Source organism: Schistocerca nitens, chromosome 7, assembly GCF_023898315.1.
Source record: "Schistocerca nitens isolate TAMUIC-IGC-003100 chromosome 7, iqSchNite1.1, whole genome shotgun sequence".
NCBI lineage: Eukaryota > Metazoa > Arthropoda > Insecta > Orthoptera > Acrididae > Schistocerca > Schistocerca nitens.
The window spans coordinates 357844444-358087295 of record NC_064620.1 but is presented as its reverse complement, the minus strand read 5'-3'; the positions used below and the strand labels follow the sequence as shown (position 1 = coordinate 358087295).

Here is a 242852-nt window from a genome sequence, read left to right as displayed (position 1 = left end):
TATACTCTCTATACATACTCCTTCCACCTTTCCCTTCTTTCCTAATGTCTGGTTTACCATCTGAGTTCTTGATATTCATCAGATGCTTCTCGTTTCACCAAATGCCTCCTCAATTTTTCTGTCGGTGGTACCTATCTTTCTCCTAGTGAATTCTGAATCCTTACATTTGTCCTCTGGCCTTTCCTTCTTAGCCATTTTTCACTTCCTGTCACACTCATTTTGCCTGTTTCATTTGCTCACTTTTTATATTCGCTCCTTTCATCAATAAATTCAATATCTCTCGTGTTATCCAAACTAGGCCTTGTCCTTTTACCTGTTTGATCCTCTGCTGCCTTCCACGTTTCATCTCTCAAAGCTAACCATTCGTCTTGTGGTGTATTCCTTTCCCCTGTTCTAGTCAACAATTGCCTAAAGTTCCCTCTGAAACTCTCAACAATCTCTGGTTCTTTCACCTTATCCAGGTCCCATCACCTTAATATCCTACCTTTTTGTAATTTCTTCAGTGTTAATCTACAGTTCATAAACAATGAATTGTAGGCAGAATACACATCTGCCGCTGTAAATGTATTGCAGTTTAAAATCTGGTTGTGAAATCCCTGTCTTACATTATATAATCAGTCTGAAACCTCCCAGTGTCTTCAGGTCTTTCCCACATATGCAGCCTCCTTTTATGATTCTTAAACAAAGTGTTATTGATAATCAAACTATTTTCTGTACAAAATTTTGCTAGACAGCTTCCTCTCCATTCTTTTCCCCACCTAAAATTTTCATTCTTTTCCTTTTCGTACTGTTGAATTCCAGTCCCCCGTCACAATTAAATTTTCATCCCCTTAACCATCTGAATAGTTTCTTCTATCTCATCATACATTTCTTCAATCTCATCATCATCATCATCATCATCATCATCTGCGTAGCTAGTTGGCATATAAACTTGGTCTACTATGGAAGGTGTGTGCTTCTTTCTATTTTCTAAGCTGTTCATAGTAGCATACCCGCATTCCTATTTTCCATATTCATTATTAAACACACTCCTGTGTTAGCCCTATTTAACTTTGTTTATAACACTGTATTCACCTGACCAGAAGTCCTGTTCCTCCTGCCACAGAACTTCACTAATTGCCACTATATTTAGCTCCTATCCATTTACCTTTTTAAGTTTTCTAACCTACGTGTGCAATTAAGGGATCCAACATTCCACACTCCGATCCGTAGATCACAAGTTTTATTTCTCCTGTTGTCTACATCCTATTGAGTAGTCCACACCCAGAGGTCCGAATGGGGGACTATTTTACCTCCAGAATATTTTTCCCAAGAGGATGCCATCCTTATTTATCCATTCAGTAGAGATGTGTGCCCTCAGGAAAAATTATGGCTGTAGTTTCCCCTAGCTTCCGCTGTTTGCAGTACCAGTGCGGCAAGGCCTTTTTGGTTGATGCTCGAAGGCCACATCAGTCAATCATCCAGACTGTTGCCATTCCAGCTACTGAAAAGGCTGCTAACTCTTCTTCAGGAACCACATGTTTGTCTGACCTCTCAACAGATACTCTCTATTGTGATCGCACGTATGGTATGACAATCTGTATCACTGAGACATACAGGCCACTACTCCGATGACAAGATGAAACTGTAACCACAACAGAGCCTAAATAAATTGCACACTTTGCTGTTTAATGTTTAAAGGTGTGTTAAATCGCTGGCACTGTAGGTAAATCAAAAGAAAAAGCTGGGTGCTGTATTTACTGAGCAAAAGTAGGTACAGAAATAAAATTTTCATTAATGTTGTGACAGTTCTGAAGTGATTCTAAACGGATTTTATTTCCACATTTGCTACTGTAGCTCAGACTTGGGTCCACCCATTGTCAGCGGAAAAAAGCAGTATGTGGTTGTTAGTAACCATGTATCAGAAAAGATGAAGTAGATTTCACTTGGTGGAAAGATAATAACCAATGTTTTCTAGGATGCAAAGGTGTTTGCTTTAATTCCTTGCCTTGCAGAGTGCAATAGATAAATAATTGGCAGGTATTCTTGACCAACTCATTGAATGACAAATGGTTTTTGTGTGTGTGTGTGTGTGGGGGGGGGTGTATTGATGATTGTTTTCTTCAAGGCAGTGCGCTTGCCCACTTGAAAATGGGAAACTAAAATCTGAAGTGCAAACTGTGAGAACAGGGTCCCTGTTTATTAGATTTAACATGCTGACTTCCATCTCTTGTCATAAACAGAAAAATTGTTTCTAAAAAAGTGTTTTGAGCCATATGAAGCAGTTGTAAACATTTATTTTGCAGTATTCTGTGAATTGCATTTCAAGAGTCAAATATTCCCAAAACATGCTCATGGATCCGAAAGGGAACTGTACACTTTTTCCTTAAAAACTATTCAGAATTATTTCCTTATTGACAACTAAAATAGGTCTGAAACAAGTCAGTGCCATAAATGAACCATACATTGTATACAATGAATTGGGACACCATTATTGCTGAAAGCTGTTTGCATTTAAAAACTTGAGTGATCCTGGAAATATAGTGTAGTTGTCTACATGCTGCTGTTTTCTCAGTGTCATTGTTTAAGAAGTTAAGTTCATTAATAGCTGTAGCAGTGTTGGCATACCTGTACCTAGGAGATACTGTGTGTTACACTGCAGCAACCCAGTCAAACAGTATTAACTTGTAGTTTTGATAAAATTATTAATATATTTATGTGACTAGTTTTGTGCCACATCAGTGTTTGTTGAATCCATTTCTTGAATACAGACAGACAGTCCAGTTACTATGACTTGACTTAATTAAGTAGTGGGTTTTGTGCTAAGCTAGTCTAAGTTTCTGTAGCAACAAACATTTTCATCTATTTTATGATCTTCATTAATCAACTCGTATAACTACTCTTACCCTTTGTGAATAATATTTATTTTGTAAATAACTGTCACTGTGCAGAATAAACTGGTGGGTGAAACTTAACAAATAAACTAACTTTCGCATCCTAGGTAAGATACATAAGTTGGACGAAAATATGAAAACACCAAAAACATACGAGGATAATCGCAAAAGTAAGGTCTCCTATTTTTATAAGTACATAGACCTGTTTATTTCTACAATGGTTTACATCAGTTTACAGCTTGAACATTTAGCTATTTTTCAATATAATCAACATTTCTATCGACGCATTTTTGTAGACGCTGTGGCAGTTTTTGTACGCCCATGTCATACCAGCTTGCTGCCATGCTGTTCAGAAAGTTATGAATCTCTTCTTTCACCTTGTCGTTGAAGCTGAATTGCTGGGACCACAATTAACGCTGAGAGGTACTGTGAGACTCTGAAAAATCTCAAACGGGCAATTCAGATCCGGAGAAGAGGAATGTTGAGAAAGGGCGTACACATTCTCCATGTCAATGCTCGCCCACACACCGCTCGGCAAGCTGTTGCTCTCCTGCAATAGTTTCAGTGGAACATAATCACCCTCCCACCCACCCTATAGCTCTGACTTTGCACGCAGTGACTATCACCTGTTCCCTAGGTTAAAAGAACATTTGGCCGGAAAGCGATTCAGCTCAGACAACGAGGTGAAAGAAGAGGTTCATAACTTTTTGTGAACAGCATGGTGGTGAGCTGGTATGACATGGGCATACAAAAACTGCCACAGTGTCTACAAAAATGCGTCGACAGAAATGGTGATTATGTCGAAAAGTAGCTAAATCTTCAAGCTGTAAACTGATGTAAACCATTGTAGAAATAAACAGGTCTATAGAATGAGATTTTCACTCTGCAGCGGAGTGTGCGCTGATATAAAACTTCCTGGCAGATAAAAACTGTGTGCCCGACCGAGACTTGAACTCGGGACCTTTGCCTTTCGCGGGCAAGTGCTCTACCAACTGAGCTACCGAAGCACGACTCACGCCCGGTACTCACAGCTTTACTTCTGCCAGTATCTCGTCTCCTACCTTCCAAACTTTACAGAAGCTCTCCTGCGAAACTTGCAGAACTAGCACTCCTGAAAGAAAGGATGCTGTGGAGACATGGCTTTTATATCAGCGCACACTCCGCTGCAGAGTGAAAATCTCATTCTGGAAACATCCCCCAGGCTGTGGCTAAGCCATGTCTCCACAGTATCCTTTCTTTCAGGAGTGCTAGTTCTGCAAGTTTGCAGGAGAGCTTCTGTAAAGTTTGGAAGGTAGGAGACGAGATACTGGCAGAAGTAAAGCTGTGAGTACCAGGCATGAGTCGTGCTTCGGTAGCTCAGTTGATAGAGCACTTGCCCGCGAAAGGCAAAGGTCCCGAGTTCGAGTCTCGGTCGGGCACACGGTTTTAATCTGCCAGGAAGTTTTAAACAGGTCTATGTTCTTACCAAAAAAAAAGGAGACCTTACTTTTGGGATTACCCTTGTAACACATTACCATGCCTTAATATGTTGTAAGAAAATTGTTGACATTCGAAACAGCTTCCAGTCGCCTCGGAATGGATAAATACAGGTCCTGCATGGTTTCCAAGGGAATCTTAAACCATTCTTCCTACCAAATAGTGGCAAGTTCAGGCAACAACGATGGATGTGGCTAGCGATCACGCACACTTATCTCCAAAGTAGACCACAAAGGTTGAATAATAGTAGTGAATCTAGTCAATGTGGTGGCCAGGGGAGATAGAATAATAATTTGTCCTTGTGCTCGCAAAACTAGGCCTGGACAGTGTGAGCTGTGAGGCCAGGGGCCCTGTTGTCTTAGAACACAGCATCACCATTGGGGATTAAACATTGTACTGTGGGATGGAGCTGAGTTGCAAAGTTGGTCACATAATTATTGGCAGTAATGCGACCTTGTGCAGTATCCATGGCGTCTATGGAATACTGTGTCTTGGCTGCCCAAATGTTCACTGAAATTCCACCATGTTTCACTTTCAGGAGATAAACTTGGCCAGAAGTTGGAGACTGTGCAACAAGATTAAAATTACTTTATTCCATTGCTCACTCCATCGTCATGGTTTTTTGGATTCAGCACCACATTTTCCTGTTATAGGCATTTACGTCACTTATGCATGGTTCTGGAACCAGCTCAAGCTGCAATTCCCAGCTTATTGAACTTTCTTAGTGTTGTTTTCGTTCTGGCAGGTTTTGCGAGTGTGACCTTCAGTCCTGCAGTGATGTTCGTGGCTCTTGCCCTTGTTTTCCATCACAATCCTATTTAATGACCATCTGACACAAGCACTCAACATGCTCTTGGCACTTGGGTCAACATTTTGAGTTACAAGGAGAGGTACAGTGCGATCTACTTTTTGAAAATATCTATACAGTGATGCAGGTTAAGATCCCAGGTATCATACACTGCAGCCATTCAACCTGCTGGGCCCTTGTTCGTGAGTAATTGATGGGAAAAAAAGTCGTAATTGTGTGTGACACTTTCAATCTCCTGTGACACTTAATAGCGTTAGAAAAGTTACATCATATGATCATACTCCTCAGGCCACCTAATGATGTGTGCTGCAGGATATCTTCGGTACCACTATATGATCCCTCCAACCCTGTTCCACTCGCGAATAGTGCATGGGAAGAATGATTGTCCGTAAGCCTCTGTATTGGCTCTAATTTCTTGAATTTTCTTCTTGTGGTCAATATGCGTGGTAGGAAGTAATATGTTGTTAGACTCCTGAAAAATGCTGTTCCAAAATTTCAATAGTAAATCTCTCCGTGATACACAATGCCTCATTTGTAACGTCTGCCAGTGGAGTTTGTTTAGCATGTCCATAACGCCTTCTCGCCAGTTAAACGATCCTGTGATGAAAAGCACCGCTCTTCGTTGGATCTTCTCTATCAGTCCTACCAGCTAGGGATTCCAGATAGATGAACAATACTAAAAAATCGGGTGAACAAGCGTGTTATAAGACACTTCTTTCATGGATGAGTTACATTTCCTCAAGATTCTTCTGATAAATCTGAGTCTGGTGTCTGCTTTTCCCACTATCTGTTTTATGTGGTCATTCCACTTGAGATCGCTCTGGATAGTTAAGCCTAGATATTTTACGACAGATGCTGTCTTCAGCTGTTTGTCATCAATAGAGTAGTGGATTTCTTTTCCTATGTATGCTCAATATGTTACATAATTCTAAGACAGATTGACGTCAACGGTATAGGTCTATAATTGTGTGGATCTGTCTTACGGCCTTTCTTAAAAACAGGCATGACCAGCGCTTTTTTCCAGTTGTTAGGTGCCTTTCGTTGCTCAAGCGATCTACAATAAATTAATGCTAGAAGGGGAACAAGTTCTTTTGCATAATCTTTATAGAATCTTATAGGTATCTCATCTGGTCCTGACGCCTTTCCACTACTAAGCGGCTATAGCTGCTTTTCAATTCCGCAGTTGGTTATTTCAATATCTGTGATTTCAACGTTCGTACAACAACTGAAAGGAGGATCAGTGTTACGATCGTCCACAGTGAAACAACTTCGGAAGACCGAATTCAGTATTTGGGCCTTCTCTCTGTTATCTTCCGTTTTGGTGCCAGTGTGGTCACTGAGAGAATGAATGGATGATTTTGACCCACTTACTGATTTTACATATGACCAAAATCTCTTTGGGTTTTTACTCAGGTCTGTTGACAACGTCTTACCTTCAAAATCATTGAATGCTTCTCTCATTGCTCCCCTTACACTCATTTTCACTTCACTCAGCTTTTGTTTGTAGCTAGGTTTTTACTTCTCTTGAATCTGAGGTGAAGTTCCCTTTGTTTACATAGCCCTTCTCCAACATGGCTATTAAGCCATGGTGGATCTTTCCCATCCCATAAAACCTTACTCAGAACATACTTGTCTGGGGCATATTGAACAATGCCTTTGATTTTTTTCCATTTGTTCTCCACATCTTTGTCCTCATCATCGAATATGCCGACTGCTGAGATATTCTGAAATTTGTATCCTGTCACCATTGCAGAGCAAATATACCTTCCTACCTTTCTTTTGGTTACCAGAAGTGCAATTTTTTTGCACTACCGTGCATAACCTAAATACCTAATGTGCTATGGATAAAATAACGCAGGTTTGTAAGTAAAACAAAATTCAAGCAAAATTAGAAATAGATAGAATTACCACAATAATGTGGACAAAGAAAACTGTGATAAAACAAAAGGAATTAAATCGAAATTAATTCATAAATTTAGTTAAAAACACATGCAAATGGAGAAAGAGTGATAGGAAGAAAGATGAGAGCAAATGAAGTTGATATTATGATTAAAATTATGTGACAAAGAAATGTGATTAAAAATTGCATTACAATTAATTAATTGAATAAAAATGATGACAGTTTGATAAAGATTTAAAAATAGAAAAACATTGTGCCTTTGACAAGACTCGAGCTCACAACTTCCTGCGTTGAAGCTGCTGTTCTACACATTAAACCACGCAAACAGATCACATAATGTAACTTTGTTAACGCTATTGAGTATCATACAAAATTCCAAGTCCCCCCCCCCCCCCCCGAATTACTTGCAAATTGGGGTCCACCAGGGTAAATGGCTGCAGTGTGTGATATCTGGGATTTTAACCTACATCACAATATAGTGCGTTTCAAAAAGTTGATATCATTGTTGGGACCTCTCCTTGTTAGTGGATGATATTTTTATGCTTTTCATGTATGCAGTATATGTCTTAGATATGATTCTTGAACAGGTTCAGTATGTTGTCAAAGACAACAGTGCAATGTGCAGGCTAGTCTAGGATCTACATTTACATTCAAGCATGCATTTCTCATGATGTTTTCCTATTTTTTGTCCAACCTCTGTAGCACAATGAACTTAGACTATACATAGAAAAAACTGCTGTAGTATAGTACAGAAGGTAACTGAAAGAAATATGCAATGAGACAAGCATAAATGAAACTTTTATTCGAAGACAACAGTTACACCAAAGTCACCAATATTTATGATGTGCCCTGGACATTACAAAAGGTGGGACATGGTTCTTAATAGGGTGTGTGATGACCACATATGACAATGTGTACTCCGCAATGTTCTCCCATGCTGGCTAGAAGGATGAGAATGCTTGCTTTGCAAGGTGTCCCCATGCTACCCACAAAACAGGTAAGAAGTTCTTGTGGTAGGACATTCCATTCATTCATCCAGCACAGTTGACAACTGCTGTATGAGTGGATGTGCTGCAAATGTCTCCCCAGTGCATCCTAAACTTACTTGATGCTACTATTTAAGTCCGGGGGGAAATGGGCAGGCCAAATTAGGCCAGTCCATTCGCCGAATATCCTCTCATTCCAAGAGCTCCTTCATTTGCGCAGTTTGATACAGTTGCAGTCAGAGCCAACTGCACTCCTGAAAAGACACTCTTAAGGAAGTAGTACAGCGTCACAATAACATTGAACAGTGAGCGTACAGTGTTGAAAGATTTGAGGTCAGTATACCCATGCAACGATGTTTGACATGATTGTGGTCGTATCTTCCTATGGAGGTTTATTCAGGTCAGTAATACGTGCATAACAGCTCCAGTGGGACCATGCACAACGAAACACTGTTGTGTTTAAACCAACCTGTGGGTTATTGTCTTACCTTTATCTTTCAACATAGAATTGAAGTCAGTGAGACACCATACATAACATGTGGATTATGAATGTAGCTGTAAAATACAGCAAAGGCACCTGTATTGTGTTACTCCTCTGCATGGTAGAACCAAGGAAATGAAGTTTGCAGCAGTGCAAACACACAAATATAAGTTATGCTTGTGTTCATCTTTTATATTTCTCTGTCCTTAAAAAATCAGTAAAGGTGGTGCATAAACGTACATACAATCACAAAATATAAGAAACATTTAACAAAAACACATAAAATACTTTAATTCTCAAAAATTAAGGTACAATTTGGCAGTTACATGTACTATTGGTCTGCTGATGTCTTTTTTTGCATATTATGTTTGCAAGTGAGATACTTCTTGCATAAGTTGTGTGTATTTTTGATTTAATCATCCAGAAAGTTTTATTAATATTTGTGTACACTTACGTGGTGTGAATGGTTCAGGTCAAGCATGAAGTTGGAGGATGACGTGTAAATATGCATGAATTAATGTTTCTGTTGATGTAAAATTAAGACATCAGCACTGTGAAAAGAAAGGAATTTAGACATGCAAACAGAAGTTTTGCATGTTTTTCTTCTTGGTGTGATTTTAAAACACTCAGAATCTGATACTGAATCCTCTGAAATCTTGTCTTGCCAGGAACTCCCAGTTTTTGAATTCACAGCGGTCAATCTTTGCTCCAGGACTACCAGTCTTAGATAACCATTGAACCCTGAAATGAGAGAAAGTATAGATTTTTAATGTTTAGAATTGTCAGGAATTTGACACATAAGAAGCAAATTTTAGTACTCCATTTGTATACCACAAACATAATATTTGAAGAAGCATCTGAATCATGTAAAGATTTTTTTGTTTGCATGGACTAATGAAAGAAATCTTGAAAACCACTAAATGGTACTATATTATATACTAATTTTATTTTTGTTAGTCTGAGATGACTATCATCTGGCAGATGTGCATACCGAAAAAAAGTCATGAAACATCTTAATCAAAGTTTTAAGTAGAAGTGATACAAAAGAGTTTTTGTAAAAATTTGGAGCAGCTGTGGTTGATTTAAAAATTTTCTTAACTAATTTTACGTTTATGTAAGACTTTCTTATGAGAGCTGTTTGTATCGCTCTTCTCTCATTTGATGATAGATTACCAATTGATTCCTAACATATGTTGTACATACAAATGTATTTACAAAGTAGAAAACTACACACAGTGAAGTTAGAAGGCTTCGGGCTCTCCATTGATCTCACACATCGGTGTTTGTCGTGGGATATCAGGAGGCTGGGTGATACTCGGTATGGGTAACCCTTGGACAGGAGTAGAGCGCCAAGTTGCAGATTAGATTCTCATTTTGTGGTGTAGTTGGATATCAAACAGTTAAGTTTGGGAATTGTTTGAACTTTAGCTGCCACTTTTTCAGGATGGTAGTGGTAGGTTAAAAATCTAAGGTTACACCCAGGTATTTGGAAATATGAGTGTATCAGAAAGAGTGGCTCCTGAGCCTGACCTTCATATTGCTGACATGTAATGTTTGAGGATAAGTCAAAAAGTATCTGCAAAACTTATTTCTAATTTATTACAACAACAGTCAAAAATGTACAATATCATTTTTCATCATAGTCACCTAGCTTTTAAATGTACTTGGTTCATCATTAGCAAGCTTTCCATACCCTCTGAAGAAAAGTTTTTCGGTTTAGCAAGCCTTCTATGCACGATTTACTTCAGCACAGGTGAATTGTCGGCCTCATGCACTATGTTTAAGTGCAACAAAGAAATGGAATTATGGTGGGTGGTGAGAATGTTTGCAGGATGCTCCAACACCTCGAAATCCATATGCTGAAAAACTTGAAAAGTGTTGGCAGTGCCATGTGAATGCTCTATGGCACGGAGGGGGAATCATAATGCCGTTTGACAGTACCATGGTGTTTGTTTTGAACTGTTGCATTCAATTTGTTGCAAAATATATCACTGTTATGTTGACAATTTACTGTTGAGCCCTCTTCCAGGTAATATTCCGGACTGGCCCTTGGCATCCCAAAATACTGTGAGCATCAGTTTTCCTGTATGGGAGCGACTCTGATTTTCATTGTCTGGCATTTGCTTTCTCATTCAAAGTGATGAAACTATGTTTATTCTCCAATGATTTGTTTTAAAAACATTTCACCTTCATTAGTATGACAGTCCCTTGGTTTTGGACCCATCTTGCGCAGACTTTATAAAAATTGAGTCTGTTGTGGAAGGTTCACATGCACAACTAAAACTAATGTGCATTTGGTTTGCCACTTTGACAGTCACTTATCTATTATTCAAAATCATGCCACAAGATTTTCTTAATATGTGTAAATAGTTAGTGTGAATGGACGTTCTGCTATTTTATTGCCCCGCACACTTGCTCGGCCACTTTTGAATTATTCAGTCTGTAGGTAAACAATTTTCCACAGTAAACATTGTCCCTATATTGTGTTTAGACTTCTGCTTATTTATGCTCCTCAGGCACTTTCAGACAAAAAATAGAATGCTATTCTTGGTGCAAACGGAGGGTAGTGCTTCCGTGCTTACTTCGTAAGGATACAAAGTGAATTGATGTGACGGTACTGAAATCTGCCATGAGTGTAGAAGATGGTGGTATTTAATGACTGGCGAGCACATCAAACTTTGTTACAAACCTAAAGACAATTAAAACGAAAGTGCAGGTGCTTACCATTGTAGCTATTTCCAGACCAAATCACAGGCACCATTTCTAAGAAGTAATAATCTTCTGGAAATCTTAGGCCTGTGTGTCCCCCACTTCACTGAAAATTCCTCTTTGAGTAATGAGAATGATGTCATCAGCATAGATATATTTGTGAGATTGTTTAATGTTGCAAGAGTATTAGTAGAGAATTGGAGACAGTACTGAACCCTATGGCCAGCCATATTTAAGTTTGAAGAATCTGTTATAAGCATGTTCTGTACAAATTTTAAAAAATCTATCGCCAAATGTGTTTTTTTATCAGATTGAAAATCTTGTGACATATATGCCCTCGATGAATTTATGCTGAGAGCCTCCTTTCTAAATGGAATTGTAAGCAACCACATCAAGGATTGCAGGCAAACTTTCCGTCTATCTTCTAGAGTCCATTTTCCGAGACATCAATGCAGTTTTGATCATGCCAAGAGCCAGCTTTCTTAACTAGCATAGAATATTAAATTACAGGAACTATTTTGCTCAGAATTGACATTTCCAGAAACTTTTAAGCTACACTTAATGAGACAGAAGGTTTGTGGTCTTTCTTGGTTACTGGACTGTTCTAATATAATGACGACTTACATGTCTGAAACAAGAGGCAGTCACCTGACACATCATAGACTAATATAATGTCTAGTGTAATCTTAACAGAGTGAATATATCTATATGCAGGTATTATTGCTCCCACCACCACCATTACCACAGTATGTCTGTCAGAAAATAGTATATAGTGCATTAGACGAATGTGAATTGAAAAACATTACTCTGAAGCTTTGTTTGGTTACAAATTGCTGCTAAATTTTGAATTCATGGAGAGAGAAAAAAGCACATGATTAAAGTGCAGTTTTTTCCTAGAACTCTTTGTTAAGGAGGATATAGTGTTTGAAAGCCTAAATTCCAGTCATGAAATAATAATCCCTTTAACTGTTCTTTGTCTTCATGATTTTTATTTAACCACATCAGCACTATTGGGTGGTTGTTATAACTGCTCAGTCATAATTAATAGAAAGAAGTTGCTATGATTTTCGTGGGTTGATGATCGTCACACTCTTTTGTTACTGTAGAACTAATGTGGCCAACCACATTGCAAACAACAAGCAGATAGTAATAGAACATGCTGCCATTGGTCAGGTAGTAGCAGAATGGTGTAAACAGAAATTTTATCTTTGAGAAGCACAGCTTCCATCACACAGTATAGGAGAAGGCAAGTTTGATGAAATATGGCTATTCAAAGTTCAGGCAGGAATGTCACATTAGGTGAAAAAAGTAGAGAGCAAAATGAATAATTTTTCCATTTATTTATCAGCTTTGATATAGAAATCATGCAGACAGTAGCATGGACCTGGCTATGACTTACTAAAACCTTTCCCTGAAATGGGGTTCAGTCTATCCGAGACTTTGCCCACCACACGTAGAACAGCTTTTTGTCGCCCTCTCAACCACTGCAGTATCCATGTCAGAGCCTGTGTGCTCCTTCGGCACCATTCTCCCTATGCTATGGCTCCCCCTGTGACCGTCCCCACCAAAGACTTGTCCTATTCACCCTTCTACCACCATATATACCAGCCCTGTAACTGGCAAAACATAGACCATGAAAGAGAGAGTCACCTGTGAAACAACGTGTCATATACTTGCTGTTATGTAAAAACTCTTCAGCCTTTTACACTACCACCAAGTTTTCAGTTAGCATGAATGGGCACAGATAGACTAATATAATGGCAAAACACACAATCCTATTGCAGAGCATGCACATGTGTCATCTGGTTTCTTCCCCCAGGGTTCTTGCCACGTACATCTTTCATTTTCTGACCTGTCAACTTTTCACTATCTCCCTCCCACCTCTATCACATACAATGCACTTAGCTTTTTGCTCTTATTAACTTGTGCATGATGTTTTAGCAGTAATCTCTGTCTTACATATTACTCTCTCTTCCACCTTTAAGCTCACAGCTTTTCAAGTCTCGTCCATTGCAGTCCCCAATGATCAGTCTTTCATTCTCATTCCATCTGGTAAGTCTCTCCTGACCTGGAGATATGAGTGACTTCTCCGAACTCTACCCCTTTACCTAAACATCACCAGTTCTTTTCCTTCATCCCTCTCTTTCCCCTTCAAGCCTTCTGCCAGGAAGAGGAGCCACTGGCTCCGAAAGTTTGTGTAAATAATACATTTGTCAAGTGTGTTCTCCTGCCGCCACTTGGTGAGTACATTTTTTGCGTATCTAATTACAGTACATAACATACCGAAGATCTCTCAACCAAATAATTATGTCCAGTGACAAGAAGGGCAGCTGAAGTGATCCACAAATCTTCTGTCCACTATCCTTGACATCCATTTGTTGTAGAATCTTAGAACACAATCTGAGCTCAAATATACAGGGTTATTACAAATGATTGAAGCGATTTCACAGCTCTGCAATAACTTTATTATTTGAGATATTTTCACAATGCTTTGCACACACATACAAAAACTCAAAAAGTTTTTTTTTTTGGCTTTCACAAATGTTCAATATGTGCCCCTTTAGTGATTCGGCAGACATCAAGCCGATAATCAAGTTCCTCCCACACTCGGCGCAGTATGTCCCCATCAATGAGTTCGAAAGCAACGTTGATGCGAGCTCGCAGTTCTGGCACGTTTCTTGGTAGAGGAGGTTTAAACACTGAATCTTTCACATAACCCCACAGAAAGAAATTGCATGGGGTTAAGTCGGGAGAGTGTGGAGGCCATGACATGAATTGCTGATCATGATCTCCACCAAGACCGATCCATCGGTTTTCCAATCTCCTGTTTAAGAAATGCCGAACATCATGATGGAAGTGCGGTGGAGCACCATCCTGTTGAAAGATGAAGTTGGCACTGTCGGTCTCCAGTTGTGGCATGAGCCAATTTTCCAGCATGTCCAGATACACGTGTCCTGTAACGTTTTTTTCGCAGAAGAAAAAGGGGCCATAAACTTTAAACCGTGAGATTGCACAAAACACGTTAACTTTTGGTGAATTGCGAATTTGCTGCACGAATGCGTGAGGATTCTCTACTGCCCAGATTCGCACATTGTGTCTGTTCACTTCACCATTAAGAAAAAATGTTGCTTCAACACTGAAAACAAGTTTCGCACTGAACGCATCCTCTTCCTTGAGCTGTTGCAACCGCGCCAAAAATTCAAAGCGTTTGACTTTGTCTTCGGGTGTCAGGGCTTGTAGCAATTGTAAACGGTAAGGCTTCTGCTTTAGCCTTTTCCGTAAGATTTTCCAAACTGTCAGCTGTGGTACGTTTAGCTCCCTGCTTGCTTTATTCGTCGTCTTCTGCGGGCTACGCGTGAAACTTGCCCTCACGTGTTCAACCGTTTCTTTGCTCACTGCAGGCCGACCCGTTGATTTCCCCTTACAGAGGCATCCAGAAGCTTTAAACTGCGCATACCATCGCCGAATGGAGTTAGCAGTTGGTGGATTTTTGTTGAACTTCGTCCTGAAGTGTCGTTGCACTGTTATGACTGACTGATGTGAGTGCAATTCAAGCACGACATATGCTTTCCCGGCTCCTGTCGCCATTTTGTCTCACTGCGCTCTCGAGCGCTCTGGCGGCAGAAACCTGAAGTGCGGCTTCAGCCGAGCAAAACTTTGAGTTTTTCTACGTATCTGTAGTGTGTCTTGACAATATGTCAATGAGTGGAGCTACAGTGAATTTATGAAATCGCTTCAATCATTTGTAATAGCCCTGTAATGAGGTACCTGGAACAGAATGACCTCCTCCATGTTAACCAGCACATCAGTCATGTGAAAACCAACTCACACTTTTCTCACATAACCTGAAACCCATGAATCAAGGCAATCAGATAGATGTAGTGTTCCTCAAGTTCCAAAAGGTAGTATCACCAGACACTTATTCTTGATAGTGTATTCATATGGAGTATCAACCCAGATTTGTGACTGGAGTGACAATACCATGTTGGAGAGCACACAGCATCTTATTTTGGTTGGAGAGTCATTGACAGATTTTGAAGTAACTTCAGGTGTGCCTCAAGGAAGTGTATCTGTTGCTGTCCTTATAGTACATTAATAACCTCAGACATTTTGCAGATAATGCAGCTCTCTATAATGAAGTACTGTGTGGAAGAAGCTGCATAAACATTCAGTCATATCTTGCATCCTAGAATACTGCTCAAGTTTGTGGGATCAGGACTAACAGGGGGCACTGAACTGATACAAAGAAAGGCATACGAATTGTGAAAGGTTTCTTCGACCCATTGGAGAGTGTCATGAAGATGCTGAAAGACCTGAATTAGCAGATGCTTGTAGATGCAAACTATCCTGTGGAAGTTTGCTAAGAGATGTTCTAGAACCAGCTTTATGTGATGAATCCAGAAATATATTAGAAACCCCTACATATACATCTACATTCTGCATACTACTTTTAAATGCAAGGCAGAGGGTATGTCTCATTGTACCATTTATTAGAGCTTTCTCTCTTTCCATTCACGTATGCACTGCATGAAGAATGATCACTTATATGCATCTGTGCATGCTGTAATTAGTCTAATCTTGTCTTTGCGATGCATTTGGGAGCGACAAATAGGGAGTTGCAATATATTTCTAAATTCATCACATCATCTAGAAACTTTCTGAGTAGATTTTCAGAGGACAGTATGCATCTGTCAGCGTCTGCATGACACCCTCCCATAGTTCAAACAAACCTGTGACCTTGCCCTCCTTTTTATCCATTCAGTGTCACCTGTAGTCCTATTTGATATGGGTCCGACATATGTATCCAGGGCCATGTTTCATTTTTGCCTGATAAGTGTTATAGTGTGGTTAAAATGGCGTTAAGGTAGGTCAACACTGGCATGGTTTTGTTAACTCAATTAAAAATATTTGTGCACATTTTTTTTGGTACATAAACAAAACAATATATTTTTTAAACTTTCAAGTATGTTTGATTAATAGAATTTTTTCAACTTCTATCAGTTAAATATGAGTTATCTTACCATCGCCTTTCTGTTAACTTTTCTTACTTCGCGCATGCAGCTACATGTAATAGCAGGTGCCCTCTGTATCATTTTCATGTAGATTACTTAATACAATTCGCTTTAGTTTGTTAACTCAGTTGGCACTGACTTCAGATATAATTCCTAATCTGCTGCTAATGGATATTGATTTGCTGTGTTTCGATCACTGAAGAAAGTGGCTGAGTGGGGCTTGGTCTCTATATCTGGCCAAAGGAAAGTACCAGAAGAAGCACTGAAGAAACTTGTGAATCTTGATGTTTTTAAAAAATCCTCAAGAAATGCAGGTAGGGAATAAGCACCTTCCCCATGCGAAATTGTGGAAGATCGATTGCAGTGAATTGGATGCAACAAAATAAAAAAAGTGAGTTTTCAAAATCAAAACATCAGTTTGAAGATGGTACCACAAAAGACTGTACTAGCACATTTCTTCAGAGAAAGCTGGCAAACAATGAAATTATTGGCAAACAATGAAATTATTGATTGAACAGTCTTAACTGTACTGTCAGTTCCTAATGTCCAGTGGGCATAATATTTCGGTGATCATTCATGCTCCTTTGATCAGGTGCACTGACCAACTGAGCTCTGTGGTCCCCTCTCCTTCTTATGGAGAAAGGTGGGCTGATTGCTGACATGGTAGAGGAAATTTTATCCTGTTTTGCACGTTCATTTTGCTTGATCACTGATGCCTTGGGTAAGAGGATGGGGCCTTATGTCCCCAAATTGGGAATTTATTTGGAGAAACTTGTGGAGACAGTTACGGTTTTCACCTTACAACCAAGTAAAGCCTACAAAAACTGGTCAGAACTGCTGGTTTTGCCACCCATTTTGTTGCCATGATGTGGGCACAATCTTCTATGAGAGACAGCTGGCGCGTGGTCATTTTATATACCCTCCCACTGCAAGCCATTACCTACGTGTTGGTAGTCGTGGAGACATTTGCATTGGTGTCTGTTGTAGTATTGATGTAGTTCCTCTGTTTGCCCTGGTCACCAGATTGTTGTTTATTGACCCCCTTCTTAATTAGATCCAGTGCTGGTTCCAAAGTCTTGCAGGGATTATAGCCGAAGGGCTGACAGAGCAGCAGCATTAATGTTGCCTCATATGCCGATGCTAGCGTCTCCATAACTGTTGACATGGAGGGAACAGCTTGCAGTGGGCGGGATATAAAGTCTTCTGCATGCCCTTAGGAGATTAGTTAGGTAGAGTACGTGACAATGGTCACATGTCTAATCGCCGAAATGTTGAGCCCGATGGACACTACGGACTGGCAGTACACCTATCGACTGTTTGATCAACAGATATGAAACTGAAGAATCACAGTGAAACTATTAATAGAGATTATTTTGTGCATCCGTATTCAGAAAGTCGGGGAACATTATTTTGTGCACGTTGGTACCCTCTAAAAAGTAAATAATAAAAGAACATTTGTAGATCAATATTAAACAGGTAGTTAAACATTCCCATTTGTTAGGAAAACTTTAATAAATATCTGTATTTCAAGTCTCGGCAGGGAGGGGATGGGACGGACAGTAGAGATTTTTTTGGCCTTGGGGCATCAGAAGTCCTAAATATGGATATACATGTATTGCTCCCAGAGCGATCACGAAGACAAGATTATTCTAATCACAGCACACACAAGCACAATTTTTCTTTTTATCCCCCACTGTATTTTGCCCAAGGCAGACCCTCTCCAAAAACAAATCTGTGTGTTAGCTGACATGGACAGAAGAGCTCAAACCTCCTCAAGATGGCAGTATAACTTGTCAAAACCTCTCTCTCTGCATTTTCTTAAGTTAGGAGCTGATCTCTATTAGAAGGCAACCAACAGAAAGAACATACGGTGAGATTAAAAGAAGGAAAAGGTAATGTTCATCAGTGAATGCCATTCAAAGTTGTACCTGTAGTTATCATTCTAGTAAAAGCCACTTAGTGTTGAGACTTGGTGTAATAAGGTGACTATAATGTTGGGCTAATTTATTGATCTGTATTTACGAGACAAGTGTTAGATGCTTGTAAATTCAGTAATGTGAGTGTGTGTCGAGAGTTAATCATTTGAATGCATACACACAGTGATTTTCATCTGCAGATAACATTTATACAGGTTGGGCGGAAACAGTCAGAATAACTTGTAAGGGTGTTACAGGGGAGGTTGTGCTGAGAAATAACTGTTAAGGAAGAAAACGATGTGTTGCTCTGTTTCAAAGTCATTTAACACCGAAATTAATCAATCAGGTTGTCGTGCATGCAAATTCAACTGCCCTCCAGACACAGTGTAGATAAACTTGGTCTTCATTTGATTTCCTCAAGCCGAACCACATGGCTTTTTATCACAGCTGGTAACTCATGGATCCAAAGATGTGTCTGCATTTTGGCGCATGCAATAGCTTGCATCTGCATGTAAAATGAACTAACTGGCTAATTTCAATGCTTGTAGCGTATCAGTTTTTTTTTCTTAACAGTTATTTCTCAGCAGAATCTCCCCTGCAATATCATTATGAGTTATTCTGACCACCCTGTATCGTATATGACAGTGTGACTCATTGTGTTAAAACCATTGAGCTCATTTCAAATAGCCCCGATATGAAACCTGTACCCATGACATTGTGTAAAAGTCTGTGTAATTAATATTTTAGTTTCCCTAACAATATACAAAGATTAAACTTAACGGTACAAGAAAGTAAAAACAAGATAATTTCTTCCCCAAAAAATAAAGCTTTATAAATTGTTAATTTTCTGCTGCGTGTGATAGTTCCAAATTCGATGTTTTCAGGGTATTTTCACTTTGGCAAACCTGGAAACCATTTTACGGTATCATCACTGCATAATTTATAAAAACAGACATGAGAGATATCAAGTCAGGCTGTATACGTGGAGAAGGGAAAACATTTCTGGAGTTTTGCCGGTTAAAAAATACACTTTTCCTGGGTGAAAATACACTTTTCCATGTTAAATGACAGTACAGTATACTTTCCCACGGAACGGTAAAACTTATCGATCCTTGGAATGGTTAACGTTTTATACACCAGAGTAAAACTTCCCGGCGCTTTAGAAAACCGAACCCAATGAAAGGTCTTTGATGTGTAGCAACATGGCTCCATATTTTCGTAGTTACGAAAGTATAAATTCGAATTCCACCAAACACAGCACCTTCGTTTCTGAAGCTTTGAAATCGAGATTGCAATGCCCTTTTGTAAGCCGATCATAGCTCATGTCACGTGATCTTGCCATCCGATGACAGGATATATACAGGGTGGTGACCGGGCCAAATATCTCACGAAATAAGCATCAAACGGAAAAACTACACGAACGAAACTCGTCTGGCTTGAAGGGGGAAACCAGATGGCGCTATGGTTGGCTCGTTAGATGGCGGTGCCATAGGTCAAACGGATGTCAACTGCGTTTTTTAAATAGGAACCCTCATTTTGTATTACATATTCGTGTAGTACGTAAAGAAATATGAATGTTTTAGTTGGACCATTTTTTCGCTTTGTGATAGAAGGCGCTGTAATAGTCACAAACGTATAAGTACGTGGTATGGTATCACGTAACATTCGCCAGTGCGGACGGTATTTGCTTCGTGATACATTACCCTTGTTAAAATGGACCGTTTACCAATTGCGGAAAAGGTCGATATCGTGTTGATGTATGGCTATTGTGATCAAAATGCCCAACGGGCGTGTGCTATGTATGCTGCTCGGTATCCTGGACGACATCATCAAAGTGTCCAGCCGTTCGCCGGATAGTTACGTTATTTAAGGAAACAGGAAGTGTTCAGCCACATGTGAAACGTCAGCCACGACCAGCAACAAATGACGATGCCCAAGTATGTGTTTTAGCTGCTGTCGCAGCTAATCCGCACATCAGTAGCAAACAAATTGTGCGAGAATCGGGAATCTCAAAAACGTCGGTGTTGAATGTTAATGTATGGTGCGGCATTATGGGAGGAAGGATAATTGACCCCCATTTTATCGATGGCAATCTAAATGGTGCAATGTATGCTGATTTCCTACGTAATGTTCTACGGATGTTACTACAAGATGTTTCATTGCATGACAGAATGGCGATGTATTTCCAAACATGATGGATGTCACAGCTCGCATGACATTGAAGCGGTATTGAATGACATATTTCATGACAGGTGGATTGGTCGTCGAAGCATGGCCCGCACCGCTTCACCGGATCTGACGTCCCCGGATTTCTTTCTGTGGGGAAAGGTGAAGAATATTTGCTATCGTGATCCACCGACAACGTCTGACAACATGCGTCAGCGCATTGTCAATGCATGTGCGAACATTACAGAAGGCGAACTACTCGCTGTTTAGAGTAATGTTGTTACACGTATTGCCAAATGCATTGAGGTTGACGGACATCATTTTGAGCATTTATTGCATTAATTTGGTATTTACAGTTAATCATGCTGTAACAGCATGCGTTCTCAGAAATGATAAGTTCACAAAGGTACATGTATCACATTGGAACAACGGAAATAAAATGTTCAAACGTACCTACGTTCTGTATTTTAATTTAACAACCCTACCTGTCACCAACTGTTCGTCTAAAATTGTGAGCCATATGTTTGTGACTATTACAGCGCCATCTAACACAAAGCGAAAAAAGTGGTCCAACTAAAACATTCATATTTCTTTACGTACTACACGAATATGTAATAAAAGAATGGGGGCTCCTATTAAAAAAAAACGCAGTTGATATCCGTTTGACATATGGCAGCGCCATCTAGCGGGCCAACCATAGCGCCATCTGGTTTCCCCTTCAAGCTAGACAAGTCTCGTTCTCTGTAGTTTTTTTCGTTTGACGCTTATTTCGTGAGATGTTTGGCCCGGTCACGATCAATGGACCACCCTGTATATATATGAGCATAGGACACGTGATGTAGTCAGCCAACAGCAACATCACTATAGGAAAAGTTAATGGTTTAAATTAATGTATATAGTTACATGAAGACTTCACGGGTTGTCAGCCGAGTGGCGTCGTCGTCTCGTAGCAAAGTTTCGATGGAATGCGTCTTTAGGCTAGTGATGGGATGGCGAGGCGCGGCGACTCGAGCGCACCGAGAATTCCTCGAGCCTCTAGTTCTCATGCAATTCTCGAGAAGCTCACGAGAAACGGCTCGGCGGCGTGTGCCGCTGCGCGCCAGTTGGCTGCGATAACATACGCCGTGCCGCTGTTGTTTTATGAACTGAATGCCGGCGCTAGACAAACCAACGGACAAACACGCTCGCTGTGTTCGTAACTAGTATGTCTCAGGTGTCATTCATAGAGTAAATATCTCTGGAGTGGGCACTCACATGCAGGGTGCGATTTGTGCTTCTACCAGTGGGGTGAGGGGGGGGGGGAGGAGGATGTCTTAGGGGGTTGGTAGAATTATATATGTTACTAGCTTGGACCGTGGCGTTACGCATGGGTAAACAGCTATTTATAAATAGATGTTAATGCCGAAACTCACTATCAGAAAAGCCATCTCTTGTTATATCTTTAAAAGTACATTATAGGTAAAGCTTATTTACAAAATCATCTACATACGGGTACAGATGTACGAGGGGAATTCAAAACGTAGAGGCACATTTGTGAAAAGTTGTACTTATTCTGATGTTAGAAAACTGAAACATATTAATAGCGTTAATAGTAAGACTTATTAAAAACTTTCATTGTTCGGCTCCACAAATTTACATTGATGTAAAGTTTTACTCCAGTGCGTGGGAAATAAACATCGCAGGTTGGGATGCATAAACTAAAACCAGAGGAGGGGATGGTCTGATGCAGAGGGGGGGGGGGGGGGAAATCCCCCCAATCCCCCCTGCAAATCGCACACTGCTCACATGCGCAGAACAGATTTTGTGTTGTCAACATACATTGCCGGCCTGGTCACGTGATCTCGGGACGTCGTGTGTTTGTTCGTATATTTAGAATGTCACTACATCCCTAGTACAGACGGATTCTTTTCGTACGTGTCGTGGATTATTTATACATGTTGCGAAGACATTTTAACAGTATCCATTTGATACCGGGAATAAACCAGCTACGTAACTTTTAAGGGCTAGTGATATTAGATTCAGCTTCTTTGCGATAGGTGTCATAGTTCAGGTGCACTCGATTTTTGGTATGATACCTAACTTTATAGTACTACAGAGCCTGAAGTACGTTTTTGCAGTGATAGTCCTGCAAAACGACTTGACAGTACGTTAGTACTTTCGCAAGTGTCCGAAAAACACCGAATTTACCACACATCAGCGATTATATCCCTGCTAATTCGTCCTTTTTTCTTGTATTTCTGCGTGTTTATTTTCTCGTTTTTGCTACCTAAAGCACAATTTTTCTTACTGGTGGCACTTTGAGGTATTTATTTAACGCATTTAAAGTACTTGCTCCCAGTTCATTAAATAAATAGTAGACGGAGTAATCTACACTCCTGGAAATGGAAAAAAGAACACATTGTCACCGGTGTGTCAGACCCACCATACTTGCTCCGGACACTGCGAGAGGGCTGTACAAGCAATGATCACACGCACGGCACAGCGGACACACCAGGAACCGCGGTGTTGGCCGTCGAATGGCTCTAGCTGCGCAGCATTTGTGCACCGCCGCCGTCAGTGTCAGCCAGTTTGCCGTGGCATACGGAGCTCCATCGCAGTCTTTAACACTGGTAGCATGCCGCGACAGCGTGGACGTGAACCGTATGTGCAGTTGACGGACTTTGAGCGAGGGCGTATAGTGGGCATGCGGGAGGCCGGGTGGACGTACCGCCGAATTGCTCAACACGTGGGGCGTGAGGTCTCCACAGTACATCGATGTTGTCGCCAGTGGTCGGCGGAAGGTGCACGTGCCCGTCGACCTGGGACCGGACCGCAGCGACGCACGGATGCACGCCAAGACCGTAGGATCCTACACAGTGCCGTAGGGGTCCGCACCGCCACTTCCCAGCAAATTAGGGACACTGTTGCTCCTGGGGTATCGGCGAGGACCATTCGCAACCGTCTCCATGAAGCTGGGCTACGGTCCCGCACACCGTTAGGCCGTCTTCCGCTCACGCCCCAACATCGTGCAGCCCGCCTCCAGTGGTGTCGCGACAGGCGTGAATGGAGGGACGAATGGAGACGTGTCGTCTTCAGCGATGAGAGTCGCTTCTGCCTTGGTGCCAATGATGGTCGTATGCGTGTTTGGCGCCGTGCAGGTGAGCGCCACAATCAGGACTGCATACGACCGAGGCACACAGGGCCAACACCCTGCATCATGGTGTGGGGAGCGATCTCCTACACTGGCCGTACACCACTGGTGATCGTCGAGGGGACACTGAATAGTGCACGGTACATCCAAACCGTCATCGAACCCATCGTTCTACCATTCCTAGACCGGCAAGGGAACTTGCTGTTCCAACAGGACAATGCACGTCCGCATGTATCCCGTGCCACCCAACGTGCTCTAGAAGGTGTAAGTCAACTACCCTGGCCAGCAAGATCTCCGGATCTGTCCCCCATTGAGCATGTTTGGGACTGGATGAAGCGTCGTCTCACGCGGTCTGCACGTCCAGCACGAACGCTGGTCCAACTGAGGCGCCAGGTGGAAATGGCATGGCAAGCCGTTCCACAGGACTACATCCAGCATCTCTACGATCGTCTCCATGGGAGAATAGCAGCCTGCATTGCTGCGAAAGGTGGATATACACTGTACTAGTGCCGACATTGTGCATGCTCTGTTGCCTGTGTCTATGTGCCTGTGGTTCTGTCAGTGTGATCATGTGATGTATCTGACCCCAGGAATGTGTCAATAAAGTTTCCCCTTCCTGGGACAATGAATTCATGGTGTTCTTATTTCAATTTCCAGGAGTGTATATACATAATTGACAAGTCACTGATAAATGCATGGAGGATAGTATTTACTGAAACAACTAACCTTTCCCTTTCCTGTTCCACTATCAAATTTACGAGAGGAAGCGATTGTTTGTAAGCGTTTGTACGAGCCGTAATATCTATTATATAGTCATAAAATCGTAGAAAAATAGGTCTACAGAATCAAGTCTTAATTATAATGCGTCTCGAAATTTTTAAACGTATACAGTGTCTCTTACTAAAATGAAAACTATAATTAGAGCTATATGGAATGTACCCATGAAAAGTTACTATCCCTCCTTTCACATATTTTTCTTTCCATCCGTAGCAACAACGTAATTCACCATCGCTATTACACTATCAACAAACGGTGAAACACAACAAAAACTCTTGGTATTATAAACTTAAAACGCTGCAGAAAGCACACGGCACAGCGAAGTCCCGAGATCACGTGACAATTCTGGTTTAATGTTGACAACATGCGCAGAGCGCAATGCTCACTCCAGAGATATTTACTCTATGGTGTCATCCGAGTAAAATTATTCAAATCAATATGGACACTCGAAAACGAACGTCATGGTGCTGGCAATACTTTACGGAGGATGGAGATAACGTTACGTGCAACATTTGTCGTAAAAATCTCCGTAATGTATCAAAAAATACAACGAGCATGATTAGACATCTTGAACTGCACAATTTATCGAGCAATAAAACAGCGACGTCCGTGGATACAGAGGCTCATTCTTCCAATAGTGCGAGGCAGACAAAATATCCAGGTACGTATGGTACAAAAGGTGAATTCCGTGCAAAAGTTCGGATAGTGTCCGAAGCGGTCCGCCACACTTAAAAAACAATGATTTTTTAATCTTACTCCGTTAATCTACAACATACCCCAAAATCAAACCTATATTATCCTAGCTTTTGCGCGATACGATATGTAATTTTATTGGACTAGTTGTCGAACATAACGTATCCCCTCGGAGGAGCACTGATCTAAATCTTACGCTGCTCTTCCTAGAGGGAAGTAAATGGCAACAACAGCTAGATGAAGCACTAGTGGCCATGATAACAGACGATTTTCAACCGCTTTCAATCGTCGAGGACATTGGTTTTCGACGTTTAATTTCACTGTTGTACCCACAATACTCGATAACAAATCGAAAAAATCAGCGTCTCATGATTGAGGACGATTAGCATAAACAGAAAGAGGCTGTAAACTTGGCCGTGGAAGACTCTACTTGTGTTTCTTTAACGACCGATATTTGGACTTCAATAGTGAGGCATATATTGCTGTAACTGGTCATTTCATTAACACTAATTGGCGCCTGAAAGCTTTAGCTCTCGAGACATTCCGTTTCCCGGAAAAGCATACAGCGCTAAATATTAGTGAGGCGATAGATAACGTGATTTCAAAATGGAACACTGAACACAAAGTTGTAAGCATCACAACTGACAACGCCAGTGACATGACGGCAGCCGAACCACTTATTCACAGTGGCAACACAGATTTGCAACATAGATATGCAACATGTGCCTTGTTTAGCACACACCATCAATTTAGTTGTGAAAAGTTCTTTGAACAGCAACAGTGAGCTCTGCATAATGCGGGAAAAGGCCAGAAAAAATGTTAGCTGTTTTAAAACAAGTTGCAATGCTAGTGAAAAACTCCATGAGATCAAGGATCTAATGAAAAAACCTGTTCATAAATCGATTCAGGAAACCGAAACCTGATGCAACAGTACGTTTTATATGCTACAACGTCTAGTGGAGCAAAAGGAATGCATTGCAGCCTGTTTATCAACTTTGCATTCAGGTGTAGAGAACCTCACAGCTGACGAGTGGCGAATTTTGAGCGAATGTTTATGTGTACTACAGCCATTTCAAGTGGTAACAAGTTAAATCTCAACTGAAAACTATACCTCTCTTTCGAAAGCTGTTCCAATAATCAGACAGCTAATCATAACCATATGCAATGAGAAGTGGGCTACCACGACAGCACATGAGCTACAGCAACATCTGCACAACTCACTAATAGTCCGGCTAGGATTAATAGAAACAAAGTAAATGCCGTTTCCACAGTTCTCGACCCAAGATTCAAAACATGCCGTTGCAAGCCTAATTGCAGAATGCACAAACGTGGTAAGAGACCGTACGATCTACTCATTCGGCTGCTAACGACACTAGCCACGAGTACCATTTCGTACAAAATGCCAGTAGTTCCTTATGGGCTTCTTTCGATGAAGAGGTTTCCAATAAAAATTAATGAAAAGCGGTTGTGATAGCATAGACCTGGAAGTACAACGATATATACAACTTACGGATAATCCTTTACACTACTGGAAAAAAAATGAAAACAGTTACGCAGGTTCAGCTGTCGTGGCAAAAAAATATCTTGCAATACCTGCAACTTCTGTTCCCAGTGAAAGAATATTTTCGTAAACAGGACTACTTATAAACAAAGCAGACTAAAAGGCCAATTGGTTAATAAAATCATATTTCTTAACAAAAATCGACAGCAGTGTTGCGATGGGATGTAAAAATGCCTTCTGTTGAACAACTTTTGTTTCCTTTCTTTCTTCAATAAGTTAACGCATGTACGCAGTTTCTGTTTATAAAAGGCTATAGCACTTCTCTTTTACGTTTAAGCATGCATGCATACACGCAGAATGTACAAGGTAATTTATTTAGTAGGAATAAAGCTTCTGTTTTATGCGAATTCTGTGCTTTGTTTTAAACAACAATTCTATGATTTTTGTCTTATGAGACATATACTAATACTTCAGTACACATTAATAACTGTAGTACAGTTGATATTAATCATAGAATTTCAAAGTTTTCCGAGCACGTACGTACGACGAGTATGACCGCTGCGGCTTAGTGCTTCGTGTACTGAAGGTTTGCGCAATTTCTCAGAGAGCGCAGCACTGTCAACTTCTCGAGCGTACTTGAGAAATTCTCGAGAAATTGCCTTCGTGTCGCGCGTTTCTCGAGCGCGATCATAGCCCATCCCTACTTTAGGCTACGAGACAACGACGCCACTCGGCTGACAACTCGTGAAGACTTCATGTTTGAAATTCGCCGAGAAAGCCTGCACTCATATATAAATGTACATAGTGTAGCTACAAGAAAGCTAAGCTTTTACATCTCATGTGTGAGTGTTACACTTAAATATACATCACACAAAGTGCCAGTAAAATTTAAAACAATGACATTAATGTCTGCTCTTATGAGCCCGAAAGTCTTCTAACAAGGGAAACTCTGCATCACATCCCCCTCAGATTTAGTGGTAAGTGACAGCAGGCGAGGAGATACCACATAGTCATCTCACACAAGCGAAAACAATAAGAAAGTGAATTATGTAACAACATAGAAATTAGAGTCAAAACTTCCAAAACGGAACGCAACTTAAGAAATGTTAAAAACATATATTTTGATAGAGCACAGAGAAACTGTGTGATTGTGAAACTGTTACATTCATTTGTTGCAGCTTGCGTGACAAACTTACGTTTTCATCATTTCTTTGGGAATGATCACATTCATACGAAACAGGAACACCAAAATCAATCTCTCTCTCTCTCTCTCTCTCTCTCTCTCTCTCTCTGTGTGTGTGTGTGTCTGTAAAAGGTCATTTAGGGTAATTAATAATGAAAATCTCATGATCTTCAACAGTTATCTTCAACTTATTGACTGAGTCCAATTTATAGAGCACTGAAAGTCAATGACAAATTTGACCTATTTATAAATGAATTTATGTGCTACTTTGAAGCTGTCTTCCGTCTAAGAACTGCAAAGAACAAGTACTAGAGCCATACCAGCAAACCATTTCACTCTTAACTTGTTTCTCCAAGATTCTCGAGAAACTTGTACACAGAAGGATTCTTGAACATCTTAGTAAATACAATATTCTCAATAAAAGCCAATTCGGTTTCCAGAAAAGCATCTCAACAGAAGATGCAATATATTCTTTCACCAATGCAATTCTTGAATCAATCAATAATAAAATGTCTCCAACTGGAATTTTTTGTGACCTTCCTAAGGCATTCGATTGCGTGAACCATGGGATTTTTCTGAGAAAGGCAGAATTTTATGGGCTAACTGGAGAAGCAGGGATGTGATTTGCCTCCTATTTAAAGGACTGGAAACAGAAAGTCATGGTAAACGACACTAATGGGGAACCAGTGTCCTCTTCTTGGGGCACAATAAACTGTGGAGTCCCACAGGGCTCTATTCTGGGTCCTCTAATTTTCCTTATTTTAATAAATGATCTTCCAATGTGTACAATGGCTAAGGTAAAATTTACTTTGTTTGCCGATGACACCACGATTCTGGTAGACAATTCAAGAAATACTGATCTGGAGATCACTGTAAATGCAATTTTTCAGGAGACCTTTAGCTGGTTTACCTACAATGGATTATCACTAAATTTTGAAAAAACTCAATTGATTCAATTCCACGCAAACCAAAATATCTAAGGTGAGATTAATGTTAAATACAATGATGGAAATTTAGCAAGAGTGGAGTCAACAAAGTTCCTTGGTCTACTTGTTAATAGCAATCTAAACTGGGCCTTACACATTCCTTACCTATATAAAAAAACTAAGCTCCGCAATTTACGTTATTTGTGCGATTGCTTCATTCAGTGACTTAAATAGTTCGAAAGTTGCCTATTTGGGTTATTTTCATGCCCTGATAGCTTATAGAATTATATTCTGGGGAAACCAGCCAAAGGCAAATAAAATCCTCATAGCCCAGAAAAGAGTCATTAGGGTTCTGTGTGGTGTCAATTACAGACATTCCTGCAGGAAACTCTTCCAAGAGCTGATAATACTCACAACAGTATCTCAATACATTTTCTCTCTAGTGTTTCTTGTGTAAAAAGCATTCCCTTTTTTTAAATGAATAGCATGTATCATAACTATGACACTAGGGTAAAAAATTATCTACATCTTGAACAAAAGAATCTAAGTATGGTACAAAAAGGAGTACACTACTCTTGTATAAAAATATTTAATGCCCCCCTCAGGCAATAAAAATGTCAGTTACTGATCCACCTACTTTTAAAGATCAACTTAAACAATATCTTCTAAGTAAAACCATTTACTCACTGGACGAATTTATATATGTGAATTGATTGACCTATTGTAAGATTGTTCAATATAATTTGTAACTTTTTACAAAAACAATTCTTGTAAACATTTTTTCTATGTAATATATTATTCATTGTACAACCTATTATTATAAACAAATGTCACAAATCTATGTAAATGACACATTCTACATCCAAGCTATTTATCGCTAATGGGACTACAGAACATGAATGAAATAAACAAATAAAAATAAGTACATAAAATAAAACACACACACACACACACACACACACACACACACACACACACACACTGGAAAGAGACTCCTGTCATATGATACACGTACTGTCACTAATGCTGTGTATGACTCAACAGACAGATTTACCTGTGGAGGATTTGGTTGACTTGTTGCCTTGTCATCAAACGCTTGCAGTTCCCCTTCGAAAGCCACTTCCTTTCGACTGTTAATAGTTGTGCAGAATCAACTGTCATTATAGGTCCTTATACCTCACGTAGGATACAAGGTACTTATAAATGGTGGAAAAATCGATTTTTTATGACTATATTAAATTCTATAATACCAAATTTTAAAGTTACAGTCATGTATGCCACCACGCCACCTTCTTTTCTGTTACAGAAACCAGTATTATTTCGAAAAGAACTGTGAACTTTGTTTCCAGTGATTATACATATGATACATTGTATATGTTGGTAACAGTGCAGGTTTCTAGTGTCTGTAAATGATTATCTTCGCTAGTATTTACTTTTGTTTCGCTGAAGAAGTTGGTTCATGTGTTACTGAATGTTTGTTGCCCAAGTGCTACATATATTTGTGGAAGTACATATCCTTTAGTGTGCAATAAATACGAACTATGCTATGCATCAAGAAATTCAATAAAATCAAATTCCGTGGTAACCAGTTCACAAAAAAAATCAAGCCACATTGTTGAAAGTAACCTATGTATCAGTTCTTCAGGGAAGAAACTCCCACATGGCACGACTCCTCGTGATTCAAATTTTTGTGTTAACAATGTCACTGTTTGTAGTGGATTTGTTGTTGAATTGGGCATCTCATCTTTAATAAAGGAAGTGGCAAATGTAAACAATGTGATGGTGTAGGCTATCTGGAAATAACTGAACAACAAAGTAGCAGAAAGGATTTAGCGTCAAAATTAATTGTTCTGTGTATAACCTGCAACAAACCTACCTCGAAAACGATTTTGAACATTGTGCATAATTCATGTTATGTGAATTAGAAGTTAGTGTATGCAATGCATGCAAAGAAAAAGGAAAAAAGGCTGCTCAAACATTTTGTGGTTTGATGGACCTTACTCCCAGTAGGTTCAGCAAGTACATAAAAATACTTTTTAGGTGCCGTGACGGTTGTGTCTAAAGCATCTGTGAAACGTGCAGTAGAAGATACTGTAAATATTAGTGGAACCAGGGACATTGCTATTGCTCTTGATGGGACACGGCAACATCGAGGACATCATTCCTTGAATTTTGTTGTAAGTGCTACGTCCCTGAAGAATGGAAAAGTTATTGATGGTGAGTGTGTGTCTAAGTACTGCCATACCTCCCATGGTAACACTGAAGGACATATTGTACATCAGTGTTCTAAGAATTATGATAGTTACAGTGGAAGTATGGAGTGTGAGGGAGCTCTAAAAATATTTGAAAGGTCAGTGCCCATTTATAACTTTATATATACGAAGTACCTAGGCAGTGGGGACTCTAAAGCTTTGAATAAAATTAATGAGTTCAATGTTTATGTTGATTGCTTGGTAACAAAACTGGAGTGTTGTGGACATGTGTAAAAGAGGATGAGCGCTATATTGAGGAAGCTACCAAGAGAAATGAAAGGAAAGTTGCTATCTGATGGAAAAATCACTGTCTGGCTGAGGCAGATTGACAGAAACGGAAATAGACCTTCTTCAGAGTTATTATGGACTGACTATTAGACGTACTTCACCTCTGAATTATGCTACAGCAATGACAAAATCTGTATGGGCCATCTACTTTCATAAGTTGTACACAGATGACCACCCTGTTCACCGACTTTGCCCTAAAGGAGCAGATTCTTGGTGTTGTTACCAAAAAGAAAAGGAAAGTGGTCAAATATACCATGATAAGCATTCTCTTCCTGAGCCTGTTATGAATGAAATGAAACCAATTTTTGGATACCTGAGTGATCCTGTTTTCCTTAGTAAATGTGTCACATGGGGCACTCAGAATACAAATGAAAGTTTCAACCTTGGTATATGGAAAAGATTACCTAAGAATGTTTTTGTATGACTAAATACATTAATAGTTGGTGTACTACATGCAGTGATATGTTTCAGTGATGGAGTGATAGGAAGGTTGGAAGTACAGAGAAATTTAGGCATAAAATGTGGCTCTAATATGGAAAATCAATCGCTTGCATGTGACAGACAATGGGTGCATGAAGCTAAAAGATTCGATCTTCAAGTTACCAAAGAAGCAAGAAGTGCTAAAAGGAATGCCAAGAGGAAGCTTGGAGCTGAAGAAATGCTGCATGATAAAGACTATGCTTCAGATCTTCATTCGCAGTTACTCGCAATGTGTATTTTTCAGAATTCAGGTACAAATATTTCCTAAGTATATATAGCATTGTCCTAATTTTTTTCTGTAACTTGCAATAGTCAATACTTATGTAGTAGACCTAAGCTTTATTGCAGAACCAACTAAATTATAGAAGAAACAACGTTTTTATTAGGAAAAAAATTATAAAAATTAAAATGTAAGGTGTAATATTTTTTATCCTTGTAATACATATAATAGTTGGAATTAAATAGGTCTGGTATCTTAGCCATCATGCCATGCATATCTGGTAAAAATTTGGTCTCCATCAAATGCATAACATTGGATTAAACGGTACCTCAATTTGAGGAAGCATTTTGGAAAACAATTGCATCAATTTCTTTGTAATATTTTTTAATAAAGCATATTCAAAAATATTCAAAATACTTCTAGTTTATTTAGAAAGTGTGCTGCATTACCTGATATCAACAAAAAATCTGTAAAACATATACATTATAAACAGTGCCTTAAAGAAATATGTGTCGATTTTTACGTAATATTGAGCCAGAAAAGTACCCTGTATCCTTAAAAACGGCTCGCCTGCTTGCTAGTCCACCATTGTAACCTCCTAACCATGAGGCCGTCGCTGTTTGGGGTCGTTCTATATTGCATTTCTTTTCCTTGGACCGTTCACTGTTTCTATTTTTTGCGCAGTTTAGTGCACCTTCTTCCTTTTTTCATGTTTGATCTGTGTTCAGGTTTTGATGGGTTGTCCACTGGGCCCTTGAACCACGAAATCGGAGGGGTGGGGGGGAGGTCTGATGGGGAATAAGTGGACAGTGCTCAATGTGTTAAAAGTTTTCAACAAGAGTCAAAAACTCTCTGTGATTTGAGAAATTCATTGCACATTCTCATTCATCTTGGTGTAAAAGAAAATTTACTTTGAAAGTAACAGTTTCCAAACTAATATTCGCAATACTTTCGCAAGACCTGTTAGAAATAAATTCGTTTCAGCAGTTGCCGGAGAGCGCCAGAAAACCGGTGTTATTGTGCATGTGCAGCTACGATGGCGTAGGACGTCTGTATGTTCTTACATGTGAATGTCACAAACTAAATAGGATCTTAGGGGATGCTCCAAGAGCACCAGAATTTCGTAAACCGTACTAAAATGTATAATTCGGCTTGAAGTGCACATTTGTATGTCCAGGTTCACAATTAAGTAGCCCCCTACCTGATATTAAGCTTTTCAGTGTGGTTTTCGAAATGTAAATTTTCTTGCAATACTGTACTGTACTATCTCATGTTTCGTTCTTTATTATGGCAAAATGCCATACCTGCCAGAAGATGAAAACGTTTACTTGAAATTCAGGGAACACTTTACTGTGATGAAACGCTTTGTTTCAAATAAATTGACTGCCTCAGAGGAAAAGATAAATAAAAACTAAATTTCCTTATCAAATCGACAAAAATCACTTCATTGTACTGCAAGCCGATTATTGCTTGACTGCCACGAACGTGGCAATAAAATGACTTTAGAAAACTGAAACCAATAATACATTTCAGCCTTTCGTAATTACGTGATTCTATTTTAATTCACTTGATAGCCCCTGGCCATAGAAATCCATTTTTTTTTTCATTTGACATGGGAGGCATAAATGAAGAGGAAACAGCAAAATCACTAACTGTAAACATGGATCACATGGAGAGAACCCCCCACCCCATTGCAACTCAGACTGGTCTGTGCATGCGGCAATCTGGCAGCTTGGGCGTCTGATTTCAAGAAGCCAGGAGCTGAAAGCTCACATGCGACTTAACTGCACATATGCATGAGCCCACTGGCAACTGCTCAAACGCACATCGGAAGCAGTTTGTTGTTACGCAGTGTTGCATGGTCTTCAGCCTAAGGCCTTTGACACATTTTGCTGTTGGCAGACATGTGCTCGGTGTTTTGTTGTTGTTAACGGCGCATTTCCTGTTCAACTAAAGTAGCTTTTTTTCTCATTTATGTTTTATTGCCACAGTAATATTTGTGGGTACACAAGCTCTATGGACTCCTTTCCCCAAGACTATTGCTGCAAAAACATTATCTCTGGACCTCGGACAATGTGTTCGGAGACACCAAGTGTTTTAAGTTGTATCTGTATGTATAATGTGTGTAAATAAATATCATGTATCTGAATTGGTAATGTTGACAGTCATTACACATAGTCATTACACATCATGAACATCATGTTCATTACCCAAATCCTACATTGGTGACCCCGAGTTTTTCGACAACTGCGCCATGACCTTTTTCATGTGACACATTGCTCCACCTCCACCTGACATGAGAATCCAACACCTCGCCGACGTGGATCCTACACACACCGACGGTCAGCCAGCTACAGCCGACGATAGCAAATGTTGCGAGTGTTTTCCTAACGACTTTTCAGCACTACAAGACAGTAATTGCAATACTTGTGTGTTTAATAGCCTCACAACAATGCAACCATTGTCACATCAGCGCTGAAAATAGTGCTAAGAGTGCTTATGTGGACACTAACCTCGTCAGATCACGTAATGCAGGCACGACGATGATCTGCAGTAATCAACAATGGCGCTATCCTGCTGCCTAACCAGACGACCCCGCCGTTCTCGAGTCGCACCACTCCCCACACCCCAGCTCACACTGGGATACGCTGACGCCTGCCGCATGCTGGTACGGACCCACGATATGACTGTTTTGCCACAACCGACATATCAACAGCACTACAACCACAAGATGGATATCAGAATCACAACTTGACTGCTACACCACCCGCACTGACAGCAAAGGTCGTCAAGTTTGAACCACACATCACCGCCACATCTACAGAGAACCCCATACCACGTCGGCTGATGATCTACCACGAATTTATCCAGCCAGTGATGGTTACATGACACGCCGCTGATCCTATAGGCGCACTGCACGGACCACCCGTGTCACGACGGCCTCCAACCCACCGCGACTTCACCCCATCTACTGCGACATGCATTACGACAGAGGGGGTGACGCCATTAACAGAGACTTACTTGCTACACCACCCAAACTGTGCGCTACATTTCGTTACACCGTTGCAACCACAGCAACCGCGATGGCCGCGATGTGACTAATGGAACAGTAGACACATGGACAAACAGCAGAAAACTGTGGTATCCCGCAGAACTATATTTCCCCGCAATCCGCCAATGCTTCTATATGTCACACGGGTGACAGCACAGAAATATCAGCTGCACTGCGACACTCGCCTCTCCACGGGTGTGATGTCACCACAAGGCCGGCCACGCTGCACACAGGACCACAGCTCCATCCAGAATATCACACTACACCATGCCAACAGGTGCAACAAACAGTGGTCATACCTCATCAGGCCACCACAGCCAGTCCGAGCAACACCATGCAACTACTGCACAGTGAAAACTCAGTGGGACCAACACAAAAGAACTACCCACCATCTATCAAAGTCCACCTGCCACCCATTCACACAGAATCACCAGAAGTGGGGTTTCCTTTAAGCAAATGTATGATGAGAACAGCAGGAATCCAGGAAAACCAGAGCAAACTTTTAATACTTCTCAACAATCTCGGTGAACAAGTGGATCTCGTCAGCGGTCTACTGCTAAATACTCCGACTGTGCACAAGTATGGGATGGTGAAGTCACTAATATTGCAACGATTATTACGCACACTGCAGCAACAACTGCTCCTCGCCATAAATGAGACGATGCTGGGCGACGACACACCATCAGTGTTATAGCGCAAACTGCACCTGAAAATTGATAACAACCTACTACCAGACCAGTCACTATGGTCATTTGGTTACTCAAGCTCCCAGAGCAAATACAGAAAGCACTTCTAGTGTATGCAGAGATGCCACTGGAAACACGCCTACAACTGGCCTATAGGATGCTGGCCCTGACACGCCACAGGACACTGATCGGTGCCAGGACACCTATCTATGACCGCCACGCCAGCGACGGATATGGTTCACAACAGACAAGGATGGTAGAAGTGAAAACAAGCCGCAAAACACTGCACCCAGATCCTCGGTAACGTCCCCCTCCCCCACAACTGGACCCTAGCTGCCTTGCAAACCACAACTGCTGCAGCGCCACAACAATCACGGCACATGGACCTAGCTCCTGAAGGGAATAAACAAACAAGGGAGACAGCTGACGCCCGGGTCGCCACAACACAGCCCAGCCAAAACAAAATGACAAGCAGCTTCTACTGGCTTCATGCTACGTGCGATTTAAGGCCGATGCACTCCGCTGGTGACAGCCGTCTGGCTAACCAAAGTACACCGGCAGACTGGCCTGGGTGCACCAGCCCATTTGCGTACTGGAGATACCAAAGCACATAACATGCCACAACACACGACTATTTTTTTACAACTGCCGGCTACACCAGAACCTGCTGGTTCATATGAGTGTAGACATCAGCACACTACGCCCACATATGATAGAAAGCACCGAAGCTGAAATCGTTATAGGTACAGAAAGCTGGCTTAAGCCAGAGATAAATTCTGCCGAAATATTTACAGAGGCACAGACGGTGTTTAGAAAGGATAGGTTGCATGCAACCGGTGGTGGCGTGTTTGTCACTGTTAGTATTAGTTTATCCTGTAGTGAAGCAGAAGTGGATGGTTCCTGTGAATTATTATGGGTGGAGGTTACACTCAACAACAGAGCTAGGTTAATACACTCCTGGAAATGGAAAAAAGAACACATTGACACCGGTGTGTCAGACCCACCATACTTGCTCCGGACACTGCGAGAGGGCTGTACAAGCAATGATCACACGCACGGCACAGCGGACACACCAGGAACAGCGGTGTTGGCCGTCGAATGGCGCTAGCTGCGCAGCATTTGTGCACCGCCGCCGTCAGTGTCAGCCAGTTTGCCGTGGCATACGGAGCTCCATCGCAGTCTTTAACACTGGTAGCATGCCGCGACAGCGTGGACGTGAACCGTATGTGCAGTTGACGGACTTTGAGCGAGGGCATATAGTGGGCATGCGGGAGGCCGGGTGGAAGTACCGCGGAATTGCTCAACACGTGGGGCGTGAGGTCTCCACAGTACATCGATGTTGTCGCCAGTGGTCGGCGGAAGGTGCACGTGCCCGTCGACCTGGGACTGGACCGCAGCGACGCACGGATGCACGCCAAGACCGTAGGATCCTACGCAGTGCCGTAGGGGATCGCACCGCCACTTCCCAGCAAATTAGGGACACTGTTGCTCCTGGGGTATCGGCGAGGACCATTCGCAACCGTCTCCATGAAGCTGGGCTACGGTCCCGCACACCGTTAGGCCGTCTTCCGCTCACGCCCCAACATCGAGCAGCCCGCCTCCAGTGGTGTCGCGACAGGCGTGAATGGAGGGACGAATGGAGACGTGTCGTCTTCAGCGATGAGAGTCGCTTCTGCCTTGGTGCCAATGATGGTCGTATGCGTGTTTGGCGCCGTGCAGGTGAGCGCCACAATCAGGACTGCATACGACCGAGGCACACAGGGCCAACACCCTGCATCATGGTGTGGGGAGCGATCTCCTACACTGGCCGTACACCACTGGTGATCGTCGAGGGGACACTAAATAGTGCACGGTACATCCAAACCGTCATCGAACCCATCGTTCTACCATTCCTAGACCGGCAAGGGAACTTGCTGTTCCAACAGGACAATGCACGTCCGCATGTATCCCGTGCCACCCAACGTGCTCTAGAAGGTGTAAGTCAACTACCCTGGCCAGCAAGATCTCCGGATCTGTCCCCCATTGAGCATGTTTGGGACTGGATGAAGCGTCGTCTCACGCGGTCTGCACGTCCAGCACGAACGCTGGTCCAACTGAGGCGCCAGGTGGAAATGGCATGGCAAGCCGTTCCACAGGACTACATCCAGCATCTCTACGATCGTCTCCATGGGAGAATAGCAGCCTGCATTGCTGCGAAAGGTGGATATACACTGTACTAGTGCCGACATTGTGCATGCCCTGTTGCGTGTGTCTATGTGCCTGTGGTTCTGTCAGTGTGATCATGTGATGTATCTGACCCCAGGAATGTGTCAATAAAGTTTCCCCTTCCTGGGACAATGAATTCACGGTGTTCTTATTTCAATTTCCAGGAGTGTAGTTGGCTCCTTTTACCGACCTCCCGACTCAGCAGCATTAGTGGCAGAACAACTGAGAGAAAATTTGGAACACATTTCACATAAATTTTCTCAGCATGTTATAGTCTTAGGTGGAGATTTCAATTTACCAGATATAGACTGGGACACTCAGATGTTTAGGACGGGTGGTAGGGACAGAGCATCGAGTGACATTATACTGAGTGCACTATCCAAAAATTACCTCGAGCAATTAAACAGAGAACCGACTCGTGTAGATAACATCTTGGACCTACTGATAACAAACAGACCCCAACTTTTCGACTCTGTAAGTGCAGAACAGGGAATCAGTGATCATAAGGCCATTGCAGCATCCCTGAATATGGAAGTAAATGGGAATATAAAAAAGGGAGGAAGGTTTATCTGTTTAGCAAGAGTAATAGAAGGCAGATTTCAGAGTACCTAACAGATCAAAACGAAAATTTCTGTTCTGACACTGACAATGTTGAGCGTTTATGGAAAAAGTTCAAGGCAGTCGTAAAATGCGTTTTAGACAGGTACGTGCCGAGTAAAATTGCGAGGGACGGGAAAAACCCACCGTGGTTCAACAACAAAGTTAGGAAACTACCGCGAAAGCAAAGAGAGCTTCACTCCAAGTTTGAACGCAGCCAAAACCTCTCAGACAAACAGAAGCTAAACGATGTAAAAGTTAGCGTAAGGAGGGCTATGCGTGAAGCGTTCAGTGAATTCGAAAGTAAAATTCTATGTACCGACTTCAGAAAATCCTAGGAAGTTCTGGTCTTACGTTAAACTCAGTAAGTGGCTCGAAACAGCATATCCAGACACTCCGGGATGATGATGGCATTGAAACAGAGGATGACACGCGTAAAGCTGAAATACTAAACACCTTTTTCCAAAGCTGTTTCACAGAGGAAGACCGCACTGCAGTTCCTTCTCTAAATCCTCGCACAAACGAAAAAATGGCTGACATCGAAATAAGTGCCCAAGGAAAAGAAAAGCAACTGGAATCACTCAACAGAGGAAAGTCCACTGGACCTGACGGGATACCAATTCGTTTCTACACAGAGTACGCGAAAGAACTTGCCCCCCTTCTAACAGCCGTGTACCGCAAGTCTCTAGAGGAACGGAAGGTTCCAAATGATTGGAAAAGAGCACAGGTAGTCCCAGTCTTCAAGAAGGGTCGTCAAGCAGATGCGCAAAACTATAGACCTATATCTCTGACGTCGATCTGTTGTAGAATTTTAGAACATGTTTTTTGCTCGCGTATCATGTCGTTTTTGGAAATCGAGAATCTACTCTGTAGGAATCAACATGGATTCCGGAAACAGCGATCGTGTGAGACCCAACTCGCTTTATTTGTTCATGAGACCCAGAAAATATTAGATACAGGCTCCCAGGTAGATGCTATTTTCCTTGACTTCCGGAAGGCGTTCGATACAGTTCCGCACTGTCGCCTGATAAACAAAGTAAGAGCCTACGGAATATCAGACCAGCTGTGTGGCTGGATTGAAGAGTTTTTAGCAAACAGAACACAGCATGTTGTTATCAATGGAGAGACGTCTACAGACGTTAAAGTAACCTCTGGCGTGCCACAGGGGAGTGTTATGGGACCATTGCTTTTCACAATATATATAAACGACCTAGTAGATAGTGTCGGAAGTTCCATGCGGCTTTTCGCGGATGATGCTGTAGTATACAGAGAACTTGCAGCATTAGAAAATTGTAGCGAAATGCAGGAAGACCTGCAGCGGATAGGCACTTGGTGCAGGGAGTGGCAGCTGACCCTTAACATAGACAAATGTAATGTATTGCGAATACATAGAAAGAAGGATCCATTATTGTACGATTATATGGTAGCGGAAGAAACACTGGTAGCAGTTACTTCTGTAAAATATCTGGGAGTATGCGTGCGGAACGATTTGAAGTGGAATGATCATATAAAATTAATTGTTGGTAAGGCGGGTACCAGGTTGAGATTCATTGGGAGAGTTCTTAGAAAATGTAGTCCATCAACAAAGGAGGTGGCTTACAAAACACTCGTTCGACCTATACTTGAGTATTGCTCATTAGTGTGGGATCCGTACCAGGTCGGGTTGACGGAGGAGATAGAGAAGATCCAAAGAAGAGCGGCGCGTTTCGTCACAGGGTTATTTGGTAAGCGTGATAGCGTTACGGAGATGTTTAGCAAACTCAAGTGGCAGACTCTGCAAGAGAGGCGCTCTGCATCGCGGTGTAGCTTGCTCGCCAGGTTTCGAGAGGGTGCGTTTCTGGATGAGGTATCGAATATATTGCTTCCCCCTACTTATACCTCCCGAGGAGATCACGAATGTAAAATTAGAGAGATTCGAGCGCGCACGGAGACTTTCAGACAGTCGTTCTTCCCGCGAACCATACGCGACTGGAACAGAAAAGGGAGGTAATGGCAGTGGCACGTAAAGTGCCCTCCGCCACACACCGTTGGGTGGCTTGCGGAGTATAAATGTAGATATAGATGTAGATGTAGATCTGACCACAGGAGATAACAAGCCCTCAATCATACAACTCTGAGTGGCAAATGATTCAGTAGTACCGGTAATGGGGACAGCCTCCATGATGCTCTGGCCAGACGACCACACACCAGTTCCATAGACTTTCTTTGTGGCCAAAACGATGGAATCAGTGCTCAGAGCGGATATCCCACATCATTACTGCCTCATCCTGGATCTCAGCAGGGGACTGTTATTACAAGATGACAGACTACACCATACAGGGGCGTCTGCAGTGACAGTCCGCTTTGCACCTCAGACCCTCCCCCCCCCCCTCCCCCTACACTGCTAGACATGGTGACCGCAATGGACCTTGCATTACAATGTGCAACCCTGTGTGATGAACTCCACAAAATGATTACGGCCTATGAGAACACCTACAAAGAGAACAACAAAACGTACAGAGAGTGAGCTGCTCAGCAGCCGCCATCACGAACTGGACAACCAACTGTAATGAATCCGGCAGCAACTACAGACGGCCTGGCGCACCCGAGAGCCACAGGATAACTGTAAAACCACTAGCATGGAAACAGTACCTATTATACTTAGTGACGCAGCTCTCGCGAACAGGTTGAACAACGACAGTTTTTCTGCTCTTGTGAGTGGGTTACCCACTGACAAGGCTAACACCCCTGGAGACAGATCAAACAATATGATTCCGCCCCCTGGACCACCCTACCAAACAAAATTGTTATCATTGTTACACATGACACCATACACAGAATTAATATGACTCCAGGACCGCCGTACACAGCTGACCCACCATCCCCCGCACCGCCTAGCCTCCCACAAACTCAAGGCAGCCATTGAAGAATTTCTCCAGGATGGTATGATCCGACCTTCAGACAGTGCAAGGGCATCACCTATCACTATGCGGCCAAAGAAAGACGGTACATGCCTCCTCCGGTGCAGTGACTACCGGTACCTCAATGCCAGAACGATTATAGATAGCTACCCGGTCCTGAATATCCAAGATTTTGCACACGAGTTGGCAGGGGCAGCCACCTTTAGTGTACTGTACTGTAAAAGAGCGTACTCCCAAATACCTATGGCCCTGGAGGATGTTCACAAAATGGTCATTATCACTCCAGTCGATTTAAATGAATTCTTATTGATGTAGTTTGGGTTGAAAAATGCCACACAGACATGGCAAAGATTCATTGATGTTTTTTTTTTCAATGTGCCAAAATGTTACTGCTATTTAGACGATTTAATTATAGTCTCAAAATCCTCAGACGAACGCGAATGAGACCTGCATGGAGTAAACGACAAGCTGTCAGAACAGGGGGTGGTAATTAATATTGACAAATGCCAACTGCGACAGCCTTGGGTCACGTTCGTCAGCCACCTAATCGACGGAACCGGCATACGGCCCACAAATTACCAAAAACTACCTAAATTTCTTGGAATTGTCAATTTCTACTGACGACACCTACCCCATGCTGCTGAAACTCTACTTCCCATCACAAAAGTTCTACAGGGGAAAAATACATAGGGGAGATGAAGCTAAATGGCCAACTGAGATGCAAACTGCATTCGACAACATTAAAGCTCAACTAGCTCACACCATCACACTCACACTACCTTCACCAGATGCTCGTTTTGCCATTACATCAGACACAAGCGACCAAGTGATAGGCGCTGTATTGCAGCAGGAAGTGCCAGGGATGACACACCCTCTCCGTTTTTTCTCAAGGGAACTGACAGACTCCCAGAGGAAGTGGTCAACCTTTGACTGGGAACTACTGGCTGTGTATGAAGTGGTGCACTACTTTGGTGATAATATTGAAGGGAGACCACTTACTGTCTATACAGACCATCGACCATTAGCTGGAATAGTGAAGAATCCATCTGTCAGTGCTATGCCATGCAGGTTTAGGCACTTGGACCACATCTCACAGTTCAAAACAGACTTTCGCCACATGCGCGAAGCGGACAATGTGGTTGCGGACTACCTGTCCCACCTAGCGACTGTGTCCACTCAACTGAATATCGATAACCTCGCGGACGCACAGGCAACAAATAGGGACCTGGAACGATTCTTGTCAGGTGGCGACATGGGATTACAACGACGAAAATGTCCAGTGCTCGGAACTAACAAAGTAGTTTGGTGTGACGTGTCAATGGGGAGGCAACGAACTTTCGTTCCTGCCAACTATCGTTGAACAATATTCGACTTACTCCATAACTTATCTCAACCTGGAGTGGTTCAAAATGGCTCTGAGCACTATGGGACTCAACTGCTGTGGTCATTAGTCCCCTAGAACTTAGAACTAGTTAAACCTAACTAACCTAAGGACATCACAAACATCCATGCCCGAGGCAGGATTCGAACCTGCGACCGTAGCGGTCTTGCGGTTCCAGACTGCAGCGCCTTTAACCGCACGGCCACTTCGGCCGGCAACCTGGAGTGTGCCCCACGGCGAAAATAGTTTCAGAGGTTTATGACTGGCCGAATATGAAGAGGGATTATGCCACTTGGACACGAGTGTGCATTCCTTGCCAGAGAGCAAAGACAGGACGACACAACCAGCCGCCTTTAGGGGACTTCCCTGTCACGAAGGGCCGTTTTTGCCCCGCACATATAGATTTAGTGGGCCCACTACCTGAATCTAACGGATTTTGTTATATTCGATCGATCATCAACCAATCGACTCGATGGGTGGTGACCACTCCACTCAGGGACATATCATAGTCATAAAAACAAATGGGATATTGCGAAGGCATACGATACGGATCAACCACGCACCGAACATCCGCGCCTGCATTCATTTCCTTTGACAACTCAACGAAATTTTCACATTATGCCTAACACAGATCTCTTGCTACATTACACGTGACTCTCTTACCACATGTAGTTTCCTTGGATTTAATGAGTTAACTGTTGAATTATAACCTAACATAACCTACTCTACAGATCAACCTGTCACCATAGAAATCTTTTGCGCTGTCAGATTCGTTGGTTTTGCCGACTCAAGTCCAAATCGCCATGTTCCGTCCTAATCTAGACGTCCGGCTAAAACAGTCCATTATTGTGACATTAAGCTGTTCTACTGACTCACATTGGAACCACTCTCCCAGAAATTCGACACTTCTTCAATAACACCAAAAGAATACATCTATCTCTCTTTGCACTCTACCTCTCCATCAATTGTTATCTACAGATTCGCTACACCAACGTCAAACAACTGCCGACATCATCACAATGCAAGAACCATCACACAACAAGTCACAGTTAGTCAAAACTAGTATGGAAATGAAAATTACGGTATTGGGGTAAGTACTTGTACTTACCAATACCACATTAAGATCTCTAATAGCGCGACGTTCAAGAAATCAAGGCTATCCATTAAAAATAACCTACTAACACTTCAAAACAAAAAAAAACAAAAAAAAAAAAAACGAAAAGTGCGCCATAATTCAAGATTTTGTGAAACTGTCTTTCTCGAGAGATACTCATTTAAATTACTATGTAGTAGTAAAATTCTTCTTTTCCCTCGCCCAATAATACTTTTTTTTGCCTGCCCGCAATACCCTTCAATTGTGTTTGTACATGCCCCTGTTCAACAGAATGATTCACAGCTAAATGCATATATCCAGTTTCGTCTAATCTTATAACTAGCCCACCCGTCTGACGTTATGATTATCCCATCTGCTTATAACTTTTTACTTAGTGAAATACAGTACAAGCTGTCCTATCTTTAATTACCTTAAAAATCATGTCTGGAGAAGAGAGTGCCCGCTGCACCCATGGTCGAACATCGCACCATCCCTCTTTTTTTTTGGCAAATTGCGATTTGTCATTTTCTACCGGAGCACCACGCCACCAATTTTGCCTCTTCTCATAACAAAATCCAACTTCCCAGCAAAACAAATAACAGTCTATAAAAGTTTTACGATTTGTTTCTGGCTCATGAGTAGTAAGCCAAGTAGGAGATTTTAAACAAAATAAACGAAAAAGTAAGATAGTCATAAAAAACTTTTCATAGGAAGCCTTTATTTCGCAGACCACGTCCCTTCAACAAATACATAGATTGCCACACACGATCTTTTGCACAGCGCCACATAAAGAAATCGCTCGTGCGTTTCTTCGAAACCTTGGGAAACGTTATGTCGTTGCCACAAAGTATGCTATACGATAGCAAGTATTTAAATTGCACTGTCTGCCAAAACTGATGATATTCATTGGTTCCCTCAATTCATCGTCCAATTTCACAACAGTGAAACGCTCGTAAGGATTATGTTGTTCATTGTTTCTGCTATCTTTCACATCTTCATCAGGAGCAGAACTTGGCCCTGCACTTGCCTCATAATTTGCGATGATACCAATACTTCAAAAGGAATTTCAAATCCCTTGCAAAGATTAACAAATTACTTTCTGTATAAACCAACGGAATTACGATACAGAATGTTAGGCTGCATTATAGACCATAGATTACACATGTTCTATGGGCTACACAGAAATTCAATTCCAAATAAGAACCAAAATGTGATGTCGCAGCAGCTATTACGTCACAGGTCAAAGCCGACTGCTACACCCGTACGACAGATAATTTAAGAGATAGGAAGTAATAAGCACTGAGATGTGTGAAAAAATGCTGCATCTTGTGTGAAGTTATAATACATTTATTCTTTACTACTAAGCTAGTGTGTCCATTTGATTTTCATTGAAAAAAGGGACATTTAAAATAAATTAGAGAAAAACCTGGGACACTGAAGAAAAAAACGGGACATAAATATTGTATTAACTAAATTTAATACACGTCCAAGTTTACCTTTACAACGTGCACTCAGATGACCCCAAACCACTTTTTACAATTATTCTGCCACACTATCACCGTACTTTTCACTTTTATGTACTTTATCAAGAAGTGCATTTTCGTTTGAAATTGTATCATAAAAGTCAATACACGATACACCATTAAAGTGTGGATTGACAATGAGCAAGGCCCTCACTGTTTCAACTTTCATTCTCGTTTTTTCATCTGACCACAAAGAGTTCACTAACGAAAACACACGTTCCACAGCAGCATTTGACCCAGGAATTGCCAGACAAAACTCCACCAAATGAATCATGTTTTTCATGTTAATGTTTTTACTTTTGAAATAAGCAAATATTTTACACCACGTTGTACTAACACTTTCTTTGTCTCCTTCTTCACTTTTTATGAAGTTCTGTGCACATGAAAATTCATCAAACAGTTCGTTTTCATCAACAGGAAAATTTTGTACAATACTTTTAACAAAAACGCAACAGCCCTGAATATCCTTCCACTGTAGCTGCTCCTTTTCAGTATTAACGCAGTCAAATGCTTTAAAAGGCGTGAGAAATGGTAAACACCATTCTTTAATATACTCAATGCAAGAGTCATAGAAGATGCCAGCATAAGTATGAAACTGTTCTACAGTTATTTCACCCTCTTCTTCCAGCTTACTTAGATTCTCATACGCAAAGGATGTTGGAAATCTTTCAGATTTTCTACATTGTAATTTGCCCAATTATTTGTTTATTTCTTGATAAACTTCCACTATTGTGATTTCTTGTTTCTCAACACATTTAATTGTTGTGCAGAAAGGTTTTAGCTGGCTAACAAGAAAATGTAGAAGAACAATAGACGCAAGATTATCAAAGAATTGTTTAAGGATACCAGGACACTTATCAAGGGAAATGAAATATGATTTCAAAGCAGGAAATATCTCTACAATTCTTTCCAATGCTGGTAGCAGAGATAGCCACCTTGTCTTGCTGTGCCCAAGTACAGTTTTGTATTCAGTTTCAGTAAACGTACAGAATTACTTCAGAGATTCAACCCTTACTGTATATATGTGGAAATGCTGGTAGATTGTGTTTACAATTAATTGGCAGTCGATGGGTAGGCAATCTGAGCCAGTTTGTAAGGAATTGTGCACTACATGTGCTGGACAGCCAACACCTACTATATTATTAAATGTGTTCTGTTGCAGTTTATAGAACAAATTGTTTTTTCCTTTCCTCTGCTTACCACCAAAATTGGTGTTAGTGTTGTCTGCAGAAACTGCAATCACCTTTCCCTCAAGATCATATTTCTTTAAAACCTCCAGCACATAATTCTGAAGTTTCTCCAGCTAAATTAACCAATTCGAGAACTTTCACCGTGATTCCATTTTCAGGGTGAAAATACCTGATAAGGAGAGGAACCAACTTCAAATCCAGATGATTCGATGTATCAATCATTACAGAAATGAATCGAGCCTTTTCGGTTAATTTCAAACCTTCTGAGCTGCACACGGTGCAATAACATTTGAAATGATAGCATTATATTCAGATGATTGTATTACATTTTGTGTGTCCACATGTGAATTTAGGATTGAAAAGTTTTTTAACAACTGTTGTAGTTACAGTCCATTGACTTAAAGCTATGGTTATGCATTGCACTGTGGTATGCAAACGTAGTTTCTTGTGCTGCCAACTGCCTATCCATTTCTGTTACTGAATTTAAGTTTACATAGTAGTCACTCACGCATTTATTTGCTATTTTCTTTTGATCACTCATGCGATGTTTCTTAGTCTTAATGTGATTCACAATGTCAGACTTTCCACCATGACCAATAGCAAATTTTGATCTGCACAACGTACATTATACAGTTTCTCCACTACCAGTGATAAAAGGAAACTCGCTTTTTATATTGCTGTCAAAATTACACTTTCGTTTTGGCATAATGAAACAGTGATTGTACAGTGCAAAACATTAACAGTGTGGTGACGAAAACCAGAGAGCAAGTATTAGTGGTGTAGAGTATCTCTGGACCGAAAGAACGGACTCAGTGGATCGATTTAGAAGAGAAGAATCATCGTTGTTATTCGTAACGTATAGTGCGTTTAAAATTACTTGCGATTTTTGACAGTTCGGTACATGTTTGGGGTATGCTAAAGTCATCACACGCTTCCTAGCGTAAATAATGGAGCAGTTAATAGCAAGTCAAGCAACCAGTAGCGTAAAATAGTCTAGCCCAGCGGAATAATAGAAAACGGGACATTTGAGCGTCCCCAAAAATACTTTCGGGACAGCGGGACATTTTGGTAAAAAACGGGACTGTCCCGGGAAAAACGGAACAAATGGACACCCTATACTAAGCCATTCCGAGTCGGTTCTAGAGCCCGATTCCACTCATTGGCTTTGACCAATGACGTAATTGAGAGGTGGCATGAGCCCCCTCTCATATTTCTATCTTACGATTTTCGTCTCTCATGCGGTGAAAAGTTGCTATTCCTTCACACGCGGACTTCCCTCGCAGCGTCTCTCGTCACCCAGGTTGTCCGGTGACAGGGGGGCTCTGCGGATCTCGAGAGGGTTAAGCCGACGCGTGTGAGGGAGTCGAGTGAATGCTTTCCAGACGCCTACATTGTCAAGATACACGCCCGCAGGGGCCTGAAGTAGCGGCTGGGCTAGAGGTTCCGTTACTTCGCAGAAACTTAGCGAAAACACTTTCTGGCGGGCTACCAGCGAATCGTGGGAATGACTTGTGTACCCAGGCAGTTCTGGCGGGAAAATTCCCGCGCTTTCTGCAAAATAGTAACTGTGATTGGTTTGCTCAGGGCATAGCTCCGTGACGTAGCAAAATCAGCGCAGAAATTGGCGCCAAGAATCTCCATTGGTGGAATGGTAGTGCTCCGGCAATGGAGTGGAATTTTCCGCCGGTTTTCGAGTTGCTGATTGGAACGTTTAACCACGGCCACTGTCGTGGGGGCGGGAATGTTTTGTGTTCGGCCTGTACGGGTGCTCAGGGGTAGTCGGCTCTCGCCTTTCGGTCGAGGACGTCGAAGCAACCAGACATCGCCTCCGGTACGCCAGATCGTGTTCTGGCAGTTAAGAAGACAGTTTGGTAATGTATGTCCACAGCACCGGCAGATAGGGATTTTCCTAGGTGATAATCAGAGCTCAGCAGAGCGCGCCTGTTCGTCTTTTTCTAACTTTGTTCTGTCTTGAGTACCAGCAATTAATGTTGGGTTAGCTGTGTGTCTCTCTTAAGATTTGAGTGGCAAGAAATTGGCTCCACATACCACTTCGTCTTAAACTTCACAATCTAGTTTAGGGACAACTTCACCTTCACAGTGTTTGTATGAGTATCCAATTTGAGCCAATTTGATGTATTATAAATGTTTCATGTGTTTTTGTTTATTATTTTGTGTTTAGTCTGAATAAATCATATTGTTATTTTGGACAGAACTTTCATTCTGTTAATCGGTAGAGCAACCCATTATTTCTCACTATGTTAATGAAACCTTCCTTTATTTAACTTATTTATCAAATTAAAATATTGCAGGTGCCAAACTCTTTTCTACTCCACTTGCAGGGTTGATTACAGTCAGTTCGCGTATATATTTTTAATCCATGTGCAACAGCAAAAGTCGGGCTAGAATAGGGGGGGCTTAGAGCATCATTTACATATGTAAATTCTAGAAGAATTTAGTGTTAAATACACTGCTTGCCCCGGCACCTCGCATAAAATGGCGACCCTGCCAGGATCTTTCCTGTGAATCGATGATAAGCAAGTATTATTAGTAGTAGGGACACTCAGAATTTTTTTTGCTTAATTTTTTATTGATTAATACCCAAGTTTTTTTTCTGGTAGTTCCGCATTTAGTTTTAAGTAGCGGCGCATGATTACAGTTTTTGTCTTCAGTGTATATATTCTTTTGTTCATTGTTTTTGTGTTCCTTTGATGGTGTGTCTGTATCACATCACACTTTGTCGGGTTTGTGTGCGGTTTCTGTACCACAACAAATCGTGCGTATTATTACAGCGTTGGAGAGGCGTTGTTGAAATTTTATGTCTATGTGTAAAAATATATGGAGTAGATTAATTTTATTGTGCATTTTAGATAAATTTGTTTTTCATGAATGATAACGAGAAGTAAGGCACGACTACATCGAGCGAAGCTAAAACAAAAGAGGATAGCATAATGGATAAGGGGCAGTTTACTGACGGGAATAGGTTCGGAGATGAGATGGGCACATTTTTAGCAGGACAGGACGCCAGGGTCATTGATGAGGAAGGTGATTTGGACGCGATCTCAGAGCAGCGTTGCGGCCGTGATTATGATAGTGAAGTAGAGGATGAAACAGAGACAGGCACACAGGTCGAGATGGTAGCAGAAGTTTATAATCAAACGAACAAGAGCAGACAGGGGCTAGCTCGGCCACGTGAGAGCTCTAGCACCCAGGTGTCCAGAGTTACATCTCCCATGTTTGAAGAGGATCAAAAAGATGACGTAAACCCAATACTGAGCTTCCTACGATCCATGAAAGAAGAAGATGAGAAACAGCGTAAGAAGGACACTCAGACTATAATTTCGCATATAGGGGAAATTCGTGGGGAATTACTAACAATAAAGAAAGAATGTGGAGAAGCAAAACAAATGTCAATGGCTGCACAAAAAGTAGCAGGCCTGGCCAAAACGGTAGCAATAGGGGCAATGAAAGTCGCGGAAGCAACTTCTAAACTCGCAGGGCGCTTGCGACTTACAACACAATCCCACTCAAAATCCCTAGCATTCTTAAAAACTCAAGGTAATATCGCGGTTGCGAACACCACGAAACGAATGGAAGAAGTAGAGAGTCGGATAGCAAAACTAGAGCAAAACGGGCACACGAGTACTGCGCGTTCGGATACCAATGATGGAATACACAGAATTGTGTCTCCGAGGAAAAGCCCGCCGTGCTCTAGCCCGATGACCGAGTGCGGAACTAACAATGCACACGCAGAAACAGCGAGTAATAGCTCCAATAATTATAGCTCACTTAGGAGAGTGAATTCTGAGTGCCACTTCCACTGTGATACAGAGGTAGCACATCACAGTTATCAGCAAGATAGAGCAGGACACTCAGCAGACGTGCAAGTATCGGAAACGAGTGACAACACCAGTGCGAGGATCAGACAGGATTTTGATCACAATCACTTCCTGTCGATACTAAAATTCCAGAAGTTCAAAGAAAATGGAGGGTCGATGCATCCGAAGAGCTGGGTGATGCAGTTTACAAATTCATTACCGGCATCATGGCCAACCCAGGCAAAATTAGAATTCATGTGTGGACACATCGAAGGCCAAGCCGCGGAAAAGATGCGGGGTGTGGCAGTGACGTGTCGGACTTATCAGGAATTTGTTGGTGCATTCCTGCAGACCTACTGGTCAAAGGAAACGCAAGACAGGATTAAAGAGGAAATAATATTTTGTCCTGAACTGGAAGTGTCCGGGCATAGGAGCGCAACCAAATTTCTTGATGATTTACTCAAGAAGAATCAATTTTTAGATAGTCCATATAGCAACGGAGAAATCATTAAATTTTGCTTTTCCAAATTGCCAATTAGGTACCAACAGACACTTGTCGGGAAGTGTGGATCTGACATAGAAGCGTTCAAGAGTCTATTGCGCGAACTCGAAGTAGTCTTTGATAAACAAGACGCAAAGGACAGGAAGAAGGGGCAAAGTAACAAATACCACGGGCCAGGAAGGGAAGACGTCAACAGATCGCATAATCGCACTGGTCAGTTAGGAAACCAGGGTTACGGAAGTCAAGGTTACGCTATTCAAGGTTATGGAAACCAAAGACACGGAAACCAGAACGTCAGGGAGCAGGGTCAATCTAGACAAGGAATCTGGGATAGGAGGAATAACGAACGGCAAAGCGACCGTAATTGGAGAGAGCGAAACCAAGGACAACAGTGGAACCAGGAGATTGAAACTAGACCCGCAAATCCTAAAGCACGTCAGAGGAGGGGGAGCTTAACTAGGGATTGACGCCAGACTAGTGCGAACACAGGCCGCCGGAATTTCGCACGTAATCTCGGAACTGGCCAACTACGGATGATACATTACGAAGATTTATCAGAAATCCTGCTCGAGGAACATAAAGCAACTCCTCGACAAGATCGGCAGCCTCTTATCACAGTAGCAATAGCTGAAAAGAGTATGAATGCGATAATAGATAGTGGAAGCTACATAACAGCAATATATGAGGCAGCATACAAGAGGTGCTCTCAGGAGATGGACTGGCCTGTCCTATCGGTTAAGAAAACCGAAATAAAAGGGGCATTAGCGGGTAAATGTACGGAGGTCATCCAACAAACAAGACTGGAATTCTCCTGCCAAGGCCACAAAATAGGGTCTAACTTCTGGATGGTGCCAAATCTGGCGATCGACATGATAATAGGAACGGACTTCCTAAATGAACATGAAGCGATAGTTGATCTAGGACGAGGTGAAGTGGTTTTGAGGAAAGGGAATCCCGTCCACAATAAGTTCGACGACCAGCTGATCCCAGCTCAACTACCGTCTATCTGTGTTCGGATAAACTATGCGTGTCTGAAAGACAGAAAGGAAGAACAGGTCGACGTTGCGGGTAGGGGAGAGGACACGGATGAGAATGAAGTCGGAATAATGGGAGAAATAAAGGAGAAAATAGGAGAAAAAGTGGAAGCAATAAAGAATATAAGGTGCGACCACCGCAAAGAACTTCATAAATTACTAGTAGAACATGCGGAGGTCTTCCTTCCCAAGACAGTATCAATAAAGAACTTCCAATATGAATTTCGTGTACGTCCGCACAACCAGTTTCGTGTGCCACCCTATCCAATCCCCTTGGCATATCGACAGAAAGTAGCAGCTGAAATTACGCGAATGCTGAGTGAAGGAATAATTGAACCTACGGCTTCAGCCTATAATAACCCGTTAAGAGTAGTCGAGAAGGCAGATGGTAGTATTCGTTTAGTCTTGGACTCGCGACAAATTAATACCATAATAGAACCCGAAACAGACAGACCGGAACGATTAGAGGAACTCTTACAAAACTTCCATGAAATTTCAATCTTCTCATCAGTTGATCTAAAATCGAGTTTCTGGCAGATCGAGCTCCATCCAAATTGCAGACAGTACACAGCCTTTTTAGCATTTGGAAGATGTTACCCGTTTCGTCGTCTACCATTTGGTTTGAACGTTTCATCTGCCGCATTCATTCGGGGGCTGGACGGCATACTAAGCGATAATTTGAAACGTCATGTCACCAGCTATGTGGACGATTTGCTCATCGCGGAGAAATCTTGGGGAGAGCACAATGCGGTCCTCGGTGAACTCCTTGCGACATTCAAGGATTACGGAGTGACTACCAATATTGAAAAATCGAATTTTGGGACGTCCTCTGTCAAATTTCTGGGACATATCATCACGGGTGAGGGCATTGCGCCAAATCCCGAAAAGATCGAAGCGATTGAAAAGTTTCCCATTCCTACGACAAAGAAGCAGTTAAGGGGGTTCTTGGGGATCATAAATTTTTACAACCGCTTTATACATGTCAAAACTCAGAGCAGTCCTAGGTTGCGTCAACTTACAGGAAAGAAGATTCCTTGGGAATGGGATGAGGCGGCCGAATCCGAATGGAAAGCATTAAAATTCGCATTATTACAAGCACCCATCCTATCACACCCTAATTTAGCAGAAGAGCTTTGCATAGTAACGGACAGTTCATACTCAGGTCTGGGTGTCATGGTGTTCCAAGACTATGTTCATGAAGGAAACAGGGTGTGGAAGACAATTGCGTTTGGTAGCAGAGTACTAGCCAAGAGTGAGAGGAATTACTCAGTAACCGAGTTAGAGGCGCTGGCTATTGTATGGGCGTTTGAAAAATTCAGATACCTTCTGTTTGGTCGCAAGACGAGGGTCTACACAGACCACAAGGCACTCGAGTTCCTGATGACTGCCAAGCTTAATCACAGGCGGCTCATTAGGTGGGCATCATATCTGCAGCAGTACAACTTTTCGATAGAATATATCCCCGGCAGTCAGAACATTATTGCTGACGCCTTATCACGGTCACCGATCGGATTTGAGCACAACATGGAAGAAGATCTGGAGGAAAATCACTACTGCCTTTTCTATATGCAGAAAGTAGCCTTTGAAAATTTTATTACCTGTAGTATGCGGGACTTCAAGAAGGAGCAAGACAAGGACCCTGCCCTAGTGTTATTGAAACAGAAATGGATAGACAGAAGACACGCCACCATCAGGCAGTTCTACCTCTTGCGGAAAGGCATAATTTTACACCGAAATTATGCCAATAACACTGAATGGGGGGTATGCATTCCTGAACACCTAATAAACAAGGTTATATGGCATACTCACCTCAGCTATGGACACTTCGGACCACGCAAGTGCAATCTCAAGCTAAGGACCATGTGTTACTTTCGAAACATGGAGCGTTGAATTCGGAGGGTACTGTCGGTGTGTAAAGATTGCCAAAAGGCTAAGCACACCACTGTGAGCATGCAGGCACCATTATACCCAATCGTACCGACCAAATTAAGACAATTAGCAGCAACAGATTTGATGGGACCTTTGCCAAGAACAAGAAGAGGATATACTTACGTATTAGTGTTTGTTGAACTAACGTCCAAATACGTTACCTTTACGCCACTGAAGAGGGCGACAGGACGAACTGTATCACGAGCCCTAATCCGGGATTTCCTACCACAGGTTGGTCATGTGAGTAAAATTATTTCTGATAACGGGCCACAGTTGAAGTCAAAAACATGGAAGGAGACGTTACGTGGATGTAAAATTGATCCCATTTTTGAAAGTGCAAAATGGCTAAGCAGGGATGGCTAGAGGACAAATGTAAGGATGTAGAGGCTCATCTCACTAGGGGTAAGATAGATACTGCCTACAGGAAAATTAAAGAGACCTTTGGAGATAAGAGAACCACTTGTATGAACATCAAGAGCTCAGATGGCAACCCAGTTCTAAGCAAAGAAGGGAAAGCAGAAAGGTGGAAGGAGTATATAGAGGGTCTATACAAGGGCGATGTACTTGAGGACAATATTATGGAAATGGAAGAGGATGTAGATGAAGATGAAATGGGAGATACGATACTGCGTGAAGAATTTGACAGAGCACTGAAAGACCTGAGTCGAAACAAGGCCCCCGGAGTAGACAACATTCCATTGGAACTACTGACGGCTTTGGGAGAGCCAGCCCTGACGAAACTCTACCATCTGGTAAGCAAGATGTATGAAACAGGCGAAATACCCTCAGACTTCAAGAAGAATATAATAATTCCAATTCCAAAGAAAGCAGGTGTTGACAGATGTGAGAATTACCGGACAATCAGTTTAATAAGCCACAGCTGCAAAATACTAACACGAATTCTTTACAGACGAATGGAAAAACTAGTAGAAGCCGACCTCGGGGAAGATCAGTTTGGATTCCGTAGAAATATTGGAACACGTGAGGCAATACTGACCTTACGACTTATCTTAGAAGAAAGATTAAGAAAAGGCAAACCTACGTTTCTAGCATTTGTAGACTTAGAGAAAGCTTTTGACAATGTTGACTGGAATACTCTCTTTCAAATTCTAAAGGTGGCAGGGGTAAAATACAGGGAGCGAAAGGCTATTTACAATTTGTACAGAAACCAGATGGCAGTTATAAGAGTCGAGGGGCATGAAAGGGAAGCAGTGGTTGGGAAGGGAGTAAGACAGGGTTGTAGCCTCTCCCCGATGTTATTCAATCTGTATATTGAGCAATCAGTAAAGGAAACTAAAGAAAAATTCGGAGTAGGTATTAAAATCCATGGAGAAGAAATAAAAACTTTGAGGTTCGCCGATGACATTGTAATTCTGTCAGAGACAGCAAAGGACTTGGAAGAGCAGTTGAACGGAATGGACAGTGTCTTGAAAGGAGGGTGTAAGATGAACATCAACAAAAGCAAAACGAGGATAATGGAATGTAGTCGAATTAAGTCGGGTGATGTTGAAGGTATTAGATTAGGAAATGAGACACTTAAAGTAGTAAAGGAGTTTTGCTATTTGGGGAGCAAAATAACTGATGATGGTCGAAGTAGAGAGGATATAAAATGTAGACTGGCAATGGCAAGGAAAGCGTATCTGAAGAAGAGAAATTTGTTAACATCGAGTATAGATTTAAGTGTCAGGAAGTCGTTTCTGAAAGTATTTGTATGGAGTGTAGCCATGTATGGAAGTGAAACATGGACGATAAATAGTTTGGACAAGAAGAGAATAGAAGCTTTCGAAATGTGGTGCTACAGAAGAATGCTGAAGATTAGATGGGTAGATCACATAACTAATGAGGAGGTACTGAATAGGATTGGGGAGAAGAGGAGTTTGTGGCACAACTTGACCAGAAGAAGGGATCGGTTGGTAGGACATGTTCTGAGGCATCAAGGGATCACCAATTTAGTATTGGAGGGCAGCGTGGAGGGTAAAAATCGTAGAGGGAGACCAAGAGATGCATACACTAAGCAGATTCAGAAGGATGTAGGTTGCAGTAGGTACTGGGAGATGAAGAAGCTTGCACAGGATAGAGTAGCATGGAGAGCTGCTTCAAACCAGTCTCAGGACTGAAGACCACAACAACAACACACCATCCGAGCTCGAATGCTGCAGAACGGGTTATTAAGGAACTCGGAAACTTGTGCCGGTTGTACTGTAACAAACAGCACACGACATGGGACGTTTTCCTTAAAGACTTCCAGGAGGTGATCAATGAGGCACCCCATGAGATAACAAAATTGACACCCATTACAGTACTGAAAAACCGGATTCCTAAGGACTTGATAACCGAGGTCGTAAACTTCCCACCAAGGGCGCGAACGCAGCACCAAGCCATAGTGGATTTGGCTCTCAAGAGGATACGGGCTGCAGCAGAGGTCAGGAAGAGACGTGCCGACAGGGGAGCTCGTCTACGACACTTCCAAATTGGACAAAAGGTGCTCGTGAAGTCTTTCCGACTTTCGAACAAACAAAAAATGAAATGCCAAAAATTCTATTCTGTTTACAACGGCCCGTACCGTATAAGGAGAGCAGCTCACCACAATGCTTATGAATTGGAGACGCTGAAAGGAAAGAAGTCCATAGGACTCCACCACATCTCTCACATAAAGGAGTTCGTGGAATAGTAGTAGTGTAAGTGGTGTAGATAGTAGAATGGGCAAATACATGAACCTTGCTATAGTAGTAGTGTAAGTGGTGTACATAGTAGAATAGGCAAATATATGAACCTTTCTTCGGGGAACGATAATCGTTGCATTAATAGATTAGATTGCCAAAGTATTAACACGCTGCGTTGTCTCGCATAAGAATTTACTGCTGCTATCCTTTTTTTTTCTGTTCGCGACTTCCAATATCGGTGGAGTAGGAGACACTATCTTTCCATGATGCAATGTTTTAGTCCTTTCCTGTCTGGTGTCCATTTTGAGGGATAATGATGAGTGAGGAGATGTCGCACAAACGGGCGCATACAAGAACGTGCTCTTAGAAGCGTTCTGAGAAGTCGTGATACGCTCCATAGCGGCCACAACCAGTTCGTGAGACGTTCATACCAATGCTTGCAGGCACGCGTCGGTGCACTGCGAGATTGTGGTATATTGCGTGATTTAGAGGATGAACATGTGCAGTATAGTTTTTACAGTGATGCGCCAGCATCGTCGTCTTGCAAGTCGGGGTGAACCTGTGAGCGTTTGACTCCAATGGTGCCCTAGGGCCTAGACGGTAGAAATGCGGGCATAAAGCCTACCATGCCAATGTGCTGGTTGGGGACTTAGCGTGCTGCTTGTGACTGTCACAGATGAATAACCAAGGAATTATACTTGGAAATTCGTGACATACTGTGTAGCTGGTGTGTGGTGGGCGACGGAATCCTCACCAGGAACCAGTCCTGGCTTGGTCATATTACATTGCCTCTGGAAAGGTGTTCTTTGACCGCGAATACTGCATAACATAGAAAAAGAAGTTGCAACTATAAATTTATTGTCTTGTATAGCCATGGCTAACCCAGTCTCTGGAGTTTCAGTGAGGCGTAGTGAGAACTCGGAGGCCATGTCGTACGGCGCGCACATCACTGTCGTCAATAGCGGCGAGCAGCGAGACATCTCAACGTAACAGGAATTATGTAAGAGTATTGTATAAGGTAAACAAAAAATAATAATAAATAAATAAATAAAAAAAGGGTACGATACGAGGTGTGGCTAGAAAAAAACCGGACTAGTACTGGTGAAACAATAAAACGAATGCAATAAGGCTGAAAGTCGCGTGGCCTGTCACGTGACTCTCGCTCCGCCTACTGCTCGAGTTTCATCTGCCTCCTGCACTCAGTCTGCCCGTGGCGTCTGTTTTAAGTAGTTGACGTTTTGTCTGTGCGTCGGAAAATGTTGAGTGTACAGAAAGAACAGCGTGTTAACATCAAATTTTGTTTCAAACTAGTAAAATCTGCAAGTGAAACATTTGTAATGTTACAACAAGTGTACGGCGATGATTGTTTATCGCGAACACAAGTGTTTGAATGGTTTAAACGATTTAAAGATGGCCGCGAAGACACCAGTGATGACACTCGCACTGGCAGACCATTGTCAGCAAAAACTGATGCAAACATTGAAAAAATCGGTAAACTTGTTCGACACTTTCCTTGTCAACTCCTGTTAACCCAGACACTGCTCTGATTGTTAAACGGCGATCTTGTCGAACAAGTTTACCGATTTTTTCAATGTTTGCATCAGTTTTTGCTGACAATGGTCTGCCAGTGCGAGTGTCATCAATGGTGTCTTCGCGGCCATCTTTAAATCGTTTAAACCACTCAAACACTTGTGTTCGCGATAAACAATCATCGCCGTACACTTGTTGTAACATTACAAACGTTTCACTTGCATATTTTCCTAGTTTGAAACAAAATTTGATGTTAACACGCTGTTCTTTCTGTACACTCAACATTTTCCGACGCACAGACAAAACGTCAACTACTTAAAACAGACGCCACGGGCAGATTGAGTGCAGGAGGCAGATGAAACTCGAGCAGTAGGCGGAGCGAGAGTCACGTGACAGCCCATGCGACTTTCAGCCTTATTGCATTCGTTTTATTGTTTCACCAGTACTAGTCCGGTTTTTTTCTAGCCACACCTCGTATACTAGGATAAGTTAAACTGTAGGATCTAACAATAACTAGATTAATATTGTGGGGGTTTTCTACCACAAGTGTTTGGCGCGCACCTGTTGGGATGTTATTTTTCAGGTCATCAAATCACAGACTCGAGATGGAGGGACAACCGGCGAGCGAACGTAGAATAGTTGCATGTTCTTTATAGCTCAGTAAAACTTCAGCCTGCATAATAACATAATTTATTCAGAAGACATAGAATGTAGATCGTTGGCATATGGTAGTTAATTCTTGAGCGTATCTACTGTCGATCTATATAAGTAATAGTAATATTGGTGTGGGCCCGCACATTTAGCTGTTCATCCATTACATAGCATCAGATATCACACACCATGTACAATACTGAGATCGGTCTCTACACATATATCAAAATAAATTATTTCCATGTCTAGATTAGATACACCAAGATTTTGTTATAATGATAGCTACAGATAAATAACAATAAAATTAAAATTAGAGTGTCTGAAATGACAGACCATCAATGTATCGTTATGTAAATTTATTATAATATAGAAGGTCATGGGGAAAAGTTAGGCATAAGATTTTTGTAAGAATTGTGCAGATGACGGGGATCGTGGCAATGCAGAGGCCAGCCGGAGCAAAAACAAGAGGTCATCGGCTACCTGCAAGAAGAGAGCGTCAGCGCGCCACCTGACGTGAAGGGCGTGAGAGCATCCGGTCCTACAAGCTGACAGTCACCGGGCCGTATACCTGAGGGATTAGGCGGCAGACAGCCCTCGCCGGGCCACAAGCGAAAGTGAGGCTGACCGTTGACACTGACACGCGACCCACACGCGACAGCCTGCTAGCTCTCCGGACGTGGCAGCCGTCTGGAGGGATTCCCTGCGGCAGACCACGTTGTCGTGAGTACACGAAGAAGATCACATATCGTGTCAGAACCTGTGCCTCATGTGCCTCAGGACAGAAAGGGACGCTATATACTCACCTGTTTGGGTTTTTACAACTCACTAGCATTGGCCGATCTGCATACACAAAGCAGTATCGTGCCACACTAACAAATGAATGGTCTCATTTCTAACTTCTCCTCTCTATTAGAGAGCAGTTGTAGCAATCATCGCTCCTAGTTCGATCCTGTATGGATGACCTCACACACTTGTGGAGTCACTCCACGTGCCATCATCCCTTGTCGGACTGCAATATTGGGAAACGTAAAGTACTGTCCAGCGAGAGAAGAGACCTAGACTAGTGATGTATCCCAACAAGTAGACCTCAGAGACAATTAATCGACGTGAGGAGAGCCTATCACTGTGTCTTCCTACCGTACTGCCATGATCATATGTGTGGGTCTTGGTGCAATCTCAACAGAGTACTGCAGATGCTCCAGCACACCCTATTGCTGTTGCAACAACGTAGCAACAACACCCGACGTTTAGCCCTATGTGATGTCAGTACTGTGGAATTTGTGAAGTGCTTCGAATATTTCTAACAATGTGATTTAGTGCCTCATTCTCAGCACAGTCGTGAACTTTGTGCAATGTGCACGCACAACTTGATGCCCCATGAACCTTGTTTTTTTTCTTAAATTTCTTTCTCAAGTGTTGTTTTTGTAATGTATGCTATACCTTGTATGTGTTTGTGTTTTACACTGTAATTCTTATTACAAATTACTGTATTGTTCTCCACACCATGTTTTTTTGTATTTTGTATTTATTGTTGTGTGTATGCAAACAGTGTGCCTGAAGTCCCCATAAACTGAAGCAGATACCACCACTGTCATTGTGAATGGACCATCAGTTCAGGGAACATTTTGCAAAGGTTATTCTTGCTGCAGGGGGACAGAATGAATCGGAGGTTGTAACTAGATTCTGAAAGCTCACAAAGAGATTGTTAACTTAAATAGTATCATGTGTGAGTGAGTTCAAGTTAGTTTCATGATTCAAATTGTTGTAAAATCTTGGGCATTTAGTTGCGGAGCACTCCAACTCTGATTGTAAAGAATAAACTGCTCCATATTTGGCTCACATGCCCGGGCCATATTTAGAGCGTGAATGTCTGTGTGAATCGGTGTTTGGAAGGGGCTCCCTGGGTATGGATGTGTGATGTGAGTGTTAGTGTTCCATATTAAGAAGGTGAAGTTGGCTACATCATAAATAATACTCCCTCTATGAGCTGCATTTTTCGGTTGCAGTGATTTTTTGTAGAGTGCGGCAAGTGGAGTCAGTTTGAAAGATTGTTCTTGGGCGATTGACTCACTACCTTGCTCCTAAGTGAGCCAACCGCTCACCAATTACAATCTAAAATGGCGTAGGGGCTATGAGAGGTGGCATGAGCCCCCTCTCATATTTCTATCTTACGATTTTCGTCTCTCATGCGGTGAAAAGTTGCTATTCCTTCACACGCGGACTTCCCTCGCAGCGTCTCTCGTCACCCAGGTGGTCCGGTGACAGGCGGGCTCTGCGGATCTCGAGAGGGTTAAGCCGACGCGTGTGAGGGAGTCGAGTGAATGCTTTCCAGACGCCTACATTGTCAAGATACACGCCCGCAGGGGCCTGAAGTAGCGGCTGGGCTAGAGGTTCCATTACTTCGCAGAAACTTAGCGAAAACACTTTCTGGCGGGCTACCAGCGAATCGTGGGAATGACTTGTGTACCCAGGCAGTTCTGGCGGGAAAATTCCCGCTCTTTCTGCAAAATAGTAACTGTGATTGGTTTGCTCAGGGCATAGCTCCGTGACGTAGCAAAATCAGCGCAGAAATTGGCGCCAAGAATCTCCATTGGTGGAATGGTAGTGCTCCGGCAATGGAGTGGAATTTTCCGCCGGTTTTCGAGTTGCTGATTGGAACGTTTAACCACGGCCACTGTCGTGGGGGCGGGAATGTTTTGTGTTCGGCCTGTACGGGTGCTCGGGGGTAGTCGGCTCTCGCCTTTCGGTCGAGGACGTCGAAGCAACCAGACATCGCCTCCGGTACGCCAGATCGTGTTCTGGCAGTTAAGAAGACAGTTTGGTAATGTATGTCCGCAGCACCAGCAGATAGGGATTTTCCTAGGTGATAATCAGAGCTCAGCAGAGCGCGCCTGTTCGTCTTTTTCTAACTTTGTTCTGTCTTGAGTAGCAGCAATTAATGTTGGGTTAGCTGTGTGTCTCTCTTAAGATTTGAGTGGCAAGGAATTGGCTCCACATACCACTTCGTCTTAAACCTCACAATCTAGTTTAGGGACAACTTCACCTTCACAGTGTTTGTATGAGTATCCAATTTGAGCCAATTTGATGTATTATAAATGTTTCATGTGTTTTTGTTTATTATTTTGTGTTTAGTCTGAATAAATCATATTGTTATTTTGGACAGAACTTTCATTCTGTTAATCGGTGGAGCAACCCATCATTTCTCACTACGTTAATGAAACCTTCCTTTATTTAACTTATTTATCAAATTAAAATATTGCAGGTGCCAAACTCTTTTCTACTCCACTTGCAGGGTTGATTACAGTCAGTTCGCGTATATATTTTTAATCCATGTGCAACAGCAAAAGTCGGGCTAGAATAGGGGGGGCTTAGAGCATCATTTACATATGTAGATTCGAGAAGAATTTAGTGTTAAATACACTGTTTGCCCCGGCACCTCGCATAATGTGTGATGTTACTTTGTTTATGTCGCATATTGTAGTTATGAATGTTAAATGATTTCTCTGGATTTCTTCGTAATGCGGGTATATCAAAAATCCGATGTAAATTTTTTAGTTTTCATATCGTAATTTGTTTCCGGTATATTTTGTTGATAAAAGTGTTCGTGATTTATAAGATTCTGATTTCTCACGCAATTGCTTTTCACTATGGATGAGCCAGTTGTGTTTACAACGAAAGTTCTCCTTGATGGAATGACTGACCATAACTTTACTATAAGATTTGGTAGTTTATAAGAATATTTGCCTATCGAAGCCGCAGGCTCCAGACGCTGGATATCGAATGTGCAATGCTAAATCGATCACGCTACTGTGATGGCTGCCATTATGATAAATTATTTGTGATATGCTAGGAAAACCCAAACGATTTATGAAGGTAGTGAGTGGGATGTGTGGTATTGTAGAAGTTTCTTTGGCTGATTGTCTCACGTGCAAGAATCTAACTCCATGATTATGCAATGTAGAAAATTGTTTGAATTTTTTTCTTAAATGTGATACTCTACCCATACTTTTTCTTGACATTGGCGCAGTCTAGCAAGGTTACGGCAAAAAGGGAATGCTTCCCATAGCAGAAAAAATAATAATATATCGAGGTCTATACCCAGAGGGGCCTGGTTTGAAAGATCGAGGATGAATTTAGAGGTAATAGTCATGTTAATTTAATATTTTTGCTATGAATAAAACAGGGGTTGCGTGTGGCAATGTAGTTAACTGAATTTCATTTTGGATCGTTTGGGGGGGGGGGGAAGGGGGGGGGAGTGATGGGTTGTTGTTGAAGTAGACTAGTCGCATTTTGGAAAGAGAAAGTATGAAAGGAGACATGAGGTGGCTGGGCTTTTGGTTTTTGGGGCAATAGTTTCTGGAGGGGTTTGTGCCGATGTTGTATTGGGGGTTGTTCCAAATCACACGAAAGAAGTATTACTGTATTTAATACAAGAATATGTGGAAGGAGGCTCAATAGTAAATTCGGATGGGTTTGCTTCCTACGAGGGGCTGAGTGACATGGGTTATCATAATTTGATTGTAAATCACAATATTCAGTTTAAAGGTTATGAGACGGGAGCATGTACCAACACTATCGAGGAGTATTGGGGGACAGTAAAATCTATTGCTGGGTGGGAAAAGACAAGGATTTCAATGTTGCAAGGCCTTTTTGATGAATGCTGTTGGAGGAAGAGTAGTCCTAAACGTTATTGTGTATTTCAAGCATTTCTGAAAATAGTCAGCAAAATGTACAAGTTTCGTTTTGTTAGTTAGCTGTGAGTGGGTTTCATATTTTGTCTTGTTTTATGTTGGTTTTTTCTATTACTGTGGCCTGTGGGTTTGGTACGTTTTGTTGATTTTCTTGGGGAGATATTTCTGTCGTTTTAATTTTTTTTTAGTACAATGGTGAGGCGAGGGGTTGGTTGCCTAGGCTTGTACAGTGGGTTTATTTGACTGACTTGTTATATCATTTTTTTTTGTTTTAAAATGTTGGGGGCTGTTGGTAAGGAAGAATTGATTTGGGTGGTGCCTCTTTCGTGTCTTGCAGTTTGTGTTTCTTATTAATTTTTTGATTAGTTATTGTTATGTCCTTTTTTTGTTCTTCTAGTCAACCTCGATCTTTCACTCCTTTGGAAGTTCATATGTGGTACGTTTCTTTTTATCTAGCCAATTTTATGTTTTCCTTTTGATGTTTTTGCTATACTTCTGTTAATTTTACTTTCATTCCTGAGGTATAAATTGTACCATTTCTTATTTTCGAGCTATTGTAGCTGGTATGGCTTACGTGTAATATAGTTATCGGTTCCAAGGTTTTGTCATTTTTGCATTTTATTTTTTTGGATGTGAAGTGATTTTGTTCAAGATTTTCATTTTTCGAAATGTTTTCTTTACTACTTTGGACAATAATGTTCTCTGAAATGGATTAATTAATTTGTACTACATAGACGAATACTTCTGTCGATTCCAGGGTATGCAAGTTCTGCGTTTTTACAATATGTGTTCGCAGTGGTTTTTTTTTCGGTATTTCCATAGCGTCTTTTCTCTTTGTAGTTAAGTGTCAAATAAACAATTTATTAATTGCAGTAGTACAGAAAGTTACAGCGAAATAGGAATCCTACAACGTACTACTGCAGGTAATTACTACAAAGACGTTGAAAAATAATGACTTGTGGTATCGATAACTACAACTAGCCTATAATGATATATTATTTACAATGGATTGCATGGAACTGATAACTAGAATTTAGGTATAAAATGGTTCAAATGGCTCTGAGCACTATGGGACTTAACATCTGTGGTCATCAGTCCCCTAGAACTTAGAACTACTCAAACATAACTAACCTAAGGACATCAGACACATCCAGGCCCGAGGCAGGATTCGAACCTGCGACCGTAGCGGTCACGCGGTTCCAGACTGAAGCGCCTATAATCGCACGGCCACACTGGCCGGCAATTTAGGTATAAAGGACAGTTGTAGTTACCGATTCCAAACATTCCCTGGTTCATTATGCACATCATTTTTCCATATATACTCAATTCTAGTTACCGATTTCAAACATTTTATGGTTGAATAGTTGGAATCGGTAACTAGAACCGACGTCCTATGTAGGTCAGCTCTAGTCATATTCAATAATTCATTAACAAGTTCGTTCTTTAAGCAGGTTTGTCAACTGTAATAAGATATTTGCGCTTGTAATTGCTCTCTGACTACTGCGAAACAGCTACGAACATTGGAATCGGTAACTACACTACTGGCCATTAAAATTGCTACACCACGAAGATTTGCTGCAGACGCGAAATTTAACCGACAGGAAGAAGATGCTCTGATATGCAAATGATTAGCTTTTCAGAGCATTCACACAAGGTTGGCGCCAGTGGCGACACCTACAACGTGCTGACATGAGGAAAGTTTCCAACCGATTTCTCATACACAAACAGCAGTTGACCGGCGTTGCCTGGTGAAACGTTGTTGTGATGCCACGTGTAAGAAGGAGAAATGCGTACCAACACGTTTACGACTTTGATAAAGGTCGGACTGTAGCCTATCGAGATTGCGGTTTATCGTATCGCGACATTGCTGCTCGCGTTGGTCGAGATCCAATGATTGTTAGCAGAATATGGAATCGGTGGGTGCAGGAGGTTAATACGGAACGCCGTGCTGGATCCCAACGGCCTCGTATCACTAACAGTCGAGATGACAGGCATCTTATCCGCATGATCAACAGATGGGGACGTTTGCAAGACAACAAACATCTGCACGAACAATTCGACGACGTTTGCAGCAGCATGGACTATCAGCTCGGAGACCATGACTGCAGTTACCCTTGACACTGCATCCCAGACAGAAGCACCTGCGATGGTGTACTCAACGACGAACCTGGGTGCACGAAGGCAAAACGTCGTCATACTGGCGTATCACCCGGCGTGATGGTATGGGGTGCCATTGGTTACACGTCTCGGTCACCTTTTGTTCCCATTGACGGCACTTTGAACAGTGGACGTTACATTTCAGATTTGTTACGACCCGTGGCTCTACCCTTCATTCGATCAATGCGAAACCCTACATTTCAGCAGGATAATGCACGATCGCATGTTGCAGGTCCTGTACGGGCCTTTCTGGATACAGAAAATGTTCGACTGTTGCCCTGGCCAGCACATTCTCCAGATCTCTCACCAACTGAAAACGTCTGGTCAATGGTGGCCGAGCAACTGGCTCGTCACAATGCGCCAGTCACTACTCTTGATGAACTGTGGTATCGTGTTGAAGCTTCATGGGCAGCTGTTCCTGTACACGCCGTCCAAGCTCTGTTTGACTCAATGCCCAGGCGTATCAAGGCTGTTATTACGGCCAGAGGTGGTTGTTCTGGGTATTGATTTCTCAGGATCTATGCACCCAAATTGAGTGAAAATGTAATCACATGTCAGTTCTAGTGTAATATATTTGTCCAATGAATACCCGTTTATCATCTGCATTTATTCTTGGCGTAGCAATTTTAAAGGCCAGTAGTGTAGAAGTGACCTCCTATATAGGTCAATCCCAGTTACCGATTCCACCTATTAAATAGTTCGTTAACCCGCGATCACTTCCGTCGTTAGAAAAATCTAACATTTATGATTTTAGTTAAATTTTCCAGCACAATTCAAAGCTAATGAACTGACGACCTAGAAATGCCTTCTTTCATATCCCATGTTTCAATTCATTTGTGACTCGACACTCAAATTTCAATAATAGCTTGCTAGTTGTGCCATTATTTGAAGTGATGAGCAGTGTTCGATTTTCTCTAACGCGGGAGTCTTTACTTATACTTCTCCTTTCGTGGAATACCGCCTTACTTCACTTTTAGTCTGTTTCTTGTACTTGTAACGTGTGGCTGTGTTCGTTTGTTTTCTCCTGAAGGTGTTCAGCGTATGTTACGTCTTTTATAAGAAAAGTAAGTATTCTTGTTGGGTTTTACGAATTGAATGAAGCAACTGTTTATACAGAATACATGACATTCTATGTCGGATATGAAAATATATAAAACTTTTCAGGGAAGAAGTCATGTCAGAGGAACAGATATTGATGTGGCTAATGAACCACCAGACGAGGGTATTTACATAGAGGGTCTGTCATCAGATACTGACGCACCCTCTGAGCATGAAGAGATCAATACCGCAACAGATCAGTCAGATAGTGTATCTGATACTTCTGCTACAGCTGCTTCTCAATATACGAGTATAGATCGTGAAACTTTCTTGGTAAGCATGGAATAACAGAATGGTTGAAGCAATACGCTCCAGCAGCAAAAACTGGCTTCAGAAAACTGTAACACAGCTTCCAGGTGTGAAGGGTGTTGCACAAAATTCGAAAATAATTTTGGAATGCTGGAAATTATTTTTTTCAGATAGTGTAACTTGACGGAATGGCAGCACCTTATTCATGGAGTGCTCGAGACTGCCCACGGACAGATTTTGAATTATCTGCTTTCTTTGGTGTATTATATCTCGCAGGAGTGAAAAAGTCACAGCGTCTCAATACTTAATGAGCTATGGGGCCACTGATGGGATTGCACCAATATCTTTATTGCACCGATGAGCAAACGAAGGCTTCACACACTTCTGCAAGCTATACGTTTTGACGTCAAATCTACGAGAGCTCAGAGAAAGGAAACATAATCTGGCGCTTATTAGAGAAACATTTGACGAATTTGTGAATGTTTGCAAGAAGAGCTACAATTCCGTTGCATTGACAACGATAGACGAGATGTTACAACCATTCCGTGGACGTTGCAGATTCATGCAGTATATAGCAAACAGCCTGAAAAATATGGCATCAAGGCATATGTGCTCTGTGATGCCAGAACGTTTTATACGCTAAATATGGAAGTATATACAGACAAACACCCTTTTGGGCCATATCACGTACCCAATGATGCAGAGAACGTGGTGTGGCGATTGATTCGACCGATTGACAAAACAGGCAGAAACGTGACGATGGACAATTATTTTACATCTATACTATTGGCTAACAAAATGTACGCCAATCGTCGACTCACAGTAGTAGGTACTCTATGGAAGAATAAAGGAGAAATTCCACCCGAACTTCTGGACGTAAAGTGTAGGCAACTAAACAGCAGTATATTCGCATTTGGAGAAAAACGAAGCAACAACTGCTTGATTTGCTCATACGTACCAAAAACGTAACAGAAAAAGATCGTTCAAATGTTATTCACCATGCACAGCGACGATGCTATAGACGCTGACAGTGGCGGAGCGAACAAACCTGAAGTCATTACATTTTACAATCTCACAAAGGGAGGTGTAGATGTTGACGACCGTTTGAAATCAGAATATTCTGTTTCAAGAATAAGCAACCGCTGGCCTCTTACACTGTTTTTCAGCTTGTTGAACATCGGAGCAATAAATGCTCAAATAATATATAAGGTAAATACAAATGACTTAATTCCATGGAGAGGATTCATCACAGAATCGAATATGAAGCTTACAAAAACCCACATGATCAAACGCACGTCGATTCCGAGGATATCACGTTGCTTGAAGGAGAAAATAAAAGGCGTTGTACACATTTGCAAACTACCGACAGCTGAAGAAGAAAATGAATGAAAAGAAAAAACAAGATGTCACTACTGCCCTAAAAGGAGAAACAGATTCAGACAGCATCGCCGCCATCATTGTTCCAGCCCTATCTGTAAAGAACATACAGCATTGAGTGTTCTTATTTGTCAGGAGTGTATGTCACAAGAAGCCATATCTGAATCTGACGAGTAAAAAGGGAGTTTGGTTAACCTTAATTCATAAGTTGCTATAAATATTACGAACTGCTGTTCACACAGTTGTTGTAATCAAAAAAGTTTGTGAAATCTTTGCATGTTGAAATATTTTTAAGTTTAGCAGATTACTTGTTCCATATCATGTTTATACACTCCTGGAAATGGAAAAAAGAACACATTGACACCGGTGTGTCAGACCCACCATACTTGCTCCGGACACTGCGAGAGGGCTGTACAAGCAATGATCACACGCACGGCACAGCGGACACACCAGGAACCGCGGTGTTGGCCGTCGAATGGCGCTAGCTGCGCAGCATTTGTGCACCGCCGCCGTCAGTGTCAGCCAGTTTGCCGTGGCATACGGAGCTCCATCGCAGTCTTTAACACTGGTAGCATGCCGCGATAGCGTGGACGTGAACCGTATGTGCAGTTGACGGACTTTGAGCGAGGGCGTATAGTGGGCATGCGGGAGGCCGGGTGGACGTACCACCGAATTGCTCAACACGTGGGGCGTGAGGTCTCCACAGTACATCGATGTTGTCGCCAGTGGTCGGCGGAAGGTGCACGTGCCCGTCGACCTGGGACCGGACCGCAGCGACGCACGGATGCACGCCAAGACCGTAGGATCCTACGCAGTGCCGTAGGGGACCGCACCGCCACTTCCCAGCAAATTAGGGACACTGTTGCTCCTGGGGTATCGGCGAGGACCATTCCCAACCGTCTCCATGAAGCTGGGCTACGGTCCCGCACACCGTTAGGCCGTCTTCCGCTCACGCCCCAACATCGTGCAGCCCGCCTCCAGTGGTGTCGCGACAGGCGTGAATGGAGGGACGAATGGAGACGTGTCGTCTTCAGCGATGAGAGTCGCTTCTGCCTTGGTGCCAATGATGGTCGTATGCGTGTTTGGCGCCGTGCAGGTGAGCGCCACAATCAGGACTGCATACGACCGAGGCACACAGGGCCAACACCCGGCATCATGGTGTGGGGAGCGATCTCCTACACTGGCCGTACACCACTGGTGATCGTCGAGGGGACACTGAATACTGCACGGTACATCCAAACCGTCATCGAACCCATCGTTCTACCATTCCTAGACCGGCAAGGGAACTTGCTGTTCCAACAGGACAATGCACGTCCGCATGTATCCCGTGCCACCCAACGTGCTCTAGAAGGTGTAAGTCAACTACCCTGGCCAGCGAGATCTCCGGATCTGTCCCCCATTGAGCATGTTTGGGACTGGATGAAGCGTCGTCTCACGTGGTCTGCACGTCCAGCACGAACGCTGGTCCAACTGAGGCGCCAGGTGGAAATGGCATGGCAAGCCGTTCCACAGGACTACATCCAGCATCTCTACGATCGTCTCCATGGGAGAATAGCAGCCTGCATTGCTGCGAAAGGTGGATATACACTGTACTAGTGCCGACATTGTGCATGCTCTGTTGCCTGTGTCTATGTGCCTGTGGTTCTGTCAGTGTGATCATGTGATGTATCTGACCCCAGGAATGTGTCAATAAAGTTTCCCCTTCCTGGGAAAATGAATTCACGGTGTTCTTATTTCAATTTCCAGGAGTGTACTAATTTATAATGCTTTGGTAATAATAAAGAAAGAAACGATTTATTGCATAAACGTGTCTTCGGCTGGCATAAAGAGATAAAAAAGGTGCAAGATATCATTGTTAGAAATAATATAACACGGGAGTTATCGAGTGACAATATATGCGAGCGGCCGCAGGTTAATTAGATCGTTTTTCCAGGTCGTAACTGCTCTCTGAACGTTGGCCAAAAAATTAGCAATATTGGAATCGGTAACTAGAATTGACACTATATATTGGCCAATTCTAGTTGTCGATTTCAATATCTGTTACTTTTTATGGATTTTCCTTTCTTGTGTACATGCTTTATTTTTAGGACTTAGGGTGTTTGTTTCTCCACATTTCATGTTAGTAATTGGTATTTGTTATCACTAGCTATATTTTTCCGTTCTTCTGTTGTAATTTAGTTTCTCCCCGCCCAAAACCCCAACTTTCCGGCGCTTCTCCTATTTGAATGAGAAATTAATATTAAAATTAACGCAATTTTATAATAGCACAATTCACCACGCGCTGTACTGTAATGCAGTTTATAGGTCCTCCGTGCCCATCTATTCGCTTGAATTATGATAATAATTCCACGCAGACATAATTTTTTTCCCTCTTATTCTTAATTATTTCGGTTATCTTCGTATCGGTTAGATGTAATTCGTGCGTAAATAATAATCGCGTTAAATGTGAGTGTAATTTTATCGCATGCTACATTCGTTTGTTCACGAATATGATCCGTTCCTTTCATAGCTTGCCTCTGTGCAGCAGCTTTGCCTTAGGTATGACGTCATTGGTCAAAGCCGACGAGTGGAATCGGAGACTAGAATTTATCCGCCATTCCTACAGTCTTGTGAACTTTGCAGCCCCTGAAACAGCTTTCAACTGCGAAGCGCAAATGGCTGTAGAAGTTATGAAGAAGCGTTGCCCTAGAGACATATACGAAACCGCTTTGTAGACACGCGAAGCAGTTGCATCTACTGTTTTCACAAGTACAAGGAAGCAAATTTTTTTCGGTATTACGCTACAAACATTTTTTATTTTTATTTGTAACAGAAAATTGGCATAATGAATATCCGGGTTTTGTCGGCTGGTAATAAATGCTCTGACCATTTTGGTCAAGTCATAGCAACTGGACTTGTCATTGTCTGAAAATATCTGAATCCATCGATTAACCTGATTACGGGTACGGTACTGAAAAAGCAAGTGTAAAATTTATATGGAATGGTATACATTTGAGAGATGCACATAAGGCTGCTATCACTAAATGAAAGCACTGATCTGATGATGTTCAACGTGAGACAGTTGATGAAAGCAAAGCAGCAGTTGCAAGACGTCTGTGCACAAAGGGTGTTATACGTACTGACTAACGCCACCGTGCGAATAACCAATAACAGGTCAAGGTCACTTCAATAAATTTAATATACGAAGTCAAATTGTGCAGGTCTGAATCTGTTTCATAATTACCAGCTTTTAAATCTCATTCCAGATTCAACAAGAAACCATACATGTTAGTATCTACTATACTGTCACAGTGTCGGGCAATTCTTAATTAAATTCATTATAATGGTCAAGAAAGATTTGAATATGCGCCAGTGCAATCCTTTGCTTACCAGCAAGACAAACATTATCTCACAATATTTTTTTCTTTGGATATTTTTGGGAGAAAATGATGTCAAAGAATAGCAATATTGTAACCAAATGTATGGTTAAAATATAGAAAAAGTGCAGCCATATGTAATACATCAGAAAAATACACTATCAGTCCATACTCGATGCAGCGGTACATCTACCGAAAATGTAATCATCTAGAGAGAAGATTAGGAACACAGATATCACGGTGGGAGAGACTGACTAAGCAACACTCAAGATGTTCTAAGCAATATCCACAATATCCACTCTCATATGGCATTGATAAGGTGTCAAATACTTCAAGACTACAATAATTAGTATAGTAATATGATGGAAGTTAACAGAGTGCCTGCTTGACTACATAACAAGGAAAAGTCAGAAAAAACTGGTAATCCTGCTGGCATTTTTCATGAGTGACGAAAGTAGAAAAGTTGTAGTAACTTTGGGTAAAATTTGACTTTTGGGTTGCCTGCATAAAGAGTCAGGGGCGATTACCTTTGACCTTTGAGCTGACCACATACAGGGGTGGGGCCAAATGCATGATGTCATCACACTCCCAACTTCTCTCCCAAGCCACCCCCTGCCCTAAGCTGTGCCCCTCCACTCTCCTGCTCTCCCTCCCTCCCCTCGTACCCCCGAAGCCATGGCCCCTCTCCTAAGCCTTGCTCCCATCGTCACTCCTCCAGTCAAAGCCCAGTATTTTTCCAACCATAAAAATGAAACATTCAATAAATATGTACCCACAGCTGCGATCTTGTTCTCTGCACTTCCCACCTGGTGCCAAAACTTGACTTTGGTTGAACCTTTGTACCAAAGCTAAATAGAATTTTAAAGAAAACAAAAAATTGTTTGTATTTTTTTTAAATATGTAAAGATTTATTCCGTAAGAATACAAAACACACACAGCTCCTTCATAAGCAATGTCACATTCTTCGAAACAAGCCAATCGGAGAGCATCTAAGCCAATACATGCGTTTTACCAGCCCTCAAAAAAGAAACAGCACATCAGCCCAGCATTTTACTTGCCATTAAAAAGAAACAGCCAATCAATATGTACCCCAGGGTTTTAAACTTTGATATTTGTACCTTACTTGGTACACAAGGACGAATAAATGTTTTCGTATCCAAACTGTCCACGTTATTTATCAAAATACACGTGGCACTGCTAATCTAACTTACAAGTTAAGCTACACTTGGCAATGAGTAAAGTTCGATCTTTGTACAGGAACAATGCACCATGGACCTACCTTTTCTATGCCAACCCAGAAATGTCCATGGAGAGAACAATTGTTGGTAAGCTCCTATGTGATCTCGAATCAGTCTAACATCACCTTCATAGGTTTTTGTGAGGTGAACATGGGAGGAAGCAATATATTGGTTGCCTCCTTTAGGAATTTAAGTGTCAGAATTTCAACAAAGAAACACGTTGCGACGTACAATGTCTGTCTTGTAACATTTGCGACTGAAACTGTGAGCATCTCTGTGGAGCTTTTGCACTTACTAGATAAATCTGTTTAGATTAGATTAGATTGGTACTTGTTCCATAGATCATGAATACGACACTTCGTAATGATGTGGAACGTGTCAGGTTAATAAAAGGTATCTATACAAGATATTACATTACACAAAATATTATATGACACTTACTATTTTTAATTTTTTTGCGGGCTGGGGGTGGGGTTGGGGAAATTACCCAGTTACTACATCCAAAAATTCATCTAATGAGTAGAAGGAGTTGCCATTAAGAAATTCTTTTCATTTCCTTTTAAATGCTATATGGTTATCTGTCAGACTTTTGATGCTATTAGGTAAGTGACCAAACACATTGTGACGAAACACATTGCTTTTCTTTGGACCTCATCTGTTTCCTCTGTCAATCCTACCTGGTACGGATCCCTAACTGACAAGCAATATTCAAGTATTGGTCGAATGAGGCTTTTGTAAGCTACCTATTTTGTGGGTGGAAGGTACTTCGGATTAGTTTCATGTTGTTGCTCTACCTTAATCTGCACCATATGCATACTCCCAAATATTTATGATATGTGACTGTTTACAGTAATTGTTCTGCAATTTTGTGATTACACAATAATTGAACTTTCTGTCTATTTATGCACAATACACTACATTTGTTTATATTGCGAGTGAACTGCCAATCCCCACACCAAGTGTTAATCCTTTGCAGATCTTCCTGCTTTTGACTACAGTTTTTAATGCTGTGAATTCTCTGTATGTACTAACGTTATCTGCAAAAAGCCTCGTGTGGTTTTTTTATATATTTTGTGCAAATTAATGGTCAGTAGGGGTGTTATGTCTTTCCAGGGCCAATAATCTATGACCCTTACATAAACAAACTTCACTTGTCACTTTCAATGTCGCTCCCTCCCCACTCTCAGCAGGCCACTTGGGTTGTTTTTCTGTAGCGACCATCCCAGAACCTGGAAACTGACACCAGTTGCAGATTGCCTATCTAAAGGCTTCCAGGGACAATAAAAATTTGTTAGTATTTTGCATAACTGATGGCTGAATTTAAAGATTTAAGCTGCTGTCATAATCTACTCATTAAGAGGTTCAAGCACATGCTCAAAGTTTAACACAATGTGGCTAAGGTTGCATTTAAAAACTGCTTGCTTGTCTTGAGCCAGTGTAACTTTATTCGTCCAGTATTTGAGAATGAGAGCACTTAGTGACTTCCAACAAACCTTTCAACCTTTTCTAAACTTTTTCTCTCTTTCATGCTTAATGTCAAGTATTGAACTCATTAACTCATTTGTAAAGTAATCAAACATTTGCAGCTTTTTTACACATGGGAATTCCATTATAGTTTAGGACCTAACTTATGATCCTGTAGTTCTATCCGATTGTTTGGCGGGCAGATGTTGGCGTTTATTGAGCATTTGATGCATTATCCTATTAATTATCCATATCACTATAATTTACGATCCAAGATGCTTGCCTCTACATTTCTGTCAAACTTTTCTTTATTGCTATAATGTATGGCTCAGCATAGCTACAGGATGCTTTTCCAAGACAACCTTATCTTAATTAGTATACATTATGACCCACTATGTCACAATCAAACATGACTGCCCAAGCTAAGTCCGACACTATGACATTACAATGGGAGTAGAACCCACTCTAAAAAGTCAAGAAACTAAAAAATGCGATATAGTTTGCTTGTTAAAACAATCACTGGAATATTATAACTTTTTAGTGTTGCTGATCATGGCTCAAGATAGCAATATATTCAGAGCATGCTGACACAATAGCTCCGTACTTAGCAAAGTATAGAGCTGCTCATTCATAGAATGATCCGTACCAAGAGACTAGAAAGTTGCACAAGTCGAACAAATACCCAAGAAAGGAAATAGGAGTAATCGAATGAATTACTGACCCATACCACAAAGTCGATTTGCAGTAGGATTCTGGAACATATACTGTGCTTGTACGTTATGAATCACCTCGAAGAAAATGATTCATTGACAAATAGCCAACACGGATTCAGGAAATACCGTTTTTGTGAAACACAACTAGCTCTTTATCCTCATGAAGTAATGAATGGTATCAACAGGAGACGTCAAATTGATTCCACATTTTTAAATTTCCAGAAGTCTTTTGGAATACATCCAGCAGATAATTGAAGATGCAGGTTGTAAGTGCTACCCTCTACAGTTTTTGCTCTCTACAACTCCCTCTAGTACCATGGAAGAATAGATTAGATTAGATTCAGTTTTCATTCCATGGACTCAAAAAATGAGATGATTCTCGTGGGTGTGGAACATGTTAAAAAGTAACATAAAATACATAGAACATTTGAATATAACACTTACTAAACTGGTCATTTGCCAGGAGATTCTCAAAATAAACACATTACAGAAAAGTGGAACTGCTAATATTTACAGAACTAATACGCTATCAAAATGAAACATTGTTAGGGACTTTTAATAAATTTATTATACACGTAATTTATTATATATGTTATCTTGACTGTTGTGACCAAATTATGTCAATACTGAAATCTAACAGACATTTTTATTTAAGCTGGTCTAACAGTTCCTGTTAAGATATTCATCTATAGAATAAAAGGAATTGCCTATAAAAAATTTCTTTCAAACTCTGTTTAAACGTGCTTTATCGGAAACCAAGTTTTTAATCGTTGCTGGCAATTTTTTGAAAATGTGTTTTCCTGAATATTGGACCCCTTTTGGACCAAGGTAAATGATTCGCTCCTCGAGCGATACTATCGGCACTTCGATTATCTGTTCACAGCCCTCGGACCGACCCAAAATTCCGCATGTCACACTGTCTACATTCCTATACCACAGTCCATACATTCATCACTTAATGTTCGCAGCTTTCCTCTGTATTACCGCGCCAGAGAGATTGGGACTAATGGGTAATCTATCTGTAACACAGCTGATGCCAAGATATTGGCAGTCAGCGAGTTTGTTGTTGTTGTTGCTGTTGTGGTTTTCAGTCCTGAGACGGGTTTGATGCAGCTCTCCATGCTACTCTATCCTGTGCAAGCTTCTTCATCACCCAGTACCTACTGCAACCTACATCCTTCTGAATCTGCTCAGTGTATTCATCTCTTGGTCTCCCTCTACGATTTGTGCGCCCCACACTGCCCTCCAATACTAAATTTGTGATCCTTTCATGCCTCAGAACATGTCCTACCAACCGATCCCTTCTTCTAGTCAAGTCGTGCCACGAACTCCTCTTCTCCCCAGTTCTGTTCAATACCTCCTCATTAGTTATGTGATCTACTCATCTAATCTTCAGCATTCTTCTGTAGCACCACATTTCGAAAGCTTCTATTCTCTTCTTGTCCAAACTATTTATCGTCCATGTTTCACTTCCATACATGGCTACGCTCCATACAAATACTTTCAGAAACGACTTCCTGACACTTAAATCTCTACTAGATGTTAACAAATTTCTCTTCTTCAGAAACGCTTTCCTTTCCATTGCCAGTCTACATTTTATATCCTCTCCACTTCGACCATCATCAGTTATTTTGCTCCCCAAATAGCAAAACCTATCTACTGCTTCTAGTGTCCCATTTCCTAATCTAATTCCCCCCCATGAACCATGGACCTTGCCGTTGGTGGGGAGGCTTGCGTGCCTCAGCGATACAGATAGCCGTACCGTAGGTACAACCACAACGGAGGGGTATCTGTTGAGAGGCCAGACTAACGTGTGGTTCCTGAAGAGGGGCAGCAGCCTTTTCAGTAGTTGCAAGGGCAACAGTCTGGATGATTGACTGATCTGGCCTTGTAACAATAACCAAAACGGCCTTGCTGTGCTGGTACTGCGAACGGCTGAAAGCAAGGGGAAACTACGGCCGTAATTTTTCCCGAGGGCATGCAGCTTTACTGTATGATTAAATGATGATGGCGTCCTCTTGGGTAAAATATTCTGGAGGTAAAATAGTCCCCCATTCGGATCTCCGGGCGGGGACTACTCAAGAGGATGTCGTTATCAGGAGAAAGAAAACTGGCGTTCTACGGATCGGAGCGTGGAATGTCAGGTCCCTTAATCGGGCAGGTAGGTTAGAAAATTTGAAAAGGGAAATGGATAGGTTAAAGTTAGATATAGTGGGAATTAGTGAAGTTCGGTGGCAGGAGGAACAAGACTTCTGGTCAGGTGACTACAGGGTTATAAACACAAAGTCAAATAGGGGTAATGCAGGAGTAGGTTTAATAATGAATAAAAAAATAGGAGTGCGGGTTAGCTACTACAAACAGCATAGTGAACGCATTATTGTGGCCAAGATATACACAAAGCCCATGCCTACTACAGTAGTACAAGTTTATATGCCAACTAGCTCTGCAGATGACGAAGAAATTGAAGAAATGTATGATGAAATAAAAGAAATTATTCAGATAGTGAAGGGAGACGAAAATTTAATAGTCATGGGTGACTGGAATTCGAGTGTAGGGAAAGGGAGAGAAGGAAACGTAGTAGGAGAATATGGATTGGGGCTAATAAATGAAAGAGGAAGCCGCCTGGTAGAATTTTGCACAGAGCACAACTTAATCATAGCTAACACTTGGTTTAAGAATCATGATAGAAGGTTGTATACATGGAAGAACCCTGGAGATACTAAAAGGTATCAGATAGATTATATAATGGTAAGACAGAGATTTAGGAACCAGGTTTTAAATTGTAAGACATTTCCAGGGGCAGATGTGGACTCTGACCACAATCTGTTGGTTATGACCTGTAGATTAAAACTGAAGAAACTGCAAAAAGGTGGGAATTTAAGGAGATGGGACCTGGATAAACTGAAAGAACCAGAGGTTGTACAGAGTTTCAGGGAGAGCATAAGGGAACAATTGACAGGAATGGGGGAAAGGAATACAGTAGAAGAAGAATGGGTAGCTTTGAGGGATGAAGTAGTGAAGGCAGCAGAGGATCAAGTAGGTAAAAAGACAAGGGCTAGTAGAAATCCTTGGGTAACAAAAGAAATATTGAATTTAATTGATGAAAGAAGAAAATATAAAAATGCAGTAAATGAAGCAGGCAAAAAGGAATACAAACGTCTCAAAAATGAGATCGACAGGAAGTGCAAAATGGCTAAGCAGGGATGGCTAGAGGACAAATGTAAGGATGTAGAGGCTTATCTCACTAGGGGTAAGATAGATACTGCCTACAGGAAAATTAAAGACACCTTTGGAGAAAAGAGAACCACTTGTATGAACATCAAGAGCTCAGATGGAAACCCAATTCTAAGCAAAGAAGGGAAAGCAGAAAGGTGGAAGGAGTATATAGAGGGTCTATACAAGGGCGATGTACTTGCGGACAATATTATGGAAAGCCGGCCGAAGTGGCCGTGCGGTTAAAGGCGCTGCAGTCTGGAACCGCAAGACCGCTACGGTCGCAGGTTCGAATCCCGCCTCGGGCATGGATGTTTGTGATGTCCTTAGGTTAGTTAGGTTTAACTAGTTCTAAGTTCTCGGGGACTAATGACCTCAGCAGTTGAGTACATAGTGCTCAGAGCCATTTGAACCAATATTATGGAAATGGAAGAGGATGTAGATGAAGATGAAATGGGAGATACGATACTGCGTGAAGAGTTTGACAGAGCACTGAAAGACCTGAGTCGAAACAAGGCCCCCGGAGTAGACAACATTTCATTGAAACTACTGACGGCTTTGGGAGAGCCAGTCCTGACAAAACTCTACCATCTGGTGAGCAAGATGTATGAAACAGGCTAAATACCCTCAGACTTCAAGAAGAATATAATAATTCCAATCCCAAAGAAAGCAGGTGTTGACAGATGTGAAAATTACCGAACTATCAGTTTAATAAGCCACAGCTGCAAAATACTAACACGAATTCTTTACAGACGAATGGAAAAACTAGTAGAAGCCGACCTCGGGGAAGATCAGTTTGGATTCCGTAGAAATACTGGAACACGTGAGGCAATACTGACCTTACGACTTATCTTAGAAGAAAGATTAAGGAAAGGCAAACCTACGTTTCTAGCATTTGTAGACTTAGAGAAAGCTTTTGACAATGTTGACTGGAATACTCTCTTTCAAATTCTAAAGGTGGCAGGGGTAAAATACAGGGAGCGAAAGGCTATTTACAATTTGTACAGAAACCAGATGGCAGTTATAAGAGTCGAGGGACATGAAAGGGAAGCAGTGGTTGGGAAGGGAGTAAGACAGGGTTGTAGCCTCTCCCCGATGTTATTCAATCTGTATATTGAGCAAGCAGTAAAGGAACCAAAAGAAAAATTCGGAGTAGGTATTAAAATCCATGGAGAAGAAATAAAAACTTTGAGGTTCGCCGATGACATTGTAATTCTGTCAGAGACAGCAAAGGACTTGGAAGAGCAGTTGAACGGAATGGATGGTGTCTTGAAGGGAGGATATAAGATGAACATCAACAAAAGCAAAACGAGGATAATGGAATGTAGTCGAATTAAGTCGGGTGATGCTGAGGGTATTAGACTAGGAAATGAGACACTTAAAGTAGTAAAGGAGTTTTGCTATTTGGGGAGCAAAATAACTGATGATGGTTGAAGTAGAGAGGATATAAAATGTAGACTGGCAATGGCAAGGAAAGCGTTTCTGAAGAAGAGAAATTTGTTAACATCGAGTATATATTTAAGTGTCAGGATGTCGTTTGTGAAAGTATTTGTATGGAGTGTAGCCATGTATGGAAGTGAAACATGGACAGTAAATAGTTTGGACTAGAAGAGAATAGAAGCTTTCGAAATGTGGTGCTACAGAAGAATGCTGAAGATTAGATGGGTAGATCACATAACTAATGAGGAGGTACTGAATAGGATTGGGGAGAAGAGGAGTTTGTGGCACAACTTGACCAGAAGAAGGGATCGGTTGGTAGGACATGTTCTGAGGCATCAAGGGATCACCAATTTAGTATTGGAGGGCAGCGTGGAGGGTAAAAATCGTAGAGGGAGACCAAGAGATGAATACACTAAGCAGATTCAGAAGGATGTAGGGTGCAGTAGGTACTGGGAGATGAAGAAGCTTGCACAGGATAGAGTAGCATGGAGAGCTGCATCAAACCAGTCTCAGGACTGAAGACCACAACAACAACAACAACAACCCAACTTAATTCGACTACATTCCATTATCATCGTTTTGCTTTTGTTGATCTTTATCTTACATTCTCCTTTCAAGACACTGTCCATTCCGTTCAAATGCACTTCCTGGTCCTTTGCTGTCTCTGACAGAATTACCTCAAAGTTTTTATTTCTTCTCCATGGATTTTAATTCCTACTCCGAATTTTTCTTTTCTTTCCTTCACTGCCTGGTCAATATACAAATTCAACAATCAGAGATAGGCTACAACCCTGTCTCGTTCCCTTCTCAACCACTGCTTCCCTTTCACGTCCCTCGACTCTTATAACTGCCATCTGGTTTCTGTACAAATTGTAAATAGCCTTTTGCTCCCTGTATTTTACCCCTGCCACCTTCAGAATTTGAAAGAGAGTATTCCAGTCAACATTGTCAAAAGCTTTCTCAAAGTCTGCAAATGCTAGAAACGTAGGTTTACCTTTCCTTAATCTATCTTCTATGATAAGTCGTTGGGTCAGTATTGCCTCACGTGTTCCAGCATTTCCACGGAATCCAAACTGATCTTCCCCGAGGTCGGCTTCTACCAGTTTTTCCATTCGTCTGTAAAGAATTCGCGTTAGTATTTTGCAGCTGTGACTAATGAAACTGATAGTTCGGTAAATTTCACATCTGTCAACACCTGATTTCTTTGGGATTGGAATTATTATATTCTTCTTGAAGTCTGAGGGTATTTTGCCTGTCTCATACATCTTGCTCACCAGATGGTAGAGTTCTGTCAGGACTGGCTCTCCCAAGGTTGTCAGTAGTTCTAATGGAATGTTGTCTACTCCCGGTGCTTTGTTTCGACTCAGGTCTTTCAGTGCTCTGTCAAACTCTTCACGCAGTATCATATCTCCCATTTCATCTTCATCCACATCCTCTTCAGTTTCCATAATATTGTCCTCAAGTACATTGCCCTTGTATAGACCCTCTGTCTATACACTCCTTCCACCTTTCTGCTTTCCCTTCTTTGCTTAGAACTGGGCTTCCATCTGAGGTCTTGATATTCATGCAAGTGGTTCTCTTTTCTCCAAAGGTCTCTTTAATTTTCCTGTAGGCAGTATCTATCTTACCCCTAGTGATATGCGCCTCTACATCCTTACATTTGTTCTCTAGCCATCCCTACTTAGCCATTTTGCACTTCCTGTCGATCTCATTTTTGAGACGTTTGTATTCCTTTTTGCCTGCTTCATTTACTGCATTTTTATATTTTCTCCTTTCACCAATTAAATTCATATCTCTTTTGTTACCCAAGGATTTCTAATAGCCCTCGTCTTTTTACCTACTTGATCCTCTGCTGCCTTCACTACTTCATCCCTCAAAGCTACTGTATTTCTTTCCCCCATTCCTGTCAATTGTTCCCTTATGCTCTCCCTGAAACTCTGTGCAACCTCTGGTTTAGTCAGTTTATCCAGGTCCCATCTCCTTACATCATCACCTTTTTGCAGTTTCTTCCGTTTTAATCTACAGTTCATAGCCAATAAATTGTGGTCAGAGTCCACATACGCCCCTGAAAATGTCTTACAATTTAAAACCTGGTTGCTAAATCTCTGTCTCACCATTATATAATCTATCTATATATCAGCGAGTTTATCTAGAATTAATTTCGGACGGCTATCAGTCCTCGTTAATGTCTGTTCATTCAGACATAGAAGTAAATATTACATGACGAGGCGGTAACAGGAGGATAATATCGTAGTCTCGTTCTCACTGGTGTAGGTATACAGAGTAAACCTGTCAGCATAAAGCGACAAATGTAGGGGACTGTGGTATAGGGATGCAGACAGTGTGACATGGGGAAGTTTGGGTCGGTTCACTACGCACGCACAGACAGCTGAAGAGCAGACTGCCTTCGTTGGCAGTGCGGTGCGAAGCGGCTACTTATGTCTTCACCACGTCGCGCGAGTTCGAGGTGTTTATGTGCTGCAGCGGCTTTCACGGGAGTGAGTGACTATGGCAATTCCTGTCGGAAATCGATACTGGAATTCCGTTTCTCGAATGAGTATATACGTCCCAAGGCGCTTGAAATAGAACAATTTCTTCGAGCCGATGTGAAGATTCCTTGTACCGATCTTGTTTGAACCCACCTCGCAATTGTGAGCAGCGTGGTTTACGTCATATTAGTAACTGATGCAGCATGCGACGCGATTTTAGAGTAGACGAGAGACCAGCTCAGGTTCCAGCACTCGGACGGCAACATTGGCCTAGTGACTGTGCATCATGTGGATCACTCAGGGCGATCCGTATATTCTAGCTCCCGTTTGAAGTGCTAGTTGACGATGTCTTGGCTGCGTTTAGGCCCTATGGATCGATTCAGGTCACATCGCGGAGAAATGAGCACAATTTACCTGCTACCCTGTACTGAATGGAGTGCATCAGGTATGCATTGAACTGAGTAAACATGTTCCATCCTACCTCTACATCGGGTGATGCCGATTGATCATCATACATGATGGCCAGCCAAAGACTTGCTTGGGCTGCAGAAAGGAGGACCACGTTCGATTATAGTGCCTGCAGCGATGGATCGTCCAGCTCCGACCAAGCTGATCTGATGTCTTCCATCACCCCGACATCTTTACCTCTCATGTATGTAGTGCCGCTCTGGACGGATCCCAGTCAGATGCATGAGCCTGACCACCCGCAGGATCTTCCGCCATCGGCGATATCAAGACAGAACGACAAGAAGCACCTGACGCTGTCCCCCCTCACTCCCCACCGACACTAGAAGAAGAAGAAGAAGAAGAGAAAACCCAAGGCGGTTTGGAAGTTGATGCGATGGTTGTGCCAACGGCCACCTTTATGCCTGGACGTCAGGACTCAGTCCCTTCATCTGAGACAGAGATACACTCTCAGAAACAGTGGTCCCTAAAGAGGCATAAGAAGCGGAAGATAACCTCCATATGTGTCACGACACAGTCGTGAGGCGGTGCGATCTCTCACCACCACGATGAACTTTCGATGGACGCCCCCATGCTGATTCTGACGCGTGTACTTTCACCGGACCGGCCGCCGATTCCCTCTTATCGAACGTGCAGCCGCCGATTGCCGACCAAAGGGACGAACGACACCCTGTGTCATTTGAAGTGTCCTGGCAGCCACCACGCCCCTTTGGTGAGGACTCTGAAGCACTCCTACTCAGCCGATGGCATGTGCTGTTGATATTGTCCCCCCATCTCTGACTGAGAATACACAGACGATTGTTGCCTCAGCAGCTTAGTAACGTTAGAATGTGTTGTGTTGTGAAGGGGCGGCTCGGCGTGATTGGTCTGCCACTACAGTTACGCCTCCCACCCCTGGTGATACGAAAATCCCACTGCCTGCAGACCAGATGCAAGCTTACAAGGTAACCTCCATCAATCACATCATCGGCACACATATCGAACTTCAACTGTTGCGTGATATGCTGAGGGTGTCGGACGTGGATGTTGCTCTATTGCAGGATGTTCGACTGGAGACATTTCCAGACTTCAATGGGTTGCATTACTCCTGCTGCTACGGGAGGCTGTGGAACAGCTGACCCAGCGCGAGAAGGAACAAATGAATGTGATATATTTACCATAGGCTCGAGGACTGGCGTTCGATATGCAGGGGACTCGAGTTTTTGATGTCTACTCTCCATCTGGGACAGATAAAAGGTGAGACCAGTCACAGTTTTATGCAGAAGAACTTGCGCCTCTCCTCTTAGGCCACTTTAACCACATTGTTATTGGCGGAGACTTTAATAGTGTGACATCCCAGGGAGACCAGCAACCGAAGTACACTCCATACTCTGAAGTGCGCCTCTTGGTACAACACCTGCGTCTTGCTGATACTTGGGACGTATCACTTCGTGATCGCCCTGGCTTTACTTATGTAGCCGCGTGGTCTGGGGCGCATTGTCACGGTCCGCGCTGCTGCCCCCGTCGGAGGTTACGAGTCCTCCCTCGGGCATGGGTGTGTGTGTTGTCCTTAGCGTATGTTAGTTTAAGTTAGATTAAGCAGTGTGTAAGCTTAGGGACCGATGACCTCAGCAGTTTGGTCCCATAAGACCTTACCACAAATTTCCAAATTTACTTATGTGACCAGTCACTCAGCCTGCAGACTTGATTGCACCTGCGTCTCCTCTGACCTTGGGATGGCGGTTCTAGCAGCAGGGCGCTAGCCCTCAACTTTCTCAGACAACAGTGCGTACATCTGCATGGTCAACCTCCAGCAGCAGATGGTGTGGAGAAGCATGGAGTTCTGGAAACTGAATGTGGCACTCCTACAGGATCAGGAATGTAGGCAACTCATAGCGAATACGTGGGTCTCATGTGAACGTCACTTGCTGTGGTATGCATCATGGCTTCAGTGGTGTTTAGAATGTGTCAAACATGCTTTACGACGTGTGCTGGTTAGTTATGGTAGAGAAAGATCTCTTTGGCACCAGCAAATGACAGACTTCTATTATGCACTTCTTCGAGAACTTACGGCACTCCCACCATCTCCCAATCGCTAGACGGAGATCCATTGCGCCAAAGCGAAGATTCTCATCCCTATCTACCACAGGCTTGAAGGTTCTGTGGTGCGAACGAGATGCCAGAACAGAATCGGCGAAGAACCTCCATCCACGCACCACATTATCTCCGAACGACGACAGAGACGTAAAAAATTGGTCACGCTCTGCATCTCCCAGATGGTAGAGAGTGACGACCCACGCAGACATCGCCCATGCATTCATCGACCACTATCGCCAACTATATTAGGAGGTGCAACACGATGGTGCAGCTTTGGCTCCAGTCCGCCAGACCCTCATTGGCACTCTTGACGATACAGCAGCGGCATACGTTTTGGAGGAAATCACGAGTGATGATGTTGCCAAGGGTGCAGATAATAAATCGCCAGGACCATACAGCTTTCCATTGGAATTTTACTGGACATCTAATCATCTGCTGGCCCAACAGTGGAAGGAGATGTGCCAAGAATTGCTATTATTAGCGATCCCCCTTCCGTCAGCTGTCGTGGAAGGTATTGTTATTCCAGTGCCCAAATTAGCTGGAGGCACATGGTTTGACGTTTACCGCCTAATCACCCTCCTTAACTGTGATTTCAAGATCTTCACCAGAATTTTGGAGATGCGTCTTATGTGAGTATTACACCAAGTTATATGAGAAAAATCGTAAGGGGGGAACAGTAATACCCACACAGCCCTTAGCGACTATCGAGTTGTGATTCCCTTGCATTGGTCTGTACGTTGCATCACGCATTTGATAAAGTGAGTCATCCAGCCTGGACTTCTCCTTCGCCAGGCTACAACCTACTTTTCCTAATCAAAGACACATGTGATTGACTGGATCAGAGGACTTTCTGTGCACTACCTTTTTCAGGACAGTCTCAAAGACATTCTTAACTTTTGGTCTTTTTTTACAGAAATGACATGATCAATTACAATCCATTTCCAGATACCTTCGCTAATTACTTAAACAATGTATTCATGGATCCTCCCCACAGCTGGGTAGTACCAGGTAAGAGAGGTTGATTCTGGTGGACATTGATTTGAATCTCAAAATGGACAGTTGAACAAGAATGTGTTCTGTGGAGACATATCCGAGACCGTACTGTGGAGAGCTGAGACCAGACACATTTAATTTATAGATGTTTTTGAGTGATCGTCGTTCTTAAATTGTACTACTGGAAGGGTAGCCTCAGTTCGATTGTAATCTGTTTTGTATTGTTTGCTAATAAAGTGCAATGCTGTCACACACAAAAAATGCACACTACCATAGATTAGTAATAGAAGAGTCTCCTCTTAGAGTCTTCTTAACAGCATTTTTTTTTACATTGATTTAGATTTTATAGTGACCTGTGAAGAGAAAGGTAGGAAGCTTGTGTCCAGCTCCTCCCAACTGTTTTCACTCCTTGTTTTCTAAAATATTCTGGGTCTTCCTTGTTAATTTAACGGAAGTATTTTCTGAAAAAAAAGAAAAAAATCGGTAGTGTTGTGGATTTCTATGCTGACGTTATATACACCACTGATTCAAATCTCACTTTGATTTCCCTTGTTTTCGTTCAATTTGGAACACCTACGTCTTTTAAATATAAAGCTCATCAATTGTATGCTAATTAACACATCTAATCAACATTTTTCATGAAAAATCCATGTCTTATTGTTAAAAAAAGTGCTTAGGGCAACCGCTCGTGATAAGTGGGAGATATGGGTTCGAGTCCCAACTCGGTAAAAATTCTGATATTTCACTAATAGGTAGTGTGTGTATACTTAACACAGATGATGCCAAGATATTCGCAGCGAATTTATTTCGAATTAATTTTGGACGGCTGGCAATCGTTATTAAAGTCTGTGCGTCGAGACATACAAGTAAATGTTGTGAGAATTTTTGTTGGTATTATAGTTCTTAAATTAATAGCGTTACACATGTACTACTAAACTTTTCGGATATATACTTTTCAAAGGCTGCATTTTCCTGGATTGCTATTTCTTGGAAGTTATGTTACAGCACTGTACCATTCTCTAATGTTAAAAAATGATCATTATTACATTACTCTTTTTCTTTTGCCTTTATCCCGCCAATATGGGATACACATGATTATTATCGGATTTGGCACTGTTAATGTTAGAGGGTAGGCGGATACCCTTTCTGGCGCCACACTTGTACCCCTCCAGGCCAGAATTTGTGTAACCGAGCCGTCTGTGTGTAGTGTTATCCATGTGACAATGTGCCAACGTTTTTTAGAGTACTAGCCCGGTATTCGTCTACTCGAACATGTGAAACAACCTAAAAATAGTACCCAGGCTGGCTGGCACACTGGCCGTCGTCGTTAAACCAGCGAGCAGTGTCGATACGGGGCCAGCGTGCCTGCCCGAATCCTGGAAGTGGCTTTCTAGAATGTGCACCTATCTGGGTGGATAAAGAATTATTATTATTATTATTATTGCATTCAAATATTTATACACACTTATGTGACAAAAGTCATGAGGTACCTCCCAATATCGTGTCGTACCTCCTTCTCCCCAGTGTAACGCAATAACTCGAGATGGCATGGACTCAACAAGACGTTGGAAGTGCCCTGCAAAAATATTGAGCCATGCTGCCCTATAGCCTGCCATAATTGCGAAACTGTTACCGGTGCAGGATATTGTGCACGAACTAATCTCTCGGTTATGTCCGATAAATGTTCAATGGGATTTATATGGGGTGATATGGGTAGACAAATCACTCGCTCGAAATGTTCGGAATGATCTTCAAACCAATCACGAACAACTGTGGCCCAGTGACATGGCGCATTGTCATCCACAAAAATTCCATCATCGTTTGGCCGCAAATGGCCTCCAAGTAATCTGACGTAACCATTTCCAGTCAATGATCCTTTGAGTTGGATCAGTCGACCCAGTCCATTCCATGTAAACACAGCCTTTACCATTAAGGAGCCACAACCAGCTTGCACAGTGCCCTGTTGAAAACTTCGGTCCATGGTGATGATGTTTCGGGTTGTGGGGTGCTCAACTGCGCGGTCGTCAGCGCCCTTACAAAGTCCCAATCTTTTTACACAGTCCAGTCTAGCCAATATCACGAATGATGATGATGATGATGATATGATGAGGACAACACAAACACCCAGTCCTCGGCACAGAAAATCCCCAACCCGGCCGGGAATCGAACCTGGGACCCCGTGATCCAGAGGCAGCAACGCTAGCCGCTAGACCACCAGCTGCGGACTTGGGTCCATGGCTTCGTGGGATCAGCGACACACTCGAACCCTACCATCAGCTCTTACCAACTGAAATCGGGACTCATCTGACCAAACCACGGCGTTCCAGTAGTCGAAGGTGCAACCAATATGTCTTTGAGCCCAGATGAGGCATTACCGGCGATGTCGTTCTGTTAGCAAAGGCACTTGGTCGTCTGCTGACATAGCCCGTTAACGTCAGATTTCGCTGCATTGTCCTAACGGATACGTTCGACGCAAGTCCCACATTGATTTCTGCCATTATTTCACGCAGTGTTGCTTCTCTGTTACCACTGACAACTCTACGCAAACGCCGCTGCTCTCAGTCGTTAAGTGAAGGCCGTCGGTCACTGCGTTGGCCGTGGTCAGAGGTAATGCCTGAAATTTGGTATTCTCGGTACACTCTTGACGCTGTGGATCTCTGAATATTGGACTCTCTAAAGATTTCCGAAATCGAACGTCCCATGCATCTAGCTCCAACTGGCATTCCACGTTCGAAGTCTGTTGAGTCCCGTCGTGGGGCCATAATCACGTCAGAAACCTTTTCACATGAATCACTTGAGTACAAATGACAGCTCCACCAATACACTTTCCGTTTATACCTTGTGTAAGCGATACCACAGCAATCTGTATATGTGCATATCGTTATCTCGTGGCTTTTGTTCCCTCGGTATATTTTGTCTTTCTTAAGTAATAAATTGTTGTTACATTTAAATATTTTCTATATTTTTTTGACCTTGGTGGTCTAGGAGGTTGGCCACTAGACACTGGCTCCAGAGGTCCTGGGTTCAGTCCTGAACAGGAACGGGGATTTTTCCTCGTTCCAGTCTCTCCAGGATGGACCCAGGTCCACTCAGCCTGCTATCAAATCGGTACGGGTAATTTTAGCCGGGGGTAAAAAGTGGCCGGGATGATGGGCCCACCCAGTGCCACAGAGAAGAAAAGCAACTCTCTACCAGCAGTCAGATCAGTAGGCCAGTCACATGCTTTAGCCAAAGGCTTTGCCTTACTTTGCCTACATATTACATTGTTACTATTAAACTCATGTGTGGCACACTAATTGTGGAGATGATTGCAAGTCCTATTTTCGGGAAGGGTTTGAGGGGGGTGTGGGGGGAAAGATAATAACAACCATGGATCAATGCCTGAGGCTGACGTCTGTTACATACGCTCACTTTAGATCAGTAGTAAAAGAGACAGTCAACAATGCCGATACGAATGTATGGCGAGATCTCAGTTATCATGGGGAACAGTTCTGGTGTCTGGTAAGGAACAGCGCTTTATTTCTTGTATGGAAATGTGCCACAAACAGAAATTATTTTCCTTGCCTCTTTGTTGTTCGTCATTCTCTGAGAGATCGTGTTCCACAGTTTTTCTTGCTGTTCAGAATCCCTAGGCAAATTATAGAGGAAATTAGTTTTAAAGCTAAATCTATTGAAATATAAATTTGGCTTCTCAATCAGAAATAAAAAGTATATGTTTCAATGTTTTCGAAAACCCCCAATGGGTGTGAAATAAAGAATGGAAACTTTTAAGAAAATATTTCGTTACCGGTATACCACAAACTTTTTAAAGCTAATTGTATGAAAACTGTTATTTCACTTCTCGATTAGATATAAAGAACTATGTCTGAGGGAATAAAGTCTCTACGGAAATATCTCCACAAGAACGCAAAAGGCGTGATTAACAAAACCTTGGACTCCTGCTGCCAGAATCACTGTTTGGTCAGAGGTACATTCGGAAAAGAGCGTGCTTCTACGGCCTTAACTGACGTGAAAAGTTTCGAAAGTGTTGCAGTTTGTGAACAACAAATAATTAGATTAAAGAAATAGAAAAAATCTGTGCAGACCACACACTCTACGCGGGTGAAGCAGCGGGTGTTAAGCCAGTATTAAAGTAAATATATATTTTTTCCTTTATTGTTGTTTTAATACCTTGCAAAAGGTAGGCCGGCAGCGGCCTGTCTGCGCCGCTCTTCGGCCACAACAGATAGAAAACATGGAGACAGAAAAACTGACATACATGAATGGTAAAAACAGGAGACGTGCATAAGAAATGAAAAGAGGGCCTTCGTGGAAAGCACTGGTTGTACAAGTAAGTTCAGCAGTGCACACAAACTTAGACAAACAGTTTCACACGCGAATGGAGGAGCACACTGAAGAAGAGCACTGACACACTTAGGTGAAGAGAACACTGTAGCACATTGGTGATGATCTTCAACACACTGAATACACTGATGAGATGGGGGGGGGGGGGGGCTGCCACAGAGTGCAGGGGACAGGCAGCGGGGGAAGGAGGGGGGAAGTAGCTAATGGGAGATAGAAAGTGAGAGGGGAGGGGAGATGGTAGTGTTATGTGTGGAAGCCCGGGGAGGGGGGGGGATGGAGTGGGAAACTGGGAGCGAGGAGGTGGCAGGGTGAAAGGAGGGGGAGGAGGGGAGGAGAGAGAGAGGGAGCCCTGGAGGAAAAGGGGAAGGAAAAGGGGAAGGAAAAGAAGGGGAGGATTAGATCTGATAGGAGGGGTATATGGAAGTAACGAGGACATCATCAGGAATGGGGAGTTGGCGAAAGCCCCCTCAGGCAAGGGTGTGGAGAGTGTGAAGATGATTCAAATGGCTCTGAGCACTATGGGACTTAACTTCTGAGGTCATCAGTCCCCTAGAAATTAGAACTACTTAAACCTAACTAACCTAAGGACATCACACACATCCATGCCCGAGGCAGGATTCGAACCTGCGACCGTAGCGGTCGCGCGGTTCCAAACTGTAGCGCCTAGAACCGCTCGGCCACTCCGGCCGTCCAGTGTGAAGATGGAGAGCAGATGGGACGGAAGAGTATAGGCGTGGCAGCGGGTTGGGGTTGGAGAGGATGGGAGAGACAAGCAGGTAGGGAGGATCAAGCTTGCGGGAGGTGTAAAGGATCCGCATCCATTCAGGGAAAAGGAGGAGGTGTGAGAAAGAAATCAAGTCGTAAAGGATCCAGATGGGGGGGGGGGGGGAGAGGCGTTCAAGGATTTGAAGGGACTTACAATACGTGTGAGGGGCAGATATCCAGGTGGGAAAAGCAAATATACATATTTATCTTTACACTAGCTTATCACCCACTGGTTCGCTTGCGTAGAGTGCAAGGAGAATCAATATTACCAAACATCTTGAAGAGTTCTTAACCGATTTACTTAAAATTTTATATAATACTCTAATGAACATTCAGACATAAGATATATATTTTTAATATACACTATGTAATCAAAATTATCCGGACACCTGGCTCAAAATAACTTACAAGTTCGTAACGCTCTCTGTCGTTAATGCTGGAATTCAGTATGGTGTTGGCCTGCCTTAGCCTTGATGACAGCTTCCACTCTCGCAGGCATACGTTCAGTCAGATGCTGGAAGGTTTCTTGGGGAATGGCAGCCCATTCTTCACGGAGTGCTGCACTGAGGAGAGGTATCGATGTCGGTCCGTGAGGCCTGGCACGAAGTTGGCGTTCCTAAATTTCCCAAAGGTGTTCTATAGGCTTCAGGTCACGACTCTGTGCAGGCCAGACCATTACAGGGACGTTTTTGTCGTGTAACCACTCCGCCACAGGCCGCGCATTATGAACAGGTGCTCGATCGTGTTAAAAGATGCAATCGCTAGCCCCGAGTTGCTCTTCAACAGTGGGAAGCCAGAAGGTGCTTAAAACATCACTGTAGGCCTGTGCTGTGATAGTGCCACACAAAACAATAAGGGGTGCAAGCCCCCTCCATGAGAAACACGACCACACCATAACAGCACCGTCTCCGAATTTTACTGTTGGCACTACACACGCTGGCAGATGACGTTCACTGGGCATTCGCCATACCCACACCCTGCCATCAGATCGCCACATTGTGTAGCGTGATTCGTCGCTCCACGCAACGTTCATCCACTGTTCAATCGTCCAATGTTTACGCTCCTTACACCAAGTGAGGCATCGTTTGGCATTTGCCGGCGTGATGTATAGCTTATGAGCAGCTGCTCAACTATGGAAACCAAGTCTTCTCATCTCCCGCCTAACTGTCACAGTACTTGCAGTGGATCCTTGAGGAGTTTGGAATTCCTGTGTCATGGTCAGGATAGATGTCTACCTATTACACATCGCAACCCTCTTCAACTGTCGGCAGTCTCTGTCAGTCAACAGATGAGGTCGGCCTGTACGCTTTTGTGTTGTACGTATCCCTTCACGTTTCCACTTCACAGTCACATCGGAAGCAGTGGGCCTAGGAATGTTGAGGAGTGTGGAAATCTCGCGTACAGACGTATGACACAAGTGATACCCAGTGACCTGACCATGTTCGAAGTCCGTGAGTTCCACGGAGCGCCCCATTCTGCATTCTCACGATGTATAATAACTACTGAGGTCGCTGATATGGAGTACCTGGCTGTAGGTGTCAGCACAATGCACCTAATATGAACAAGTTCTGTTTATGGGGGTGTCCGGATACTTTTGATCACATATTGTATATAATATATATGTAATATATAAAGGGGAAACGTTGTTAGTAAAAATCTAAAAAGTACTCTACCGGTTACTTCGAATTTTTGCTTGTTACAGTAATAAACGTTTGGACACATATAGGCTACATATTTAAATATATAATATATGAAAATAAATAAAAAATATATAAGTTGACGTTATTAGCAAACAAAAAGCCGTATTTCTGCTTTGTCGACATGACTAGAATACTACTTCAGAATCTGAATTTGCCCCCAATTTCAGAGAGAGGGGGAAGGAGGAGATGGACAGAATGGTGGGAGGAAATGGACATAGAGGACGGAGGGAGGAGATGGACAGAGAGAGGGGGCGGGAGAAGATAAGAGAAAGAGAGTGGGAGGAGAAGATGGACAGAGAAAGAGAGGATGAGGTGATGGACAATGAGGGAGGGAGAGAGAGAGAAAGAGAGAGGGTAGGAGGAGATGGAGACAGAGGAGGAGAAGATGAGAGGTGGCAGAAGGTGATGGACAGAGAGAGGGGGAAGGAGGGGAAGATGAACAAAGAGAAGGGGAGCAAGAGATGAACAGACACAGGAGGGAGGAGACTGGGATGTATATCCACTTCCCATACATATTTATCAATTTTCCATTCAACCAGAGCCACAGCAACGCGCGGCGGGATACAGTTGGTAACAGGTATAGAGCAATCTAATTAATTTGAAGAAGCTATTAAACAGAATGAATAAATTGAGTTACCGTATGAAAATTCCTGGCAGATTAATACTGTGTGCCGGAGCGAGACTCGAACTCGGGACCTTTGCCTTTCGCAGGCAACTGCTCTGCCAACTGAGCTACCCAAACACGACTCACGACCTCCCCTCACAATTTTACTTCCGCCAGTACCTCGTCTTCTACCTTCCAAACTTCACAGAAGTTCTTCGCGCATTACATTGCGAACATTTTGAAACCCTTTGTGGCAACGTTAACAGAGGAGGAAAAGGTCTACAATTACTTTCAACATGATGGAGCAACTGCATATACAGCCGGCCGAACCTTGGAGCACATTTACACCATCTTCAGGCCTGACAGAGTTCTTAGCAGACGTCAGTCTAGTCGCGGCCTTAGCTGACCACCCAGATCACCTGATCTGTCAATGTGTGGGATCTGTTTTGAACAAGTCACAATAAATTCCGAAACGTGCCGGCACACCAGAAAATGTAGCTGCAGTTCACCACAAAATGCTTCAAAGTCCTGCCGAATCAACCCGACGTCTGTCGCAAGTGACCGGCATATCACGTCGATCGTACGGACGAAATCTCCACCTGGAGCTGCACATGCACCCCTACTTAGTGTGGAGAAGCCTCAAGTCTAAGATACATCGCAACAACCCTCATAGTCTTTAAGAACTGTAGCAGAACGTTTCGGATGACACTGCAGCAATTCCAACAATCCGGCTTCGATCTGCCTTCAGCAGCTAGCTGGCCAGGGCCCAAACATGCCAAAAGACGAATGGTAGTCACTTTCAACACCTACTATAGTCAAGTTAGTACTACATTTCCTTTCCTATGCTGTGTTTCTTTGTAACCTGGAACTCCATCCTCCGGCCACTTTTATTTCCACCACCCTGTATTTTCGTCCGGTCATAATTGTGGGTTCTTTGAGTGCTCTGAAAGAAGGCTTATCAATCTAGAACACATCAAATATTAGTTCACTTTATTATATGAATGAATAAAAGAGTTACTTAACTATGACAAATTTTTGAGCCACAGGTGTGCTTGATAACTTACAGCTGTCAGTGATTATGAAAGCATCGCCTGATGCTCTAATTAACAAACTGTAAACTTCAAATACAATGTTCGACATTTACAACAGTACAAGTTCATCTGAAACCTTAACAGCTCTTTGGTCGTGCACTTATGACGGCGACTGCTTTAGCCGAGGTCTCGAACCAAACTTAGTTCTTGCCCACCACTATACTGACCTCAGCACGGGGGCACTGCTGTAATAGGAAGGGGGGGGGGTATATCTACTGGAGTGTCTCCCATTGGTTGTTGCGGATTGCAGGGAGGCCTCGATGTTGTCTGTGGTATCAATTCGCGTTGCCGACTTTGGTGTGGCACCGCGATCTCTGGACGATACCACAGAAAATGTGTGGGGCTATCTTGGAGGTCAATTCTGTCCCAGTGCCAGTATTCAGGATATCAAGGACCAGTTACCATTGTGGACCAGCTTCTTTTAAGAGAGGATACGACAGCAATAAAGCCTTCTAGGTCAGGAAGGATGTGACGTCATACTCATGCTGCCAAGTTCTTTGCAAAATTGAGTCAAATTTTGTAATTACTGAAATACCACCAAATACCCTCTCAACCCGTGAAGTTCCATGTCGTTTCCCCCTTCCCTTTTGGCCCTTCACTTTCTTTTCAGGCAGTGTGTACTATATCATATACTAATCTCAAGGCACAAAAAAATCTGCCGATGAGCTTGTTTTTTTTTCACCACTTCTACCTCCGTGAGCTCTTGTGACACTACGAGGTAGTCATAAAGTTTTAATTATCACATCAGTAAGATAATTTTAGGTAAGTATTTGTTTCGTTGTTTGCAGGTACATGTATCTAACCCAGGAACACGTTCAAGCCACGTACCACAGGACCGTAACACACAGGTAAAGGGTGGCGGAGCCGTTTTGTTTGGCTACCATGGTGACGTGCTACTGTAATACGGCGCTTGGACTGAATGTGTACCGTGATTAGATACATGTACCTGCAAACTTCCAAAAAATCAATTATCTAACATTATTTTATGATAATCATAACTTTATAGCTACTCTTCACACACACCTACAGTAACAACTAAACTACATAGTAAAATACTGTTTATAAAAAGCTGAAAACGGTCAGGGGTGGCGTTTGGTGCTTCCAGTCGAGTACTGAGCGAGTCTAGTTATTTATCTTTTTGATTCGATTCACCACTTTAATAATACTGGATGTAGAAACCGCCAGCCACGTCGTTTCCTGTCGCTGGGACGAGCTCGGCATATTTTGCTTGCTGAGAAAGACTGAAGCCGCCAGGGACGCAGCAACAGTTGTATTGTGCCTCCCCCCTTCCACCAGATTGTTGTCTGCGTGCCAACTGGCGGCAGGGCAAAGCGCGCTTTAAATTTACCCACCCACCACGGGCGGCGTCGGGCGTGCATACGGCTAGGGAAGCCGTCCGTCATAGCTGATCAGTCAGGAAGAGAGCCGGTTCATAACGCAATATTGTAAAGACGCAACCTCTCGCTGCTAATCACGGCTTCATTGAGCCACGCTCTGTGGACGAGAAATGTCACACTAGCTGGCCCGTAACAAGTGACGACAACGTCTAATACGATGGGCATTCAGTAACTAATGCAACACTTTTTTTCTCCGCCAATTTCGGTTGAAAAAATACAGAATTTATTGTGGGAGATCGTAGAATATTCCTGTTTCAACCCCAATAGTTGCATGAGATTCCGGTAGGTGCGGCGGTGTATGTAACCTTCAAAATGGCGTCTGTAACGGTGGTGCGTTTTAAGCAGAGAACTGTCATTGAGTTTCTTTGCGAGGAAAAGCAAACCATCAAAGATATTCATAGGCGCCAGTAGAATGTCTGCGCAGATCTGGTAGCGAAAAAAAGCACGGTGGGTCGCTGGGCGAGGCGTCTCTCACTATCACAACAAGATCGCGCAAACGTGTCCGATCTCCCTCGTGCCGGGCGGCCACACACACAGCTATGACTCCTGCAATGTTAGAACGTGCGGACGTTCACATTGAAGGTGATCGACGGATCACAATGAAACACCTCACTGCACAACGGGATGTCTCTGTTAGTAGTGCTGACACACTCGTCCACCAGTCGGGATACTGACAGGTGTGTGTCCGCTGAGTTCCACGCTGCCTAGCAGAAGACCATAAGGCGTTACGAGGCTATACGGGCCAATTTTTGTGGAACATAGTCACAGGCGACGAAATATACACTCCTAGAAATTGAAATAAGAACACCGTGAATTCATTGTCCCAGGAAGGGGAAACTTTATTGACACATTCCTGGGGTCAGATACATCACATGATCACACTGACAGAACCACAGGCACATAGACACAGGCAACAGAGCATGCACAATGTCGGCACTAGTACAGTGTATATCCACCTTTCGCAGCAATGCAGGCTGCTATTCTCCCATGGAGACGATCGTAGAGATGCTGGATGTAGTCCTGTGGAACGGCTTGCCATGCCATTTCCACCTGGCGCCTCAGTTGGACCAGCGTTCGTGCTGGACGTGCAGACCGCGTGAGACGACGCTTCATCCAGTCCCAAACATGCTCAATGGGGGACAGATCCGGAGATCTTGCTGGCCAGGGTAGTTGACTTACACCTTCTAGAGCACGTTGGGTGGCACGGGATACATGCGGACGTGCATTGTCCTGTTGGAACAGCAAGTTCCCTTGCCGGTCTAGGAATGGTAGAACGATGGGTTCGATGACGGTTTGGATGTACCGTGCACTATTCAGTGTCCCCTCGACGATCACCAGTGGTGTACGGCCAGTGTAGGAGATCGCTCCCCACACCATGATGCCGGGTGTTGGCCCTGTGTGCCTCGGTCGTATGCAGTCCTGATTGTGGCGCTCACCTGCACGGCGCCAAACACGCATACGACCATCATTGGCACCAAGGCAGAAGCGACTCTCATCGCTGAAGACGACACGTCTCCATTCGTCCCTCCATTCACGCCTGTCGCGACACCACTGGAGGCGGGCTGCACGATGTTGGGGCGTGAGCGGAAGACGGCCTAACGGTGTGCGGGACCGTAGCCCAGCTTCCTGGAGACGGTTGCGAATGGTCCTCGCCGATACCCCAGGAGCAACAGTGTCCCTAATTTGCTGGGAAGTGGCGGTGCGGTCCCCTACGGCACTGCGTAGGATCCTACGGTCTTGGCGTGCATCCGTGCGTCGCTGCGGTCCGGTCCCAGGTCGACGGGCACGTGCACCTTCCGCCGACCACTGGCGACAACATCGATGTACTGTGGAGACCTCACGCCCCACGTGTTGAGCAATTCGGCGGTACGTCCACCCGGCCTCCCGCATGCCCACTATACGCCCTCGCTCAACGTCCGTCAACTGCACATACGGTTCACGTCCACGCTGTCGCGGCATGCTACCAGTGTTAAAGACTGCGATGGAGCTCCGTATGCCACGGCAAACTGGCTGACACTGACGGCGGCGGTGCACAAATGCTGCGCAGCTAGCGCCATTCGACGGCCAACACCGCGGTTCCTGGTGTGTCCGCTGTGCCGTGCGTGTGATCATTGCTTGTACAGCCCTCTCGCAGTGTCCGGAGCAAGTATGGTGGGTCTGACACACCGGTGTCAATGTGTTCTTTTTTCCATTTCCAGGAGTGTAGATTCAGCACTTCGAACCGGAAACAAAACGGCAATCTATGGAGTGGCGCCACGCCACGTCTCCTCCTAAGAAAACGTTCAAAGCCGGTATCTCAGCTGGTGAAGTCATGGCGACCGTCTTCTGGAACTCTGAAGGGGTTATTTTGTTTGATGTCCTCTCTCATGGTGCAACGATCAACTCTGAAGCGTATTGTATGTTCTTCCTCATCAATCCTATAACTCGAATCTCGCACCATCCGATTTCCATATGTCTGGTCCAATAGACGGGGAGATTATTGAGCAGCAAGACACTGACTCCGACGTCGACCAGTACAGTGGTACGTATCATGCGGACGTACAGGCCCACCCAGATAGTGACGTAAGGCTGCTGCACTGATCGGAGATTATGTTGAAAAATAGGGTTTGTAGCCAAAAGATTGAGGAGTAATGTGGTGTATTGGAATCCTGAATAAAACCAACCTGCTTTCAGAAAAAAGATGTGTTGCATTTTTTATTGAACGCTCCTCGTACATACACGGGGGTTCGCGACCTTTATTAGATTATTTTGTTCGAAGAACATTACAGGCAGGGTAGGGTGAGGTCACCTGGTGGCAGTGGTGGCAAACCTATTCGGCAGTATGCTGTCATTAAAAAAATGAAAAACATTAATCAAGACACTAAAATTACCTTTTACAGTTGCATTTTACTAGTTCCATTCAAACGTAAAAGGAAAGTCATTATTTACAAGTAACTCTCTCCATCTTAAAACTGAAATGAAATTTTAGGACAACTCCCCAATGAAGCCGACTAAGTGACCAGGTTGTTCTTACTCTTATTTTCACTGCTTGGGATGAGAGGGTGACCATAGTTCCAGGTTTATTCCACGTCTAGAATTTCCAGGCAAACAGAAGTGACAGCTACCCATCGTTTCAAGCGTTGACTTGAGCGGAATCTTCCAGAATTATTACAGCTCACCTTAAAAAGTAAAATGAAACGTTTAATAAAGTTTATACGTCTGGAGGAAACAAAATTTCGCAATACACTTTACAGGGCTATGCCACATAGTGAAACGTCTCGATACACAGTCAGGAAAGTTTGATCGTCGTTATCCTTAATGGTGGAAGATGGAACCCCAATAATGCGACATTTGGCCAGAGTGACTAGACACACTGGCATATCTGAATAGGTTAAGCGTTAAAGGAGTCATGGAAATTTTAAGAAATAACGTAGAAATATGTTGACAATTATTGTAAAGGCGCACTGAGGGTGGTCTCAAAATGAGTGAAACGAAGGTAAAGCTGGTTCACAAAAAGCAGCACTAATTAACGGCAATTGAATCGAATAGCTGGCACTCTTCGGGAGTGTTGTGGTTGTCTGTTTTGCGTAGCCCTCTTTGTCGCTTGATGCGAAAATGTACCAACAAAAAAAAAATTTGGCGAGTTTTGGAAACAACGCAAAGCAGAAGCTTCTGTCAAGAATGCTGTGGCGTGAGTATGTAATACACTGCTGGACCAAAAACGTGAAACGCACAGAAATGGAGGAAGAAAGGAAGTGAAACTTCGTGATTTAAGAGGGAGTGAATAGAGTCAAATTTACAAAGCACTTGGCAGTATGAGCCCACTTATCAGTACAAAGTTACACCTCCTCTGACCTGGATACAGAGACTGATTGGTTCAGGAAGGGTGTCAGGAAACCGTTGTACCCCCTACTGTGGCAAGCTGGCCCATAACAGTTGTGACTTGGTAGCTTGTCGTGCTCATCCTGGACACTGGTAGCAAAGCCACATACAGGGTGTTTACGTAAGAGCGTGCAAAAATGTAACAGGTCATAGAGAACGCTCTAGGGTCTGAGAAACCGGCTTAAGGAGATATGAGGTAACATGTCTACCGCTATGTCTGGCATCATTATTTTCCAGCTTATTTACAAATAACAAGCGTACAGGTTTACAAGTATTGTGCTGTTTATTTATATGTACCTTCTTTATATGGTTCAAATGGCTCTGAGCACTATGGGGCTTAACATCTGAGGTCATCAGTCTCCTAGACTTAGAACTACTTAAACCTAACTAACCTAAGGAGAGCACACACATCCATGCCCGAGTCAGGATTCGAACCTGCGACCGTAGTAGCAGCGCGGTTCCGGACTGAAGCGCCTAGAACCGCTCGGCCACAACGGCCGGCTACATTCTTTATTTCCTGAAAGGAAACAGTGAGGACGAGCCTGATTATTAGGAAATCATGATGCAGGTTTTAACAAAACCTTACTTGCCCACAAGGTGGTTCTCTTGTATCGTATTTGTATTGTCCCTTGACACAACGTGCTATGAATCAACGAGAGACCCATTCAACATGGCGGTGCACCGCCTCACTTCAGTGTGGATTTACACAACTATCTCAGTGCAGTATTTCCTAGTCGCTGGATTGGAAGAGGAGGTCCTACTCCATGGCCTGGGAGGTCACCTGACCTGAATCCCCTTGATTATTTTCTGTGGGGATATCTAAAGTCACTTGTGTATGAGACACCAGTAGAAACGGAGATGGGATTAGTTGCCAGGATTGTAGCTACCTGTGAAGTGATTCGAAACACGCCAGGGATATTTGCTAGGATGCACCAGAAACTTGTTCGACGGTGTCATGCTTGCATTGAGATTGATGGCCCCAGGTGCAGCATATTTTGTAAGATACAGTACAAATGAGAGTTCATTGTGTCAGTGATGGTACTTGCAGTTAACTGTAACTAATGTAAATAAAAAAGGACTCAGTAATGTGATTTTATTCCTATTATCTCCTTAAGCTATCTTCTCCGACCCCAGGTTCCCTACCTCAAATTCTTTAGCGGTGCATCCTCTATGTCCTGTTAAAGTTTTGCACGCTCTTACGGGAACACCCTGTATATTCTACAGGCGATACAGGAGTGTGCCAACACCACGCATATAGTTCATAGAGAGACGTACCAGCGTTGACGAGCATTGTTCTATTAAAAAATGGCACCACAATACTGTCACATGAGAGGTAACACATGAGGACGCAGGATGTCCGTGATGTACCGGTATGCCCTCAAAGTTAACTCAGTCAGTACCAGCTTCGACCTGTATACCCAGTCGCTAACAGGAGTAACACTGCCGTGCCCCTCCAAAACGACCGGGGAATGGGAATGTCCCCAGATTGTTGCCATACTTGCCGGTGTGGGATCATACAGAATGTAGACAGTCCATTATTTATTCTCAGATAGCAGGCACTGATGTGAAGTGGTTACGGTGTGCCAGGTGCTAGAGTCGTAAAAATACCGTAGGGTACTGTAGACTATAAATAAGTGTAGACTATGGTGGTTTTCCTGGTAGCTTTAGTCAGCTAGGTCGTACAAGCATTACCTGTACGTTAGACGTGTTTCATACCTACACCGTATGGTCAAAAGTATCCGGACACCTGGCTGAAAATGACTTACAAGTTCGTGGCGCCCTCCATCGGTAATGCTGGAATTCAGTATGGTGTTGGCCCACCCTTAGCCTTGATGACAGCTTCCACTCTCGCAGGCATACATTCAGTCAGGTGCTGGAAGGCTTCTTGGGGAATGGCAGCACATTCTTCACGGAGTGTTGCACTGATGAGAGGTATCGATGTCGGTCGGTGAGGCCTGGCACGAAGTCTGCATTCCAAAACATCTCAAAGATGTTCTGTAGGATTCAGGTCAGAACTATGTGCAGGCCAGTCCATTACAGGGATGTTTTTGTCGTGTAACCACTCTGCCCCAGGCCGTGCATTATGAACAGGAGCTCTATCGTGTTGAAAGATGCAATCGTCATCCCCGAATTGCTCTTAAACAGTGAAAAGCAAGAACGTGCTTAAAACATCAATGTAGGCCTGTGCTGTGATACTGCCACGCAAAACAACAAGGAGTGCAAGCCCCCTCCATGAAAAACATGACCACACCGTAACACCACCGCCTCCGAATTTTACTTTTGGCACTACAAACGCTGGCAGATGACGTTCAGCGGGCATTCGCCATACCCACACCCTGCCATCGGATAGCCACATTGTGTAATGTGATTCGTCACTCCACACAACGTTTATCCACTGTTCAGTCGTCCAATGTTTACGCTCTTCATACCAAGTGAGGCGCCGTTTGGCATTTACCGGCATAACGTGTGGCTTATGAGCAGCCGCTCGACCACGAAATCCAAGTTTTCTCACCTCCCGCCTAACAGTCATAGTACTTGCAGTGAATCCTGATGCAGTTTGGAATTCCTGTGTGATGGTCTGGATAGATGTCTGGCTATTACACATTAATACTCTCTTCAACTGTCGGCGGTCTCCGTCAGTCAACAGACGAGGTTGGACTGTACTCTTCTGTACGTGTCCCTGCACGTTTCCACTTCATTATCATATCGGTAACAGTGTACCTAGGGATGTTTAGGAATGCGGAAATCTCGTGTACAGACGTATGTCTCGAGTGATACCCAATCATCTGACTACGTTCGATGTCTATGATTTCCGCGTAGCGCTCCATTCTGCTGTCTCACGATGTCTAATGATTACTGAGGTCACTGACATAGAGTACCTGGTAGTAGGTGGCAGCAAAATGCACCTAATATGAAAAACGTTTGTTTTTGGGGATGTCCGGATACTTTTGATTACATACTGTATATGGCGTTACCTCATAACGAAGTCTTTCTTTACATATGCGATAAGTGTCTTATTAGGTTCCTCTAATAACCGGGAGTGGTGAACTGTCCAGAAACTGAGTGAGAATATATAATGGGCTGGATAACCTACGGAACATGTTTGTTCTACTTATTCTCCTGTCTGTAACTTAAAAATAAAGAGTATTTGTAGAAAAATTGTAATTGTCGACGTTTAATTCAGGTTATATTCGAAAACTGTTGATTTGTAACGTGAAACAGAGGATTGTGATAGTAATAATAGAGTAAACAACACAGATTTATAACACTGCGCTATAAAACGTAATTTCCTCAACAAAAATGTAAAATTTGAAAAACCTGTAAAACACAGTATATCAAACATAGCTTTAATACTTCGTCGAACTATATAAAACATGTTTCTGTTATTCGAAAACAACTTCAGCGTTTATCAATAATAACATGAAACTCTTGCCACTGATCATGATGAAGAATGTTTTATTGAGACCAAGTAACAACAATAATTATATTTTTTATGTTTGTACATCTAAACTGTGCTTGCATCTAAACTAATTGTTTTGGTTACATAAAAGTGCAGAAGTTACCCGCTCAACTAGTTTTATTACTTATAAAACGCAATTTATATTCTATAAGGATGTAAAATACGCAGTGGACTAACACTGAATGATGTGCGATTCTAATCATGTGCAAAACAAACAAACAGTCAAACAAAAAACAAAGAGAATTCGTCGGTTCCCTGTTTCTCTCTTACACATTCATTTATGTTTCTTTCCCTTCCAATACTACCGGTAACCCCACCATTTTTCACGTCATTTATGTAGTGTACCAAAACCACCAAGCGGTAATTTTGGCAGAGCGCAATACGGCACAACTCTGTTTGGTACACAATAGGGCGGTCCTCCCTCGTGGTGGTCGAGCGCGCCCTTGACGACAACTCTAGCAGTGCAACATGGGGCCGCTTTCGCATCCGAATGCTCCACAATTCTGGATACTGCACGATTCGACCAGCTCGCCAAATGGAGACCCACAGTGAGGTTCCCCTATCAAACTCCCTCAATGGCTGGCAACGCTGTCTCACACGAGTACGCAGCATCTCCGTGCCCTTCACACTGATCACTCAACATGTGACCACGTGTCATGCTCCTTATATATCTTACCATTCCTGCTAACAACACTAAACACGAACAACACTAATGCACCCTGTGGCTGATCTGCCCGTCACAGAGAACTGCAACTCTAATCGTCTACATACCCACAGATGGTGTGTACCTGTAAAAAAATAGTTTTAATATCCGACTACATCTTCTGAGCGCTTCACTTTCTTTGACGGGAAGTTTAATTCGGAATAATAAAAAAAATGGTTCAAATGGCTCTGAGCACTATGGGACTCAACTTCTGAGGTCATTAGTCCCCTAGAACTTAGAACTAGTTAAACCTAACTAACCTAAGGACATCACAAACATCCATGCCCGAGGCAGGATTCGAACCTGCGACCGTAGCGGTCTTGCGGTTCCAGACTGCAGCGCCTTTAACCGCACGGCCACTTCGGCCGGCTCGGAATAATACACCAGCAGGCCAGAGACGAACAGAAGACGAAAACCCTTCAAACGTTCGAAAACACACGCGTTTGTGGCAATGATCTACTGTATTATTTATTCTGCTTTAAAAATAGTGCACTGAAACAGGTAATTTTAGTGTCTTGACTAATGGTTTTCAATTTTTTATGATGGCATGTTGATGAATAGGATTCCTACATTTCACCGTTGTTACAACCACCACGTGACCTCACCAGACCCTGCCTGTAACGCTCTTGGAACACAATAATCTAATAAACGTCGGAAATCAAATTGTACATACGAGGGGCGTTCAATAAGTAATGCAACATTTTTGTTTGAAAGCAGGTTGGTTTTATTCAGGATTCCAATACACAATATTATTCCCCATTGTTTTCATTTCAAAACTACTAAAGATTAACCATCCTCCGAAAAACTGGATAGTACGGCTGCTGGGCCCATGAGAGTGTGACACTCGTAGCATGTACTACGAGGACAAATCGCCTCTTCCTGCAGCAGCTGAGAATCTATCGTCTACATCTACATTCGTATTCAGTAAGGCACCTTACGGTGGCTGTCGCAGAATACTCTGCATACCACTGCCACTACCCATTTTTGCTGTTCTAGTAGCAAATCGTCCACAGAAGAACGATTATTGGTAAGCTCCCGTGTGAGCATGAATCTCTCTAATTTTACCTTCATGGCATGGCAGGGATAGGAGGAAGCAATATATAGGTTGACATTTCTAGGAATGCATGTTCTTTGAATTTCAAAAGTGAACCCTCTCTGGTATCGTCTGTCACTGGAATTAGTTGAGTATCTCTGTGACGCTTTCGCATTTGCTGAACGAACTTGTACCCAAACGTGCTGATCTTCTCTGGATCTTCTCTGCGTTCTCTATCAAGCGTACCTGATACGGACCACAGAAGGGTACTGGACGGACGAGCGTTTTGTAAGCGACGTCTTTCGTGGATGGACTACACTTCACGGGGATTCTCCCGATAAGTTTCAGTCTGGCATCTGTTTTTAGTTTTATGTGGTCGTTCCACTTCAAATCGCACCGATACACTGTCTGACAAAAAATGTGAAGCATCCAGAAGACATGGTCGTATGTCGGTGTAGCTTCTGTCCAACATCGGCGGGTATATAATTGACTAGATTTGCAACTCTCTGTGGCTTTTGGAACAGTCACCAGATCGCTTTAGCGTTGTTCATGGTTAGTGTTGTTATCAAGCTTCATAGGAAATATTAGGGGCGTTAACAGCGTCACATGTTGAATGATCACTGTGAAGGAAAGGAGATGCTGTGTACTCGTATGAGACAGCGTTATCAGCACTTCACAGAATTTCAGGGGGACTTCATTTTAGATCTCCATTTAGCTGTTTGGTTGGATAGTGTATATCCAGGGCATTCGGAAGCGACAGTGAGCCGATGTTGGACTACAAGGGAACATGAGGGCAGCTTGTGATCTAGTTGCTGCCTCTGGATCACTGGGTCCTGGGTTCGATTACCGGCTGGGTCGAAGATTTTTTTCGCCTGGGGACTAGGTGTTGTCCTCATCATTTCATCATCATTCAGGAAAGTGCGAGGCCAGACAGTGAAAAGTTTGGGAATTTGTACGGACGCTAATAACGAAGCAGTTGAGTGCCCCACAAACTAATATCATCATCCTCACCTCATCGTCATCTGCAGGTCTTTTAGCATTTCGCTACAGTTTTCAAGCATTGCCACTTCTCTGTATACAACAGCATGTCCGTGAAAAGCCTCATAGAGCTTTTCAGACAATCCATCGCATCGTTTATATCTAGTGTGAAAATAATAGTCCTTGGTGTACGCCTGAAGTTACTTTTATGTCTGAAGATTACCCTCTGTTACGGAAGACATGCTGTGCTCTGATTACTAGGGCCGGCCGCGGTGGTCTCGCGGTTCTAGGCGCGCAGTCCGGAACCACGCGACTGCTACGGTCGCAGGTTCGAATCCTGCCTCGGGTATGGATGTGTGTGATGTCCTTAGGTTAGTTAGGTTTAAGTAGTTCTAAGTTCTAGGGGACTGATGACCTCAGATGTTAAGTCCCATAGTGCTCAGAGCCATTTGAACCATTTGATTACTAGGAACTCTTCAATCAAATCACACAGCTGGTCTGATATAGGTCTGCTGCACGCTCGTGTTTTGTTCATTAGCTGTTCATTAGGCAGCATTGCGGATCTGTATCGAAGTCTCCTGAAATTCAAGGAACATGGTATCAGTCAGGGCGCCAGTATCTGTTGCCATCTGCATCTCGTGAGCAAACGGAGCGAGCTGGGTTTCACAAGATGGTGAGTTTGTCGAATCCATATTCATTCCTATAGAGAAGAGTTTAGGTGTATGGCCTTATACTAGATTCTCAGAAATACTTCGGCTATAACTTACCAACGGCAGTTGCTGCAGTCCTGAAAGTTATTGACTGACAAAATGAATTCAAGAATAGTACTCCATCACCTGTCCTCATTTTGTCAGCAAAGTAATGTTGTTGTAAGGCATTTTTCCACTAAGACCTAAGCCAATTGCCGCGCGGGGTAGCCGCGCGGTCTATGTGCCTTACCACGGTTCGCGCGGCTGTACCCGTCGGAGGTTCGAGTCCTCTCTCGGCATGGGTGTGTGTGTTGACCTTAGCGTAAGTTCGTTTAAGTTAGATTAAGTGGTGTGTAAGCCTAGGGACCGATGACATCAGCAATTTCGTTCCGTAGGAACTTAACGCAAATTTCCAATTTTCCTTCGCCAATTATAGACATTGTCAAGATCGAGTGAGTTGCCACAGTGTTTAAAGTACTGGAATCAATTTTGCAGGAGACGATTTCATATCCCTGTCCAACCATCGGTATTGATGTTTGTTTCTTTGGCCGCTCAACTGCGCGGTCATAAGCACCCGCACATAGCCCCAATCTTCACACAGCCCAATTTTTTTTCACAGTACAATCTGCACGTCTCCGGGCAGAGAAAAATCGCCAACCCGGCCGGGAATCGAACCCGCGACCCCGTGCCCCGTGATTCAGAGGCAGACACGAGCTGTGGATGTTCAGCCATAGAGATTCAGATTTTCCGTGGCTTTCCTAGAATACACAACGAGAATTCACAGTTCGTCCTTTTGAAATGAAAACGCGCCATCTGGTATCCTCGCCAGACAGTGGTGTGGAGCTCGCACCATTCAAGGTGCGATAATAGTCGAGACAGCCTAAAAAGATCCCTCACGGCTCAGAACATTGTAATCAGCTTTAAACTGCGAAACACAAACGGCTGCAGGAGAAAACAATAGCCGTCTATAGAGCTGCGGTGTTATTATTGAGACGTTTACAAACTCGCGTTACATTACTGATTGAGGTAGGGGCGCAAAGCTGTCGCGCCCAGCCCACTGCAGTTGTCAGGGATCAACTTAGGCAGACTCAACTATAGTATGAGACTATGGACGCCGTCACAGGTGTCGCTTCCGTTGTTCCTCTTGGACGACACGTGTGGAGCGTAGGTTAAAAGGGTCAGTTATACAGTTGTAATCATCCCATTGCAAAAATAAAGTCACGTAAGTAGTTTTTGGTTCAAATGGCTCTGAGCAAAAAATGGTTCATATGGTTCTAAGCATTATGGGACTTAACATCTATAGTCATCAGTCCCCTAGAACTTAGAACTGCTTGAACATAACTAACCTAAGGACAGCACACAACACCCAGTCATCACGAGGCAGAGAAAATCCCTGACCCCGCCGGGAATCGAACCCGGGAACCCGGGCGTGGGAAGCAAGAACGCTACCGCACGACCACGAGCTGCGGACTACTCTGAGCACTGTGGGACTTAACTTCTAAGGTCATCAGTCCCCTAGAACTTAGAACTACTTAAACCTAACTAACATAAGGACATCACACACATGCATGCCCGAGGCAGACTGTAGCGCGTAGAACCGCTCGGCCACTCTGGCCGGCTAAGTAGTTTTTATTCCGTTTGCAAGGACATGCCTGCAGTCCTGGTACACACCAGTAACATAGCACGCCGCTATAGTAGCAGAAACAAAATCGCACAGTCCGTCGATGAAATGCAGATAGGTTTGGGCCACTTTGTTTTGCCTTCTCTCGCGGACTGATTCGCTCCTGTTGCGCTGCGATTTCCATATGTACCACGACTGCGAACATTTACCAGCAAACAAACTGAAAACTGAATATATAACTTGACTTATTGACTCAAATGGCTCTAAGCACTATGGGACTTAACATCTGAGGTTATCAGTCCCCTAGAACTTAGAACTGCTTGAACATAACTAACCTAAGGACAGCACACAACACCCAGTCATCACGAGGCAGAGAAAATCCCTGACCCCGCCGGGAATCGAACCCGGGAACCCGGGCGTGGGAAGCAAGAACGCTACCGCACGACCACGAGCTGCGGACTACTCTGAGCACTGTGGGACTTAACTTCTAAGGTCATCAGTCCCCTAGAACTTAGAACTACTTAAACCTAACTAACATAAGGACATCACACACATGCATGCCCGAGGCAGACTGTAGCGCGTAGAACCGCTCGGCCACTCTGGCCGGCTAAGTAGTTTTTATTCCGTTTGCAAGGACATGCCTGCAGTCCTGGTACACACCAGTAACATAGCACGCCGCTATAGTAGCAGAAACAAAATCGCACAGTCCGTCGATGAAATGCAGATAGGTTTGGGCCACTTTGTTTTGCCTTCTCTCGCGGACTGATTCGCTCCTGTTGCGCTGCGATTTCCATATGTACCACGACTGCGAACATTTACCAGCAAACAAACTGAAAACTGAATATATAACTTGACTTATTGACTCAAATGGCTCTAAGCACTATGGGACTTAACATCTGAGGTTATCAGTCCCCTAGAACTTAGAACTACTTAAACCTAACTAACCTAAGGACATCACACACATCCATGCCCGAGGCAGGATTCGAACCTGTTACCGTAGCAGCCGCGTGGTTCCGGGCTGAAGCGCCTAGAACCGCTCGGCCACCGCGGCTGGCAACTTGACATATTCGAAGATATAATTACAACGTAGATTACGTTTCGTTCAACCAGTGCAGTGTTTACTGTTGATGTCGGGTCTACTTACTCGCTACACCAGCTATGGCGTTCTTTGCTTTATTTAGCAAGAAGGCCCACAAATTGGCTAATTTCAGTTCTTCTTTTCTGCTGTTAAAGTTGTTTTTATGCTTTGGAATTTCTCTGAGTGTTTTGTATATCATAGTAATGATTGAATCTTGATAAAACAATTACAGTAGGAAAGTGGAAGGACTGAAAGTAGACAATTTGTTGGACTTAGTGCCACATACTGATAAGCCAAAACATTCTGACCTCTGCCCACCGCGACGTCGAATGTCGCCTGATGCCGTTGTCGACACGTGAGGCGTTAACAAAAGTATGTAAGCAGAGCAGACGCGGACGGGGGATCACCCTAGCGAAGATATGACTGCAAATTTTATATTCTCTGATGATGTCTCCAGCATTAGCACATGAAACGTTAGTTTCGTAAATATACATTGTGCAATACAATTAAAGGATCACGTTTTGAAATCCCATAATCGTCTCCCATTGCGACCCTGAAGTTTGAAATTTGACTCAAAGGTGCCTACAACCTTCCTCTGTAGTGACACAAAAGCATGAGGCCTTGTATGACCCTCGGGCTCTGCGTTGCTTCAAACGGCAGCGTGTCGACACGTGAAAAAATGCCAGAGCAGAGAAGTTCATGTCCGCAGCTCGCGGTAGCGTTCTCGCTTCCCACGTCCGGGTTCGATTCCCGGCGGGGTCAGGGATTTTCTCTGCCTCGTGATGACTGGGTGTTGTGTGATGTCCTTAGGTTAGTTAGGTTTAAGTAGTTTTAAGTTCTAGGGGACTGATGACCATGGATGTTAAGTCCCATAGTGCTCAGAGCCATTTGAACCAAGAGAAGTTCATGTGAGGTGTAAGGTAGGTTAATGATTTGACATTGGCACCAAATTTCACCGCAATTCTGCGCAACGCGACCATGAACGTGTCACACGATGGGAAGGTGGTCACGGACCTCTTACCCACACATCACCCACTTCTTTTGACGACTCTGTGATGTGTCAGAACTGTGACGATCACAGTTTAAATCACGCGGTTTACTTATGGGCGGCTGAGGAGAAAATTTTAGAACTACCGGCACTCAGAACAGATACGAAAAGGACTGAGGAAGTGGCATAAAATGTGTCAATGAAACCGTCCCTTTCCTCGAGGCCTTCATTTCCATACATTTTGTATTCGAAAGGCAGTGTGTGTACAACCGACCGATGTTAGCGACATCCTTGGAGACAGCTGACACCCTTAACACGATTCAACCCTTCTCTAAAGGATTGTAGGTCTGAAAACGAATTGAACGTGATCTGACCCCTTTGGGGCACACTGTGGCGACAATGCTCTGATATACAGTCGTTACACAGGTTTCCGTCGGATCACGGAAGTTAAGCTCTGTCGGGCTTGGATAACACTTGGATGGGTGACCGTCTTGGTCTGCCGAGCGCTAGTAGCAAGCGGGGTGCACTCAGCACTTGTGAGGTCAATTGAGGAGCTGCTTGATTGAAAACTAGCGGCTCCGGTCACGAAAGCTGACAACGGCCGGGAGAGTGGTGTGGTGACCACATGCCCCTCCGTATCAATATCCATTGATGTCTGTCAGCTGAGAATGTACACGGCGGTCGCTCGGTGCCGTTAGACTTTCTGAGGCTTGTTCGGACGGAGTTAGATATACAGGGTGGAAGCGCTAGGGATTCTTCAAAACCACTTGAAGAAATATGAATGTGATCCGAAGTAGCAAAAGGTATTTGCCATTTTCAGAGCTACCGTTCCAATCCCTCCTGTGGGGTGATCAAGAGGGTGCAACAACGAGATGCGCGTGAATAAAACAGCAAATGGTCACTCTAAGACTCCTCCGTTCGGCAACACTTGGTACCATCCGCACTCCTTTATCGAGCACTTTAAAAATGTACCGGTAAAGAGACTTCAATATCCATTCAGTTAATGACGCTCCGTTGCCGTTATAGCATCTGCCTGAGGGAATGCGGTCTCTAAGGTGTGTCGAAGGGGTTGCCTGCCCTCTTAAACTCTTACATATATGTCTCTAAGAGGACTGAAGAAAAATTAAACATGCGCATCCTATCCACTCCTACTGCCCAGATATTTCAGAGTTTGGCTGAGATTATAAAGATTGTCAAGCCGTATTGTGAACTCCGATCAAACTGAAGCCAAACAATAAGACGAAAGAAATATATGAAAATGAATTCGCTAATCACCAGAACCACTGTCAGAGCTGTCTGCGGCAATATTACAGGCTTTCTAAAGTTGGCTTCTTTTATTCTGTCTCATAGAGCTACTTACTTGGCGGTGAGCCCAGATTTGGACTGTCAGGCAAATGGCGGTGCCTAATTAACTTCAGTGTCACCCCGCATAGCACGACTTTTGGCCGCGTTTACCTGCTAGCGCCCTGACTCAGACGGAGCCTGATCCGTGCAGCACTGACAACTGTTTTTCCTCTCACGTGACAGTTCACTCACTGCTAGAAACCGCAAATTCGTTTTTGAGCTAACCTTCAACTTTAGTCCGCAGATCGAGGAAATGCTTGCAAAAAATTTATAGAAGACGACAATGCGTAGCCCTTATCACAAGATTCTGCTAGAAAGCCTGGGTTAGTTACGAAGCTCTCTGCGGTTTTCTTGTAGACAATCAACAATGACACTGTTGACGATGACAAAAAATTATCCACACATTTGTTTTGAAAGTAATGGGTTACGGGGCGCCACTTAACCGTTTAATTTCATTCCTGTTCGTGATAGCTCGTTACATAACAATACACTCACATGTTTTCATCTACCTCATTTACACTCTTAATTACCACAAAAGTTGCAGCCTGGAAACCAACATGCAAGTAATCGAAGTGCTATAAAATATTATGCAAGTAAGTAGATTGCCAGACAGAAGAAGAAGAAGAAGAAGAAGAAGAAGCAAAACAAAGATATCAGTCATTTAGCTACTGATTATGAGACACAGAAGGTCTTCCGACTGCTCTTGTAGGAAACAAATTTCTTACTTCCATGCATTAGCTTTCATTTCTAATTCTGGACGCGTGTTTGATGTATCTTAACGTGCATTTGTTCTGTGCTAATGAGTATCCTTTGTATGTTTCCAGTCTTGTTGTGTTTTTAAGCGCTCGACACCGAAGTCGACGTCAGACTGCATATTGAGTCTGGCGTAGTGTATGTTATGTCAGTTATGAGTGGAGGAAATGAAACCAAGAGCGCTGGAGACAACGGCGCCTAGGTTCGATACAGTTCCACACTGTTGTTCAGTGAGTAAAATACAAGCTTACCGAGAACTGGACCAGATTTACATCTGGACCCACGGTTTTGTTGTAGGCCGACCTCAGTATGTAATTATGAACGTGACGAAATCGAGAGATGCAAAAGTATTTCCAGGAGTTCTCCAAAGGAATGCTTATTGAGCCGTTAATGTTCACAGCTACACTCATCAGCCAAAACATTATGACCACTGCTGCCCCCGACATTGGATGCTGCTTGGTGGCGTTGCGGACACGTGACGCGGTAGCAGAAGTATGTAAACAAAGCAGACACGGACGGGGGATCACACTAGCGAAGATATGAGCTGAAAAAGGGGAAACAGATTGAGATAAACGACGTTGACAAAAGACAGGCTATTATTACGTAGAGCCTGTGAACGAGTATCTCGAAAACGGCGAAGCAGGTAGAATGTTCACGTGCTACTGTCTTGAGCATTTACGGAAAGAGGTAGGACAGGCAACTACCACTGGGCACTAAGCGTTTGCATGTCCAAGCACTTCACAGAACGTGGGGTAAGGAGGCTTGTCTGTTCTGTAAAGTAGGATAGATTGTGATCTGTGGCATCTCTGCGGAATGAGCACAACGCTGGTGCACGCTCAAGTGTTTAGGAGGACGCTGTGCATCGTACTTTGTTGAACATGGAGCTCCGCAGCAGATCACCCTTAACAGTTCACACGTTCAACCAAAGACATCATCAATGACGATTGCAGTGGGCACGGGACCATCGGGATTCGACCTTCTAACAATGGAAACGTGTCGGCTCTTCGGGTGAATCACATTTTTGCTATAGCAGGTCGATGGTTATCTCCACAAACGCCGTCATCGTGTGAAACGTGCAGCGTGCCACGGACGCAGGCTGGTGGGAGCAGTATCATGCTATGGGGGACATTCTCCTGCGTTTGCGTGGGACATGTGGTAGTAATCGAAGAGATGCTGACAGCTGCGAACCACTGCGAACCAGTTGCATTCCTTCGTGCTAAATGTCTTCCCCGACGGCGATGCCATCTGACAGCAGTATAATTGTCCGTGCCTCGTAGCCATAACCGTGCTACAGTGGTTTCAGGAGCATTATAGTGAACTCACGTTGGTGTCTCTGTTACCAAATCCTATGGATCCCATCTGGTCGCTATCGGGCGGCAGCACCGTGAACGCAGATCAGCGGCCCGTTATTTATGCTAATTACATGATTTGTCCGTAGATATCTAATGCCACATAGCTCCACAAACCTGCCAACAAACCTTTGGGTTCCTGACGTATTTTGTTGTAGAAAGGGACAGACAAGCTACACTACTGGCCATTAAAATTGCTACACCACGAAGATGACGTGCTACAGACGCGAATTTAACCGACGGGAAGAGCTTTTAAGAGCATTCACACAAGCTTGGCGCCGGTGGCGACACCTACAACGTGCTGACGTGAGGAAAGTTTCCAACCGATTTCTCATACACAAACAGCAGTTGACCGGCGTTGCCTGGTGAAACGTTGTTGTGATGCGTCGTGTAAGGAGGAGAAATGCGTACCATCACGTTTCCGACTTTGATAAAGGTCGAATTGTAGCCTATCGCGATTGTGGTTTATCGTATCGCCACATTGTTGCTCGCGTTGGTCGAGATCCAATGACTGTTAGCAGAATATGGAATCGGTGGGTTCAGGAGGGTAATACGGCGCGCCGTGCTGCATCCCAACGGCCTCGTATCACTAGCAGTCGAGACGACAGGCATCTTATCCACATCGCTGTAACGGATCGTGCAGCCACGACTCGATCACTGAGTCAACAGATGGGGACGTTTACAAGACAAAAACCATTTGCACGAACAGTTCGACGACGTTTGCAGCAGCATGGACTATCAGCTAGGAGACCGTGACTGCGGTTACCCTTGACGCTGCATCACAGACAGCAGCCCCTGCGATGGTGTACTCAACGACGAACCTGGGTGCACGAATGGCAAAATGTCATTTTTTCGGATGAATCCAGGTTCTGTTTACAGCATCATGATGGTCGCATCCGCGTTTGGCGACATCGCGGTGAACGCACATTGGAAGCGTGTATTCGTCATCGCCATACTGGCGTATCACCCGGCGTGATGTTATGACGTGTCATTGGTTACACGTCTCGGTCACCTCTTGTTCGCATTGACGGCACTTTGAACAGTGGACGTTACATTTCAGATGTGTTACGACCTGTTGCTCTACCCTTCATTCGATCCCTGCGAAACCCTACATTTCAGCAGGATAATGCACGACCGCATGTCGCAAGTCCTGTACGGCCTTTCTTGATACAGAAGATGTTCGACTGCTGCCCTGGCCAGCACATTCTCCAGATCTCTCACCAATTGAAAACGTCTGGTCAATAGTGGCCGAGCAACTGGCTCCTCACAATACGCCAGTCACTACTCTTGATGAACTGTGGTATCGTGTTGAAGCTGCATGGGCAGCTGTACCTGTGCACGCCATCCAAGCTCTGTTTGACTCAAAGCCTAGGCGTATCAAGGCCGTTATTACGGCCAGAGGTGGTTGTTCTGGATACTGATTTCTCAGTATCTATGCACCCAAACTGCGTGAAAACGTAATCACATGTCAGTTCTAGTATAATATATTTGTCCAATGAATACCCGTTTATCATCTGCATTTCTTCTTCGTGTAGCAATTTTAATGGCCAGTAGTGTATTAAGCAGGTGGTCATAATGTTTTGGGTGATTGGTGTATATGGATGTATAGTTGATGAAGTCGGGAGCCCAGTGAAGCTTTTCGCACACAATGCCTTTGTCTATAAGGGGGCTGCAGCAACAGAAGACTGAAAACATTATTCTTTTTCCTGACCTTATTGCGTATCTCCACGTGGTGTTAACCTGGATTTTGTCATGTTAGCGGTAGAGGATGACCGAGTTTCCTGCCTGTCACCACCTCTTCCACCTCCTCCCTCCCCCTTCCTCTGCCTCCCACCGTGGACGGGATTTGTGTTCCCCATCTGTGTGCATCTAGTATCATCCTACGTGAAACTGTGAGAACGTGCATCTAGTATCATCCTACGTGAAACTGTGAGAACGCTTTCGAAATGCTCGTGAATCTTGTAACTGAGACTGGACGTGGATACCAGCCCAGTATTCACATAATCGGCTGTGGGAAACAGCATAAAGAACACACCCAGGGTGACTGTTGTCGTTAATCCGGCGGCTGGATTCTATCGGGCAGTGGTGCACCTACCCACATCCCACAAGAGGCGTGCTAATACGCTCGATTGTCCTGGCGGATCAACAACAACCGGAAAAGAACTAGAAATAAGGGTCCGGAACGATCTAAAGTGGGAAGATCAGATGTAAGAAATGTTGAGACCAGCCGGAGACTCACTGTTAACTCATCCAAGAAACAAATGACGCACAAAACATTCGTTCGACAGAGTCTAGGATATTACGCCTCATTGTGGGACTCATACTAGGGTGGTTAATATAGAAAAGATAGAAAAGATCCAACGAAGAGAGGTGTATTTCGTCATGGGATAATTTAGTAAGGTAAATGGAGATGCTCACCAAATTCTAGTGGTAGACGCTACGTAAGATGCATTGTGTATCACGAAGAGGTTTCTTACTGAAATTCCGTGAGCGTACATTCAAAACAGTCTGTGGTGACATATTACTTCCTCCCACGTCGACTCTGTTGGTCTATCAGTAAAGCGCATGCCTGGGAACCAAAAGGTCGAGGGATTGAATTCCTGTCGGACCACGGATCTTTGTGTTCGCTTTAACCAAGCATTCACCTATTAATGATTTGGAGATTCACCAGAAACCACACGTTGTTCGGATTCCCCGTTAATCTATAGGTCCCCTTTCTGCGGTCGGATAACTGGGATTGGTTAGGGACACACGAGTCATCGAAATGGGATCCAATTGAAAGAGTTGCCCCAGGCTATGCAGCTATCTCCTTGTAAGCCGTGTCTGCCACCAGTCTAGTTGGCAGTGAGATTATATTTTTATTATTGATCTGCGGATGTTAATAATAATAAATGTGAATGTTCCAACATGTAACTTTTGAGTTGCTTCGTTACTTTTTTGGCACCCAGTGTGTGGTGATATTGTTTGCGTATAAATCCCTCAATTAATTTAACTTTCACATAATTTTGTGGAATTCCATAAATTACAAACTACCTGTAACACAGGGTACTTTCCAGATGTTTGCGTGAGCACTTGCCTGCGTTGATGGGATACCGTCCTGACCGGTAACATTCCAGCCAGAATAAGGTGCACGTTCACAGAACTGACCTACCCGCTGTCAACAAAAGATCTGACGCTGTTCTAGAGTTCGCACACAGAACAGGAGGCTGAGAAAGACAGAAATGGAAAGGCGCACAACTACGAAAAAGAAGTAACGAAAAAACTCACTTCACGATCGTAAGCACTGAAAGAAACAGCTCTCTCGTCATTTGCACGATCGTATAGCCATGGTTTGTAGCCCAATATTGGAAGTTTCAGTGATTCGTAAAATACTGACAATTGTGATTTCCCACTTCGGTTTTATTCGATGTACATTATTATGTCAACAAAGTCGTGAGAATTTCTCCGTCGTAGTTATTAAAGTAATTAGGCGACACACGTACTTCTCGAATTTTTCGAAAACGTGCTTTTGAAAGGCTACATTTTTCTAAATTGCAATGTCTTGGAAGTTACGTTAAAACAGTGTATTGCTCAACGCTGTAAACGAATTATTATTATTACATTAAAATAGTTCATCGTAATTAAACAATTTATTATTATTATATAAAACACTGTATGTATTGTATTGTTATCCAAACATACTATAAAAATGATGTACTTATACAGGGTGGTCAGTAACTGTCTGAAAAGCTTGCAAAGGTTTTGCAGCAAAGGTTGTGCTGAGAAGTAATAATTAAGAAAAAATTTGATGCGTTGCGTCATTTGCGAGTTATTTCGCATTGAAGTTAGTCAGTCAGGTCGATGAGTGTGCAAATTCAAGCACTTACACGCTCTATAATGCGGTAATGCACAGACATCTATGGGTTCCTGAGTTACCGTTTCTTCAAATGCTCATTATCACTTAAAATACGCCTGTTTTCCAAATGATAAATTTAACCTAGGTAAGCGATCGCTACGTTTGTTCTGTTTGAGGAAAACGTATGAAAAATACGTTTGGCGACACTGTCTCTGGCAGGCTGCTTAAATTTTCGCGCGCGACGACCTGCTTGGCTAACTTAAATGCTAAACAACCAGAAAACGGCGCAAAGTATCGATTTTTTTCGTAACGATCATTTCGCAGCAATACCCTTACATGCTTTTCAGACTGTTTCTGACCACACTGTATATGTATGGAAGTATGTATGTTCTACGTCTGTTTCTAAACTACTGGGCTGATTTCAACCAAACTTAGTACACATAACACATACTGTCTGGAACGAATCACCGTAGGGAAAGAACAACCTACTTGTCAAAGGGATGGAGCTGGAGGTAAAAAAGGAACGTAGCTCACGATGCGAGTACCCGGACCTTATTTAAGAGTACCAGCATTTAGTGGCTTGCACCCAAATTCACACATAATTTCAAACCTTTACGAAACTATTTTTCGCTGACAACCACCACAAAATACTGAAAGGGAAATGTTTGTCCGTTACTACCTTTTTGGTTGTTCATGCAGTCAAATTGCCGGACAAACCTTGATGTTTTAATTTATTACTTCTTTACCACTAATTGTATTCTCGACACAGCGCGCAGACAATATTCACATACACCACTGAATGCACCTGCACAATGATGTCATTGTATGATGTGTAGTTCAGGAGATATGACGTGATGGACACTGACACGCGTGCAAAACAGCCGCAAATGGATGACTTCAACTTTATAACTTCCTTACTTCTAATTCGCAACGCATATCGCAGAAAATATCCATGTGTGCCGCAGAATGTATCTACAAAATAATACCATTGTTCGGACATTGTTCGGCAGTTGTGACGTTAGAAACATTGAGTTGCGTGAAATGGAAACTGCATTACTAAATTCGCTAGAGATACAGACGTATATGTACAAATATATGTGAAATAAACTCAGTATATGTGAAATATATGTGATATGTGCGGACGTGTACAAAGCCAAGGGTAAAAAGCTATTCCTGAACTCCTGCATCAATTTCAATCAAATTTGGTACACACACCACTTACTATTTGGAAATGAATGCTGTAGGGGTAAGAACCAGCAACCTCCTTTCGTGGTGGGGGTGATAACGTGGAGAGAGAAGGTGGAAGGAGAAAATGGACAGAGAGGAGGAGGTGGGCGGTGAAAGGAAAGAGTAGGACAGAGAAAGTGTGGAAGAAGAGATGGACACAGAGAGGGGAGGGGGCAATGGACAGAGAAAGGGCAGAGGAGGAGATGAACTGAGAGAAGGCGCGGAGGGTATGGACAGAGAAACGAAAGACGAGGAGACGGACAGAGGCAGGGGAGAGAAGGAGATTCCCTGGATGTGCAGCTGAGTCATATGTGGTGGAGAAGTAAGGAAGATTGAGATTTGTCTCGTCGATATCGAAGTCGTTACAGACGGAGCACAAGTTCGGAATGTGAATATCGAGAAAGAATTCAACGAAAAGAGCAAATTACTATGCTCTCAGCTGAATAGACGAAAAGATGAAAGAATGTTTGCAGGTATTGAAATAAGTAAAAATAAAGAAAAATTGTCTTAAGAAAAAGAATGGAAAATTGGCTACGATACATCCTGAGACGCCGATGCTTACTCTAGCAGGGAATTTAATGGAAAGAGAGGCAGAGAAGAAATATCGACTGTGTCATGGCGGAAGGCGACTATATGTGAAAATTAAGAGGAAAGCACAGGACAGGGGGATGTGGTGAAGTACCATACATAGAACTGAAGCAAGACAGAACAGTTATTGATGAGCATGGGGTTGGGTTGTTTGGTCTCATCGGATTAGGAAAGGACGGGGGAGGAAGTCGGCCGTGCCCTTTCAAAGGAACCATCCCGGCATTTGCATGGAGCGATTTAGGGAAATCACGGACAACCTAAATCAGAATCGCCGGACGCGGGATTGAACCGTCGTCCTCCCGAATGAGAGTCCAGTGTGCTAACCACTGCGCCACCTCGCTCGGTACTGATGATCATGATTTATTTATTTATCTAGCAATTGTATACCATAATATACATAAACTGTCTGTTCATTGTTAACGTGTCACAGTACTGCTAAATATACACTAATACATATTGCAGTATCGAACCTCACGGGAATATCTGAAAGGCTGGGGGACTGATATAGTCTGCAGATGCATACTGAGATGAGAGAACCGTTTCGAAAATTTAAGACTCGAAGATCCTCCAAGACTCACAATGAAAAACAAGGAACTGGAAAAACTAGCACACAAGTCTTCAGGTATAGGGATAAACATACTGTTTTGAGTTTATTTTCGTGTAAACTGTTTCTCCTTTCTTATTTTCTTCGGTACAGTGTTATTCATTTACTGAATTTTATTCAGTTATTAATAGTAGGAAGCTTGCGCTTATTTCAAAAGTTTTGAAATATTCGTTTTTTTATAGACTTTAAACAATAAAAACACGTAATATGACTTTTCCCACAACCATAACTGTGCAATAATATATTCTGGTTTTTTTCGATGTTGTTTCATTGTTGAACTGTCTACTATTCTAATCGTAGATTATGGGCTATTAAGATCTAGTTGCACCAGAAGTAAAAAAAAAAAAAGAGAAAGGAAACTTTCTACAAATATCATGTTATTGCAACGCGGATCATGTAGTTGATATCGCTTACTAGAAGTAGTGCCTCTTAGACAGAGGGACCAGAAGAATCTGCACTCTATCTCATCTGTAGAAAGGCACAATGAGCTTGAAACTTGAAGAGCTGACAGGAAAACACCACATGGAGACGTAGACGTGGCTGAGAGGGAGTACTATTTGAAATTTACGTTCAAAGACCAAACAGTTTCATACCACGAGAAAAAACGGTGAAGTTGTGAGGGTGCTCGTTTTCCGAGGAAGAAAGTGTTTAAGAAAAAACAGAAAGCATTCTCCCTTTTTTTTCTTCTGTCTTTCTCTCGCTTTGGCGAAAGATCGGTGTGGTTATTAATAGATTTGGCGTTGTTGATTTAAGGTGTGTCCGGATGTTCTCTTAGTTGTCACGGAAAAACAGAAAGCTTCGGCCGAACAACGCATGATGATGCTCAATAACCACACATGGACAGAGAAGCCGACAAGAAGAGAACTATGTACCCGCTTTTCGGCTAAAGGGGTCGGCAAACCGTCGGACACCAAAGCTTCACCAATTTGCATAAGTGCAAGGCGCTGTCTCCTCGGACTGCGTCGATCGCAAGGAGGACAGACGGCAGAACAAGCGCCATCAGAGGTTCTTCGCATCAGGGACCCATTTCCTCCGCTGTGTCACGTGTGCAGAACTGGATCGGCACGAATTCCTCCGCGTCCCGGCTATATAAGGCGGCTCAAGCGAACGTGCCGGCAGCACACACACACGAGAGGACGCTCTGTCTCACCGCTCCGCTTGTGTCGCTGGCGCTTTAGTTCCCGCGCGTCTTTGTCCGCGCGCCTTTGTTAAGGCACGTGGTCACTGGCGAGTGTGCTGCGGAAGCTGCCGCGAACCTTCACTGCTGACTACTCGCTTGCGAGTGCGTCAGCGGCGAAATTGTCGTGTTCTCGCTAACCAGCGTTTTTCTCTTTCAGAGTCGACAACAGCCCGCAAGGGCCTTTAGGAACTCGTGCGGCAAAATCCACGTGGCGTGACCCCATTGTCTTAGAAAGCAAACTGTCGTGTCTTTCAAAAGAGGCAAAATTGTCGTGTTCGGGGTCACGACATGGAGGAGGAGCACAAACGAGACGATCGCTCCGACGAGACTGAGGGTGAGGCAGATGGCGGTCTAAGGGAAGTTTCCCGGACGACGGCGGCGTCTGGCCCCCCATCACCGACGAGGACGACGAGTGAGAGTGTTGCTCGCGGTCGTCGGACGAACGTGGAAACTTCCGCGAACGGACGGCGCCGCGCCCGCACACTCTCTCTGCCGAGACGACGGATCAAGCCGCCGATCCCCCTGGGAAAGGAGGAACTTGCCGCCGCCATGGCCATGCTGACTCCCGATGAGTATTGCATCGCCATGCAACGTCTTGCCATGGGAACCGACGCGGACAGGGAGGAGGTTCTAACGAGACTCCGGTCTCTGGTACCTGTGGGTCGCGACAAGCAATTGCCTGTCGCAGTTGCCACGACAGCTGCCGCGCCAGCAGTCGCACCAGCCGTGGTGGCTACTGAAGCCGCCACGCCCTCACCAACGTCCAGGCTGGCAACACCTGACGAGCCTGCCGAGGTCGAGAAAACCTCACGGAAGCGCCCAGCCGCGGCCGTAGAGGACACTCCCTCCCCCCAGGCAAGTTCCGGTCGCGTCAGGCGGAAGAAGAGGAGGGTACGCCGCAGGACGACGACCGCATCGCCGAGGAAGCCGGATGAAGAAGGCTTCATCGCGCCCTCCCGGCGCCACACAGCGAAACCCAGGTCGTTTGGACCGGTGACGCCAGAACAGGTCGAGGCTGCAAACCGGTTTGCAGATCTACCTGAAGTAGCCGAGACCGGCGGGGACGGGACAACACCGATTACGGCGACGAAACCGCCCCGCCGCCCTCCGCTAATTTCCATCCTTTGGAGGAAGGGGTACAGTGAGCTCAGAGAGAAACTGTACTCCATCGCAAAACCGCTTAAGATGTCCGCGGGGACCGATATTTACAAGGTCAGAGCAGAGTCCATAGAGTACCATACGAAACTCATGCAACTCTGTGAGACCGAGAAGTTGTTCTGCTTCACGCAGAGCACGGAGCAGCTGAAGCAGCTGAAGGTCGTCGTCCGTCACCTGCCGATGAAGATGGAACCGGAGTTCCTACAGCGGCAGCTGGAGGAACTCGGCTTCCAGACCCGCCACGTCGGCCTGATGAGGTCGCCCAGGACCCACAAGGACATGCCCCTGTTCCTTGTGGTCTTAGTCGACAATGTGGACAACCGGAAAATTTTTCAGGTTGAAAACATTGCCGACTTCGACGTGAAAGTCGAGCCACTCCGTGCGAAAGGCAGGCGAGCCCAGTGCTTCAACTGCCAACGCATGGACCACGTGGCAAAGTTCTGCAGGATGCCTGTGCGTTGCTGCAAGTGCGCCGAGGAACACGCGTCGCGTGACTGCCCGAAGAAGAAGGAAGACCGACCGACGTGCTGCAACTGTAGCGGGGACCATGTCGCCTGCTACCGAGGATGCGCCGCATTCAAGAGCGGGAAACGCGCCAGCCGCGTAAACCCGAGCCGCAGCTTCGCGGACGTTGCTAAGGGGAAGCCGGCCGCCCCCTCCCAGAGGCCACGGCCGCTCGCGGGGGAGGCCGCACCGGCACCGCAGCCGTCGCAGCTGCCCTCGCCCGCGGCGCCGCCTGCAGTCGCGGAGACCGGCTTGCCGGCGCCCGCGGCTGTAGGAGGGGTTGCCGCCCGCGCAGGGCGTTCCCAGCACGCCGCTCCGCTGCCGACTACGGGAAACGTCGCGAAGGAGTCAAACCTTCCCGAAACGGCGAAGGAAGACACCACCGAGCTGGCCGTGCTCCTGCGGTCGCTCAACCAGCTGATGACACAGCTACCAGTCCTCGTGGGAGCAGTGACGGCGGCCCTCCAGGCCACCGCCGGGAGAAGCCAGCCCTAATATGGATAACGACCATATTTATGGGTTAACCATATGCACGTTCAACGCTCGGGGTCTCCACCCCCAGCAGGGCGAGTTTCGCCAATTCCTACGGGACGAGGCGGTCGACATCTGCCTTGTGCAGGAGACCTTCCTCAAACCCGGGGTCGACGTGCGAGCAGCAAATTTTTGCTGCTACCGAGATGACAGAGCCACCCACGGGGGCGGCACTGCCATCTACGTGAAGAAGTCGCTGCGCCACCACCGAGTTCAACTGCCGGCGCTCAACGCGCTGGAAGCCACAGGAGTGGCCGTCAACACCACCGCCGGAAAGATTCTTTTCGTGTCGGTCTATCGGCAGCCTAGCAGACTGCTGGACGAAGCCGACTTCGACGTCCTGCTGTCGCTGGAGGGGCGAGCTTTCATTGCCGGGGATTTCAATGCGAAACACACCGAATGGAACTCGCGAACTGTTAGCTGCAGCGGGCGCCGCCTCTCCCGCGTTGTTAACCGCAACGGCGCGATCACCGTGGGGCCGTTTGACCCCACGATCTTCCCTGCACGGGGACAGCCCGACGTGCTCGATATTGCCCTTCTGAAGGGCATCGGGCACTTCGCGACCGCCGAGACGCGCAACGTTCTCTCCTCCGACCACGTACCGGTCATTTTTGGCCTCGACGTGGCCGGAGCTTCTCTTCCAGACAGCCGTCCGAGCTACCGCAGGCTCGACGCCGAGCGCTTTCAGACGAAAGCACTCGAACTGCTCGAGGACGCGCCAAACCCCGCCGTGGTAGGGGCAGACGCCGCCCTAGCATTCTTCACCCGAAGAATACTCCGAGCAGCGGAGGAAGCCACTCCGAGACGTCGCCAAGGACCACGAGACTTCTCGCGACAGCTACCGCGCCCTATCCTGGACGCGATCACCGAGAAGAACCGACTGTTTCGTGAATGGCAGCTCACTCGCCAACCAGACACGAAGCGCCGATTAAACCGCATGAGACGGGAAATCAAGGCAGCAGTCGAGCATCACCGGAACCAGGAATGGGAAGACCTTGTGTCTACCCTCAATCCTGAGGACGGCAGTGCATGGAGGGTGGTAAAGTCCTTCCTACGCCGGCGACAGCGAATACCGCCTTTACAGGTCGAGAACGACTTCGCCAGCGACCCCGACGCGAATGCCAGCGTCCTGGCTGACGCTTTTGCAGCAAACTTCACACCGGTGGCCGACGTCATCGACGACGACCACATACGGCGGGTCCACGAGCAACTACCAACCTTCCGCGCCGCAAGGGAGGAAGGCGACGTTATCGAGCCGATAACGGAGGAGGAAGTTGCTGTGCAGCTTCGCTCGCTGAACCCCAAGAAGGCTGGAGGCAGCGATGGCGTCACAAACCTCCTGCTGAAGAACCTTCCGCCGGGCCTACACCGGCAACTTGCCGATGTTTTCAACGAGATTCTCCGATCAGGTGACTACCCCTCTGCGTGGAAACACGCGGAGGTCGTGGCCATCCTGAAATCCGGCAAGGACCCACGCCAGGCATCGAGCTACCGACCCATCAGCCTACTCCCGTCCCTCTCGTAAGTTTTCGAGAGGCTGTACGCGAGAAGACTGATGCGACACGTCACCCAGGAGGGCATCATCCCGGACGAGCAGTTCGGGTTTCGAGAAGAGCATGCCACTTCCCACCAGCTTTTGCGGGTGGTAGAACCGGCCATGAGGGCACTGGAAACAAGGGAATTCCTTGGCGCAGTGTTCCTCGACGTCTCCCGAGCGTTTGACTCGGTGTGGCACGACGGTCTCGAGTTCAAACTGTTTGAGCAAGGGATACCGACGTCCCACATGACGCTGCTGCGGTCGTACCTGTCCGAACGAACCTTCCATGTGAGGGCTGACGACGGTACGTCCACAGACCGGCAGATACGTGCAGGGGTGCCGCAGGGGTCGGTTCTCGGCCCCTCGCTGTACACCCTGTACACTGCAGATGCGCCGAAAGTGGCAGGAGTCGAACTGGCGCTGTACGCTGATGATACAGCCCTGTTCACCCGCAGCATGAACGCCCAAGTGCTGAGAAACCGCCTCCAACGCGGGTGCGACGCCTTGGGGTCATGGGCAACAAAGTGGCGGTTTAAATTCAACGCCACAAAGAGCCAGGCAGTCGTCTTCACTCGAAGACTTCTGCCGCCAGGGCTTACGCCGCTCGAAATCCTGGGAGAACCTATCCCATGGAGTGGGACGGCGAAATACCTAGGGGTTACCCTAGACCGCAAGCTCACCTGGAAGCATCACATCCGTGATGTGAAAGGGAGAGCAATTGGACGCCTCCGCGCCCTGTATCCACTGCTAAACCCGCAGTCGTCATTGCCACTGCAACACGGCATCACGCTTTACCTAACATTGGTTCGCCCACTGTTAGAGTATGCGGCCGTGGTCTGAGGGAAAGCCGCAGATGCTCACATTGTGACTCTGCAACGGATACAGAACCGCGCCCTGAAGACTGCTATGCATCTTCCGAGGCGCTTCTCGACGCGCCAACTCCACGAGGACACCGGGATCCTGCCTCTCCGAGACAGGTTCCGCGCCATCGCCAGGAAGTTCTACGAGAAGACGGGACGCTCCCGCAACCGGCTCATCCGTGGACTGGGCCAACAACCTCATCACAGGCCAACCACGCGTTGGCCTGACCTGCTGAGGGATTAAGTTTTACTAATCCCTCAACAGAATGTGTCTTCCTCTTTTTCAGGTTAAACCAGATAAACCTATCGACAAGAGTGGTAATATATATTTCTCTCTCTTACAGGAACCGCAGGAACGACAAATCTTGTCTAGACTGCACCACCACGAGCCAAGGACAGGCTCGTCATTCTAGCGTCAGCGTCAACGTGCCGGCAGTTCGCTCCAGAGGAGCTCTAGGCCAATTCATGCCCTGGCTTTTAGCAGTCCATCAGTCAGAGCCCGGTCGGAAGCCACCGCAGGGGGACCTACGACTTTCCAGCGATAACCCGAGACGTACTTGTCTGCCAACTCTCGTCGTAAGGGATTATCAGTGGCATAGTCTTCATGTCCCACAACATTCATTCACTTTATGTTCCGGGCGTATACCTGTTGGCGTCTGAGAAGTTGTATTATTTTTTATTGAGAAGAGTTTTCCTTTTACGAGGGTCATTCCAAAAGATATGCACGCTATTTTTGTAAAAACACAGTTTTCATTCTGCATGTTTGAAAGTTTTACAGTGTGTAGATACATCCTTCCCGCTTGTTTTCAAACTTAGTTCAACCTGTTCCCGTGAGTGGTGCCGTCACAGCATGTCTTCAATATGGCTGCTACACTTGACGTTCGTCAGAAGCAACGTGCTGCCATAGAATACCTGTGCTGTGAAAACGAGACTATGGGAAACATCCACAAGAGGTTGAAAAAGGTGTATGGAGATGCTGCTGTCGATCGCAGTACAGTTAGTCGGTGGGCAAGCAGGTTACGTGATGAAAGCGGGCACGGAAATATTGAGGATTGTCCTCGTAGCGGCAGGCCTCGTACTGCACACTCCAGACGGTGTGCTGAGAGTTAAGGAATTGGTGACTGCTGACAGACACATCAAAGTGAACGAATTGTCACGCTAAGTCGGGATAACGGAAGGAAGTGTTTGCAAAATACTGAAAGTGTTGGCATTAAAAAATGTTTGTGCCAGGTGAGTTCCCAGGATGTTAACAGTGGCTCACAAAGAAACAAGAAAAACGGTATGCAGCGAACAGTACGAGAATGGTGGAGATGAATTTCTTGGAAGAATTGTGACAGGTGATGAAACATGGCTCCATCATTTTTCACCTGAGACAAAGAAGCAATCAATGGAGTGGCATCATGTAAATTCACCCAAGAAAAATAAATTCAAAACCACACCTTCTGCTGGAAAAGTTATGGCCACGGTGTTTTTCGATTCCGAAGGGCTCTTGCTTGTGAACATCATGCCAAGTGGAACCACCATAAATTCTGATGCATATGTGACGACACTGAAGAAACTTCAAGCTCGACTGAGTCGTGTTCGACCACATTGGCAAAAGCAGGATATTTTGCTGTTGCACGACAATGCACGGCCACATGTCAGTCAAAAAACCATGGAAGCGATCACAAAACTCGGATGGACAACACTGAAGCACCCGCCTTGCAGTCCTGACCTGGCTCCATGTGACTATCATCTCTTTGGGAAACTGAAAGACTCTCTTCGTGGAATAAGGTTTGAAGATGATGACTTCCTTGTGCACGCTGCCAAATAGTGGCTCCGACCGGTTGGTCCAGAATTTTACCGTGCGGGTATACAGGCACTGGTTCCAAGATGGCGTAAGGCAGTTGAGAGGGATGGAAATTATGTGGAGAAATGAAAACATTGTTCCTAAAGGATGTATCTACACACTGTAAAACTTTCAAACATGTAGAATAAAATATGGATTAAAAAAAAATTGTGTGCCTTTGCTTTGGAAGTGACCCTCGTATATTAAATCTCTCTACTATGGTCGTAATAAATCTTTGTTCTTATTTACATGTTTCTTATTATTTCTTATCAAGCATATCCCCGTGAGAGTTATGGCAAATAGGAAAATACCAGCCTGTCAACGGAAAGAAGTAGTTAAGTAAAATTAATCTTGTGGCAGGAATATTGGCCTGGCTGTAAGAGGAGTACGGTGTCTCTCTTCCACGGCACGAGGAAGGTGAAGATAGCGGGACCATCGACCTGGTCGCCTTACGCCCCCCCCCCCCCCTGAACAGATCCCCAGTACTCATCTGATAGCAGGCTCAGTAGATGATAAACCGTCATCGAGGAACTGGAACGAGGGAGAACCCCGCCCCTCACTGGGACTGAATCCGACACATCCAGGCCGGAGTCGAATGCTCTACGAGCTAGACCACCACGACCACGAAGAAATGGTTCAAATGGCTCTGAGCACTATGGGACTAAACATCTGTGGTCATCAGTCCCATAGAACTTAGAACTACGTAAACCTAACTAACCTAAGGACATCACACACATCCATGCCCGAGGCAGGATTCGAACCTGCGACCGTAGCGGTCGCGCGGTTCCGGACTGAGCGCCTAGACGACCACGAAGAGGCGATGACTTAAATACATAGACCTCACAAACCTCTTTCGATTTACCGTCACAAAAATAATGAACCTCCTAAATGGAAATGGCACTAGATACAGCATTTCATCGCACAGGAACACAAAATACATTTAACAATGAAGGGTGGACATTGCATTCCAATCACTAAAGCCGGCCGGAGTGGCCGTGCGGTTCTCGGCGCTACAGTCTGGAGCCGAGCGACCGCTACGGTCGCAGGTTCGAATCCTGCCTCGGCCATGGATGTGTGTGATGTCCTTAGGTTAGTTAGGTTTAATTAGTTCTAAGTTCTAGGCGACTGATGCCCTCAGAAGTTAAGTCGCATAGTGCTCAGAGCTATTTGAAACAATCACTAAAGTAGAAAAAACGGAGCTTAGCGTTCTATAAGGAGCACTGTTAGCCTCAAAGTGCAACCACCTACACAAAACCGAATTCAGAAAGTCAGTCAAATGAAGCTGTAACTGCAACGTGGGAGGGTACATGTACAGCGCCTTGCTACTCACATGTGTTCCACGGCAATTCGCGGACCCTGTATTTTGCCGACGATGGTTCCGTTTTTGGTGTTCTTCACCCAGCCACCGATCCCCAACTGCACGCACATGTCGCGGCAGTATTTGGTGAAGTAGACACCTGCACAAACAAGCAAGCCGTATCATCAACAGTTCTAATAGCTTATCTTTAGCTGTACAGGCACAGTGTTCACAACACAAGAACCTTAAAAATATCTATGGGCTACAATCTTCTTTACATAGGGTGGCCAGAAACAGTCTGAAAAGCTTGTAAGGGTGTTGTAGTGTAGGCTGAGCTGAGAAATAATTGTTAAAAAAATTGGATATTTCGAGTTAATTAGTATTGAAGTTAGCCAATCAGGTCGTTGCGCTAGCAAATTAAAGTGACCGCCAGAGACGGTAGATGGTAGTAATGATTGAACCCGAGCCAAAGGCTGAACAGTCTCGTGCGCTACCTTCTATACTGTAAGAAATACTAGTTGTATCTGAAGGGGCCATTTGAATTTGCGCGTGCAACGATGTGATTGGCTAACTATAAAGCTAAATCACCCTGAAACAGTGCAGCGTATGAATTTTTTTCTAAATAATTGTTTCTCATGACAAACTACCCTGCAACACCTTTAAAGGCGTTTCAGACTGTTTCTGACCACCTTGTACATAAAAGCTCAGTGTGCATAGGTTTCTGCTCGCAAAACTCGAGAAGTAATCTGTCGATTGACTTGAAATTTCGGCACAATGTTGCATTCGAACACAAGAGTGTTTTTATGTAGCTATTTTTAAGACGTACATGTAATATATAAAAGAACATTCTTTTCTATAGATATAGATATGATACAGTAACATGTTGTTAACAGAAATCTAGAAAAATTCTTGACCGATGTACTTCAAATTTTAAACGATAGTCTATTAAACATCCAGCCCGACAAACATTATACATATGTTTTAAATCAAGTCTGTACAGGTTTTCTGTTAGACTGTGAGAAAGAAAATGCTATACTGTGAAAATGTACGATTTTGTTCCCATCCTCACAGGAAGTTTTAACTACCATAGCGGGGTGTTTAAACCATTATCCAAATTGTTTCTTCCACGTATATTCTTTCTCATTGTACATATTTTAAGCATAAATTGTATACACAACAATCTGCTGTTTTTTTCTTCCTCAGAGACGGTATTCACACAATACAGGAAAGTTGCATTTCTGGCTTATCAGCTTATGATTGGAATACTACTACAAAATCTGAATTTTCAATAACAATAAAGCAAGTCTCGAAGTCAGAGTGTGGAGAGAGAGGAGACGGACAGAGGGGTCGAAGGAAATAGACATAGAAAGCGGAAACCAGGAGATGGACACAGAGAGGGGGTAGGAGAAGGTGGACAGAGAGAGGATGAAGGACAGGGACAGGGGAAGGAGAAGATGAACGGCGGCAGGAGATTAGGTCGTTATCAAGTTCCCATAGACATTAGAAACGTGTGCTTTCTCTTTTACGTCTTTTCCATCTAAACAGACTGCGCCACAGTAATGCGTGCCCGAGTACAACTTGTATGATATATATTTGAAAGCGATTTCAAATGTGAGGAAAGTACACTGCTGGCTATTAAAATTGCTACACCACGAAGATAACGCGCTGCAGACGTGAAATTTAACCGACAGGAAGAAGATGCTGTGATATGCAAATGATTAGCTTTTCGGAACATTCACACAAGGTTGGCGCCGGTGGCGACACCTACAACGTGCTGACGTGAGGAAAGTTTCCAATCGATTTCTCATACACAAACAGCAGTTGACCGGCTTTGCCTGGTGAAACGTTGTTGTGATGCCTCGTGTAAGGAGGAGAAATGCGTACCATCACATTTCCGCCTTTGATGTCGGATTGTAGCCTATCGCGATTGCGATGTATCGTATCGTGATACTGCTCCTCGCGTTGGTCGAGATCCAATGACTGTTAGCAGAATATGGAATCGGTGGGTTCAGGAGGGTAATACGGAACGCCGTGCTGGATCCCAACGGCCTCGTATCAGTAGCAGTAGAGATGACAGGCATCTTATCCGCATGGCTGTAACGGATCGTGCAGCCACGTCTCGATCCCTGAGTCAACAGATGGGGACAATTGCAAGAAAACAACCATCTGCACGAACAGTTCGACGACGTTTGCAGCAGCTTGGACTATCAGCTCGGAGACCATGGCTGCGGTTACCCTTGACGCTGCATCACAGCACCTGCGTTGGTGTACTCAACGACGAACCTGGGTGCACGAATGGCAAAACGTCATTTTTTCTGATGAATCCATGTTCCGTTTACAGCATCATGATGGTCGCATCCGTGTTTGGTGACATCGCGGTGAACGCACATTGGAAGTGTGTATTCGTCGTCGCCATACTGGCGTATCACCCGGCGTGGTGGTATGGGGTGCCACTGGTTACACGTCTCGGTCACCTCTTGTTCGCATTGACGGCACTTTGAACAGTGGACGTTACATTTCAGGTTTGTTAAGACCCGTGGCTCTACCCTTCATTCGATCTCTGCGAAACCCTACATTGCAGCAGCATAATGCACGACCGCATGTCGCAAGTCCTGTACGGCCTTTCTGGATGCAGAAAATGTTCGACTGCTGCCCTGGCCAGCACATTCTCCAGATCTCTCACTAACTGAAAATGTCTGGCAATGGTGGCCGAGCAACTGGCTCATCACAATACGCCAGTCACTACTCTTGATGAACTGTGGTATCGTGTTGAAGCTGCATGGGCAGCTGTACCTGTACATGCCATCCAAGCTCTGTTTGACTCAATGCCCAGGCGTATCAAGGCCGTTATTACGGCCAGAGGTGGTTGTTCTGGGTACTGATTTCTCAGGATCTATGCACCCAAATTGTGTGAAAATGTAATCACATGTCAGTTCTAGTATAATATATTTGTCCAATGAATACCCGTTTATCATCTGCATATCTTCTTGGTGTAGCAATTTTAATGGCCAGTAGTGTATTTTTTGTTGGTAAGGATGTCTGTGTGGCCGATCTTACAATAACTTTCGTAATTTCAGTCGTTGTAGGAAATTATTCAGAAGTGTCTGCCCAATATATTAAAAAAGAACCTGACGTGAACTGTTCATTTTATGTATCATACGATGGTTGTCCAGAAAGTAATCTCCGATCGGTCGCGAAATGGACACCACAGTGAAAACCGGATGAATCTTTGCACAGATGTGTTGGGTAGTGTCTCTAGTATGACCGTCGTTCGCATCAAGACACTCTTTTCAGTTGTGAGTTCACTGTGAGCGAGTAAAGGTGCCTAGAATAACGATGTCTCCCGCCAAGTAGGAGGGCCCACTGAGAGGCTTCGCCTTAATGAATGCAGCCCACCTAACACAACTGCCACGCACCTCCTTCTTCATGACAATTCTCAACCGCACTCTGCAGGGGCAGTGAAAACGTTCCTCCAGTCATTTCGATGGGAAGTGTTCGATCACCCACGACACAGCCCTAATTGGCTCGTCCTGAGTATCATCTCTGTTCACACGAAACGCTGGATACGAAGACAACACTTGGGCGCTGGCTACGCGCTATAGACCAGCGTAGAGAATTATCGGAAAGCACAGGCGTCTGCCTTCTATGACGATGGCGTTGGAAATTTGGTATAACGCTACGACAAATGTCTAAGGCGGAGCGGCGACTGTGTAGAGAAGTATCTGGAAAGTGCAGCTAACTCTTGCAAATAAAATGTTTCTGATTTTCACTATGGTTTCCATTTAGCGACCGATCGGAAATTACTTTCTGGACAACACTTGTGTTTCTCAATGAACTGTTGAATATGGGTAATCCATCTTCCTGTAACGTTATAACTGTGCACCTGTATGGGACCTAGATCCGAATGCTTCCTTATCCCAGCCAATGCTCTTGCCGAATCAGCTACCCAGACAGCACTTATGTGCAGTCTTCACAGCTCCAATTCTACCAGTTACTCAATAAGTAACGTACCACATTTTTTCTCAGCCATTTTCGGTTGAAAAAAATGCGGAATTTGCTGTGAGATATCGAAGAATATTCCCGCTTCAGGTCCTATACTGTCCGCCTCCAGTAGCTGAGTGGTTAGCGCGTCAGAATGTCAATCCTAAGGGACCGGGTTCGATTCCCGGCTGGGTCGGAGATTTTCTCCAATCAGGGACTGGGTGTTGTACTAATCGTCATCATTACATCCCCATCGACGCGCAAGTCGCCGAAGTGGCGTCAAGTCGAAGGACTTGCACCCGGCGAACGGTCTACCCGATGGGAGGCCCTAGTCGCACGACATTTATTTTACCTCCTATAGTTTCATGAAGTTCCGATAGCTGACGACGCTATGCGTAGCCTTCAAAATTGCGTTTGTAACGGAGGTGCATTCCAGGCAGAGAGCTGTCATTGAGATACTTTTGGTGGAAAACCAGAGCATCGCAGATATTCATGGCTGCTTGCAGGAAGTCTATAGAAACCAGGTAGCGAAAAAAAGCACGGTGAGTCGTACAAAGTCTCGCAAACCGGGTGCCAACCGGCCGCACACAGCTTTGATTCCTGGAACGTGCGGACAGTCTCATTCGAGGGAATCGACGTAGCACAATCAAATACCTCGCTTCTCGACTGGAGGTCATTTGTCCACCACTTGGTAAACTCAAAGGTGTGTACCCGCTGGGTCCCTCGCTGCCTAAGAGAAGACCATAAGAGCAACGAAGGATGGACTGTGCGGAATAGCTCGCACGTTACGAGGCGGATCGTTTTTTGTCGAACAATGTCACAGGCGATGAAACATGGGTTCATCTCTTCGAAATGAAAAAAAAAAAAAAAAAAACAGACAATCCATGAAGTCTCGCTTCATCTGAAGAGATCAAAGCCGCTACCTCAGCTGGTAAAGTCATGGCGACGGCGTTCTAGGTCTCTGAAGGGGTTATTTTGTTTCGTGTCCTCCCTCATAGTGCAACGATCAACTCTTGAAGTGTACTGTTCTACCCTCGCGTAACAGAAGCAACGACTTCAGCATGTTTGTCTACAAAAAATGCAAGCGAACTTCTCTACACTAATGCAAGGAATGACACAAGTCTGTGAGCCTGAGAGGAGCTCGTAAGACTTCCTTGGACTGTTCATCCTCATCCACCCTACAGCCCAGATCTCGCACCTTCCAGTCTCCATCTGTTTGGCTCAATGGCGGATGCACTCCGCGGGAAGCAGTACATCTACATCTACATCTACATTTATACTCCGCAAGCCACCCAACGGTGTGTGGCGGAGGGTACTTTACGTTCCACTGTCATTACCTCCCTTTCCTGTTCCAGTCGCGTATGGTTCGCGGGAAGAACGACTGCCGGAAACCCTCCGTGCACGCTCGAATCTCTCTAATTTTACATTCCTGATCTTCTCGGGAGGTATACGTAGGGGGAAGCAATATATTCGATACCTCATCGAGAAACGCACCCTCTCGAAACCTGGACAGGAAGCTACACCGCGATGCAGAGCGCCTCTTTTGCAGAGTCTGCCACTTGAGTTTGCTAAACATCTCCGTAACGCTTACCAAAAAACCCTGTGACGAAACGCGCCGCTCTTCTTTGGATGATGGGAAGGTTATCGATGCAGCAAGACATTGGCTCCGACGTCGACCATCGGAGTGGTACCATCTGGGCATACAGGCCCTCCCAGTAGGATGGCGTAAGGCCATCGCGCAGAACACAGATTATGTTGAAAATTTGGTTTTGTAGCCAAACGAGTGGGGAATAATTTGGTGTTTGGGAATCCTGAATACAACCAACCTGCTTACAGAAAAATATGTGTTGCATTACTCGTTGAACGTTTCTCGTACTTTCGAAACTGTACAGAAGCTTCCCAGTGATGGAATGGCAAGCCTAGGAAGAAAGGAACACCAATGCGGTTAAGGTATTGTCTGCGCCGGGCAAGGGTCAGAGTTCCAGATGCTTCCCGCGTCAGTGCACAGTTTTAATCTGTCAGGAAGTTTGACAAACGCTGACAAGCCTCTACAGAGTGAAGGACCCATTCTACAGGCGGGGGTCATCCAGTTTGGTTGAGGAGCCGTGACTGACGTTAGTGGAGTAATGTGAGGTCACGCGTGTGGAGAAACCTAAGTGTCTGCTGGCAACGGCCCAAAAATGTGGCGGTTACGTATCGAGTCGGGCCGGGCTGAGCCGGGCCGTGAAACGTGTGCGCCAGCCGCGGGAGTGGGAGGGGGCGGAATACAGCACGTGTCCCTGGCGGTGGCGTCGCTTGGAGGCCGGCCAGAGGAGTGGGCGGCGGGGCGGCGCCGCCCGCGATTCACAGCTATGTGCAGGGCAGGAACGTCGAGAAGCTGCGTCGAGCTTCCTGCCGCTATATCCTCAGGAATGTCTGTGCGGGGTGAAATGGAACCCCAGCTGTGCTTGCTATCGTACCGTAAAGAAGAACGTCAGAGTTACGTCCTGTGCACTCAATGTGCTCGTCTACGCTACAGTCAACAGTACCCAATTGGAGACCTGCACTTTCACGGCTGAATACAGCAACCTAGATTAAAAGTTAACCGTGGTAAAGTTGATATTTAACCCTGTTCAAGGCAAAATTCTGGTGCACCGACCTCAATCAAAGTGAAACACGACAGCTGACCGTGGTTAAATTTGACCGTGGCTCAAGCCTGGTTTTCACAAGATGACCAGGGCCTAATAAGCATACAGTATTAAGATGCCGGCGCGTTTCGATATAGTGAGGCTGAGTGAAGGTATCATAGACCGTACCCTGTACGTAAGATGAACCCAGAGAGTTTGTTAATTTATGAATTAAACTGAACACCAGAAGAATTAAAATGTGCCTACACATGTGACCAAATCGCCAGTTTTTCTCTAACAAGGGAAACATGACAATCGTTTTTTTTGTAATTTTTTATATTCATAGTACATGAACTTCAAAACTCAATTGTACCTCTCCCAAAGCAGTTCGATGCAAGCCTCAAAAATTATCGAGAAAACCATCTTCTGAGGTTTCCGACCAAGTTTAATATTCTATAATTTTGTCGAGAGCCAGAATGGCTGTGTGGTCCGGTGATTACTCATTGCGTGTGGAGTTTGGGTTGATTCCAGGTGGATTCAATTATTTTAAAGAAAGCTGCATGTTCTAGGAGCATTTGCATAAGGCATAAAACATAAGAAGATAGAAAGAAAAAACAATTTTTGGTTTTCTAAATTGTACAGTCTTGGTTAACAATCTTTTATAAAAGACCGGTAATTAACAGTTTTTGTTTGCAATGAAAACTGGATTTTTGTGCGCAGTATATATTTAGAAACAAGATGATGATGATGATGAAGTCCCATACTCCTTGACAGAGCGTAGGGGAACGATGCGGGAGACCCGTACCGCCGTACTAGGCAAGCTCCTAGTGGAGATGGTAGCCATTGCCTTCCTCCGACCGTAATGGGGATGAATGATGATGATGAAGGCGACACAACAGCACCCAGTAATCTCGAAGCAGGTGAAAATCCCTGACCCCGCCTGTAATTGACCCCGGGACCCCGTGCTCGGGAAGCGAGAACGCTACCGCGAGACCACGAGCTGCGGAATTAGAAATAGGAAGACGCGCATTAAATGTACCCTCTTAATTAGCACTCATTTGATGAATTTTATACTTAAATTATAAAGGCATTCGAATTGAACGGAAAATCGAAAAAAATAATGGCCGAAACGAGACACTGTACATTTCTTCTTTTATACCGCAACCGTCATTTCTTCTATTTTCCAGAACTCGTGCATGCGCTTCGAGCAGTTCGTAGAATACAGGATGTTTGATAATTTTAAACAGTTATAATTTTTATTTTGGACCAATCGTCTTAGAACTACTTCTGTCAGAAACAGTATTCCTTGAGGTTGCGTGTAACATAATTTTTTCTTTTGTTTCAGTTGAGAATTGCGACCTATGTTGACTGTGGAAGAAAGGGCCAAAATAGCAGCTCGCTATGGGGGCTGGGGATCTGTAGTGCTAAGGCGCTGCAGTCATGGACTGTGTGGCTGATCCCGGCGGAGGTTCGAGTCCTCCCTCGGGCATGGGTGTGTGTGTTTGTCCTTAGGATGATTTAGGTTACGTAGTGTGTATGCTTAGGGACTGATGATCTTAGCAGTTAAGTCCCATAAGATTTCACACACATTTGAACATTTGATCTATAGTGCGGGTACAACGGTGGGAGACGGCTGAAAGAGGGATCCATGCAACGCTGGATGCAAAAACAGTTAAAACTCTTATTACAAGTTACTAACAACAGAGTGTGTCGCCGATGCAAGAAGATCAGGAACACCATCAACTTCGAGGACACCAGAGAATGTTGACAGAGTTTGTGAAATTTTCACGAGGAGCCCTAAAAATCACTGCGTCAAGTATCACGTGAAAGTGGTCTTTCACGTTACCCACTTGCAACGATTCTTAAGAAAGAACTCACTTTTACGCCATGGAAGCCACATTGTATGCAACGATTGTTTCCTGATGACAGTGACAGAAGAATGGAATTTGGAGAAATTTTCTTCGTTTGGAATGATGACTGGCCTGAACTTTTTGAGAAGATTCTGTGGACTGATGAGCCAATTTTCCACATTGGAGGATCTGTAAACAGGCAGAATTACAATTACTGGGCAGCCGAAAACCCACACGAATGAGTTGAAAAACCACAGGTGCATCGGAAGATGAGAGTATGTTGCGGTATCACGTCATCAGAAGTTGCTGGTCCTTTCTTTCTGCGGAACACAATGAATGGCGCAAGACATCTGGAAATACTGCAAGATCGTGTATGACCAGTAATTTCACAATGGAACAACCCACACCTTCGCTTCATGCAGAACGGAGCACTTGCACATTTTGCAGATGATGTCCGCGAATGGCTGCATGATCATTTTCCAGGTAGTTGGAGTGGCAGACGTGCTGCATATGAATGGCCTACCTTCGGCCCTGATTTAATGCCTAGCGGGGTTTTTCTCTGCGGGTGAACTAAGTAGGAGGTTTACAAGAGAAAAGCATGCAACGAGGATGAATTGAAAGCAGTAATATCTGATGTGTTAGTCAATATTCCACCTAACATGTTGCAGGCAGCAACATGGTACGAACCAGTTCGTTTAAAAAAAATGCGTAGAGGATGCTGGAGCTTACGTGGAAATTTAAAATTATATTAATCACAACCTCAAGGAGTGCTATTTCTAACAAAACTAGTTCTAAGAAAATTGGTTTATAAATAAAGAAATTATAACTGTTTAAAAATAGAGAGTGACTTATCAGACAGCCAGTACATCCATCCTGCACTTCGAAAAATCTGGGATGCCTCGCAACGTGCTGTTCGAAAGAGATCTCCGTCTAATAGGCGCTGCTCATGCATGGTTGTTTAGATCTTTGAGCAGGTTTAGTGACATCTCTGAACAGTCAATATACAATATCCACTATCAAGGTCTATCTTCAGAGGTTTGGGATCCGGGGTGATGCAATACTTTTTTTGGTGTGTGTATATGATTTTAAACAAAATTTGTATATTATTTCATTCATGACTGTAATTTTCAGCAACTTTACTATATATTACAGAATAAAATTCCTTTGTCAGCTGCAATAATATGTACATTTTAGGACATATCATTGTACTGATACCTGGTAAAAGAACTACTAAGCTACTGAAGCTGACAAATTAATTTGCCGAAACCGATAAAGCGAAATAAAAATGTACTTACAACTGAGGACTGAACTTTATTCTGAAAAATTTGTTTACATAACAATGTGCTGTTTTGTTTTATTACTCTCAGTCGGTTTTAACAGAAAGCAGGCTAGTTGTATTTATGACAAATGTGCTGCTATGAATACAATAAAGACGTATACAAATATTTCCGTATGTAATGGATCAGGAACGGAACATGGTCAGAAAAGGTCATACAAGTGAGAAAGGCAGCTGATTTTATTATTAAATGCCACTTACACACGATGATATGGACGAGATGTTGCACAGAGTCAGATTTGTACATGGTGGCTGAAACTAATTTCTTACAGAATAAATCGGTAACGCATTAGCGTACCTACTACACTATGTGATCAAAAGTATCCGAAAACCGGGCTGATAATGACTTACAAGTTCGTGGTGCCCTCCATCGGTAACGCTTGGATTCAATTTGATGTTGGCCCGCCCTTAGCCTTGATGACAGCCTCCACTCTCGCAGGCATACGTTCAATAAGGCGCTGGAAGCTTTCTTGGGGAGTGGCAGCCTATTTTTCACGGAGAGCTGCACTGAGGAGAGGTACCGATGTCGGTCGATGAGGTATGGCACGAAGTCGGCGTTCCAAAACATCCCAAAGGTTTTCTGTAGGATTCAGGTCAGGACTCTGTGCAAGAAAGTCCATTACTACTCCGCAACAGGCTGTGCATTATGAACAGCTGCTCGATCGTGTTGAGAGATGCAATGGCCATCGCCGAATTGCTCTCCAACAGTGGGAAACAATAAGGTGCTTAAAACATCAATGTAGCCCTATGCTGTGATAGTGCCACGCAAAACAACAAGGAGTGCCAGCCCCCTCCATGAAAAACACGATCACACCATAACACCACCGCCTCCGAAATTTACTGATGGCACTACACACGCTGGCAAATGACGTTCACCGGTCATTTGCCATACCCACACCCTGTCTTCGAATCGCCACATTGTGTACCGTGATTCGTTACGCCACACAACGTTTTTCCCCTGTTCAATCGTCCAGTGTTTATGCTCCTTACGCCGGCCGAAGTGGCCGTGCGGTTAAAGGCGCTGCAGTCTGGAACCGCAAGACCGCTACGGTCGCAGGTTCGAATCCTGCCTCGGGCATGGATGTTTGTGATGTCCTTAGGTTAGTTAGGTTTAAGTAGTTCTAAGTTCTAGGGGACTAATGACCTCAGCAGTTGAGTCCCATAGTGCTCAGAGCCATTTTTTATGCTCCTTACACCAAGCGAGGCGTCGTTTGGCATTAACCGGCGTGATGTGTGGCTTATGAGCAGCCGCTCGATCATTAAATCCAAGTTTTCTCACCTCCCGCCTAACTGTCACAGTACTTGCAGTGGACCTTTAAGCATTTTAGAATTCCTGTGTGATGGTCTGGATAGATGTCTGCCTATTACACATTACGACCCTCTTCAACTGCCGGCGGTCTCTGTCAGTCAACAGACGAGGTCGGCCTGTACACTTCTGTGTTGTACGTGTCCCTTCACGTTTCCATTTCACTGTCACATCGGAAACAGTTGAACTAGGGATGTCTAGGAGTGTGGAAATCTCGCGTACAGACGTATGACACAAGTGACACCTAGTCACCTGACCAAGTTCGAAGCCCGTGAGTTCCACGGAGCAACCCATTCTGCTCTCTCACGATGCCTAATGACTACTGATGTCGCTGATATGGAGTACCTGGCAGTAGGTGGCAACACAATGCACCTAATATGAAAAACGTTTGTTTTTGGGGGTGTCCGGATATTTTTGATCACATAGTGTATGTTTCGTTGCCATTCGATAATTGCAGCCCACACTGGACGTCCCCGAGTAACCGCGCTTTAATTGTAACCACCCGGCACCTTAATATATGGTACGTGTTTTACAACGATTTGGAGATTACAGATGCGAATGAACAAAAGGACAATTTATTTAATAACCTGGATTGTCCTGCACTGTCTAGAATACTTCAGGAGAGACAAAGGTCGCTTTTTGTACGAGGTTGTGCTGGAATGCCTTTGGGACGCGCGCTGTTATTGTGTAAGGGGAGCAGCTGTGCTGGCCTGCTGTTATCGCAGTCCTCCTCCCCCCCCCCCCTTTCCCCTACTTTTTCTTCGACGTCAGAGCATCCGCCTGCCAGACAGCGCCGACGTCAGAGCTACGGCGTCTTCTTGAAGGGCGGCGGTTTGGCTGTTCGCAAGGCGAGCAGCCCGGTCGTTATATTCCACAATGAATGGGCGCCTTCTTCACCACCAGAAGCGTTCCGCTGTCTCTCTAACGAGACTTTTACTTCCACCATGTGTCGGCAGCTGTCTCCATTCTATAAACAAGACCCGCTGCTGACATCTGTCGTCCCAGCTCAAGAAACCAAAATTAAAGCTTTGGTGAGCATACCACACTGAGATATGTAACAGCTGTCCGCTAACCAAAAGAAACAGAAATCTAGTACACATGAACGCGCGTCGTGAATGCAAATATAATTTTGAGATTTCACGCCAAATGGTACACTTGCTACTAGCCGGTACCCATTATACATTCCAACCTTCTTCTTTCTCATACAGAGCTGATATATCATTGCGGCAGGGCATGAAGCAGATTGGTTTGTGAATATAATTTTTTGCAGGGGTAGGGGAAATCTGCCACCCAACCCCTCACCTTCTCACCTTTCCTGTCCACCAGCTGGGTATGCTCACGTCAAACCACACATTAATTGGATAATCAGTTACGCTTCAAATAATAACTAGCACATTCAGGTAGCAGTTGGCTGCACATTTCGGTCAGATCATCGACTTCACTCACTTACGCAAACGCTCAGACATATAGTAGGCCTACATATAATATTTCTCTTTGTGACATGTTAACCTAAAAATAAAAGTACGTCCAATCTTCTGGTTCCGACCAAGGGTTTTAAGAGGATTCACTTCGTAGTAAGGCAAAAGCTGAAAATCCTCTCTCAAGAATTCCCTTTTCCTCCACTATTACCTCGCTGGTATTCGGCTGAAAAATGAAAAACACTGCCTGACAAGAAAAGTGAAGCACCCAGAGGACGTGGTGGGACGAAAACGTAAATTTTGACTCGCACGCGACATCGGATGGTATGTAAATGGTGAGAGCTGCAATTCTCTGTGACATGTAGAACAACCACCAGAGGGCATTAGAATTGTTTATGTTTAGTGTTGTCATCATGCGTAGCAGGACATACCGCTGCGTTTTATGCAACCCACAACGCCTTCAAGTACCACGCGCAAGATTTTCATATTCTCTCGCTCACCAAATGCAAACAGTAATCCTATGGGAAAGAACGACAGAACGTTTTTTCTAGGACATTTAATGTGCTTTTCATCTGAGGCTGTGAACTGTCAAGAGAACCAGTGTGTATAAAATCCTCTGGTCACGTTGCGAGTGCTGCATAGGTAAAATCAGATTTCTTAAGATGGACACCCGCCAGGGTAGCCGAGAGCGCTAACGCGCTGCTTCCTGGACTCGGGTAGGCGCGCTGGCCTCGGATCGAATCCACCTGGCGGATTAACGACGATGGCCGGTGTGCCAGCCAGCCTGGGTGTGGTTTTTTGGCGGTTTTCCACAACCTACTAGGTGAATACCGGGCTGGTCCCCACGTCTCGCCTCAGTTAGACGACCGCTAGACATTTGAAACACATTCACACTATTTCACGATTTACACTAGACGCAGACAGCTGGGGTACACTAATTCCGTCCTGAGGTGGTAAGAAATGGCGGCAAGAAGGGCATCCAGCCACCCCTTAAAACTTAACCATGCCAAATCCGTACTTAACCCTGCCGACCCTGCGCACAATGCGGGATAAAGGCAGTAGCAAAAGAAAGAAAGAAAGAACGACAGGGTGATGGACGAAAATATTGATCAAATTCAGGATTTTTTCTCCATACTGGAATGTAGTAGACAAATGGGGTTTGCTGCAGTGAATAAAGCATATATTTCAGTTTTTGCAAAATTATAGATATCTGAAGAAAAGGGCATTTCTTGGACCCCTCTTTTTTGGCCGCAAAAAAATTACTAAATATCAACATAAAAAAATCGACGTTGAACTGAAGAGAATTCGGTTTGCTTCAAGGGAGACCAAAAGCATTAAAATCGGATGAAAATTGTACCGTGGGCGACGACAACCATGCCGAAACACATGGTATTGAGAAAAACGCGTTTACATTTGCACATGTATAAAACAAGGGAAAAAGCTTGGAACAGAGAATATCATCGATACCTGGTCCATAATAGCTATCTCCCCGGCTAGTGGATGGCCGCTTTCTACTACTTTGATCTGATAAGCACTCATTTTTGGTCCTCAAAGCCCTTTTCGTCGCTGAGCGCATACCCGCTGGCGTCTCTATCTTCACAGAATCGGCGCATTTCATCGCCAATTTTGATTTGAAGGGCGTTTGACACGTGCATTAACGCAGTATGGCCTACATTGAACAAACATGCAGCCAAATTCGAAGCAATGTTATTTTTGGAGCGTATCTCGAATGAGACTATTGAAACTTTCGTACACGCTTTGAGTAAAAGCGTCCAAATAATGCACCATCAAATCAGGTTTACTCAAATCGGTATAAAGAGGGGTGATGGCATCGAAAACATAGCAACTGGTTCTGTAACGGCCGAGGCCTGCCGTGCACGCTCCGTTTAAAACGCTTGCAGAATCGTAACTTTTTGGAGTTCGCGCATAATATTTTGGGGAATACTTCTTCAATGTATATATATTCTAATTCCGTAATAAAAAAATGTCGAATTTTTTCGACGGTCACTCTGTCGTTCCCCCTTAAGAAAGTGAGAGGTGTTATGGAAGAGCCGACCGCGGTGGCCGAGCGGTTCTAGGCGCTTCAGTCCGGAACCGCGCGACTGCTACGGTCGCAGGTTCGAATCCTGCCTCGGGCATGGATGTGTGTGACGTCCTTAGGTTAGTTAGGTTTAAGTAGTTCTAAGTTCTAGGGGACTTATGACCACAGATGTTGAGTCCCATAGTGCTCAGAGCCATTTGAACCATTTTTTATTACATTAATGGAAAGACTGATCAAAATAAAACATTACTTAGGAAACAGGAGACAGATCCAAGACACCCCTTGTTCGGATGTGAATACCAACATCCAAGATTAAGATCAAGAAAGAGTTTCCTCAGTTCGACAGAACCACTTTTAACGTCACCTGCAAATTGTCGAATACAGCTTTGGCGTAACTCACCATCAGAGAGGTACTGGAACAACCCTAAAGAAGAGCTTGCTAAAGGACGTCACCTCCCAGATAAAACATGGAAGGTCCTCAACAGGCTGAGAACTGGTGTATCCCGATGAAAAGTCAATTTGAAGAAATGGGGTTTCTCTCCAGGAGATGAACTAATCGAATGTGACGAACAGCAAGATCATCAACACCTGCTCAACTGTAGAAACGTAACAGCGCCATGCCCGATGGACGATCTGGTTATCGCCAATGATACAGCAGTTCAAACGGTGGAATTTTGGATGTTATATGGAATTTAATCATGTACCTATACTGTTTGTAAATTGATGTCATATGGAATTTAAACGTGTACTTATATTGTTTGTAAATTGCTGACTATCGGCTATATATGTAGGAGTAAATAGATAAAAACCATCACTACAAATAATGAGTGTACCAGCCCAGAGGAAGTAGAGATGTAGGAAGGTCCAAACTGAAGAAGGAGAAGAGGATTTAATGTACTTAAAATTTGCTGTGGGGTGTGTTTTCGCTAGAAGCCGTAATTGTCGAATTATTCTAGTAAAATGTACAAAAGTGACCTTCAGATGCGTTTTTCTTGAATAACTCGAAAACCTTGGCCTCCAGCGGAAGTGTATCCCATGGCTGCGGTTACTCTTGACGCTGCATGACACACAGGAGCGCCTGCGATGGTGTACTCAACGACGAACCTGGGTGCACGAATGGCAAAACGTCATTTTTTCGGATGAATCCAGGTTCTGTTTTCAACGTCACGATGGTCGCATCCGTGTTTGGCGTCATCGCGGTGAACGCACATTGGAAGCGTGTATTCGTCATCGCCATACTGGCGTATCACACGGCGTGATGGTATGGGGTGCCAATGGGTACACGTCTGGGCCACCTCTTGTTCGCACTGACGGCACTTTGAACAGTGGACGTTACATTTCAGATGTGTTACGACCCGTGGCTCTACCCTTCATTCGATCCCTGCTAAATCCTACATTTCAGCAGGATAATGCACGACCGCATGTTGCAGGTCCTGTACGGGCCTTTCTGGATACAGAAAATGTTCGACTGCTGCCCTGGCCAGCACATTCTCCAGATCTCTCACCAATTGAAAAGTCTGGTGAATGATGGCCGAGCAACTGGCTCGTCACAATACTGTGATGAAGTGTGGTATCGTGCTGAAGCTGCATGGGCAGCTGTACCTGTGCACGCCATCCAAGCTCTGTTTGACTCAATGCCCAGGCGTATCAAGGCCGTTATTACGGCCAGAGGTGGTTGTTCTGGATACTGATTTCTCAAGATCTATGCACGCAAATTACGTGAAAATGTGTCACCTGTCAGTTCTAGTATAATATACACTCCTGGAAATTGAAATAAGAACACCGTGAATTCATTGTCCCAGGAAGGGGAAACTTTATTGACACATTCCTGGGGTCAGATACATCACATGATCACACTGACAGAACCACAGGCACATAGACACAGGCAACAGAGCATGCACAATGTCGGCACTAGTACAGTGTATATCCACCTTTCGCAGCAATGCAGGCTGCTATTCTCCCATGGAGACGATCGTAGAGATGCTGGATGTAGTCCTGTGGAACGGCTTGCCATGCCATTTCCACCTGGCGCCTCAGTTGGACCAGCGTTCGTGCTGGACGTGCAGACCGCGTGAGACGACGCTTCATCCAGTCCCAAACATGCTCAATGGGGGACAGATCCGGAGATCTTGCTGGCCAGGGTAGTTGACTTACACCTTCTAGAGCACGTTGGGTGGCACGGGATACATGCGGACGTGCATTGTCCTGTTGGAACAGCAAGTTCCCTTGCCGGTCTAGGAATGGTAGAACGATGGGTTCGATGACGGTTTGGATGTATCGTGCACTATTCAGTGTCCCCTCGACGATCACCAGTGGTGTACGGCCAGTGTAGGAGATCGCTCCCCACACCATGATGCCGGGTGTTGGCCCTGTGTGCCTCGGTCGTATGCAGTCCTGATTGTGGCGCTCACCTGCACGGCGCCAAACACGCATACGACCATCATTGGCACCAAGGCAGAAGCGACTCTCATCGCTGAAGACGACACGTCTCCATTCGTCCCTCCATTCACGCCTGTCGCGACACCACTGGAGGCGGGCTGCACGATGTTGGGGCGTGAGCGGAAGACGGCCTAACGGTGTGCGGGACCGTAGCCCAGCTTCATGGAGACGGTTGCGAATGGTCCTCGCCGATACCCCAGGAGCAACAGTGTCCCTAATTTGCTGGGAAGTGGCGGTGCGGTCCCCTACGGCACTGCGTAGGATCCTACGGTCTTGGCGTGCATCCGTGCGTCGCTGCGGTCCGGTCCCAGGTCGACGGGCACGTGCACCTTCCGCCGACCACTGGCGATAACATCGATGTACTGTGGAGACCTCACGCCCCACGTGTTGAGCAATTCGGCGGTACGTCCACCCGGCCTCCCGCATGCCCACTATACGCCCTCGCTCAAAGTCCGTCAACTGCACATACGGTTCACGTCCACGCTGTCGCGGTATGCTACCAGTGTTAAAGACTGCGATGGAGCTCCGTATGCCACGGCAAACTGGCTGACACTGACGGCGGCGGTGCACAAATGCTGCGCAGCTAGCGCCATTCGACGGCCAACACCGCGGTTCCTGGTGTGTCCGCTGTGCCGTGCGTGTGATCATTGCATGTACAGCCCTCTCGCAGTGTCCGGAGCAAGTATGGTGGGTCTGACACACCGGTGTCAATGTGTTCTTTTTTCCATTTCCAGGAGTGTATTTGTCCAATGAATACCCGTTTATCATTTGAATTCCTTCTCGGCGTAGCAATTTTCATGGTCAGTAGTGTATGTCATTCTAAAGACGCTTAGTCTGGTCGCGTCTTCTGTAATTGTCAAGCAACAAATCATAGACTACAACAAAGTTAAGTAATAAATACTTTTTTATTTTGTACTCCTGCTAATTAATTGTGTTTTCCTGTTGTAGCTACCAAACAGTGTTGGCATAGTAGAATCCACGTTTCCATCTCCTTGGGTACCTCATATTTGCTACCCCATGTTGATGGACTCAGTTATGGTGAAAGATCGAGAGCCATCAGTTTAGCACACTGGACCAACATTCTGGAGGACGACAGTTAAAACCCGCCTCCGGCCATCCCGATTTGGGTTTCCCGTGATTTCCCTAAATTGCTTCAAGCAAATGCCGGGATGAGTCCTATGAAAGGACACGGCCGATTTCCTTCACCATTCTTCCCTAATCCGAGTTTGCGCTCCGTCTCTAATGACCTCGTTGTCGACGGGACGTTAAACACTAATCTCCTCCTCTTCCTCATTCCGATTTTGGCGTGTATGGGAACGTGAGGGCAGGCATATTCGTCTCGTGGTTGCGGTCAACCACGTCTGCATCAAGCACATCGAACCGCTTCAAATCTGAGCCTGCCATCTGGAAACAAGCGTGCATTCTGCTTCATCCTGTACCACTGGCCAGAGACTAACAGCAGCCATATTAGAGAATTGTCGTCCCATGCGTAGGCTGCCTTTAATACTAAAACACAAAAGGCTACATTTGGATTGGCATCGTACGCATGGACTGCTGAAGAATGCAAATGCAACGCGTGTAGCGACGAACCTCAGTCCTCTTCCCCGTAAGACCGTCGTCGGGGAGACTGGCGGCAAACTATGGAGAGGTATTCAAAAAGATTTCGGGCGTGCAGCCGGTCGTCGTTAGCTTCCATCCACGATATTTCGACTGGACAACTGCCAGTCATCCTCAGATGACCCATCGAAGACTCACGAAGACGCCCTTCGTTCTGCAATATATAGCGTGCAGCGAGTATTCCGCGAATGTGTCAAAATCATATTGAGAGACGATGCACACCGCCCACTGGCAGCGCCCTCGCTGGTGGAACTGCAGAACTCAGCTGTCTTCGGCGTTGTCAATTGCCGCGGCCGTAGGAGAACTCTGCCGTTTTCGTCTGGAGCAGATCTTAGAGATGACGGGGTTCCACGCATTATCTAGCTGGTAGCCATTGTCACGGTTCATGAGATTGTCTTTCATGCGAATTTCCACTGATTCTTTTATGACGGAGTCCCAAAAGGATGTTGCTGTGGCCAAAATTGTTGTCTTGTCATACTCCATTGAGTGTCACGTGAAAATGCAATGCTCAGCAATTGCAGACTTGTTAGGTTGCAAAACGCGAGTACAGCGTTGATGTTCAGTGCAACGTTCTTCTACTGTTCGCAATGTTTGTCCTATATATGACATGCCACACTGACATGGTATTTTATAAATTCCCACCTTCCGCAATAGTAGATCGTCTTTTACTGATCCCAGCAGGTCGGAAATCTTCGATGGTGGACGGAAAATCATTTTCACTTCGAAACCGTGGAGGATTCTTGCAATTTTGAAGGAAATATTGCTAACAAAGGGAAGAAAAGCTAAAGATTTAGTAGGCGTGCTCTCTCCACTCCCTGATTCTTTGGCTTAGTTGCAAGTACCTTGCTAATTTGCAGGGTAGAATATCCATTCTCTTTGAAAACTCTCTTCAGGTGGGCAAGCTCTTCAGGCAAATTATCTGCATCTGACACTACATGAGCTCTGTGTACAAGTGTTTTAAGTACACTCATTGTTTGCGATGGGTAATGGCTGCTGGACGAATTTAAATACAAATCAGTATGTGTGGGCTTCCGATAAACTGAATGCCACGGAGAGCCATGACTCTTCCTTCTAACTAGCACATCCAAGAAAGGAAGGCAACCATTTTCTCTAATTCCATGGTAAACCGAATGTTCTCATGAATGGAGTTGAGGTGATCTAAAAATTCCCTTAATTTGTCTTCTACATGAGGCCACACTACGAAAGTATCATCCACGTACCTCCAAAAAACTATTGGTTTGAGGGCTGCTGATTCAAGTGCTCTCTCCTCAAAACCCTCCATAAAAAGGTTGACCACCAAGGGAGACAAGGGGCTACCCATGGCGACGCTGTCAATCTGTTCAAAATATTCTTGGTTGAACATAAAATATGTTGAGGAGAGAGCGTGGCGAAACATAGAGAGGTTCCATTCTAGTAAGGTTTTGGAGAGACACAGCGGTGTTACTTCTGGAGTCATGGTGTGGTGAGCCATTGGATATGATTTCAGGTCACGGCTGGTCGTGGCAGAGGGAAATCTGACGGTATGTGACGGGTATTATGCGTCCTCGTGTGTTAGGTCCCATGTAGGAGTATTGTATGCCATTTTTCAACAGTACAATGCACGTCCACATAGAGCACATATGTGTATGAACTGTTAGCGTGATGTCGAGGTACTCCTGTAGCCAGCGAGACCCCGATATCTATTCCCGACAGAACACGTTTTGCACCAACTTGGACGCCAACTACGATCCGGTGCCAGTATTCGTGATACCAAGGCTCAGTTACAACGGTTGTGGTCCCGCTTGCCTCAGATGAGGACACCAAGGCTTTATGATACCCTTCCCAACCGACTCAGTGCAGGCATCCTGGCCACAGGGGGAGCAATGTCACACTGATACGCGGGTCATACTACCTAGTTCTTTGTTTTCCAGTCAATGAAATGACATCACGTATCATCGTTTTGTTTCCTTCTCCATTGCTGTGTGCTTCACTTCTTTTGCTAGGAAGTGCACTGGTACTATAATATATCAGTTATCGAACAACCTATAACTCTGTGACATTTATTCTTCTCGTGACAGAAACGAAGCCATCACCAACAATCATTTTAATATTTATATGCTCTTACCTCAAGTAGCTGATGTTAACACTGAGACGGTACACGAGGAAATGAAGGGACTGATTAAGAGCTCGAATGACGAACAAATTGTGAGAGCGAATGAATTATAGGGCTCCAGCTGGTTTTTGCGAAGACAGTCTTCAAAATTCACAGGAAAAATTATATGCCTACGTACGAGACCAGGAGAGACGGAAATGGACTATATCATATTTACATAAAAAATACTGGGATTCAATACTAACCCCATTGTCGATGTGTACATTCACGTTCTGATAAGGATAAAGATGGTAGTGGTAATTCGCGGCCAGAAATTCAAGGCCGGCCGCTGTTACCGAGCGTTTCTAGGCGCTTCAGTCTGGAACCGAGCGACCGCTACGGTCGTAGCTTCGAATACTGTCTCGGGCATGGATGTGTGTGATGTCCGTAGGTTAGTTAGGTTTAAGTAGTTCTAAGTCTAGGAGACTGATAACCTCAGATGTTAAGTTCTATAGTGCTCAGAGACATTTTATTTGAACCAGAAATTCAAGAGTATAGAGGAAAAAGGGATAATGTAAATTAAGCAAGAACGAGCAGCAACTCCAGTTTTGTGGAGGAGCGGTCAACGAAAAAAAAGTATCGGGTGGTTACAATTAAAGTACAGCTATTCACAGATGTTCAGTGTGAGCTGTAACTATCGTATAGCAGCGAAACTTGGTAGATATACTAATGCGTTAATGCAGACAAGATTTATCCTGGAAAAAATTAGTTCCAATTTTGGCCACCAGGTGCTTATCTGGTGCTGTACAGCATCTCGTCTACGTCTCCGGTGCTCATATTGAAGAAATTGTATAAGCTGCGGTTAATTTTAAAATCAAAATCTTGCCTTTCTCACTTGTTCGACCATTTCCGCCCACGCCCCGTCCCCAATCCGTTACATACGAATCATTTCTATACGTCTTTCTTGCCGGATTTGCACCTGGTGACCAAAATTGGAATTAATTTTTTTCAGCGTAAGTCGGGTTCTCATTAACGCATCTACCAAGTTTTGCTCCATACAATAATAACAGCCCATACTGGACCTCTGAAGGTAGCCTCCCCGATACGTTGGAGGTAGCTCACTGGAAAAGGGGAAGAATGTAATTCAAGAACGTGCTGAAAAGTAACGCCTCTGAATTTTTTATTCTGTTCCCAATATCGGTTGAGGTGGTACACGTCACGCACACTACTCGGTCGATTTTCCCGCATCGCTGACGTAAGCTGCAAGCTTCTGACGCTAGAGGGCTGCGAATTGTAGTGAGCAGCATGGCAGTGTATAATGTAACTACACTCATGTTCATAAAAAAAACAGAACACGTTGAACGACTAGAGATAGGACGTTCATATTCACAGAACATGTACATTAATATATTCAACAGAAATGATTAACATTTGAATCATGTCAGCCGATTGGTCAAGGTCAACAGTGATATCGCGGCTCAATACCACCTACCGGTAAAATGTACCTGATGATCTCATGGTCCCTATAAATCGAAGGTAATGGATCAGTGTGAATGGAGTAGACGTGCAGGATGCCTTCGCAGACTCACTAAAATCAGTTTCAAAGAGGGCACATTATTGGCATGAGAGAATGTGATGCATCCACCCGAAAAACTGCTGCGCATGTGGGACGATTTCGGTAATGCAACGGGTACGTGCTGAATGGGTAACGGAAGGCCGTAGCACGCGACGAGACTGGCCAGGTGAAACCACACAGACCAGCCTCCCAGCAGGTCGACATCTCATCCGAATGCCATTGCAGGACGGATCTGCGTCCTCCTCGGCTCTGGCGCAACAGCGGAACACTGTAGCACGTCTTACACTATCAGGGGCGGCAGTCCGTCGCCGTTTATTATGGCGTGAGTTACGTGCGCGTCGTCCACTACTCCGTCTACCTTTGACGAATGTGAAGAAGTATGCTAGGCGGCAATGGAGTATGGAACAACCACACTGGGGACAGGAATGACATCAGACAGTGTTTTCGGACGAATCCAGGTTTTGTTTGTTTGAAAATGATGCCGCATTTTTGTTCGCTGTAGACAGGGGGGAATGCCATCACAGTGACCGCATTCGCACAAGACATACAGCGTCAACTCAAGGCCTTGTGACGTGGTGTGCTATTGGGTACAACCACAAATCACTGTTGGTGGGTGTCCGGGCCAATGGGAACATTGTGACCTACGTGCGTGCCATCTTGCGATCCGAAATCGTACCCTTCCTGTACAACAAACCAGACGCCATTTTTCAGCAAGACAATGCATGATCACATGTTGCTGCTCTAACAAGTGCTTCCTTTGTGTCACAGGATGTGAGCCTTTTGCCCTGGCCCGCCAGGTCATCAGACTACCCTTCATTCGATCCCTGCGAAACCCTACATTTCAGCGGGATAATGCACGACCGCATGTTGCAGGTCCTGTACGGGCCTTTCTGGATACAGAAAATGTTCGACTGCTGCCCTGGCCAGCAAATTCTCCAGATCTCTCACGAACTGAAAACGTCTGGTCAATGGTAGCAGAGCAACTGGCTCGTCACAATACGCCAGTCACTACTCTTGATGAACTGTGGTATCGTGTTGAAGCTGCATGGGCAGCTGTACGTGTACACGCCATCCAAGCTCTGTTTGACTGAATGCCCAGGCGTATCAAGGCCGTTATTACGGCCAGAGGTGGCCGTTCTGGGTACTGATTTCTCAGGATCTGTGCAACCAAATTGCGTGAAAATGTAATCACATGTCAGTTCTAGTATAACATATTTGTTCAATGAATACCCGTTTATCATCTGAATTTCTTCTTGGTGTAACAATTTTAATGGCCAGTAGTGTAGTTAAGTAATGTACACTGAGAGACGAATGACGCTGTGTAGACGAGTACACACACAAAGCAATGTACCTTAGAACGCATGCAGCCGTTTAATTTCTGCAATAAATACGTAGGCGGGTGTGAATCACATTCATTGCACTGTTCTGTAGTGGACATCGCCCCAGTGAAGCTTCTGCGATGCTGGTGCACATTTGGAGGCTGGTAAGAGGCAGACGGCCTGCGTCCCGAATGATGGAGGCCCACTGGCTGGTAGGAGGGTCGAGACTGGCGTGGTGGGGTGGGCGGGGGGAGGTGGTTTGGCTCCCGAAAAAGCGTCGGACAATGCCTGGCAGCCACGCTTAACTGGCAGCGACGGCGCGCCTAATGTCCGGCCAGTCACTCCTTTATTATGCCCCACACAATAAACGCCCAGACGGCTTCTGATCAGAGGCGTAAGACTGCAAACGGCGGTGCAAATTATGAGGCACCACATCTGGCTCTGTCGGAAAAGGTTGTGAAATATACTTTCGCTTCATAAAACCTAACCTCCTTGGCGTTACAGTTCGTAAAGAAAATTGTCTTGCTTGTCAGCCAATATTTCATCTCGAGTATTAGGCTTCAATCGATGGCAGCAATGAAGTCGTTAATACTGCTTTATGAAGCAGAACTGTTATAGCTCTTACAGCAGACTCTGAGATGTGCTTAGGAGGCTGAGTGCATCCGACCCAGTCATCCCTACAAAGGGAATCTATAACTGTACCGGTGTTTAAACCCTAGTCTCCTTTGCGGCAGTCACTTGCTCTAAACATCCAGCCATGGAGACGTACAGACTCCTCTCATTAGAGTGTGCAGTGGCTAGTGGTGTTAATGCTGTATTGCTTACCTTGTTAATTATTTTTATTATTCTGAGCTTTTCCTCATTACAGATTGTTGTGTACATAGTTCCGAGTAGTCAGCGAGTACACAACTTTCCCACTAGAGCACGCACAACAGCGCAGGCGCAGCACTCGTCCGTCTCCGCACTACGAGACGGCGCTGCCTTAGAGACGGACCAAATTCTGCTTCCGCCGATCCACGTATTAATATGTCACGCAGCCAATGAGATTGCTGCTAAGGTAGAACCTTTTCTCCTCGCGGATCAAACTCGCGCAGTGATACATGAACGCGCGAGGTATTATAACGGGTATACAGACCTCCGATTAGTTAGTCTGCATTAGTCTGTACAAGTATGCATTTATCTGCACCTGTCTGTACCAGTCTACATTAGTCTGTACCAGTCTATAGTCAAGTTTCAGTCTGCACCTAATAAGATTACCATATTCCTGTACGTAGCCATGAAGATAAATGAATAGACACTTTGTCAAGTATCAGAGATATGTGAGAATAAGATTAACGTACCAATACCAAAGGAACTTCAGATTGTCAATTGTAAACAGCATCCAGAATCAAGTTGCGTAATGTCTATGCTTTTTATTATTTTAATAAATGTGTGTGAAAATTAATCAAGTTCTGTTTAAAGTTGGTTACCGTCAATCTGCTACTCTAAGCGTGCAAGTGGCATTTCCATCGTCTGACCTAACGGCAGAAGATAAATACGCCACGATAAGACCGCGAGACATATTGCTGACACTCGCCTACTTCGTTAGAGCAACAAGTCAAATAATCTGATGGTGTGTGTACCGAAGGTCTCACAGTACGCACACCACACAGAGGTTTATCTCCAACATAATAATTAACTTGGAAATTATAATACAAAGAATAAACGTTCTTAAACCATATTTTCAAAATATTCCTCCAGGTGTTTCGATCTAGTGTGTCCTCTTCCTCTGCGCCCATTCTCCTCAATGTGTGCTGTACATTTTGGAGCCAGGTGGTCATAGGTCGTCCTCTTCTTCTCCCCTCCGGTTTCCACTCCAGTATCAATTTTGGTATTCTGTCTTTCTCCATTCGTCGTATGTGCCGTACCACTGTAATTTCTTCCTATCCATTATGTCATATATTCTTTCTTTTATTTCCATTCTCCTTATTATTTCGGTGTTCCTTATCTTTTCGCCGGCCAATATGGCCGCGCGGTTCTAGGCGCTGCAGTCTGGAGCCGCGCAGTCGCAGGTTTGAATCCTGCCTCGGGCATGGATGTGTGTGATGTCCTTAGGTTAGTTAGGTTTAAGTAGTTCTAAGTTCTAGGGGGCTGATGACCTGAGAAGTTTAGTCCCATAGTGCTGAGAGTCCATCTGTAGAGTTTGTAATTTTTTAATGTGTTGCAGGTTAATTGTCCAGGTCTCCGTTCCATATAGAACCACACTCTCTAATATGGATTTGTATATTAATTTTTTAGTTCTGCTCATTACATTCCTGCTCCATAAGACTGAGTTAAGCATCCCAATGACCTTCTGTCCGCTACTAACTCTTTTATTGATTTCTGACTCTGATTTTCCCTCGATTTCTAAAATGGATCCCAAATAACAGAAAGCTTTTATCTTTTTGATTTTCTTTCCTTCAATGTTTAGCTCATCTAAATCGTTAGTCAAGTATTCTGTTTTTTGGTAATTAATCTTCAAATCCCAAGTTTTGTATGCTACTGCTAATTGATTGCACATATAGTTAGCATCCTCCCCATCTTGTGCTACGACTACTTGATCATCAGCAAACAATAAATGATGTAGGTAAACTCCACATCTTATTTCTAATCCCATACTATTACATTTACGAGACCATGTTCTAAGGCTGATATCTATATAGGTTTTAAATAATGATGGTGACATGGGACAGCCCTGTAAAAGGCCTTTGCTTGATCTAAATTTCTGTGAAAGTTTATTACCAACTTTCACTTAGCAAATGTTATCTTTATACATCTGTTGTATTATTTTAATCAAGGAAGGGTTTATGTTTGCCATATTTAGTGTTCTCCAAAGTAATTTTCTTGGAACAGTATCATACACTTTTTCTAGATCTATGAAAATTAATCCTATATTTTTTTTATTTTTCCCTATGTTTCTCCAAAATCTGCCGTAATGTGAAAATATGGTCTACACATGATCTCCCAGCCGTGAATCCACATTGTTCTTCTTGTGTTCTAAATTTTTTTCCAATTTGTTTTTAATTACTTTCGCAATAATTCTCATTAATGTGTTTGTAACACAAATTTTGCGATCCTCTTTGGTAAATATGGTATTAATGTAACCTAGCTTCATCTCGTTGGGTATTGAATCTCCATGTATCATTTTGTTGAAGAGCTGTGTCAGTTTCACAATTTTGTCACCACCATATTTCAGACACTCCAGATTGATATTGCCTGGTCCTGGTGATTTAGAATTCTTTCCTGTTCTCAACGCCTGAAATACTTCACTTTCTAAAATACGGATCTCATCATCTTCATGTCCTCTTTCTTCCACTGTTTCTTCTTCTAGATATTCTTCTCTGTCCCTCATTTAATAATTTTTGGAAATACTCTTCCCATTCCTTTTGTGTTATCAGTTGGAGATTGGTTTTGCTTTTTGTTTCCTGTCGAAGCCCTTTTAATACTCACCATGCTTCTTTTGCTCTCCCGAATCCTAATTTGCTGTTCACCTTGGAACATGTTCTTTCCCATGCTTCATTTTTTGCCATCCTTATTTCTTTCATCACTTCATTCTTCTTTTCCTTGTATACAGATCTTGTTTCTTCTGATTTATCATTCAACCACTGAAGGAACGCATTTCGTTTTTCTCTAACGAGGACCTCTATTTCCTCTGACCACCACTCTGCTGCACCGTTGTGGTTGCTATCTTTTTACCCAACACCTCTGTTCCTATTATTTTAACATTAGTTTTTATATAGTCATATATTTCCTCTGTACTTCCTTCAAATGATTCAACCAGTTTCCTTTCCTTCCTGGCCGCAAAGAGTGTTCTGATACTTTCGTCTTGTAGGCTGTCAATATTAAAAACTGAATTTTCATCTTTCTCCGTCTGGTTCGTTTTATTTATGTTACTTGTATCATTCCTTGCATTCTTCCATGGCCAAAAAGACTTCATTTTTACTAGATAGTGGTCTGATCTACTCTGGGCTTTTCTATAAGATCAGACGTCTACTGCCTTGAGACTTGTTAATAAGGGCAAAAAATTACAAGCACAATCTAATATCGTGTAATTCCGCCTCTGGACTTGATTGCCGACTGGATTCGGTTAGGGTGTAAGTTCGCCGTGTTGTACAAGTACGTCTTTTCAGGTCAAGCCGCTCGCTGAGGATTTGCTTGCTCAAGTCCGCCAAGTTGCGGGGATGCTGGTGTCGGCGTTTTACCCACTGTTCCAACATGTTCTGCAAATTTTCTAGCGGGTTCAGGTCACATGATTTTGCAGGCCAATCGAGATATAACAGGGTGGGGGAGTGTCCAGAAAACAAAATTTCACATATTCTTCCAGTCCAATGAACTTTGCTGTTGTCCTTTTGAAAAATATGGGTGTCAGTGGCCTTTTGCTAGGTGACTGACGCCATTGCGTGCAGTTCTCGTCGCAATGTTCTCTCACTAACATGCTGGAATGGACCTTCATTCATTGCCTGCAGCAGTTATCGTCTGGTTTTAAAGCGAATTTGTATTAAAGGCCGTGAAAAGCGTTTCCAGTCCTTCTCAGTGAGGATCTTCTTCCGACCACAGTTCTGACGTCGTATTTCGTGACAACTACTGCTTGTAGACATGTTGAACTGTACGCTGCGAATCACCAATAAATCCAGCTACTTCATACACCGTATGGCCATTGGCACCGCCAAACACGATTTCCCCATTTTTCCACTTTGTGACGTCCTTACATTTACCCATGTTTACGTACGATGTCGCCGGCCGCTGTGGCCGAGCGGTTCTAGGCGCTACAGTCTGGAACCGCGCGACTGATACGGTCGCAAGTTCGAATCCTGCCTCGGGTATGGATGTGTGTGATGGCCCTTAGCTTAGTTAGGTTTAAGTAGTTCTAGGGGACTGGAAATGAAATGATCGTATGGCATTGTTGGCTGGGAGGCCCCATGCGAGGAAGTTCGGCCGCCGTATTGCAAGTCCTTTTTAGTTGACGCCACTTCGGCGACTTGCAAGTCAATGATGATGAAATGATGATGAAGAACACACAACACCCAGTCATCACGAGGCAGAGAAAATCCCTGACCCCGCCGGGAATCGAACCCGGGGCCACGGGCGCGGGAAGCGAGAACGCTACCGCAAGACCACGAGCTGCAGACTCTAGGGGACTGATGACCTTAGATGTTAAGTCCCATAGTGCTCAGAGCCATTTGAACCATTTTGAACGTACGATGTCCGCTTCAGACATACGATGACAAAGATCGCGGGATATCTCCTAATTACGTGTCGGACCTTCTTTTGTCCGGCATAGTGCAGCAGTTCGACACACCGTGGATTCAACAAGTCGTTGGAAGTCCCCTGCAGAAATATAGAGCCATGCTGGCTCTATAGCCTTCCATAATTGCAGAAATGTTGCCGGTGCAGGCTTTTGTGCATGAACTGATCTCTCGATTACGTCCCATAAATTTTCGATGGGATTCATGCATAGCGTTCGAATTGCCCAAAATGTTCTAACCAAATGCGAACAGCTGTTTCCCACAGATCTGGCCCATTGTCATTCATAAAAAATATCGTTATTTGGGTACATGAATGGCTGCAAATGGTCTTCAAGTAGCCGAACGTAACCATTTACAGTCAATAATCGGTTCAATTGAACCACAGTCCATTCCATATAAGCACGGCCTACACCATTATGGATCCACCACCAGCTTCCGCAGTGTCTTGTTGATAACCTGGCTCCGTGGCTACGTAGGATCTGCGCCACACCTGAAATCGGCTCATCTGAGCAGGCGACGTTTTCCAGTTGTCTAGGATCCAACTTACGTCAGCATCCCAGGAGAGGCGCTGCAGGTCACGTGCTGTTAACCAAGGCACTCGCGTCGGTCACCTGCTGCCAGAGCCCATTAACGCCACATTTCGTCACACTATAAGTTCCTCGTACGCCCCACATTAATATCTGTGATTATTTTACGTAATGTTGCTTGTCTGGCAGCGCCGACAACTCTACGTAGACGCCAGTGCTCTCGATCGCTGAATGTGGCACAGTGGGTGGCACACTGGCTTCGCATTCCGGAGGACGACGGTTCAAACCCGCGTCTGGCTATCCAGATTTAGACTTTCCGTGATATTCCTAAATCGCTCCAGGCAAATACCGGGATGGTTCCTTTAAAGAGCACAACCGATTTCATTCCCCTCTCTTGCTACAATTTGAGCTTGTGCTCCGTCTCTAATGACCTTGTTGTCGACGAGACGTTAAATCTAATTTTGCTTCTTCCTTTTTTCTTGGTCGATAAGTGAAGGACATCGGTCACTCGCTGTCCGTGGTGAGAGTTAATGCCTGAAATTTGGTTTCTCGGCACACTCTTGACACTGTTGATCTCGGAATATTGCATTCCCTAACGATTTCCGAAATGGAATGTCGCACGCGTCTTGTTTCAACTATCATTCCGCGCTCAAAGTCTGCTAATTCCCGTCTTGCGGCCATAATCACGTCGGAAATCTTCTCCCGTGAATCACCAGAGTACAAATGACACCTCCGCCTATGCACTGCCCTTTTATATCTCGTGTACGTGATACCACCGTCACCTGTATGTCTCCATATCGGTATCCCATGACTACTGTCACGTCAGGGTAAAGGTGTCACTCATCGTTGCTGCCTTATGTTCACGTAGAGGTATCGCGCGTGAAATTGGGCACGTGACTCGATCACTGCGCCATCTGTAAAGGCCTAACGATTCACCCGTGCTTGCGCACGGGGGTGACTAGTTTGTTGTCCCGCGAGTTTATTTCTGTGACCCGATGCCGTTTCAGACTCTTGGAGGGTACCCTTGAAAGTTCCTCTGTACCGCTCGTCGTGTGTTTACGGTAGGAGTGTCGCAGCGATTGGTGAGCGCAGCGGCTATCGCTGTCGCAGGATGAGGCGATGCATCGGATTGCGGTTAACGCCAGGCCGCTGCCAGACTATGCGCGCCATGAGCCTGACATTTGCACCGCAGTGTTGTGCCCATCAGCTGATCCTCGTGGCACGCCGTTGCACAAGGCGCCGGCCACACCAGCTCACAGCCTGCTGTCAATGTCACGGGCTCCACCTGTCCCGCACACGGCCGCGCAACTGCATTTCTCCTATACTACAGATACGCACATTTCGTTTATACCGCGTGTTTATGATTAAAGTGCAGATACTCACAGAGATCCAGTATCGGCTGTATTACCGTATGGCAGCGTTGGTAGGTATGCTAAGGCGTTAATGCTGAATCGATATAAATGTTCAAATGTGTGTGAATTCTTAAGGGACCAAACTGCTGAGCTCATCGGTCCCTAGACTTACACACTACCTAAACTAACTTGTGTTGTTGTTGTGGTCTTCAGTCCAGAGACTGGTTTGATGCAGCTCTCCATGCTGCTCTATCCTGTGCAAGCTTCTTCATCTCCCAGTACCTACTGCAGCCTACATCCTTCTGAATCTGTTTAGTGTATTTATCTCTTGGTCTCCCTCTACGATTTTTACCCTCCACGCTGCCCTACAATACAAAATTGGTGATCCCTTGATGCCTCAGAATAGCCCTACCAACCGATCCCTTCTTCCAGTCGTGCCACAAATTTCTCTTCTCTTCAGTTCTATTCAATACCTCCTCGTTAGTTATGTGATCTACCCATCTAATCTTCAGCATTCTTCTGTAGCACCACATTTCGAAAGCTTCTATTCTCTTCTTGTCTAAAATATTTATCGTTCATGTTTCACTTCCATACATGGCTACACTCCATACAGATACTTTCAGAAATGACTTCCTGACACTTAAATATATACTCGATGTTAACAAATTTCTCTTCTTCACAAACGCTTTCCTTGCCATTGCCAGTCTACATTTCATATCCTCTCTACTTCGACCATCATCAGTAATTTTGCTCCCCAAGTGGCAAAACTCATTTACTACTTTAAGCGTCTCATTTCCTAATCTAATTCCCGCAGCATCATCCGATTTAATTCGACTACATTCCATTATCCCCGTTTTGCTTTTGTTGATGTTCATCTTATATCCTCCTTTCAAGACACTATATATTCCGTTCAACTGCTCTTCCAAGTCCTTTTCTGCCTCTGACAGAATTACAATGTCATCGGCGAACCTCAACGTTTTTATTTCTTCTCCGTGGATTTTAATTCCTACTCCGAATTTTTCTTTTGTTTCCTTTGCTGCTTGCTCAATATACAGATTGAATAACATCGGGGATAGGCTACAACCCTGTCTCATTCCCTTCCCAACCACTGCTTCCCTTTCATGCCCCCCCAACTCTTATAACTGCCATCTGGTTTCTGTACAAGTTGTAAATAGCCTTTCGCTCCCTTAAACTAACTTACGCTAAGAACAACACACACACCCATGTCCGAGGGAGGACTCGAACCTCCGGCTGGAGGGGTCGCGCAGTCCGTGATATGGCGCCTCAAACCGCCCAGCCACTCCGCACGGCTGAACCGATATACGCTAGAAAAAAATTAGTTCCCATTTTGGCCACCAGGTGCAAATTTGGTGCAGTATAGTATCTTGTGGATATCTCCGTTGGTCATGTTGAACAAACTAACAAACTGTATAAGCGGCAGCTAATAATAAAATCACCATTATGCCTTTCTTACCTGTTTGAACTTCTCTGCCCACGTCCCATTCCTAATCCATTACACATGGAGGCATTTCTATATGCCTTTCTTGCTTTCACAACGCCAGATAACCACCTGGTGCACAGCATTGCAACTAATTTTTTTTCAGCGTAAATCGGTTTCGCCTTAACGCATTAGAATATCTGGTAAGTTTCGTTGCCATTCGATAATTGCAGCCCACACTGGACTTCTACGAGTAGATGCACTTTAAACTATTATAACCACACTTTCTGGGGATGTTTGGTTTTAAGAAGTTTATTCTCAATTTCTAGGAGCACAATGTATTAGTTTCTTTCTGCAAGGTGCTCGAAAGTTTAATAACTGGCCGCAATTTACGCATGCTGACTGTGGTATGTTTTGTGAATAAAACCGTCTAGACCGCTTAAGAAGTTTCTTTAATACGCCGTTTAGGCTTCTGCCATCATCAGATATAAAAGACTAACTACTTGCAAAGGAACGTAAGGGTAAGTACAGGTAATTAATACTGACACGGAACCCTCTTTTGCAAGTTCTAGGTTTTTGGTATCTGGTTATGACTGTACCCGAAACGGCGTAATATTCAAATTTATTAAGCGATCTAGACGACGGTTTCATTTACAATGATCGTAGCCTCATACAGAAAATTAATTTCCTTTGTTAACGTTAATTTTGTACTGTAGTTTTCCATACAGGTTCAGAATTGGCTGTGATTATCGTATGGCGGCGAAACGTAGTTATTCTAATGCGTTAATGCAGAACCGATTAACCCTGAAAAAAAAAAAACTAGTTCCAGTTCTGGCCACCAGGTGCAAATCTGGCACTGTGAACGCAAGAAAGAATATAATGTTTCCGTACGTTATGGATTAGTAATGGAACGCGGGCAGAAACCGTCAAACAAGTAAGAAAGGCATAATGTTGATTTTATTGTTAACCGCTGCTAATACAGTTTGTTCAATATGAGCGCCGGAGACGTCGATGAGGCTGAAAAACTATATGATTAACATTTGCTCAGCAGTTCCAGTGGAATCTAAGCAACTCGTTCCCGCATACTAGCCTTCAGATGAGGTAAAGGCCGAACGAGACGTTGATAAACACGTAGATTCAGATCAGGTGATCTTGCAGACCATGCTTCTGGAAAACCTCTGGAGGTAGATATACACTCCTGGAAATGGAAAAAAGAACACATTGACACCGGTGTGTCAGACCCACCATACTTGCTCCGGACACTGCGAGAGGGCTGTACAAGCAATGATCACACGCACGGCACAGCGGACACACCAGGAACCGCGGTGTTGGCCGTCGAATGGCGCTAGCTGCGTAGCATTTGTGCACCGCCGCCGTCAGTGTCAGCCAGTTTGCCGTGGCATACGGAGCTCCATCGCAGTCTCTAACACTGGTAGCATGCCGCGACAGCGTGGACGTGAACCGTATGTGCAGTTGACGGACTTTGAGCGAGGGCGTATAGTGGGCATGCGGGAGGCCGGGTGGACGTACCGCCGAATTGCTCAACACGTGGGGCGTGAGGTCTCCACAGTACATCGATGTTGTCGCCAGTGGTCGGCGGAAGGTGCACGTGCCCGTCGACCTGGGACCGGACCGCAGCGACGCACGGATGCACGCCAAGACCGTAGGATCCTACGCAGTGCCGTAGGGGACCGCACCGCCACTTCCCAGCAAATTAGGGACACTGTTGCTCCTGGGGTATCGGCGAGGACCATTCGCAACCGTCTCCATGAAGCTGGGCTACGGTCCCGCACACCGTTAGGCCGTCTTCCGCTCACGCCCCAACATCGTGCAGCCCGCCTCCAGTGGTGTCGCGACAGGCGTGAATGGAGGGACGAATGGAGACGTGTCGTCTTCAGCGATGAGAGTCGCTTCTGCCTTGGTGCCAATGATGGTCGTATGCGTGTTTGGCGCCGTGCAGGTGAGCGCCACAATCAGGACTGCATACGACCGAGGCACACAGGGCCAACACCCGGCATCATGGTGTGGGGAGCGATCTCCTACACTGGCCGTACACCACTGGTGATCGTCGAGAGGACACTGAATAGTGCACGGTACATCCAAACCGTCATCGAACCCATCGTTCTACCATTCCTAGACCGGCAAGGGAACTTGCTGTTCCAACAGGACAATGCACGTCCGCATGTATCCCGTGCCACCCAACGTGCTCTAGAAGGTGTAAGTCAACTACCCTGGCCAGCAAGATCTCCGGATCTGCCCCCCATTGAGCATGTTTGGGACTGGATGAAGCGTCGTCTCACGCGGTCTGCACGTCCAGCACGAACGCTGGTCCAACTGAGGCGCCAGGTGGAAATGGCATGGCAAGCCGTTCCACAGGACTACATCCAGCATCTCTACGATCGTCTCCATGGGAGAATAGCAGCCTGCATTGCTGCGAAAGGTGGATATACACTGTACTAGTGCCGACATTGTGCATGCTCTGTTGCCTGTGTCTATGTGCCTGTGGTTCTGTCAGTGTGATCATGTGATGTATCTGACCCCAGGAATGTGTCAATAAAGTTTCCCCTTCCTGGGACAATGAATTCACGGTGTTCTTATTTCAATTTCCAGGAGTGTAGATGTAGTAAGTAGAGTAGATGTAGGTGACACGTTCGTTGAAGGTTGAGTTAAGCAGATCTTTCACCGGGCGAGCGACATAAACTGTTCCCCATCTTGCACGAAAACACTGATTTCCACACAGATCCGATCTTCCAGAGCAGGTATCACATGCTGTACAAGGACGTCTCGATAAATTGTAGACGTCACCATACGCCTAAGAGGTCCTCTGGGTGTATTATCGTCAAAGAAGAACGGCCAGTGAAAAGGCTCTTCGTGGAGAACACACGGTTTAACAGTTCTGTATGTTCACTGCACACTGTAATGTAAGCTGTACCTCTTCACTCCATAGAATATTGTCTGGCCGAATCTCACCAACTTCCAGTCGTGCCAGGAACCAAATAAATTCAGAACGTTGCTACGGATCGTGAGGTTTCAGTTTCTGCACCGTCTGGCTGTAGTTCGAGCACGAAACCGTAAAACTTCCATGTTTTTACCATACACGCGACACCGCGCGAGCTGTAACACTGCGAAGGTTACCTGCTGCAGGGTCAGTTACAGCAACAGCAACCTCGTCAATAGCTTGCACTGGCATTGGAAACATTCCTGTTCTAGGTGTGCACCACCAAGTTCACCTGTGTTTCCGAATTTTATTATCATCTTTTTTAAACCATTTAATGACATCGGGCTTCTCCTCAAACCTTTCAGACGGCGATACTGTACCATTGCAGCACTATAATTGCTGCCATTCACATAAAACAGTTTCACTAACAGCGCACTCTCTCTCTCTCCTCGATAGCTATACTCTTCACCCACGTTATGGCGTGGCTAAAGACAAACCGTCAGGATAGCCGAGTGCGCTAATGCGCTGCTTCCTGGACTCGGCTAGGTGCGCCGGCCCCGGATCGAATCCGCCCGACGGATTAACGACAGGGCTGGTGTGCCGGCCAGCCAGGATGTGGTTTTTAGGCGGTTTTCCACATCCCGCTAGGTGAGTACCGGGCTGGTCCCCACGTTCCGCCTTAGTTACTCGCGTCGCAGACATGTGAAACACGTCCGCACTATTTCACGATTTACGCTAGATGCAGACAGTTGGGGTACACTGATTCCGTCCTGGGGGGGTATGGGAGGTGGAAGGAAGGGCATCCAGCCATCCCTAACATTAACACTTCCAAATCCATTGTAACCACGCCGACCCTGCCATCGCTGCGGGACTATGGCGTAAGCGAAAGAAAGAAGAAAGAAAAGATGGCTTGTCAAAAGACAGCGTGGATATCATGCCGTCATACAGTGTACAGCGCCAGATTTGCACCTGGTGGCCAAAATTGGAACTAATATTTTTCCTGCGCAAATCGTTTCCACATTAACACATTAGTATATCTACCGAGTTTCGCTGCTGTACGATAATCACAGCCCACGTTGGACCCCCCTGAGCAGCTGCACTTTAATTATAATCATCTGGTACGTAGTACGGTGCTAAGATGTTTCTACAGCCATTAATACATCCAGTGGAATTACACACTCAAGAAAAATCGTGTAAAGTCGTTTTTGTTATCAAATCTTAACTGTTTATGTATAGTACTGTAAGGTGGCTGAATAAACGGAGGTCAATTTCACACCTTACATAAGAGTTTTGTACATAGTAATGGGAAAGTGAGCATGACAGATCATTTACTTTGGCGGTAATGAGCAGGTTTGCCTATAAGTATGTAATGCAAAACAGCTGTGTGGCTGGATTGAAGAGTTTTTAGCAAACAGAACACAGCATGTTGTTATCAATGGAGAGACGTCTACAGACGTTAAAGTAACCTCTGGCGTGCCACAGGGGAGTGTTATGGGACCATTGCTTTTCACAATATATATAAATGACCTAGTAGATAGTGTCGGACGTTCCATGCGGCTTTTCGCGGATGATGCTGTAGTATACAGAGAAGTTGCAGCATTAGAAAATTGTAGCGAAATGCAGGAAGATCTGCAGCGGATAGGCACTTGGTGCAGGGAGTGGCAACTGCCCCTTAACATAGACAAATGTAATGTATTGCGAATACATAGAAAGAAGGATCCTTTATTGTATGATCATATGATAGCGGAACAAACACTGGTAGCAGTTACTTCTGTAAAATATCTGGGAGTATGCGTGCGGAACGATTTGAAGTGGAATGATCATATAAAATTAATTGTTGGTAAGGCGGGTACCAGGTTGAGATTCATTGGGAGAGTGCTTAGAAAATGTAGTCCATCAACAAAGGAAGTGGCTTACAAAACACTCGTTCGACCTATACTTGAGTATTTGTCATCAGTGTGGGATCCGTACCAGATCGGGTTGACGGAGGAGATACAGAAGATCCAAAGAAGAGCGGCGCGTTTCGTCACAGGGTTATGTGGTAAGCGTGATAGCGTTACGGAGATGTTTAATAAACTCAAGTGGCAGACTCTGCAAGAGAGGCGCTCTGCATCGCGGTGTAGCTTGCTCGCCAGGTTTCGAGATGGTGGGTTTCTGGATGAGGTAGCGAATATATTGCTTCCCCCTACTTATACCTCCCGAGGAGATCACGAATGTAAAATTAGAGAGATTAGAGCGCGCACGGAGGCTTTCAGACAGTCGTTCTTCCCGCGAACCATACGCGACTGGAACAGGAAAGGGAGGTAATGATAGTGGCACGTAAAGTGTCCTCCGCCACACACCGTTGGGTGGCTTGCGGAGTATAAATGTAGATGTAGATGCAGATGACAATCGACAGTATTAACACACCGCTCCTATATAATGCATGTCAGTGAGCAGAAGGTGAAACAATCAGTGAGAGGAAACGTTTTGTGTGGAAGCAAGCGTGGGCAGAAGCAGAGGCCATACCACAGGAGGCACCGCGAAAACCTCTTAGAGGGTGTCCCGCAGAGGGAGTCAGCGACTAGACAGGTGACGCATACTGGAGAGCAAGTAATGGGCCACCAGAAGTACGACAGAAAGAAGCTTTAGAAAACTATGTTTCGCAAATCCAAATGGATAAGAACAAACCTAGTGATGCAGTTGATCACGTTAACAACGAATGGTACACATGTGATGTATGCATGTAACTTTTAGGTGTCTGGAGCGGGTACAAAACGTCCGATTGGCGGAAACGAACTAGGAAGGAGTAAAGTGCAGAGATTTCGACGCAGTTCAATGGTAGGGCCCTTGCAATTTGCAGAGAGAGTTTCCACAAAATAAGAGGAACGCTTCTATAGGTCGAAAAAAGCCGTGACGTGGAGAACCAAAGAACCCAGCTGGGGAGACAGTTCGGCTACGAGAAAGACAAGAGCGAAATTATCGCGGACTTCTCTCTGAACTGGCGTCAAGTGCACGACGGGGCAGATAACACCCTGTACGAGGCGGAGGAGTAATTTGAGTGAACACTGCGCTCACAGCGGCTGACATCCATCTAGAAATCAGCTGTACCATCGTTGAGCTCCAACTGTGGAGAAACGAACCAGCCAGTAAGTTAATTGTCCTTGCAGGGACTGAGAGGACATTTTAATATGCACGCTGCTCCATCCATGTGCATGCATATCGCCATATTCCAAGACTAGGGATGAGTACATGTTTTCTCTCATAACGAGAAACATAGGGAGAGTTTCTGCTGGAAAAATCAGCAAAGGCTTAATTAGTTTTTATAGGAATTTCAGAGGACGAGAGCAGCCATGCAGATGACAGCTCATCGCAGCTAAAGTAAGTACCATGAGCAGAACCGTAAACATGCTGTTTCACCAGCTTGCGTCCACTGTAAACTCGAGCGACCTTGGGTAATATTTTGCTCAACGTGTCACAAAACTAACCATCCTCCGTAGACTTGATGGTCATCCTAAATAGTACTGAACTTTGAACCGGAAATTGCAAGAATAATTATGTAAAGAAACTTCTAATTATAATTTACCATTGTTGTGTTTAGGATTATTTCACTTTCTGAGGACGAGATACGTTCGTTTGACAACTGTCGTAACATTGTCACATTGTAAACTGTGTAAATGCGTGCATTTCTGTGATAAGATTGCAACATTAAACCAAAAATATTTACAGATTACACAGTTGTTGTTCTGACCTCCAAACCTTACAGTATATGTAAAGGGAAACTGAGTTGGAGGTCAAGGATTTTATTGAACGTGTGAAAAACCATTCCTAAGCTTCAGTGAAGCGGGCCTGTGTTCCAAAACAGTGCTCGACGTGAGAATCAGTTTCTCCCCCGGCCTGCTTCATTCGCAGACGGGGCGGCAAGAATGACTGTCGGTGCGACATTGTGTAAGCCGTGTTGGGGTTTTTGGGGCTGGACAGTAAAACATTCCTAAAACAAGAGCAAAAATGCTATTAATGGACTGAAGATGGTAGAAACTGTGATAATAATAGCATAATAATTAGTGTGAAACAAGGCCTGTAGTATATTCTAGAGTTCTAGTCGTATGTAATAAAGCAAGTAATAAATAAACTTCGTGCTCGCACTAATTTTTATACTTTAATTGCATATCTCATTGCACAGAATATATCTGGATGGAATAATTAATTCTTTATTCTTTTAAAAGCTTTCCGGAATTTTAAGAGTATTTTTACCAATGCAGTTTTACTAAACCATCGTGTAGTTAAAGCTTCTCGCCAAGTGATGTACTGTTCACGTTTACGGAAATGTACAGCCAGACATTTTTAAAGCACGTCATGATCGCCTTTGACTGTAAAATTATTTATTCATAAAACACAGTATTACAACTTCGGCCGTGTGGGAGTTATTAAGTGCAGTATTGTGAACTGCAAAAACAGAGCGCATACACTTAAGGTGCGACCAAATAGTCGACGTTTGAGGGCGTTGCTGCAGCTTATATCCGATTCAGCATGACTCCGATGCGTTTATACTGGATGGTCAAAAAGTGTCTGAGAAGCTTGTAAGGATGCTGGGGAGGGGATGTACTGAGAAATAACTGTTAAGAACAAAATTCGATACTCTGCACCTTTTCCGAGTCCTTTAGCATTGAAGTTCTCCAATCAGGTAGTCGCGCGCACAAATTCAAGCACTTGCAGGTGCTAAAATGCGGTAATGCACAGACATATGTGGAACTGCGAGTTACCACTTGTTCAAATGCTCATTACCAGTTAAAATATGCCCTTTTCGGAGGTGATAACCGGAAGCTAGGTGAACAAAAGCTACGTCTGTTCGGTTTGAGAAAACCAAACGAAGACCGCATTTGGCAACACTGTCTCTGGCAGGCTCCTTGAATTTGCACGCTCGACATTATTGGCTAATTTCAGTGCTAAATAACTCGGAAATGGCGCGATTTATCGAACTTTTTTTAAGAATTATTTATCAGCGCAACGTACCCTGCGACACCCCAAAATACTTTTCAGACTGTTTCTGACCACCCTACATAAGCACCGACATGTAAGCGAGGGGTTAGTGTGGGCTTGGAACAGAAACCTTTTGATCGCCCCTTATAGAATGGCACTCATGCCATGCAAGCGGCAGTTATGGAATAAAAATAAAATACATATTACTCGCATTGTGCTCCGGCATATAGCTGCCGTATGGATGACATGATCGGAGTGGCATTCGATATATGTACTCCATTTTTTCAGTACTCTACTCGATAATGGTCATACGGCCGAAACTGCAATAGTGGGTTTCATAAGCAACCAATTTTACAGTCAAAGGTGACCCAGATGTACTCTAAAACATTGTATAGGGTTGTGAATTCTAGCTGCGAGAACTTAATGAGTACGTCAAGAAGCCGGCCGGTGTGGCTGTGCGGTTCTAGGCGCTTCAGTCTGGAACCGCGTGACCGCTACGGTCTCAGGGTCGAATCCTGCCTCGGGCATGGATGTGTGTGATGTTCTTAGGTTAGTTAGGTTTAAGTAGTTCTAAGTTCTGGGGGACTGATGACCACAGATGTTAAGTCCCATAGTGCTCAGAGCCATTTGAAACATTTTTTAAGTACGTCAAGAATTTTTTCCCTTATGGTAGGGAAGGGAGGAATGATAGTATGAACAAGCACCCTCTGCCGAGTGCCTCAAAGTAGCGTGCCTAGCACAGACGTATACGTAGATGTGGATACTTGGAGCATGAGTTACTACCGCCAGCAGTACAATTGGGCGCCTCTTAAAGGTAACGGCCTTGCAGCTGCTGAACTCTTGCCAGAGACTTCGACAATGCTCCATTTATTTTCGTTCCCTTGACAATGAACGACAAACAAGGCGGTTGTCTTCGTCCTTGGACTGTAAGCTATGTGAAACAGTGATAGCTCCTTCTTTCGTGCCTTGTAGAGAGGCCTTCCAGCTGGTAGCCCATGCATTGTTTTGAATCTTTTATCTGCTGCACCGATATAATTATCCTACCAGTCCAAAGGCTAAGGGAAACTGCATCCAAGTGCACAATTTCTCTTGGCAGATGATGCAACTCCGATTTCACAAGACTGTGTCTTCTACATCAGCGGTTGTTAGACTGTGTTCCGCGTAAACCTGGAGGACCGCTTTTGTTCTCTCTCTTGTTTCCCATACATAAATGATCTGGCGCGTAGGGTGAACAGTAATGTGCAACTGTTCGTTGATGACGCTGTTGCAGGATTCTAGTCCAAATCGTTTACGAGATATCGTATTTTGGAAAGTTCCTACACCGACACTTGCACAATACTTGCGGTAGCACACAATAAAGAACAACACAAGTGCATACGTTAGTTATGTGGATTTTGATCAATAATGAGACAACTGACTGTCACAGATTGTCTTCAAAATGATTACCGGCAACGGCAATTCACGCTTCCAGTCTGCTGTGGAACAACTGCTGTACACGTGCCAGCATTTCAACGGAGATGTCAGAGCAGGCTACAGTAATACGTTGTTGCATATCATAGGGTGTAGTTGGTATGTCCTTGTAGACAGCGACCCAGCTTTTCCCACAGAAAAAAGTCTACAGGCGTCAAATCCGGGGAACGGACCGGCCAAGGTAAGGTCCTCCGCGTCCAGTCCAATGATGTGGAAACAATTCGTGAAGACACGTTATAGTACTTTGTGCACTATGAGCTATCATGTTGGTACCACTGGTTCCTCCTAGTCTGCAGCGGAATGTCCTCTAGCATCCGTGGAAGATGGTGTCTTAGGAGCCTGCGATAGTTGTGCTCGTTAGTGTTCCGCCTATGAAAGTCGGGCCTATGAGCTGATGGTTCACTATCCCACACAACACGCTTACATTCACTGCACGTTGACGTTCTACCTGACGGGGTCAACGAGGATTGTCCACACACCAACAGTGCATGTTTCGGCTGTTTGCCAGACCGTTGTCCGCCCTGATAGCAGAGGGGTCAGTGTGACGGATTGCCGTCCTACGGGCTCGGGTTCGATTCCCGGCTGGGTGGGGGATTTTCTCCGCTTGGGACTGGGTGATGCGCTGTCTTCATCATCATTTCATCCCCATCCGGCGTGCATGTCGCCCAATGTGGCGTCGAATGTAATAAGACCTGCACCAAGGCGGCCGGACCTGCCCCGCAAGGGGCCTCCCGGCCAATGACGCCAAACGTTCATTTCATTTCCACCTGACCGTTATTGGTAAATGGGGCTTCATCACTAAACAAGATACATGATACATCTGGAGTATCCTGTCGTAATGTCTATGTGCAGAAGCTAACACGATTGTCATAATCGTTTCCATGCAGCGCTTGATGAAGAGATACGATAGGGATGGAAGCTACGTCGATGGAGAATGCGTAGCGCACTAGCCTGACTCATGCTGCTTGCAACAGTAACAAGAACATTAGTTTCCCCTTCTTCCATCGTCACTTCTTTCCTTCTGTAACGTTGTCTAGCTGTTACACTATACCAATTTCGCGTAATTGGTTGATAAACAATTGCCAAGGTGGTTGACGTCTATTGGAATATCTTGCCTCATACACTATACAAGAATGAACTGCATTCTTCCGAAACTCTGCATACACCACCAGCATGTCGGCTTTTTCTGTATTTGTAAATCCCCTCGTCCACTCACTACCTACTGCTTGGATTGTGGCACACTGACTAGCAAGTCGCAATGCTATTAAGGAACAGACAGTCATGCTGTAAGCAAACAACATATCAACTACGCAGTGCGCTACGCATTCTCCATCGACGTAGCTTCCATCCCTATCGTATCTCTTCATCAAGCGCTGCATGGAAACGATCATGACACAAACAAGAGTCGGTGTGGAAACTTTGCACAGTACGATATCTCGTAAACGACTCCACTAGAATATAACAATCACCACCCACATTCGAATTCATCCCACTTTTAGTTTGTTAATATTAGTGAGCATTCTTGCACTAAAAAACTGTATGCTTGCACAAGAAATACACTTTCTAATACTACTGCAATCTGTTTATTGGATAACAATACGAGCTCCTGGCTACCAATCCATTCTGTGAAAGCCGGCCATCAATAGCACTTTACATTTCGACAATATTTGCGGTGCAACACTTAGGTGATTCACCTTTTATGCCTTCCTTACAGCATCAAGTGCCCGCAACGCCACCATGCAGCATTCAGGCTCGCGACAGACAGTGATCATAATGCTTTGACTCATGATTTTGTGTCAAAATGTGATGACGATTATGCAGCTTTATTTGCTCGCTCGACATCTTGGCCTTTGGTGCGCATATAACAGATGGGTAATATCATTACGCGCGCTCCAGTCACATCAATGTGACCATAGTCTGTGCTCGATGTCAAGGTACAGTAACCATTCACAGAGGGCAGGTAGTAGCAGTAACAGTGGAGGGTACACAGTGCGTCTCTCCTAATAATAGTCAGGGATATTTTCTTTCGTGTTTCAGCAGATAATGTGATATTTAGTTTTCGCATTGTGCAGGAGGAGTCAACCCAAATATAAACAGAACCGCTCATCACGATTCTCATTACCGTCATGTTTCAGTAATTCTGAGAGCAAAAGTATGTTGAATTTAAGTGATAAATATTTTCTTCAACAAAACGTTCTCTCATGTCATTCTTAACATGGTCCAGTGTTGGAATAAAAACAGTTCTTTTCCAATATCGCGTAGCATCGTCATTATGATCGCGGTTTTCCCTGTGTCTTTGTCTGCCTGTAAGACGAGGAACACTCATCTCCACGTAAAACTCTTCCATAACTGCCTTCGTCTCTTCAACAATACGAGCAAAGTGGCTATCAAGCATAAGTTCTCATGCCGTCGTACACATTGAGCGTCGAATCTAATTTGCTTCTGCCATCGCGACGTCCAAGCTAGGGTCTTGTGAGATTTCGCTGACTGGATATGTTATGCTCATAATGTCACTCAGTGTAAACAGAGTGACAATAAACGTGCAGGCTGACTGGCGGGGGCGGCACAGGTTGCAAAAAGCCCCCCCCCCCCATATGTATCCGCCAACAGAAATAGTGGGTTTTTCTCCCGGTACAAACAAAACGATTTTTAAAGTGGACTTTCACGTGTCCATTCGAAGAGCGCTCCCAGATTAGTGCTATATTTAATTTATCGATATAATAGGGACAGTAAAACCCGAAGAACAATCAGTACTCCAGCAGCGACAGCACTGCCCTGGCCCAAGCTGACTGCTGCCGCCAAGCATGCAGCGCTACTGAGTCGCTGATGGAAATGGAAATGTCGTGTGTCTAGGGCCTCCCGTCGGGTAGACCTGTCGCTTGGCGCAAGCCTTTTGAGTGTACGCCACTTCGGCGACTTGCTTGTCGACGGGGATGAGATGATGATGGTAGAGACTGTGGTGTCACAGCCAGACACCACACTTGCTAGGTGGTAACTTAAATCGGCCGCGGTCCTGTAGTACATGTCGGACCCGCGTGTCGCCACTGTGTGACCGCAAACCTAGCGCCACCACATGGCAGGTCACAAGACACGGACTAGACCTCGTCCCAGTTGTACGGACGACATAGCTTGCGACCAGACGTACGAAGCCTTCCTCTCATTTGCCGAGAGACAGATTGAATAGCCTTCAGCTTAATCCATAGCTACTACCTAGCAAGGCGCCATTTGTGTCAGTGCTTATAGCTAACGAATATTCAAGAGAGATGTATTCCAAGGATTCATTAAAGTTAAGTAACCAACCTCTACGTACTTTTCTTCTTATTCATTAATAAGTCTCCTGTTCCAGTACTTCAAGCCCGTCTGCGTTAGTTTAGCGTGCACCTAGCTACCTCATTGTGTCTATGCTTTCTGAAATAGACACAACAGAGACAACACATCATCCAGTCCCTGAACGGAGAAAATCTCCGACCCAGCAGGGAATCGAACCCGAGGCCCTTGCATGACAGTGCGTCGCGCTGACCACTCAGCTATCGGGGCGGACTGAGTCGCTGATGATTTGCTGTTTATTCTTCGTATTTTACTGTCCACTAATTCGGGAGAGCTCTATCCAATGAGCACGTAAAATTCCGATTTAAAATAATTTTGTTTGTAAACGGAAACAAACAGACGCTACCTGTTGACACTGAGCGTCGCATGAAACGCATGACGACCATTAATTGTCTGAGTTGACTCCAGTTAAACTATGCAAAACGAAATTGCAGATATCTGCTGAAGCACCAAAGAAAACGCGCCTTCCGACTTCTAGGAGAGACGCCCGGTATAAAGCATACTGGGAGGACGCGGAAAACAGTGTAGTCGTTGCCGTATTGCGGAAGCGGAGTTCAAAATGGTTCAAATGGCTCTGAGCACTATGGGACTTAATATCTGAGGCCACCAGTCCCCTAGAACATAGAACTACTTAAACCTAACTATCCTAAGGACATCACACACATCAATGCCCGAGGCAGGATTCGAACCTGCGACCATAGCAGTCGCACGGTTCCGGACTGAAGCGCCTAGAACCGCTCGGGCACCGCGGCCGGCAGGAGGCGGAGTGGTTTATCTGACATCCAAAAGGGCATGATCATTAGCATTGCGCCAACTGTGGAAGCATTTTCGAAACGGCTAAGTTTGTGAGCTGTTCGCGTGTAGCCGTGGCTAAAGTATACCGTGCATGGCAAAATGGTGCTATCCAAAACCGGCTCCGAGACAACTGTGGTCACCATAGGTCATAGATGATGGGGGTGAAAAACGGCTGCGAAGATGTGCACGGGCTAATAGACTTACTACTGCTGAGCAACTGACGGCCCCTATGGACCAAGAGGATACCTACAGTGGCTCGTCAACGATCGTTCAGTGACGTTGCTGTGGATGGAGCACAGTGGAGCAGGGGGGGGGGGGGGGTGCATTATGGTCTGGTGAATGTTTTGTGACGTTCTCTGTGTGATCTCGGCATTCTGGAGGGCACGATGGATCAACACAAGTATGCTCCTATCCTAGGGCACGTTGCCCACCCGTAAATGCAGTTTGTTTTTTCCTCAGCGCGATGGCGTCTATCAGCAGGACAATGCAACGTGTCACACAGCTCATAGTGTACGTGCATGCTTCGATGAGCACCATTATGAGTTTACTGTAATCCCCTCGCCACCAAACTCCCCGGATCTAAGCACAATCGAGCATCTATGGTACCACCTTGATCGAGTTATTCGCGCCATGGATTCTCAACCGAGAAACCCAGGGCAGCTGGCCACAGCACAAGTATGGCTGCACCTTTCTTCCTGCACGTCTCGCAACGGTCCACGCTGCAATAGGTGGTTATTCAGGCTTCTGACAGATGGCCACATTAATGTGGCTGGACTAGTGGCGCCTCCCCCTCTCACCCCCCCCCCCCCCCCTCCCCTTGCGGGGTCACCCTGCCGCCCCCGCCAGTCAGCCTGCACGTTTATTGTCACCCTGTTTACACTGAGTGACATTATGAGCATGACATATCCAGTCAGCAAAATCTTACAAGACTTTAGCTTGGACGTCGCGATGGCTAAAGCAAATTAGATTCGACGCTCAAAGTGTACGACGGCATGAGAGCTAATGCTGATAGCCAATTTGCTCGTATTGTTGAAGAGACGAACGCAGTGGAGATGAGTGTTCCTCGTCTTGCAGCCAGACAAAGACACAGGGAAAACTGCGATCATAATGATGATGCTACAGAAATATTGGAAAAGAACTGTTTTCATTCCAACACTGGACCATGTTGCGACTGAAATGAGAGAACGTTTTGTTGAAGAAAATATTTATCACTTAAAATTCAACATACTTTTGCCCTCACAACTACTGAAACATGACGGTAATGATCTGGCACATAAATTGAATCAGTGCTTAACTGAACTACCGTTCTTTGAAGAAGACTCGCTCTTTGTGATTAAAAAGAGACTAATGGGAGAGATTCTTCAATACAAGCAAAAGAGCATAAACGTCCTTAATGATCGTGATTCTGTTATGCAAGCGTTGTATGTTTGTCCTAGATCTGACTGTCCTAGTTTGCACACGCTGAACAAAGTATTTGCTTGTCTAACTGCATCTATTGCTACAGTAGAAAGAAGTCATTCAACATTGCGGCGTACGAAGACATGGCTGAGGTCGACAATAAAGGAGGATCGACTTAATGGCTTAGCTCTGCTGAACACTCACCCTAACACTGATTGTCCTGTTGACGATGTAATTAACCAATTTGCAAGGAACAATAGGCGCATAGAATTCATCTTTTAAAGAAGAGAACCAAGTCACTTTTTTATAAGATGGCATTGTCTTGTACATATGTATAATCAGTTTAAATAAAAATTTCTTAAACTTTGCATGTGACTTTATTTCTTAATACGGTAAAAGTAAAGGTAGTTCAAGATACCAATAGCACCCCCTCATTGAGGTTTTTCTGTATCCGCCACTGGACTGGACAGTGTACACGTGAACGTCTCTGTAGTTTCTCTCGGTGGCTGAGTGAGTGCGAGACACAACTACACATCCAGAGATTCAGTGCTCGATTCCATGATTTGTTCCTATCGTTGACGGAGTCCTTCGCATCTGAAAACGCTCTGAATAAGTGAGTGACACCAAGCTGTACCGTTGTCTATAAGTGCTTCGAAGATGAAAATTGATGGTTGTATATTACTTGACAATTGTGTCTTTGACACTCACCTACAGGTGGCTATAGACATGTTGATTTAAAAACTCTAGCCGCAGTTATGTGTCAGCTAGTGTTTTGCGCAGGAACTTTGAGATGATATTAAAACGTACATTTAAGTTTCATCTTTTTCAGACAATATTGGCACTCTATTTACGGTCAACATAAAGGGTGATATATCCAGATATGATCAGTTTCGACATCTTAGCTCACCTCCTACATTCCATAATTCGCCTGGAGAACTTGTCTGGACGTATTCGGAACATGACCAGCAGCTGTAATGTCACTTCGTGAATACTTTGCCAGAAGATATACTCGATGACTTGTGAGTTGTATGACATGTCATAGAACAAGTTTATTTGAAGAGGTCCAAAATAGAGATTCAGTTGAATAAATCATACGGTATTATGACTGTGAATAAAATTACTATACAACAAATGAATCGCTCTGGGTCTACCACACAAATTATTTGTGACATGTGTCAAACAGAAACAGGATTTAGAATTTCAGCGGTAACTGTACGGCCAAAGCGAATATGTGTGTTTTACATGCGAGGAGGGAAGATATTAAACTGTTTTGAGAAATTTTATGCACGCTGCCCATAAAATTGTTAAATATACCAAGAAAGATAATAGAGTTGAATTGATCTTCGAAAGAAAGCGGAAGAAAATTAGTAAATCTCAGTTTAGGATGCTGTGAAAGCAGGCAGTGAACAGAATACACAAGAGGATAAGACAATAGACACGACAAGCATTTTTTGTGTGAGGACAGGTTGGCGCAGTGTGGCCATTCATCATTGTATGCATGACCTTCATTATTGGTGTTAAAACTGCAAAAAAGGTTGTGATTCATTTACTAAGTTCTTCCATGTATATGCACTCAGGAAAAAGTGTGCGAGAGAAAGACGGCAGTGGATTATTGTACACAGTACAATGAGCTATAGAAATTATTCAAGTTTTAGTGCCAGAATGAAACCTGAGTCTTTAAGCTTTTACTTTATAATACGGAGTAGCTGTGTTATGTGAGGTACAACAATTATTTTATAGATGATAACTCAGTTTCGTTTAAGGCCGTTTTGAAGAGGAAACCATACAGCTCTAATATTATTATGGGTCAGCTGCAAAACGTTGGTCAGGTTTTGGAATAAATGGAAGGACGACACTTTTGAAACAAAAAAGAATGAAATGAAGACTCAAAATTTTTAGGATGTCAAGCATTTCCGGATTCTGGCAGACTTACAAACAGAGGACTTTTTTCCTTAGAAATATGTGATGACAAGTTCAGTTTCGACTGAGATTGTAAGAGTTTCAAAAAACTTTGTAGACTATTTATTTTCGTGATTTGTGTACTGCATGATATCTCACGACATAAATCGGTAAGTGACGAAGCTGATGGGAATACTGTCACTTGTGTTGAACATAATAAAGCCCATATTCGGGTACTCAGCACATTCACTACTTCTAAACAAGGGGACAAGAGCACACAACACTGAAATGAATGTTACAGACGCCTGGTTTTGAAACAGTGCTACAAGCCAACGTTTCTTTAAAAAAGAAGCAGTAAAATAAGTAATGAAGGTGATTAAAGTTTTTAACTGTAATAATTTCGACAGTAGCAGACTTCCATAATGGTACCGTACAAGACGTGTAGAGATTAATACACTCGACTCGCGTTTTGGGGGAGTGGTGGTTCAAACCCTCCTCCAGTCATCCTGATTAAAGCTTTCCGAGATTTCCGTAATTGCGCAAGGGAAATACTGCGATGATTCCTTTGAAAATGGCACGACTGATTTACTCCCTGTACCTTGTGCAGCCTGAGCTTCTGCTCCATCTCTAATGAACCCGTCATCGACAAGGTGTTAGAAACTAATATTCTTTTCTAAAAAAGTTATACTCTCATCCTGGATCTTTAATACTCTCAGTATTGAGTGACATCAGCAGTACGCGAATTTTTAGAGCTGAGAAGGAGTTACTAAATGTAAAAAATGTTTATTCGAAGACTTCAAGTCAATAATAGACAGTTCCGAATACAGAGAGTGTCTATATAGTTCGCAGTTGTACTGTTAGAACCGTTATGAACATTGTCACGCTTTTGATTCACGTATCTCGTAACTAAAATTTTGGAACCTTTGCACACATTTTATTTAAAAATGAATGATACTAAAATACTACAGTGAGATATATAGCTTATAAACAGCATACTTTGTGCAAGGAATCTTTATAATAAATTATTGCAAGGACCTCATGGCGCCAAAGAGCCTGGAAATTTGACTTTTTATTAAAGATCTGCGAAGAAATGTAAAAACACGTCAAAAGAGGATATCGAAATTCTGAAGCACAGGTCTGTGTATGTGTTTTTCTGAACAAAAATTATTGACTTCGGTGTGAGAAATTTTCAGGAGAAGAACATTATAGGAGTACAAGAGCCTAAGGTATATGATATGATGATATGAGCTATCTGTTCCATATTTGAGACATTGCCATGCCAACTGATATTCTTCCAACGAAATGCTAAACTGGCTCCAAGTTCGAATCTGTCTGCTCTGACCGAAGGCGTACAACGATTTTCATACTGCAAACAAGTACAATCGTTATTATGAATTACTGGAATGTGTTCCTTTTGTTGGAAGCTTCTAAGAAATTTGACTCGTTGTTAACGACCCAAAGCTGTCGGATTTTTAATTGTCAGTGAAAAAAGTAAATCACTAGGAGTAAGTAAATTAAGTGAGAAATGAAACTTCCTGGCAGATTAAAACTGTGTGCTGGACCGAGACTCGAACTCGGGACCTTTGCCTTTCGCGGGCAAGTGTTCTACCAACTGAGCTACCCAAGCACGACTCAGGCCCCGTCCTCACAGCTTTACTTCTGCCGGTACCTCGTCTCCTACCTTCCAAACTTAACAGAAGCTCTCCTGGGAACCTTGCAGAACTAGCACTCCTGAAAGAAAGGATATTGCGGAGGCATGGCTTAGCCACAGCCTGGGAGATGTTTCCAGAATGAGATTTTCACTCTGCAGCGGAGTGTGCGCTGATATGAAACTTCCTGGCAGATTAAAACTGTGTGCCGGACCGAGAGCACTTGCCCGCGAAAGGCAAAAGTCCCGAGTTCGAGTCTCGGTCCGGCATACAGTTTTAATCTACCAGTAAGTTTCATATCAGCACACACTCTGCTGCAGAGTGAAAATCTCATTCTGTAAGTGAGAAATGTACGTGCGATAAAGTTTGCACTGAGACAGATCTGTCTATTAGAATTTATGCACTGTCTTGTCGCATATATTCGAATACCAGGCAAAATGAATGTGTCAGGTAGACCCTCATTACCTGCCGTAGGAAATGTACAGATAGCGTTGGCAACAGCATCAAGGCAACACGAGAAAATTACAGATCCCATTCTGTGGACGTGCTAAATTTCCAGTACAGCCTCGTTATTGCAAGAAAAATGAAAGAAACAGGGTTAGAGTTAAACCTACTATCGACAATGTCACTACTGATATGAAGGTCCGACCAAGGGGTCAGGTAGGGACTAGGGAGGCAACCGTCTGTGTTTCTTTTGGACAGTAAACTTCACGGAATTCGGCTTGATTGATTTAGAGGAACAGTGAAGAACCAGTGTCTGATTTGAACAGCGCTCCTCACAAAAGTATGTTAACCAGTGGATTACTTTCAGTGACTGATGGCAACCACTGCAATAAATCAGTCTCGTAGGTTTCAGTCATCCCGAACGCAACCAAATTTATTGATTTCTACACTCCTGGAAATTGAAATAAGAACACCGTGAATTCATTGTCCCAGGAAGGGGAAACTTTATTGACACATTCCTGGGGTCAGATACATCACATGATCACACTGACAGAACCACAGGCACATAGACACAGGCAACAGAGCATGCACAATGTCGGCACTAGTACAGTGTATATCCACCTTTCGCAGCAATGCAGGCTGCTATTCTCCCATGGAGACGATCGTAGAGATGCTGGGTGTAGTCCTGTGGAACGGCTTGCCATGCCATTTCCACCTGGCGCCTCAGTTGGACCAGCATTCGTGCTGGACGTGCAGACCGCGTGAGACGACGCTTCATCCAGTCCCAAACATGCTCAATGGGGTACAGATCCGGAGACCTTGCTGGCCAGGGTAGTTGACGTACACCTTCTAGAGCACGTTGGGTGGCACGGGATACATGCGGACGTGCATTGTCCTGTTGGAACAGCAAGTTCCCTTGCCGGTCTAGGAATGGTAGAACGATGGGTTCGATGACGGTTTGGATGTACCGTGCACTATTCAGTGTCCCCTCGACGATCACCAGTGGTGTACGGCCAGTGTAGGAGATCGCTCCCCACACCATGATGCCGGGTGTTGGCCCTGTGTGCTTCGGTCGTATGCAGTCCTGATTGTGGCGCTCACCTGCACGGCGCCAAACACGCATACGACCATCATTGGCACCAAGGCAGAAGCGACTCTCATCGCTGAAGACGACACGCCTCCATTCGTCCCTCCATTCACGCCTGTCGCGACACCACTGGAGGCGGGCTGCACGATGTTGGGGCGTGAGTGGAAGACGGCCTAACGGTGTGCGGGACCGTAGCCCAGCTTCATGGAGACGGTTGCGAATGGTCCTCGCCGATACCCCAGGAGCAACAGTGTCCCTAATTTGCTGGGAAGTGGCGGTGCGATCCCCTACGGCACTGCGTAGGATCCTACGGTCTTGGCGTGCATCCGTGCGTCGCTGCGGTCCGGTCCCAGGTCGACGGGCACGTGCACCTTCCGCCGACCACTGGCGACAACATCGATGTACTGTGGAGACCTCACGCCCCACGTGTTGAGCAATTCGGCGGTACGTCCACCCGGCCTCCCGCATGCCCACTATACGCCCTCGTTCAAAGTCCGTCAACTGTACATACGGTTCACGTCCACGCTGTCGCGGCATGCTACCAGTGTTAAAGACTGCGATCGAGCTCCGTATGCCACGGCAAACTGGCTGACACTGACGGCGGCGGTGCACAAATGCTGCGCAGCTAGCGCCATTCGACGGCCAACACCGCGGTTCCTGGTGTGTCCGCTGTGCCGTGCGTGTGATCATTGCTTGTACAGCCCTCTCGCAGTGTCCGGAGCAAGTATGGTGGGTCTGACACACCGGTGTCAATGTGTTCTTTTTTCCATTTCCAGGAGTGTATCTTGTAGTTTATTGGAAACTCTCAGATCCCAGAATTTATCAGGCAAATGACACAGGGAAGTATGGGGGATGAAACTTGAAGAGAAAGACGAGGCTTGACTACAGTCAGCTGGTTCAAATGGATGAACAGAGTTGTACAGGGAGAGCTCACAGTTTAAAAAAAATCTGATCCGCTAATGACACAGGGAAGTGTGTGTGTGTGTTAATGTCAGGGACATTGATACAAGGACATACGAAAAGGTCCTGTGTCGACTGCCACTTCAGAACTATTCATGACTTACTGTTAGAAGTACAACATCAAGAAGAAAACACATTCCAAAACTTGATAAAACATTGATTTGGACAGAACAGTTCACAATAAATCTTTTTCTCAGTGAGATCATTTTCCTGAGAAGTATGAAATTTAATCGAGAAAGTTACGCATCAAGCAGTTAAAATACATCAATGCTTGGATTCATTGGTGCTCTCCACTGAGCTTGATCTTCTGTCGCCCCAAATGTTTCCCTGCGTTTAGCCGCTTGTACGAGGACCATCTCAAAAGCTTCAGTGATATGTAAACAGGGCCGCGCGGGATTAGCCGAGCGGTCTATGGTGCTGCAGTCATGGACTGTGCGGCTGGTCCCGGCGGAGGTTCGAGTCCTCCCTCGGGCATGGGTGTGTGTGTCTGTCCTTAGGATAGTTTAGGTTAAGTTGTGTGTAAGCTTAGGGACTGATGACCTTAGCAGCTAAGTCCCATAAGATTTCACACACATCTGAACTTTTTTTTTTACATGCAAATAGAAATACATACAGTATATGACTACCGGAATATCATAGACCGCAGTCGCACCTCTACGCCGGGAACTCGCCGCCGGCAGCGATGGAAACGTCAAGTCCACACCAGTTGAAGATATGCTACGTTCCGAAATATATCTTTTGTGCAGTTATTCTCGTGCGATAATTTAACTTCATGAGAGGAACTTGAACCTGTACGTCTCAAATCGTATGATAATTTTTAAAAGGATCATGCTCCACTGCCATGATTCCTGAGAGTGTGGGCAGCATAAAATGCCTCGTCGACAATGAAAAAAATCGGTAGGGAAAGCTAGTCGAGCGGGACACGGATCGAGACGGAAACGATCAAACGGAAACGATCATGGACTAGCTGAAGGCGTTGGCTTAAACTGAAAGGGAGAAGCAACGGAAAACCTATATTTGGGTGGCGGACTGTGGATTAGAAACGTCGCTCTTTCTTGGTGCAAGGCTTGACCTTAGTTAGTGTGGAAGACGGAAAATTTAGAGTTTACGGTCCAGTAAACAACGAAGTCATTATGGACGGACTAGTGTAGAGATCGGTCGGCAGAGAGAGGAAGCTACATTTGTGTTTCAGCTGGGAGTCTGGATAGCGCAAGTCGCTCAGCGTACGTTAAGATAGTTGGATAGCACAGTGGTTATTATAGAAGCCTCATAGTCAGGAAGAGCAAGTTTCACTTTCCCGCCCTACCATCCTGATTTGGGTTTCTCGCATTTTCTTGAAATATGTCGGCTTTCTGTATCACCCTCGTCCTATCCGAGCTTATGATACGGTCCAGGTGATCCTAAGATCAGCTTCTAGCTTACTTTCTGGCGTAAATTCCGATTGCTACATAAATCCATAGCAGAATATTAAAGTACTGTGCTGCACATGTTAGCCCTGTATTTAGCCATATTTGTAATTTTTCCTTTGGGAATGGTCAGTTTTCTGAGCGATTATAGTCCTCAGTAGTAAAGCCGCTTTATAAAAAGGGAGAAAGGGAGAATGTAGATAATTTTAGACCTATTTCTATACCATCAGTGTTTGCAAAAGTTATTGAAAAGGCTGTGTATGTAAGGTTAATTGATCATTTTATATCACACGATTTGCTATCAGATGTACAGTTCGGCTTTAGAAGTCGCTTAAAAAACTGAAAATGCTATATTCTCTTTTCTATGTGAGGTACTGGATGGGCTAAACAAAAGGTTTCGAATGCTTGGCATATTTTTTGATTTAAATAAGACATTTGATTGTGTTGATAACAAAATATTGCTCCAGAAGTTGGACCATTACGGAATACGGGGAGTATCTCACAATTGATTCACCTCTTACTTTAGCAACAGGTAGCAAAAGGTCATTATTCACCATGTTGATAGCGGCTGTGATGTGGGGTCTGATTGGGGTACTGTCAAGTGGGTGGGTGCCCCAGGGATCAGTGTTGGGGCCACTGCTGTTCCTTATTTATATAAATGATTTGCCCTCTAGTATTATGGGTAACTCTAAAATATATCTGTTTGCTGATGACACTAGGTTGGTAGTAAAGGATGTTGTGTGCAACATTGGCTCGGTTTCAAATAGTGCAGTATATGACCTCCGTTCATGGCTTGTGGAAAATAAACTAACGCTAAATCACAGTAAGACTCAGTTTTTACAATTTCTAACACACAACTCAACAAAACCTGACGTTTTGATTTCACAGAACGGGCATATGATTAGTGAAACTGAACAGTTCAAATTTCTAGGTGTTCAAATAGATAGTAAGCTGTCGTGGAAAGCCCACGTTCAGGATCTTGTTCAAAGACTTAATACTGCCATTGTTACTATTTGAACGGTATCAGAAGTTAGTGATCGTTCGACACGAAAATTAGTCTACTTCGCTTATTTTCATTCGCTATTGTCGTATGGCATTATATTTTGGGGTAACTCTTCTCATTCTAAAAGGATATTTTTGGCTCAGAAACGGGCGGTTCGGGCAATAAGTGGTGTGAGTTCACGAACCTCTTGTCGACCTCTGTTCACGAGTCTGGGTATTTTGACATTGGCCTCTCAATACGTATATTCCTTTTTGTCGTTTCTTGTTACCAATATTAGTTTATTCCCAAGCATAAGCAGCTTTCAGTCGGTTAATACTCGGCATAAATCAAACCTGCATTTGGATCGGACTTTCTTAACTCTTGTGCAAAAAGGTGCGCAGTATACTGCTGCAACCATTTTCAATAAGCTGCCACTCGAATTCAAAAATCTTAGCAGTAATCCACGCGCTTTCAAATCGAAACTGAAGAGTTTCCTCATGCGTCACTCCTTCTATTCTGTAGAGGAGTTCCTTGAAAAATTAAGTTGATTCTTATTGTATTGCTGATAGCGTTTACTTAAACTTATGGACTGACTTTTTTCTGGTTCATGAACATTTAACAGTTATTACTTTTATGTTGTAATTTCATGTACTAACACATTAAATGACCTTGGAGATTTGCTCCTCAATTTGATCCTACGGAACTTGACGTGAAAATAAAATAATACAGGGTGTCCGAAAAGTCTTTCCCTGATTACATAAATTGATAACTCAGGCTAAAAGTAAGACACATATATGAAACTGGTGTCTAATTGTTTACAAACTATCAAAGTTTTTTTCACACATCAGTAAACTTCCACATGAGCACCCTTGGTAGCACGTAGCACATCTAGACGATATTCAATTTCCGTCCACACATTAGCCAACATCACTGGAAGGATCGATTCAACGACTGTGGTTATCCGTTGCCGCAGGGTTTCAAGATCTGGTACACGTGTTCGGTAGACCTCGTCCTTGACATAACCCCATAAAAAGAAGTCTAACGGGGTTATGTTAGGAGAACGTGGAGGCCAAACCGTTGGCCCATCACGACCAATCCATCGCCCAGGAAAGGTCACACCGAGATAGGCACGGACGTTCAAACTCCAATGAGGCGGTACACCGTCTTGCTAAAACAAGACATCGGGTTGATACTGAAGCAGCTGAGGAACAGCATACAGTAGCAACATGTCCAGACACACTGCAGATGTGATGGTAGCCTCAGCGAAGAAGAATGGCCCGATAATTCGATCGTGCAACAGCGCGCACCAAACGTTCACCGTTGGACTGCCTCTGGTGCACTCCATGATCTCGCCAGGGGGTTGTGAACCCCAAATGCGCAATTTATGGCGAATGGGTACTGCACTGACAAAAAAGGTCGTTTCGTCGGAAAAGGCAATTCGTTTGAGATAACCATCATCGTCCTCAATACGTTATAGCATTTCGACCGCAAAGTCATATCGACGGGTACTGTCATTGGGCAACAATGGAAGTGGAAGTTTACTGATGTGTGAAAAAAACTTTGATAGTTTGTAAACAATTAGACTCCAGTTTCATATTTTTATCTTACTTCTAGCATGAGTTATCAATTTATGTAATCAGGGAAAGACTTTTCGGGCACCCTGTATAAAGATATACGTCTACTATCACCATACTCGTTTTGCGTTCGTATTTGTCAGCTGCGAATGGAAATTGATACTTTTTGGATTACTTCGAAGTCAGTTGACTTTAAATGCAAGTAACCTGTTGCGCACGACACGTGCTGTTCGCGTCACTCGCGGCGCAGGGAGGGTCACGTCCTCCAGCCAGTGGCCAGCGTACCTTGCACCTGTCCGAAGACCTCAAACTCGACGGACACGATGGCTGGTCCGTCCTGCACACCCATGCTGATGGGGTACGGGTTCGCCGTGCTGACTGCTGCTTCTGCCGCTGACTGCTTGTCTTCCCGTGGCGGCCGCCCGGCCTGTACTGCCCTCGCTCGACGCCGACGCCGCCTCCGTCGTCTCCGCCGCCGCCGCCGCCCCGTGTCCGCCGGTCTATTCCTGGCGCCGAGACGCCGCTGCGCCTGCCACAGACGCTGACCCTTGGCTGTCGCCGTTGCCCAGTAAACAGCAGGCAAGGCCGGACTTTTACTTTGCAACACTGTACTACTTCGTGGCACAAGTACACGCACTGCTCGACTATCGGACGATGATAAACGTGTTGCCTGACAGACAGCGAATAACGAAAATTTAAGTCAGTGTACATATCAACGCAGGTTGACGAACACACGGTTATATTTGTAGGTAATTCGAAAGTATACAGGGTGAAAAATTTATTACATAGAGTTATCACCTCTGGCACTAAGAACAGCTGTAACCGAGCTGGGCATACGGTTAAACTGAGCTAGAATGGCAGACAGAGAAACGTCATACACAGGAAGCGGAGGCTGCTGGGCGGTTTCTTAGGTTAGAGGTCTCGGGAAACTACAAGTGGTTCAAATGGCTCTGAGCACTATGCGACTTAACTTCTGAGGTCATCAGTCGCCTAGAACTTAGAACTAATTAAACCTAACTAACCTAAGGACATCACACACATCCATGCCCGAGGCAGGATTCGAACCTGTGACCGTAGCGGTCGCTCGGCTCCAGACTGTAGCGCCTAGAACCGCAAGGTCACTCCGGCCAGCTCGGGAAACTACAGGAAGGGCGTCAGTCTAAAAGGGTTCAGGACAAACACACGAAAGTAGACCACCAACCAACGGATTACAGTTGTAAACTGTCGTAGCTGTGTTGGAAAAGAACCATAGCTCCAAGTTTTTAAAAATATCGGGAATCGGATATATCGATATTTAAAAAAGTTACAGGCCGAAGATGTATCGAAAAAAATATTGACATATCGATATATTGCCAGAAAAAATGTCGACGTACCGACCAAAAAAATATCGGCTGCACATTGTAAATATACCGCCTGTCTTAGAGCTGTATATTTAAGTATTGATTTATTATTAAATATTCTGTGCATCAACAAGCTAGCAGCCTGCCTATCCCCCTCAGAACAAGAACTGAGAAGAAAACGATGCACGTTCAAACTTGGCGGTAACCACTTTGGTAACAATGGTAACTACATGTAAGTGGCACAATGAAGGATGTCCGATTGGTCCGTCGTTCAGTTTCGTCACATATCCGATTTGTCTGGAACACGTTTCTGCAAACGCCAGCGAACTAGCAGTTGTAGTGTCAAAATTGCGGAGTGAAGTTACACGTTGCAGCTTCTGCTGGTAGCGCCGAGCGCCGATTACGTCAGCACATCCCCTCACAGGTCTCCGCCCACCGCTAAGCAATTGTTTTTGAAGAATGTCGATGTAAAGAAATAGCACACGATAATAGTTGCGTTAAAAATTGTTTTTAACGCAACGTGTGTGCTATTTCTTCACATCGGATGTATTGTTATTCCATTCACACCGCCATTACCCAGTGCAATCGGACTTTTTCTTTGTGACATCTATATTTGCTTCACACAGTCAAACAGAACACTGGACGTGATGAAACCTCAAACAGTAGTAACACTTCTTCACTTAGTGAAAGTAAAATTGCGTTCTACTAGAATAACAAAAGAACAGTTTCAAATATTTACCGAAAATTTCGAAAACATATAATATAAAATAAAAACATCGTCACTCGATATCGCCATTTCGATATCGATATATCGATATGTCGGTGAAAAGTCATCGCCGATACATACCAATATTTTTTGGAAAAAATATTGATACTTTATCAACAGCCCTACTCCAAGTGCTAATAGAAAGCACTGAAGCTCAAATCGTTATAGGCACAGAAAGTTGGCTAAAGCCAGAAATAAGTTCTGCCGAAATTTTGGCAAAGGACCTAACCGTGTTCAGAAACGATAGATTAAATACAGTTGGTGCTGGAGTTTTATTTCTATCAGAAGTAGCTTACCTTGTAGTGAAATTGAGGTAGATAGTTTCTGTGAGTTAATATAGGTAGAGATTCCACTTGACAAGCAGAATAAATTAATAATTGGATCCTTTTACCGACATCCCAACTCCGATAATTTAGTTTCTAAACAGTTCAAAGAAAACTTGAATCTCTTTTCAAATAGATACTCTACTCACATAATTACATTTGGTGGTGACTTCAATCTACCCTCAATAAGTTGGCGAAAATATATGTTTAAAGTCGGTGGTGGGCATAAAACATCTTCCGAAATCGTTCTGAAAGCGTTCTAAGAAAATTATTTTGATCAACTTGTTCAAGAGCCCACTCGAAGTGTAAATGGTTGCGAAACCTTACTTAATCTCTTTGCAACAAGCAATCCTGATCAAATAGGGAACATTATCATGAATGCAGGATTAGTGACCACAAGGCTGCTGCAGCGAGACTGAATACCGTATTATCCAAACCCACCAAAAATAAAGCAAAATAGATCCACTTAAAAAAGCAGATGGAAATTTGCTTGGGGCTTTCCTAAGAGACATTCCCCACTTCTTCCAACATATGTAAGCATAGACTACATATGGTTTAAATTCAAAGAACTAATATCGACGGCAGTTGAGAGATATGCACCAAATAAACTAATAAGAAATGGTACTGATCCCCCATGGTACACAAAACACATCAGAATACTGTTGCAGACGCAAACACCCCCTAGATTCGCGAAGTTTTACAGAAACTCGAAATTTATCGCGCGCGTTAATGCGAGATTCTTTTAATAGTTTCCATAATAAAACTTTGTCTCGAAATCTGGCAGAAAATCCAATGAAATTCCGGCCAATGTAAAATACGCCATCAGAAAGTAACAATCAACACCTGCGATAACAATGGTGATGTTATGGATGACAAAGCCACTAAAGCAACTTACAAAATGCAGTCTTCCAAAATTCCTTCACCAAAGAAGACGAAGTGAATACCCAGACTTCGACTCTAGAACAAATGCGAACATGATTAAATTAGAAGTAGATATCCTCGGTGTAGCGAAACATCTTAAATTACTCAATAATGGCAAGGCCCCCGCTCCAGGTTGTATACCAGTCAGGTTCCTTTAAGAGTATGCTAATACAATAGCTCAATACTTAGCAATCATACAGAATCGCTCGCTCGTCGAAAGATTCGTACCTAAAGACAGGGAAGTTGCACAAGTCACATCAGTAGCCAAAAAAGGAACTAATAGTAATCCGCTGAATTGCAGCCCCATATCACTTACATCGATTTATAGTGTTCAAACAGTGTGGATCACCTAAAAGAAAATGATTGTTTATGCCAACTACTCAACAGGGATTGAAAATACCGTTGTTATGAAACACGACTAACTCTTTATTTTCGCGAAGTAATAAGTGCTATCGACAGGGGATGCCAAATTGATTGCATTATTTTTAGATTTCCAGAAGGCTTCTGATACAGTTCTTCACAAGCGGCTTTTAGAAGTATCGTCTGAGTTGTGCGACTGGATTTGTGATTTCCTGTTGGAAAGGTCACAGTTTGTAGCAACTGATGGAAAGCCATTCAGTGAAACCGAAGTAATGTATGGCTTTCCCCGATAAAGTGTTATAGTCCCTCTGCTGTTCCTGGTCTATATAAAAGTTTTCGGAGACAATCTGAGTAGACCTCTTACGTTGTTTTCAGATGATGCTGTCATTTGCCGTCTTGTAATATTCGCAGATGATCAAAAACAATTGCAAAACGATTTAGACAAGAGATCTGCACGGTGCGAAAAGTCGCAATTGACTACAAATATTGAAATTTGTGAAGCCATCCACATGAGTACTAAAAGCAGTCAGCTAAATTTCGGTCACACGATAACTCACGCAACTCTAAGGTCTGTAAATACTTAGGGACTGCAATTACGAATAACTTAAATGGTGACGATCACATAGATAATGCTGCGAGGAAAGCATACGAAGACTACGATTTCCTGGCAGAACACTTAGGAAACGCAACAGGTCTACTAAAGAGACTGCTTACACTTTGGTTGTCTGCCCCCGTCTAGGGTACTGCTGCGCGATGTTGGATCGACATTAGATTGGATAGATGGAAGACGTAGAAAAGTGCAAAGAAGGGCAGCAGGTTCTGTATTATTGCGAAATAAGGGAGAGAGTGCCACGGATTTGATGTATGAAATAGTGTGACAGTCATTAACGCAAAGGCGTTTTTTGTTGTGGCAGGATCTTCCCATGAAATTCAATCAGAAACTTTCTTCTCAGAATGCGTAAATATTTTGTTGGTGACCATATACATAGGGAGAAATGATCATAAAACAAGAGAAATCAGAACTACCACGGATTGATGTAAGTGTTCGTTTATAGCACGCGCTCTTCGAGAGTGGAACGGTAGAGTAGTAGCGCAAAAGTGGTTCGATGAGGCACTTAAATGTGAATTGCAGAGTAACAATGTAGATGTAGATTACACGTCTCAGTTAATCATTCGGAGGGGGTGGTGAGCGGTAGCGTGCCAGTCTTCCTGCAGCAATTACCGGACATTTTCAATGACGGTGACAGCTGCGTACGACAACAGTGGAACACACATTCTACCGAGATGGGTCAGAACAACACAGGCGACATGTGGTCCTGCGATATCTTCATGAAAAATATCATCACAAAGACATGGTAGGCAGGGTACAGGCGACGGCTTCAACACGTTGTAAATGTGACGTGTACCGTCCACAGTACTTACTCTACGGCACCCCGTACCACCATGCTTGGTGCTAGACCCGTATGGCGATGACGTTTGTCGTAATGCCGTACGCAGAAGTGGGATTCGTGTGAACAGAGGACGTGGTGTGTCTCATATTCCAGTGTTACTACGGACGCACCAGTTTCGAATCGCCTCTCTCCGCTGTCGCTTCAAGGAAACCAACGCAACAGTAGCCGTGCTGTAGGTCCGTGGTACTGAAGCTTATCATATAAAAAGATGTTTTTCATTACTTTTTCGAGGAAACCATCAACCTGTAAGAAACTAACAAATCGCAAAATGTATATGTCATATCTTTGATTGAAGAACAGACTTTCTATCACTCGATGCATTTTGAGGTACGTGTCGTCATTCCTGTGTAATATCTTAGTTATCGAATAGTGATGATTTTATTCATGAATAGTTGTGTCTGTAGATATTGTAGAAACCTTTTGCTACTACCACATTAAGTTTATTTGATGATCATATACTTTTCACTTGGACACATCAAGAGATTGTGCGCACTTTATTTGAAGGCTGAACGACCGATTGCTTGACACGTCGTGTCGTTTAAGTGTTTTATTCTCTGCGAAGTCTGGATTAACATTCATAACCACTTTTTACGTGTAAGTCAGTATAGTACACTCTAAGACAAAAAACGACGCACCACGAAGCAATTATCCGAAAGGAACGGAAATCGGTAGATGTGGTGTATATGTACAGACAATTGGATTATTACAATTTGAGAAACAATTGGATGATTTATTCAAGAGAAAGAGCTTCTTAAGTTGAGCAAATCAATAACGCACTGGTCCACCTCTGGCCCTAATGTAAGCAGTCATTCGGCTTGGCATTGATTGACAGATTTGTTGGATATCCTCCTGAGGGATATCGTGCCAAATTCTGTCCAATTGGAGTGTCAGACCGTCAGAATCCAGTGCTGGTTGGAGGGCCCTACCCATAATGCCCCAAACGTTCTCAGTTGGGCACAGATCGGGAGACCTTGCTGGTCAAGGTAGGATTTGGCAAGTATAACGACAAGCAGTATAAATTCTCGTCGTTTGCGGGAGCACATTATCTTGCTGAAATGCAAGACCAGGAGGGTTGCTATGAACGGCAACAAAACGGGTCGTAGAATATCGCCGACGTACAGCTGTGCTGTGAGGGTGCTGCGGATGACAAAGGGGTTCTGCTATGAAAAGAAATCGCACACCTGGCCATCGCTCCTGGCTGTTGGGCCGTACGGCGGGTGATAGCCAGGTTGGTATCCCACTGCTGTCCAGGGTTTCTCCAGGCACGTCTTCGTTGATCATCGGGGCTCAGTTCGAAGCGGCATCATGACTGCAGACAATTCTAGTCCAGTCAATGAGATTCCAGCCCGAAGACTTTACGGGAGACGCCGCAGACAGCGGTGGGATAGCAAAGCAATACGACCCAAAAACCAGGAGTGATGGTCTGTGGTGCATGGTCGTCATCCGCGGCATCTTTACAGTATAGGTGAACGTCGACAATACGTCTACGTCCTTCATAGTAAGTCATCCTGCACCTACATTTATGCTAGATTATGCCCGCCCGCACACGACGAGTGCGTCTACTGCTTGTCTTCATGCTTGCCAAACCCTACCTTGTCCAGCAAGGTCGCCACATCTGTCCCCAACTGATAATTTTGGAGCATTATGAGCTAGAGATTTTTGACGAACTGACGCATCAATTGGACAGAATATGGCACGATACCCTTTGGGAGGACATCAAACAACTCTGAAAATCAATTTCAAGCCAAATAGCTGCTTGCATAAGGGCCAGAAGTGGAGCAACGCGTTATTGACTTGCTCAATTTGTGAAGCTCTCTCTATTGAATAAGGAACCCATTTTTTCTGAAACTGTAATCGTTTGTTTGTCTGTATTTGTACGTCACGTCTACCGATTTCCGTCCCATTGAGATAATTCCCTCATGGTGTATCTTTTTATTTAGTTTTTCTTCAAATGGTTCAAATGGCTCTGAGCACTATGCGACTTAACTTCTGAGGTCATCAGTCGCCTAGAACTTAGAACTAATTAAACCTAACTAACCTAAGGACATCACACACATCCGTGCCAGAGGCAGGATTCGAACCTGCGACCGTAGCGGTCACGCGGTTCCAGACTGAAGCGCCTTTAACCGCACGGCCACATCGGCCGGCTAGTTTTTCTTCTTACAGAGTGTTTTGACGGTCAACGAGCGTTCAGATATTGATGATGCTCAATAGCCACCAGGGCCCGATACATCAAAAGGCTTAACAATTTAAATGACGGTGATTCAGTACACTAGAAAGTTTTATTGTATCTCCATACGTGTAATATTACTAACCACATCGTGCCATCGCATTTGTAGAGTGTCTTTCCGGAAGTTAGCCTTTATTCATGCATTGCATATTTTTAACAAAATTTATTTCTCTCACTTTTATCTGCCAGAAAGGAAAGATACGTTACATTGCTGTAGACGTTGTCTCACTTTCTGTATGAGTACTTGTCTTACTGCAAACAAGTCTACTTCTTGGCTCAAAGTACGTGACTGTACTATAGTGCACGATCGAGCGAATTATATATCTACCCTGTCGGGCGCCAGTCGCGTGGGACCGTGAGGTGCTGCAAGCAGTCGAGTGTGACCCTCCTGAACACATCGATCCCATGTTCGCATGCCAGTCGCTGTACACCGATCAACGCGAGCAGTAATGTCCCTGAATGGTAAATCATGGTCTCGGAGGACCATGATCCTGCTGCTGTCGAAATTCGACAGGTGATGGCAGACATTTCTCTTTCTTAATCGAAGAACATGATAGTCTTCTCACAAATAGCCAACCTTTAAATGCAATTTATGAACGAGAAAGCTACTACATAAATCTCTCTTACATACAGATCTACATGACGTCACTAGTACCTACTTTGAGTAGTTGTGCTAAACTGCTAATCGTTTGTTTAGTAAAGCATGTTGTACACTTCATGGCCAACGGCCTTGCCGCAGTGGTAACACCGGTTCCCGTTAGATTACCGAAGTTAACCACTGTCGGGCTGGACTAGCACTTGGATGGGTGACCATCCAGTCTGGCGAGCGCTGTTGGCAAGCGGGGTGCACTCAGCCCTTGTGAGGCAAACTGAGGAGGTACTTGACTGAGAAAAAAGCGGCTCCGGTCTCGTAAGCTGACATACGGCCGGCACAGCATCCAGTGACGCCTGTGGTCTGAGGATGACACGGCGGCCGGTCGGTGCCGTTGGGCCTTCATGGCCTGTTCGGGCGGAGTTTTATTTTTAGTTTTTTAGTACACGTCATGCCAGTCCGACATTTGTTGTATGCCGTTTCATGGTGTTGCAACGTAAAATTCAACTGAATTCGATTCGCTTAACAGAAATGAATATATGGCGGGAACGAAATCAACGAATATTCAGTGTCATCAAATGACATCGGTGAAAACTGGTAGCATATGATGACATGCAATGTCGTCATGAATAAAAATCTGACCAGATTGGGCTCAAACTGGATGGTAGAGCGTTCTGGAGGGTAAGACTGTCCACGTGCTTACGCACGAAGGAACGTCTAGGCTGTGGCCCAACAGCGCTGGAGTCACACAAGGATCAGCGTTTGGTCCACTCTCATAGTACAGGCTGAACGAGGCTGCACAGGTATTCCAGTGAGACCTTGATGAGATTTCAAAGTGGTACAAAGATTGGCACCTAGTTCGGCTTACTGATAAAATAATCGTAAAATGCAATCCATACATATTATAAAAATGTGCCGGTCAGAGTGGCCGAGCGGTTCTAGGCGCTACAGCCTGGAACCGCGCGACCGCTACGGTCGCAGGTTCGAGTCCTGCCTCCGGCGTGGATGTGTGTGATGTCCTTAGTTTAGTTAGGTTTAAGTAGTTCTAAGTTCTAGGGGACTGATGACTTCAGAAGTTAAGTCCCATAGTGCCCAGAGCCATTTGAACCATAAAAATGTACGTAGTGGGAAAAAAATAGTACATCTGGAAAGACGACGTCGATTTTGATCCGATGGCAGGATGTGCCGCCTTAGCGATAGTAGCTGTACTGACAATAGTTTCAACGTGGTCCGCTAGCACCGCTAACAGAGAGCGTAGTGGCATCACTACCAGAGCGTCGTCTGTGTCGACCTTTTAACAGAGAACGCTCACAGCCAGAAGACTCAGTGTGGTGCAGACATGTGAAGCAAGCAGGCAGCCTTGCCAAAGAGACGTGCTATCGACAGCCAAGTGAGCGAGATTGAAAGGCATGAAACTGTCGCCATTCGAGTGGCAGGTTGGTCCTTTTGGATAATTGTCACACAAGTTGGACGCGTGCTTCACTTGTGCAACGGTGCAGGTACCAGTGGTCACGTGAACATTCTCACAAATGTAGATGAGCTACTGGATGTCCACACAGTACTGACGCCCGTCAAGACCGATATATTGTAAAGGCAGCAGTGGCAGACTGTGCAGGTACCACAGTACAGATAAGAGCTTTTCTGGGCCCAAACGTGTCAAAACGAGCTGATACGAACCGGTTATTAGAAATGGGCCTACGGGCACACGCATCTCTAACCCATCTTCCGCTCACGCCATAGTATCGACGTGCACAGCTCAACGTGCCGTTAGAGGATCACTTGGAATGGCGCTCCGCGATCTTCAGAGATGAAAGCAGATTTTGCCTACACACAAGTGATCGTCGTTTGCACTTACGGCGTAGACCTGGTGAGCACTGTCTCGCAGAGTGCATTCGTCCAACAAACACTGGCCCCATCCGAGGCTTTATGGCCTGGGGTGCGATAAGCTGCAACTCTCGTTCACCTTTGCTGTGTCTTGGGGGAACACTAACCAGTGCTCGACACGTGCAGAAGATTGTTAGACCCATTCTTTTGCAGTTCCTGCAACAGGAAGGTGATGCGTTGTTCCAACAGGATAATGCTCGTCCACACACGGCTCGTGAAACTCAACATGCTCTGCAAGACGTGCAGCAACTTCCCTGGCTAGCAAATCACTGGCCTTGTCTACAATCCAGTATGTGTGGGATATGATGGGACGAGAAGTGACTCGTGTCACAACTAACAGCTCCTACAGAGCTACGTGGACAGGTCGAGCAGGTGAGGCATAATGTATCCCAGGACAGTATTCGTCATCTCTACAATTGACTGGCTGCCAGAGTCAGGGCCTGCATTGCCGCCTGTGGAGGTTGTACCATGTACTAATATGGGCCATATCTGGTACCTCAGAACTACTTGTGCTATTGACCTGTAAATATAATCATTTCATGCGCTCCCTATGCCCTGTTGCAACAATAAATCTTGAGCGGACTGGAAACTTCTAAAAGGGTGATTTAATTTTTTTCCTGCAGTGTGTGTATGTTCCACATCTCCTCCTACACCACTGGTCGGATTCCAATAAAAACTGATGCATGTATCCCTATCAGGCAACAGTCGCTGTGGGGGAGGGGGGGTGTAAGTACTACCTATCTATTATAGTTCAGCATACATGATATCATAAAAAATGAGATGCATGAAAAACTGTCACATCATACACGACGTTTATATTTATTACTTCAGTGCTACTGACTCCATTCGCAACACATTTTGTAGGCAGTATCCGCATATCCCGCTCATTGTACCTGCAGAATTATATCATTTATGAAACGTACTTCAGGAAGTATCACGTCTTACACATTGTGATCCGTGGAAAGTTGCCGCACCATGCATGCCGTTTGAATTTATTACTTCTTTGCTACTAACTCTGTTCGCAACATACTTTGGCTGAACGTACGTACACACATATATCATTGTACGACACATCGTTCAAGAGATATGCCGTCACAAACAATGAGATGCATGGAAAAAAATGCCGCATCGTGCTTGAAGTTTTAATACATCTATTATTTATTATTAAGATACTCCTACAGTCCAGTCAACGTAAGGACTTACCTTACACCTGACAGTGCTTTTGAAAGCTTTCAATGGTGAAGCGGAAACGGCTGTGGGAAAAAACAATAGTGGACTTTAGTGCTATGAAGATGCGCTGACATAGAGACGTTTGCAAAATCGTTAAATAAACATTACAGACAATTTGTATTTTGCATACTACGTTTCTCAATTTTCTGCACTGAACTCCTATATTTATACATTATGAATAAAAGGTGTTTTCACGAATACATGTAAATTAAATGTTTTCGCTATTAATTACAAACACTGTTATTTTTTTCCAATTGAAAGAAAATCAGCCTTCGGTCACTATAATAGTAACAAAATAGTGACCGAGGGCTGATTTTCTTTCAATTGTAACTATTCACGGTCTCTGAACGTGCAACCATGTACAAGATTTTGTTCTTTTTTTCGTTTCTAACAGAAAATTGGAAAAATAAGTACCCAGGGAATGTCGTGCTTATCAGCTACGAATAGTAAGTCAATACAGGAGAATGCTTGGCAAATCACTAGTACGACCCATTCTAGAATATTGGCCAAGTGTGTGGGACAGAGAAGGACAGTACTAATGGTCACAGGTTAAATGGCTCTGAGCACTGTGGGACTCAACTTCTGAGGTCATTAGTCCCATAGAACTTAGAACAACTTAAACCTAACTAACCTAAGGACATCACAAACATCCATGCCCGAGGCAGGATTCGAACCTGCGACCGTAGCGGTCTTGCGGTTCCAGACTGCAGCGCCTTTAACCGCACGGCCACTTCGGCCGGCGTCACAGGTTAGTTTGATCCGCGGGAGAGTGTGACGGAGACGCTAAACGAACTGCACTAGACTCTAGACGATAGACGGAAGCTATCCCGAGAAAGTTGACTAACAAAGTTTCAAGAACCGGTTTTAAATGAAGACTCTAAGAACTTACTACAACCCCCGCTGTATTGCTCCCTTAGGAATCGTGATTAGATTAATTACATGCCGGCCGCGGTGGTCTAGCGGTTCTAGGCGCTCAGTCAGGAACCGCGCGACTGCTACGGTCGCAGGTTCGAATCCTGCCTCGGGCATGGATGTGTGTGATGTCCTTAGATTAGTTAGGTTTAAGTAGTTCTAAGTTCTAGGGGACTTATGACCACAGATGTTGAGTCCCATAGTGCTCAGAGCCATTTTTAATTACACCATGCATGGAGGCATTTAAACAATCATTCTCTCCGCGCTGCACATGTGAAAGGAACGGGAAGAAGCCCCAATAACTGTTACAATGGGACGTATCATGTGCCATGCACTTCACAGTGGCGTATAGACGTAGACTTCTGCACAGCGGACCCACCGGACGCTACGTGCGTTCAATTACCGCTGCACGGCGGTGGCTCGACTCTGTTTACGAGATCGGTGAATGTGCATACAGCATATATGCCTCCTGCCGGCTTTGTAAGAGGTTTTCCTGTGTCCTGACGAAGCTAGACCGAGTACCTAGCTATCAAAATCGATGAGCACCTTCCCTCGGGCTCACTGGTTGATATCTTGCGGCAGAAAGTCTTCGGACAGATAAGAGCATTTATCCTGCGCATAGTGCAAGTCCACTCTACCACCACATCTACCTGTCGTTACACTGACTGTTAGTAGAATACACAGCAGTCATCTGGGAAAAGCTTCAACTCACAAACAGCGCGCTTTCAACGGATTTACAGTTGTATACTAAGGTTCATCCTAGATATACCTCAGGAATATCTCCCACTGGCAGAGGGCCAAAACTCACCCATAAGCTACAGACCACCACCTGAGCCTTCTTCCAGCAAACCTAACTGATGCTGAACTCGAAGATCGCCCCGTGAAAGAGGATGCATTAATTAAAGGCCACACGGTGGCCTGCCCCTCCGACTACTTCTTCACCAGAAAGCACTGAGGAATGAGGATGAAAATAGCAAAACGAAATGACAGTCAAAAGTGTCGCAAACACTGCTATCAGACCAAGGCAGGAGACACAACTGCGCTCCTTAAACTCTAACATAATGTGGAAAGAAGAAACAATTGGAAAAACTGTATAATAACGCTTTTTCGCATACTGTCACAGTCACCGAACAAATTTCTGCAGTATATTTGGTTTATAATTTAGTAACTATAGCGGCCGTCACAGAAATAGGTACCTCAAGGTCATCTCACCGTCTTACAGCACTACCAATTAGTGACAATTTCAAAAGTTAGTAAAAATTCCGAAAAAATATTAGACTTCTCTATTTTTAATCTAGACTATGATGGAGTATTTCCCAAAATGTAATTCTTGCCAGCTGATAAGAAATAAAACTTAAGTTACAAGAAATTTTGAAGAAAAAAATTTTTTTTTTACTTCCAACTGTTGAGAAAATAGAACCACTCACACATTTGCATTGGAAACGAGTATGGACATTCTGAAAGTTTATAGCTGCATGTAATACATATTTTATCGTGAAAACATAAAATATTCCGAGATAAAAAATAAAATACCACAAGAGGTGCGAAACTATTCCGCCTGCGCTACGAAAAATGTAATCGCTGATAAATTTTCGCTCTGTTGGACTTTCTAGAAACTTCCAGCGAGAGAAAGTTGTTAACAAAAACATAAAATTAATTTTAATAATCACCTACGAATTATTTCATTTACAAGAGACTCCATGCGCGGCAGCTCTCGGGTACTTTTATTTCGCCGCCACGATTTTAGTTTCGACTGTTCGCCTTACTACGACGCAGAATACTCACTACGTCCCGAATTTTTTTTATTTGTTGCTCTTACTGACCGTGCGTCACTGCACCCATCACTCAGATCGCTGATATACCCTATAAAAAAGTAGCTGTAGATACGTTCAGGCTATATTTCCGTTAAAGTCGAACAAAATACACTGATGAGCCAAAACATTATTCCACTGCCCACGGCGAGGCTGGATATCTCCTGGTGGTGTTGCAAACACGTGACGCAATAAGGAAAGAATGTAAGCGGAAAAGAGACGGATGGGCAGTCATTATAGCGAAGATACGGGCTGCAAAATGCGGGAATCCACTGATATAAGAGGTTTTGACAAACGGCACATTGTTGTGGATCTGCGGTTGGAAACGAGAATCTCTGCAATGGCGAAGCATGTCGGTTGTTCGCATATTATTGTCGTGAGCACATATGGAAAGTTGTTGAAGGATGGTGAAATAACGAGTAGGCCGTATGGAACTGGACGACCACATCTCATCAGAAAACGTAGAGGTCGGAGGATCCTGTGAAATTTATTATTTAACAAAGCATATAATTTTGTAGGGTGTACTCATCCATATATCTGCTGCTGCCTCAGGCTCATGTTGTCTACTGCAACATGGGTTTTAAGCCATGATTAATAAATACAAACATTCACTTTTAGAACTTTTATTCTAAGATATTTCATAATTGTACTAACATGCTTACAACATTGACTTACATTTTCCTTAAGTCATTACATGCTTCTTGCATGGAATCTAATAAAATACTTCTCTCCGATACCAACATGGCTGCCCCTTCATATATGAATCCGAACAATACTCGGTATTGTTATAAAGGGTTTTTTAATAAAATTACAATTAAAACTGTTATTATAAAATTAATGGCATACTTCAACAGTAGCACTGGCACTTATAGAACGAATACATTTATCGAACTTTAACCATTTAGTATTTTATAAATGTGAAAATACTCAAATATGAAACACTAACAATGCTTTTACTATTTTTATCAAATGCAGAAGATACATGGATCGGAAAATCTTTCTACCAATATATATGTTTCCAAGTCACATAGTGAGTGTGGCAATATAGGTCTTTTATTTATTATTGACAAAATACCTAAAGAACTACCTATGTTTACACGCCACTTATAACATTTTTGCTAATTACATTTTAATTTTCTAGTCAATTCTGGTTCTCTCAGTTGGTTTTTCGTTTAAATACAACAGACTTTAATTTAGTTATTGTTTTAACACAAATCCATCTCAATTTCAAAGAATTGACTGTGATCAATGTACTCGATCATTTTTTTTCCAGATTTCACCTAATTACGTCAATCCTAAATGTCCTACCAATTACAGGACTTATATACTTTAAATAGGTTTCATTGGATTGTTACGTCTCAATCCCTCACTGTGTAATTCAGGATAGGCAACGACAATAGCAGATCTGACGACAGAGTACAGTTCTGGCGCAGGCACAAGTGTTTCGGAGCACTCCGTTCAAAGGCCATTGTTGAACATGGACCTCTACTTCACATGATCCGTACGTGTTCCTGTGCTGACCCAAGGACATCATCAGTTATGATAGCAGTGAGTACAGTATCACTGAGTTTTCACCGTGGATCAGTAGGAACGTGTCATCTGTCGAACCAACTGCATTTCTTGTTACACCATGTCGATGGTTGGGTCCTTACACGTCGACGTCCAGGCGAATGACTGGACGAAATATGCACCGCACCATAGATGCAGGCCGGAGGAGGCAGAATTATGCTGTGGGGTACATTGAGTTGGGCTTCCATGGGATCCGTAGTGTAATCGAAGGCATCATGAGCAGTGAACGACGTGAAAATTATTGCGGATCACCCGCATCGCTTCATGCTTGAAGACTCTCCCTACGACGAAGACGTCTTCCAGTAGGATAACGTCCATGTTGCAAGGTCAGAATCGAGCTATAGTAGTTTGAAGGGTATTGTAGTGAATTGACATTGATATCTTTGACAGCATGTATGCCTGATCTGCACACACCGGAACACATATCGGACGCTAGCTGCAGGTCCGTAAACCGCCATCCCGTAATTTGCGGAACTGCTTGACCTGTGCGTAGACATATGGTGCCACATCTTCTGGAATCCTGCAAAGGACTTCTGGAATTAATGCCAAGCAGAGTCTCTGTTGTACTGCGTTTGACAAGTGGAACAACATGCTAATAAACAGGTGGTGATAATGTTTTGGCTCTTCTGTGTATATTTGTACGTATCGTTTCGTCAAACCCAAGTTTTATCGAAATATACTACAACACTATATCGTCTGCACGCAATAAGTGTATCGTACACAAAATTTGGTTCTTATTGGTGCAGTGTCTCTGCATTTCATACAAAATTTTCGTCCATCATTGGACTTTCTGAATCAAAAATCAAGTGAGCGGAGAAGACAAAGGACGGATGTCCATGAGCCAGTATAGATTGTTTTAAAACGTGATTAGTATGTATTTTTCTAGCCGTCTGATACTGTCTTCTGTCGCAGTATCTATGCACAGTTCTACACACTAACTTTTTACAACAATCGTCCAATTCCGTAATTCCCGTTTTAATTTATATCTCTTTCTTGGAGAATCGAAACACATGGTCAAATGGTTGAAATGGCTCTGAGCACTATGGGACTTGACTTCTGAGGTCATCAGTCCCCTAGAACTTAGAACTACTTAAACGTAACTAACCTAAGGACATCACACACATCCATGCCCGAGGCAGCATTCGAACCTGCTACCGTAGCGGTCCCGCGGTTCCTGAATGTAGCGCCTAGAACCGCTCGGCCACTCTGGCCGGCAACACATGATCACATCCACACACTCTGCCTGTGTTACTGCACTGTTAATAGGGAATACAGTAGGTTCCGAAGTACCACAAGGTTTTGTTGTCAGTTAGTGAAATTGCGCAAAGTTTATATCATTCCTAGTTTCCTCATTGTTGCCCAGATTAGTAAAACAAAACTTCAGCGCATTCGGTGCAATAATTATGGATTGTTTTCGAATGGCTTTTCGCTCTTTACGTACACCGATTGGAGTATCACTATACATAGACCCTTGCTCCTCATGTCACTCACTACCGAACACACGTCAAAGCACCGTCCGACAAAAGACTGTAACCCCACGTAGACACACGATACCCGACGGAAACATGAGGATTGAGCTGGCGCTGACTTACTGCAGTGTTAACAGTGTGTATACCGCAACAAAGCTGTAAGATGGGCAAATCACAGCGCTTAGCATTTGTGGACCGTAGGATAGCGGGTGCGACCTTGAGCTGTCTTCATGACGGCAACTCTAGTTATGCTATTGTCTCTGTTTGTCCATCTTCATTTTACTTGTCTGGCTGTTAGTGCACTGTAAGATTTCTGATGAACTTGATGTTGTCACTGTCTCTGTTTTGTCGTCATATGTGAAATTAATTTTCTAATTATAATCTCGCATGACAAATGCAGGGATTATCGTGTTGCAACCTCCTCTCCACAACGTCCCTGAAATTTGAAAATGACGATTTGTTACATCATAGCAGACTCTGCACTCATCACCAAATACCAGTACACCATTTATCACCTAGTAAGCGACGAGCCAAGGCACGATGACGAAATGCGACAAGTAATCTGGCGAATGCACGCTTGTCCATTCCACAGATTCCAGCATACAGTTCATTACTATACCGTGCGTGGAACTTATATTTATTTCATCCGACTTGGGAAATGTCTGCTCATGTAACGCAGTGATCCACTACCGCACGTAGTTAAGAAGATAAGACAGACCACCTGTAGGCAACTCACATCTCACGTCCAGTTATTTGTAATACTGTTCCCAGAAGCCCACCATTTGTTGCTGTGGCCTTTAATCCGAAGACTAGTTTGAAGTAGCACTGCAAGCTAGTCTATTCCGTGCAAGCCTCTTCATAAATACCACAATATTCATCCATTTGAAACTGCTTACTGCATTCAAATCTTGGTCTCCCTCTGCATCTTTTAAACTCCCCATTCCTCCCCCTCCCCTCCCCCCCCCCCCAACACACATCCACACTTCCTTCCATTACCAAACTAACTACTCCTTGGTGCCTCAAAATGTATCCTATCAACCAATTCCTTCTGTTACTCAGGTCATGCCATACATTTCTTTTTTCTCGTTAGATCCACTTTTTCATCATTTCTAGTTAGATCCTGTCATCTAATCTTAGGCATCCTTCTGTACCGCTCCATTTCAAAAGCTTCTATTCTCCGCTTATCTGAACTGGTTATCGTCCACATTTCACTTTTAAACATGGCTACACTCCTAATAAATACCTTCAAGAATAGACTTCCTAACAGTTCAATTGATAATGGATCTTTCAGAAAAGCTTCTTGTGCTATTGCCTGTTCGCAATTTCTATGGTCTCTATTTCACCAATCGTCAGTTATTTTGCTGCCTAAATAATAACACATATGCTACTTTAAGTATCTTTTTTGCTAACGTAATTCCTTCACAATCGCGTAATTTAATTCAACTGCATTTCGTTACGCTTGATTTGCTTTTGTGTTCACTATATTCATACCGGAGCAGATGAGAATCGATGCGTTTGAGATGTGGTGCTACGGAAGAATAACGAAAATTAGGTGGATTGATAAATTAAGCAATGAGAAAATTCTGCGTAGAATCGGAGAGGAAAGGAATATATGGAAAACACTGACCAGAAGAAGGAATAAATGTAAATGTCGTGTGACTAGAGCCTCCCGTCGGGTAGACCGTTCGCCTGGTGCAAGTCTTTCGATTTGGCACCACTTTGGCGACTTGCGCATCGATGGGGATGAAACGATGACGATTAGGACAACACAACACCCAGTCCCTGAGCGGAGAAAATCTCCGACCCAGCCGGGAATCGAACCTGGGCGAAGAAGAGATAGGATGATAGGACATCTGTTAAGACGTCAGGGAATAACTTCCATGACACTAGAGGAAACTGCAAAGGGTAAAAACTGTAGAGGAAGGCAAAGATTGGAATACATCCAGCGAATAATTGAGGACTTAGGTTGCAAGTGCTACTCTGAGATGAAGAGGTTAGCACAGGAGAGGAAATCGTGGCAGGCCACGTCAAACCAGTCAGAAGACTGATGACCCAAAAAAAAATCGTAATAGCTTACCCACTTCCTATTTTCTTATCCATTAATAAACCAACTTCTGCATTACTCTTATTTGATTTAGTATTGACTACCCTATACTGACCTGACCAAAAATCCTGTCCTGCCTGCCATCGCACTTCACTAATTCCCACTACATCCACCTTCAACATTTTGCTTTCTAAATTCTCTAACCTCCTCACCCAATTAAGGGATCTAACATTGCCGGCCGCTGTGACCGAGCGGTTCTACGCGCTTCAATCCGGAACCACGCGACTGCTACGGTCACAGGTTCGAATCCTGCACCGGCCATGGATGTGTGTGATGTCTTTAGGTTAGTTAGGTTTAGGTAGTTCTAAGTTGTAGGGGACTGATAACCTCAGATGTTAAGTCCCATAGTGCTCAGAGCCATTTGAACTATTTGAACTAACATTCTACGTCCGATCAGTAGAGTGCCAGTTTTGTTTTTTCTGATGACGATATTCCATAGTCACGTAGTCTGATTAGAAGGAGCTTGTCAGAAACGGAATCATTACCCTTCTGAAAATCTAGAAATATGGAATATGCTGTGGCGCGCCTAACGCCGGGCGCCGGTGGACAAACCGCGGCAGAGCCAAGAAGTCAGTGAGTAGACCATGAAAGGTCGACGCCGCCGACCGCTGTGACCGAGCAGTTCTAGGCGCTTCAGTATGGAACCGCGATGCTGCTACGTTCGCAGGTTCGAATCCTGCCTCGGCCATGGTGGTGGTGGTGGTGGTTAGTGTTTAACGTCCCGTCGACAACGAGGTCATTAGAGACGGAGCGCAAGCTCGGGTTAGGGAAGGATTGTGAAGGAAATCGGCCGTGCCCTTTCAAAGGAACCATCCCGGCATTTGCCTGAAACGATTTAGGGAAATCACGGAAAACCTAAATCAGGATGGCCGGAGACGGGATTGAACCGTCGTCCTCCCGAATGCGAGTCCAATGTGCTAACCACTGCTCCACCTCGCTCGGTCCTCGGCCATGGATGTGTGTGATGTCCTTAGGCTAGTTAGGTTTAAGTACTTCTAAGTCTACAGGACTGATGACCTCAGATGTTAAGTCCCACAGTGCTTGGAGCCATTTTTTAAGGTCGACGCCGGCGGCTGCACCAAAATCACAATCGTCTTGCGCAGCTAGCATCGGCGTGCGCCGATCAGCACTATATTCTTCTTCCGCGACCCAACCAAGCACACAGTCAGAAAGGTATAATACTCCGCATGTCGAGCATTTAAGCTCGCGTTGGGGCAGCAAAGGCAGTGACGTAGGCAGCCCGGAACGGATGAATTTCGCCAGACCCGCCTCCGCTGTAGCCGTCCAGCCTGCCGTTCTTCAAACAAGACGTCGCACCCCCAGGGACGGGACTCTACCAGCTCGGTGCACCTACACTTCGTCATCATTTCAGTGACTGTAGTTAGCAACATTAACATTTTCATTACTCGTGACCGGCACGACGAGTGTGCTCCATAGTGGTTTGTCGGAACTTTAACTTTCGTTTTACTAGTTATATCGTCCAGCAATGGACTTATTTGTTTCCCATTATTGATGTTTTGCAAGACTGTGTTGTTTACTATAAAGAATAGCTTTTCTTGCCAAATTTTCTGAAGAAATATTTAATTTTTGTGGTGTTAAATGACACCTGAAGAAGCAAATGAAATGACACAATTTCAGAGACTTAACTGATGTCATACAGATACGATTTTATGTGTGTAGAACAAAGCGGGGCGTGAAAATTTGTACCAATGCCGGGAGCGGAACTCGGGTCTCCTGCCTACTGGGCAGCCACTAAGCCACTTGGCACAGCGGCTCGCACAACTGCACGGATTACCCTGGCACACATGCCGCCTCTATTCAAATTCTCACTGCCACCCCAGTCTGCTATAAATTCTCCGTTACAGACGAATAGAGTTGCCGAAGGTCTCCATCTTCTGGAATAGAACCTCAGTATCGAACGTAAATGGGTGATCCAGCCTGAAACCCAGTTGCAGGTACTTATACAAATGAAATGATGCAAATTCAGAAACTTTCTCATACATATATGTTTTATGTATACAGGCCAAAGCGTGGAGTGAAACTTTGTGCCAAGGCCGGAAATCGAACCCGGGTCTCGTGTACTAGACCACTAAAGTCTATGAGATGGTGTCATTTCATTTGCGTAAGTACCTGCTCCTGGGTTTCAGGCTGGATTCCCCATTCACGTTCGATGCTGAGGTACTATTCCAGAACATGCAGAGCCTCGGAAATTCTGTTCGCGTGTAATGGGGAATCTAAAGTAGACTGAGGCTGCAGTAAGAATTTGAACCAAGGAGGGAGGTGCGTCAGGGTAATCCGTGCAGGTGTGTGAACCGCTGTGCCAAAGTAGCTTAGTGGCTAACGCACCTGCCTAGTAAGCAACAGACCCTGCTTCGATTTCCGGCCTTGGTACGAATTTTCACTTGCCACTTTGGTCTACGTACGTAAAAACTTTAAGAAGCATTGTTTTCTGCTTTGTTTTTAATATTTAGCTAAAGGCTAAAGGTGCTATTCAACACCATTGTGTCAGTAAATATTTTTTCCAGTTTAGGCTCCATGTATCAGTTATGTCAGGCATAATAATGGCGACGAGTTTGTGTTTTACACTTGTTGTTGTAGAAAGTGACCTACTGATTTTCCATTCTCCACGGCACCTCGACCAGAAACAGTGGACATCACACGCCCTGTACTGATGCTCCTCCAGCAGAAACAGCAGACCAGTGAGATGTTGATGGTGAGGCTGGCCGTTACATCCTAGTCTGCACCACTGGTGTCGGGATAACTAACACAGATAGACTCATCGGTGCGGAATACACGCAACTGTCCCCGCCCTTCCATCGGAAGGCGGAACCTGGGACGGCTACGTCCCCCGACTGGAACAACACTTGTGAAGCTATGAGGTGACAGGTGGCATGCAATGTCGCGGTTTCCTCCAGCGTCATACTGGTCCTGTAACGTTTCAGATAGTGAAACAATTACGTCCTGAAGCAGAGCCACAAGCCCTCCCCTATGATAGATACCCTCAAGGCTAGCGTTTCAAACTACAATGTACTGTCGATGCCCGCGGTAATTGGAGACTTGAAAACCGCCGATAATCAAATTCCCCGAATAACCCGCAATTAAAGTACACTTTAATGTATTAGAGTTTTTAAAAACGGAAGTTAATTAAAATCTCATAATTAAAATCACTTAGCTAATATTTATAATAAATTCTACTTTATTCATCGTGTTATGTGTGAGAATACAGTACTTACAATTAATAAAATGTTCCGAGTTGTTATGCCGTGGCTGAATGTATTTCACCTTAAAACTTAATGTTTCGTCCCCATCTGCGGAGGACATTTTCAAGGCGGATCGTAGCTTCTTTCAATGTCCGATTCACATCCTGGCTAGCTACTGACTACCACAAAATTCCGCTTACGCGCAGTGAAGTGGCGTCACACGTTTTGAATGCACGAGCGCAATTGGCCGTTGTCGACTGCCGTCGTCCGCTGTTGCTATTATCCCTTGAAGGAAGATTAGCGCACATCTTCTTCAGCACTAGAATCCACATGTCGTACACTTTCACACCCTCCTCCTTCCTACTGAAATTTCTGGGGTGTTTTAAGATCTCTATGGCCGCAGAAGAGGGGAGACTGACTGATCAGCTGTTCCAGAATGTGCTTTGCAGCCAGGAGACCACCACATTAATTTTCGTAGGACTCAGGTACTGGCAGTCACAAGCGGATACCATGAAAGGTTATACAGAGAGGTCATAGAGATTGTAAAACATCCCATACTTGTGTGCTCTCTGCTCTTTTCTGCTGAAACCATTCCATTTTGTCTTTTTTTCGAGTATCACGTATCGTAGTTTCACCCGCATTGTAAATTAGAGTCAAATTCTGCGTATTAATACTGCCTTCTTCAAGTATGTGTGTTATTTCCAGTTTCTGCTGTATCGTCAGCACAAGTCAGCACAACACATACGACAACCAGTTTTGTTCGACAACACACTATGCTAATGCATAACTTCCCTCCCGTTTACCTGTAGGATTGGATCCTGCCTTCGATGAGGGCCCAGAGATCAGCTTCCACCTGGATGTAACAGTGGAGGAAACTATCATCAACCTCCCTCTGGATGCCAACTCCATGAAGTACCATGCGGCTCAGTCCCCAGCCCTTGGCAAGGTCTTCAGTTGTACCCAACAGAAGGGAGCTACAGAACCCACAACTTCAGGCATTCTAGGGTCACCGCCACCATCTCTACGCTACAGGTAGTAGTAGTTCTCCAAGGGGAAAATAGTTGAACATATGTCATGATCCTCAACTTGCTTCAACAGATGGTTCTGGAACTCCTCTATTAGGCGCGCTGGGGAAGTGGGGGAAATAGCTGGACAGACAGCACATGAACTGGTGGGGAATGGATATAGCCATCGCAAACGTGGTTTACACTTATACCACTTGCTAATCCAAGCAAGCAGCCCCTGACCATTGATATTTCTCATGGTCATACGCCTCAACCCTTGGTCAAGGATTCATCAGGATTTCGATGCCCACTTTCTGGGAACCTCATGGTTCATCGTGGTAGACGCAGGCTCTGGATACTCATTTGTCTCACAGATGCCCTCCACCACTTGCACTGTAATCACCCAGACGTTAGCCAGGAGGTTTTTCTTAGAGGGCCTCCTGCAAACTATAGCAACAGATAACAGACCCAATTTACATTCACAGAGTTCCAGAAATTTTGTTAAGTTAATAGAATCACATTCACCCATACAGCCTCATTCCACTCAGCAACTGCCTGGCGGTACGTTTTGTAAGAACTTTCAAAATTCAGATGTCTAAAATCTGCCAGCATCACTCAGTAACTGATGCACTCTCCATTTTTCCGTCCGACCTGGGACACCTTCACAAAGGGGTGTCACGAGCCAAGAAACTACATGGACACCCGTTATGTTCCCAACTCTTCCCATCGGCCCTCCACCCACAACGTCACAGGTATGCCCTTCAAGACCTGATCTATTCAGATCTGTGTACCAGAGGCAGGCCGCAATGGGTCCCAGCCACCTCTCAGCGCCTCCTAGGAAGGCCCATGGTAGAAATTGTACCGATGGGTCCAGACACAGGCGCCACTACCTTTGCTCATGGCAGGGAACGCCACAACAGGCAGAAAATCTGACACCACTGTTTGTTCCAGAAACCACGGGACCAGCAGTTGACTATGATCAGACGCCAACCTTACAGGACTCCATTGAACTGCCAGTAGCTCAGCAGCAGTCCCAGTGGGACCTTAGCCCCCTGAGATTGGAAGTTTCGACGTCAGCAAGGCCGCAACCATCTGCCTCTGCTTTGACGACTCTGTCTTGTTGGGAGGGGGAGGGGGGGGGGGGCAGTAACGCCGAGCGATGGCCGAACGTCAGCCAGCCGCACAATTCAAATACCCGCGGCTCCACTCAAACCACGGCGGGACAAGGAGTCAGTGAGCAGGCCATCGGAGGGCGACGCCGGCGGCTGCGCCAAAACCTCAATCGTTGTGCGCAGCTAGCATCAGCATGCGCCAATCAAGACTATGTTCTACTTCCGCCAAGCAGCCAATCAGAAAGATGTGCACATCGAGGATGTAAGCTCGTGTCGGGGTAGCAAAGACAGTGACACCAGCAGCCCCAAACTGATGAACTTCACCACAGCCGCCATCACTGTCGCCGTCCTGTTCACCGTCCACTGCTGCTCTTCAACCAAGACGTTGCGCCCACGGGGACCGCACTCCACCAGCTCGGCGTATCAGTGACTGCAGCTAGGAAAATTAACTTTTCCATTACTCAAGCTCTGCACGGACTTAGCATTCACAACGAGTGTGCTCCTTAGTGGCGAGTCGGAACATTAACTTTTGTTCTACCACTTTCATCGTCCAGCAATGGACTTCATTTTTTATTTTCCACTTATTGATGTTTTGCAAGATTGTGTTGTTTACTACAGTGTTCAAGAATAGCTCTTCTTGTAACAGTAAATTTTCTGAAGAAGTATTTTAGTTTCTGTTGTGTTAAATGATTAAATTTGGAGAACACTATAACAAAATGTTCAAATGTGTATGAAATCTTATAGGACTTACTGCTAAGGTCATCAGTCCCTAAGCTTACACACTACTTAACCTAAATTATCCTAAGGACAAACACACACACCCATGCCCAAGGGAGGACTCTAACCTCCGCCGGGATCAGCCGCACAGTCCATGACTGCAGCGCCCAAGACCGCTCGACTAATCCCGGAACAAGCATAGTTTTCTGCATTGTTGTTAATATTTATCTAAAGCCATAGAATTGGGCGCACTCAACACAACTGTGTGAGCAAATATTTTTCCAGTTTAGGTTCAGTATCAATTTGTTGGACGTAATAGAATCAACTAGTGGTCCTCTGTCTATGGCACTCGTTACTTTGTGCCAATAAAGAGCCAGTTGTCTTTCACAAGAACGACATTTACTGAGTCCATGGGGTTTTGTATCCGTGTTGTCTATGTGTAAATAGATCGTTTATTCGGGGTGTTTCATAAAGTGAAACACAGTATGCTTCAAAATCCAGCTCAAATCGATATCATTGATATGGGTGTGTAATTCAGCGGATTACTTCTATTTCCTTTCTTGTGTTTCTCTGGAACTTTCCTGCTTTTAGTAGAGCAAGCGGTTATCTATTTTTACTGAAATGGAGCTATTTCATCAGCATACTGATATGCAATCTCGACCAGAAGACTTGTCTTTATTAGGTGATTTAAATTTATTCACTCCACCGAGGATGTGTACGTCTGAATTTCTACTCTTGGTAGTAATTCTGTTTGGAATTCTGCAATATGGACTGCATTTTCTTTGGTGAAGAAATTTCGGATTGTTCTCTCTGCTAGTATACTTTACGTACGATGGGAATCACTTTGGATTTTGTGCTGTATTTCGAGATGAGAATTTCGTTGTGGAAACTATTAAAACATCTGGCTTTGAAGTCCGTGCTAAGTTTCGAGTTTCTGCAAAACATCTCAAATCTTGGAGTCTTTGCTTTTATTCAATCTGGTTTGCTTTTCTCTTTTTCCGTTAGTCGGTATCATTGTCCTGACTTGTTTTATGCACAGTGGTAGATCTGTTCCGTCTCTTATTAATCTATTTGCCACGAAACTCTCAAATGTCTTCAACACTTTTTTTAAGTTTAAGCTACATCTCTTTGACAAGTACACATTTCGTCTGGAAGGAATGTAGACTGTCTCTTAGGAAGGTGCCAAGCAAATTTCTGCCTAATTTTTTAAACAGAATTATTTGACATTTATTTTTTGTGGACGTGAGCATTACGGTATTCAGTCTCACTACAGTGACCTTGTGGTCGTAAATTCGTATGTCTCCCTATCTGCTCAGGACTGTTTGTTGCTTAGGGGTCTCATATTTTATTGCAACTATTTATACTGCGTTTGGGTTCCTCAAAATAATTAACGGAGAATTACGAGGGCAGTTCAATAAGTAATGCAACACATTTTTTTTCTGAAACAGGGGTTGTTTTATTCAGCATTGAAATACACCAGGTTATTCCCCAATCTTTTAGCTACACAACACTATTTTTCAACGTAATCTCCATTCTACGGCCTTACGCCACCTTGAAATGAGGGCCTGTATGCCTGCACGGTACCATTCCACTGGTCGATGTCGGAGCCAACGTCGTACTGCATCAATAACTTCTTCATCATGCGCGTAGTGCCTCCCACGGATTGCGTCCTTCATTGGGCCAAACATATGGAAATCCGACGGTGCGAGATCGGGGCTGTAGGGTGCATAAGGAAGAACAGTCCACTGAAGTTTTGTGAGCTCCTCTCGGGTGCGAAGACTTGTGTGAGGTCTTGCGTTGTCATGAAGAAGGAGAAGTTCGTTCAGATTTTTGTGCCTACGAACACGCTGAAGTCGTTTCTTCAATTTCTGAAGAGTAGCACAATACACTTCAGAGTTGATCGTTTGACCATGGGGAAGGACATCGAACAGAATAACCCCTTCAGCGTCCCAGAAGACTGTAACCATGGCTTTACCGGCTGAGGGTATGGCTTTAAACTTTTTCTTGGTAGGGGAGTGGGTGTGGCGCCACTCCATTGATTGCCGTTTTGTTTCAGGTTCGAAGTGATGAACCCATGTTTCATCGCCTGTAACAATCTTTGACAAGAAATTGTCACCCTCAGCCACATGACGAGCAAGCAATTCCGCACAGATGGTTCTCCTTTGCTCTTTATGGTGTTCGGTTAGACAACGAGGGACCCAGGGGGAACAAACCTTTGAATATCCCAACTGGTGAATAATTGTGACAGCACTACCAACAGAGATGTCAAGTTGAGCACTGAGTTGTTTGATGGTGATCCGTCGATCATCTCGAACGAGTGTGTTCGCACGCTCCGCCATTGCAGGAGTCACAGCTGTGCACGGCCGGCCCGCACGCGGGAGATCAGACAGTCTTGCTTGACCTTGCGGCGATGATGACACACGCTTTGCCCAAAGACTCACCGTGCTTTTGTCCACTGCCAGATCACCGTAGACATTCTGCAAGCGCCTATGAATATCTGAGATGCCCTGGTTTTCCGCCAAAAGAAACTCGATCACTGCCCGTTGTTTGCAACGCACATCCGTTACAGACGCCATTTTAACAGCTCCGTACAGCGCTGCCACCTGTCGGAAGTCAATGAAACTATACGAGACGAAGCTGGAATGTTTGAAAATATTCCACAAGAAATTTCCGGATTTTTCAACCAAAATTGGCCAAGAAAAAAAAAGTGTTGCATTACTTATTGAACTGCCCTCGTATATACAGATTAGGAGAAAGCTCCTATCAAACTTCCCTAGAGCCAGACGTAGAGGCCGAGCGGTTCTAGGCACTTCAATCTGGAACCGCGTGACCACTACGGACGCAGGTTCGAATTCTGCCTCGGGCATGGATGTGTGTGATGTCCTTAGGTTAGTAATGTTTAAGTAGTTCTAAGTTCTAGGGAACTGATGACCTCAGATGTTAAGTCCCATAGTGCTCAGCGACATTTGAACCATATGAAACTTCCCTAGGGCATTCCCGACGATACCTTTCTCTTTGATGAACGCTCGCCATTCAGGACAACGTTCTGGGTTCTGTTACTTAAGAAGTCTTCGAGCCGGGCGTCATGTCTGAGAACCTATTCCGTACGCGCCGACTTTCGTTGACAATCTGCAGTGTGGCACTATATCAAACTCTCTCTGGAAATCTATAAATAAGGCTTGTGCCTGTTGCCCACAGGCATGGCTCGCTGGATATCGGAGGAGAAAAAAGGAAACTTTTAAAATCTGTGTTGATTTCTGGACAGAAGCTTTTCTCTCTCAAGAAAATTTATTATATTCGAACTTGGAATATGTACAAGAATCCGACAGCGAACCGACATTGATATTGGTCTGAAATATTATGGGTCTGTTCTTTTACCCTTCTAATATACGGGAATCACCTGCACTTTTTTCCAGTCGCTCGGAACTTTACGCTGGACGAAAGATTTACTATAAATGCAAGCTATGTAAGGGGCCAACACCGAATAGTACTCTCCGTAAAACTGAAATGGAGCTGACGACTTACTCTTTCAGCTGCTTTCAACGAAAAGGATGCCTGTTTATGAATATTCCGCAAAGGAATTTGCACGGCGGTAAAACGAGGTTCCGTAAAACAATGGTATGCCTTTATGATCCATTTGTGAGAATGATATTTTAGACGCAGAATTTAATGCCACTGTAGATCACCGTAGGAATATATGGCATAACTCAATGTCGGTTATAAATCTAGTGGGCTGGTACACGAACACTACAGCTGGCGCTTCGTTCTGTTCTTCCAATAGCCCGGTGGCTTAACGGCGCTTCACCCACCCGTTGCCTCCTCCCCCGCGGTACGTCAGGTGTGTGACGGGCGGGCATAAACGCCAGGCGCTGCAGTTGCGGGCTGCTGAGAAGCTCACGGGACGCTGCCAAGTCGTTTGGGATTAATTGAGCGGCGCTGGCCAGGACTAACACTAGGCGCCTTCCGCTTCCCGAATGCCTGTGGCGGGCGCCAGCAGTGTTCGTTACCTCTCACGCCTACACCCCGTACTGAGACTTCGCTGTTGTTCGTTTCTGCAACTCAATACCTTTAAATCTACAGCCACACATACAGGGTGTTACAAAACTAAACTTTGTGTTCTGCCTTACGGCAGGTCTTTAGATTATATTAGATTAGTTAATCATTCCATAGACCCATAAAAGAGGGAATCCTCCTGGGTGTGGAACATGTCAGATAAACACATTACAAAAATGTAATTAGAAAAACTTGAGTTTCATTAATTTTAATGATCCTCAGTCAATAAACAGTAAAATTATGTACATGAATTAAATTTAAACTTATAATATTTACAGTTTTAATACTTACATCTGCTTTCATTAAATCCATCATTCAGACATTTGCTAGTTTCTTGGCTATTACAGCCAAGTATTGTCAAAAATTAAAGTAAATTATTCATTTCAGTGATCCTCAGTTAAGAACAGTCAGATTATGTACAAGATTTAAAAATAAACTTCCACTGTTTACAGACTTAAGACTTACATCTGCTTTCCATACATCCATCGTTCACGCAGTAGGTAGTTACTTGGCTGTTACAACCAAGTATTGTCAAAAATTAAAGTATAATAAATTTTCATTAAAATTGTCTACTGCACTTGTTGAGAAACTCATGGATGGAATGGAATGAGTTGGCCACCAACAATTCTTTTAAATTATGTTTAAATTGTGACTTGTCTGAAACTAAACTCTTAATGGTTGCTGGTAACTTATTGAAAACATGCGTTGCTGAATACTGGACTCCTTTCTGGGCAAGAGTATGTGATTTTAAATCTTTATGTATATTGTTCTTATTCCTAGTATTGATACTGTGTACTAAGCAGTTGTTGGAAAAAGAGATGTATTATTTACAACAAACTTCATTAAGGAATAAATATACTGAGAAGTTGTGGTTAATATGCCCAATTCTTTGAATAGGTTTCTAAATGATGTTCTTGGATTTACACTACTCATTACTGTTATTATACGCTTCTGTACTCTAAAAATTTTTTCTCTGTTTGTGGAGTTGCCCCAAAATATGATACCACATGACATAATGGAGTAAAAATAAGCAAAATATGCCAGTTTTTTATATTTATATCTCCTATGTCTGACATCATTCGCATTGCAAACACAAACTTGTTTAGGCGCTTTAGCAGTTCGTTAGTATGTTGCTCCCGGAGCTTTAGCAGTTCGTTAGTATGTTGCTCCCAACTGAATTTGTTATCAAGTTGTAATCCCAAGAATTTTACACTCTCAACTTCTCCTATTTCCATGTCATCATATTTTATACACACACCAGAAGAAAGTCTCTTGGAAGTTCTGAACTGCATATAGTGGGTCTTTTCAAAGTTTAATGACAGTGAATTGGCTGTGAACCACTTATTAATTTCAGTAAAAATTTGATTAGCTGCCCTTTTTAAATTTATATTTGATTTACTATTTATTGCAATGTTTGTATCTTCCTCAAATAAGACAAACTTGGTTTCTGGTAATGTAACAAATGACAGGTCATTAATATACACAAGAAACAGTGGTGGACCTAGTACAGAACCTTGGTGAACACCACATGTAATTTCTTCCCAGTCAGATGATGTCTGATTGCCTACTGCTGAAGTGTTACGTAATGACACCTCTTGTTTTCTGTTAATAAGATATGACTGAAACCACTTTGCAGCACTACCAGTGACGCCATAATATTTTAATTTACTTAAAAGAATGCTGTGATTTGCACAGTCAAACGCCTTTGACAGGTCACAGAATACGTCAGTTGCCTCTAATTTGTTGTCCAATGAATTAAGGACATTTACGCTGTAAGTGTAAATAGCTTTCTCAATATCAGAACCCTTAAGAAACCCAAACTGTGACTTTGACAGTATGCTATTTTCTCTAAGGTGCTTGAGTAGACGCTTGAATGTAACCTTTTGTCATGGGGGAAGCCTCGTCAGAGCATCTAGGGAAGTGATTCCAGTGGTGGTTTCCCGTTGCCTTCCACTGATGATGATGAAATGATAATGAGGAAAACACAACACCCAGTCCCTAAGCGGAGAAAAATCTCTGACCCAGCCGGGAATCGAACCCGGACCCCTTGGCGTGACAGACCGCCGCACTGACCACTCAGTTATCGGGGCGGACAGGGTGTTATAATGTGATGGTATAAACTTCCGAGAATAATGGAGAGGGGAAATGGAACAATTTGAATAGATAGCCGTAGTTCAGAAAGGAATGGCTGAAAAATTATAAATGAATATGCAAAAATTTCCGTTTTATCATTCGACTTACAATCATATCGGTATTCTTTACTCTACTCTATTTTTCTTCCTTGCCAGTTATCTTACTGTTCAAGTTGACTTCAGTCCCATACCCGTGGTCTAAGGATGGCGTCTTTGATTTGTAATCAATACGTCCTCGGCCCTCCACCGCTAAAATTTTGAATAAAAATTGTCAGTAATGGTGGACAAAGATTTCCGGCATAAGAAGTCAGTATCATTCAGTGAACGGTCTTGTCAAAGAGGTTCAGGGCACTCTATTGCCCTTCAGGCGGGAAACTGCGCCTAAAGGCGGAAGAATCAGCAATGATCAACGGTATGAATATGCAGAAGGCAATGAAAACCACCGCATTAAAGACACAATGTGTTCCACAGGACACGTGGCCTGTAATTGAACAAAAATGTTTCGATGATCTCTCCATTGGCAAAAGATTCCGGAATAGTCCCCCATTCGGATCTCCGGGAGGGAACTGCCGAGGGGGAAGGTGACGATGTGACAAAGGTTGAATAACCAGCGAAAGGATAACGTTCTACGAGTCGGGGCATGGAATGTCAGAAGTTTTAACGCGGTAGGGAAGCTATATGATCTGAAAAGAGAAATGCAAAGGCTCAGCCTAGATATGGTGGGGGTCAGTGAAGTGAAATAAAAGGAAGACAAGGATTTCTGATCAGACGAGTATAGCCTAACATCAAAAGCTGCAGAAAATGGCCGGTAGCGGTGACCCAGCGGCTCTAGAGCTTCAGTCCGGAACCACGAGGCTGCTACGGACGCAGGTTCGAATCCTTCCTCGGGCATGGATGTGTGTGATGTCCTTAGGTTAGTTAGGTTTAAGTAGTTCTAGGTCTAGGGGACTGATGACCTCAGATGTTAAGTCCCATAGTGCTTAGAGCCATTTGAACCATTTTTGCAGAAAATGGTATAATGAGAGTAGGATTCGCTACGAATAGCAAGACAAAGCAGAGAGTGTGTTGCTGTGAACATCTCAGTGATAGGGTTGTTCTAATCACAATCGATAGCAGACCAACACCGACAATAATAGTTCAGGTATACATGCCGACGTCGCAGGCAGAGGATGAAGAGATAGAGAAAGTATATGAGGATACTGAACGGGTAATTCAGTACGTAAAGGGAGATGAATATCTTATATTCGTAGCTGACTGCAATGCGGTTGTAAGGGAGGGAGTAGAAGAAAGCGATAAGGGAGAATTTGTGCTTGGCAGTAAAAACGATAGAGGAGAAAGACTAATTGAGTTCTGCAATAAATATCAGTTAGTAATGACGAATACTCTGTTCAAGTATCACAAGAGGAGGAGGTATAGTCGGAAATGACCGGGAGATACGGGAATATTTCAATTAGATTGCATCATGGTTAGACAGAGATTCCGAAATCAAATCTAGGAATGTAAGGAGTAGCAAGGAGCAGATATAGACTCAGATCACAATTTAGTAGTGACGAACGGAAGGCTGAAGTTTAAGAGAGTAGTCATGAAGAATCAATGTACGAAGAAGTGGGATACAGAAGTACTAAAGAATACGCTTGAAGTTCTCTGAAGCTATACACTTTGCTGTAATGAATATCTCAGTAGGCAGTACAGTGGGAGAGGAGTGGACATCTCTGAAAAGGAAAATCACAGAAGCTGGAAAGAAAAGCGTAGGTGCAAGGAAGGCTACTGCAAAGAAACCATGGATAACATATCAAATATTTTAGCTGCTCGACGAAAGAAGGAAGTACAAAAGTGTTCAGGGAAATTCAGCAATATAGAAATATAAGTCACTTAAAAACGAAATAAATAGGAAGTGAAGGAAAGCGAAGGCAAAACGGCTACGTGAAAAATGTGAAGAAATCTAAAGAGAAATGATTGCCGGAAGGGCGGATTCAGCAGGTAACTTAAAGAGAGCAATGAGAATTCCACTGTTAAATGCAGAGGAGAGAGCAGACAGGTGAAAAGAGTACAGTGAAGACCTCTACGAGGAGATGACTTGTCTGATGACGTGATAGCAGAAAAAACAAGAGTCGACAGGGAAGAGAGAGGGGATACAGTATTAGAATCAGAATTTAAAAGAGCTTTGGAAGACTTAAGATCGAATAACGCACAAGAGAGAGATAACATTCCATAGGATTTTTTGAAATCATTGGGGGAAGTAGCACAAAATGACTGTTCACGGTCCGCAGCTCGTGGTCGTGCGGTAGCGTTCTCGCTTCCCGTGCCCGGGTTCCCGGGTTCGATTCCCGGTCGGGTCAGGGATTTTCTCTGCCTCGTGATGACTGGGTGTTGTGTGATGTCCTTAGGTTAGTTAGGTTTAAGTAGTTCTAAGTTCTAGGGGACTGATGACCATAGATGTTAAGTCACATAGTGCTCAGAGCCATTTGAACCATTTTTTGACTGTTCACGTTGGTGTGTAAAATATGTGAGACTGGAGATATACCATCTGACTTTCGGAAAAACATCATCCACACACTTCCGAAGGTAGCAAATGTCGACAAGTGCGAGAATTAGCGCACAATCAGCTTAACAGCTCACGCATCCAAGTTGCTGACAAGTATAATGTACAGAAGAATGGACAAGAAAATTGAGGATGTGTTAGATGACGATCAATTTGGCTTTAGGAAAGGTAAGGACACTTTCATAGGATTTGTCAACCTGGAAAAGCGATCGACAATGTCAAATGGTGAAAGATGTACAAAATTCTGGGAAAAATTAGGGTAAATTATAGGGTTAGGATGGTAATATACAATATGTATAAGGACCAAAAGAAAACAATAAGTCTGGAAGATCAAAAACGAAGTGTTCTAATTAAAAATGGCGTGAGGCAGAGATGTAATCTTTCGCCCCTACTGTTCAGTCTGTTCATCGAAGAAGCAATGAGGCAAATAATACAGATGTTCAAAAGTGAGATTAAAATTCAGAGTGAAAAGATATCAATAATAAGATTCGCTGATGACATTGCTACCTTCAGTGAAAGTGAAGAAGAAATGCAGGTTGTGTTGAGCGGAATGAACACTCTGATCAGTACAGAATATGAATTGAGAGTAAATCGCAGAAAAACCGAATCAACGAGAAGTAGCAGAAATGAGAACAGCGAGAAACTTAGATTGCAATTCTGGATCACGAAGTAGACGAAGTTCTGTAATTCCGCTACCTAGGCAGCTAAATAAGGGGGACATAAAACCAGACTAGCACTGACGAAAAGAGCATTCCTGCCCAAGAGAAATCTACTAGTATCAAACATAGGTCTTAACTTGAGAAAGAAATTTCTGCGAATATATGTTTGGAGTATAGCATTGTACGGAAGTGAGACATAGAAAGTGCAGAATCAGATCAGAAGAGAATCGAAGGCTTCGAGATGTGGTGCTACAGAAGAATGTTGAAAATCAGGTGGACTAAGCAGATAAGCAATGAGGAGGTTGTCCCCAGAATCGGTGAGAAGAGGAACATATGGAAAACACTGACAAGAAGAAGGAAATGAATTATAGGGCATCTGTTAAGGCATCAGGACATAACTTGCATGGTACTGGAGGGAACTGTAGAGGGTAAAAACTGTAGAGAAAGACATATTGGAATACATCCAGCAAATTTCTGAGGATGTAGATTGCAAGTGCTAGAAGTGATGAAGAAATTGACACAGGAGAGAAATGCGTGGCGGGTGGCTACGAAGTAGGTCTCTTACAAAACTTGTTCTCCATGGCGTGATCTATTACCTTGATTAGGAACCCATATCCGTAAATATACCTCAAACATGTGTTATGAAAGACGTATTATTATTTATTTATTTATTATATTATGATGAAATAATTACGCTTTATGAGAACCCTGTAATGGAAAATGAATATAATGTCATGTGTAAAGAGAACTAATGCTGGCTGTAATCCACATACTGTTAACACGAGAAATGTTAAGAATAATCTTTAAATCTCTTTCAAATTTTCCTTAAACTGAAGTCGGGAATCGAAGACTTTTCTTCTTGCACTCACTTCACTTGTTTTTTGCGGAGTAACAGAAGGTTGATGTACTGCGAGCTATGTACTTTTTCATCTACTGAGTAACAATTATCATTTTCCTGCTAAATGTGTCTGTAGTCATTTGTAGAATTTCTTTGGCAACAATACATTAATTTGGTTGTATGGGTGAGGTGTCAGGTCAGAGGGGTATTCTGAACACAATTTCGACACAAAGCAGCTCAATAGGCTGTGGAGTGGAAGGGGTAGGCTAGCAATAGAACAGTGCATCACCATTGACTAGACACTCATTTATTGAACACATAAGTCAGGTATTACCCAAAAGAAACTATCAGTACAAATTACAAAATAATATTCTTTTCCTTTAAGTCACTCAAACATTTCAACAGGTAAATAGCAATCATTTAACTGAAAGCCTTTTAAGAAAGCAAGACTAGAAATTTTGAATGATAAGTTAAAATCATATTTAAATAGGCTCTGACCGAGCACATATTTTAAAACGAAATACTTCCTTTAAGGAACCAGCGATCCAAATTAATTACATAATCTTCAACAAACATATTACATCCAAGACATTTAAGATTAAACAGTAATTTATAAGATCAGAGAGCTGCAGTCCCAAATTTTAAGTAGCACGTTTCAGATGGACTGCACTGCAACAGTACAATACAAGTCCCTCAGAGAATCTCCCCACACAGGAATTTATTGCCGCAATCGACAAAATATCAACATCGTTCCATGTACAGACCTAAAACAAACCAAAAGCTCTCTTAAGTTTGGTACAGTTAATTCCCTTTTAACATAACATACATCACAAGTCTAGCCCTAGGACGGCACCGACACCCCGCAATTTAGTACGCGAAAAACTACAGCGATTCACTCATCACGTATCCTTACAAAATCCAAGAACAGAGAGCCTGCTCCCCAATAGCGGAACATTTAACCACGCGCAGCGTGGTTTGCTGGATGCTGATCTCGCCCTTAACCTCAACACCAGTTCAAATACTGGTCAGCCTACAATCTTGAACCACCATACATGTTCCTTCAGTTACTGCATAGAAAGCCAATGTGATAGGCAAACAGAACAGCATATGATAGAAGCTTAAGCAATTTCCTTACTAGACAACCCTTATGAATAGTAGCCGTAATGTTTTTTTTAACGTGATCACACCCACAATCAAAAGACAAATAACGCCAATCATAAGGACAGTAGCAAGTAAGCAGGTAGCAATGGTAACTTCTGCTTAGATTTGCTACAAATCAGCGCGTGATTTAACACACCAGAGAACGGTCTTTACAACATAACCATCAATACAATAGCAAATTACTCAAACGTGTATTCCCCCACGATTTCGATTCGCAAAACCATAGACAAAACGTGGAGATCGTATCACTTAGACCAACATAATGGTGCTCCCTCAGTTACCCCAAATAACTGACTCCCTTAGTTTCACAGCAAAGAACCGGACCTAATGAAACCAGCACAGTTTTCGCCTCTAAATTGTCACAGTACAAGTGAAACTCAATCACAAATGTAATTTTACATCACCAGTTCCCGTATAGTCATTACAAGCGCCTGATTTTCACCCGTTTATAACGGCAGGCAGCAACATCGTACGGAAAAGAGCGTAGACACAAGCTCTTACCAATTCTCTTCTCCGAAAGCAGCCACCGCAACTCTCGGGAACCACTGGGACATCCAATGCAAAATCGTTACTCCTTCACACAAATTACAGGACGCCCGCTTTCCGCTGCTTGCTACGGCGCCTTCCGTTCAGAGCCAACTTATATATCTCCATGCCATAGGTCCGGTCCCACACTCGCTGCGTCAACCCGACAACCGTCTTCCGCCACGTTCCGGAGCACCTCCCCCCCCCCCCCCCCCCCCCACAGGCCAGAGGGCGCTGCTTACCTTCCTGACCGTGGCAGGAAAGATAAACCACCAGAGTGGCACTATCGACATGAGCCGCCACGGCTCAATGGGTTTTATGTTTGAGAAAGATGTATCAGGATTGTGCACTCATTGTTTGAGACCAGAACAACCGATAGATTACTGCGTCGTGCAGTTTGACTATCGCGTACAAACAAAATCGAATTTGTGCGTTCTTTTCTACAAAGTCAGATTCAATACACGGTACCACCTTTTGTGTGGAAATCATTTAAGTTCTTTCATGGTCAGGATGCTTTCAAATAACGACGATGTACAATAGCCACGAAGGCCTGATACACCAAAAAGCGAAGGTAAATAGCATTGACACACGAAGGATAATGAAGGTAACGAAAGACAATGCGGTAATCAGTTGAAATTAGACATGTGTTACAATACTAACCGCATCGTGTCTTGGGGTTTTGTGACGTGTCTTTCCCGAGGCAAACCTTTCTTAATGCACTGCGTAATTTTACAGGTTTTAAATATTACGTATTTTCACTGCTTATTCCTCCAGTAATGACGATACGTGACATACCGTTCAACTATCAAGTCTCCAGCTCTACGGTACTTTCACACCCGGATGAATGGGCTCTCACTTGCTGCCTGTGAGCTCTACAGGAGCCCATGGCATGGACAATGTTTGGAGTACCCGTCATTGGGTTCTTTTCTACGTGACGAAGACATCCTCTTAGCTGCCAACGTATCAGTTTTTCGCAACTATTATTGTACTCGCCCGAAAATTGTATATGATGTCATTATTACGAGTACTATAGAAGGTGACAACAGCACTTCTTCTCAGTTTGGGTACTTACCGTAAAGTGAGAGATTTGAAAGTGATCGAATCTTCAAACTTATTTTATATCCAAGTCGTATATTTTAGGACATGGATTCCTGGTCAAAAATTTGTCTGCTGTGTCCCCTCTACAACCCCAGAACCCTGAAATAGGATTTATGAAACACAACGTATTTTAGTGAAAACGTTAGGAAAACTTCATTACAGTCTACTGTAATGCATCGTCGTCATGATTTTGTTCATCTCCTCAACTTGCGCACGGTGTAGCGCTTACAGGACGTGCAGTGTGTGGTCGTATAAGTGAGGTGGGACATGAGCGCGACGCAGTAGCGCCTGGTATCAACCATAGGGGATACGGCGGACTGTTTTAGAATATGGAAATTCCAGGTGTTTGTGGAGATATGGAGACTTCATCACTTGATGCAGGACACAGGTAGGGGTGTGTAAACGGATGTGGAATGCGAAGTGGAGTTCGGGATGTTAGAGAATTTGGAGGAGCGGATGTCAGCGTAACATTTTCATAGGCGAGAATTGGAGGAATGAAAGGATGCAACGGGTATCAGTACAGATATTTCTATTGGACACTGAGTTCGGTGTATCGAACAACATTACAACATTATTTACGTCATCTGCAGACTAAAAATTGTAGTTATTGTAAGTCATATGCAGTAGGAAGGCATGGAAACTGGTCAAAAGTCTCAACAACGACCCAACAGAACCACAACCAAATTACAGTGAAGTTACACCTGATCAGATAGCTCACCAACTACTCATGAACGGAAAAACTAAAAGGAAGATCAGGAATGGCAAAATTAAAAGAAAATTGAACGAGGAGATTAGCTTCCTAGCTCGCCTGTTCTTCATTCAGGAGCTACAAGATGCCATCAACGATTTGAAAAACAACAAGTCCGCTGGCCTCGACGATATGAGATCTGAGCAAATTAAACATTTTGGACCGGGAGTACAAGCATGGATCCTAGAGCTAATGAATAACTGTATTACAACAATGCAAATTCCTAAACTGTGGAGGATAGCTCGGGTTATTGCTTTATTAAAACCAGGGAGAGATCCAGCTGAAGCTAAAAATTTCCGGCCTGTCTCACTGCTTTGTCATTTATTTAAAGTGCTGGAGCGAATGATCCTCAAACGCATAGCTGATTATGTGGACAAAGCCCTCATTAACGAACAAGCTGGTTTTCGACCAGGAAAATCATGCAGTTGCCAAATACTTAATCTCACACAGTACATCGAAGACGGCTATCAGAGAGGAGAAGTAACTGGGGTCGCATTCCTGGATCTCAGTGCTGCATATGACACAGTTAACCATAAGTTGCTTACCCAGAAAGTGTATAATGTCACTAAGGACTACACCCTTTCTATGTTCGTGCAATGCATGCTACAGAACAGACGCTACTATGTAACCTTACAATCTAAAAACAGCCGATGGAGGACACAGAAAAATGGACTTGCACAGGGTAGTGTCTTGGCTCCAATATTATTTAACATCTATACCAATGATCTTCCCTTCAGCCACCAGACACGAATGTTCATATATGCTGATGATGCAGCAGTGGCCACTCAGGATAAAACCTTTGAACAAGTGGAGGAGAATCTCACAGGAGCCTTAACAGAACTTGATACCTATTACGACGGCAATAATCTCAAACCAAACCCTAGTAAATCTCAAGTATCCGCCGTCCATCTTAGGAACAAACAAGCCAAACGGAAACTCCGAGTCATGTGGCAAGGGGAAGAGCTGAAACATACAAACAGCCCAAAATACCTGGGAGTAACATTGGACAGAGCACTTACTTTTAAGCTGCACTGTCACAACAGTTAAAAAAAGGTCTATGCCTGGAACAACATACTGCGGAAGCTAACAGGTTCAGCGTGGGGAGCCCAACCACATGTTTTGCGCACCACGGGTCTGGTGCTGAGTATCTCAGCAGCGGAATATGCGGCGCCAGTTTGGAGGAACTCTGCTCACACTAAGCAAGTTGACGTCGCCGTAAACGAAACTACGTATTGCCACAGGATGCCTCAAACCAACTCCCACAGACATCATTTATCCCATCATAGGCATAGCACCACCCACTATCCGCAGACAAGTAGCCGCCGAGATCGAAAGATCAAAACAAAAGAATGATCCTCGACACCCGATGCATATGCACCGAAAACAACGTGTCCGGCTGAAATCCCGCAGGAGTTTCATTGAAACTACTGAAGAGCTCGCCACCAAGCCCGTCGCAAGGCGGCTATCTCTTTGGAAAGAAATAGTGCCACACTCCACAATGGAACTACTTGAGGAGGGATCTGCAGGATTTCAACTACCTTTTACAACTTGGAGGTCATTAAACCGGCTGCGCACTGGAGTAACTGGGTGCAAATCAAACCTATTTAAATGGGGTTACAGTGATAGCGATAGGTGTGAATGCGGAGCAATACAGGACTTGGACCACCTACTGATTTGCTCAGATATGTCTATAACATGCACTAAAGATGATATTTTGAAAGTCAATGACAAAGCAAACTACGTTGCTAATTACTGGGAAGGGAAGATGTAATTGGTGCGTCCGGATACGGAAGAAGAAGAAGGTTGGGTAGTAGATCAAAGTGCATGTGGCAAGAGAAAGCCACTAGCGATTATTTTACACTGGACAGCAGGTCAGATGTTTTGGTGTGTACGCATGGACGCAAAAACGGTTAGTCTATACTGATTGGTGTAGGCCACTTAATGGCACAGTTACGACCACGCAAGAAACATCAGGTAGTAAATTATGTAACGTGTCTGTGAGAAGACTGTTCGATACAGAAAAAAAAACAACCCATACACTAATGTGTGTACCTATTAAGTTATAACATGTAAAAATATCTGCAGTTATACCTGTTGTATCTTGTATACTGGGGAATTTTTGTCCTTATGTTCGGCCAGTTAGTAGTTTAGGGTGGGCATTCTGTAGGATGGCTAGTAGGCGTGAGTTCCAGGCTCGCTTTTGATGTTAATTAAATATATTTTAGTGCTTTAATTAAATAAACTTGACGGCAGTGGACTGTAAGGTAACTACCTAAGGGACAAAAATCTCGAGGGTATTTTTCCTGTACTATTTTGCTGGTTGATGTACAGATACCATTCGCTACAACAGGAGGTGAAATTATTGGTGACGGTGGGGGTCGTTACAAGAATGTAAGGGTCAGATGGACAGCAAGGTAAGCAGTGGCGTTAGTATCTTGAAATAGTTTCACGGCAGGGAATGGTTTTGCGACGTCGGCTTTATATGGAAGACAAGGAACGGTGACAGAGCGGATCGTTTGATCTTCACTTCCTGTAAATCTTCACCCTGTTCGCATAAGTTGTCAGTACAACCATGGGGAAAAAAGGAACTCGGTATTCAAGTTTACCTTACATCCCACTCCCATTTAGCAGCCTCCTCCAGATCGTAGTTTCAAAAGCGCTTGCAATAGCCTACAGGGCAGTTAATATTAAATTATCATGGCGACCAGTCCCGTGCGTGGAAAGCAGTGGATTTTTTTACCTACTTGCGGTGGACAGCTGATGAATTAAGTCTGTGGTAGGCGGACAGGAGTTACAACTCGAATTTAAAAACAGATAACTATCGGGATACATTCTGATGATACAGATATAAACTGAAGTTTAAGGTGCCTTCATTGACAAGAATTCCATACTAAGAAACACAGGATACCTGCGTCAGTCATTTGTTTATTTTCCCACTACATGTTTCAATGATACACACTATTATCTTCAGGTGGAGAACTGTGTTGTTACACTCTTGTTTAGAACACAGATGTCTTTCCAAAGCAGCAGCTGCTGCGAGAAGGCGTCTGTACTCTACCCTAACACCAGGAGTGTAACAATACAATTCTCCACCTGAGCAAGATGATGTGAACTACCCAAACTCCTGGTGGGAAATTAACAAAAGACTGACGCAGAAAACTGTTTTATTTGTATTTAGCAACAGCCGCAGTGCTAATGCTTTATGCGTTATGTTCACGCTTTATGGCTGAAATATTCAGAGATAAGTAGTCTGCACAAGTGCGGTCAGGACTCGCGAACTGTACATGCTTGATTATGCATTTGAGTAGTTCATCCATCCCAGGGCTCGAGAATCTCGACGGTTTTTGCCTGTATCGATACCGATACACTCTCAAGGGAGCGTAGACCTTAGTATGTGACACGAATTTAATATGTCTAACCGTTCTTGAGATAAAGGATTCTTAACAGTCGGACAGACAGACAGCAGACATACAGATGGACAACAAAATGATGGTATATGGGTTCCGTTTTGACCGAATGAGGCACGGAACCGGAAAAACTTACAAAGAATGTTTAACCAAACCAAAACAAGTACTGAGCCTGAGAGATTGTGTAGAACAGCTTATGTCAGGGTAATGAGAGTGTGCAGAAACCATGAGATCGTGATTAAGACTATGACCAGTGCGCTTGCTGGGATTTCTTACCACATGGCTGGCACTGGCGGTGTTTGGTAGAGGCGGGTCGCAGTCGCGCATGCCGAGGACTGGTGACGTCGAGCACGAATAACACTGTGATTTTGGGTTCAAAGCAATGGGAGACAGGCAAACTGTCTAGATGCGAGGTGGCAAAGTGCGTTCGCGTCGGCGTCGTTTCTGTAAGACGATCTGTGCGCAATCTAGCGAGTAAGGCAGGATGAGAGGGGTGGCGGACTACTCTCCACACTTTGACGGTCTCGGCGAAGCTGCACTTCTTTGATCTTCTGACCATGAAAAATAGGGTCGTTGCCAACTACGCTGAGGTTGCGTCATACAGAACTGGCGAAACTGTTTGAAATTTTTGCTTTTTAGCGTTTGCCACCATTCTGAGCAATTTATCAACATTTGTCCAGATTATTGCAAATGAAATGTTCAGTACCTCAGGAATCTGTTAATTTCAGTCCCTTTCTGCTGGTGTTTTTACTGCGTAATTAAACTGCAACTGAAACGTCTGGAAGCTCGAAGTAAAATGAATAGCTCAACAAAAAAAAATCACCAGTTTGTAATTGTATGGTGTATGGATGGATTGTTACTCATTAATGGCCTCTTTCTTTGTTAGGAACCCTGCGTGAGTACACACGTACCCTTCTGAGATGTAGTGAGTCTGGATAGTGTAGTTGCGTTGCAGTCTGTTAGAACAAAAAGCGCAGAACATGATTACTATAAAAGGCTCCTAAACAAAATAGGCCGCTAATGGAACTGATCCTTGATTCACGTGGACGAGCAAAATTTCTTTGAGATCACGGCTGTTTACGTATCATGGTCCAGACAACATCTCGCTATTTTATAGATATGTACCTGTCCGTACATCTTTCGTGGAGTCCTACCCGTAGCCGGGCTTAGGGGTCCATTTCCGTTCATAACCGTATGCTGTACGTAAAAGTGCCTCCAGAGACACTTATTTCTTCAGTTTGAAAATAAACTACGATCAGAAGTATTTTGAAGTGGTAGATAATATAACACTAGCTAGTGTTTCGGATCCTAAACATTTCTGATTCCTTTACTTTCTCTTCTAAGCATAGAATGGTAAATAAGGCGAAATTGTATTGAATTTGTTTTCTTTTTCTCCTTTTAAGTGACACAGAATCACACTGGGAGAGATGGGTACTTCCGAAACTAACGGTGGATATATATAATATAATCAGAACTAACGCCACGAAGGCACATTAATTATGTGCGTGGTCATCAGAAGGCTCCAACATTTCCACCCACATCAAAATGAACTGGTACTGAGCTCAGATTGTTACGAGTGTATAGATGTGTTATATAGTCTGATGCAGATATTGACTCGCTTTTGCATGATATTTTGTCTTCAGTACATGCGCAGCCACTGTGTTACCAAAGGGAACCTGATGATGACAAATGGAATACCGAAACCGGTTGCCTCTGGAACAAGTCAGAGATGAAAATATAGCTGTTGGTTTATTTATTGCAAGGATGGGTGAAGTGAAATTAGATACAATTAGTGTCAATTGTTCTCATAGCGTAGATGATAGCGCATGAGACTGTTTAGGCCTTGGCTCGGATTCCATCCTTACTACCGTCCGTCCCATGTCGGATTTTTGTATCGATCTCTTGTTCGATTTTAGCAAACCAAACGAACAACACATTTGGCGACACCGTCTGTGGCAGGGGGGAGCTCTTGCTTGAATTTGTACACACAGTGGCCTGATTTCTTATTTCAATGCTAATTAACCCAAACGGTGCGATGTATCGAATTTTTCTTACTAATTACTTCTCAGCACAGCTTACCTTGCAGCATCCCTACAGGCTTTTCGGATGGTTCTGACCACCGTGCATATGTGTAGAACAAGTGCAGAAAGAACATACAACTTGCATTATCCTGTAGAGAAGCAGCATCAAATAAAAACACAAGCAACATACAGATCTGGCCAAGATGTTTGAAATTTTTGCTCTTTAACGTTTACCGCTATTCTGAGCTATTTATCAACATTTCTCAATAAGCAACATCATATAATAAAGAACAGTAGCAGTGAAGTGAATTTAAAAAAAAATTTGCTCTAACCTTTTTGTAGACGAGTGTGAGCGGGACTTTCTTCCAACACTGGGCACAGTTTATCGCCTGTAGGATCCATGGCAGATAATACGAAGGTAATGCAACACTTTTTTTCTGAAAGCTGCTTGGTTTTTTTCAGATTTCCAATACACCACATTATTTCAGACTCGTTTGGATATGTAACCTCATTTTTCAACATTGTCGGTTCAATCCGACAATCTTACGCCACCAGTACACCCGCATGGTCGACCTCGGGCTCAACGTTTTGCTGCATGAATGACCTCCCCATCATCCACGTAATGCTTCCCGCGAAGTGCACCCTTCTTTAGGCCAAACAGATGGAAGTCGGAGGCTGCGAGGTCTGGGCTGTAGGGTGGATAAAGAAGAACGGTCCAATGAAATTTTGTGAGCTCGTCTCGGCTGCGCAGACTTGTGTAAGGTATTGCATTGTCACGGAGAAGGAGAAGTTCGTTTGCATTTTTGTGGCGACAAACACGCTAAAGTCGTTTCTTCAATTTCCTAAGGGTAGCATGACTTTTAGCTTAATAATATGACTATTTATATATGTGTTTGGAGAGAGAGAGATTGATTTTTGATTGAGACTTTACTTTAAGTCGTAACTGGTACTTGAATTTTGGTTGCTGCCTCCTTAAATGATCAGCTTCTTCACCAGTTGGTGACGTATTATAATTTGGAGGAAGTTATTGTTCTTTAAGGTTTAAAATACGACTCTGTTAGTTACTTGGCCGTATTGCGGATAGTTTTGAGCCCAAGTTTTCGTAGCTTTTCATACCTAAGGGACCACTGTTGTGAGTAAATAAGATCAAACAGCAATCTGCTTTTCGTGAGAAAAGGAGATAGCTTGGCACACAAACTTCCTTCAAACTAGACGTCCTGCTACATCAAATTTGGTCAGTGGAGTTCAGCACCATACTATTAACCAATAACATAATCCAATTACTGTAATTAAGAAATTATTAGAGGTTGTTACGTATTGAATGAAAACTATAGAGAATGCATTTCCTTTCCTGTATTTTAGTGAACTTTGTATACTTACAATTCTGCCGACTGATAGCCGGCGACGACAATGAAGCTCACTTCCTTTTCCAAATACAAGATATTTCTATTCTTCACTTCCAGAAAATTTTGTATACATAAATGTTTAGCAACTCTTCCTCTCCCTTTCTCGGTTTTATCACTAAAATTGCAATTTTCATTAAATGTAAAAATACGTTCTGAGCGACGGCCTAGCAACACGTCCTCTTTCCACAAGATACAGATTGACAGTCCTCTTTTTTTTATAAATCGTCTTTTTTATCTAGAGTCCATACTCAAAGATTCGCAACTACTATCGTTGCGGGGATTGGGCGCTAAAGAGTTCGTTGCTGTCAAGCTGCCCTTCGCTTGCTATTTACATACATTACTGAGCTTCTCAGAATAAAATTAGGCACAAATTAGTTAAGAAAAGGGCAATGAGGCTCACATAACATTACAAGCACAGTACACTTCAGAGTTGATCGTTGCACGATGAGGGAGGACATCAAACAGAATAACTCTTTCTCAGTCCATGACTTTACCGACTGAGGAAACAGTTTTGAATTTTTTCTTCGAAGAAGAGGTATTGAGACACCACTCCATGGGTTGCCTTTTTGTTTCCGGTTCGAAGTGATTAACCCATGTTTCATAGCCTATGATAATCTTCGACAAAAAATTGACACTGTCAGCCTCGTAACACGCAAGCAGCTCCGCACTGACGGTCTTTCGCTGCTCTTTCTGGTCCTCTGTTTGGCAGTGAGGAACCCAGGGGGCGCACACCTACGAGCGCCCCAACTGGTGGACGGGTGTGTCAGCACTACCAACAGAAATGTCCAGCTGCGCAGTGAGGTGTTTCATTGAGATCCGTCGATCGCCTCGAAAGAAAGTGTCCTCAAGATACACCATTGCAGGAGTAACAGCTGCACGACCATGTTGCGATGATGACAGACGCCTTACCCAACGACTCACCGTGCTTTTGTTCGCTGCCAGACCTCCGTAGACATTCTGCAAGCGCATATGAATATGTGTGGTGCTCTGGTTTTCAGCCAAAAGAAACTGAATGACAGCTCTCTGCTTGGAACGCGCATCCGTGACAGACACCATTTTGAAGGCTACATCGACATCTCCATCTACATCTGCGAAACAATAATATACAACCGTTCGCTCGACGAAAGATCCGTACCAAAAGACTGGAAAGTTGCACAGGTCACACCAATATTCAAGAAAGGCAGTAGGAGTAATCCACTAAATTACAGGCCCATATCGTTAACGTCGACATGCAGCAGGATTTTAGAACATATATTGTGTTCGAACATTATGAATTACCTCGAAGGAAACGGTCTATTGACACACAGTCAACATGGGTTTAGAAAACATCGTTCCTGTGAAACACAACTAGCTCTTTATTCACATGAAGTGCTGAGTGATATTGACAAGGGATTTCAGATCGATTCCGTATTCCTGGATTTCCGGAATGCTTTTGACACTGTACCACACAAGCGGCTTGTAGTGAAATTGCGCGCTTATGGAATATCGTCTCAGTTATGTGGCTGGATTTGTCATTTCCTTCAGAGAGGTCACAGTTCGTTGTAATTGACGGAAAGTCATCGAGTAAAACAGAAGTGATTTCTGGCGTTCCCCAAGGTAGTGTTATAGGCCCTTTGCTGTTCCTTATCTATATAAACGATTTGGGATACAATCTGAGCAGCCGTCTTAGCTTGTATGCAGATGACGCTGTCGTTTATCAACTAATAAATTCATCAGAAGATCTAAACAAATTGCAAAACGATTTATAAAACATATCTGATTGGTGCGAAAAGTGGCAGTTGATCCTCAATAACGAAAAGTGTGAGGTCATCCACATGATTACTAAAAGAAAGTCATTAAACTTCGGTTACACGATAAATCAGTCTAATCTAAAATCCGTAAATACAACTAAATACCTAGGTATTACAATTACGAACAACTTAAATTGGAAGGAACACATAGAAAACTTGGTGGGGAAGGCTAACCAGAGACCGCGTTTTATTGGCAGGACACTTAGAAATGGTAACAGATCTACTAAGGAGACAGCCTACACTACGCTTATCCGTCCGCTTTTAGAATACTGCTGCGCGATGTGGGATTCTTACCAGATAGGACTGACGAAGAACATCGAAAAAGTTCAAAGAAGGGCAGCACGTTTTGTATTGTCGGGAAATTTGGGAGAGAGTGTCACAGAAATGATACAGGATTTGGGCTGGACATCATTAAAAGAAAGGCATTTTTTGTTACGACAGAATCTTCTCACGAAATTCCAATCACCTTCTCCTCCGAATGCGAAAATATTTTGTTGACACCGACCTACATAGGGAGGAGCGATCTGTACGATAAAATAAGGGAAATCAGAGCTCGTACGGAAAGATATAGGTGTTCGTTCTTTCCGCGCGCTAGACGAGATTGGAATAATAGAGAATTGTGAAGGTGGTTCGATGAACCCTCTGCCAGGCACTTAAATGTGATTTGCAGAGTATCCATGTAGATGTAGATGTAGATGTAGATGTACTTACTCTGCAAATCACACGTAAGTGACCGGCAGATAGTTCATCGATCCATACTCACAATATTTTTCTGGTATTCAGCTCTCGAACAGGGTACAGGAAAAACGAACACCTATGTCTTTCCGTGCGAGCTATGATTTCCCAATTTTATTGCGAAGATCGCTGCTTCCTATTTAGGTCGGCGTCAACAAAATATTTTCACAATCGAAGGAGAAAGTTTGAAATTTCGTGAGAAGGTGCCGCTGCAACGAGAAAGGCCTTTGCTTTAATCATGTCCACCCCAGATCCTGTATCATGTCCGAAACTCTCTCTCCCCTACTTCTCGATAATACAAAACGTGCTGCCCATCTTTGAACATTCTCGCTGTACTACGTCAATCCAATCTGGAAAGGATCTCACACCGCTCAGCAGCATTCCAAAAGAGTGTAGGCAGTCACTTCAGTAGATCTGTGGCAGCTTATAAGAGTTTTGCCAATAAAATCCAGTCTTTGGTTCTCCTCCCTCGCATTTCCTTTGTGTTCTTTCTAATTTAAGTTTTTCGTAATTGTAATTCCTAGGTGTTTAGTACAATTTACGGTCTTTAGATTTGACTGATTTATCATGTAATGGAAGTTTAACGGATTCCTTTTAGCACTCATGTGGATGACCTCGCAATTTTCATTACATAGAGTCAATCGCCAATTTTCGCACCATACAGATATCTCTTCAAAGTCGTTTTGCAGTTTGTTTTGATCTTCTGATAAAAATGTCGTGTGACTAGGGCCTCCCATCGGGTAGACCGTTCGCCGGATGCAAGACTTTCGGTTTAACACCACTTCGGCGATTTGCGCGTCGATGGGAATGAAATGATGATGACACAACACCCAGTCCCCAGTCCCTGATCGGAAAATATCTCCGACCCAGCCGGGAATCGAACCCGGGCCCTTAGGATTGACATTCTGTCGCGCTGACCACCTTTTTTTTTTTTTTTTTTTTTTTTTTTTTTTTTTTTTTTTGTCGTCGCGGACGTCACTGTCACATGAAATTCGTTCAAGTTCGTTTGTTGATCTTTTCACTCAGTTTTTTTATTACTGAGCCCAACCAGCTCTCTGACCGAACACGCTGAGATACCGTGCCGGTAACCACTCAGCTACCGGGGGCGGACGATCTTCTGATGACTTTACTAGACGATTAACGACAACATCATCTGCAAACAACCTAAGACGGCTGCTCAGATCGTCTCCTAAATCGTTTATGTATATAAGGGACAACAGAGGGCCTATAACACTACCTCGGCGAACGCCAGATATCAGTTCTATTTTACTCGACGACTTTCGGTCAGTTACTACGAACTCTGACCCCTCTGACAGGAAACAACGAATCTTGTAGCATAACTGAGACGATACTCCATTAGCAGGAAATTTGATTACAAGCCGCTTGTGGGGCACTGTGTCAAAAGCAGTCTAGAAGTCTAGAAATACGGAATCAGTTTGATATCCTTTTCGATAGCATTCAACACTTCGCGTGGGTGAAGAGCTAGCTGTGTTTCACAGGAACGATGTTTTCTAAATCCGTGTTGACTATGTGTCAATAGATCGTTCTCTTCGTGGTAATACAAAATGTTCGAATACAATACATGTTCCAGTCGACCTGATATGGGCCTGTAATTTAGTGGATTACCCCTGTTGCCTTGCTTGAATATTGATTGCCATGCAACTTTCCAGTCTTTGCGTACGTGTCTTTCGTTGAGCGATTGGTTGTATACGATTGTCAAATATGGTGCTACTGCATGAACACATTCTGAAAGAAACCTGGTTAGTATACAATCTGGACCGGAAGACTTGTTTTTATTAAGTGATCTAATTTGCTTCACTGCTCCGAGAATATCTACTTCTAAGTTACTCATGTTGGCGGCTATTCTTCATTCAAATTCTGTAATATTTACTTCGTCTTCTTCGGTGAAGGAATTTCAGAAGGCTTGTTTAGTAACTCTGCTTTAGCAGCACTGTCGTCGATAGTATTTCTATTGTTATCGCGCAGAAAAAGCATTGATTGTCTCTTGCAACTAACATACTCTACCCACGACTAGTATTTTATGCAATGTTTCGAGACAAGGTTTCGTTGTGAAAACTGTTATAAGCATCTCGCATTGAAGTTCCAGCTAAATTTCTAGTTGCTATAAAAGATCGCCAATCCTGGGAGTTTTGCGTTTGTTTAAATTTGGTATGCTTTTTTCGTTGTGTCTGAAACAGTATACTGACCTGTTTTGTGTACCATGGGGGATCAGCTCCGTCGTTTGTTAATTTATTTGGTACAAATCTCTCAGTTGCTGTCGATGCTATTTCTTTAAATTCAAACCATATCTGGTATACATACATTTTTAATTTAGAAAGAGTGGAGGTAGTCTCTCAGGAAGGCGTTAAGCGGATTTTTATCTGCTTTTTTGAATCGATATAGTTTTCGTTTATTTTTGGTGAATTTGGGAGCTATAGTATTCAGTCTCGCTACGATAGCCCTGTGTTAACTAATTCCTGTATCCGTTTTGATGCTCGCTATTAGCTTAGGATTATTTGTTTCTAAGAGGCCAAGTGTGTTTCCATAACCGTTTACTATTCGAGTGGGCTTATGAACAAACTGGTCGAAATAATTTTCAGAGAATGCGTTTAGCCCAATTTCGGATGATGTTTTATGCATACCTCCGGATTTAAACATGTTTCTTTGCCAACATATAGAGGGTAAATTCAAGTCATCACCAAATATAACTAACTCGGTACTCAAGTTTTCTTTGAACCTTTCAGCAACTGTATCATCTTAGTTTGGATGCTGGTAAGAAGGATCCAATTATTATTTTATTCCGGTTGCCAACAACGACCTCCACCTATACTAACTCACAGTAAGCATCTACTTCAATTTCGCTGCAAGATAAACTACTTCTAACAGCAACAAACATACTACCGCCAGGTGTATTTAGCCTATCCTCTCCGATCACCGTTAGGTCCTTCGCAAAAATTTCGGCTGAACTTATCCCCGGGTTAGGCTAGTTGCCAGTGTGCGTAACGATTTGAGCATCAGTGCTTTCTATCAGCGCTTCGAGCTCTTGTACTTTACTAACACAGCAACGAAAACTTTCAACTGTTGTACCGATGGTTCCTAGATCTACATTCTTCCTGCGTTCGACCTGCACGCCTTGAGACTGAAGCCTTTTTTGTGCTACGTATAGTGCAGCCAGCAATCCTAACTTCATTACACTAAAGAAGCTGAAGCGGGAATATTCCATTATGTCCCACAAAATATTCCGCATTTTCTCAGCCGAAACTGGCCGAGAAACGAAATGTGTTGCATTACTTATTGAACGATTCAAATGGCTCTGAGCACTATGGGACTTAACATCTGAAGTCATCAGTCCCCTAGAACTTAGACTTACTTAAACCTAACTAACCTAAGGACACCACACACATCAATGCCCGAGGCAGGATTCGAACCTGCGACCGTAGCAGTCGCGCGGGTCCGGACTGAAGCGCCTAGAACCGCTCGGCCACTGCCGCCGGCACTTACTGAACGCCCCTATAAGTTAAAAGAGGGGCTAATTCAGTGCAAATTCAGTGTAGAATCTGGTAGGGATTTTATCGAGCCAGGGGGCTTTGTTCAATTTTAGTGATTTCAGCTGTTTCTCAATGCCACGGACATTAATATTTCCGCGAGCTCCAAACCGCTCCAAGAAATTATTTGACATTAACGCCTTTCGATCAGTCAGAATCGGGAAGAGAATGTAGGTATTTTCATTGGTTATTTCCCGCTTTTAGAAATTTCCCTGTAGTGGATGTTCGATGACACCGGCTGTCATGGAAACTCGCTCAACCTTTCGTCAACCTCATACGCCCAGACCGATACCAATTTAGAGGGATTAGGAAAGGACCGCCTCAGGCTGGAGAAAACAGTAGTCACAGAAACGAGCAAACTGTGCGCGGTCCGGCAGGGTGAATACCTGCCAGGTCACATTGCATTTAATTTTGCTCCGTCCCGCTGGCGCTTTGGTACCGAACAATCGACGACGGTTCCAGAAACCGCTTCGCTGCTAGTTGTGGGAATCCAGCTGCTACTGGCCGGTTCCCGCCCGGCCCGCCGTTGTATCTCATTTCGGCTGCGCCTCACTCTGCCGCGTCGGCCACCTGCCAACACAAGCGGCAGCCACTTGCGGCCCACCAGTCCTTCTCTGGTTCCTGTGTTCGGAGTCGTATTATGCAATCCAGTTGATTTTCTTCACAGATATGCGTTTGGATCGACGTACACCACTGGTCATTAAAACTGCTACATCAGGAAGAAATGCAGATGATAAACGGGTATTCATTGGACAAATATATTATACTTGAACTCACATGTGATTACATTTTCGCGCAATTTGGTTGCATAGATCCCGAGAAATCAGTACCCAGAACAACCACCTCTGACCGTAATAACGGCCTTGACACGCCTGGGCATTGAGTCAAACAGAGCTTGGATGGCGTGTACACGTACAGCTGCCCCCATGCAGCTTCAACACGATACCATAGTTCATCAGGAGTAGTGACTGGCGTATTGTGACGAGCAGTTGCTCGGCCACCATTGACCAGAGGTTTTCAATTGGTGAGAGATCTGGAGAATGTGCTGGCCAGGGCAGCAGTCGAACATTTTCTGTATCCAGAAAGACCCGTATAGGTCCTGCAAGATGCGCTCGTGCATTATCCTGCTGAAATGTAGGGTTTCGCAGCCACGCAGGGTAGAGCCACGGGTCGTAACACTGTTCAAAGTGCCGTCAATGCAAACAAGAGGTGACCGAGACGTGTAACCAATGGCACCCCATACCATCACGCCGTGTGATATGCCAGTATGGCGATGACGAATACACGCTTCTAATGTGCGTTCACCGCGATGTCGCCAAACACGGATGCGGCCATCACGATGCCGTAAACAGAACCTGGATTCATCCGAAAAATGACGTTTTGCCATTCGTGCACCCAGGTTCGTCGTTGAGTACACCATCGCAGGCGCTTCTGTCTGTGATGCAGCGTCAACGGTAACCGCATCCATGGCCTCCGAACTGATAGTCCATGCTGCTGCAAACTTCGTCGAACTGTTCGTGCAGATGGTTGTTGCCATGCAAACGTCCCCATCTGTTGACTCAGGGATCGAGACGTGGCTGCACGATCCGTTACAGCCATGCGGACAAGATGCCTGTAATCTCGACTGCCAGTGATACGAGGCCGTTGGGATCCAGCACGGCGTTACGTATTACCCTCCTGAACCCACCGATTCCATATTCTGCTAACAGTCATTGGATCTCGACCAAAGCGAGCAGCAATGTAGCGATACGATAAACCGCAATCGCGATAGACCACAATCCGACCTTTAACAATGTCGGAAACGTGATGGTACGCATTTCTCCTCCTTACACGAGGCATCACAACAACGTTTCACCAGGCAACGACGGTCAACTGCTGTTTGTGTATGAGAAATCGGTTGGAAACTTTCCTCATGTCAGCCCGTTGTAGGTGCCGCCACCGGAGCCAACCTTGTGTGAATGCTCTGAAAAGCTAATCATCTTTTTCCTGTCGGTTAAATTTCTCGTCTGTAGTACATCATCTTCGTGGTGCAGCAATTTTAATGGCCAGTAGTGTAGTTTAGACTAATAGAAGCCACAGACAATCATGTGTTGCCTGAAGACGGGCAGAACCACTTCAGTAGTTTGGATGACTGATCTGGCCTTATAATATCAGCCAACATTCCCTCGCTGTGCTGGTATTGCGAACGGCTGAAAGCAAGGGAAAACTATAACCGTTATTTTCTGAAAAGGGGGAATAGTCAGGACGATGTCACCATCAGGAAAATCCATACTGACATTCTACGGATCGGAGCGTGGAATGTTAGATCCCTTAATCGGACAGGTACGTCATAAAACTTCAAAAGGGAAATGGATAAGTTCAGGTTAAATATAATGGGGATTAGTGAAGCTCGATGCAAGATGAGCAGGACTCCATACAGGTGCGTACAGGGTTGTAAATACAAAAACAAATAGAAGTAAAACAGGAAAAGATATAACAATGAATAAGAAAATAGGAATGCGGGTAAGCTGCTATGAGCAGCATAGAGAAAGCGTTATAGTAGCCACGAAAGGCAAATTTGTATGCTAACCAGCTCCACAGATGATGACGAAATTGAAAGAATGTGTGATGAGATAAAACAAATTATCCAGATAGTTAAGAGAAGGCTAAATTTAATTGTGGTGAATGACTGGAATTCGGTAACAGAAAGAGGAAGAGAAAATTTTTTTTGGAGAATATGGACTGGGGCAACGGAATGAAAGAGGAAGGCAACTGGTAGAATTTTGCACAGTCCATAATTTCTCTATCGATAACATTTGGTTTATGAATAGTGAAAGCAGACTGTATACTTGAAAGACACATGGAGACACTGGAAGGTTTGAGTTTGATTATATAACGCTAAGACAGATTTCGGAACCATATTTTATACTTTAAGGAATTTCCATAGGCAGACGTGGATTCTGACCATAATTTATTGTGAAGTGTACTTTAAAATTGAAGATTTTGCACAAAGATAGGAAATTAAGGACATGGAACCTGGATAAGTTGAAAGAACCAGACGTTGTTGAGAGTTTCAAATGTAGCATTACGCATGATTAACAGAAACGTGGGACAGGAATACATTAGAAGACGAATAGGTAGCTTTAAGAGATGAAATAGTGAAGGCAGCCGAGGAACAAATAGGTAAAAAGACAAGGCCTGTTAGAAATTCTTGGATAATACAGGAGATATTGTATTAGCTGATGAAAGAAGAAAATTTTAAAAATGCTTATTTGTCAAATTGACGAGTAGATAGGACGAGGGATAGAATGTGTGTTTGAAATGGAAGGATCCCATAATGAAGAGGAAAATTCCGGCATCTCCTTCTTGGTTTCGTCCAGCTGTTCATCCAAAACCAACGGGATTCCGGGAGTTACAGCTCTTCTATGCCTGTCACTAAGTTTCCTGCAATCAGGAAGCATGGACTCAAATAACATCCAACCAGCATCATCAGCTGATGACTCCCAGGGCCTCTTCATTTCATTAAGCCTTTTAATTTCCAGCCAGTCAGCAAATACTTTCTCGGCATCAGTCTTGCCGGCTCCAGCTTTTCTTCTTTTTTTTTTTTTGGGGGGGGGGGGGAGCGGGGGAGTTTAAGATGGGGTCAACCACATCATTTGTTTCTTCTGACGTTCGACAACTTTTCCCTTCCTGAGAGTCTGTGGCAGACAGCGTCTCACTTCAAGCCGTGGTGCTGTCGCAATTTTCCTCAAGTGCAGGTACATTCCCAAAAGAAGGAGACTTCTTCATGTACGGGCGAAGAAATGCGAAATGCATGGTTTTTGCGGGGGAGGGCGGGGGGATGCAGGGACGTCTCCAGATCCTGATTTTTTACGATTCAACGAAAAGTAGTGCGGATGGTTTTCCAGCGGTCACGGCATATCTGTTTTGAAAAAGGAACGCAAAATAAAGCAAAAACAAAGTGGATATATTTAAAAATGACCAATGGTTATATCTTTGTCTGCACTTGCGAAACGCCTGCCTATTTTGTGGACAGATTAACGATCATACATTTAAGACGTACAAGTTAAGTATGTTTTCCATTAATTTCTAACACAATCTCTCAGTTACCCACTAATTATTATTGCGGGTATTTGGCTACAGGAAGTGATCGTCAAGACTTGGCTCAATAGTTTTATACAAGAAAAGATACCATCAGTAACACTGTTCTAGCAATACGTGAAGCTTTTGGACTCATCTGCAACCAATATTTGTGCACATCCCAGATCAAAATAAGCGGTATGATATTGCAGATCGATATCCTGAACTGTGGAATCTGCCAAACTGCGTCAGTGGTATTGAGGGCAAATATATATACACGTGTACAATCTTTTAATACCCATGTTGTTGGAACATAAGTTACAAAGGTTATTTTTGAACCGTGCTGATATCTGTTGTTGATGCAAATGGGATGTTTACATTGGTTAATGTTGGGGAGTCGGAAGAAATGGCGATGGGGTGATATTTCGTCACTCTTCGAATGGACGGCAGTTGAAAGAATGCGAACTAGATGTTCCGGATCCTGTGTGCCTGTCAGGAGGTTCGAATGATAAGCAGTTCCCTTATTCCTTCATTGATGATGAATCTTTTCCTTCACTTCCGTACTAATGCCGACGTTTCCAAAAAGCATGTTGAATGATGCGAAAATAATTTTTAATTTTTACACCGTCATGGCATTCAGTCATTAAACCTGGACTAACCTCATCCATTTATCGAAGCAGCTGTAGACAAATTTTATTCGTAACTGCGTGTTTAAATGAACTGAAACTTTGTATACATGCAATTAATGTTTTCAAAAGCCAGCCCTGTTAGCCATGCGGTCTCAACGCAATGCTTTCCGGGCGGGAAGGCGTGCAGGTCCCCGGCACGAGTTACACTATGTCGGCGACTGCTGCGCAAACACTATCTTCACGTACCATAATCACTCTACCACGCAGACATTGGGGTTACATTCGTCTGGAATGAGACACTGGGGGCCGAACCGGACAATATCCCTGGGTTCGGTGTGGGGCGGTGGTGGGGTGCTGTAGCCTGTTGTGGGGACGTGAGCCACTGACGGCTCCTCTCTTTCCGTATCGAATGACGTAATTATCTGAATTATCTGAAACAATGGTGCAGATTCCACAGCAAGTTTTTACTTTTTTCTTTCATTTCCGTTGTTATCTTCCTCCACACAAGCTGGTCACATCTGACCTCCAATACGATTTCTTTGTGTATTCCATATACAAGGTCATTTTTCAATAAGCTAGATGAAAAATATCGTCTCCGAACGGTCCTCCTGTGTGAACATGTTGACTATACGCACCACAGAAAGAAATGAACATATCAAGACGTCTTTCTATGTTGAAATCACACGTGCGAGTGAATGACTTATCGGCAGCATACGAAGAAGAGAAAAACGAGGCAGATCTTCCACTGCAGACAGAAATAGCTGAGAGTGTGACTCATTGCAGGAAACCTAAAATTTGTATTACGTATTTACTCTAGACTGGAAAGAGGTATGACTCTCTTCCAGCGTTACAAACAAATTCCATATATTAGATGGTATTTTGTACATAGCAATTAATTCCCAAACAGCAGTTTTTAATTTTTTAAGAGAAAAGCAAAAGTTTTACAGAGAGAGATGTAGCTCTGCTTCATCAACAAACTTTTTTTTTTATTTTTTTTAGGCACATCACTTTCACTGCGTTTCT

At 44.0% G+C, this 242852-nt stretch overlaps 1 protein-coding gene and 1 pseudogene across 1 annotated transcript; one reads left to right on the top strand and one right to left on the bottom strand.

Annotated features, from left to right (window-relative positions):
- Window positions 1-8789: 8789 nt before the first annotated feature.
- LOC126194862 (acylphosphatase-2) lies at window positions 8790-185929 on the bottom strand. Its single transcript, XM_049933207.1, has 3 exons — window positions 185772-185929; window positions 128491-128617; window positions 8790-9265 (listed from the first exon to the last, which is right to left on the bottom strand). Exons 1-3 carry the CDS (start codon window positions 185833-185835, stop codon window positions 9151-9153), a joined length of 306 nt encoding a protein of 101 aa, XP_049789164.1. The 5' UTR covers window positions 185836-185929; the 3' UTR covers window positions 8790-9150.
- A 7668-nt stretch (window positions 185930-193597) lies between these two features.
- LOC126196450 (5S ribosomal RNA) lies at window positions 193598-193715 on the top strand (annotated as a pseudogene).
- The last annotated feature ends 49137 nt before the right edge of the window (window positions 193716-242852 follow it).

Coding starts and splice junctions, on each gene's coding strand:
- LOC126194862 (XM_049933207.1), bottom strand. CDS start 185,835: ATGGGTGTGCAGGACGGACCAGCCATCGTGTCCGTCGAGTTTGAGGTC. Junction 128,618..185,771: donor GGTCTTCGGACAGGTGCAAG/GTACGCTGGCCA, acceptor TTGTTTGTGCAG/GTGTCTACTTCACCAAATAC. Junction 9,266..128,490: donor CGAATTGCCGTGGAACACAT/GTGAGTAGCAAG, acceptor CTCTCATTTCAG/GGTTCAATGGTTATCTAAGA.